Here is a 288,358-nt window from a genome sequence, read left to right as displayed (position 1 = left end):
TATGAAGCATTCCCCCACCATCATGAGAATGTCGCTATATAAAAGTACATTGTATATTGCAATATAAAATAATGCCAAGATAATCACTTGTCCTTTTTGCTGAAATCACACAAAGATAATTTATAGCATGTCCAGTACTTCCATAACCAGGAAACGCTTTCACTATAAATGGTTTTCAGAACCAGATTATCCCATCCACATTGGATCAAGTTCAAAATCTTGGTTCTCACAGTCAAATCCTTTCACTGTCTTTCCCCACCATACCTCTGTAACTGCCTTCAACCTTACCAACCTGGCTGCTCCTTTACTTTTGTTTCATGTCCTCCGTCCTATCTGCTGCATCATCAACAGGCAGGCTTTTGGAAATTCTGCTCTCGCTCTCTGGGAATCCATCCTGTTTCTCCCAGTGTCCTGGCCAACAATTCCCCAAATAAAATTTGTCACTCATTTCATGGCCATTTGAGGGATATTGCTGTGCACAAAATTGCCGTGTTCACCCACAAAGTAACCCACCCGCTTTACAGTATATCCTGTGATGCTTTGGGAGGTCCGCTTGATGTGAAAAACCAAACATAAGTATTATTATTATAATTCTAACCTCTCACTCTTGGAATTATGCACTCAGTGAAATAACAACTACTTGCATTTATATTGTGCCCTTCAGGCAGAATAGCATCTTTGAGTGCTGAAATCATATTAATCAATCAATTAAGAATCAACATTCATGCTTTGCAGAAAAAATGCCAGATTCAGGAAAAAAACAGTTTGATTCAGCAGAATCAACAGATTGCTTTGACGGAAGCTGTTTTTCTTTGTGAGTCAGATGAAGGATATTTTAAGGTTGAGAAAAGGTTAAAATAAAATTAAGTCAGGACCCAGCTGCACTAGGCAATGGATGTGAGAGGCAATGGTTTGTTTGTGGTGTGAAATGTGCAGAATTGTCAGAGATGAGGAGTTCCGACATGGCTATATTTGGGAACACAGTTTACTAATTAAGGAACTGAAAAAGAATAACAGTAGAGTTAGGGGAAATGGGTTGTGTGCTCATGGGGTCGATGAGTGTGAAAACCTCTTAAATGATACATGTCTAGTAGTATATTCACTACAGGAGACCAGCTGGAAGAGATGCACGCTGGGGAGCTGGAGGCTGAGACTGATGATAGAGGTGACAAGAACTGGGTTAAAGAAAAGCAAATGAGTAGGGAAGTAACACAGGAAATAACAGTATTACATAGATTTCAGGCAGATTTTAACTCCATCTTTGGGTGTTAGTTTAATTCATGGCTCACTTTAATAATAATAATAATCCTTGCATTTGATATAGTGCCTTATCACATCTTCGAGGTGTCTCAAAGCGCTTTACAGAATATACTGTAAAGTGAATTGACTCTATATTTGTGGGCAAAACTATGGTGCAAACAGCATAAGGCAAATAGAATGATGGGATATATTGTTTAAAGTGCTTTTTGATTCTACCCCTCGTGAAGGACGTAAATGCAAGTTGTTATTGTTGTACATCAGTTGAGTTTAGATCCCCAGAAGCCATACTCAGCTGTATTGTACTTTGGTCAGGCATACCTATAGTACTGCATACTGTAAGGGTCACTGCAATATAAGGGAGCTCAGTCCCTAGAGACAGTGCAGTGGATAGCAACGAGGATGGGATACATGTCAAAACCCATCACTGTGCTTAAATATCCAAACCAGTTCGATGTACGCCACCTATACAATTCAAAATATTTTAAAATAATAATGTCATGTTTATTTTTCTAATCCGAGTGAACCTTTCTTGAATGAAGTGAACCTTTTTAAAATAGAAAAGGAAACAGCAGATATTGAAAATTCACGACAAAAACAGAAGAGTTACAAATTCACAGCAGATCACTCCTGAAGTGAAGGAGAGGCATAGAGGTGTCGGGCATAACCCTTTGGCAGAACTTGTCAGTTAAAAATTCCAATCAAAACTTATACCTCCATGTGTGCACAACATGTAGCTTCGGAAAATGTAGCATGGCTAGAATTAATTGGATTTGCCTATCCGATAATTGGCTTCATTGCAGTTTTCTACCCACTGGCAGGAAAGCTTCACTGCTGTTTTCAAATCTATGCTGAAAAATTAAACTCAACAGCACCCAAACCACACTTCACAAAATCGAGGCCTAAAGTTGCATTTAGACTTAGGTTGCCTTAAAATATAAGGTCGTACAGAATTGTGAGTTCTTAAAACTGCTTGTAAATCTACTTAAATTTGCTTGGAAGCCTGCTCTATTTAACAACCATGGAAAAGAGGCTTCCAATTTAAGACTGAATTCAAGACTTTTCTAGAATTCTGCAAGTCTTGGATTTTAAGAAAAAATATTCTTATGCGCCAAGACTAAGTGAAATTGTGAAATTTGCCAGCTCAGGAAAATGACTGTTTACTAGACTGGCTGATTTTATAAGTTTCCAGCTCTGCACTTTGCTGGACCAACACTATAATGAGGATACACAAGCACCACAAGTATTATTATTATTATCCTTGCATTTGATACAGAGCTTTTCACGTCTTCTAGACATCTCCATGTGTGCACAACATGTAGCTTCGGAAAATGTAGCATGGCTATTATTATCTCAAAGCGCTTCACAGAATATAATGTAAAGTGAAATGTAAAGTATATTTGTGGGTGAAACACGGCAACCAATTGCGCCAATTGTATCCTACAAACAGTCATGGATTGAAAATGACCAATTTGTTATTGCTTTTTTCTTGAGGGATTATTATCATTATTATTAATAATATATTATTAGTGTTAACATTAATATAATATTATTATTAGTAGTAAAAATTCACATTAACAAATAATAATTAATAAAAAATAACAAGTATCTGTATTACAATAATACTTAGGGAGAAATTACACCTATCTCCAGATTTACCCTATTTATGTCACGCTGTCCACTAAGATGCAGTGAGGGTGTATTTTCTCTTCCCCCATCACTGTTGGTGCTATTGTAGAACTAAAGAAATGGATCTCACATTTGTTTTTTTTGGCAGATCAAAAGTTAACCTCATAGTAACGATGACTTTGAAGCTACTCTGCTTCACGTAGCTGCCCACTTTGGCATACCTGAACTTGTAGAACTTTATATCAAGCAGGGAGCAGCTGTGGATGGTCTTAACATTTATTTGGAAACACCTCTTATTACTGTGATATACTGGGCCCTTAATATCAAAGATCAGGTATACAGCATAGACCATCATCTGGTGTGTAGGATACTATTAGACCACAGAGCATGTGTAAATGCTCAGTTCATAAGACTGCGTGGAATAGTGATGACTTGCTGATACAATTGCTGTTGGAAGAAGGTGGTGAGGTTCAACGTATGGATGTTAATGGCTGTGCTTCTCTTCAACACCTTCTGAAAGTTACACCTGTACATCCTGCAGCACAACCAGAGATCTGCTATCAGCTGTTGTTGAACCATAGAGCTGCAAGGATTTTCCCTCCACATTTTTTTAGGCGGCTGGGACCTTGGTTTGAAGTCATCTGAAGGATGCAAACAATGCAAAACACCACTGGAGTGTTAGCTACGACTATAACTGACAGAGCTGATGGCATTGCAATTTCAGTTTTATAAAATCGCAAGCCATGGCTAAACTTGGATACTTTAATTCTAGTTTATAGTTGTTGCTCGCGTCAGAAACGTGGCAGTGTAAATAGCACTTTTGCACCAGGAAATAGCATCTCAAGCGGAAAGCATGACTCCTGCAGGGATCCCTATGTCTTGCAGACCAGCTAATCTGCCAGGCCTTGGCTCTGACCTGTGATGGCTGTGGCGATAAAGGCTTGCAGGTTGATTGGGTTCCCTGTAAGACTCACATTTTAGTCCCAAGGGCTTTCCCATGTTGAGGTCCCAGTCACATTGTAACCTTCCCTGTGACAGCTTTTCAATCCCAATTGAACAAGGCTTTACTTGGGATCATTTATTAAACAGTCAAAATAATGCTTGCATTTGAAATAGCCAATTTTATAGAACCATAGAAATCTACAACACAATTTAGAGTTTGTGCTGCATTTATAGCAGAACTTTTCATGTAGGGAGGACACTTCAAAGCACTTCACAGGATTTTACTGGAAAGCATAGTGACTTGTGTATTTTGTAGACACAGTAGTCAATTTGTAAAAATGGTAGGCAATGACTTTATTTTATGTTCGGTATTTGTATTTTATATTACATAGACAAACTGAACCATGTGTATGATTAACCTAATGATTAGGACATGATTCAATAAAAGTATAAAAGTTCCTAGACCATTAAGTCTTAGATAGTAACATGATGTCAACTTAAGTGTAACTTTTTATTTAGGTTTATACAGAGTTAACTTATTTTACAATTTAAAAGATTGAAATAATTCAGCATTATTCACATAACTTTTAATGGTCTTAGTTTGGCAGAAGAATGTTGAATGAAGTACTACATGATAGCTTTGATGCTGTCATTAAAATTAAACTTAATTTTTTTTTTAAAAGTCTACTTAAAGCAGCAGTAAAGCTCTATCCAAAAATCCATTAACCTTGCTCTTTCTCAAAGTTGTACATCAACCTCTCAATACTTTAAATAACCCTCACATTCGATATAGTGCCTTATCAAATTGTTGAGACGTCTAAAAGGCGCTTCACAGAATATACTGTAAAATGGATCGACAATATGTAATTTGTTGGTGAAACACAGCAGCCATTTACAGACAGAGTGTCCCAACACTCATGGATTGAGTGACCACATTTTTTTTTTCAAGATCATCCCTGGAAAGCAATACGTCAATTGACCAATAACCAGGTAACTTACTGGTAGGTAAACAGAGGCGTGTGGAATAAAGGAACTTGCCTAAAATATCGCCCCTACTGGAATCAAGCCGAGTAGTCTAACCCCGGAGCTACAGGACTCCATGCCTTTAGTCAATACCGCTAATTGTCCTTCTTTCATCCCTCCTCCAAGCTCCCTATTGTCTTTGAGGCGGTCATCCAATGTGAAAAATGTTTTATAAGTGCAAGCTGTTGTCATATGTTAACTTAACTCACTCAGCAAGAAGCAGAAACCCCCACTGGTTCAGTTTGGAGTCCTGTAGCTCAGTGGTTAGAGCACTCGCTTTGCAAGCCAGAGACCCGAGTTCAATTCCAGACAGGGTGAAACCTTGGGCAAGTTTCCTTACTCCACACGCCTAATAATAATCCCTCCAAAAAATCAAAAAAACAATAATAAATTGGTCATTTTCAATCTACGACTGTTTGTGGGACATTGCTGTGCGCAATTGGCTGCCGCGTTCGCCCACAAATATACAGTCAATTCACTTTCCAGTGTGTTCTGTGAAGCGCTATGGGACGTCCTCCCGACGTGAAAAGCGCTATATCAAATGCAAGGATTATTTATAGTAGGATACCACAGTAGATGTGCCAACTGATCGTTAGGAGATTCATTACTCTGAATTTCGACACCAATTTCTATCAAATTTCTATTTCTGCTCATTTTGGGGGATTTTTTTGGGTTGAGCTTGTTATAACTGGAAATAATTGAAAGGATTGTCTTGAAGAATTTACTGAGCCAGGCAGCATGAGGGAACTGAATTGAAATAACCATTAAAATGATAAGGCTCACATTGGCCCTCTGGCTTAATGATCAACTGATGTTACACCAGCTTCCTTATACTTTTAAGTTCACTAACTTTTTCAAAACAATTCTACCAAATATGCATTGACCTCCTAACTAAAGTATTCAACAGAAACAGAAAAAAAACTATTTGAAAGTTAATCATTATTTATTTATAGCTGAGCTGGATCCATTGATCTGTGAAATACATGTTACTGCTCATTCCCCATATAAATCTCTCTTTGAATATATTTTTTTAAAAAATGTATTGTACTTCACCAACCATCTCTTTGATTATGAATTTGATTATGCTAATAACTTATGCTTTGTACAATTGTTACATATTAATGAGCACTTAGCTTGCAAAAATTTACTTTTTCAATAACCAATGAACAATATTTTGATTTTAGATACAGGAGCTATATTTGATTTTGAACACAAGATTTAGAATATGTTATTATTTTTATTGTTAGTTTAACTCTTTGCGAATCATGAGAGTATTTCAGCTACCATGTAGGGTGGGGGAAGGTAAGCGGGGTCTCCTTGGAGCTTGTTGTAACAAGCTGAATTGACTCCACGGTGAATGTCGGAATCGAGCCAGGCCTCAGTGGCGGTCTCTGTAGCTGTACCTGAGCCAGGCCGGTCCATAGTATTCCAAGGGCACTGCTGATAACAGCACAGCCAGCCTGGATCAACGGCAGGACCTGAAAAGGACGACCAGTCACTGGAGAAGGGAGTTTCTCCTGGTGTGATGGCCAACAATGAAATTAGTCACTAACTTCATTGGCTGTTTGTGGGACATTGCTGTGTACAAATTGGCTGCCATGTTGCCTGCAAATACATAATAATTGCACTTCACAGGAAAATTTTGTGAAGCACTGTGAGACATCTCGATGACATGAGGGCTATGTCAAATACAAGAATCATTATTCTTATTGATAATAATCCTGCTAATGTTATAAACAGAGCAATACTATATGTTTCCTCAATTCTAGTTTACAAATCTGAACATTTGAAATTCACATAAAGTTTTGTCTGCCTCATATTGTAACATTCGCAGTATATGCAAACTTTAAAAAGTAAAAATGGCAACAATTATAAATGAGATGATCAGTAACCCACAAAGAAAAAAAGTGGTTTTACTCTTGGCAAAAAAATGAATCTTTAAAGGGAAATATTTCAGTATGTTTAATGCAATACGTTTTTATTCCTGAGCAAAGCTGTTGAAAAAAAACAGTTAAAATGTTAAGCAAACATAAATTACATTTAATAGCAGTGAATTAAAGGATTATACTGGGCATTTTGTCAAGTTTTGGGCACTTTATTATAGAAAGTATATCAAGGCATGGAGAATCACTGTCATAAGATCATAAATGAGAGGTTATGGTGATCTGGAAAAGTTTTTTTGTTGTAACAGAAGAAGAGTGGGAGCAACCTAATAGAGGTTTAAATGGTTTTAATAAGATAAAAAGAGACTGGTGAAATGTATAATGTGCAATCTATAACACTGGTGGAGTTAATCAATCTTTACATTAGATAAAAATATGAGCTGATGATAATTAACACACTGTCTGCTCCTGGGTGTGCTGGAGACAACCCTCCCACATACACATACATAGAAACCAGATGACCAAAACCGCCACAGAGGGTTGTCTTGATTCTGCTTTTCCATTGCCAGACATGTCACTCACAGTCCCAATGAGACCCTTTTTCGTCCCGCCCAAAGACAACAGATAGTTTAGTATAGCATATAAGAAGCATAAGACAAAGGTTAGTGATTAACACAGGTTGGTAAGCAGCGGCATAAGTATTCCGTTAACAGAGACCATGAAGTAAACAGAATATTCTGTGTGAATGTATTATGTGTCCCCCTTATTGCATTTGGAAAGGAGACATATAAAAAATTGTAATGACTTTTTTTTAATGAGTTGTATGATGCATTTTATATATTAAATAAATGTTGTATACAGTAATAATAATAATAATAATCCTTGTATTTGATATAGCGCTTTTCACGTCGGGAGGACGTCCCAAAGCGCTTCACAGAACACACTGTAAAGTGAATTGACTGTATATTTGTGGGCGAACGCGGCAGCCAATTGCGCACAGCAATGTCCCACAAACAGTCGTAGATTGAAAATGACCAATTTATTATTGTTTTTGGTTTTGGAGGGATTATTATGTATGTATGTATGTATGTATGTATGTATGTATGTATGTATGTATGTATGTATGTGTGTGTGTGTGTGTGTGTGTGTGTATGTATGTATGTAAAATTCCCAAAATTCAAAAATCACACTGGATACAAGGTGAAATAGGTGTCAGAGATAGCCAGAGCTGGTTCCGTGTAATCTTCAGCTAAAATAGTACTTTTAAACAATTACATTTAATACCTTAAATTTTAGTTATCAAAAATCATACCTCGTTCAAAAGTGTTCATTTCAATTCAATTTTGAGCCAAAATTAAGAAGGCACAACAGATATAAATATAAAACAATGGTCTGAATCACTACGAACGTTCTGAAATGTGCTCTCTGATACAACTTTTGAGATCTTTAAAATATTGACTGCCTTGAAATACCAGCTTGAAAAAGCGATACAAGTTTGGAAAACGATCTTGAATAACATTTCAGATGTTTTCATTTCTTACTGAAAGCAACCTTGAGCCTTCCCACAATCCGCTGCGGTGGAGCAGCAGTAAGTTGCTGAATTATCTTCCCCTTCATAGAGAATCTGACGTGTGAGAAATAGTTCTTTTTGTAGCTAATAAGACGATAAGTTATGTTAATGTATCTGCATACCTAGCAGTTTGATATGTGTTTTGCACAGTATGCTCATAGTTATGCCAATAATCCTTCCCAGCATTCAGCATTTCTGCACACATATCTCTGTCTTTTAATCCATGCCATTGAGAGATGTACGTGTGGAAATGCTGGTGGTTATTATGGTGTAGCAGGTAGTGCATTTGGTATACTCACAAACAAGCAGAGCATATATACATTCAAATATACAATTTTTCTATATCCCAGCCAGGGAAGGGAATTGAGTACATGACTATTTTGGATTCCTTACAACGTAACATTCCTGGATACATGATAGAAGGTCACCTGAACACAATCTTTCCAGAGAAGAAAAATATGAGAAATTAACTTTAAAAAAAATTTAAAAGAAAGAATTTTTTTTAATCCAACTATTACAATATACAGAAAGTTAATTTGCAAAGAATGAATTTCGTTCAATTTATAGCCAACTTGCATTTGATGTTGATTTTCACATACGTTTTAAAGCCTTACTTTAGATCTGGCACATCACAACACCTCTTTAAAATAACTACAGCTTGCAAGTGATAGTGAAGCTTATGAAATGTACATCTGAAACTAGAGATATCAATATCAGAGGAGTACTGATAGCAACATTTATGATCTGCCAGAGTGATACAGTCTACAGGCTCATTAAAATATACCAAGCTGTGTGTCTTGTTAGGAATGACATAAATCAAAATAGGTCACATTTAGAAGATTTCAGGAGAAATGTTCTCACTCAGAGAATTGTTAGGAAGTGGAATACCCTGCTAAATGAGACCGTAGAGGCAGAGTCCATTGGGGCTTTCAAGAGGGAAATGGACAAGTATATCAAAAATACAGGCTTGACGGGATATGGGGATTAGACAGAGCAATTGAATTGAATGAATACCTTGCTCTGATAGCTAGGACAGACTCAATAGGCCAAATGGCTTCCTCCTGCATTGTACATTTCTATGATTCTATGATTTTTAAACCAATATAAGTGTTATGCGCCTAATGTAGGTCTGGTGATACTTTTTAAAGTACAGTATATTTTTTATGAGTTATGTTTTTTTATGTCAAAAATAAGTTATAAATTTAAATTTATAAATGTAATGAAATTGTAATAACTTGAGAGTAGCCAAGCAGTCATGATGATTGCCTTAATTTTCAAGGAATAAAGAAATGGCAATAAAATCACACAACAAATTATTCCAAAAATTGAGTATCAGCAATATAACAGTAGGGGCAAATTATTGTATGACTAACATATTGGGTCTTCTAAATTGTTAGATGAGGAACATAATGGAAAACACAGCATGTGATTTTCAGCTGAAAGGCTGTTATTGTTTACTGCAAGGTATCATACATTTTAGTCCTAATGAAAAGCTAATGAGAAACTGGAAAATAGTCTAAGGCTTAATTTTATGGTATTGTACAATATACTTTGAAGTTTCATTTGTATTGCGGTATCATTTGCGCTTGTCTTAATTAGCATTGCCGTGTCAGCCTGGACTACATTTGTCGCAAGTCCTTGCTAATTAAGGACCTACTTTTATTCATTTCAAAATATATTGTTTTGCCCACAAAATATACAGTCAATTCACTTTGCTGTATATTCTGTGAAGCACTTTGAGACCGCCCAACAATGTCTTAAGGTACTATATCAAATGCAAGGATTATTATTATCTCACTGCTCCCGAACTCTGAATTTCCCACAGCCATTTCTCCCATTCAGCTGGCTTCTTACCAGACTAAAGCAAATAGGAAACTGGATTTCAAGGACAATTGCAAATGTAGACCTGAACTTAATTGTAACTCCAAATTAGTAGCTTTAAATCAGCAAATAACCTTCTGATCCATGTGGAAACCCATCGCCATGCTTCAGCGTATCCAAACCAAACTGATAGTTCTAAGCATCCTACACATGGAAATTCCAGAGATAGGAGCATTGGCAGTATAAATTTTCTTTTGTTAAATGTGTGTATATCATTATTATAATATTAATAAATGCAACATAGAGTAAAAACAATATTTACTGACAATGTACAGCAGCTAAAATGGCAAAGGCAGAAATAATAAGCCAAACAACATGCTGGGCTGTTTTACCAAATCAGTTGAGTTCCAATCCCCAGAAATCATAAACAAGCTCTAAAATGCTCTGGTCAGATCACCTAGAATACTGCATTCAATTCTGGTTGCTGCAATATAGAAAGGTTATCCAGGCCCTAGAGGCAGTCCAGTTGATAGTCTGACACTTACGGAAATCCATCACAATGCTTAAGAGTATCCAAACCAAACTGAGAGTTCCATGCATCCCACCTACGTATGGAAATCCCAGAGGCATTTATTGGACTGGAATTTGCACTCTCTCCCTGGAAGGATGCATCCTACTTAACTAGGTATTAAGAGTATTAGATGCAGGTTTCAAGAACCGAGGCTTGGGGACCCCAGAGGTTGCGTTAGGGTACTGCTGAAGTCTAACCAGCTACAACTTCAATGCTTTTCATTGAAAGCACTATCTCGCAAACTTTCCCGATGCTTGTCCAGCTAGGACCATCCTTCCATTTGGGATTTGGCCAGATTAATGGGAGCTGAATGGGCAGAGTGGGATGAACCACGCTAGCTCAGCTGTTATTAAGCAGTCATAGATACTACCACAAAGGATTGGCTTGATTCTGACATCTTGTTGCCAAACACGTTACTTTGAAGCCAGTTCAGTTACAGGGAGACCCTGCTTACCTTCCCCCTTCCCCAAGAAGGATAGTCACTAGTTGGTTGTTTGATATCCGATAAATGTGGGTTTGACCCTTTACTCTGGATGGCAGGTACTGGGGATTCCCTTACAAGTGAGTAACACAGCTCAGCATGAAAAGTGTGAGAACACCAAGAATGATCTCTAATTTTAGAGGAATGAGCAACAATTAGACAAGCTAGGGCTCTTCAGTCTTGAAAGAAGGCATCTCAGAGGAGACCTTCTAGAAGTGTATAACATTTTAAATGAAATTGAAAAAGTAAACCCAAAACAAATTTTTAGGATGCAAAGAGACAAGTTGATCTAGGTTTAGAGTTGTAAAGGCAATTTCAGGACAGATACCTGGAAATATTTATTTTCTCAGGCAGTAATTAATGATTGGAACAGGTTACCGGATAGGATGTTTGATGCTGGCCTCATTTAAGAAAAACAGCTTGATACTGCGATGGGGAGATCAATAAGATGATATCAAATGGGTCGAAGGGCCTTCCTCGTCTGAACCGATCTTGTGATCTGAAAGAGAAAGCCACATTAATATTTTAGTTAATGAAGCTAACCCTTCATTAGAATGCAAAGGGTCAAATCAGAAATGTCAAGTCATATATTTTTCTTTCAGATGCTGATTGTAGTTGTGAATTTCTGTTTTTATTTATATTATACAATATTATCCTTTGACTGAAATAGAGAATGCAATTTAATAAACATAAATGTGTTTCAGTATTATTGCTAATTAACTTGAATGAGCACCAGATTCCAGTGGCTGGCAATTAATGGAACAGAGTTTGTTGCTTCTGACATTACAAAGCTCAGGGTAGATACAGCCTGTGAAAAGCAAGTGAAATGGATTCTTGAGGTACAAGAGTGTAGTCCATCACTGATCATTGGGTTCAAGAAACATGTTGCTAAATGTTTGAAACAGTTATTCAATGTTCATAGCTGTTGACCCATTAATAAATGTTTGGGTCAATAATCTATTTCCTCCAATGCAGTTAATGTGGTCTAAAAACAGTGCTGCAGCAGCATTGACTAATCTGAGTGGCTAATAGGAATTCCTGTTGATACGCAGCAGAACTTTACAGTTGACTCATGGAAACCCCGTGATCTGTTTCCATCGCTTGGGAGTTGAGTTCCGACTAGTAGCTGTGATGTACGAGTGGATAGTGGCAGTATTCTCTGACCTGTTAACAATTCTGAGTGGCTATTACTGAATCCCATTGTGATATATTAGATCCTAATATTTCTATATCAGATACAATACAATTTACATTTATAAAGTGCCTTTCACAACTCGGGAAGATGTTTCAAAGTGTGTTGCTTAGCTGGTGCAAAGGGAACCAAAAATGTAGGTAACGAGGGAAATCTTGAGGCAGGCTCTAAAACTGTGAGTAGGGTGTGGTGAGGGGTGGGGGGAAATAAGAGGGAATCTGGGATGGAGTTCCAGGTTAGATTTAGATATACTTTAAAAATCCTTAAATTGTTGCCAACAAACGAACCACCTAATGGTTGGGAACAGACAAACTAGATACTTTTAAATTGTAACTTTAAATTGTCATAATATACAGAATATATCCAGTGTTTTCTGCCCACAATTGTTTTAGAAAAAAATGAAATATAGTTTAGAATTTCTCCATATTACTTAGAAAATATTTAAGCTGTCTTACTGGTATTTTTAATTTAGTTTTAAAATGTCCTTTAAATATTCAGATTGATGTGACTGAAGCAGTGAATTAAATGAATACACTGTAAAATGTAATAATGGTCAAGGGAAGAATATTATATATTTATAGTAGTAAGTTCGGATAAGATGAAAATTGCCTACAATGCTTGTCACCCTGAGATGACCTCATCCTCATATTCATTGAAATGATACAAGAGCATTCAAACCCTAAGGAGCAACATTGTGCTTGTCAGTAAAGCTAGTGACCTCGTTGGATGTAGGAAGCAGTCCATTCAAATCAGTGATTATTAAAAGCTCAATTCAAACTATATAGTAGGTATAATTTTGGTGAATAATAATGATTATATTTGATATATATCCTTTCATCTCAGGAGGACTTTGCTAAGTACTTTGCAGGATTTGCTGTAAAGTATTCTGACTGTATTTTGTGTATCGAGATACCATGTTGCAAAGGCTTGTGACTATCAGCAGATTAGGGCTGCAAATAGGTCAGTTTGATACTAACCAGATATGAAGAATTGTTAAAAAAAATCAAGTTATAAAAGCCGTGTATAACAATTAACAAAAAGGGCAATAAATCAACTAAAGAAGCTTTATCACTTGTAACAACATAGTAGAAAAATAATTGTCCATTTGGTGCCAGTACTCTGAGGAGATGTCATACCAGAGATAGTTCAACAGGAAGAGTAAGCTTGGGTCCCCTATATCCAGGTTCCTAGTCAGACATGTCACCTATTATCAAGGACAGATTGTTTGTCAATCTCAAAATGGTAAACCAGCTAATGACAGATGTCAACCAAAAGGAGTGGGACCTTATTGGAGTTTCACTCTGACCATCATAGCTCACAAAAGGAGGTCCCCGTTACTTAACATTGTGTAGACTCAGAATGAAGGAATATCACTATAAGCACGCATCCTATTCTGTAATCGTAGGAACAGAGGAACAGGTGAAAGCGGTTCAGCCTACCGACTCAGTTCTGCCATTTCATTAAATCTCAGCATTTGTTTTCATCTCATTTCGCTGCAACCTGTGTCCTCTCCTCATCCTCACCCCCATGCTCATTCAGCTCTACTTCATCCCCCAAGGGATTGAATTCAAGATCTTCATCCTAACATTCAGTTTCCTCCACAGCCTCACCACACTGTGCCCACTGCGATCTGGAACCCTGTCAAGCCGTCTGCTCAGTGAACACTGACCTGCTTCATGTCCCCTGTCCATTAAACCATTCTGCATCTGCTCTCTGGAATTCTATCGTAGTCTCACCAACTTGTTCTCTCTCCCTCCACACTTCTAAAATTCACCTTAAGACTAAACAGTAAAATCCTTTTTGTGAGTTTATGAGAAGCTTTTGTCTTCTTGGTTCGGTGATTTTTCAGCTTGCCAGCTATGATGCAGAAAATTGTTGTACTGAGATACCAGAAATAGCTTTATTCGTTTAACTTTGAATCAACATAAATATTGAAAACAAAATTTGCTGTAAAAGTTAAACCATCTACATGTGTTCTTTGATCATTCATTTCTCCCATTCCCTCCAAGTCCTAAAACTACAAAATGTTACATTTTCTGGGGGTGCAAAATGGGATGGATGATGTGATAATCAAACCCTTGATCTAGCCATGGTGCACATCCCAGCTTTTCATTGTTGGTTTAGGGGAATATTGGCTTAACTCAATTATAAAAGGTTGTCTCAGTTTGCAGTCATGTATGGAGAACTCTGCATACAATAGAAATTACAGAGTTATAATTAGAGTTAGAGTTATAGAAGTTTGAGTTAGAGTTACAGTTATAAACTAGAGTTATAGAAATTTACAACACTGAACAAAGCCACTCAGAGCATGCTGGCTCTATATCCAAATTAGTTCCATTTCCTACTCTCTCTTTCTTGAAGAGCTAAGGAGAGTGGTGACCGAACCTATGGTCACGTCCTCCTTTCTCCCTCCCACTCCCTTCTCTCTTGTGTGGAATTGGACCTTATTACCGCGATGTGTGATAAGACATCATCCTTCACGAAGGACACTCTAAAATGTAAGTTGTTGTGCTGGTGAGGAGAGCGCTATGAGAAGTAAATAGTTATCATCACCCTTTCATTTGGTTTGGTGCAGTTATATGTTTAATAGCCTCATATATTTTACAGTAAGATATCTGAGCTCCCGAAAATGATCAGAATGAAGGATGCAGGAAGCACTTGATATTTACCTAGCAAATGTTTCTCTGAACAGCTACTTGGCACTCACTTACTAAGTGGGTAGTTTGTTAAAGTAAATGATATTTATCCCATTAAAGCTTTAATTCAGTGCACTACAGCTAGTCAATTCAAGATGAACTCATTAAACAAAAAGTAGAATTAAACATCATGTCTGTCAGTGGAAAAAGGGTATTAGATTTGTCAGTAGTATTAAGGGTACGATACAAATGAATTTGAATGAGAAGGCAAATTCTTTGAGTATTATTAGAGCTATCTGCTTAGTCATATACTGTACTGAATATTCTCTTTGGGGGAGCGGTAAGTGGGGTCCGCTTGGAACTGAGCTAGCTCCAAAATGACATGCTTGGCAATGGAATCAAATCAATCCTCTGTGGCAATTTCACTAGTCCAATTCCTGAAACAGGCAGGTGCTCAGTACTCTACAGCTGTTCTGATGATAGACAAGCCAGCCTGGGTCATGGGCAGGATCAGTCACTGGGAGCAGGGATTCTTCCCACTCATCTCCTGTTAAGCCTGCAAGCCAAAGCCCTACCAGGTAGGTTGGGCCTAGCTGGGCAAGCAGTACAAAGCTTTCCAAACAGTGGTTTCAATGGCAAGCTATGTGGTTTTAGCTGGTTATACTCCAGCACTAGCACAACACACACTATGGGGTCCCCAAGTCTTGGTTCTTTCCATTCAGTGCTTAATATTGTCTGGAATTAGGTAAGCAGGGTGCATACCTACAGGCAGAGTGAGTACGTTCCATTTGATAAACAAGAAATGTTCATATATGTTCGTAACTTACATATTTGGAATTTGCAAACTGGTCTGGATACTCTTAAGCAAGGTGATAGGTTTCCACATGTGTCAGACACTCTGCTGACCAAAATAATGACTGTTTTTGTACAATACAACAAGGTTTGCATTTATATAACACCTTTCATGTCAGGATGACATCTCAAAGAGCTTGAAACTGTTTGCTGGACACCTGTGCTAGGGATGGGTGCCAAAAGGTGCTGAGGAGGGGACGGAAGGAATGAGTTGGAAGGACTCCAGGATGGAGTTCCAGAAAGCAGGGCAAAATGGCTAAAAGTCCACTCGATGGTAGGGTGGATAGGGTGGGGGACATAAAGCAGAACATTCTTTGCCAAGTAAAGGGAATGAATCAATAGGTTAAGTACAGCTTTGTTTTAGGTCAGATTTCCATACATGTGAAATTTTCAGTAATTTGATTTTGATTCTCTTAAGCATGGTGATGGATTTCTGTCTGGGTCATGCCATGATTATTTCAGTCACATTGTCTGTCTGTGTGATCATTATAATAATAATCATTGCATTTGATACAGTGCCTCATCATGTCGTCAAGAGGTCTTAAAGCATTGTACAGAAGTTGCAGTAAAGTGTAGTGCCTGTACTTATAGGCGGACATAGCAGCCAATTTACACAAAATGTGTATGAGCATTTTTTTATATATCTGGGGGATTGTTGGCCAGGACACTGGCAGAAACTCCCTTCTCTTTTTGAATACTGTCAAGAGATTGTGCTAATGTCCACATGAACAGACTGTTTAATGTCTCATCTGAAGAAGGGCATCTCCAATAATGCAGTACACCTCCAGCTGACAATAACTTGCATTTACATAGTGCCCTTCACGCGAGGTAGCGTCCTGGAGCGCTTCAGGGCACATGAACCCACAAACTTCTACCTGAGAGGCAAGAGTGAACCTTTTTGAGACAAGCTGGCACAGGTCGATTTTAGGAATTTTCCATAAATTTTAAATTTTAAGATAAGATGGTCTGACAGGCTTCGATGAGGTGATGTTCTAGATCTTTGCTATTGATCCCTTTTCTTTTCTAAATTAATTAAACAAAGCAAAGGTGTAAAATCTTTGAATTTAGATATTAAGGGAAGCAAAGCTATACAATAAAATTAGCTCAAAAGCATTTCTTTTGCTATTCTTCTTGCCATGTTTACAGAGTTACTGGTGTTTGGTCTCTTCAGGCTTGTTTTACGCTTAAATCTCAACCAACTTTGTGCACACCTCTCCATTCCCTACTTGAACCCCTCCAGTCTGGTTTGCGCCCTGCCCACAGTACAGAGACAGCACTCGTGAAAGTCAAAAACAATGTTCTTTCCACTTGTGACCATCTCTGCGACACCCCCTGAGGGACTATCTCTTCCTCCTTGTCCTCCTGGTCATCTCTGCCATGTTCAACACAGTCAATCACACCTCTTCTCCATCAACCACTTCAGTGCGATCGCACTCGCTTGGTTCGAGTCCTACCTTACAACCGCCAGCACTACATTTCCGCAAATGTTTTTTCTTCTCACCCCCACCCGGTCATCCTTGGCCCCTTCTCTTCCTCATCTATATGCTCCCGCTCGGTGATGTCATCCACAGACACGGAATTAACCTCCACATGTATGCGGATGATACTCAACTCTACTTCTTCTGCTCCAGCTGCAACCCCCCCAGTCCTCTGATATTCTGTCAACTTGTCTGACAGACTTCAAGGCCTGGATGAGAGCAAACTTCTTGCAGTTAAACGTCAACAAGATGGAAGCCATACTCTATGGCTCCCGTTGAAGTCTTCTGTCCTGAGGTTCAGACCTCCTCAACCTAACCAATCTGTCCTTAAAACTCTGTGAACCCGTGCGCAACTCAGGTGTCAGGTTTGATCCTTCCTCCCCCACATCTGGTCCCTGGCCAGGACCACTTTCCTCCACCTCCACCACATTGCCCGTCTGCGACAATACCTCACTCCACAAGCTGCCGAAATCCTTGCCAACACCTTTGTCACCTCTCGGCTGGACCACTCAAACACTGGTCTCCCCTCCTCCACTATTCACAAAATTCAACTCTTCCAAAACTCCTCTGCCTCTGGCCCCCAGCCACTATCCTCTGAAGCTATAGAACTCCCTCCCTCAATCCCTTCAACTTGCCCCCTATTTCCCCATTTTCAGGTTGCGCCTTAAGATCTTCTCTTTGACCGTGCCTATGGTCACCTTCCTCCTCCACCTGACTTGGCATCGCACCCCGCCATTGTTAAGCGCTCTGGGATGCCCCCTGGCATGGAGGAGACTGTATCAATGTAAGTTGTTGATATTATTAAATTGTTCTTGGAGTCCTTCAGGAATAGGAGAGCAGCTAGCTACTGCAGAATGCTAACCAAGTGGGAAAAAGTATTTGCAAATGGCAATTTTACTGAATTTCAGACTAACATACCAACACGTAAGGCAGAATGACCAAAATTAATATTTCATTTCAAAATAAATAAATTTTTTTCTTTAATACCTATCATTAAATATATCAATAAAATAGCATTGGTAGCATAACCTCAATTTTAAAAATATGAATAATAACAATCTTTGTATTTTCTTTCAGGTCAGAAGGACATCCCAAAGCACTTCAAATGATTTGCTGTGAAATGGAGTGACTGTGTATTCATCGGCGAACAAAGCAGCCCAATTGCATATAGCAATGTCTAGTTTTTCAAAACTAATGTGCAATGCACTGCCATTGCTTCAAGCAATTATTTTGAAAAGTCTAACAAATTATGTAATTATGGAACAGATTCCACAATAGCCAGTGAAGCAAATAGAATCCCCAAACAGCACAATGATTTTTCTGGACAATTGTCTAAAGCAATAAGAGAAAAAAAATTGTAGTGCAAAATTGGTTGCCGTGTTTGCCTGCAAAGTACACAGTCACTACACTTCACTATATAACTTGAGGTATCCACCTTGTTGGATACCCATTAAGACAATAAGGATCAATTGACTGGGACCAATGGAAGGCGATCAGGAGGTAGAAGAACAGGAAGCAGGGAGAACTGAGTAGAGGGTTTTTGGTTGGATTGTTTGATTGGTAACTTGTGAACTGAAATAAGAGTTTTCTACACATCGATTGTTGAGAATGTAACACTCCTAACTTGGAAAGTGCTGTATCAAACGCAAGAATTGTTATTAATATTATTATTGTTACCTGAACACATTATTGACAAATAATTGAAAGTAATACTTTATTAGTTCCAGCAGAAATAAAATGGCAAAATAATCATAACCTTGATGAAGCTGGAAATATAATGCATTTTACTAAGCCTTCTGATCTAAGCTAATTTATTTAAACCAGACGTCATGAGCCTAATTCCTCATATTAGCAAAATCATTACATGCTCCACACTTCCATAGCGATATCTTTGGTATGATTATTGCAATGACATTTTAGTAGGTGATGAATATAGAACATATGGAGCAGTTGTGATTGAATAAAAAAATAAACATGAACAATATAAATTCAGGGACTGTTTCACGGAATTCATTTGAAAGGGTTGCTTGTCTTCATTAATATGGATTTTGAAAAATGAGAAATTTAAAATGCAAAACAAATTATTCAGGGTAGGCTCATTCTTAATTTCCACTTGTACAGTGATATGAAGTCACACAGGGTCAGGTACAATGTTGAAGCATGGTAATGAGCTTATGAGGTTTGACAGTGCAATGAGCAGCAATGAGGGACGATTCAGAGGGAAGGGCCCTCAGGCTGTGAGGACCAAGGCATTCTGACAAATATACTCAAAGCATTGACGCAGCAGCCTGAGAAAATAAAAGGCTGTATATTAGTGTGGTCTGAAAGGGTTTTTTAACCAAACTTCCTCTCTGCCTGTGTGTATTTCCATAATAATTTTCTAATAACTGAACATATTTAACAAATACAGTTATTGTTTGAAATTCTTCACATTCACGCATTTGTTTAATCAAAGAAAAAATAATGGGAAGCACAGTAAAGCTCGCATAAGTTTGATCTATATAAACTGTATAATCGTCTAAGTTGTACATCTGTCCAAGAACTGTTGAATTTCCTATTAAATCCACCTAAATTTATCTGTGCTCATCCTATTAACAATCGCGCAACTCATAACAGCACTACCACCCTTTCTGCTACCGAACTTACAGATCGAGATCAAAACATCGCTTCCTGCGCCTGCCTCAAACTGAACACCACACATTGTCACCCTAATGCTCTCAGTGCGGTGCCTCTCGGGTGCGTCACATCCGAGTGCATGGCAGCCCGTTTCGGGGGCGGGTTGGGGGGCTGAAAGAGGAAGGATCATCACCTGAGCATGTGGAAAGTGAAAGGGACCGTTCACTGCTTGCATGCTTATCGGCTTTGAAGCAACATATATAGTACCACATGTGAGATAATCTCGGGAACCCAAGTCCCGACCCATCATGGGTACTTACTGGATGTAATCCCGCAGTACAGGACAGTGAACAAATATAGAATATATCATGGCATCACGTAATAAGATAGCCCAACTAAACCCAATTAGTAAACAAGGACTTATCAGGAGAAGTATCAGATTCTCCAATTTTACAAGCCAAATCCTGAAATGAAAAAGAAGATGAAAATAAGATTAAATCAAACTCTCGTATTAATCAATTCTTAAAAAGGGTCTGCTAAAATAATTGAAACTCTTTCAACCAAACCGACCTGACTGCTCCCTTTGCTTAATGAACACTGGCCTACTTTGTGTCCTATGTCCTATCTGTCCCACCATCGGCAGGCAGGCTTTCAGATATTCTATCTCACTCACTGAAACTCCATCTCAATGAACATCTAACTCTTTCCTCCATATCTTGGTAAAGATATGTCTCATAATGTACCTCTTTAACTGTGCTTTTGGTCATCTTTCCCCACTCATCCCCACTTAACTGGGCTCCCAGCCCTAGCTCGGGTGCCCAGCTAGCATTGTCAAATACATTGATCATATTATTATTCATCATCCTTAACTCTTCTTTCTTGAAGCTCTACATTATATTTATTAACCAGTTCGAGAAATTCATTATCCTGTACCTGGAAAATTTATAGAAATGCAAGTTACCATGTGACCAGATAAGAACTAGCTTTCCTTCAGAATAACTGTTTACGTGAATTAATTCGAAAACCTGGAACTTATCTGGCAACTTTGGCATACCAGTGAGATAGAATAGTTGGCACTGACCAAATAATGCCATCTGTTCAAATGGAAATGTTCGTCATGGAGACATCTAATTCCTTGTCGATTTCACGGCTGAGAGGAATAGATTTAGAGAAGAGAAACTGAGAAGAAATAGAATGAAGAGAATAGGCAAACAGAAAGGGAAAGTGAGAAATACAGAAAGAAGGTAAAATAATAATAAATAATCCTTGCATTTGATATAACACTTTTCAGGTCTTCTCAATGTCTCAAAGCACTTCACAGAATATAGTGTAAAGTGAATTGACTGAATATTTTTGTGGGCAAAACACGGCAGCCAATTGCGCACAGCAGTGTCCCACAAACAGTCGTGGATTGAGTGACCAAATTATTATTGTTTTTTTCCTTGAGGGATTATAAACAGAGGCGTGTGGAGTAAGGAAATTTGCCCAACGTTTCGCCCTGCTGGGAATCGAACCCAGGTCTCTCGCTTGCGAGGCAAGTGCTCTAACCACTGATCTACAGGACTCGTAATGTGCTACAACATCATTTTTTTTTATTTCCTCTGTTTCAATGAACCAATCATCAAGAAAGGAACTGGATGCGTTTCACCTACAAAATATGCAGTCAATTCATTTTACAGTATACTCTGTGAAGCTCTTTGAGTTGTCTCTAAGATGTGATGAGGTGCTATATCAAATGCAAGGATTATTATTATTATTATTATCATAGATATAACAGAAGATCTAACAGACAGTGAGATGCAAGACCAATGGGTTTTGTTGATGTATTAACATCAGTTAATATTCAAGCTGCTTTCAGGGGGAAAGATATGTAGAAGCAGGTTTGTATAAGAACATGATGAGGGAGAATGGAATTAATCTAGTTTTGTTATTCCTTGTGGGGACAAACAATGTCACGATTAGTGGCCCGAAGAACTAAAAGATTATATTGGATCGGTGAAACAATCTAAGGCAGAGATGGCAAAAGTGGAGAGTGCCTGAGCTGCTTCTGTATCATCCAAGGCATGGAGATCATGATGAAAGTAATGGGGCTTCAATGAATGGTTAGATAAATACTTTGCTGGAAGTAATTGAATCTGAAAATAACAGAGGAACATTTTCAGGTAACAGTGCCATTTAAAGGATGGATGGGCTGCACTTAACCAGTTGGAGAGCTAAGCAGTTGACACAAAATATAAATGTGGTAATTGGAATTCATGTAAGCTGGCAAGCTTTGGAGATGGAGGGTGAATGCTTTAGAAGAAATAAGTTGTGGCCTGTGGTTATTTAGGAGGCAATAGAAGATTTCTGTAATTCAAACTGAAAAGAAAATATATAAAAAGGATCAAATGAGGAAAGCAATGTACTGAGCATAAAGGATTGGCTGGAACACTCCCTCCTTTCAAATGGCCTATTGACTGTCAACAACAACAACATGCATTTATATAGTGCCCCTCACACAGGGTAGCATTCCAGAATGCTTGAAAGTGATGGAGCAAGACTCTGAGTCGAGGGAGAGGGACGTGACCGTAGGCACATTCGAATAGAAAGGTCTTCAGGTGTGACCTGAAGATAGGGAAAGACAGAAGAATACGGGAAGAGTGTACCAGAGTTTAGGGGCGTAGTGGCTGAAAGCATGGCCACCAATGGTGGGTTGGAGAGCATGAGGGACAGCCAGAAGGCTGGAGCCAGTCGAGCGAAGGCAATGGATTGTGGGTTGGAGGGTAAGCAGGTCAGAGAGGTAGGGAGGTGCCAGGGCATGAAGGGATTTGAAGACGAATGTGAGCATCTTGAAATCGATCCTTTCAGCGATAGAGAGCCAGTGGAGCCTGGCTAGAACCGGTGTGATGAACTTGTCATTACCAAGGCTCAGACATGAAAGTTTCGACTTGGGTGGGCTAGTGTAGTGCCACAAGCAAACATGGAACCGTAATTCAAGCGGAGGGGGTTGGAGACGTATGCCAATGGGGAGAAAAATAATTGGACGAATACAATGTTTTAAAAAATTGCAATGAAGCAAAGAATAATTACAAAATAATAATTCACAACTGCTATTAACCTCCAGCAGGATAGACACAGAACTAAACTGTTTCAGGCAAGTAGGGATGAATCTACAAAATTGTAATGGGTCAATTATCATTTCCCAAATCCCTTCTTCACTATATGCCTTCTCACCCTGCCTTTAAAACTCTATTTGAATGTGGCTTTGTTCAGTATCCTTTTTGCATGAACCTTTGGTTAACATTTGTGTGTCAGCCTGGCTCTCTCACCTCTAAGTCAGAAGATTGTGGGTTCAAGCTTCACATCAGAATTTGAACTCATATAGTCTAAATTGACACTTCAGTACAGTACTAGATGTATGCTGCAATGTTGGTTGAGACGTTAACCGCCCTCTGCCTGATCAAGTGGGTGTCAAAGATCCCATGGCATTATTTAAAAAGGGATTATTCAAGGGAGCTTTTTTCAGTGTCCTGGCCCCAAATCCCCCAAATACAATTGGTCATTCACTCCATTCCTATTTGCAGGAAAATGCTGTGTGAAAATTAGCTGCCACATTCAACAACAACAACAAAATTTGTATAGCGCCTTTCAGGTCGGGAGGACGTCCCAAGGCACTGGACAGTCAATGTTTCAGACCCGAGCTTTCAACCCACAAAACACACAATTGTTCCAAAAATGGAGAGAGAGCTGGGAACACTCAGCAGGTCAGGCAGCATCTATGGAGAAAGGAAAGTGAGTCAACGTTTCGGGTCCACGACCCTTCGTCAGAACGCAGACCCGAAACGCTGACTCACATTCCTTTCTCCATAGATGCTGCCTGACCTGCTGAGTTTTCCCAGCTCTCTCTGTTTTTGTTTCAGATTCCAGCACCTGCAGCATTTTGTGTTTTGTACACAATTGCTCCACTTTATAGTAGATCCTGTGAAGCACTTTGGGATGACCTGCTGACAGTAAAGGAGCTATACCAAATACAAGGATTATTATCATTATTATCCTCAACGCCCTCCATTCTTTCCACCCTGCTTAGTGATGGATTTACACCATCTTTGGTAAATCTCTTTGTGACATTATTCTGAAGTGAAAGGTGCTACAGAAGTGCATGGCAAATTTCCATGGCAAATTGTTCTGAGGAGGATCAAGAAAGATGAATATAAAATAAACGTCACAGAGGAAATAAGTGATTTCTCAACACAACATGTGGCCAACTTTTATAGTCGGTCAACAAAATAAATTACCCTAATGCTACAAATCCAAAAATATTCAATAAAAAACAATGAAAACACACTAGAGATTGAACATGAACTGACCTAAACTTATGCAAATGTGGTGGTGGGGGGGCTTCTTGATGTCCCTGAGGGCCACTTCCAACCTGCAGGCCACAGGTTGGCCACCACTAATTTAAATTATGGACTCAGAGCACATGCTTTATTACATTTATTGCTATCACATCTAATCAGTAACAAGCTGAACTGGCCGTTTCCTTCCTTTTTACTAATTTAGGAACATAAAAACAGGAATAGGCCATTCGTCCAATTAAACCTGTCTTTCTATTAAATCTATGGCAAGCAATTCCATTTTTGTACTTTTCTCCATATCCTTTAACATCTTTACTTTACAAAGTACCTATCTGTGACTGTACAGAGCACTTAAATAGACTGAATCTATGAATTGCTGAAACTTTCACATTCTCACAAACCTTTGTGTAAAGTCATGATTTTAACTCTGGTTTCTAATTTGTAGTTGTGTTGAGAGTACTGCTAAACACTAATGAAAGTCTGCTGGTGCTATCTCCCAACATTGCATCCACATTACAGATAGCCACATTGTCACTAAAATTAGCTATTGCAGGAATATTCTTTGCTCATGAAATTACATTGCAGCAGCGCTGAATGAAACAAGCATCTGGATGTTGCTGCAGCAGCCAGTGCCCCATTTACTACACGATTAAAGTCTGACACTTTGTTTTCTACCATAATTATACTGGTTAAATTTAGAAAATTGCTGTTAACCATTGTTACAGCAGAATTTATAGCAGCTGCCAGTCAACCCGCTAAAAGTGATATTCATGAAAACCCAGTTGGAGAAGCAAGACTACTTAATTCCTGAATGGCAAGTGCTGAATGCCTCAAAACAATAATTCCTCTTGGGGTTCCCATCAGCAAAGCCACTGATCAATTGATTAACGCCTGCACTGTGGATAATATTTACATAATATATACTAATATTTTTCTAGGCAATTCCCAGAAGAGCTTTGATAAAAAGTATAGCAAATAATACTGATCTCCTGGACACCAAATGTATTCATGAGTCTGATTACATTCTGATTCCTGAAATGTGTTGTAATTGTTTTCCTAGAAGTCTATTTTGGTCTGCACACAGCTTTGTTCACACAGCACGATCCTAGGCACTGGATTTATCTGACAAATGCTTTAGAATGAACAAATGACCACAGCATGCAGCCCGCTGTCAGCTCCATTCAGAATTTCATAGTCTATGTACAATTGGGCAAAGACTGAATTATGTTTTACATCATGTTCACATTTCTAAAGCAGTCATTACAACTGGAGTGACTCCTGATTTCTTTCACAACTTAGTATGTTTATGGTACAATTACATTGATTGAGCACAATAGGTTTTGTGCTGAACTTATGCAATTTGATTACGTGCTGGAATTTTAATTATTGGCATCTCTTTTATCTGCAATATCCGGCTGCTGAAGTACATTTTCCAAATCCCAATTGTATTCAATGACCATCCAGTTAATAATTTATCTGAGCATACTGTATAACATTTTATTGTTTACTTTTGGCTGCAGTCTTCTGTTTTTTAACACATGAACCCTTTTCTAATATATAATGACTATGACAGTCTCCTGCATCAATCAGTGAAATTAACCTTGATATAATTGCTTGTCAGTCTTGGGATCTTGTTGCTATCCATCACTGCTATCCCTTCTACACATCCGGCCCTTGACCAGGACCGCCTTCCTCCACATCTGCCACATTGCCCGCCTCCGACCGTACCTTACCGCAAATGCAGGCGAAACCCTTGTGCATGCGTTTGTGGCTTACGGCCACCTCCCCCCTCCCCCTGGCTCGGATAGAGGCTCCGCCACTGTTAAGCACTCTGAGACGTTATCCTGTGTGGAAGTTGCTGTTGTTGCTCACCTCAGCTATAATGGTAACTGCTGAAATCTTTTGGTCCAATCTTGTGCCAAAATCGGGGCTGTTGATGTTCTTACCCCCACGGGTAAGTTGATATTTATCAACTGGTTTGACCACAACTTTAGTCAATTTATGTTTATGTTTCAGTTTATGTGAATTAAGCATGTTCAGTTGGTAGCAATCTCACCTCCGATTCAGAAGGTTGTGCGTTTAAGCCCCACATTGGAGCTCATGTGGTCTTCACTGACATTCCAGTGCAGTGCTGGAGGTGAGCTGGGTTGTCAGACGTGCAGTCCTTCAGATGGGATGTTAAGGTTTACACTTGAGATTCATGATTCCACCTCAACTGTTCAGTGATGTGCATTAATTTGTCACGTGCTGCAGAGCACAAATGCCCATTATGTTTAGAATAGTACTAAGTGAGGTCTCCTTGGAGCTGATCTGACCCCAAGTTGATATACTCGGCAACGGAATGCTGGAATTAAGTCAGTTCTCTGATGTGGTCCGGGTAGTCTGGCTCCTGAGCCAGGCGGTTCCACAATCCTCCAGGGCATCACTGATGACAGCTTGGCACATTGGCAGGACTCACAGGAGGATACTGGAGGCAGTGATTCTTCCCACTCAGTTACTCTTAACAATAGCAAGGCAAAGCTCTAACAGGTAGGATAGTCCTAGCTGGAGAAGCAGAGGGAATCTTGTCAGAAATTGTTTCAATGGCAAGCTATGAGGTTTTAGCTGGTTAAATACCAGCAGTGCTCCAACGCACACTGTGGCGACCCCTAGCCTTGGCTCTTGACAACCTGTAGTATCCTATATCTGTATATAGTACTCTCCGAAACTAGGTAAGGGTTTTAGTTGGTAACATTATGAGGATGTTACTGTATGAAAATCTGCATGTCTGTTAGTCTATGTGATACATGTCAACAACACAAGTCACAATCACAATATATAAATTGGATTGTGGTAGTTAAATATGAAACCAGCAAATGCACGTTGACTCTCAGGTTATTTTAAATACTCTGATGGATTTCCACATGGGTCAGATATCCGGCTGATCAAAATTAGAGAGAAAGAAACAAATCATTTAAACCAGTGTACAAAATGCACTTTTCTGCTCTTGTCATCCCAGTGCTGTTTTATCAGCAGTGGGCGTGCAGCTGCTAATTGCACGAAAATAAAAAAACAACCCCTGCTCTCTTACCAGTGCTTCATTATCCTATTTGCTTCAGCTCGGGTGATTTATTATTCATCAAAGTCTGTTATTAGTGATTGGAGAATATTGTCAATATGTGCACAAAAGTCTTTTAAGATCAAATTACTTGAAATTTTGCAGTAACATTACTGCAGTTATAATAATAAAGCTTACATTTGGTAAAGAGTCTTTCACATTGGAAGATGTCTCAAAGAGTTTCACAAGATATACTGCAAAGTGTAGTGTATATAGCGTAGGTGAATGTGGCAACCAACTTGCATGTAGCAAGGTCCCCCAAACAGCCATGAAGTGAATGACCAATTTTATTTGGGGGATTGTTTGCCAGGATACCAGGAGAAAATATCTTCTTTTCGACTCGTGCCACGGGATCTTTAACATGCACCTGAACAGGCTGATGGGACTTTTGGTTAATTTCAGATCCAGAGTGAGGTCAAATAATAGCTCACAGTGTACGAAATACACTGGGAGGGTGTATTGTAGCCGACCTTTCAGGAACCCTTTGATCTTTTTCTGGTGCTTCACAGAAGGCATTCCGTACATCAGTTGTGGTGTACTGCAGGCTTCTCCATTAGCAACTCTGAAACAATGTTCATTAATTCTGTTGTAAATTCACTGTGCCCATTTTCGACGCCCATTTAAAATAAAAAATTCTAGTCTCAAGACAGTTAGTAAAATGCGATCCACTCCTTTTGAAAAATCAATTGCCAGGGGAATCTGCTGCCTCACTGCTCCAGGTCTGCATGGTCACTTCAGGTAACCATCAAATGGGATCAAGTGCAATGGACAGGTTTTCATGTAGTTGTTCAACAGCAAGTTCTTTGGCAGAAGTACTTTCCCTGTGCGCTATTTTTGGTGTCTACTGCAAGAACACAGTATCTCATCTGCCTTTCTTGACAGAAAGGGAGGGATGAGAAGCCAGGATATTTGGCCAATCTCCATCGGCAGGACTTAATTTTTAGTAGCAAACAAGAGGTTGTTAAGGAAGAGAGTCTCATTACTGTGTTTGGGACATGGCTTCACTGATGAGAGATAATGAGCAGAGCTCTATTGGCTGCTACAACGATTTAGAACATTATTCTTTCATGTCTGGGGCTGGAGTTCAAATGCAGCTCAGACAGCTAGGATAACAGGAGCTGGAATTAAATGAGATTTTGGTGTTCAGCATCTGAATCTGGAGGCCTGACATTTCTCATGGCATTAGCATTAAGGGCATGCTTTTAAAATTGTATTTTTTTTTGAACTTGGGTTTTAATTGAAATTGGTTTAAACTATGGAAAACTGAATGTAATTTTTTCCAAACTTTACAATGTTTATCTTAAAATTTATGACAATTAATTTAAGGATATTTTACGCCAATTATGCAAGGAATTTTGGACCTTTGATGATGCCTCTTTGTATGGTTACGTCAGACATATTACCACTGCCAAACTTGGACGATTGGAAGGCAATCTATCACTAGGCTTCTTTCAGTCCTGCTCTTGTGGTGACTGATAAGATGAATGATGGTTCAATGTGTTATGCAATGAAGAAATGCACTCAAAGGAGATTTTTCAACTATGTGATAAGGTGCTATATCAAATGTAATGAATATTATTGTTTAATACGGATTGCTAAAAATGGCAGAGTGGCTCGCCTCATCTTTATAACGGGATTTCCCATTGTCACACTTGCTGATCAATATAAGTTATAGTCCAATGGCTCAGATGGTACCAGAAATCACAATGTTGAAATCGTTTCTAAAAGATTTTCAAGCCTAGGATTCGTGTAACAGTGTTATTAAATCTCTGCAGACTTGTAGTGTTTTCTTTGCCCACAGGAATTAATGCGAGTAAATTTATGGTATTTTTCAACTTAATCTATTCCTTAAGAAAACATCAATAAACTATGACCTGTATAATGATAATGTTTTATGACAAAGCCAGCTATAAAGTTCAGTCATCACCTTGGATTTCAATTTGGTGTGGCTGCTGTTGTTTGAAACAGGTGCTGCCTTCCCAGGATATGCTGTAATGTGTAGTGATTATGTATTTTGTAGGAAAAAGTAGAAGCCAATTGGCATACAAAAACTCCCACATACCACTAAGAAATTAATGACTAATTTATTTAGAGGACTGTTGTCCAGGACACTAGGAGAAACTCCCTTCTCTTTTCAAATAGTGAAATGGGCCTTAACCCCCGGACAGGAAGGCAGATAGGATATGATCTGAGGAATGGCACCTCCAACAATGCAGTACACCCCAGCACTGCACTGCAGTGTAAGCATAGATTATATGAGTTTAAAATCCTGACATGGAATTTGAATCAACAAACCTTCTGCTTCAGAGGCGAGTGTGCTAGCAATTGAGCAACACAGACTTATACTTACAATACAGTAAACACCTGATAACTTGTCACTCCAAGGGAAAAAGCTCAGTGATGAGCTTTCCAGAGTGGCAAGTCAGGCATTTGTATAATTATATAAATAAATGCAGCAATGATATTAACAGAATGATAACTTAAGTGTTATAAAGTTCAAGGTATCAGGAGTTTCCTGTACCTACACTAGCCTCAAAGAACTATGCATGTTAGATTGCTCCATACAAATCCAAACGGTTCTTGGAGTTCCACAGAATAAAACCCAAAAGCCCTGAGAAACCTGGCTTACAATAACAACACAACTTGCATTCATATAGCACCCCTCGTGCAGGGTAGCGTTTATTGTACTTTAAACCATTATCCGCATTATCTAGAATATTCTCTCGAGTCTGAGCTATTAATGATAAAAGAGGAGCAATGGTGAGCAGAACTAATGAATCAGAATTCAAATAAGTGGAGTCCTGTAGCTCAGTGGTTAGAGCACTCGCTTTGCAAGCGAGAGATCTGAGTTCAATTCCAGGCAGGGCGAAACCTTGGGCAAGTTTCCTTACTCCACACGCCTAATAATAATCCCTCCAAAATCAAAACAATAATAAATTGGTCATTTTCAATCTACGACTGTTTGTGGGACATTGCTGTGCGCAATTGGCTGCCGCGTTCGCCCACAAATATACAGTCAATTCACTTTCCAGTGTGTTCTGTGAAGTGCTTTGGGACGTCCTCCCGACGTGAAAAGCACGATATCAAATGCAAGGATTATTATATTGTCTTGAGGGGAATTAAGTAATCTCTATTGATCTTGGCTCAAGCCCATCTGACGCTGAACTTAATCTTCGCCCACAGCTACTGCTTGCTGATGGAAACAGGAACAGCTAGAAATTGAGAAATTGTAAAATAATGGCATGTACTCAGTCACAGACTTTGAATGACAGATTAGATAGAGGTATTGGGACCTCTATTGAGATTAGATAGAGATATCCCAGGGCCTTCAACATCTTCCCGACGTGAAAAAGTTGTGTATCAAGTACTGCCAGATTGTGAAGTTTGAATTCAAGGGAGAGGTGTGTTACAATGGAGCTCTCCTGACCATTTGATTGACAGATTAGATAAATTCTATGAATGAAATTTGTTGTTTGTTGTATTAAAAGGGTCATTTTTTAATTTTTACGTTATTGTCCTCACCAAGTTGAGTGATGCTACTCAACTTGGTGCCATCTTTTTATTGTGTTACTCTGTGCATCCACTGTAGCAAAGGCTACAAACAAATGGTGAGCCTGACAGACAAGGACTGGAACTTTTAGTGCTGTGGACCCGCCTGGAATGAAATTGGACTGCCATGATTGCCATAGTGGGTCGATTCACTTGCAAACATTAGCAACTTAAAACTAGCTCAGCCCAAGGAATGGTAGCACGGTATGTTGTCTTTTCACCTCCGAAGCCTGTTTTTGAAATGTCTTTCTCTTTATAATAATATTACAAATATTATAATAAAAATAATAATTGCCCGCCTCCATCTGTACCTCACAACCGACGCAGCTGAAACCCTCGTCCACACCTTCGTCACTTCCCGACTGGACTGTTCCAATACCCTCCTCGCTGGTCTCCCCAACTCCATCACACACGAAATCCAATTAATTCAAAACTCCGCTGCCTGGCTACTCACTCATATGAAACTAAAGACCAACCTAAAAACCTTCTTTTTTGATCGTGCTTATGGTCACCTCCCCCTCCCTTTCCCCTTGGCTTGTTGTGAGACTCTGCCACTCTGAAGCGCTCTGGGACGCTACTCGTGTGTGAAAGGTGCAAGTTGCTGTTGTAATAATAACAATAATACAGTACTTATGCTTGATGTAGCATCTAGAATGTTCAAACAGCTCAAACCACTTCACAGGTAATTGCTTTCATGTGTAGTGGCTGTATTTTTAACATTCACTAGAAGAACACGCAGATGAGATTTGGTTTAACATCTCAACCAAAAGGTAAATATTCTTGTAATGCAGTACACTACTCTAATACTGCATTACTGTCATCTTAAATTGAGCACAAGTCTGACATCAGAAATGTTTTGGCTTCATTTATTAGAATAGGAAAGGTGAGACTGCTAACAGTGGTACTTTTAATAAGCTTATTGAGCAATTAAATAGATTCTTCTTTATAAATCAAATAAACCTTTACAGAGAGGCTTGTAATGTGCAGAAAGGGTATTGAACGGCTGAAAGCTTTGCCTCATTAGGGGGTAAGGTAAATGGTCTTGCTCAGCATCAGTTCCATCCACTCTGCTGTTTCCTGGGCTCTGACTTCAGCACACCCCAATGCGCATAAACAATCAGCAGAATTGGCTGTGCACCCTGAGAACTCAGTATGATATCCATATTACTGAGATTCATTATGTGATGCGAAGGGCGACTAATCTGCAAGAATAATAACACTAGACGCCAATTACGGATGCGAACCATCTGGCCTATCAATACCACTTGCTGCATTTCGGACCTGTACAATACATTAGAGCCCCTGGTTTAGTTGTGTCGACAGAATTACTGCAGTCAAATGCTTGGCTGGTTGAACAGAAGTGTGATTCATCAACCTTTCACTACGTAATGTGTTATAATTAAGGAGGAGTGATTGCTGTGTAGAACAGAAAGTGCAAAATAAATGTCATTGTAAAAAAAGATGTTAACATGGATCAAACAGTTCTTAGCTAATGTGTTAACATAGGATCATGTACAAAACAATGGGAACAAAAAAAGATGGTTCATCCAGTTTCTATTGACAAAGCTCTAAGGATAGCTATTATACTTTATAGCTATTATTTCATTGTACGGCTACTTACGGTTTCTTTGTTACTGGTCTTATAGACCCTAAATTCATATCTTACCATCACATGTTCTTATGCAGCACATCTTGAAAGAGCTCCTACGCCCAAGCTTAAAGTAATAAAGAGGTTGACACGCATTGTTCATATAACCACAGCTAATTGTTCGATTGAATGGAATGATTGTATCACTTCCACTCACTCAAACAGACTTTTGGTTGATACAGCGAAGCAAAGAATGGGATGCCTCAGTATAGCAAGTTACAGCAATCAAAGCTTGCCACAGCCCAACATGGTCAAAGTTTAGCACAGCAAAGCATAAAGCAAAGAATAGTACTCTACAATAGTGCACAGTACAGGGCAACATTATACATCACAGCACAGTATGACATGGTATATTTCAACAGAGCTAAACAGCAGAATAATTGCTTTCCTCTTAACATCTACTGAAATTAATAAGGTCATCGTAATGTCATGTAAAAGTAATATGTGAATGAAGTTTTTTATCAAAATATTATAATAACTGTCATGTAATGTGTATTTATGCTGAAAAGATTAACAAAGGAACCAGTGGGAGTGATGACAAGTACTGATTATTCACAAGATCTAATGAACACAGTACAACTGATTGGGTTTCTTTGAATATAAACTTGAGCTAGGTTCAGTCATACGTACACTTGATCAGAATTACAAGGCTCCCAGTAAACAAGGCTCCATGCTTTACCTTTGGTGTTTGTGAGATTTCTCATCATTGAGTAGCTGTGCTCTTTGCTCAGAGTTCCACTGAACTCCATGGGTCTTGCATTGAATTGTTAACAAGACATTTTATCAGAATCTGCCAAACATGTTGGAATGAAATTGGCGAGCAGCCTTATTACATTATTATTATGTTAACCTACAAATACATAGCCACTACACTTACAATAAATCCTGTGAGGCATTCTGACGATATAATAAGGCATTATAACAAATGCAAAGATTATTAATATTATTGTGCATCTTTCGTTCTGCTCCTTCAACCAGATGTTGTGAAGAAAATCTACATATACTAGGCTGATATTTTTGCATACCCTTCCCATCCCCCGGCAGCACATTTTTACTTATCCTGCATTTTGGATGTTATATGAAATAAGCGGAAAATGATTGAACATGTAAGGGTCGAAAATGTAATATTTCTTAATGGAATTTCCTGATGAAGAATTTTTTTTGCCATTGTAGGCTCAATCCGGCAACCAGAATTGTGTCATTTAGCACCACGGGAACTTTGCTCCGCTGCGATTTCTGTCTGGAGAAGAGCTCCCACTGATCTGCAGGATATCTAAAGGATTCTTTATTGAGGAAAAACATTAAGAAATATTGCATGTTAGACAACAAAATGTTTTTATTGCTGTTGCAAAGGAGTGAGCACAGACAGTACACATGCTTCAAAAGGGACAATAATAGCTGAACAATGAACTCCAATTCTACTCATCTTGAATTGAAGAGCCTCAAATATTTTGTTTGATTTCCAATCTACAACGCTCTCCATTTTCCTGTCTTACGGAAACCATTTAGAGGCAAAGTGCAGACATTGCTGGCTAAGTAATAGATTGCTAAAAGCTACTTAGAATGCTGCTTTGAGAAGAAGATTCACAACTTTTAACAAAAATGCAGCATTTATATAAATTACCTAATACATAAAACAGTATTAGGCATATTGGCCTAAGTGTCCTTCAGTCCCATTATGTGGAGTCCTGTAGCTCAGTGGTTAGAGCACTCGCTTTGCAAGTAAGAGACCTGAGTTCAATTCCAGACAGGGTGAAATCTTGGGCAAGTTTCCTTACTCCACACGCCTAATAATAATCCCTCCAAAAAAACAAAACAATAATAATAATTTGGTCATTTTCAATCAATGACTGTTTGTGGGACATTGCTGTACGCAATTGGCTGCCGCGTTCGCCCACAAATATACAGTCAATTCACTTTACAGTATATTCTGTGAAGCGCTTTGGGATGTCTAGAAGACATGAAAAGTGCTATATCAAATGCAAGGATTATTATTATTATCTTTTGCAGTCTAAGAGAGACCTCACCAAGCTCTTCGCTCACCTCTTTCAAGCCACAACAAGGTAGTCAGCTTCTCTGCCTCCACAGCAGTTGCTCCCAATTCATGCAACCTGCATTCACGTCTTGTCTTCAGTATCTATTGGAGATGAAAAGATGAAATTCACAAATCAGAATGTGCTTATTGTGAATTTTGGTTTGCTGCATTCTTACTTTCAGACCACTTCTTAGTGGAATCCTTCACACTACAAATACAGGAGAGTGAACAGTGGAACAGTGCTCTTTCTCCAAATTTGTTCAGCAAATTTGTTGGAGAATCCTGCAATTTCAGTCATTAAATGAAAGTCACAATTAGCACAGCAACAGCCTGTTTGCAAATACCACGTTTTCGACCCCATTATCTAACCTCCACCATGTAAGTCATTTGGTTCATACTGATAATTGTTACCTACTGACCAGCCCAACTAATCATTATTCACCAGCTGCTCTGGGCTCGATTCCAAAATAAATCGGAAATATTTTCCATCATAAATACACTTCCCCAACTGCAACAATGACTTGGGCTTTGACCTTCTGAAAATAACCCTTTACTTGGATCCTCATGTATAAACTTCCCTCTCATAGTTTTGTGCTTAAACCTTGGAAAATTAAAAAGAACAATGCATCAAATGAAAATATCTCAGCATTTCTGTAGCATGTTTCATATTTGTTTAAGTAATAAACCATGCCTACATAACCTGGAAATGTGTTGCAGTGACTTTATTAATGACCAGTTTCTGTTCCATTTTTTGCACAATAAGTACAGTCCAGCCCCACTATAACAAGGTGTTCGAGTCCTTAAAATGACAGAATGTTAAAACCAGGGCATATTATAGTGTGGTGATTCACGCTCACTTTTGGAGGATGCTGAAGTCTTTGCTGACATGACCAAGCTATGCATTACCTGCATGACTTGTGCCTCGAGCCAAACAGTCAGTAGTGACTCCTCCTTGCAAATATTTGTAGGATCAGTATTCTTTCCACCGTGTTACGGTGTTGTATCCAAACCTCAATATAATAATCCATACATTTGATATAGATCCTTACCACATCATCGAGACATCTCAAAATACTTCAGATGCTTAGCTGTGTACCTTAATGATGAATATAACAGCAAACTTGCACACAGCAATGTCCTGTAAACAGACATGAAATGAGTGACGAATTATATTTGAGAGATTTAGTTTGGAATTTTTTTTGGAGTCAGCTGTGTGTCTGACACATTCGGAAATACACCACCAGGCTTAAGAGTATCCAAGCCAAGCTGAGATTTCCATGCATCCCACCTACACATGGAAATTCCAGAGATAGATTGTTGGAATGGAATGTGCACTCTCTCTCCCTGGAGGGACACATCCTGCTTACCTCAATTCCGGAAAGTATTAGGCGCAGGTTGGCAAGAAGCCAACGCTTGGGGACCCCAGAGTGTATGTTGGGGTACTGCTGGATTCTAATCAGCTAAATCTGCATAGCTTGCCAGTACACTGACTGCAGTATAAACTGGTGTAGAACACTGTGATCTGAAAATAAATTATGCTGGACCTGACAGGGTGGAATCTGGAATAGAGGTTTAACCCAAGAAAACCTAAGTTAAAACATTATCTCTTGGACGATCATATATTACTGATTATACTGATGATAGTGACAATTTCCACATAACATTTCTCAATTTTTACTCAGTTATTAGAGATTGCATGACCATCTCTTTAATAGCCTATAAATCCAACACTCAATGTCATTTTTTTTTAAGTCACAAGATTGGTTCAAATGAAAGAAGCTCTTCATTCCATCTGAACTCACCCTTTGAAAATACCAACCCCACTGACTTCTCATCACAACATTAAGCTGTGTTTTTTTTAAAAAATAAATCCAGTGTCCTGGCTTCAATCACTCTTCCTGGCAACCTGTTCCAGTCGTCAATGACTCTCTGGGTAAAGAAAAACTTCCTAGTGTCTTTCCTGAAATTGCCCTAGTGCAACTCTAAACCTGTGTCATCTTCTTCTACTGTTTGTTGCATCCTAAAGTATTGTTCTGGGTTTACTTTTCAATCCTATTTAAAATGTTATAAAGCCCTCTGAGAAATCTTTCAAGACTGAAGAACCCTAAGTCGAACTTTCCTCAGCCACCTGGCCAATCCAATTAGTAGCAACAACTACAACAACTTGCATCTATATAGTGGCCTGCACGCCGGGTGGCCTCTCAGAGCGCTTAACAATGGCAGAGCCAGAGGGAGCGGGAAGTGACTGCCAGCGCAGTCAAAGAGGAAGGTCTTCAGGCGGGACTTGAAGATGGGGATAGAGGGGATGAGACAAAGGGGTTTAGGAAGGGAATTCCCAAGTTTCGGGGCACAGTGGCTGAAGGCACAGCTGCCGACAATGGTGGAGCAGAGGACTTGGGGAACACGGAGGAGGCTGGACCCAGCAGAGGTAGCAGGTACTGCTGTTGGGAGAGAGGAGGTTAGAGAGATAATGGAGTGCCAAGGAATGGAGGGATTTAAACACTAGCAATTAATCATAGGCCAAGTGTTGGGGATTAAAATATCTGCTGACCAGTTGAAACTGGGTGCTTTTGTTTGAGTCCCATATAAAGGAGACTTGCAAGGGCCTTACTTGAGCAGAGAGCCCAGCAGCATGAGGAGGGAACTGAGTGAGGATTATGTTAAGGAATTTAATGAGAGTGGGAATTTGGTGCAGAAGGGGAAAGAGGTGCATAATTATAAAATATATAAGTTATATTAAAATAATATAAAACTCTGGCTGCTTGAGCTTGAGCTCAGAGTTTCTGAGCTTGGGGAGAGGCTCCATAGCATATGGAAGGCTGAAGAGTTCATGAATTGAATGTTTCAGACGGTGGTCACCCCACAGCCACAGAGGGAAAGTGAGTGGGTGACAGTAGGAAGAGGGGATGGGCAGTTCTGAAATTCACTGGCAAACAGGTTCTCTGTACTGAATACTGGTCAGGGTGATGACACCTTGGGGGAGGGGAGTCAAAAGCAAGTGGATGCACAGTGGTACACAGGGAAGAGTGTCAATGCAATTGTCATAGGGGACACAATAGTGAAAGAAGTAGGCAGGTGTTTCTCTAACTCTCACATGGTCTCCGTTATTGCCACTACATCATAATCCCATGTGGCAACTTGAGCCTGCAGCTCACCAATCTTATTTGGTGCCAGGGTCGAAGACATCTCAGGAACGGGTGCAAAATGTTCTACAGGGGGAAGGGGAACATCCAGAAGTCCATGTTGGGATCCATGATGTAGGGAAAAAAAGGGTTGAGGTATCAGGGAGAGTATCAGAAGCTAGGGAAAAAGCTAAAGAGTAGGAACTCAAAGGTGGATTACTCCCAGTGCCTAATTCAAGTGAGTATCTAAACAGCAGGATCAAACACATGAATGCATGGCTGGAAAAATGGTGCAGAAAGGAGGGCTTCAGATTCCTGGACCATTGGGACCATTTCTGGGGCAGGTGGGACCTTACGTGGTGGATGGGTTATACCTAACAGGGCTGGGACCACTGTCCTTGCAGGGAGGTTAACTAGTGCTGTGGGGAAGGATTTAAACTAATTTTGAGGGGGGACGTAGCATTAGAGAGGAGAAACAAGTTACACAGAGGACTGCGAGAGATGAATAGCAATGTAATAAGGAGTAATCCAGAAAAAGGAGGGATTAGACGGAGAAGAAATGCAGAAAAGACTAAGTCAATCTTGGAGTTCATGTGGGTAAATGCACTGAGTGTGACAAATAAGATTGGTGAACGGCAGGCTCAAATTGCCACATGGGATTATGATGTAGTGGCAATAACGGAGACCTGGCTCAAACAAGGGCAGGAATGGCATTGAATATTCCTGGCTACAATGTATTCAGGAGGGAGAGGGAAGGAAAGAAAGGAGGGGGATGGCAATATTGATTAAAGACACGGTTACGGCCCTGAAAAGCGATGATGTGCTAGAGGGTACAAAAACACAATCTATTTGGTTAGAGTTAAGGAGCAGAAAAGGAGCTGTTACTCTGTTAGGTTTACACTATAGATTACCAAATAGTGCGAAGGAGATAGATGAGCAAATCTACAAGTAGATTTCAGAAAGATGCAAAACCAATAGAGTAGTTATAAAGGGGGACTTCAATTATCCTAACATAGACTGACAAAATAACAGTGTAAAGGGCAAGGAGGGGGAAGGATTCCTGAAATGTGTGCAGGATAACTTTCTGGATCGGTACATTTCCAGCTCAATGAAGAAGGAAGCAGTGCTGACTCTAGTTATGGGGAATGAAGTGGAGCAGGTTTCAGTAGGAGAGCATCTGGACAACAGTGACCACAACATCATTAGGTTTAGAGTACTTATGGAAAGGGACAAGGAACAATCAAAGGTGAAGATACTCAAATGGAAGAGGGCTAATTTCAGTGAGTTAAAAAGGGACCTAACCAAGGTGGATTGGAAAGAAAGATTGGCAGGTAAAACAGCTTGGGTATAGGGAGGACAATTTCCAAGTTTGCAGATGATGCTAAGCTAGGAAAAGTGGCAAACAGTGAGGAGGAGACTGCAAGAGGACATAGACAGACTGGTAAAATGGGCAGACATGTGGCAGATGAAGTTTAATGTGGAGAAATACAGTGATGCATTTTGGGAGGAAGAATGAGGAGAGGCAATATAAGCTGATGGTACAATCTTATAGGGGTGAAGGAACAGAGAGACCTGAGGGTTCATATAAGTAAATCTTTGAGGTGGCAGGACAGGTAGATAAAGCTGTTAAAAAAGCATACGGGATACTAGGCTTTATAAATAGGGGCGTAGAAGACAAAAGTCAGGTAGTTATGATGAACCTTTATAAAACACTGGTTAGGCCTCAGCTCGAGTACTGTGTTCAGTATTGGGCGCCACACTTTCGGAAGGATGTCAAGGCATTGGACAGGGTGCAAAGGAGATTTACCAGGATGGTACCAGGAATGAGGGACTTCAGTTATGAGGAGAGGCGAGAGAAGCCAGGATTATTCTCCTTCGAGCAGAGAAGTTTAAGAGGAGACTTAATAGAAGTTTTCAAAATTATGAGGGGATTCGATAGGGTGAACAAGCAGAAACTATTTCCACTGGCAGTTGGGTGGGTAACCTGAGGACACCGATTTAAAATAGTTGTTAAAAGAAACGGATGGGAGGTGAGGAGAAATATTTTCATACAGTGAGTTGTTCAGATCTGGAATGCATTGTTAATTTGGAAAAAGTTATGGCTCATCCAAAAGTTGACGTCATTCAAATACAGTGAAAATAGGAAAGGGTAGATCTACTGAGGTTAACTAGGAAGTCCAGACAGTGGAAAAGGATGTAGTTATCATCAAGCGGCAAAGAGATTAAGGAGGTCGACGAGCACAGGGAGCTCTGGTCACAGCCAGAGGGATTCACGGACAATCAAGAGCATGACATTTTCTTTCCCCAAAAATGTGATGTTGCTGCTGTCTAAACAGAGGAAAAAGTTATGGCTTAGATGCAAATAGAGGGGGCGTGACATATGGTTGCCCTGTTTTAGACAAAGTTGATATAGTTAGCACGATTGGGTGAATAACAAGGATGTCAAAAACTGAAGTGCAAATGAACCAGACACAGAACAGAAAGCATTTAATTACCATGAATGCCATAAATCAAGAAATATTCAATAAGGAAGAAGTTGAAAACAGACTAACAATCAAACATGGATTTACCTAGACTCGTGCTAATGTTTTGGGGACCGCTTCTTGACTTTCCACAAGCAGCAATTGGGGGCCATGGGTTGGCCATTACTGCTTTAGCCCGACAGAAATATCTCCAGTTCATTATAAAGATGTTGATGGTTTTCCATATCCAAAGATGGCCATTCATACATGAACACCTGGGTGTGTGAATTTGTTTATAGTGTAGAAGTTGCTGCCCACACAGCAATGCCACTCTTAGGTAGCAAGAAGTGTAAACTGGTGTCAAGGAATGCCCCGAGAAAATCAGATCACTTGTTAACTGCACTGGTGTGTTATCTTGTGTTATCTGTATCAACGTTAACTAATTTCACTAGGAGTCTGCACCATCTATACACTTTGGGAAAACAATTTTCTCTTCTGATCACTAATCATGCAAGAATTATATAAATGTTCTAATTTTGTCCCCTATTCTCAAATTCACTCATTTCCCACTCTTTAATAATAATAATTCTTGCATTTGATATAGCGCTTTTCACATCTTCTAGACGTCCCAAAGCGCTTCACAGAATATACTGTAAAGTAAATTGACTGTATATTTGTGGGTGAATGCGGCAGCCAATTGCGCACAGCAATGTCCCACAAACAGTCGGCTGGCTTAAAAGACTTAGTGTTCCTTTTAAGATGTGTAAGATCTTTCACAAGATAGAGAAAGTAACCTGGAACAATAAATTTTAATATATCACAGGAAGTATGGCAAGTACTCATAGCTGTGAACAGCAATTTTAGGAGAGACACTAGGGAGCATTTCTTTACACAGAAGATAATCAAGAACTAGGCTCATTTAAAAACAGTGTAATTCCCTAATGGGAAAACAGCAGGATTAGTATTATGGAAGGATGAAATCAAAGGAGCCAAGGGATCTTCTTCATCCAATCTCTCTACAATATATTAAAAATATATTATAAATATATATAAAATATTAGGGAGTCAGTGGACAGTGGAGACTGAAGCAGAAAGTGTTGATTCTTTCAAGAACAAATTTGATAGATTTGTGTTAGGAAATAATATCTTGGGATACCATATATAATTTGGGATATGACATATCAAGTGACTGCCAGGGTGGGGGAAGGCAAACTGGATGGACATGGTCTTCTTTCGCCTAGTAATTTCTTATGTTCTTTCTCCCCTCCTCAACTATCCTTTTTTTCCTTTTCTACCCCAGATCTGCGCCAAGACCCACAGATCACGGAGGCCAACAATAACTCCAAAATCCTATTCTCCACCGCCCACCACCTCCTCTGTGTGCCCCTTCAAGCACCCTCCATAATCACATTTAACACCAAGTGCGAAGAGATCATGGACTTCCTTATATCTAAAATTGACAAGATCCATCTGGTAGCTTCATCCCTTTGTCCCGTGTCACCTACCACCACTCCCATTCTGTCTCCCTCACCCACCTCACCCTCAGCTCCTACCACGGCCCCCATCCTACATTCATTTGCCCTTATCTCTCCTTCCTCCCTCTCATCCACCATCACAATAATAAAACCCATAACCTGCTGCCTAGACCCCCTCCCCACCCAACTGCTGATCATTCAGCTCCCCCTCCTCTGCCCACTGCCGGCAGACAGTATTAACCAGCCTCTCTCCTCAGGATCAGTCCCACTTGCCTTCAAAACCGCAGTCATTAAACCCCTCCTTAAAAAACCTACCCTCGATCCCCTCTAACTTCGGCCACTACTGCCCTATGTCAAACCTGCCCTTCCTTGCCAAAGCTCTGGAACGCATTGTTGCTGACCAACTTCGGGCACACCTCTCCTTCCATACACTACTCGAACCCCTCCAGTCCAGGATCCGCCCCACCCACAGTACAGAGACAGTGCTTGTGAAGGTCATAAACGATATCCTCTCTATCTGTGACCAGGGCTCCCTCTGCCTCCTGGTCCTCCTGGACCTCTCTGCTGAAATCGACACAGTCGATCACGCCATCCTCTTCCACCCCATGTTCTCCATCATCCAGCTTAGTGGGGCCACACTCACTTGGTTCGAGTCCTACAATACAAACCACCAGCACTACATTTCTGCAAATGTTTTTTCTTTGCGTTTCCACCCGGTCACCTGCAGGGTACCCCAAGGATCCATCTTTGGCCACCTTCTCTTCCTCATCTATATGCTTCCTCTCAATGATGTCATCCACAGATACAGGGTTAACTTCCACATATATGCGGATGATACTCAACTCTACTTTTCTACCTCCAGCTGAGACCCCCAGTCCCGCGATGTTCTGTCAGCTTGTCTTTTGGACATCAAGCGTTGGAATGAGTGCAAATTTCCTGCAGTTAAACATCAACAAGATGGAAGCCATACTCTTTGGCTCCTGCCGATGTCTTCTGTCCCACAGTTCCAACCTCCTCAACCTAACTGACCTGTCTTAAAATTCTCTGAACCCGTGCGCAACTCAGGCATCGGGTTCGATCCCCAGTTATCCTTCATCCCTCACATTTGGCCCCTGACCAGCATCGCTTTCTTCCACCTCCACCACATTGCTGTCTCTGACGATACCTCACCCCAAAAGCTGCTGAAACCCTTGTCCATGCCTTTGTCACCTCTCGACTGGACTGTAACGCCCTCCTCATCGGTCTCCCCTCATCCACTATTCACAAAATCCAGCTCATTCAAAACTCCGCTGCCCACATTCTCACCTGCACCAAACGTTGTACCCCGATTACTCCAGTCCTTGCCAAACTCCACTGGCTCCCTGTCACAGAGCAGATTGACTTCAAGATCCTCACTCTAGTGTTTAAATCCCTTTATTCCTTGGCAGCCCCCTATCTCTCTAACCTCCTCTTTCCCCACAGCAGTACCCGCTGCCTCCTCTCTACTGGGTCTGGCCTCTTCCGCATGCCCTGAATCCTCCGCTGCACCATTGGCGGCCATGCCTTCAGCCATTACTATGCCCCGAAACTTTGGAACTCCCTCAACTCCTTCACCTCACCCTTTCCTTCCCTATCTTCAGGTTGCACCTGAAGACCTTCTTTTTCGATTGTGCCTACCTTCCTCCTCTCCCTAGCTCCACCATTGTTAAGCGCTCTGAGACGCCGCCTGGCATGGAGGGCGGTATATAAGTATAAGTGGTTGTTGTTGTCGACTCGCTTTGCCTTCCCACACCTCCACAACATCACCCGGCTGCGCCACTGTCTCACACCGCAGCCACCGAAACCCTCATACACACTTTCATTACATCCAGGCTCAACTATGCAAACTCATTACTTGTCGTCCTCCCCAACTCCTCCCTCCACAGGCTGCAGATCATCCAGAACTCTGCAGCCCATGTCCTCTCCCCCACTAGGCTCCGTGACCCTATCACCCGCATCCTCGCCCGATTCCACTGACTTTCCATCACACAGAGGATACAGTTCAAGATCCTGGTCCTCACCTTCAAAGCCCTCCATGGTCTTTCTCCCCCTACCTCTGCAACCTCCGAACACCCTACCATCCTGCTCGCTCCCTCCGCTCAGCGGGCTCCGGCCTGCTTCACATCCCCCGCCTCGCTCGCCCCACTATTGGTGGGCGGGCCTTCTGCCACTCTGCCCCTACCCTCTGAAACACCATCCCGCAGTCTCTCCGCCTTGCCCCCTCCCTCACCACCTTCAAGACCCATCTCAAGACCCTCCTCTTCGACCTTGCTTTTGATTTCCCTGCTTCCCCACCTGCCCTCCACCCTCCCCGATCCTGACCCCCAGCTCAGGCCCGACACATTGACTATCCAGCACCTTGGGACATCCCTCCTGATGTGAAAGGTGCTTTACAAATGTAATTTGTTGTTGTGTTTGTTGTTGTTATGCTTTGCCTTTCTATTGCCTGCTTATTCCTTCCACAACTCATTTCAGTTAAACTTTTTTTGGCAGCCAAGAGTAATTTGATAATGAGTAACCAAGAAAACTGTGAGTCATCCCTTTTCCTTCATTGAGTTTGCTGCTGATGAACAAATAAGCAAAATATCCAATGCATTTGGTGTATGCTAGAACCTCCAATACAACAACTTGCATTTATTTGTATTGCATTTACTTCAATAGAAAGTGATAAGAGGGAAATAGACACGAGCACAAGGAGCCTAATAGAAACACAAGGACACTAAAATATTTTCAGACTTAATGACAATTTCCACATTACTTAACAATTATTTAATCTTAAAGATTAACATTATTTGACTGTAAAGGTTAGAATAGACATTATTTGACAGAATCACTGGTCATTTATCTCAAACCACAAAAGACAATAATAATAATAATCCTTGTATTTGTCCTACCAATATCTACCAAAAAGAGTGATTGGTCTCTGAATACTCCTTTTTTTACAATTATAATCAATTTTTTGAAAGGGTTTTCTTAAAATTCACAGTATATTGTGTGAAACACTTTGAGACATCTCAACTATGTGACAAGGCACTATATCAAATGCCTTCTTACTAAAATTATATTATTAAAATGTGTAAATTGAACACTGATTAATTTTAGAAATATGATTTATTGGGAATGAAACATTTCTGTTCTTTTATAAATACATTTAAAAATAAATTACACACTGATTTATTTTACACAGATAGCTTGTGAATTAAACACATTTATTTTTGTACTTGAAATTATTTAAGAATGAACTAAACACTGAGTGTGCATTATTTTCTTGTAAATTGAACACATTTATTTTTATAAGTGGAGTTATTTAAAAATGAATTAAACACCAATTTATTTTTCCATCTATTTTAAATTGTAATGTAATTTGGAAATATGAAAGAAAAAAATGTCTTAGTTTATTTTCACTTGGCTTGTCATATAATACCCCTTCACCTTCTACTAAATAATTTTATGTCACTCACTATTCAGACTTGGATAATAATCATGACTGTTTGGATGAGGCCAAATGACAACCCATTGAACTTTCCATGAGCCAGTGTCTTTCAGCAGGATGGGAGAAATTGAAGGGCGAATAAAAGGAAAATTGTATCTAAATGGTTTTGTGCATGTTGGATAATTTCTGATTAACTTCATAGAATTATTTGACAAAATCACTGACGTAATAGAGGAAGATCAAGGAATATTATTCATATGGAAATTCAGAAGGCATTTGTTAAGCTCCTAAAATTAAGATTATAATAATAATCCTTACATTTGATATCGCTCCTTTCATTTCAAGAAATCCTGGCATACTGACCTGTCAAACTGATATACATACCAGTCGCTGAGCACGCTGAAGGCGGATTTGTCTTCAAAAGGTGGCCCTAGTTGGAGAAGCCATGGGAAAGCTTACCAGACAGTGCTTTCATAAGAACAAAAAGACACAAGAATTTGCTAGGTGAAAGAAGACCAAAGTCCATCTTGTTTGCCTTCCACCTTCCTGGCAGTCGCTTGTCATGTCACGTTCCAGCTATATACTGTATCCTGAGATATTATTTTCTAGCAGAAATCTATCTAATTTGTTCTTGAAACAAACAACATTTTACACTTCCACCAACTCCCTAGGGAGCGTGTTCCATAAGTTTACTACTCTCTCATTGAAGTACTGATTCCGCAGTGTTGTTCTGAATTTAACCCCCCTTCCATCTCAGGCCGTGTCCTCTGGCTCTACTGTTCAGTACAAATTAAAATAGCTTATCATGATCTAGATTATCTATTCCCTTCAGAATCTTAAAGACCGCAATGATATAGTCCCTCAACCTTCGCTTCTCCAGCGTGAACATGCCCAGTTTATCTAATCGTTCATTTCAATGGCATGCTGTGCAGTTTTAGCTGGTTAAACTTCAGCATTACCCCAAACACACACTGTGGCATCCCCGAGCCTTGGTTCTTGCCAAATACTCTCTGGAATTTAGTAAGGAGGATGCATCCCTCCAGGGAGAGAGTACGCATTTCATTCCAATAAATATCTTTGGAATTTTCAAGTATAGTTACATGTATAGAATCTCAATCTGGTTTGGGTATTTTTAAGCATGGCAATAGGTTTGAGCATGTGTCAGACACCCAGCTGACCAAAATTAAATGGCGCCTGTCTTTGATAATATTAAAACAATGAGCTTTGTTGTGCATAGTAAAGGAAATTATAGTGTTGTGTTAACTAAAATACTCTGATAGGGTAATGTCATACTAAGCAGCTCTTCAGCAATATATTTTTGCACAAACGTCATCTACAGTTGATGAAGAATCACAAATGCTGCCAAGGTCCTTAGTGCATATCAGCAACAATATTATTTGCAATGCATTAGTAGAGCAGATTTTTTTGTTCATGCACGCTTTCTCAGAAAGTGCCACAATGACTACATGAGCACATTCAATAAGCACCGGAAAAACGGCAATGACAAATAATGCATCTTTGATTCCCGGGTGCTGTAGGGATATCATGAAGGAAACATCTGATCTCTTCCTGATGAAAGTGCTTGTAATTTGATAAGTATTTTTAGATATGAACATAAGGGGAGTCAGAATTAAAAAAGGGCATTAAGCATATTGAATAAAATGCAGGAGAATTTATATTTACATAGTGCCTTGTGCATTAGGAGGATGTGCACTCAAGCTGTGGGGAGGAGGAAGCTAAGTAGGATGGATTTATAATTTTAGAACATTAATTCTCCCATCATAGCATTCTTCAGGCGTGACATTAAACTGAGGTCCCACCTCCTGTTCAGATGAATAGTAAAGATGCCTCTACACTAATTTAAAAGTGAATGCAGTTTCTCCTAGTGTCCTTGCCAACAATCTTCCTGTTAAAATCATTACTCTATGGCTGTAGGTGGAACATTGTTGTGTGCAAATTGGCAGCTATGTTGCCTAAAAAAGTACACTCACTACACATTACAAAAAACATTGTGAAGCGCTTTAAGACATTTTCAACATTATGTGTCTTATATTAAAGATTATTTAATTTAATGGAAAGATTACTGTTATGATTATTATTAACCAAGTAACCTTTAAATAATCCCCTAAAATCATAAAAAGTAAAGAATGACATAAGAAAAGTCTGGGATATTGATGCCAATGCAACGTTAATTAGAAGAAACTGGCTTAATGGGCCACAACTCTTTTTCTCATTTCATTCTTTCTTATGCACTGAGAAACACTTTTTTGTCAGAGAGCAATTTTTCCTATATTGAAGAAATGGAGTGGAATAATAGACTTCTGATGTAATCAAAAACTTGCAACACAAAATGGCACTGCAAACAAAAACGTCCTTGCATTTATTTTTCAAGCCTCCACAAACATCAGATGTAGAGATCTTACTTCAAAATTTGAAGATCAACTGAAATCTCTCCTTCAATTTACTCTCACAACTGAAAAGGGTGTTGGATTACGTAGGTCGACAATTCAATAGTAAAAGGAGTTTAAATGACAAATGATCTGAATGTCACAAAGACTACTACGAAAGTGCATTTGGAGCCGATGTATTGCAAACTGACAGAAATGCTTCAGATTTGTCTTCATTTTGTTTCTCAGTAACATTTGAAAATTGTTTTAAAATGGAAAGAATATAGGACGCATTTTGTGCCGTTTCATAATTGATTTGATATATCGCATTGAATCTGTTACGAAAGGTCAAATTTTGCATCCCCTTAGATTTCACTTTAAAAATGGTTTAATGAGGTTGGATATCATTGTTTCTTACAAATCTGTGAGTTAGTCATGTGTGAGTTACTCAAGCACAGGTTTGATTGCTGCAGAAATAGCCCAAGAGCAGCTATCATTGCTAAAGTCATTTTAGATACAGTAATTATGCAGTTATTCTCTTTATGAACTGCAGGAAACCAACTTCCATATTAAGAATGAACTGTAGAGTTTTCCACAGTTCTGCTCAATCTTAAATTTTAAGGCAATAAGGGTCTTAAAGGTAAAAGTTAGTGAAATTTCAGGCCTAAATTTAGCTTTGATTGGTGAATGACATTCACCTGCTTTGAATTGTCAAGCAGAGAAATTGTGTCTTGGACTTCATTGAGAGTATAGTAGCAGGGAGGAAGGTGAAAGATCTTTAAGCATAAGTCACTGTCTAACCTGCTCCCAACATAAGCACAGACGGTGAACTAGTAAGAAGATGTTAAAACAACTATTTTGAACACAAATTGAAGGAAAGTGTACCCTAATGTTTTCTGTTAGTTGCCCTTTTTGAAAAAATCTCAGCTAGATCACAACATCAATACGCATAATTAGAAATGTAAAATCCACACTGGCACACCCAACAGTAGCAGCTGCTGTTTTAAAGCTCTTGTTGCCTTGGTGATGAAGCTTCTCTGGCATCTCCTGGGCTGCAGGTTTTGTGTGTGCAGTGACTGGTGTTGGGATTGCCCACAATCAAAGCATATATGCCAACCAAACGTTGAATTACATGTTGATCGTGCTCCTTTTGTATAGAGTATGCATCTCCTAAGAGTGGGCTCGAACTAGATTAACTGGGTCACTTTGGTGACTCAAAACCATTGCAGTGAACAGATTTTGGTTCCCTTAGCATTATTGCCTTCACACTTCCCTACCTCACTCTCTCCAGTCACTCTCCTGTCCAATCCGCTCAGCAAATCTAATTCAGCTGAACACTCCTTGCCTCTTGTGTCTCACCAACAGTGGCTAAGCAATCAGCAACCGTGCCCTCAGCCACTGTGCCCTCAACCTCTGCAGCTCCTTTCCTCAACTGCTCCATCTCACCTCCATCTGTCCTCAAAAGCTGCCCTGCCTCCTGGACCATGCTTACAGTCACCTTCTTCCTCCCCCACTCCGCACCTATCCTGCTTGATGACCACACCACCTCTATAAAGAGGTTTGAGATGCTATTCTACATGGTGTGTCAATTGCAGATTGTTGTCGTGTGACTATGTGAACAAGTCTCAGGGTATAATTGCTTGTTAACTGAATTGTATAATTGGTGTGATCCCTTTCAAACGTTTCAATTTTATTTGAGGTGAACCATTGAGCACTCAATTTTCCAGTTCTCTATTATTTATTGGAATAAATCTAGACATAAACGGCCATGGGTTCACAATTGTCCATATTACCTCATTTATTTATACATATTAATGTACCAGTTTGTATCTCATTTTATTGTTGCACCTGTTTGTACCTCACTATATTAATATACCTGTTTGTATATCACAATATCGATGGACCTGTTTATATACCATTATTTACTTCTGTCTCACGATATTAATGTACCTGTTTGTATCTCACTACATTAATGTACCGGAACCTTGGCATCTTGTTTGACCTTCAACTGTTCTTTCTGCCCCACACCCACTCTGCCTTTCCCCACCTCCACAACATCGCCCGGCTCCGCCACTATCTCATACTACAGGCTGCCGAGACCCTCATATACACATTCATAACATCCAGGCTTGACCATGCAAACTCCCTGCTTGTTGGCCTCCCCAACTCCTCCCTCCACTGGCTTCCCATCACAAGGAGGATACAGTTCAAGATCCTGGTCCTCACCTTCAAAGCCATGGCCTTGTTCCCACTGCCTCTGTGACCTCCTAACCTCCTACCAACCAGCCCGCTCCCTCTACTCAGCAGGTTCCTGCCTGCTTCACATCCCCCACCTTGCCCGCCCGAATATTGGCGGGTGAGCCTTTAGTCAGTTTGCCCCCACCCTCTGAAACTCCATCCCGCAGTCCCTCTGCCTCAAACCCTCCCTTGCCTCCTTCAAGAATTGTCTCAAGATGTGGAGTCCTGTAGCTCAGTGGTTAGAGCACTCACTTTGCAAGCGAGACATCTGGGTTCAATTCCAGGCAGAGCGAAACCTTGGACAAGTTTCCTTACTCCACACACCTAATAATAATCCCTCCAAAACAAAAAACAATAATAAATTGGTCATTTTCAATCCATGACTGTTTGTGGGACACTGCTGCGCGCAATTGGCTGCCGCGTTCGCCCACAAATATACAGTCAATTCACTTTACAGTATATTCTGTGAAGCGCTTTGGGACGTCTAGAAGACGTGAAAAGTGCTATATCAAATGCAAGGATTATTATTAAGGATTATTATTATAAGATCGTCCTCTTTGACTGTGCCTTTGATCACCCTCCTTCCCCCTCCTGCCTCCACCCTCCCTGATCCCGACCCTCAGATTGAGTCCGAAACATTGATTGTCCAGAGCCTGGGATATCCTCCTGATGTGAAAGGTGCGATACAAATGTAATTTTGTTGTTATTGTTGTACCTGCTTGTATATCGCTATCTTATTCTACCTATATAATTGCTTGTTAAATTAAAAGGAAAATCTATATGAATGACAAGAACAACAATTTATATTTAGTGTCATGCAATTCAGGAGGATGTCTGAAAGCTGATAGATTTTAAGGCTGATTTTGAAGGCAAGGAGGAAGGGGGCAAGTTGGAGGAACTCCAGAATGGAGTTCTAGAGACTTAAGACAGGGTGACTTGAGGCTCCCCTCCCCCTCCCAAAAGAACTTAATTACATAGAATTCCCATCGACTTACAGGAACATTAGTCGAAAGGTGAATAAATAATTGAGAATGCTAAATTTAGGTAAAAAATAGAAAATATTTTTATTTGGGTGGACATATTTAAATCTTGCCTGCAATTTTGCGCAATGGAATGTATACTTTGTGCAAAGTCTGTTCTTTCAGAATTTCAAAATGTGCATTGCTGTGACCAGCGTGGCTTGAATAATACAGGCTTAAAATCCCATAATCATCACTAATAGCAATGTGCCTTAGTTAATACAGTAGGGAAATTTAGCAACACTCAAACATTCAATTTCAGCAGAAGGCTGAACAGTATTAGTGGCTTCCAAACCTATAGCGTTTCCAACATGCCTAGCAGAACTCAACGGCATCATGGATACCGATGTTGGTCATTCATGCATACTTCTTTAGTGTTATTGTGCACACATGATATATGACTTAACTGTTGTTGGACCCTTTTTCACCAGTTTCCAAGGAAACAGCTCTCTGACCTGCTTCCTCCCCCATCCACTACCTGTCGAATCCACTCGACTGGCTTCAGCCTCCTGCATGACCCTCACACCCTCAGTTACTAGGCCCCGAAACTCTGGAACAATTCTTTTATCCCACCATCTTGCCCCATCTTCTGGTCGCGCCTGAAGACCTTCCTCTTCGACTGTGCCTACGGTCACCTCCTTCTTCCTCCAGCTCAGCATTGTGCTCTGCCATTCGGAGATGCTACCCTGTAAGTTATTGAAATATGAGCAATTTGTTCTCGATGTAATCATGCATTTTACCCACAAGCACTTTCTTCCCCTTGTTCTATTTCATGACTTTACCAATTACGACACATATTTATTTTCTAGTTTTTTTGTGTTTCGGTCCATTGTTGAGGCCCTGAGAATGAGTTAATTGTGTGGCTGGATTGGCAAAGGCATTTTGCTGAAGAAAGATTGTTCTTAGGTGTGTACAGCATTACCCTTGAGAAACAATAAAATACTGTGCATTGAAGAATATCTAAAGATAGCATTTTTTATCTGAGTTCTAAGCACATCAACTGTTCAACAGAAGCCAAAACATTCAGAATAAACATGCTCTTTACTTTGATATTTTTCTTACTGAAAAATCATAAAGCGATAGCATTCTCCCACTCCAGTCATGACAAAGGAATCGCACAGTACTGAGCTGACGGACGGCACAAGAGTACTGTTCACATCTGAAAAGGCAAGCTTCCGCTTTGCCCATTGGGATTACAGTGTTATTTTCCAAATGCTAGCCATCAAAACTCTTTTATATCCACAGCTGCATATGGAAGCATTGACTCATCTAAAAAATGTATATTATTCCAAGATTAGTAACAGTATAACTTTAATTTTGAAATAATTAACAAGAACATTCAGTAGTAATAATGATTTTTAGGGCACGTCAGCTTCATGTGCTAATTCAAAGATGTTAATGCCATGATTATAATTCAGGGTAGAATGCATGCTTGTCAGTGCAGTATTACCAAAAGCCTGCACATTTATCATCACTGAGTACTAACAAAGCTAATAATCATTAGTTAAGACCTTTAATATGATTACAAAAGCATACATCTGTTTAACCTCTGTAACAGCAGAAAAACCTGCATATGCTATGTATATTAATGTGATTAACACTGCCGAAGCAGATAAATGCAAGTTAGGCTTATAGTCAATAAGAATAAGAGGCATACATACTCCATGGAAGGAATAAGGGGGAAGGTGGAAGAAATCTAGGAGTATCAGTTGACTCATTGCTCACTGTGTTAACAACATGTGAGGCAGCAATAGACATGGCAAAAAGTTATGAAGGTTGCTATATAAATAATAATAATCTTTACATTTGATATTTTGCCTTATCAAGTCTTCCAGACGTCTCAAAGCGCTTCACAGAATATACTGTAAAGTGAGACTGTGTATTTTGTGGGCAAAACACAGCACCCAATTGTGCACAGCACAAATTGTCCCACAGTGTCCCTCTTTATTTACTCTTACTATTAATCTTTAAAACATTTTCTTTTTTTGAAGGGATTATTACCGCTGGAAAAGTGATCCGCCAATAACCTAACAATCAGATACCTACTTACTGCTGGGTAACAGAGGGGTGTGGAGGAAGAAAACTTGCCTAAGGTTTTTGCCCTACCTGGGAATCAAACCCGGGTCCTCTCGCTTGCTAGGCGAGTGCACAAAACATTATACTACAGGACTCCACGATAAATGCACATTGCTCATGTTGTTGCAATTTCCCAGCACTGACACTCTCACCATAACAAGCACAGATAAAAAAGAATAAGATCAGAGGATCAGAAAAGGAAACAATGGATCGGGATAATTCTCCTCAATTTATCAGAATGTTTGACCCATAAATTCAGACTAATTCAACAATCTCATATTATTTTATTCAGTCTATTTTTCTACAATATTTGCATTACAAAATGAAATATTCTGCTATGAAAATAATCTGAGACAACTTTATTTTTAACAAACTGAAACAATTATTTAGTCACAATATTATGCTAAATAGAATGAAAAATAAATTCACAGGAAACTGCTGTAATCAACTTTCTGTAACTGCTGTAATCAACTCGTCAAGTAATAGAGATGGTGGAAAATGGGGTGTGTGTTGTTGAGTGGTGTTTACTGGAGCAAAGAGATCTCCACTTATTACAAGGAAAAGGACATTATCCATTGATAACAGTATAAGTCAAATGAGAGAAGTTCAGGAAATATGTATTCCAGAGAGAGGAAACATGAATGATCTCAAAGGAAATAGCCACATGAAGGTGAGCTTATAAATGCTAAATCTAAACTACCTGTGCCTATACCTTGGTTCACTTTAGATAATTTTGATATTTTCAGCAAGACCTTTTTTATTTTTTATTTGCACACAATGATTTGTTATTGGAGCAATCATATTAAAATGATGGATAAAGAATATCAATAAATAGAGTCACTTTTACCTGTACTTTTAGGCTGCAGTTCTGCCCAAAACCTTGATTTTTAAAAAATGCGTCAACGAGACGGCTGATGAATTTAGGAAAATAAAATGTGATTTATTGGAAGTTAGCATAAAGATGTGATTGGAACAAATATTTAATAACAATAATCATTGCATGTGGTATAGCACCTTTCATGTTGGAAGGACGTTCCGAAGCGCTTCACAGGATTTACTGTAAAATGTAGTGACTGTGCATTTTGTGGTCCAACACGGCAACCAATTTGCGCACGGCAATGGCCCGCAAACAGCCATAAAGTGAATGACGATTTTTATCGAAAACTACCCAGTGAAAACTAGGCAGCTGGTTGAAAGGTGCAACAAAGCTAAAAACAGGTTGTATAGAAATAACTGAAGAGAAATTCCACCTGAATCTAAAAATATTCTATTCATGTAGCATTTTAAGGAATCTAGAATTTGGCAAATTCTTTAAGTTAAATTAACCTTTTTTTTAGCAGTGTAACTGTAAATTCTTATAAAAATTGAGAAAACTGATTTCAAAGTTCATACTGAATTCACCAATTTGCCAAATTCTAGAGTAAATCTAGACCCAGGTGAAATTTCTGAAATTATATGTACATAAAATTATCTGTACTTAACAATGTTTTGTATCTAAAAGAATTACTCCCACAATCCTTAACCTGTCATATCATTCTGTTTGACGGTGCATTCTATATTAATGCAAATTTCTGTCAGTATTGTTGTTGTTGAACTGGTGCATTGTCAAAGTCAGTTTTAATTTTAAAGCTAGATCTTTTTTAAGATAAGCTTCTAAACGAGTTTTCCACAATCCTTTGCGATCTTAAATTTTACATCAAAATAGTCATACATGCTAAGATTCGCTGAATTTCAGGCCTCAGGTGCTGTTATCTTCTATCATTTTCATATGTAGATCAAATCCTTCAATTCCTGAATCAACCTATATGTAGAATTGCATTCATTCAGGAATCTCATCTCATACCAAGGAATTACAGAAATTAGATTAAACAATGTTTTTCATCTGCATGTAGAATGTTTTAGATGGAATTTGCAGAGGCTGAGCAATGGGATAGTGAAGGCCTGTTTGTTTTTTATGTGCTGGATGTGTGGCACAGCCATTTTCCGTCAACAGTGTATTCTACTCAATACAGTATTCATCAAGTGGCTAGTAGCTAACACAATCAGGAGATGAAAGGACAGTGCCACAAAAGCAGAAACCTTAGGCAGCTCAACAAGTCACTTAGCCATAGCAAGCATACAATAATGATTAGACAAGTTAGTGCTCTCTCAAGCTTAAGAAGAGACATCTCAGAAAGGACTTTATAGTACAATAAAGTTGTGTAAAATTCTGAATAGGTTTGAGAAAGTAAACCCTAAACAATACTTTCAGATATGCCAGGGCATCAAAACAAGAATTCACCGGGAACACTCAGCAGGTCAGGTAGCATCTATGGAGAGAGGAAACCAGACCAGACATTACTTTGTCCAGATGATAATTAATGACTAGAAAAGGTTATCAGGAAGATTGTTTGAGGCCAGAATTCCGGCTCATTTAAGAAACAATTTTGGCATAGAAGCTGAGAACAATGGTGAGGGGAAACATGACCAAAAGCACAATCAAAGAGGTATGTTTTGAGTTGTGCCTTGAACAAGGGGAGGCAGTGACTGCAGGAAGATATTCAAAAGAAAATCTAGATCTTGATGGAGTGTTTGTGTTACTATCTATTGTAGTGATACAAGAGAAAACAGACCCCGAAGGATGTGTTACAACCCATCAATTCATCCACCTAATTCTCCTTTAAGCAGTTTATGGACTCTGCTTCAATATCAGTTTGTTGTTGATGTTATATCCAGAACACTCATACCCACCACCCTCTATATAAATCATAGATGTACCATAAAAATGTGACTATCTTAATCAATGACAATACTCACTGTATACAACGTTACACAGAATATATCTGGGTTATTTTCTCATCACTCTAAAGTCTTTTGAAGTCGGGTTGGGCTGCCCAAACTTTGGTGATCATGATACATTATTCCAGTACTGATACCTTTTGAACAACATGTACAATCTTCAATAGGATCAGGCTTGATGCAGATAGTTCTATCAATGTTTATAAACTGAACCTTTGAAAGACATCAAGAAGAGTTTTGGATGGCATTTTAATCTTGCCCCAATCTATAATGCTGCTTGTGTGACAGCTGGATACAGGTATTGACAACATTCCCCCTTGATTCAGGTTATGATCAATTCAATGCCTCCTTGTGGGAAGCCTTCAAAGTAATCATTCATGGTGCAATGATTGGATCTGTGTCTGCAAAAAAAAGGAAAGGAATAAACAATTAAATGTGTTACTTGCTGAGGTGATAGATGAAGAACAGTCCATAAAGGGCTGTCTCTGAAACCACACTAATAGATTTACAAACAGTTTAACTCCTTGTTGACCAACTGGGTAAATGTCATAGAATTATCTTAGAAACGAAGTAATTTGTCATGTGCTAGTGCCTGCTACCCCACAGGAGCCCTATGCCGAACCACGATGATGCCATTTCCCTATATCCATGATTCACACACAAGCTTCCAATATCATGAAATGTCAAGTCATTCTCCATAAATTAGTTTGCCCTGGAGTCTGTAACTACCGCCCAATTATTTTTTAACTTCTTATCATTAAAGGGTTTTTGTGGAACATTGATGCACACAAAAATTGGCTGCTGCATTCACCCACAAAATACACAGTCACTATACTTTATAGTATATTCTGGTGAAACAACCTCCTGATGTGAAAGATGGTATATCAAATACAAGGATTATTATTATAAATACATCTACCTGGAGAATTCCGTAGCATAGTTTATTCCGTGACACTGGTTCAACTACCTTAAACACTCAGATGTCCCTTACATATAAGGTACTAAACTATCCTCCCATCTTTCCCAAATAATAATAATATTTACATTTAATATAGCGCCTTATCAAGTCTCAAAGCACTTAACAGGATATACTGTAAAGTGTAGTGACTGTGTATTTTGTGGGCAAAACGCAGCAGGCAATTGCGCATAATATCCTGAAGTTATATTCACTTCCATTTATTTTACTTCAAGCCATGTCTGTGATTGGCATCATCGTCTATACTTCTCTCATTTTATTTGAAAATGTTTATGGCATTTATATATGTACATCTAATTTTAATCTTTGCCCCAGAACCTCATTGTCTTTCTCTATTATAAATCAATTTGGCATTTTACTGAATTTATTTGAAAGTGAATTATTATGTATTAGTTGCTTGCCCTTTTTATAGCAGCTGCGTGATTTAGGTGATTGGGCGGCATAGTGGATTAACACACAGACTAATCTTTTGTTTACCCTCACTCTTTGTGTTGTAAGGGTGAAATAAGTGTAGTAGGATTTTCAAGGCATTGTACATGCACTCCCACCATAAAACACATTAGCATATATTGATAGTCTCAGTTGGTGTTGGAACCAGAACATTTCACATTGATGCAGTCTACACTTGGTTAATTTTTCAGGTAACCTTATTTTAACCTTTATAGAAGAAGTGAAATATGCTATTACAAATTAAAAACTAGCTTTTATTCCAGACAATTGTATTGCCTGGGATGTATGGAGTCATTGAAAGGATTAAATTTATAAATTGTCTCCAGCATTCACCTCAAATACACAGTCACTGCACGTTACAGTTAATCATGTGCAGCACTTTAAGTCATTTCAACAACATGATTAAGTGCTATATCAAATGCAAGGATTATTATTATATGTGGAAAGTCTCAGGTGAGTTTGTATACTTTAAACTATAGTGATGGGTTTCTGCATCTGTCAGACACCTGGCTGACAAAATAAATCAATTTTCCACTCTATGTTTCCAGACTAATTAATCTAATGAGAACTAAGCTATTATTTTAACTTGAATTTAATGTTATTTTAATGTAATTTTAAGCTTAATGTTATTAGACACTCTGAGACACTACCCAGTGTAAAGAGCAGCATATAAATACAAGTTGTTGTTGTAATTTCAGTCATCTGTGAGGCACATTGAATGCTGTGATTCACACACAATGATAAAACAATTAAATAATCTATCCTTATTCTGTACAAATTATATATCCAGCAGTTTAGATCTTCCCTTATCTTGCATTTAGGGCACTAAATTATGAATAATTATCTCAGTAATAAAATGTTTCTTCAAGCTTATTACCTGTGTGGAAATATTGCTTATTTTGTCTTTATATGAAAAAAATTGATCTTTTACCCTGTTGATTTTCTTTAGTTCTACATTTTATGTCATACAAACACTTGGATGACTAATGTACAAGTTTTATCAAGAAAATAATTTGCTACACAGATTTTTCTGTGATTTATAAATTAGCTAACTTAGCATTTCTGGTGTTGTTTTTTTTTGCTTATCTCTCCCCTGCTTTCCTCACTTACACTGACTCATGTTTGGGCACTGTTGAATGCACAAATAACCTCCTTTTGTGCAATTTCTAAAATTCTGGGGTATATTTTGCTGCATTTTAAAAATGTTTCTAAATCGAGAAATGCTGGTGGGAAATTTTGTGTTCCGAACATCTGAGGCCTGAATTTTCCCATTGTCTTAGCCTTAAGACTATTTTCTTGAAGTGTATTGTTTTACTTGTGTCTGGAATGGAATGCCTTGGAGGGACACACCCTGCTCACCAAATTACAGGGAGCTCCGAGGGTATGTTAGAGTACTCTTGGAGTACCAGCATCTTAAAATGTTAAACTTTACATCTTAAAACTTAACATGGTGCAAACATTTGGAAGATTCTTTAATGTACAATATTAAACAAAATTACATTTATAAAGCGCCTTTCACGTTGGGAGGAGATCCCAAGGTGCTGAACAGTCAAGGATTAGGACCCAGTAGTTGGGGGCGGGGGGCGGGAGTGGTTGAGCTCAGGGAAGGTGAGGGCAGGTCTTAATGAGGTCTTAATTTGGATACCTGTCTTCCACAATTCTTTATAAAAGAATGGTCTCAAGGCTTAAAACACAAGCAGTTTTAGGTGACTGGATGCCAGCCTACCTCTGCATTAATGGGGGAGGGGAGATCAAGAGCACTGTGTTTTAATGTTTCATACAAGTTAGAGAAATCACTCCTAATTTTGAATTATCGTGAACTGTGTGAAGCACTTTGAGATGTCCTCTTGACATGAAAGACACTATATAAATGTATATTGTTGCTTTGGGATGGCCTCCTGGTGTGAAAGGCACTATACTAAATGAAAGAATCATGATTATTATTATTTTTGTATTATTAATAGTTTCCAATATCAGGTCTCGTATGTAGTATTTATTAAGGAAGCTTATTAGAATTTACATCAAGTCCAGAAGTAGAAGGCACTGGAGCGGAGGTCCCCACAGAAGTTACTGAAAGAAGTTTTCAATTAAGCAATTCAGCTTTTATTTTGTTCAAGAAACATTGCAAATTAGAACCCAATGGTTAGATGATAGGAAAGATATAGGGGTAAATTTATAATGTTCCTCAACCCAATATGTTAATTAACATGAGGGAAAAAATGGTGTTTGGATCCAGTGCTCATTGGGTTAACCTAAAGTGATTTTCCTTTGATTTCATTTGTCAGGCTAGCTGAAAGTTTAATAAGACACCAGTAAAGCTTGAACTGCACAAAGTTACCCCATACAATAGAAATTTGTTGATAATAATCATGAGTACAAGTCACTCTGCTGCAAGAACCCACAAGGTCACAAAAGCAGCCATATCCTATCATTAAAACACTCTTCAGATCAAATATTTAACTTCTGATCACCAAAGTCTTCCAGAAAGCAGTTGCCAGTTGCACATTGAGCATAGTATAAAGTTACCTATTGTGCACCATAAATTGAAAGGAAATAAGTCAGAGAATGTTTTCCTCCCAGGACTGGATTCCACCATTTTGATGCAAATAAAACATATTTTGAAATATATGTAGATATATGAACCCAGATATTGCTTAAATAATTAGCAATTGTATTATATAATAATAATAATCCATGCATTTGGTATAGAGACAAGGGTCAGTCTAAAGAAAAATGCACATGTTCAGCTAAAAGCACACACAGAAACCCACTACCTAAATCTAAGTTAATTTTCAAATCAGAAAATGCCACCTCCCATATAATGTTAAACAGGCTAATAAAGCTGATTTGGCATTCACTAAAGTAAACCAATGGTACTATTATAATAATAATCTTTGTATTTAATTTAACTACTTTCACATCACAAGAGCACCTTATGGCGCTCCACAGGATATATTAAAAAAGTACAGTGACTAAGTATTTTGTGGGTGGATGCAGCAGCCAGTTAGTACACAGACAGACATGAAGTAAATGACCAATTTCATCTGAAGGACGCCACCTTCGACAATGCAGAGCATCCCAGCGAAAACAACAACTTGCATTTGTATAGTGCCCTTCATGCAGGGTAGTGTCTCGGAGCGCTTACCAGTGGTGTAGCCTGATCCCAAGTCAAGGCATTAGGGGGAAATGATCACAGGCATGGTTGAAGAAGAAAGTCTTAAGACGTTATCTGAAAATGGAGTAGGGAATAAGCAGGTTGAAGAAGTAGGAAGGTGTCAGGGTGTGAAGAGATTTGTAGACAAGGCAGTGAAGCCTGGCGAGGACTAGTGTGATGGGGGTACGGAGTTTAGGGCCGGTGAGTACATGGGCGGAGGAGTTTTGGAGCAGTTGGATTGTTCCAATGTAGCACTGCACATTGTCCCATTGTGGGGGTTGAACCCACAAGCTTCAGACTCAGCGGCGAGCTGCTACCATTGAGCCAGACTGACACATTACATATAGCCATGTACATTGATTCAATACTGATTCCATCTCCTGGGTGGCTTTGGGAGCAGCACTCCAAATTGAATCTCTGTCAGTTAATCCACGAGTGTATTACATTTTTAATCAATTTGATATGAAAACTGCAACAAATCATTGCAAAATGTTCAGTAAGATGGAGGTACAAAGCACAGCTCTTGATTGCACAATAACTGTGTTATCTGAATGGATCTAACTGGATGATGTTTAAATTATGATGTGAGTGTTTAACCACGGCACCACCAAACTCCATTTGGGGCTGAAGCAGAAATAGAAATATCAAATGAATAAGACTTGAAAAAAATGTAATTGAAAAAAAATGTTGCAGAGATTAGAACGTAATAGAATCTGGAGGCTCTGAGTTTCTGACTGACATAGCTTGCCTGTACAATCAATATTGAAGAGCTTCACCAGTCATGTAATCTCTAATCAGAATATCTTTTGTTTAGAAATATTAGATCACAAGAGACTTTCACATGAAGAAGGTCCTTTGGATTACAACTGTTTCTCAAATGAGTCCAGTGTCACGGCCACACCCACCCTTCCTGCTAATGCATTCCTTATCAAGAAATACTTCCTGTTTCTTGTCCTCTCCTTGTCCTTCACAGCCCTCAATGTGTACCCTCTTGCTCTACTGGTTGGAATTACTGAAAATATTATTGTAGGGTTGGTTCCAATGTTCTGAATTATGTCATACTTTTCAAGGCTTTGAGTTTTGTAAAGAAGGGGAGCAGAATCACATATAAATATCAAAACTGCAATTATTGATGTTCAAAAGTTGTACTTTATGCAAATATCCACATATTTAGGCTTGCAGAAAATACATGTCTACATATATTTTTTAATTTAAATAATGCAATACTGTAGTCACAAGAATATTTTTTCTCAATACAGCTTGCTTCTTTCATTTAATGATAGAAAACCTTTTGACAGCTACTGTATCCTCATGTTTATTTTGCTCTGTCTCTGTTGTGCTTCTGCTGATAACTGAATGAACATTATTAAAATCTGCACTTTGCTGTTCAAGCTATTTCAGTCAAAGTGAAAATTATTCTATATGCAGAGCAGGACAGTCATTATCATTATTAACATCACTTTCCCAAATGAAATCCTGTCACATTTTATAAAAGTAATTACATATTTTCTCAGACTAATCAAAGTCAAGCAACATTATTTACTATTTCTGAATATTAATACATTTTTCTTCCTTGGCTAAATTTGTTTTTTGTAACATGCAATGATATTTTGCCTTAAAATAACATTGATATTGTTTATTCTGATAATGTAAGAATTGCAAAATCTTTGCTGCCCAATCAAGAATTTTTAACATTCAGTATCAGCACGAACAATTCACAAGGTAAATATAGCATGCCAGATAAAGCTTGTTCTATGCTAGTCCAACAATACTAGTTAACACCGCACTCTGGGAAATACCCACTCCAACTGAACTATTGTGACATTTCCATTTCCCACACCAGCCATCTTTATAGCTTTTAAAGAATATTCTAATTTAGTGCAATTAGTGCTAAATTAGGGACATTTTTCTGCTATATACGAATGCCCACTGGAACCTGAATCTGAACTGCCCAAACTCATTTTACTTAGGACTCTGACAACCATTTACAATGCAATTTGCTTCCAATAGCATTTTCTGAATTTGAAACAAAACTACGGAAATGAAAGGAAAGCATTCTGTACCAACTTTGCCTCCCCTCCACCCCAGCAATTAATTTCTAAAACTCTTCCACTCTGGAAGAACAATAATAAGTTTTAGAATTTGATCTGCTGAGAATTATAACATTGTTTAAAATTCACTTAATTTAATATCAAATGAATCCCCTCTCCACCCACACAACAACAACTTGGATTTATATAATGCGCTTCATGCCAGGTGCCGTCTCAGATTGCTTAATAGTGGCAAACCTGAGCCAGGGAGCGAGGGGTAGAAACCGTAGGCACAGTTGAAGAGGAAGGTCTTCAGGAGCAATCTGAAGACAAGCCGTGGGTGGGGGGGGCAAGGTGGAGAGATTGAAGCAAGAGTTCCATTGCTTCAGGGCGGGGTGGCTGAAGGCATTGCCATCGATGGTGGAACAGAGGGAATGAGAGACATACAGGAGGCTGGAGCCAGCTGAACAAATGGGGTGGGTAGAGGAGTGGGGTGTAAGCAGATTGGAGAGGAAGGGAGATGCCACAAAATGAAATGATTTGTATACCAGTGTGAGAATCTTGAAAACAATCCATTTCTGCAATTGGGAGCTAGTGGAGCCTGGCAAGGGCTGGGATGATGGATGTGCAGAGTTTGGTGAGGAGTTTTTGAATTAATTAGATTTTATGAATTCACTGGATGGTCCTGATGCCAGCTCATTATGTACAGGTAGCGTATTCAAGATGTAGCTGCATTCTTGTTTCAGCAGGTTTTCATCTCCTAGCTATGGGCCTTCATTACAATCAATGAACTGAAATCTCATTTCTACTGCATACTTTGAACAAAAGGATTGTACTAACATGGAACCAAGAATTATCAAAGTTCTGGCTTTTACAAAATTTCAAGATGTTGGTCTTAGTAAAATAGTGTGAGGATGCATAAAATGTTATTTTAATTGTTGTTCAATGGTTGAGAATATTGCTAAGTGTGGAGAAGCAAGATTCATTATAAAATCACAGTTCCATTATGGTTAGACATAAAATTGATTGTCTCGATTTTCTAAGTTTGGTATTATAGCAGTTACCTGGTATTTATCACGCAGTGAGATGGAGAATGGAGGGAATTACAGAATGGAGGGAATGTTCCCAGGTTTCTACACCCTCTACTGGCTAGATACTGAAGGCCCAAAATTCTACATATGGCCCCCTTCATCTGAATAACTCAGTTGGTGAGAGAGTAAGGATGCTACAATAAGGTTCAACAGCTTTGCCAATGGGAAAAAAGTCAGCCAATATTTATGCTCCTGATTTCTTTCTAGAGATCCCCTATGACAAAAATAAAAACCGAAAACAGTGAGCAATAACTGCAGGTAAACCAGAATCGGAGGCTTGAAATTCCACTTGTTCTTGGCCTGTAAGGCCATTTTGTCTAACAGGTCAAACAAAACTGGAAAAAAAATTAAATGATTCTTAATTTGGAATTTTTTTTAAGAACTGCAGGAAACTTGCTTACAAATTAAGACAGAATTGAAGAATTTCCAGCAATTCTAAGTACAATTTTAGTTCTGATGGGTTATAGGAGAGGACAAGGAGTCGCATGAATGTTCATTTATCCTTTTGCTCAGTAAAGTGGTTTCAGAATCTATATAAAGGATACTTACCATTAAATATATTAGTCTTGGCATTGGTTAGGCATTACAATTGTGTTATCACATTGTGTCTATTTGCAGGCAAACACAGATGCAATTGTGCACACAGCAATGTAGCACAAACTGCCATGACATGAATATTCCAATTTTATCTTGGGGATTTGTTCTTTTTTCAAAAACGTACCATGGGATCTTTAACATCCACCTGAACAGGCAGACAAGTCCTTAATTTAACAATTCATCTGAAGAACGGCACCTCCGACAATGCAGTGCTCCCTCAGCACTGCAATGGAGGGTAAACCTGGACTTCAAGCTCAATGTCCTAGGTGGTGTTTGAACCCACTACCTTCTGACTCAGAGGCAACAATGCAATGCTACCAATGAACTGATTGCAATCACCTAAATTGCATAATTTGAAGCAAATTAAATGGTAGAGCTGGGCCTTTGACCTCAGAGAAAGGAGATCCAACTCAATTAGGATGACAATGTAAGACATCATGAGACAATTGAGTAGGAAATGGAATTGGCTGTAGACCATTAAAGCAAAGAAATTGACACAATTATTTCAGCACTGTGGAAATGAATAAGAATTAACAGAGAATTGTAATTATTCTGAATTGAAGTGCTAGTAGATCGGGCAGATTTCAAGATGTGAACTTAAGTAGCTCTGGTAAGAGATAAAGAAAGAGGCCATAACGTATTTACTATTTAGCAGTGAATCTTAGATGGTAGGAAATTTGAATGTTAGGGAGCAGTTGCCTATTATTCATGAAAATTTAGATAGATTCAATATTCTTGCACAGGCTAAAGGGAAGGAGATTAACATTAATGTGCTGAATATCAAGGGAGGTGAATTTAAGATAAGGCAGAAGCAATAACAATAAATTGAGAAATTATAGTGCAGAGGAAGCATAAAGGAAAAATGGAATCTCTATAACAATATACTGAAAACAGCAGTGTTATTAGAACATATATAAAGAAGTTGACATTCAATATCAAACCGAGACCTAACTATTTAAAGAGAGTAACTTTTTTAAAAAAAATTGGTTCAAACTAACTTTAAAATAATAAAAAGAAGAAACTTAAACAATATGCTAAAATAAAGTTAACTTCAACATCTCCCTCCCCATCAGGAATGTACTTGTTTTTCTTATTTTGTTTTTATTATTAATTTTTCATGTTCATTCCAAGTTCCAAATGTTACATCCTACACACATTCCATCTCCCTGCATCATCACTGTGTTGAACATCAAAACCAACAATAACGCCTCCTATTCTAACTCATTCTTTCCCACTACTTTGTGATTTATCCCTGCATCCTTATTCTTTTCAACCTCTGCACCATGACCTGTTCTGTCTTCCCCTACCTCCGCAATGTCACCCGGCTCCAAATGAATCACACTGCAGGCCACCGAAACCCTGATATATGCTTTCATTACATCAAGACTCGACTATGCAAACTCATTGCTTGTCGGCCTCCCCAACTCCTACCTCCATTCAAAACTCTGCAGCCTGTGTCCTCTCCCGCACTAGGCTCCACGACCCTATTACCCCCATCCTTCCCAACTCCACTGGCTTCCCATCACACAGAGGATACAGTTCGAGATCCTGGTCCTCACCTTCAAAGCCCTCCACGGTCTTGATATCCCCTACCTCTGCGACCTCCTAACCCCCTAACATCCTGCTTGCTCCCTTTGCTCAACGGGCTTTGGCTTGCTTCACATCCCTGCCTCGCTCGCCCCCTCCTTGCCACCTTCAAGATCCATCTCAAGACCCTCCTCTTCAACTGTGCTTTTGATATCCTTGCTTCCCCCCTGCCCTCCACCCTCCCCGAACCCGACCCCCAGCTCAGGTCCGTAACTCTGTCTGTCCAGCGCCTTGGGACGTCCTACCGACATGAAAAGTGCTATATGAATGTAATTTTGCTGTTGTTGTTGTTAAGGTTGATAGGGTGGGGAGGGACTGTGGAGGGAATTAAATGCCAGAACAAAGTCCACTGGAGGAATGTGGAGCCAGTGGAGTATGAAGTCCTTTCAGATGTTACAGCGATGTTAAAAGGCACTACAGCATATGAAATGCATGAGCTTACTTATTATTATAGTATTATTAATAATATTTTTATAAATGCTCATCCTACTTAGATATCATGAAGTATTTTGAGATGTTCTCCTATGTGAAAGGTGCTAAATAGTTGCAAAATGTTGTTGCTGTCATATCAAGTTTTAAAATCTCAAAGATGGAATCCCAAATTTTACAGCCAGAAGTACTCAATCAAGGTGAACAACAGAGCTGCGAATCGCAGCATGTTGTGATTCTGTTTATTAGCACCATATTAAGGAAGCCTGGCACAGATTCAACACTGGTTAAATTAAGAATTCTTCCTGGCATAATAATCCTAATAATCCTTACATTTGATATAGCAGCTTTCATGTTGGGAGGAAGTCCCTAGGTGCTTCACAAGATTTACTGTACTGTACATATAGTTACTGTGTGCTCAGTGGGTCAACCGACAGCTAATTTACACACAGCTATGTCCACAAATAACCAAAAAGTGAATGAATAATTTTATCTAGGGCCATATTCAGCAGATGAATCTTAATTCTGATACCCAGGAAATATAGGAGTAAAATTTGCAGGGGTTTATTAACCCACTTCCTGTGTTAATTAAAACACGGAATGAGTTAAGAAAGAACTGTACATTTCATCCCATTTTCTTTAGTTGACATTGCTATTCTCCATATAAGTATTTTTGTGCACAGATGCAAATCATGTTGAAATTAAGGCAAAAATCTTTGTTTTGCTTTGGGTTTCTGATCCTCAAGGAATTGCTTTGAGACTGCTAAAAGACAATTGTGACCTTTAGCAATCTCTTTTAGATAAGGGTGACTTTTATTAAGCTTGGCTAGGCTGGATTCAAAGGTAGTCCTCCCTGAATAAGAAACACTTTGTTCTTCCAGGGGAACCCATTAACAGAAGTATAATACAGGAATAACTAAAAGTTTCAAAACAATAGAAAAATTATAATGATAAAGCACAATGATTTGGTTTGAATCAATGCCCTTAATATATGATCTTGGGAGCAGATGATCATCAAAAAGACTTTGGAGACAATATAACAGAGACAATCTGACAGGGAAATTTATAATATCTTAATTGTTCATTAAATCCTTACTTCTGAAAATTAATAAGAAACATGTGCTGCATGGTATATTATTCATAGAATTCACAATTCATACAATTTCATTTCTATGCAAGCAAGTGGTGCCACTAATCTGATTACAAGCATTGCTTGAATTATAGAACCGTACATAGAATGTTTTAGCACAGAAAGTCCATTCGGCTCATTCTGCCTTCATCTCTCTGGGCCCGAAATGCTGCCATAAACTTTGTGCTGTTAATGATGGAATTTGCAGAGTAAAAAAGTATTCAGTCTTAATGTCCGAGCAAAATTCTGTCAGCCTTTTTATTTCTGGTGTAAAGAAATCAATGTTAACAAAATAAAACCTTAACTGGTCTTATAAACGTGTGGAGTTCAAACCACTGTTAGTTTATTTTGTAATTTCTATTGCTTTAGGCTTCTTTAAGACCAGTGCTCAATTATAGGTTGTTACACATTAATCTAAACATGCTACATTCTACTAGATAAGTGACCATTGTGACAGACTGGATAGCAGGTAAATTAGGATATATGTCCTTTTAAGTGAAACTTTATTTTCAGACGTTGCAGACTTCAGCCATTATCTGTCTCTAACCAAAGGTACTTCTGGTTGCAGTGAGGTGTAGCTCATTATCTGATCTTCCTCTGCTGTTGCCATTGAGAGACCGTCTTTCCCCACTCATTGACTTGACAATCCATTATGGAGTCCTGTAGCTCAGTGGTTAGAGCACTCGCTTTGCAAGTGAGAGACCTGAGTTCAATTCCAGGCAGAGGGCGAAACCTTGGGCAAGTTTCCTTACTCCACACACCTAATAATAATCCCTCCAAAAAACAAAAAACAATAATAAATGGGTCATTTTCAATCTATGACTGTTTGTGGGACATTGCTGTGCGCAATTGGCTGCCGCGTTCGCTCACAAATATACAATCAATTCACTTTACAGTGTGTTCTGTGAAGCGCTTTGGGACGTCCTCCAGACGTGAAAGGCACTATATCAAATGCAAGAATTATTATTAATATTATTATTATTACTGCACATGAAGGAGTTGCAACAATTATCGGTCCATTCCCCCATTGATAAAAGTTTTTCTCTCAAAACATTCAAATTCACAGCATACACAAGTTACCGGTTTACATATGCTTCACATAGGATCACATTCTCTGCCCCCCAACCCACACACATTGTAGGGTGAGGGTCGGGGTGGGGGGAGGGGGGGAGGTGTAGGCAGAGGATGTGATCACACTTCAATCTTTGTACTACACTTAAACCCTGGCTGGCCAGACTAATAGGACAGGGGAGGGGAGTGAAGAGCTCCAATCTGCCCAGCTGAATCCCACGGATAAGCTATTTTCTGCTCGTAGGATTCAAACAATCTGAGTCAAAGTCAATATACCTGGCCACAGTGAAGGAGGTGGGCTGCTAGGCGGGTGGACTGGTGGGAGTCTGCCTGAGTGCAGGCCTGCGGAAATTGTTTAATTTTGGGGTTTGGGTTCTGGTCTGGCTAAGTTGGAATTTCCGGAGTCTGATAGCCCGGGATTTACTGTACTTCCATTCTGAAGAATTGCTGTACTGAGAAAACATCATCTGCTATTCTGTTACAACACATAACATCTCTTCAGAATGCCTGAACATCAAACCTCACAAATCATAGTCTTATGACCTTCCTGCCACAATCACTAGGTAAGTTGTTTCTCATCAACATGTAGTGAATTTCCTTCATGAGGTGTGGTCACTTAGCTGCTAACAGGTATATACTGATTCTAGTCATCGACCCATATGCTCAACCTGTTGAACTACACTGAATGTACGCAGCACTGGATGGATGAAGCACATGAGGAATCTGCCGGTATCTATTTCCCTCAGAAAAACCACTTCACCTTTGCTGAACTAAAATCTCCCAGCTTGTCTGCCAGACATCTGATGTTTGGAACTGTTTCCTTTCTCCCAACTATACCAGCGACATCTCCTCGTGCTCAAAACAATGACACTTGCAGAGGGACAACAAGCAACTTCACCAGCCAGCATGGAGAAAGCCATGTCGTATATCACTGTAAGAACTGATCTCCACCTTTTTAAATGCAAGCTACAACTTGAAGCTAGCCAAGAATATAAACTGGCTGAACTTGCCCATTTGCTCATGGCTTCTTTGTCTCTTTGATTTGAATTATAACAGGCTTCACAGTTCAATGATTTAAAAAATATTTGGACATTGTTTTATGTCTCTGATGGAAAGATTGAGTGTCTAATAGATTGGCCTCATTGTTCATGAAGAGAAATAAACGTCATCTTTGAAGAACTGGTGCAGATTACACGTACATTACAGTGTGACCCTGATGGTGATATGATGTTTGTTGTAAGGCTGGCATTATTTCCATTTTGTAAAACCTTGTGAGCATTTTGGGGGGTCAGTTTATATGTCTGTGTGCTTCTGTAACCTCTATACACTAGGCTACCCTTTACTACTGATGTATGCATGTGGGATACAATCATAGTGATGGCATTATTTACTCCTTACTTTTAAATAACCTTTGATGTGCTATTATTTTTACGATATATCTAATAAAGTGAAAACGATTTTGATATGTACCATATATGTGTGAAAGCAAGTTCTTCATATTTATTAATACTGTACATTTATTTATGTATTTTCATGAATACCAGTTGCCAAATCATTTGTCCAATATGTACTATGACTCTATGAAGTGTGCGCAAATTTTTGAATCTGTTTTGTACTGTTCAGGCTGCTGTGTGGGACATTGTCAAGACTGGTATGTTCTAACAATTTAATACACAGAGAGAAGGACACATAGACAGTGAGCACATCTAATGAAGGAAACAGAGCATTGCCCATAATCAAATAATTTGCTATTTACTAGTCAAGGTGAATGACTGGACTCCAGCTTTGGGATCTTGTCTGCTTTGGCTGCTTTGCTTTCCATTTTCTGGGAGGTGTTAGGCAAGATGTACACCTCTCCCAGAATATTTAAGCACTACTGAACTGACACAAACCGTAAACTGACACAAAATCTTTCAATATTCAGTTCTGGAGTTTGAGGCCCTAGAAGAGTTATTCTCCACTTGTTGGTCAATGTATTTTTGTCATAAAGTGCTTCTTAATCTCTTATTAATACACATTTTCTTACTTGATAAACCCACCCACACAAAAAGGCAATATGTTTATCAAAGAGGTCAGGTTACCTGACTGGTATTTTATTGAAAAGGAACTTATTCACATGTTTGAATTATTTTAAGTCTTAACCATAACTGGAAATGTTCTCTGTTTTATTTCTTCCATTTATGCTTAAGATTGCTGCAGTATTGACTGCAAAATGTTAAATCCTGCACAAACATTGTTTGAAGGAAGATGAATGTGAGATTATAATGGATTTATGACAGGAAACCCGCTTTTATTTTATATCATGGCAAATTGCTAATTGGAGGCAAATGATAACATCCAGAGCCTGTATAAACATATCATGATTGTGAAAAATTAGTGCAGGACAAAAGTTTTCTGATTTCGAAAGCTGTATCATGTGCTGTGAATTGCACTTGGACATGTGGGGCACAAAATTCCTCATGTTGTTCGGCTTAATAACCATACTTTTATACATATATAGTTCCCTTCACATTGGGAGGCTGTCTCAAAGCGCTTCACTTGGGGGGGGGGGGGTTTACAAAACTTTTGAATCCTGGTCTTCTGCCACAAGACCACCATAATGTTATTTATTCTGTTCCAAATATTATGAGTTTAATGTCAGCAGTTTAAAGAATTTGGCCCTTTTAACGTGGCTCCAGTTTGCTGATTCATTGACACATGTTGCTATTATATTCTAGCAGAAATAGAAAATAATATCTTGTGATACAGTATATAGTTTAGGACACAACACATCAAGCTACTGTCAGGACGGTGGAAGGCGAACTAGGTGGACCTTGGTCTTCCTTTGCTGAGCAAATTCTTATGTTCTTATACCAATGAGGCAAACAGGAATTGATTGATAGGTAATAATTTAATTCATAATATTTGGAACAGAATAAATAACATCATGGTGGTCTTGTAGCAGGAGACCAGGATTTAAAAGTTTTTTCTCTTTGGAGAAGGAATCAGAGATGCAAGATACATTACAGAAGACTGCAGACAGAGACAGAAACATGGATTATAAATAGTGATGAGGAGGATGGAGAATGTAAATTCATCACCATAGCACCATTATAAAACAACTGGAGAATGAAACACACTTCTACCAAAGTTCAGTGCATTTATTGGTAAGGAGAGAATAACTCTGTAGATCTTGACTTGATGAAGATATTTTAACCTGATGCAGTGAATTCTAATTCAGTTGAAAACTTTGCTAATGAAATGAACAGATTCTTGACTAAAACGTTTATGACTTTGATTTTAGTGTGAGGATGTGATGATCTGTGGGAATTTAGTGATGATTCGATAATTCAATTGATTAGATTCTCCTCATTTCTGTTTTCTTCTGTTATAATCAGCTCAAAGGGCAAATGCCAAGTTGTCTAGTTTTACATCAAACTCCTTCCTACAACCACAAAATGTCTTGCTACTAATAACTATATAAACAATACTTTGTATTGGTGTACACATAAATAACTTTCACACAGATTTTGTGAGTTATAAACCTAAGGTTTCAACTGATGCAAGTGAGATTTTGCCAGCTGTCTGTCATAAAATATAAAGGTAGGTTTACACTCAAGGAATCAATACATTGATTTAACAGTAATCATGACCATGTGGGAAGCATGACAAAAAGGCAGGAGGGAAACATCCTTTTATGATTTTCACCCTCACTTAAAAATGGAAAAAGCAGCTAGGGTTCATTATTCCTATCCAGAGAATAGCTTCTCAACATAGAAATCTGTACAGACTGCTATGGGACCTGAAATGTTTCACATTCTTAAACAAAAGACCATCAGTGGTTTAAAGATGTGTTATTAGATGTCCTTATAGACATTGAGTCATGGTTGTGATGCCACTAAATAGCTAATGCTCACTCACCGTGAGAAGTCACACCTGAAGATAGCTTCTTGGGCAAGGAACAAAAAAAGCCCAGTGCCTGTGAAAGCATACCCCAGTAAAAGGGAAATAACTGAATCACACACCTTTTTGAGAGGAAGGGAGAAAAAATAGTTGAGAAAAAAGTAACTCATAGTGTAAAGTACCTTGGAGTCATTTTGACATTAAATGTAATTCACCAGTTAACATCTCCCTACCTGACAAGTTTGATTTCAAGAACAACTACCTTGTTCAGATGAAGAAAATTACAGGGCATTCTGGTTTGCTGACCAATTCAGTGATTTCCATCAGAATCCAGATAGGTTTCAGAAAACATAAAATAATAATAATAATAATCCTTGCATTTGATATAGCGCTTTTCACATCTTCTAGACGTCCCAAAGCGCTTCACAGAATATACTGTAAAGTGAATTGACTGTATATTTGTGGGCGAACGCCTATTGCACAACAGGATACTTAGTAATATTAATATTATTAATATTATTTGTGATTAACTTATTATTCCCAAGTATCTATCTTTTGCCAATAGTATATTTTATTTTAAGTGCTCTGAGATGCTACCCTGATGAAGAACACTATAACAAGTTGTTGTTATATTTTCAGATGATGCAAATTTTTCAAACCATTCAATACCACTAGTTGTTACAACTGTTCTTTTCCCCAGAGTACAACCACAACAAACTACATTTGTATAGCACCTTTCATGTCAGGAGGACATCCAGGTACTGGACAGACAGGGATCTGCACCCGAACTGATGGTTAGGATCATGAGGATTGGAGGGTGGGTAGGCTAGGAGGGTGGAGGGTGACCGAAGGCACAGGCGAAGAGGAGGTTCTTGAGATGGGTCATGAAGGAGGCAAGAGTGGGGGCGAGGCGGAGGGACTGTGGGATGGAGTTCCAGAGGGACAGGTAGAAGCTGAAGTAACGTTCCTATTGAAATCTCTTTTTCCTGTTAAATCTTGTGACAGGTATTCATGTTTGACCACAGACGTGAGCTGCACGAATGCATGGCTTGTGTCATTCTAATGGCTTCCACCCTCTAACCCATATTCCTTTCTTGTAGGTGATGGGAACCTGGGAGTGAAGAGAAGAGGTTGATATCTGTTCAAAAAGTTGATCTTCTTCAAATTTAATATCGACAGAACAGACATTCCTCGGAAGAATCTTTGAAAGAATAGTCTGTTTTTCCAAAATATTTTTGACAGCCATGAAATTAAAGCATTGTGTTATTGTGGTATGTTATTTCTATAATAATATGTGTGGGCTATAATGTAAAAGATGCTAAGTTGTTTGAGCCAAATAGGGTATAGGTCACTGAAGAAACATTCTTGTTGAATGCTATTTCTTTCAGATGGCACTTATGACAAAAATATTCATGATCAGGTTTTGACTCAGGGGTCAGTTGCAGTGCTGAGCATATAATACAAATACAAATGTCAGTATTGCACAAGAGTGATATCTTCAAGAAAAATACTTGGTGAATTGTTCTTGTTAATCTGGTGAAGAAGAATAGAGCATGATGAAAGACTAAATTAAAGATTTTCCAATACATGGCTGAATTGTGAACAGACATCACAGATTTATAGAAACAAGTTGCTCATGAATACAGAAATTGACAAGAATTTTTGAGAAAATAACAAAATGTTTGGTAAAGAGCATCTAATGGATATTGTACCTTCCCCCTCCCCCTGACTTGGCATCAGGTTCCATCATTGTTAAGCGCTCTGGGACACCGCCCGCGTGGAGGGGGCTATATAAATGCAAGTTGTTATTGTTGTACTTGTGAATTTTCAGAGGATGTTTGATAAGATGTCACTTAAGAGGCTTGTTGCAAAATTGTGGGTGTTAGGGATAATATTGCAGCGTTGGTATGGTAGGAAAGAGAGTTAGTTGTAGGAGAAAAAGCAGAGAGTAATAGTATTCAGGTGTTTTTGGATTAGCCCAATGTAATCAGTTATGTAACAAAGCAGTCCATACAAAGCAACAACAACAACAATAACAACAAGATTGCATTTATAGACCGCCTTTCACGTCGGGAGGACGTCCCAAGGCGCTGGACAGTTGGTTCGGGACCCGAGCGGGGGGGGCAGCCACTGTTATTTTCCACATATGTAAATAATCTGGACTTTGGTGTAAAAGACATGGTATCTCCACCCTCAACTCCAGGACCACTGCTGTCCTACCATCCTGCTCGCTCCCTCCGCTCAGCGGGCTCCGGCCTGCTTCACATCCCCCGCCTCGCTCGCCCCACTATTGGCGGGCGGGCCTTCTGCCACTCTGCACCCACCCTCTGGAACTCCATCCCGCAGCCCCTCCACCTCGCCCCATCCCTTGCCACTTTCAAGACGCATCTCAAGACCCTCCCTTTCGACCGTGCTTTCGATCTCCCTGCTTCCCCCCATGCACTCCATCCTCCTCCTCCCCGACACCCAGCTCGGGTCCATACCTCTGTCTGTCCAGTGCCTTGGGACGTACTCCTGATGTGAAAGGTGCTTTACAAATGCAATTGTGTTGTTGTTGTTGTCAGACAGTCCTGGATGAGAGCTAACTTTCTACAGCTGATCGCTACCAAGACTGAGGCCCTCCTGTCAGCGCCTCTTCACCTCAGGCAATGACGGCATCACCATCCAAGGATACACACACAACCTCACTGAGCCAGTCCGGAACCTTGGCATCTTGTTTGACCCTCAACTGTCCTTTCTACCCCACATCCATGACCCGCTCTGCCTTCCCCACCTCCGCAACATTGCCCGGCCTTGCCACTATCTCACACCGAAGGCCGCTGAGACCCTCATGCACGCATTCATAACATCCAGGCCCAACTAAGCAAGCTCCCTGCTTGTCGGCCTCCCCAACTCCTTCCTCCATAGGTTGCAGATGATCTAGAACTCTGCAGCCCATGTCCTCTCCCACACCAGGCTCCGCGATCCTATCACCCCCATCCTCACCTGACTCAACTGGCTTCCCATCACACAGAGGACACAGTTCAAGATACTGGTCCTCGCTTTCAAAGCCCTCCATAGCCTTGCTCCCCCCTAACTCAGCAACCTCCTAACCCCCTACCATCCTGTTCGCTCCCTCCGTTCAGCGGGCTCCAGCCTATTTCATGTCTCCCGCTTCGACCTCCCCCCCACCATTGCTGAGAGGGCCTTTAGCCACTCTATCCCCACCTTCTGTGACTCCATCCTGCAGTTCCTCTGCCTCGTACCCTCCCTTGCCTCCTTTAAGACCCATCTCAAAACTCTCCTCTTTTATCCATGCCTTCGATCACCCTCCTTCCTGCCCTGCCCTCCACCCTCCCTGTTCCTGACCCCCACTTGGATCCGAAAAACTGATTGTCCAGCGCCTTAGGACATCCTCCTGACGTGAAAGGCACTATACAAATATAATCTTGTTGTTGTTGTATCTAAATTTGGTGATAGTACTATATTAGGGATATAGTAAACTGTGAGGAACAAGTTTGAAGATTGCAAGATGTCACAAATAGCAGAGTAAGTAGATAAGTGGAATTCAATAAAGAGAAAGGGAATTTCCATGTATATGTGGGATGCATGGAATCCTCAGTTTGGTTTCAGTACTCTGAAGCATGGCGATGGGTTTCCGCATGTATCAGATGGCCGGCTGACCAAAAAAAGTAATTTTCAATACGTTCAACAAGGACTTTATGTAATTAATTGCTTTTGATCAGAAACACAATATAGTCTCAATCTATATGTATCCAATGGGGTCAGACACCCATCTGAATACTCCAATTTTGGTTACTCTTCATCTGAGTCAAGCATCAGGATTAGATCTCAGTCCAATGGTACAGTAACAACTTACATTTATATAGCATCCTTCTTGTAGGATAACATCTCGGAGCTGTCAACCAAAATGGTACTAGCAGAATTTTCCACTAACTACTGAAAGCCACTTGTAGTGAATTCCATTGCCAACTACCTCTTTTTCGCCCCGAATGCCACAGTAAAGTGATAAAATGATACTTTGAATGCAATTTACCACATTAGGGTAAATTCCTTAAGTATTGAATAGGAATTATCCATTATACATATGACAAAGGGTTCTCCCTCCCCATCCCCAACATCATTCCCAATCTGTGAAGTGGGTTTCTGCACTTGACTTGGAAATTAACAACAACAACTTGCATTTATATAGCGCCTTCCACGCCGGGTGGCGTCCCAGAGCGCTTAAAGATTAAGGAAATTAAGGATTTTGACAATTCAATGCCACCATTGAGAAATTCATTGTACTGCACAACTCATGGACCTTGGCACAGAGAACAGTTTGTAATCTGCCTCTGACATTTCTGAGCAATTCACAACCAATATTTTGGAATTACCAAATTTAAATTAAACCCCAGTATGTCCTGGTTTCGTAAATGTTGGTAAAGTTTCCTTTTTTTCAAATGAAGACAGTTCATCCTTTAAATATTATACAGTATCATACAGAAGACTTTGTATACCTGTTGTAGCTTAGCGCAATGACAGTTTGAGTTGTACACATTAAGCTGTTAAGCATTTAAGTAGACAAGACAGATATGCAGTAAGACAGATATAGTATACTGCATTATTTTTTCCGCCTGCGTGCAATTATATCTGGACTCAATTACCTGACAATCTGCGAGTACTGCCCAATAGATTATATATTAAGGAAGAGATGTTAACATTTTGCAAAGATGCCCTGCTATCATTGAGGAAAGCTATCAGTAGAGTGAACAAAACATGTGTTTGGACACCAGGTGCTAATGATGCTTACCCAACAATCTCAGTTCTCTCCATTTGATCGACAAACGTTATTCACATGAAAGGATTTGCCTGTCAATTCCAGATTAGGTTTTGGATGCAAGAAGATTAGGAACAACATCCAGATTTATGCAATGATGCTCTCTAGTTTTACACTCGCATTTCCGTTTGCCCCCACACGTGTCTACATTAGCTTGTCCTGCAGAGAAACAGAATACTTTCCAGCACAGACTAAAATACTCTTTGTTTTTTTTCTTAATCGGATCAATTCATGAGCCATACCACTTGATGCAAGTAGATAAATCGAGGTGTACCACATGGGCAACTGTGTAATCAGGCTTTGAGCTGGGACACTTACTGTATTGATTAATAATTGTGTCATTCAATGTTGTAACCATGTGCTCACTTGCCTTTATACATTTCGATCTATTTCCTAAAATAAAAATCTTCTGAATTTTGACTGAGATGGAAAATTAGATTGCATGTCAGCACCAAGTGTATTTTTGCCTACAAACTAGTCCGACTGTAAAATAGCATTAAAGAAGGGGGATTGGGGTAAATGAACTGCCCACAGATGATGTTCCCCAATGTGTGTGTGTGTGTGTGTGGGGGGGGGGGGGGGGGAGGTGTTGTGATCTCAAATCTGGTGGAAAAGCTCAGCAAAACACTTGAAACGTTTATAGAAGAAAAGAATCTGAATGGAAACAGGGACAGGGAGCTTTGCTGACTGGCTGGTGGCAGTCAGAGCAACAGTCTTGAGAACATAGCTCCATCCTGCGGTTTCATGTCTAAGGAGAGAATTCAACACTGTCACATCCACTGAGATGACCCTATTAATACCCAACACCTGCGACTGAACCTGTCCCATCCGCACAGTTAATATTTGTCTCGTTCGAAAAAAAAATAAAGCACATTCATACAACAGAGTGATGAGGGATGTGCTGAAATATAACACGAGATGAATTGAAAGGCTTCTCGTGTTCATTCTCTCTCTCTGTCTCTTCTTTTTCCTCTCGTTCTTTCTTTCTTTCTTTTTTCTTTCTTTCTCTCTCTCTCTCTCTCTCTGTGTTTCTCTGTGTTTCTCACTAAAACTCGCTCCGGTTCTGTTAGGATCTGGAACTGGGACTTGTTATGGTCCGCCAGGAAGTAAGTAACCTTTCACTTCTGTTGGCTGAGAGTTCCTGACATCCTCGTCGTTTAAAAAGTGCTGAACATCTGAGGCAAAATCCTGACTGTTTGTGCACAGAGATGGGGTGGGACAGCGAGCGGCGCAGGGCTCATGGATGGGTCCCACTGCTGTGAATTTCCCACTGTGTTTATCTGTTGCACATTAAGGCGGAGAGGGAGGGAGTGAGAGGGAGGGAGGGAGGGAGAGAGGGAGTGAGAAAGAGGGAGGGAGTGAGTGAGTGAGTGAGTGGGAGGGAGGGAGGGAGGGAGAGAGAGAGAGAGAGAGAGGGAGTGAGTGAGTGAGTGAGTGAGTGAGTGAGGGGGGAGGGAGAGAGAGGAGGAGGGAGGGAGGGAGGGAGAGGGAGGGAGGGAGGGAGGGAGAGTGAGTGAGTGAGTGAGTGAGTGAGAGGGAGGGAGAGAGAGAGAGAGGGGGATGGAGGGAAGGAGGGAGAAGGAGAGTGAGTGAAGGAGAGAGTGAGAGGGAGGGAGGCTGTGTGACTCCTGGGGGAGTATCCTGGTACCGTCTTGGGAGCTGTTGGATACAAGACGTGAGTGGTATCCTCGGGGCAGTGCGCAGGCGGCGGCGTTCATCGGTCCCCACAGCACAGCACAGCACAGACAGACAGACAGACAGACAGGGCTGTGGGTGAGGATGGGATCAGCCGCGGCTCTGAGCTCTCCCGGTGTCTGAGTCTGTGACTGTGTGTGTGTGTGTGTGTGTGAGGCAGGAACCACAGGCGACCAGTCTCCAGCCCCCGGTGGGGCATTTGTTTTTTTTTTGGGTGGGGGGTGGGAGAGGGAGGGAGGGAGGGAGGGAGGAGGGTAAAAAAAAATCTACCATCTGATCTCAAGCTCGTCAACTTTGTTCTGCTGTGAGTGAGTGAGAGTGAGTGAGTGTGAGTGAGTGAGTGAGTGAGTGCGTGTCCTGGTGCTGCGGTTCTCCCCCCCTCTCAATGAGAGCCCTGCGGTACGAGCAGCAGTCCGGCCGCCGCGCTCCCCCCACCCCTCCCCTCCCCTCCCCTCCCCTCACCGGCCGTCAGCTCCCGGCGCGGCTCCTGCGCACCTCTCCCCCCCCCCTCCTCCCTCCACCTCCTCCTCTCTCCCTCTCTCTCCCCCTCTCCTCTCTCTCTCTCTCCGTTATGAGGAGCGCCGGAGCCGCAGTCGGGACCACTCGCTGAAGGGTCGCGCGCGGCAGTGAATGGCAGTGACATGGAGGAGGCGCCGTTCCACAAAGTCAGGACCAGGAGGAAGCGCTGCCCCTGCGCCCCCGGGTCGCCGCTGGACGCCGTCGACTGCGAGGACGAGTTCGACTGCAAGGAGCTGGAGTCCCTGTTCCAGACTTACAACCTGAAGCTGGAGCAGACCGCCACCCTGAAAGCCCTGGCCGTGCTCATCGTCATGACCGCCACCCTGGCCGTGGTGGAGCTGATGGCCGGTCCCAGGCTGACCATCTCCAAGGGGTCCCACCCGGTGCACTGCATCATCTTCGTCTCGCTCTTCATCGTGACCAACGTCAAGTACCTGCAGGTCACGCAGCTGCAGCAGATCGTCAAGCTCACTCTGCTCTTCGCCTTCACTTTTTCTTTCCTCTGCTGCCCCTTCTCGCTCGGAGCCCACGGCTTGGAGCCGTCCAGCTCCCCGGAGCGCGGCATGTGGCAGCTCATGCTGGTGACTTTCGTGGCCTATTCCCTCCTGCCCGTGCGGACCTTGCTGGCCGTGGTCTTCGGGCTGATGGTGGCTGTTTCTCACCTCATCGTGACCGCCACCTCGGTGACGTCCGAGAGGCAACGCTTCTGGCGCACTGTAAGTCCAGCTCCATCCACACACACATATACACAGACATATACACACAGACAGACACACACATATACACACACAGACACACACAGACACATATACACACACACAGACACACACATATACACACACACAGACACACACATACACATATACACACACAGACACACACACACACACACATATACACACACACACACACACATATACACACACACACACATATACACACACACACACACACACATAGACACACACATACACACACACACATATACACACATATATACACACACACAGACAGACACATATACACACACACAGACACACACATATACACACACACACAGACACACACATATACACACACACACAGATACACATATACACACACACACACACACACATATACACACACACATATACACACACACACATATACACACACACAGACACATACACGCACACACACACCTGTCTCGTTGCTCCTCCACAATTATGATGGCCCCAATATATCTTCCAAACACTTCCCCCCTCCAAAAAAAACACTTACTTTTTTTAAAAATCAATGCCATAACTTTTTTTTAAAAGGGGGTGTTCCAGACCTTTTTCGTTGTTGGGTTTGATTTCTTCATTAAAACAGAGGCAGAGAGGATTTGCCTTTCTTTGCCTTTGCCTTTTCTTTTTTATCCCCCTCCCCCCCCCCCCCCCAAAAAAAAAGAAGCTTAAAAACTTCACCCATGTTTAAAGGGCTGAAGTTCTGAGTTGGACGATCCCCAGAGGGACCCGCCTGCAGCAACTTGGCTCTGAACACCTGGTCAAAGCCAGCAGTTTGGTTCCATGGTGAGTTAGGGGATAAATATCTCATCAAACACACACACACACACACACACACACACCAAATATCTCCCTTGAATCTTCTTTTAATATTGGTTTGATTTGCAATCACAACATGGAATCCATTGGGATGGTGAGGTGCAGATCACATCTCTGCAGTGAACCCCACTTTCCATGTAAATTCAGGAGCAAATCAAAGGGATACTTTTCGACTGCAAATGCCTTTGTGAAGGATTCACCTCTTATTTCTCTCCCTGTCTGGAGAGTGATTATAATAATAATAATAATAATAATCCTTGCATTTGATATAGCGCTTTTCACGTCTTCTAGACGTCTCAAAGCGCTTCACAGAATATGCTGTAAAGTGAATTGATTGTATATTTGTGGGCGAACGCGGCAGCCAATTGCGCACAGCAATGTCCCACAAACAGTCATGGATTGAAAATGACCAATTTATTATTATTTTGGTTTTGGAGGGATTATTATTAGGTGTGTGGAGTAAGGAAACTTGCCCAAGGTTTCGCCCTCTGCCTGGAATTGAACTCAGGTCTCTCGCTTGCAAAGCGAGTGCTCTAACCACTGAGCTACAGGACTCCACTAATGATAGAGGAGCACCGGCTCCATTAATCGCTTTATCCCCAACATTGCTGCTGGTGCTCCACACACACCGTGTTAATGGTCAGTTTAACACCTATTGAACAATAATAATTTGGTCACTTCAATCCACCACTGTTTGTGGGACATTGCAGTGCGCAATTGGCTGCCGCGTTTCGCCCACAAATATACGGTCACTTCACTTTACGGTATATTCTGTGAAGCGCTTTGAGACGTCGAGAAGACATGAAAAGCGCTGTATCAAATGCAATGATTATTACTATTATCGTGACTCAAAAGCTCATGAAACCATCACATTAAAATGAAAGACACACATGGTCTTGTTTTTATGAATGAATGGGATTTTTGTACGGATCGGGAGGAGAAACACGGCTGTCACTTCCCAAATGTCGAAAGAATATATCATTAACTTTCTGCTAAACCTCAACCCAAACCCCTAAGTACCAGAGGTAACTGATTTTGCTGACCATAATAATACTTTGCAGTTAATTTGCGTCTCTACGTGATTCAAATCTTTATCAACTTTTGCTTTTTTTTAAAAAAAAATGCCAACCCATGTAATCGATGTTGACTGACAATTCAAAATTGGTTACTTGAAGCTTTTTTGAGCACTGATATCAGGACCAGGACTGGCATCGAGGGACGATTTCTCGAAACACTTGCTGGCTTGAAGCACTGGCCACATGGGGGGCAAGTGGGCAATCGAGGAAAGTTTGCAGCCAAAGCCCCATCACAGCACTGAGTAACCCGAGCCATGGAGAGGACTCAGGGAGTGAGGCGAGTGGGAAGCCTCGGACAGGCACAGAATCCACCGACAACCAGTGCATTGAGGTTTAATGATCCTGAGCAATAACAACACGAGTTGTCGTGTGTGTGTATATATATATATATATATATACACACACACAGCGCTTTCCACATGGGGAGGACGTCTCGGAGCGCTTCAAACACTGGCAGTCAGAGCTTGGGGAAGGGAGAGGGTGAATGTGGTCGAAATAACAGGCTCAGTTAATGCAAGATGGTGCTTCGTGTACTCATGTACACGCCATCGTCACTCGTGTGTATATGTGATTGCAGATCTCATAAATCGAGCTGTTTCTCTCTCTCTGTGTGTGTGTGTGTGTGTGTGTCTCTGGTAAGAGCAATGATCGTTGTTGTGTTTCTCTGCAGCTTGTGGCCAACGCTGTTCTGTTTGCCAGTGTGAACGTGTCCGGGGTGTTTGTGAGGATACTGACTGAGAGGGCACAGAGGAAAGCCTTTCTCCAAGCCAGGAACTACATCGAGGAGCGACTCCGCTTAGAAGATGAGAACGAGAAACAGGTAAAGTGGGTTCGATCTGAAACACAGAGGTGGAGCATTGAGAGAGAGAGAGAGAGAGAGAGAGAGTGAGAGAGAGAGAGAAAGAGAGAGAAACCTCATCCTTAAAAGGAAAGAACCGAAGAAAAACATGCAATAGTGAAGTGTGAAAAGGGGAATGAAAATGCAAGATTAAAGAATTGTTTTTTGTGTAAAAAAAAGGTCTATTCCTACAAGGACGTTAAACAAATTTAACCCAAAACATTTTTAAAAAATATGGAAAGTGCAACGTGAAACTTGAGCCCTACTGCATTTAATTACTGAACAGGCAAAATATAATAACGCAGGAAAAATAACAAGTCTCGATCCCGGTTTTAAACTATAGAAGTTGGGCAGATTGAAGCTTGGCAGATGCTGAATGCCTTTTTTTGTCGCTTGCAATTAGATCCCCTTTTATCCCATGAAATCCTAACTCACAACAACCTAACCAAGTCCCCAGCTGTGACCTTCTACAAACACTCGCATTGATACACAATACTCATATCTCCCGAAGCGTTTTCTTTTGTTGGCGAATCGATAGGTTTACGCAGTATTTATAGAATCCAAAAGGGTCTCTAACCTGTGCCATATAATGGGAGAACATCACAAAACAGCTGGAAGGATGTTTGAAGAAATGTTGATTTTCTGTTGACTTGTGATTCATAAAACGCCTTTTATATATTTATAGTCTTCAAAAAGAGAACTATTGGAGAAAGACTATAGTGTCCCTTAACCTATTTGTTTTGATAATTTGCAAAAAGATGGGTTAAGGGACACATTTCATGCCATATAATACAGTACTGATGTAACCCCTTTGTTGGTTTGGTGAAGGACAAATTCACTTGAAAAATGCAGGCAAATCATTATCAAATTAGTCATTCACTATTCAATTGTGGGTTGAAGGCCAACATCAGGACTTTGAACTCACACAGCTTCAGCTGACAGTCCAATGGAGTGCTGGGTGCAATGCTTTGTTAGAGATGCTGTACTTGGGAAACATCTAACTGAGGTCCTGCCTCCTGTTTGGGAGAGCATTAACATCCCATATCACTATTTGAAAAGTGAAGAGAGTTTCTCCCGGTGTCCTGAACAGTAATGCCCCAGGAAGAAAATGGTTATTCATTTGATGGCTGTTTGTAACACATTGGTTTCCGCATTCACCTAAAAAATACACTAATCACTTGACAGTAAAAATCCTGAGAGGTGCTTTGAGACTTCCACCCAATGTGAAAAATTCTATATCAAGGATTATTACTGTGAATGATAAGTTTGCTTTGATAGACAGAATAAAGTAAATGACTGATTACAGGTAAAGAATTTTGCACGGGAAACTGTCCTGCACATTACAAAAGACAAGAAGGGATGGCATTCCCACTGAATTCAAGAACAACCCTATATATATCTTGTTCTCCATAAATGTAAATTCCATTGTGGAGTCTTGTAACTCAGTGGTTAGAGCACTTGCCTCACAAGCGAAAGACCTGGGTCCGATTCCCAGCAGGGCGAAATGCTGGGCAAGTTTCCTTACTCCACACGCCTCTGTTTACCTTGCAGTAAGTAGGAACCTGGTTATCAGTCGATTGGCAGATCGCTTTTCTGCGGGGTAATAATTTCTTCTAAAAAACCCCAATAAATTGGTCACTCAATCCACAACTGTTTGTGGGACACTGCTGTGCGCAATTGGCTGCCACGTTTCGCTCACAATACAGTCAATTTACTTTACGGTATAAAGTGAAGTGCTTTGAGATGTCTTGAAGACATGATGAGGTGCTATATGAAATGCAAGAATTATTATTATTGTTATAACAATAACAAATTGGATTTATATAGAGCTTTCACGTCGAGAGGACGTCCCAATGCACTGGACAATGAGGATTTTGAACCTGAGCTGTGGTTTGGGATCAGAGAGGGGTTGAGAGCAAAGGAGGTGGAGGAGGGAAGATGACTGAAGGCATGGTTGAAATGGAAGGTCTTAAGATGGACCTTGAATGAGGCAAGGGAGGGGCTCTGGGATGGAGTGCCAGAGGGTGGGGGTGGAAAGGCTGAATACCTGACCGCCGAGAGTGGAGTGGGAAAGGTGGGGGATGTGTAGCAGCCCAGTGTCTTAATGTACTCAGTGGTCCATTCAGATATCTCTTGAGCACAATATTCACCTGGGACTGAACATACTCAGTGATAAGTTATAATATAAATTTACATTCATATAATGCCTTTCACATTGGGAGGATGTCCCAAGATGCTTGGTCATTATGGCACGGCACCCGAGTTGGGGGTGGGAGCCAAGTCGGGGAGGGGGGACATTTGACTGAATCCATGGTTAAAGAGGAAGGTCTTAAGGTAGAATAAAAAAAAATGCTCTCTAATAATAGTTTCTTAATCAGATACTTTTGGATCTGACTACCGGAAGTTGCAGTTGAAGCAAAAAAAACAACGTATTTAGGAGAAAACTTGATGATAATCTGAGGGAGAAGGGAATGGAGAGGTATGGGAGAGAGGATGAGGAGAATGGAGGCTTGTGTGGAGTATAAACAACAGCACGGGCTAGTTGGGCAAAAATGTCTGTTTCCGTGCTGCAACTTTCTATGTATTTATAATAATAATAATAGTCCTTGCAGTTGATATAGCACCTCATCGTGTTGTTGAGACATTTCAAAGTGCTTCACAAAATATACTATAAAGTGAATTGCTTGTTTTTAGCTATGCAATTAACATATTTAATAGATCTCCAAGGAAACCATACCATGATTTTAAACTAAAAATATTTCAAAATGTTCAGAAAATATCATTATGGATAAAATATTTGATTAATTTAAATTGTTTTCCTTTCTAACCCTAATTGAACATTTACCATTGAAGAGAATACTGGAAAGATGCTCATTGTGGTAGTTTCTCTCTGGGGCTGCGCATAATAATAATAATCCTTGCATTATATGTAGCACTTCTAGTATCAAAACGTTTCACAATGCTTGCCATGTAATTGCTATGAAGTGTAGTGACTGTCTTATTTGCAGGCAAACACAGCTTTCAATTTGCACATTGCAAGGTCCTAAAAACAGCCCTGAAGTGATTGCTGAATTTTAACTGAATGATTGTTGGTCAGGATACTGGGAATCTTGAGATATTTAACATCCACCTGAACAGGCAGATGGGACCTCACAGCAACATATAGTGTAAACTTAAACTTATTTATCCAGATACTGTCAGTTACACCTTTCCTGACGTTGATTGGTGCAGCCACCAATTTGTACAGTGTCTGGAGTGTAGTAATGTGAGCTGGCAGCCCAGAGCACACAACCAGCTCTGCATTGATTTCCATCTGTGTCCAATGGAAGTGAAGCAGAGCACTATACATTCACACCTAAGGGCATGATAAAGGCTTCACTACACAGTGGCAAATACCGGTTATGCTTTATCATTATTAAAGAATCAATCGGCTGAAATTTTATATGTTTTTAGGCTTGAAAAGAATATTGTCCTAAAATTTAAGATGGTGTTTTGAAAACAGTCTTGAATTCAGCCTTCATTTTGAAGCTAACTTCACAGCAGTACTGAGAAAGAACTGTGGAAAATCAACTTTGAAATTAAGACTGCATTTAAGATTACTTGGATGTAATGGTAATGTCAGATAGCAAGAGCCCTATGGGCCATATTTGCTCAGGATTTACAACCTCACTTTATCTGTATAATTGCAAACTGATCAGAAGCAGGATTTTAATGCCTAGTTTATCCTGCCCAGAGTGATTGGCAGGAAGAGCAGCATATAATTTGTGTTTGGGCATATGATTTTTAAAATTTCAACATCATAAGGTGGGCATTAAACAGTTAAGAATAATAGGCGATTGATTCAAAACTTAGATAACTGCTCCAATTCAGTGTGTAACTGTACATTGAATGAGTTCAGTGGTCTATAGCAGAGCCATTCCTTGGGGCTTGCTATGTAGGTTAATACATCCACTTTCAACAAGAGCTTGTAAGACAGGCTTTACAGAAGAGTCCTTTTCCGGAGGTTAATGCTGGCTTGATACTGCCTGGGGCAAAGCTGCTTTGCTCCCAGCAGTACAGCTACATTGAGCAGGAAGGCTAATTTATACTTCCAGCTCTACACAGTGTATTTGCTTCGATTCAGGACCAAACTTGATCTTGGCATTCTGTGCAAGTGTAGCTTAATGCATTGTGGAGAACACATGCCAAAGGTGGATGTTTCCTTTTATAATAATAGTAAGCCTTGCATTTGATTTAGCACTTTGTCATTTTGAAAGGTCTCAAATTGTTTCAAAAAGAGTTTCTTTAAAATGCATTGACTATGTATTTGTAGGTGAACGCAGCAGACAATTTGCACACAGCCACATTCCATAAACATCCTTTAAGTGAATCTTTTTTTTCCCTGTGGGATTGTTGGCCATGGTATCTGGCAAATCTTCTCGTTTAAAATAATGCAGTGAGATTTTTAAAGCCGACTTGAACAGACAGATGGGACCTTGGTTTTACACACCATCTGAAGCACCTCAGACAATTCAGCTCTTCCCTCTGGACCTCAGTATTTGGAAAAGTGATGCAGCCATTAAGGTTTTGACAGATCTACCACATTTTTTATGCCAATCATAAGCCAAACGAATTTCTGACAATATAGTAATAATAATCATAATCCTTGCATTTGATATAGCGCCTTAATTCTGTTTACCTAGCAGTAAGTAGGAACCCGGTTGTTAGTTGATTGGCAGATCGCTTTTCCGGGGATACTATATCTGGTAGTCCATAATAATCCCTTAAAAAAAAGGTAATAATTTGGCCACTCAATCCATGACTGTTTGTGGGACACTGCTGGGTGCAATTGGCTGCCGAGTTTCACCCACAAAATGTAGTCAATTCACTTTACAGTATAATCTGTGAAGTGCATTGAGACGTTTCGAAGACGTGATAAGGCGTTATATCAAATGCAAGGAGTATTATTATTAAAAATAAAGGTTCAGTTCTAGGGTAGAACAAGCACTGTATTTATAGACCCTTTAATCTTGGCAAATTTACTGAACTTTTGACCATAGATAAACATTTTGCATTTTCAAATGGCTATATAGAGTAACACATTCAGATTACCATATTTTTGCATTTGATTTGTGTTTCAGTGCATTCGCTAAACACTGTAAACCACTCTGACATTTCACTTCTCTATTGTCATCTGAGCCTGGTTCAGTTGGTAGCACTCTCACCTCCGAGAGTGTGGGTTGTAAATCATCTTAGATGACTCTCCAGTGTAATGCTTGGTGGGGGCTGTGGGGATGCTGCTACGTTGGCCTGACCTTTGGATGAGATATTAATGGCTGTTGCATTTGCCTACAAATTACAGTTACTACACTTATAGCGTTCAGTTTACAGTATACTCTGTGAAGCGCGTTAATAATTATAATAATAATAATAATAATCCTTGCATTTGATATAGCGCTTTTCACGTCTTCTTTTGTGGGCGAACGAGGCAGCCAATTGTGCACAGCAATGTCCCACAAACAGTCATGGATTGAAAATGACCAATTTATTATTGGTTTTGTTTTTGGAGGGATTATTATTAGGTGTGTGGAGTAAGGAAACTTGCCCAAGGTTTTGCCCTGCCTAGAATTGAACTAAGGTCTCTCACTTGCAAAGCGAGTGCTCTAACCACTGAGCTTTGAAATGTCTCGAAGACATAATAAGGAGCTATATCAAATGCAAGGATTATTATTAATTCCTGTGAAGCACTTTGAAACATCTCAACAGCACGATAAGGCGCTACATCAGATGGAAGGACTTTTATATTAGTATACCTCTGAGGTATGCTTAGATTATCTCATAAATTAATAATGGTGTGAGCACAGAACATATTGATTTCAAAGATGTTGTTGTATACTGGAAATGTAGCCATTTGTCGTTGCAGAATAAATTTATTTGTGAGCTTAGTGTGTTTATGTGCAAAATCTTTGTTAAAACTATTGGATCAATTCACCTTGTAATGATTTATCCCAAAAGCCCCATAAAATACCTGTAAACAATACATTTCATTTCCAAATTTCATAATAGTTTCCTTCAGGAAGAAATCTATATTCTTCTTACGCTGACTTACCTTGCAACATACACAACGTCCTGTCATTGTGCAGTAAGGCAGTGCTTTGAAGAGTTGCAGCAGTAGAGATCACATTCATTTTCCATAGATCACATAGGAACAGGAATAGGCCATTCAGCCTGTTGAGCTTGTTCTGCCATTTTATTAGATCATGACAGATCTTTTAATCCTATTTCCTTGCCTTTTCTTCATATTCCTTAATACCCGTACATCCCAAGTATAAATATCTACCTAATTCAATTTTAAACATCTCACGGAATTCTGCATCTGGGTGGGCTAGAGTTGTGGATAAATATAAATAAGTTAAGTAACTATAGTCATTTCTCGAATCTTGCACAAAGGAGTGTAAGTCACTTTGAACTGATCGCATCTCAGAAGCATTTTTACATTTCTCCGGATTTGTGATTTTCTGCAGGAAAGACTTCTAATGAGCCTGCTTCCCAGAAATGTAGCAATGGAAATGAAGGAAGATTTCCTGAAACCTCCGGAAAGGATATTTCACAAAATATACATCCAAAGACACGACAATGTCAGGTAGCACAATGTGCCTTTTTCACCGAGATCTTGAACGTGTATTATTCTCTGTGTAAATCTAGGTTTTGCATGTGGTTAATCACCTGAGGAATCCTGAACTGAAAGTCCATAGCATCTTGTAATATACATGTTTTAAGTATTTGTCACTTAATGGAGAACTGACTGCCAGAAACTATCAGTTTATGTAGCTCTCACAGACACAATGGCCTGAATGGTCGTCTGTGCCATGAATTCATGTGGTTCTATGGTTAAGCTGTTGTTAATGCAGGAAAAAAACATCAACACACTAAAGAGGAAACTTGATGCATCCATGAAAGGGAAGGGAATACAGGGATACAGGAATACAGGTGAGACTCATGTGGAATATAAACACCAGATGGACTAGTTGGGCCAAATGGCTATTTCAGTATTGTACATTCTGTGTCATTCTATGGAGAGTACATTATCACAACAAGACATCCCAGTTAATCTCTCTTCCCTTTCCTACCTTGGTTTTGCATAAATTTTCATAGATTGTGCAGCATAGAAACAAACAAGTGGAGTCCTGTAGCTCAGTGGTTAGAGCACTCGCCTTGCAAGCGAGAGACCTGAGTTCAATTCCAGGCAGAGCGAAACCTTGGGCAAGTTTCCTTACTCCACACGCCTAATAATAATTCCTCCAAAACAAAACAATAATAAATTGGTCATTTTCAATCCCCGACTGTTTGTGGGACATTGCTGTGCGCAATTGGCTGCCGCGTTCGCCCACAAATATACAGTCAATTCACTTTACAGTCTATTCTGTGAAGCGCTTTGGGACGTCCTCCCGACGTCAAAAGCGCTATATCAAATGCAAGGATTATTATTATTATTATTATTATTAAGCCATGCATCCCAACTGGTTCATGCCAGTGGTTATATTTTACTTTGAGTCTCCACCCACTCCCTATTTTCCCCCATAGTCTTCTATTCCCCTCTCCCTCATGTGAAGGTCCAACTTCCTCTTGAATGCAGTTATTCCATGGGCTTCAACCACTGCTTCAGACAGTGAGTTCCACATTCTCAGCACGCTCTGCGTGAAAAAATCTTACTAAATTCTCTTTTAGATCCCCTAGTCGGTATCTTATACTTGCTAAAATGTGTTTGCCAAAAGGGTGGTGTTGCAGCTATTAAGACGGTTGGCTGCACTTTTATATCCTGCTGCCACACAGATCCTAGCATTTTCGTGCTATTTGTGAAAAGCAACTAAACTCAGCTTTTAAAGGTAACCCCACAAGGTTAATAAAATAAATCAAAATGAAACATCGAAGGATAGTTGACAATTCATCAAAATTATTAAGAGAAGCCACAGTCTTTACTTTTAAAGGGACCTTGCGGCGATATAACGAGTGATATAGAACAGAATGCTATTGCTGAACTACCCTGTTGATAGATATGGCACTTTGCATTGCATTGCAGTGGAAACCCAAAAATACTTTTTTAAAAGCCAGACAGAATTGGCAAAGCACCATGCTACCATTTGTTGCCATTAGTGCTTCTGTTGATTGACTTACTCAGTTAATTTGCAAGACAATTTATTAGATGAAAATGGGCCTGTAAATGAAGAATAAGAATCAGTGCAGTTACTTTGACAACATTAAGTGCTTATTGTTTTATTTCAGCAATTAGAACGATAACAGCTGGTGCATTTAGTTCAGATACAAGTAGCTATAATGGAGAGAGTTCAATGAGGAGCACTAGGAACTTCTGTTTAAAGTATTTCAAATATTAATGTTCTAAATTTAAGTAGCTCTAATAACTTCATAACTTAATAGAAGAGTTGTTTACAGGATAATGAATTCTTGATCTGTCTGTGAGGCAAACATAGTTTATTACATTAATAATCTTTGCCTTTGATGTCTTACCTTTCACGTAGGGAGGATGTCTTGTTTTTGGTAAGGCGGGTGTCTGACACATTCCGAAACCCATTACCTTAAGAGTACCCAAACCAAACTTTTGGAAAAGATAAATTGTGGGATTGGAATGTGCACTCTCTCCCTGGAGGGACACATCCTGTTTACCTAATTCCAGAAAGTATTAGGCACCGGTTGGCAAGAGCCAAGGCTTGGAGACCCCAGAGTGTGTGTTGGGGTACTGCTGGAGTCTGACCAGCTAAAACCACATAGCTTGCTATTGATAGCACTGTGTGGCAAGAGCAGAACCTTACATAGATCAGATCTATGTTAACCATGGAATGAGTGTACATACACATCCTTGCACAATAATGTACTGTTAATTTTGCCAATGGAGCCTGAAATACCTGACTCCTGTAATTGGAAATATATCAAGTTGATACACCGGAATGTAATCTGGAGAATCGTTCCTGAGAGTCAGCTTGATATCCTTCCAGACACCGGCAGTATCCTATTTATAATAGTCACTACTGAAGTCATTTCCTGCACATTGTGCGCATGCATGCTGTGTACAGGAAGTGTCACTGACACCATTTCCTGCACATGATCAACATCTATGTGCTGCACACGGGTACTATGTGCAAGGAATATGCTAGCGGCAACCTGACGATCTGGAAGTCAGCCATATGCTTTAGTGCTTTAGTTATTGAACCTGTCATGTTATGATGAGGTTCCCCTGTAGCAAGCAATGGTATTTCAGTGTATCCCTTTAACTGGTGGAGTTTCAAAGAACTGTCTTATGTTTCTGGGGACTGAAATAAGTCATGGACTCTCAAGGTCATTTCATATAAATGTAATGTAAAATAAAGCAATTCAAGCGATTATTGTAATTGTATTCAAATCGTATATTATGGTATCTCAGAATGACTTGTGCAACCTTTCATGTAAAAGTTCAGATACCTGCTGTGTGAATAGACTCAATCAAAATCGTGATATTTTGTATGAAGTTTGTATGAAGTAATTAAAATAAGTAATTTAAATAATTTTAAAGCATTTTAAAAATCTTTGAAATTGTAATAGACAAGGGTCTGAACATTCCAGGGATTAGAATAAGCTTCATTGTCAAATTCAAAATAACTTTCACATTCATTTCAGTAGATTTTTTTAAAAAAAAATTGCGGTTAAAAATATAAATACTGAATGTAGTTGGATATTTATCAATCGTTATGAATTATTTATTTGTCAGTCAATTTTGTTTAAAGTTCTAGCCAACAATTCCCCAAATAAAATTATTCATTCACTTCATATTTTTGGGTCATTGCTGTGCCCCCCCCAAAAAACAGTTACTTTACAGTAAATCCTGTGAAGCACTTTGGACATCCTGCCGACAAGATTGATGCTATACCAATCATATAATTACATTATATTATTATATGATAAAAAATGCTTCTGAAATATACAAATTGTTGTAACCTTTTTTAACCCAATCAACAATCATGTTCAGCACTTCGTACTATTGTAACATAGACCAGTCGTGTGTGAAAACGTGCCCTAGTTTAAAAATGTGCTTAACACAGAATTTTGTTATGCAAAGTTAGAAGGTACAATATTTCTATATGACACAAGTCATTTCTGTCAAACAAGGCTACTGATTATCTATAATAGAAAGCTTATAAAGAAACCAAGATTTGGACCGCTGAAAGATATTCTGAATTAAATTCACAGTGGCTGATTCAGAAGTTAGAATAATGAAAGTTACTTTGCTGTGAATTCAAAATAGTTCTCATAGTTAAGGAACAAATGATCAAGAGTAAAAAAAAGGTTAATATTCTTGGAAGTCTTTTCTATCATAATAGTATAACAACAGTGCTCCAGGAGTATTTACTCTTAAGTTATTTTAATATCACAAACAATAAAATGTAAAGTTTCAGTTTGGATTTCTTTATAATGGGGATTTTTAAAATAAATATACTGTTGAAATCCTGTTGAGCTATGGGAATTCCACTCTGAAAGTAGAGGTTATATGTCCCTCCTTTCAACATAGACTGAAATTATATGTTCCACTAAAATTCAGATTAAACACGTTATTAAATTTAGCAGTTCTCAAGACGTGGTTAGTTTAGGTTTAGCAGATTTTGTGCAACAGAGGAAATGTTGGTCACCTTTACTTTAACATATATGAGACTTTAAAAATATTGTATAACTGTAACTGACTATTTACATATTGAAAGCATTTTTAATAAATAAATCTTAAGCAAAACAAATGGGGAAGATTTCCGTTGCTAATTATCTCTGCTAATGTGTTCTTGCGGATGTCTGGAAGCTCCCATCACAGTGTGAATGTTGTGTGAGTCAGTTGGGAGAGTGCCAGGCGAAATGGAGGGCACAGTGCACCATTCTTTCACAGATTTGCCCAGATGTGCAAGCAATGTGGGTGTGCTTCTACAGCACATTAAAGACCCTCCTCACGGTGTTATACAACAGATCCCGCTGCTAATGCCCTTGTTAATACAGCTGTTAAATCAGATTACTTTTGAAGTCAATTCCAATTAAACAAACGGAAGCAACTGTGACTTCATTTTCACATCAGCTGAATTAATGAATTATTGTAATTGGATCGAGTACTATTATTAAAACACGCTATCTGCTTTAAGTTGGTGTATAACCAGAGTTGATTAATTCTGTTCTCTTTGGGACAGCGCTATATTAAATAAACATTTGCAACTAAAATAATATGCAATGAGTTTAATGTAAAGTTTTGTAATGTTTCCAAATACTCAATTAAAATGATTATTATAGCTTCATTCACTCCCCATATTTGCAATTAAAAATCCAAGTTTCCTGTTCTAAAACTCCCAAGGTAGCTAAGCCTGAGTACTCAAACATTTTGAAATCCTTTTGTGTATATTATGGTCACATTTCACGAAGCCTTTTTGTGGAATGCAATTTAAAACCATTCTAAGTCATAAGCAGGTAATAAATATGTTTGAGATATGCCATTAATGAGCTCACTTTAAAATATTGGAACTCATTTACTTTGGAGAAGATATTCATTCTACTCTGGGAAATAAATATTTCTCTTGCTGGTCTCAATTTCTAGGTTCTAATGGTCTCTATTATTTGGCACTAGCTCATGCATTTATCATTGGAACAAACTGGCATTTTAAGAGGGAGGTCGACCTAACACTTAAACTAAGGCTCAAGTGACAATATTATGAAAATAGTGAGAAAATGTGAATCTCCTACCAAATTAAAATAGCCTTGATGAAAGTGTTTCATAAATGTGCCTTAAGGCAAATTAATCTGTTTATTTACACATTTACTGTAAAGTCCAATTTTGTCAAACAGTACAGCTTTAATACTAGTTAATTAGTGATTTTGCTTACATATGCTATAATGTCACTTGATTCTTTCTTCAATAGCATTTAAAAAATACTGGGTTCTGAGTGGTTTAATACTCCTCACATTTGGATGCTATTCAACTGAGCACTGGGGAGTGAGCCCAGTTCCAACACCCTTCGTGTTTATACTGGAGCATTACTAATCAAGCTGCTACTGAAACCATTTCCTCCCATTTATATTGAATGTTTAGCTGCCAAGAGTGAAGGACAAATGCAGCTTAATGAGTGTGCATGTACTCAAGGGGTGGTGTGTCTATTCAGAATGTGAAGGGAAACTCTCAGTGTCCTTGCCAACAATCCTCCAGATAAATTGGTCATTCATTTTATGGCTATTTGTGGGATATTGATAAGCACAAAGTGGCAGCTCTATTTTCCTACAAATACACATTTAGCAACAATTCCCTATGATGCAATTTGAGGAGTTTTTACATTAAAGACATTATAACAAATTCAAGAATTATTATTATAGGTGGTGAATATTGTCAATTAAGTGAAATTCAGTGTTAAAACAGTATAATTGTGGTTTGAAGATACAGCCATGAATATAGAATCACAATTGCAGAATTCCTTTCTTTATAGAACTAGTGAGGCATGATAGTTGCCATGGATCCTTTCCAGTGTCATTTACAAGAATGCAAAATGGTCACTCTGGGTTTATTCACTGGATATATGTGGCTCTAACTTATATTTGGTTAGTCTAGTATCTCCTGACGAAGATCGGAAAATGATTACAACAACAACTTGCATTTATATAGCATCCTTCACCCGGGGTAGCATCCCGGAGTACTTGACAGTGGTGGAGTCTGACGCCGAGCCAAGGGGAGAGGGAGGGGGGAGGTAACCGTAAGCACAATCAAAAAGGAAGGTCTTTAGGAGGGATTTGAAGGTGGGGAGGGAGGGGACAAGGCGGAGGGATTGAGGGAGAGAGTTCCAGAATTTCAGGGCATGCTGGCTGAAGGCACGGCCATTGATGGTGGGGCAGAAGGGATGAAGGGCTAACAGGAGGCTGGAGCTAGCTGAGCAGAGGCAGTGGCAGGTGGAGTGGGGGGGGTAAGCAGATCGGATAGGTAGGGAGTTACAACGGCATGAAGGGATTTGAAAACGAGTGAGAGTGTCTTGAAATTGATCCATTCAATAATTGGGAGCCCGTGGAGCCTGGCAAGGACTGGTGTGATGGGAGTACAGAAGTTTGTGAGGATGGAGAGAGAGGACGTCATTTGTTACTTTGATGAGCGCTGTCTCTGTGCTGTGGGCAGTGTGAATACCGGACTGGAGGGGAGTGGAGGGGGAGGTGTGAGTGAATTTGATTAGCAATGATGCATTCCAAAACTTTGCCCACGATGGGCAGGTTTGAGATGGGTCTGAAGTTTGTGAGTTTGGAGGGAATCGAGGGTAACTTTTTAAGGAGAGGAGTGATAACAGCGGTTTGGAGGGGGAGTGGGACAGAGCCTGTGGAGAGGAACTGGTTGATTGTGTCAGTCAGCAGTGGGCAGTGGAGGGGGAGTTGAGTGACCAGAAGCTGGGTGGGGAGGGGGGGGTTGATGCAACAGGTGGTGGGCTTCATCTGGGGGATGGTGAGGGAAAGGGAGGAGGAAGAGATGTGGGCAAAGGAGTGTAGGGTGGGGGCTGTGGTAGGAGCCGTGGTAGGAGGAGAGGATCATACTATTATTCAGAAGTATGGGCCTTATTTCAAAACATATTTTAACACAGTTTCTCAAATAAGGGATGGAATGCATTTTTGGAGTATCACAATTTTGATCCCTTATGTTTCAAATAGTCATGTTGCTTGGTAGAATCTTTACTATTTCGCTTGCAATTATTCGGAGACCCGAATACAATAACACTGTGCTGACATTTGGTTCCTTTTCTTTCCCCAGCATTCTGTTTGCAGATATAGTTGGCTTCACAAGCTTGGCATCCCAGTGCACCGCACAGGAACTGGTCAAACTATTAAATGAGCTTTTTGGCAAGTTTGATGAGCTAGCTACGGTAAGTGGACCTTTTTTAAGCAGCATTCTCATTAATGTTCCTTTTGTACTTATTTAGCTTTCACTCGTTTTGATTTATCCGTGATTACTGATAAGATTAGAACACTGGCCAGTTGGGTTCCCTGCCGCTTGCAATTCTATGTAATTTTGAGTGTTTATCTGCTTGGATTAATTTTGTAAAATGATATTGAAGCCTATGAGACCATCTCCTGAATATAGAAAAAGACCAACAAGTAATGACCATCAGAGGAATGCTCACCACAGTATGTTATTGACTTAAACATGAACTGGCAATATGAGACTTGTAGTGAAACAAGTCTTACAAAGAACATTAAATTCTTTGTTAAATTCTTTATGATTCTAAATATAGAATTAATACTCCACGTGAGCTCACAACTCGCCTATTGCTTCTCCTTAAAGCCATTCCTCTTAAACTCTCTTTCAGATTTGCTGGTGACTATCTTTTATGATATATTTGCTGTACATTTACAACTTGAATAGAATTATGGAATTGTAGAAGCCCATTATATTTTTGTTATCCCACTGTTCTTGTTGATCATACCAATCAGATACAAAAAAAAATTACCGCCCTTTTTGAAAGGCAAATTTTTTGAAATTTGTTGCCAGCAAAAGAAAATTATAATATTTTTCAGTAAAAATGGTCAAATTCCTCAGGCATAAAACATAATTCATTATTATCTTATCGTACTTCAATCCATATTTAACTTTTTCAATTCCTACAAATATCTTCCTTTTATTGGGAACCAAAATATGGCGATTTCAAATGTTAATCTTTGAATAAAGAATCTGGAAGCACTTTGCACTGACTTGTGAGAACTCTTTCCAATGTGAACTACTTTTGAAGTGGAGTTCCTGTGAGTTGGAGTGAATTTCCTGATGTACTAAGAGTCTACACATAGATTTTGTAATTCAGGAGTTCTGTTTGAAATTGTTGCCTTTTAGATTGTTCTTTTTAAGGCATAAAAAGGACCCTCCTTAGGCTTTACCCTCAGATAAAGGACTCACACCTCCAGGTTTTTTGGAATGTACTTTTTAGATGTTATCCTTCATTCTGGGAGATATCAGCTCTTCCAATCCTTTGCACCAGTTTGCCAATCTCCTGCAGTGAGATAGTGTGGCTCCTGATGCATCTCCCTCTCCCAGCGCAGCTCAGATCAATAATTGAGCTGAGTGGGGAATTAAAGCTGTGTTCTTCCTCAGGATACCACAAATTCATGCTGCAATGTGCACTGCAATATATTTTACTGTAATATTCTGGAAAGTATTGGACACCCATAACAATAATAATAATGCAGAAGAGGTTGTTTTCAAGTCAGTTTGAAATATTAGGATTTGAAGAGAACTAGAGTGGCAGCTAGAGTAGATACCCTGAAAAGTTACAAGTCCTCATGGGCTCTGAGTGACTACACCAGATAGGATGATATTGGACACTTCAGAAGCACTTCTCTTATTCAATCAAGGTCGCTCTTTGTTATATAGCAACACTGTTGGGTTCACGTGAGTTACTTGATTTTGTAATAGATTCAATTGGATTTAAAATTCCTCAAATATTCAACAGTCGGATTATCTTGATTATGTTACCATTTATAGCCCAGTTCAGTTCAGAATTCCGAATCTTGATTTTTTTTTCAATTACAAAACTACAATGTTTCATTATTAAGCTGAAATGCAAAGTAATCTTGAAATTTATATTTACTTGTAGAATTGTTGTTTCAGTTTTATTTTATGCTTTTATAGCTAGTTCTAGCACAGAAACTAATCAGTATCCTCTGGAAAATTGTGCCTAAATTCTTTGTAATTATGGCATGAAATACAATTCAATGTAAATAATAATCCCAAGTGAGTCATTTCAAGAGATCATAATATGTCTAGAATTATAGAAGCAAAGCTCAAGATTTGAATATTTGCTAAGCTTGAATGTTATATGAACCTTCTTATCTCGAGAGTTAATTATTTTGATTTGTATATGGTTACTATTTTGCCTTTTTGCCCTTGTCCAGAAAATGGACTAAGCTGACAAGTTGCAAATTTGAGCCTGAACATGAGGGGGAGGGGAGTGGGGATGGGGATGGGAAGTGGGGGTGGATCTGTGTTAATGCTCCTGACCTAGGAATTAGAATTCATTAGAATACATTAGAATATAGAGCACAGAAACAGGCCATTCGGCCCAACTGGTCTATGCTGGTGTTTATGCTTCACATGAGCCTCCTCTTGCCCTTCCTCAAGCCTTCAAGCATAACCTTCTATTCCTTTCTCCCTCATGTAACTATTTAATATTCCCTTAAACTGGAAGTATAACATTTCATATGGCAAGAGTATTAAACCTCCCTGGATCCATCTCTACTCCCAAATTACCGCCCCATCTCCAACCTCCCTTTCCTCTTCAAGGTCCTTCCTCTCCCACCACTCCCTTCACGAACTCCTCCAATCGGGTTTCCGTTCCGCCCACGGCACAGAAACCGCCCTGATCAAAGTAACAAATGACATTTTGTCCATCTGTGACCAGGGTTCCCTCTGCCTCCTCATCCTCCTTGAACTCTCTGCTGCCTTCGACACCATTGACCACTCAATCCTCATCCACTGCCTCTCCTCTCACCTCAACCTTCATGGCTCTATCCTTGACTGGTTCAGATTGTATCTCTCACACCGCCTCCACTTCATCCACACAAACAGTTTCTCCTCTCCCGCATTATCTCGTGCGGCATTCCTCAGGGATCTGTCCTTGGTCGCCTCCTCTTCAATATCTATATGCTGCCTCTTGGTGGTCAACTTCCACATGAATGTGGATGACATGCAACTTTACCTCTCTGCCTCCACCCTTGACTCCAGGACCACTGCTGTCCTGACTGAATGTCTGTCAGAAATCAAGTCTTGGATGAGAGCTAACTTTCTTCAGTTGAACGGCAACAAGACCGAGGCTCTCCTGATTGGCTCCCATCAGTGCCTCCATATCTCAGGAGCTGACAGCATTACCATCCATGGTTGCACACTTCACCATACTAAGCCAGTTCAGAACCTTGGCATCTTGTTTGACCCTCAACTATCCTTTCTATCCCACGTCCATGCCATGACCGCTATGCCATCCCCCATCTCCGTAACATCACCCAGCTCCACCATTGTTTCCCAACACAGGCTGCCGGAACCCTCATATGTGCGTTCATAACATCCAGGCTTGATTATGCAAACTCCTTGCTTGTCGGCCTCCCCAACTCCGCCCTCCATAGGCTGCAGATCATCCAGAACTCTGTAGTCTGTGTCCTCTCCCGCACCGGACTCTGTGATCCTATCACCCCCATCCTCGCCCAACTCCACTGGCTTCCCATCACACAGAGGATATAGTTCAAGATCCTGGTCCTCACCTTCAAAGCCCTCCATTGTCTTGCTCCCCCTACCTCTGTGATCTCCTAACCCCCTACCTTGCTGCTTCACATCCCCCGCCTCACCCGCCCCACCATCGGCGGGCGAGCCTTCTGCCACTTGGCCCCCATCTTCTGAAATTCCATCCTACAGTCCCTCCACCTCACCCCCTCCCTTGCCTCCTTCAAGCCCCATCTCAAGACCCTCCTCTTCAACTGTGCTTTCAATCACCCTGCTTCCCCCCTGCTCTCCACTCTCCCCAATCCTGACCTGCAGCTCGGGTCCGAAACTCTGACTGTCCAGCGCCTTGGGACGTCCTCCTGACACGAAAGATGCCTTAGAGAAAGTTTAAGGGAATTTGTTTATTCTCAGATCTCTCCTCGTTAGCGTATTTGATTAATCACTGAATATGGGATCAGATAGTTCAAATGCCAATGGGTTCATCCATCTCTTCAACCATTTAGCCTCTTTCAAAGTCATTAAATGAATTCAGCAATTGTAGGTGTTCCCTATATAATGCTAGTGGGTTCAATTGGCTTGAATTAAAGAAGAGCTGTTAATGATGGCCTATGTTGTTCATCAATGAAACTTAGGAAGCATAAATGGCTTTAACCCTGTGATTTAAAATTATACACTGGCCAAATGTTATAAAAAGTATCCATGCTGGAAACTGTAGTTATCACTATTTTATCAACAGAACACTGAGACTGCATTAGTGCCTGAAGTTCAGCAAAACTATCTATATTATTAATGAAATTTATAAAGAGGGGAATGGTCACTCAGGTATTTGACACACTTGGAAACCCATCACCATACTTAAGAGTATCCAAACCGATTAAGAGTTTTATATATGCAGGCCACTTACAAATGGAAATTTCTCTGTGTCTGGAATGGAATGCACACTCTCTCTATCGGAGGACCATACCCTACTTCCCAAATTCCATGGGGTATTAAGCGCAGATTGGTTAAAGCCAAAGCTTGGGGTTCCCATAGTGTACACTGGTTTACTGTTGGAATTCGTCTTGCAAAAACCGCATAGGCTTCCATTGAGAGCACTTTCTGCTCTCCTGTCCAGTTCGAACCACTCTACCCGTTAGGGCTTTGACTTGCAGGGTTAACAGCTGAAGGGGAAGAATCCCTCTCAGTGACTGATCTGCCCTTCCAAGTCACACCCATGATCCAGACTCTCTGCTCTACAATCAGTGCTCCACTAGAGCACTGTGGAGTCATTTAGCTGAACAACTGGATTACTGGGACTACTACGGAGGGTTGATTCAACTTCAACATTTCATTGTGAAGAACACCATCTTGGAGCCCGCTCAGCTCCAAGGACACCCTGGTTATCTCACCACCTGCACCTTCCTCCACCTACCCCCCCCCCACCCACCCTCCCAAAGAAAAGGAAGATGTGCTTGTTTTCCTGTAAATGTGCATTCTTATTATTGCAGTGTTTGTGCAATCTGTAATTGTGGCGTTTACAGGCAATTGGTTGTATCTTCATTGAAGTGAATTCCAGGCAGGGCGAAACCTTGGGCAAGTTTCCTTACTCCACACGCCTGATCCCTCCACATCCCTCCAAAACAAAACAATAATAAAAAATTGGTCATTTTCAATCCACAACTGTTTATGGGACACCGCAGTGTGCAATTGGCTGCCACGTTTCGCCCACAAATGTACGGTCAATTCACTTTACAGTCTATTCTGCGAAGCGCTTGGAGATGTCGAGAAGATGTGAAAAGTGCTATATCAATTGCAAGGATTATTATTATAAGTCTCAATAATGTGTTGCCTCAGACATGTAGCACTTCCAGTTTAGTTGGCAAGTTTTACAGTAAATTTTTGTTCGGAACTTTTTTATACCAATATTCACTTTTTGTATTGTTTGTATATTAAGCATAGGACAATACACTTGAATAATAACAATCCTTTCATTTGGTATAATGCCTTTCAAGTCAGGAGGAAGTACCAAAGAGCCTCACAGGATTTACTGTGAAGTAGAGTGACTGTGTATTTTGGACAAATGCAGAAGGCAATTTGCCCACAGCAATGTTCCCCATTAGCCATGAAATGAATGCCATGGGATATTTATTGTCCACTTAAATGGGCAGATGGGACCTCAGTTTAATGTCTCATCTGAAGGACAACACCTCCAACAATAAGTAATTGATGTGCATCAGCAGAATCCTCAGATTGAAGATCAGCCTTCAATTCATTTATCAGTGGGATCCTGTTTTGATTATTGGGTTTCATGACAAAAAGGTGAATCCGTGAACAACTGTATTTAGGACAAATCACTATTTGTCATGTCAGAAATGTCTTGGGGGTGTTAGTAGGCACTTTGTAGATTTCCCACAACCTTGTGCATTTCCCAGTAATGCTGGGAGCACTCTGGGATGCTTCCCTGCACTATATAAATCCAAGTTGTTGTTTTGTAAGTGCTTAACTCTGCATTTGAAACACTGCTTAAAAGGGACAGAGTTCCCCAATAGCATTTGATGGTTGAATAGCCTTTTGAAATTAACTAAGCAAAAAGAAACCAACTCAAATTGATATCCTTCCAATTGACAAGCTGTGTTCCGCAATCTGGAAATCCCAGATATGTGGTCATTTTCTGGGTGCAACTATTAAAAAGGGATGTTGAGGTTGAGGAGGATGGCTGATTTCAGCTCGCTCATAGACAATTCATTGTGTGAATTTATTATCACTCATTTTTAACATGTATTAATTAGCATTGTAGCTGTGAATGAACACATCACACATTGTAGTTTTCATCATATTTATTTTATTCTAAAGAATTCTAAAGATCCCATGGCAGTATTCAAAAATAGAAGGGAGTTTCTTCCGGTGACCTGGGCAACAAACCCCCAGATAAATTGATCATTTACTTCATGGCTGTTTGTGGGATATTGATACAATTGGTGTGTACAATTCGGCTGCCAGAATTGCCTGCAAATACATAGGTCGCTGCATTTCACAGTAAAATCATGTGATGTGCTTTGAAACATCTGGATGACGTGATGAAAGGATTATATTTATAAAGTGGTCTAAAAAAATACTTAATGGATTTGATGAAAAACACATTGGCGGTAATTCATCTCACTTTAGTCAATCAGTTAAATTTTGTTCAATGTAACCAATTAGAGAGATATTCATTGATGGAAGTGAGCAGCTGAATTGGTTGCATGAAAATAATTTCTCTGCCATGGGCTAATTTCTTGGTGAATGAGCTAAATTGACATTAACTAACCACACACACACACACACAATAAGCCAGTAATGATATGTGCTACTGATCTGTCCAAGGATTTATGGAAGAGCTTAAATTATGGGCTGACTGAGGGCAACAGAGGTCTCTAATAGCATGACACAGTTCGTTAATAGCTTTACAATGTGAGGGCAAACATATTAATGGTTTGATATATTTTAGGCTTGAAATGACATATAGTAATAATCCCATCAATCGTAGATGAGCTTCCTCGCATAAATGGGTGAATGCTTTATTTTTTAACATTGCATAGAAGTTTGGAATTCTAACTTTTTATAACATACCCTTTTGAGGAATCTTAATTTTAAGGAACAGAAAGGAATCAGGCAAGGGTTGTGGATGTATGAGAAAATGGGAAAAATAACGTGTTGTGAAGTAAAAGAAAAGAGGAGCTTGAAGATTAAGGGGAACTTAATCTTTTCTAAAGTGAAAGATGCTATTTAAATGTATTTTGTGTTGTTAAATTTATAGTTGTCAGTGCAGATCATTGAAAGCTGAGAGTTTGTACTTGCATCTATGGTGATGCAGCGGTATATTTTCTCAAACTAAGGGTAAAGGCAAGAATACTAGTCAAGAAAGAATGAGTTAACCACATTTAGCACTGGGGCAATTGATATTTTTTAATTCATGTCAAACAAGCTATAGAAGATTGAGCGAGACAAAACACTGGCTGACGCACTTTTGTGTTTCTGGGATGTGAAATGAGAAAAACTAGTGGGTGTTGCTATTTTGTCTCGCCAGAAATGTAGGTGATGTCCAAGATCAACATTCAGATCACCAGTGAGGTTGAAAACAAATAGGAGAGAAGATGAGATAAATGAAGAAGTGTTAGTTAGGTAATGTCATGTTTGGGGTTTAAAGCTTGTAAAAGAGGAAGGTAAAGAGGTCCTTAGATTTAAAGTGCTAGGCAAAAATAACCTAGAGGCAGTTCTCATCTCCTGTTCAGTGTCTTGAGACTTCCTTTTGAAATTGATTGTATGTTGACATTGGATGAGGATCAAATCAAGTGTACAATCACAGGACAGAAGTGTGACTTGTGATGTGTTAGTTAACATAGAGACAGAAAATGTGGTCAAAACATTTTCCTAAAATGTGTCCTTAATCTTAGGTTTGGGATCCAACAGCCCCTCCTCCTTCCCCACTCCCGACTTTGGGAAAATGATGTTGCCCACAGACTTTCTAATGCATTCTTAACCTCATTGTGGACTTCACCTCATCCACTCTTTTCTACGATGGAGAAAATATTATGTAGGTGTAAGTACTGTAAAGATAGTTAAGTAAAAGCTTCAGAATATTTACCTATCCCTCATCTCCAGTATACAATCTGAGCCATCTCTCCTCAGAAAAATTCCCCTCTCTCTTCCACTGTCCCCAGAAGCACAGATTTCATTATGGTCTGCAGAGTTTTGTATTCACCCAATCTGCACCTAACTATCCATCCCCATTCCTCAAGCATCAATTTAGCAAGTTCTTTGTCAAAGAAGTTAATCAACACAGCATTAATTGCTTTTGTTAAGAGTCTATTCTGGAGATCCACTCTTCTTTGGGGAAAATATCTTCTAATCTTTAATCCTGTTTGAGGATTTTAGTTGTGAATCTATGCCCTCTAATCCTGCTTTAAGTCAAATAGCGAGGTGACATCTATATTATCCATATCTCAACACTTAAAGACCTGGATCATATCACCCTTATCGTTTTCTTTTAAAGAGAATAATTCAGCTCTTTTATATGCAGCACTATATTCAAGGGACTAATTTTATTAGTAACAGTTTTTTGATATTTATTAAACTCTCTACAGGGAGATGGGATAGAATGAATCATCTTCCAGTAATTTTGAAATCTTACCAGTGCTGAGGCTCTAGTAAATGTGAGCAACAACAGTAACAGCATTTAATCTTCTTTAAGTCTGAGTCACCACATTGAACTTGCAAATAGGTTGGATGTGATGAGCTAGTGCACAACTTTCTTTCAGTATCTTTCTATTCTATCTCTTAACATTTCTGTAAGAAGCTGGATATAAATCTTGCTTGTGAACTAATAGGAAAAAGGAATAATAGGAAAATTTGCTACCATTAGATTTTTTTGAGCAATGCAAGACTTGAATAGAATACCCAAATGTACTTTGCTTGATAGTATGCAATAATATTAGTGGATTCTAAATTATTAGGAAAGTTACCAGTAAAATCTGTGGGCAAAGTTTTTTGTTAAACAGTTTAGTCTATGAGATGATTGGATACATAGAAGCTTGAAGGATATGAGAATGAGCATCTTGCTCTGAGGGTTGGTGCAGACTCGCTGGACTGAATGGCCTCCATCTGTGCCATGCATTTCTATGATTGTATATTTGCTTCTAGAGATATTTTGTGAAGGAGTCCTAATCTGAATAATTCTATCGTAATTATTTGTTTCAACTGAGGTACGGGGAGACGGAACTGACATTGTATGGGAAGATGGAGCAAAGATAAACTCATAGTGTGACCTACCTGCGGTGTTTTGTGGCATGCAAATATTTTTAATATTCTGCACAGGCATGGTCTGTATACAATTATATTGCATTCAATAACAACAACTTACATTTATATTCACACAGAATAGATTTTCAGAGCAATGCACAATGTCAGGGTTGGACGTCGATCAAGGGAGAAGAGGGAGGGGAAGATGATGCAATTGAGGAGATAGGTTGGATGGATTGAGGCAGGGATTTCCAGATTAGTTTGTAGTGACTGAAGGCATGGCCACTGATGATGGCCCATAGGAGACTGGGATGCTCAGTAGGCTGTGTTCTCTCAAATACTACTAGGAACCCTGATGTACCACTTACAATATGGTGCGGCCAATCTTATAAATTCTTTGTATCACTAGGAGCGGTCATTTCAAGCTAATATTATCAAAGATGCTGATATGGCTAGCTGCAGGTCCCTAATCCTAGCAATAGACTTAATTCAAGAATCTTAACCCGTGAACGGAACAAAAGCAGATTGTAAATAGACATATAAATAGATTAGCCTGAGCCATCTACACTGATTAAACCAGCTTGGAACGGCGATGTTTTGTACCACGTCATAGATTTTGATGATTTTTGTTTGCTGGATTGGTGTTCATTCAAAACAATCTGAAATCTGAAATATATAATAATACTTGTATTTTATATAGTGCCTTATCACGTCTTCGAGACTTCTCAAAGTGCTTCACAGAATATACTATCAAGTGAATTGATTGTATATTTTGTGGGCAAAACTCGTCAGCCAATTGCGCACAGCAGTGTTCCACAAGCAGTTGAGTGACCAAATTATTATTGTTAGTTTTTTTTAAGGGATTATTATCCCAGGAAAAGCGATCTGCCAATTGATTAACAACTGGGTTCCCACTTACTGCTAGGTAAACAGAGGCCTTCTAAGGCTGCAATGTTTAACAAATTTAATAAGCAGAACCCCAGCAAGTGATTACCTTGTTGTTCTGTACCAATTTACTGAAATTGAGAAAATATAAATAATTGCATTCTTAGCATAACTACTTATTTGGTAACGCTGCTCAGGCTGGCACTACCCAGAAATACCATCGTTTTGTAAAGTTCGACAGGGCAGGACATCAGTTGTCAGTGAGTTAGTACATAGGATCCCTCGCACAGACTGCTGCCACATTGCTGCCACATATCTCTTAGAACCACCCCACCCCCCACCACCCCAAAAAAAAGTGTTTGGAACAAAATTTGTTGTGTTTATTAATAAGGAATCCTGTCAGAATTCCCTTTGATCAAGCATGGGAAGCTTGTTCCAGAAATAGAGCTCCCCTTGACTGTGATTAGACCTCACTGAATTGCAACAGCATTAATCCCCCGAAGGGTGATTTACATTGAGCTACATAAAATGATAGGGCACAGAAACAGATCATTAGCCCACTACTCTGTGCTGGTATTTTTTCATCACACTTTATTTGCTTCTCCCTCATTTTTGCATCAGTTTTCTCTCAAATACATTAATGCATTTTGCTTCAACCACAGCTTTCAGCAGTGATTTCCACAATTTTTAAAACCCTCTGTGATGATGATCCTTCTAAATTCCCTATTAGATCTACCAGCTATTTTAGATTTATGCTTATTTTATATATATGCTCGACAGAGTGTTTCTCTAATGCTACAATAGCTCTCCTGTAATGTGGTGACCAGAGCTATACACAGTCCTATGTCCATTTCAGAAACTATTGGCAAGAAATTAGATCTAGATTTACTCTACATCCGTAGCATCTCAGAGTTTGCAGAATTTGGCAAATTGTTGAATTCAGTCTCAGTTGAAGGAATCATTAAAATATTTATCTTCATATTTTCCAAGAGTAGATTCATTGATTCTGTAACTTTATGAATGATTCAAACAGAGGATTGTAGTAGTGTAAGAACTGCAAAGTGGGATTGCTCAGCCACTTGTAGTTTGACTTCAAAAGACCAGCCCATGAGCTCAGCACAGATCAATAGAACTGATTTCACAACAAATGAACTATTCTCTAAATAAAAATGTGGGTTTTGTGATTTTTTTTTGGTCAACCAGTTGTTTGACACCTATGACAACCCATCACCATACTTAAAATATGCAAACCAGACTGATAATTCCACATGTGTATGTCAATTCCACATGTGTGTGAAAATTTCCCTGAGTCTGAAATGCGTACTCTTTCCCTGGAGGGACGATCCCTGCTTACCTAATTCTGCTCTAGGTGCAGATTGGCAAGAACTGAGGTTTGTGGACCCACACTGTTGGGTAAGATGGATTTTAACCAAGCTAAAACTACATAGGTTGATAAATTTCTTTGATTATTATTAGTGCATAGAAATTGACAGCACTCAAACAGGCCATTTGGCCCACCTAACTTCTTTAATAAGGTATTCCTGTTAAACTTGAGAACTTTGTTCTAGAAGTATACCACATTGCAAAGGAATCCTTCAGGTGGAATGGCATATTCCCAATTGCTGGAAGAATTTGCATGTCTTGGAAGAAATACCCCAAATGGTCTGTTTTCTGTCCAGAAAAGAATTAGACATCAGGAAAGTTTCAGTCATGCCAATGATGGTTTATCTCCTTTCATTAATGGATTCTAGTGTTCTTACCCTCATGTTTAAATGTTTATATCCATAACATGATTATTGCTTGAAATATATAACAATGACTAACGTGTTTATTTTTTCCCCTGTGGCAGGAGAACCACTGCAGAAGGATTAAAATCCTTGGGGATTGCTATTATTGCGTATCAGGTCTCACTCAACCGAAAACGGACCACGCTCACTGCTGTGTTGAAATGGGATTAGATATGATTGACACAATCACGTAAGTAATTCAGCTTAAAAGGAGAATATTGTCTCACACCAGTTTTAATCATAATTTTGGAAGGTAGGAAGACAATTACAAGAGTTCAAACCCATAACTGCTTATTAAGGTTATTTGCTGTTCCCACAGGATGACAGCTGCTTTGGCAAATATGAATTAATAGCAACAATAGCCTGTACAAGTAACACAATTAGAGCTCTTCCAGTCCTCTTTCAGAACTGTAATGAGAGCATAGCGTGTTTGCACTAAACCTGCAGTTTCTTTTCTTGTGAAAATCACATTTGACTTACTGTCAAACCAGCAGCCAATTAGTGTTAACACCCAATTTTGGAATCTGATGCTAATTAATGATCACACTCAAAATTAAGTTTGTTTTTTCTGAGACTTTATGAATTAGTATTTTCAGCAGCAATGGTCCTACTTTGGCAATCTCAAAGTGAGCCCATAACCATAATAAGGTCTGAATGTGACGATGCATTTTATAATGGATAATCCTACTTTGAGTGCTGTCTGTTAACTACAGGCAGGCCCTGACCTTAATTTACCCATTTTGGAAACTGTCCAAGAAGAGATCTGTTAGTTGTGTATTTACCTTGTGGGATGAATGCATCCTTGCCAGCTTTGAAGCTTTGAAGCTTCTACATTAGAAATAATTCTAAACCAGGACTAAAGGAATGGAAATGTTATAAAGAAGGTGTAACCTTCTTATGGTAGAAAACCCTTTCAATATCAGGTTTAAGGATGATGTTTTGAGCAAATAAGTAGAGGATTGATTGGTCTGAGCGATAGTTGTTGTATGATAATTATCATAATATGTTTATGTACAGGTGTGAGCAGAAGCTCAGAAGCAGTAATGAATGGCAATTGCATTCCTTGCATTTCCAGTTGTAACAGGATCCTCTTGTTTGTCGTTTGTTATTTAGAAACTCTGTTTGGCTTAGTGAGGGTATGTATGATGTATGTCTTATGTCTGACCTAACAGTCGTGACAACGTATAGCTCACGAGTACCTGATTAGCTTCAACCAGAGTAAACTTGGAACTTTAGGCTAACCAGCATGTTAAGGTAAAGGGAACCTCTTTCAAGATTGAAAGTGCTGTGAATTGCAGCAAGGTAGATGTGAATATTGAAACTTCTGCCCTTGATTTCCAGATTATAATGCCTTGTGCTATATAACAAAAGGGAGGTTGTAAGCCCTCTTCACTCTCTGATTTGGTATTATTCTTGATACATATGTATTTTGAAAAACTGACTGTTGTTTATGTACAAGGATTGTAAATTTAATTTATTTTTGCAGATGTGGCGATCGAGCCAACCTGCTGGTACTGTAGTTTCTGCCTAACTCCAACTTTCCAGGTATCTAGGAATCACTCTTTCCTCATGGAGTAAGGGAGCATTCATGAAGTACACTCTGGGGAGGGGAGGAGGTATGCGGGGTTGCTTTGGAGCTGAATTTCTATGTACAACAAGTGATGTCGGCTCGGACCTGATGATCCAGAAGGTGGCCATTATAAGGTGCTTAGTTTTAGAGTGAGGTCTAGAGTTTATGGGTCTAGAGTCCAATCAATGTGTTATAACAGGTCACCCTGTATTATTATTGACTCCAGTTGAAAGGAAAAAACAGTGAGGAATTTATAAAATGTAAATTGAGATGATCAGAAAAGTTGTAATAATTTCAAATGGAATTTGTTGATATTGACTATGAGTCCCAAACGTCGACCCACTGCAGTTGCTCGAAGAGCATCACAGTGACCGTGGAAGCACGGCAATCTAATCCAGGACACTTGGCACTGGGGTTCCTACTGGGTTGTTATTTCTTCTCTTTTGTTTGGTCAGGCAGGTGTCTGACACACACGAAACCTAACACCAAGATAAGAGTTCCCAGTTCTCCTTGGCTCCTCTAATCTCTTTTTTAACCTCTTTCTGAACTGACTTGTATTCAGCCCAATGGTCACTCTTTGTTTCTCCCCCAAAACTTTATAAATCTTCCTTTTCGTCTGTATCTCACTTTATATTTTCTCGATTGGCCCCTTCTATTGGAGCATGTACTTTTCCACCATGTTTATCTAAACTCGGAGAATTTAGGTGCAGGTTGGCAAGAGCCAAGGCTTGACTCAAATGTTCGTTGCTGGAGTTTAACCAGCTAAAACTGCACAGCTTTCCATTGTGAACAGTATCTATCTTCCTACTATTTGTTCAGCTGGAAAAACATCTTACCCATTCGAGTTTTGATTTGAAGGATAAACATTGGCTAAGAGGGAAGAATTCCTGCCCCCTACAACAATGGTCGGTCTGTCACCAGCATAATCTTTAAATATTAGTTATCAGTCAGATCCTTTAGGTAGGATTCAATCTATATATTAGTGAATCTCATTAGAAATCACTGCAAATAAGATCCTAATCATATGTCTTTTTCAAGCAATCTCAGAATTTATAGATGAAGAATCATTTACTGACAGAGAGCAACTAAAATAGGGAGGAACTATTCAAATGATCAAAAATGAAGTGTGCTGCTTAATATCTGCTATGTCATCTCTGTATTATTCTGGTTGCTGTGTCCAAATAAGTGTGAATTTCAGGAGGCCATACAATGTTAGATTTGTGGTTTCAGATATCTTTGATAGTTGAACATTTTGCTCGCAAGTACAAACATCTGCTGTCAGAACATAAACTGAGAACTGCAGCAACATAATTAATTTGAATCTGTCAGACGGTGTCTTGTTTAAATGGATTATGTCTAGCCTAGTTTTGCATTTTAACAATTGAAAGTTGCTTTCATCAACGAGTACTTTCTATTTCTACATCTCATTACTTTATTTTCCCTGTTTCCCGGGTTGTTGTAGTGCAGTGAGTTTTATTGAAATGGGCAGGTTTTTGGCGTGTTTCTCACTTCTAGTTAAAATTATATTGTTGTTGCTCTGTTCTGTATAGGATTTGCCTAAAAGTTAACAGTGCCCAAAGTCACCAGACATTAATATAACAATGGCTTGCATTTATGCAGCACCTACACTTAATAATAAATGTCTCAAGGTGCTTTACAAAATGTAATTGATTGGAATTGAAAGTGAATGTCATTTGGCAAACATTAAAAGTTTGCAATAGTCAATGTCCAAATCACCAATGGTCACTATGGAAATACATCATGCATTATAAGGGCTCTTGTGAAAAAGTAATAATCTTTGAAAATGAGAGGTAGGAATAGAGAGCATTTGTTGATGAAAGCAACTTTCAATTGTTAAAATGCATAACTAGGTAAGACATAATTTATTGAAAATTCTGTTTTGAAAATTGCTTGTTTTGTAGCATTCAAGTGAATGTACTGCATCCAGGCTGCTATCAGTTTCATGGCAGCACATTTAATACAGGACGTCAGAACAGTGTAAATTCTTGGTATTGCATACTCAGAAAACTCAGTAAAATCAAAATGGTGGAAGGAAAATGCAAGAACACTGCTATTCGTATATTTTAAACAAAACACTGCAATTTTGAAAGCATGTTTTCAAACACTGTACAAAGATTATACTTCACAAGATCACACATGAGATTCAGATGAAGAAGGCCCTTCAATTCAATTGAACTCATCTTTCCAGAATACCCACCCTGCTATTCTCATCCTTGGCTCAACCTGTTCCAGTCATGAATTACCCTCTGGGTAAATTAAGTGGAGCGCCATAGAGCAGTGGTTATTACGTTTCCCTCACAAGCGAAAGGACCCGGTTTGATTCCCGGGTGGTGTGAAATCTTTGGCACGTTTTCTTACTCCACACACCTCTGTTTACCTAGCAGTAAGTAGGAACCTGGTTGTTAGTCGATTGGTGGATCGCTTTCTATGGGTAATAATTCCCCCCAACATGCAAAAGGTGGTCATTCTATTCACGACTGTTTATGGGGACATTGCTGTCTGTAATTGACTGCCGCGAAAGTTTCACCCATTAAATATACAGTTAATTCACTTTACATTATAGTCTATGAAGCGCTTTCAGGTGTCTCAATGACGTGATTAAGCACTGTATCAAATGCAAGGATTATTATTATTAATACTTAGTATTAATACTTAATTATTATTAATACAAATAGTGACTGGATGTAGATACTGGTCACCCTGACCTGTAGGAGCTACACTTTGATATCAAATATTTCTAGCATATCTGAATGGAGTTTGCACAGATAATAATAATTATTTAAAAATGCTCAAATGACATCAAACACGAGAAACAGTAGACCACATATTGTCATCATGCACAATCACTGAACAATTTGTAAATAAATTTGATATATATATAAAGACTAACTGGTATGAACATCAACAACCAAAAATAACAGTATAATGATAGATCTGCATTCAATTTGTAGATTGATATATTTCCAAAAAATACTCATAAGTACACCAATAGTAATCTGTAACAAACCAGATATCATCATAAACAACGACAACAAACAAAAAATTGCATTTATATAGACCTTTCACAGCGGGAGGACATCCCAACAACTAGATTGTATGTAGTATTATTGCTGTAATAATCCCTCCAAGTGATTACAATGTAAGAAATAAGGAAATAGAAAAGATCAGGAAATATATGATCTACAAATTGAATGCAGATGTATGGCAGTATAAAACAAGCATAAATACAAATCAATGGTGTAACTGGGACTCTTAATACGACTATTCAGAAAGGCAAAATAACCGGTGAACAAAATATCAACCTCCATAATGAGAATATCGATAGACGAACACGGAACCTTGACCATCCGTGGTCTGTAGCTCAGTGGTTAGAGCACTCGCTTTGCAAGCGAGAGACCTGAGTTCAATTCCAGGCAGAGGGCGAAACCTTGGGCAAGTTTCCTTACTCCACACACCTAATAATAATCCCTCCAAAACCAAAAACAATAATAAATTGGTCATTTTCAATCTACGACTGTTTGTGGGACATTGCTGTGCGCAATTGACTGCCGCGTTCGCCCACAAATATACAGTCAATTCACTTTACAGTGTGTTCTGTGAAGCGCTTTGGGACGTCCTCCCGACGTAAAAAGTGCTATATCAAATGCAAGGATTATTATTATTATTATACTCAACATGATATAAACGCTGATGTCCCATGCATTTATATACCAAGAAAAGAAGGAGGAAGAGCCCTGATTGAAATTGAAGCAACTTATCAATCAGCAATTGTAGGTTTAGGGGATTATCAGAACAAATCTCAATGATAGTATTAAAATGATAGAAAAAGTTGAAAAGCAGAAAAATACATCTTCCAGCATTAAAGTAGCAATCCAGATCAAACAAGAATATAACATCCATCAAAAAGAAATAGAAAGTATCTCATATGAACCAACAAAAATGACACTTGGAATGAAAATTGCCCTTAAAAAGAAAATGATATCTTGTGGAAAAAATGAATGGGAGAAGAAAATCATACATGGTCAATTTCCAAAAGAAATGAAAGAACAAAGCCTAGATATTGTGATAGTTCTCACCGCTCGATGTAAGTGCAAATTTTATTAACGCTTTCGTACTAAGTGGTCTCTACTTCTCTTCTAACCCTGCCGGTGTGAGTTCCTATTTCAAAGGTGATTCAACCAAGTCAGAGTCACACACAGGTATTCCCAGTTAACCCCAATGCCCGGTAATTGGAATGTCTAATTGGAGTCTGCTCGCACTAGTAGATCTCCCATATTGACAACTACCCTCCAAAGTGCTTACTCCTTTTCTTGTCTAGAATACGACAGAGAATTGAGGATACATTCGGTAGAAACAACAGCTCTTTATTAAAACATAGCAACCCTAGGCTACCTTACATAACACAACATAAGGAGCACAACAATGGAAGATATACAACATTGGGAGCAAGCAATTTCTGCAACAGAACCCATTTAAAGGGCCAGGCTTCCCCATCCCCCTTAAATAATATATATTTATATTTACATATTATTTACACATTACAAACGACTGCAAGAATAGGGTAACCATGACAACATGAACCAAAGCTACAGTTACTAATGGGGATCTGAAAGCCGAAACAGAAACTCTCATAATATCAGCACATATCTGTCATATCTACCTGTTATTATGAAAATAAGATCTTAAAGAGAAATAGTGATCCAAAATGATCCACAATCGGAGTAGCTGATTCAACATAAAAATGTAGCTAAAAATATTCACTGAACAATTTGTAAACATTTTGATATTGATGTAAAGACCATGAATATCAACCAGCAAATGTAACATCGAAAAATAGCATCATAATAAACTGGGACTCACAAGTTCATATAAATTGAACAGTAATCTGTAACAAACCAGATATTATCGTAAGCAACCAAATCAACTGTACATGAGGTATTATTGATGTGGCTATCCCAAGTGATTATAATGTAAGGAATAAGGAACTCAAGAAAATCAGGAAATAAATTGATCTACAAATTGAGTCTGGCTGTATGTGGCAGTATAAAACAAACATTATTCTTATAATCATTGGTGCAACTGAGATTGTTGATAAGACTATTCAGAAATAGCTTGACAAAATAACTAGTGACAAAATATCAACCTCCTGCAAAGATAACTGTTTTAGGATATTCGAACATACAACAACAAAATTACATTTTTAGAGCGCCTTTCATATTGGGAAGATCTCCCAAGGCGCTGTGCATACTAAGAATACGTAAGAAAAGTAACATCCATTTATATGTAATGTGGCAGTGTTGCTGGTCTGGCTGACCCATCACTGAAAGCCGCTTAGAAACTACCTCTACAGAGTGATTTAAACTGTAACAGAAACAACAACAAAATTACATTTGTATAGTGCCTTTCACGTCAGGAGGACATCCCAAGGCACTGGACAATCAGTGTTTCGGACCCGAGCTGGGGGGCGGGATCAGGGAGGGTGGAGGGCGGGGGGGGGGAAAGGATGGTGACCGAAAGTACACTCGAAGAGAAGAATCTTGAGATGGGTCTTGAAGGAGGCAAGGGAGGGGGCGAGGCAGAGGGACTGCGGGATGGAGTTCCAGAAGGTGGGGGCAGAGTAGCAGAAGGCCTGTCCGGCAATTATGTAATAAGATGTTAATAATAATAATGGTCTTTACATTTGATACAACCTGATAACCAAAACAGAAATAAAGGAATATGAGTGAGGACTTCATCTGATAGCCAAAGGAACATGCTGCTCATAGTTGTAGGAACTGTGCTCCGAAAGTAGATCACATCAGAGGGAATTCGCATAAGTTGGCATGAAGAACTTTCACTATCAACTTAATGAAAGAATACTAATTGTCATTGCCATGTTTTAGCCTCCATTGTCGTCATGCTTGCAATTAGGATTCCTGAACTACAAGATTGCAATTTTTAAAAAATAAACAGAATGCTTTTGCTCATGACACACTATGATGATTATAATCTTTAATTTAAATCAGATTTGATGAAAAAGTTTTAAAAGTAGCCTTTGCAGGCAAACATAAAGGATGGTAATTCTCAGAAATGTTAGGTTACCTGCATTCCAGGCAGTACAGCTGCAACAGTCATTCATCTACTGCACAATACAGTGGTTAGAGAAATACTCCATTTTCACTAATACTGCACTGTTGAAAACAAACTGCTTTCCTCTCCCTCTACCAGAAGATTCATAAAAAGTCAATGTGTTTTGTCAACCATGCTCGTTCAATAGGAGTGGAAAGTGCACAAGCCATACGCTGAGTAACGGATGATTCACAGTTGTACTTTTTCAGCCTATTTCAAGGTTATATAGTTACCTCTTGTTCATTTCAGTAGCAATACCTTCCGTATTGCAGTTTAGAACTCTTTGTGCAGTTGTGAACCACAGAGTATGGAATTTGTAAAATGATTGTGATGGACTGAATAGCTCACACCATCTCAGGTGAGTGAGCTGTGAAGGTCTTCCCACTCATGATTACAACAAATTCCATGCTTGGTGGCTGACATCCTGTTTGTAATGCAAATGTGCTTTAAAATATAATAATGAAAGAAAATGGTTTGATATATTAATATTTATTTCCATATCAGGTACTGCATTTTTACCTCCAGTGTCTGTTTGTGAAACTGTTTCATTATTCTTTCATCTCTCCAGAGAATTTATTCACTGTCTTGAAAATTCATTTGGTTAAAACAAAAGTTAAAAAAACTACTACTGTCAGAATGACACAGGTGGTAACATTGTCACGTCTCTGAAGCTTGTGGATTTAAACTCTTTGTCATGACGCTTAAGATCACAGACTAGGCTGAGTGCAGTGTTGACAAGTGCTATCACCAAAGAGACACAAAACACGGATGTCTCCCCTGCTAGATATATCTGGACTGAGACTATATTGGATGTCTGATGCAGAGGGATATGTTCAACACATATGTTGAACATATTGAAAAAATATTTATACTAAAATTAGTTAAAAGGATCTATCAAATATTTTTTAAACGGTTCTTATCGCAACACGGGTCAATTACATATCGTACCCCCTCCACAGCCCATCATTTGGTTAGCCTGGTTAGTTCACATTTTAACTCAAAAGCAGAAAAACAAACTGAAGGATTTATGTCTTAAATAGTACTTGTTGGTCAGGAAAAGTTGTTGCTCAGGCAAAGTCAGTAGTTAACCAGTATAGAGTTCCTTACTACTGGTATAATGGAATTACATAATAATGTACATCTTTTTAGTTTTGTTTCCAGATGGTTCAAGTGCAACATTAAATTTAAAACGTATTTCTTTGTCATAATTCTCAAGGCAATGATCCTGGCACTTTAATAAAACCATTTAGTTTGGATGAAAGTATTTTATTGCTTTTGCGGAGTGTCAGATGATACTACACGCTGGCTAATGGTGCAGACAGTGATTACAGTCAATGCAAAATAGATGGATTAACCATTTCATAATTGTGGAGAAAATGGGTAAACATATCATGCAAAATTAATATTTTGACTGCAAATTTAAATCCTCATTAGCTAGAAAATCATTATATAAAGGTTCTCTCTGTTTTTATTATTGATTAGGAGAATGTTTTGAAAAGTAGGTAGGGCCCCTGAGGTAAACTTAAAGGGGCTGCTTATCCAGTTTGTAAAATCCTTGGAGTCCCCAAGCCTTGGCTCTTGACAACCTGTGCCTAATAGTCCCGAGAACTGATAAGCGTGGTGTTCCTTCCATTCCAGGCACAGAAATGTCCATGAATAGGTGGCATACATGGAATTCTCAATGGTGATGCTTGGTGATGGATTCCTGCATGTGTCAGACATGTGGCTGACACCAACCCCCCCCCAAAAAAATTCTAAAATCCTGAAGAAGTAAATAACTGGTGGGCATGATTTCAAGCAAAATAAGATGTCCTCCGTACATGAAAAGCACTATATCAGTATACATTTCCCCCCCTAACACAATACAGACAATCCACTTGTGAAGGACTTTCAGAAGTCTCAAAGACGTGAAACTATATCAAATGCCAAGATTATTTATTGTTATTATTATTTATTATTATTAAATTGCATTAGAAATTAATGGAACCTAAACTTAATTTAAAGGATAATTCCTCGCAGTTGCATGAGGGAGAAAGAATAGAAGGTTATGCTGATAGGCTTAGTAGAGGACGGGCAGGAGGAGACTCATGTTGAGCATAAATGCCGGCATAGACCAGTTGGGCCGAATGGCCTGTTTCTGTACTGTATATTCTAGGTAATTCTATGTAGTTAGTAAGCAATGCACTACAGTACAATCTAGGATGATCAATATGGACTTGGCTGAAGCATTCAAAAAATAAATTTGACAAATTTGTAATTTCACAGTGGCTAGAGGGATATAGGCTTGGTCAGGTCAGATGGGAGGTGAAAGCAATCTGTCCATGTTCTCTATGTGGCTGAACATAACACGGTGAGTGCAATGAAATATATTACCTTATTCATTTCATCTGTGCAATTTAAACTGTGGCACAGATTTGCGTGCAAACCAAAGACTTAATGAAATCTGAGCTGGACAAGCAGTAATACGCTTGCCAGTCAGTGTTCGCAATAGCAAGCTGTGCGATTTTAACTGATTAAATTCCAGCCATATATAGTGCACACTCCGGGATCCCCGGACTGTGTCTAATATTCTCCAGGATTAGGTGAAGAGGGTTCATCCCTCTGGGGAGAGCATTCAAACTCCAAGGACAAATGGAAATTCCATACATATGTAGAACTTTGTCTGGTTTCATACTCTTAATGGGAGATGAGTTTCTGCATGTGTCAGACACTCAGCTGATCAAACAAAATAGTATTTCTCTCTTACAGATGTATCAGTAACTAACCTATTTCATTAAAAAAGGTCAGGTAGAGATCTTGGCTGCACATGAGAGAATTTAAATAATGAGTTCTAAATCGTAGCTTGCATCAAGTCTTATGTTTTCTCTGATAATAGTGTGTTTTTATCATGCATTCAATAACAATGGACAATGCCCTTTAATCATTGAAAGAAACTCTGAACTGAGAAACGTCTTCATTTGGCGGTTTGACAAATGTGAATGGACAAACCTTCCTTGTCAAATTCTTGAATTTAACATATTCTGGAGTTCAGTGAGCTCGATATGTCTTTTTAAACCAGACTTAGACATGGTTTAAAAACAGCCCTTTATTAAGTGTGTCAGTAAATTATTCCTCATTTTTAGAAAGTTGTGGATATCATTACCACTATTGAGGATGGATCACCCATTCCAAACATTGTATCCAAATCCCCCCAATCCTCACCAGGTTCTATCGTCTCCTTGTCTTCAAAAGGAACAAGGTTCTCGGTCTAACCTACAATATCCTTCACACCCTGGCACCTCCCTATCCCTCTGATCTACTCATATCACACTTCATTCAGAGGACAAAGGCTTGCTGCATGTCCCTCAACCACTCTGTACTCCATTGATGCCCAAGTCTTGAGACACTAAGCCCCTAACTTCTGGAACTCCCTACCTGAATTCCTTCTGTTGCTCCCTCTTTTTCTATCTATAAAACCCTCCGTAAGACTTATTCTCTTCGATCGCACCTGTGGTCATCATCTTCCTCTCCTTTGCGTCCAGCCCCCACTATTGTGCAGTGCAGTGCTCAGTTGCTATCTATGGATTGTATAATGGCCCTGCTGCCGCTATCTACTTCTGTGGTTCTGTGGATTGGTGCAACCAAACGATCCATACACCTGAAGAAAATGCTTGTTATACATCCCTTCCATCTTCCCAACACAATCTTTCACTTATAATGTGTGAAAACGGAATAATGTAGACCAGGGTGGTCCAATTTTTTGGCTGCCACAGGCCGCATTCCTTATTTGCGAAATGCCCGCGGGCCACATCTGGCTCATGACCATTTCCAACATTCCAACCCGCTCCCTCTCTCCCTGCCTGGTGAATGTCCTCCCAGGGCAGTGGCAGCAGCTGGCGTTTGGGAAGACACAGCTCACAGAGCCTTTGCTGCAGTCTTGTCAGGAAGGCAAGCATGTCACTTACCAACCGTGTCTTTAACAACCAACCGCTGGCTCCTGCCACTGCAGATAATGACCTGCACTTGGTAGAGAGGGGGGTGGAGAGAGAGAGTGGGAGAGAGGGAGGGAGAGAGAGTGGGGGAGAGGGGGAGAGATAGCGGGGAGAGAGTTGGGGGCGTAAAAGAGATGGGGGAGAGAGGGGGAGAGAGAGGGGTGAAAGAGTGGGGGAAGGGGAGGAGAGAGGGGGAGGAGGGGTGAGAGAGAGGAGGGAGAGAGAGTGGGAAGAGAGGTGGGTGGGGCGCGGGTGGGGAGTTTGCTGGCCTGGCCACCTGAGCAGGCAAGCAAATTGGACCTCGGTCAAACTTTTCAGGAGGACACACTTCCTCAACTATGCATTAAACGTTGTTGTGTGAGCTGGAATGAGAAGATGGGGAGTTTGTGAGTGTTGATCAAAGGTTTGGTCAAATAGGTTAGTTTGAAGAGGATGCTGAAGACAGGGGGAAGATGTAAAACAGAGATTTTGAGAGAAAATTCCAGAGAGCGAGGAATAGTATCTAACGGCAGGAGAAGAAGTATGAAATGAGTAGTGGCCCACAATCCGAAGAATGAAGAATATGGGCTAGAAAGTAGGGCAGGAGAAGATTGGAGAGTTGGATAANTTTTTTTTATCAGCTAGCTACCTGATAAACGTGGAAACCTATCACTATGCTTAAGAGTATCCAAACTAGAGTTCTACGCATGCATACCATCTACATATGCAAATCCCTGTTTATGGAATGGAACACATTCTCTCTCCAGAGGGATGCATACTGCTTACTTAATTCTGGAGAGTATCAGGTGCAGGTTGGAAAAGCCAAAGCTTGGACATTCCCAAGTATGTGTTGGGGCTTTGTTGGGTCAAAATCTTGAAATGATTTAACAACAATCTACGGTCAATTCACTTTACAGTCTATTCTGTGAAGGGCTTTGAGACGTCAAGAAGACGTGAAAAGCGCTATATCAAATGCAAGGATTATTATTATTAACAACACCTTGCATTTATATAGCACCCTTTACACGGGGTAGTGTAAAGATCTAGGAGCGCTTAGATCTAAAGATTTAAAGATCAAGACTCTAATATAAAAAGCAGAATTGACAAGCTCAATGGGAACAACACTTGCCTCTGGAAAAGGGATCCTAAAGAAGGGAGCATAAAGATAGAAATTACACCTGGGCCTAGATTGACTCTACTGATGTAACATTTCAAAGGGTCCAGACTCTGGCAAATTCTTCAATGTTGTCTTAATATGGAAGCTGCTTTAAGTTTCTTTTAAGAATTATAGAAATCCAACTTCAAAGTTAAGACTGAATTCAACAATTTACAAAATTCTGATTGCTCTGAAATACTAAGTCAACAGAGTAAATCTAGACCTAGGTGGAATTTCTTCGGGAAAAAGCAAGATCAAAAACATTTCTTCACAGAAAGATATGAAAATATAGAATGTATTACCCCAGAAAGTGCAAAATAATTGGGACAGACAATTAAGGTGTTAAGGGATATTGAGAAAACATTGAGACAAAACCTATAAATATTAAAACTTTGAGCCCTTAATGTTTGGCCATTGATTTTGCCTAAATTTTAATTTTCTGTGAAGCCACCTCTATTAGATAAGAATTAATACACTAACTTTGATGATATTGAAGTGATTTCTTGCTAGCATTTTAAACTGGACCTGTTTTCTATTGTCTTCACTTCATGAATAGCAATACTCTCAACTAAGTACATCACTGGACTGCAGGTCATATGTGGACAGATACACACCTATTTTAATTCCTATAGATATTATAGATTCCTTCAGGCTTGTGGTTTTAATAAGATTGTTCTTTAATCCAAAATTACCTTGAAATTAAGGATTGGTTAAACAGATGGAAGTGGTCTTTTCTAGACCTATACATTCCTGTGTTCCTACCTTTGCACACCTATCTCCCACCTTGGGCAATATAGACTTGTTAAGTCCAAATACATAGGAGTCCTGCGGAAGAGGGTGAATCAGTACAATCTGTGGACATTCTAGCAGCTCCTTGCTCCTCCTCCTTCAGATCCAGGGATCACACGCTTATGCAGTCTATTGGTCCTAAGCAGAGTCCTCAGATGTGTCGATCCTCTTCATCTTCCTCCAATTGTCTGATGAATCAATGGTAAGTCGTTTTCTGTTCTCCCATTCCACCAGTTAGCAACGTTGATCCCATTCCCAGTCAACCTTTTTGTTCAAGTCCAACTCCCAATACTATTGACATGTCTAAGGAGAGAACCCTGGGAAAGAAATTCCCACTGTGTTTGCCAATTCAGACCACAAACAATATGATTAATTCATAGGTGACATTTCACATCCTTTATTATCTGTGCTGGGATAGTTATCTACCTACATATTTGAAAGTATTTAGGGATGAATTTCCAGTTGGCGATATGCATAATGCCTTCAACAATGTTGGCTGCTGAAGGGATTTCCTCATTATAATCATTCATCTGCAAAGACACTACACGTAACACTGACTGGAAGTTTAGTCCACTTGCTGCTCAATCTTATGCCGCAGATTGCATTAAAATACCATAAATAAAAATGTTCTTGAAAACTCTTAGGAGTGGCACCTATGCCATATGTCTGTTGCAGTGAGTTGTTCAGCATTTAACATTGACCAGATCCCACACAGGCTCCATTATGTGGCCAACACTGAAGGAATTACAGGTAGTGGCTCCTTCTTAGATAGAGTTAAGAGGAATGTTATATTCATAAATAAATCTCCTTTTGCCCTTCTATACCTCTCTTCCATATACAAGCACTCAGTGCTACATTTGTAGGAGCCCCTTTCAGGCTCCTGCCAGTTTTGGACAATTTTAGTATACTACAACAGACCTATGAGGTTATACCTGGTATCTGAATCGAGCATTTTGCAGATTTGGCTGAATAGTATAGAGTTTACATTTTGGGAGAGTTCAAAGCTTCACCTTCTCTTCAGATTTTAGGTGGTCATTGCCTTACTTGGGGGTCGAAAGTTGCTGTATTCCCTTTGGCATCCAATATCCCAATGTGCGCAGGCTTATACAACACTGATCTGGGAGTCTTCTCTATCAACACATAGTGCAAGGATAAATAGATTTGCTCAAAAGCCTTGTGATGCCTTCACAATGACTTAAGCCAAATGGATATCTATTCTCCTTTGTCGTTTAATTCATACAATAAGTCAAATTTCAAAATACCTTTCCCTCAAAGCAATCTTCCTATGTGACTCTTCTGTTCCTAGTTGCAGTTTCTCCTATCCCTGCTCTTGAATGTTTTGTGGTAGCTGAGTGTATTGAAGGATATGTCCTTACTTCTAGACTAGACTGTTGTCCTCAGTAGTTAGTTCAGTTCTAAATCACATGATTTTTTTCTAGAGACAATCTCACCAAGAGCATTCTTTTTAAAGTAGTCACAAAGAATTATGTCAAGCTCTTTTTCTAGATCTTTATTGATATTTTGCACAATTTTTTTTATTAATGAGACCAAATAGTGCAAAGAGAACTAATGTAACAGGACTGAAATGAAATAATCGCTGGAAAGAAACAACACGAATAAAATTACATTTGTATAACTTCTTTCACGTCAGGAGGACGTCCCAAGGCGCTGGACAGACAGAGTTACAGACCCAAGTTGGGTGTTGGGGTGAGGGAGGGTGGGGGAAACAGGGAGATCAAAAGCACAGTCAAAGAGGAGGTTCTTGACATGGGTCTTGAAGGTGGCAAGAGAGGCAAAGACGGACGGATTTTGGGATGGAGTTCCAGAGGGTGGGGGCAGAGTGGCGGAAAGCCCGCCAGCCAATAGTCGGGCGAGCAAGGCAGGGGATGTGAGTAGCTGGATTAAATGTAGTGACAATCTCTTTTGACCATAATTCTTCCTCCTCATACAACACTCTATATCTCAGTATATTTGTCATTTCCACATTACTCACTATTATTTAGAAAAAGGCAACAAATGTACACGAAACATGCAAAAGGTTTTTCAAGCTATTTGCCTATAAGCAATATTTCTTTTTCTGACTGTCCCCCCTAAAAAAAACAGTCTCTTCTCCTCAGCAGAAGGACTCTTGACCTTCACTTAATACTGGATTCATTTGAGCGTTACCTTGTTTGTCATAATTGGATACTTTACTTTAAACATAAGCATGCTTGACTGATCATTCAATCCTGGGAATCTAAACAGAGCATTTTAGACTTTCACCTTGGAACATAGAAATGTAGAGGACTGGAAAAGAGCATTGAGATTTATCAGTCTCAAAATAAGCAAATTTTAAAAAAAATAACAAAATATTACTGTATTGTGCTATGTCTTAAATCCTTCTACTGATTTTGTTTGTCAAAAGCTGTCTAATCCTCTTAGATTTGCCGACACAATCTGTCCACCTTCTCGCTGGGTAATCCAGAAACTCAGCATTCAAGTTCACCTCTGTGCTAAGTAATTAAATAATAGTAATAATCCTTGCATTTGACATAAGCCTTATCATGTCTTCTAGACATCTCAAAGCACTTCACAGAATAACTGCAAAGTGAATTGACTGTATATTTTGTGGGTGAAACGAATTATGCACAGCAGAGTCCCACAAACAGTTGTGAATTGAGTGACCAAACTTTTTTAAGGAATTATTAAAAGCAATCCGCCAATCGACTAACAACCAGATTCCTACTTACTGCAAGGTAAGCAGAGGCATGTGGAGTAAGGAAACTTGGCCAACATTTTCTCCTGCCCAGGAATCAAATCCAGATCCTCTCGCTTATAATAATAATAATAATAATAATCCTTGCATTTGATATAGCGCTTTTCACGTCGGGAGGACGTCCCAAAGCGCTTCACAGAACACACTGTAAAGTGAATTGACTGTATATTTGTGGGCGAACGCGGCAGCCAATTGCGCACAGCAATGTCCCACAAACAGTCGTAGATTGAAAATGACCAATTTAATTATTGTTTTTGGTTTTTGGAGGGATTATTATTAGGTGTGTGGAGTAAGGAAACTTGCCCAAGGTTTCGCCCTCTGCCTGGAATTGAACTCAGGTCTCTCACTTGCAAAGCGAGTGCTCTAACCACTGAGCTACAGGACTCCAATAATCTATTACTATTTATTTAGGTTTCAGTAACTGATATTTAAAATAAGTATTATCTTATTGACAGTTCCCAAACATCAATAGGGTTCTGTTTATCTCTACCCTTCAGATCTTAAATCTCCAGCGCCTTGGGACGTCCTCCCGACGTGAAAGGCACTCTATAAATGGAATCTTGTTGTTGTTAAATACTTGAAGATGATCTTGCCTGGATATTCTCTTCTTTAGTGGCAGTCTCTTTTTTTGATTGTAAGAATAGGAAAAAGGAAAAACATTTAAATTGGTAAATGTTTAAATAGAGTACAGTAACAGTGGGACTTTGGAATGCAGAAGGAAATTTCATTAAATGTGACTATATAGCTAACTAAAATCATAAAATAGGAAAAATTGAATCCTTAGTTTTTGTTTCTAGAGGCATAGAATAAAAAGCAAGGAAGTAATTGTGACCATGTGCAAGACCTTGTTTAGGCCACAGTTGGAATTTTATGTGCAGTTTTGCGAACCCCATTACAGGAAAGGTATAAAAGCAATAGAAAAGGTGCAGCAGAGATGTATAATCATAATAATAATAATCCTTGCATTTGATATTGCGTCCTATCACATTTTTGAAATGTCTCAAAGCACTTCACAGAATATACTGTAAATTTAATTGACTGTATATTTTTGGGGTGAAATGTGACAGCCAATTACACACAGACATGTTCCAAAAACAGCCATGGATTGAGTAATCAAATTATTATTGTTTTATTTACTATGATGTTCAGCGACTTGGGATGTCCTCCTGACGTGAAAGGCACTATACAAATGTAATTTTGCTGTTGTTGTTGTTACCAGGTTCAGTTATGAATAGAGACTTGAGAAGGTAGGAACCCTATTCACTGAACCTGAGCAGGTTATAGAGTGACCTAATAGCATTCTTTAAGTTTGCGAAGGGTTATGATAAGATAAATAGTAATAGATTATTTCTACTGGTTGATGAGTCAGTAACCAGAAGTACAACATTTTAGATAATCACAAGAATAAAATGGTAGTCAGTAAAAAAAATATTTAAACGGAAGACACTTCCAAAAGTGACACTTAGACACTTAAGTTAGGCACTTAATATGGAATATTCTGCCACAAACCGGTTCAAGCAGAATCTATAAATTACTTTAAAAAGGAATTAGACAGATGTTTGAAAACAAGGAGCATTAAAGGGTATGGAGAACAAGCAGGAAAATGTGGAGATTAGGCGATTCATGTGGAATAGCAAATAAAGTTTACCACTGCAGACTTCAATGGTCAATTGGCCAGTTTTAGTGTGGCATCATTCTATGATTCTCATCTCATTTGATATTCACTCAAAGATCCATTTCACATTGGGACACCTCAGTTATTTCTAAAACCTGTTAAGGTAAAGCTTTTGGATTAAATTATATTTGCAAAGGAGTTTGTTTGTCGCATAGACAGAGGTACTTCAGTAATAGAAACATCTGAAGGGACCATTCTCGGCATAGCTGATAAGATATGTGATACTTGGACACAAACTAAGAAAAGAAAATGTTCAGAAATGATGGAGTGAAACCTGTGAGATTTGACGTGTTCATTGTCAGTGTCGATAATTATCACATCATTGATAAATGTTGGTTGGCAGGCTACTCGGGTAATTCAACAATAATTAAATTATTTTGCCTCCCAAAAACATAGTCAATCCACGTTACAGTATATTCTGTGAAGTGCTTTGAGACGTCTCAATGTCATGATAACTCGCTAAATCAAATGCAAGGATTAATATTAGTATTATTATGCATAAGATTTAAGGCATTTGCTGGGACTCAGCTCTCCATTCCTTGAACCAGCAAGTGCATGGGCCATCATGGGCCAACTTTGGGATCAACCGATGTGACAGAAGAGGGGAGGACAGATTCAGAGCCTGTTTTCTATTGACTGGCCTTGTGAACTGTATTTATCAACAAAGTGACAATTAGCACCAATGATAAATAATATATCATATGTCATAGAATTCACCCTGATGTTTTGGTCATAAAGTGTTCCTCTAGTTTAAACATTGAAATAAGAAATTAAGCAGAGAATAAAGAGCAAAGGATAATGTAAAGTAGGAGAAAATTGTGGAAAGAAGGCATAACTTCATACATGCCTTCATTACATCCAGGCTTGACTGTGCCAATTCTCTGTTTGTCGGCCTTCCCAACTCTTCGTTCCCCAAGCTACAGATCATCCAGACCTCTGTAGCTTGTGTCCTCTCCTGCACTAGGCTCCATGACCCCATCATCCCCACCCTCGCCCAGCTCCACTGGCTCCTCATCTCTCAGAGGATCGAGTTCAAAATTCTCGTCCTCACCTTCAGGATCCTCCATGGCCTTGTCCTCTCCTACCTCTCTGACCCGCTAACCCCTTATCAACCTGTCCGCTCCCTCCTCTCAGCAGGCTCCGGCCTGCTCCATGTTCCCCGCATGGCATGCCCCACCATCGGCGGGCGGACCTTCAGCCTCTCTGCCCCCACCCTCTGGAACTCCATCCCACATTCTGTTCACCTCACTCCCTCCCTTGCCTCCTTTAAGGCACACCTTAAGACCCTCCTCTTTGACCGTGCCTTTGACCACCCTCCTACCCTCTCTGCCCTCCCTGATCCCAACCCCAGCCCCCTGCTTGGGTCCTAATCCCTGAATGTTCAGCTCCTTGGGATGTCCTCCCGACGTGAAAGACGCTATACAAATGTAATTTTGCTATACTGTTCTATAACTTACAAGATTTCTTAATGTGATTATGTAACAGGTTTGATGGGCTGAATGACTTCCTCTTTTCCTATATTAATATGATTGCTTACTGAGAAATTTGAGTTGCACAAATAAGGAGCTCCTGGTAACCAGGCGAATGTCACACTGACTTTTGGTATTTCTGCTCTAACCTAATAATAATCCTCACATTTTGTAAAGAGTCTTATCACATCATTCAGAAGTCTCAAAGTGCTTCACAGGATATATTGCAAAGAAGTGTGACTGGATGTATTTTTGTAGGCGAACACAGCACACGTAACTTGATTTACTTCTGGAACACAATTCAATGAGAACACTAATAAGATTAATTATTAAGAAATGGAACAAATTATACATCACTAAAAGCTAGGAAATAGGATTGATAAAGTAGGATTGAGCATTTAGCATGATACGAAAACTTATCAGCTGGTTATTGAAATAGCTATTCTAAGGCAATGGATGTGGGAGGGCGGATAGTATTCCTTCAGTGTTATTTATACATTTTATATTTTCTGATATAAGTTTAACTTGTCAGTAAATATTTTCAATTAGTATTTGAGAAAAAAAAGTTAGAGGATGGAGTGAAAATATATAAAGTTTTACAACAGATTTTGAGATAATTATCGCTTGGAACACCCCTCTGCCTTTGGCCAAAGATGGGTTGAAGAATTATGTGCATCTGATCACAGAAAATGGCAAACAAAAATGGGATACAGGTATGACAAATGGTATGTGAAGCAGCATTCTGGGGTTGATAGAAAATATTTTTGCCTGCTATCTCTAAACAGCACATCAAATTGTGAACAGATTAATTGACAAAACGAGACTTTGGACCAATCCATTGTGTTGAAGTCAGGGGATGTTCAGACTGGAAATTAGCCAATAATTATGAACTGAAATTTCATCATTTTGTAACCCATTTAATGTGATAATAAACTGTTAAAGGTGTTATAAAATATTGCATTTTGCACTTTACTGAGTGAATCCAATTAACTTTGATCACCCTGCACTTCGTACCGAGTTATATGGTGTCAGACTCGAGAGTTAAGCCAGCTTTTGAGCATAGGTCACATTTAGATGAGGTGTATCTTTACTCTGGTTTTAGAAAGTCACTGTGATTAAAATCAGTTCATATCAGTATTAGGAATGTGGCATTGAAAACCAATGACTCTGCATGTGGGGACAGTATAGTTGAGTAGTGAACACACTGCAGTGCTGTGCTGCACATGCAGTGATTACTGTGAGTATCACATTAGATTGGTGCAATATTTCAAAAGCACATCTTTGAAATGGATAACCATGAAAGATTTACACGTGGGAAAAAATTACAGGTACTGTTGCAAGGCAGGGGGCTTCCAGGTGAATATATTAAATGTCATCAGAACTCCCTGGAGAAAAAAGAGTCAAGTTGGGCTCTACATTTCAGAAACAGTTACCATTCCCACCAGGCGGAGGAGCAGCCTACATACTGAATGGTTAACTGTCTGCATGAACTGATTTTGAAATACTCATTGCCAGGAGGGAAAGAATATGCTGGAGTCAAAAGTGAGAGGAATGAACATCTTTTACTTCAAAATCAGGTAAATAAAATAGTTTTGTTAAGTGGAAAGCCACAATGGGCTTGATAGTAACTACTACCAACTACAATATTAGAATTGATGTAATTCTTTATGTATAAAACAACTAAATATATTTTAGTGAAATATCTGCCTAACTTTATAATTTTGTGCAAACTTTAAACAGTGCTTTCAAACCATAAGATCACATATCACTGACTGGAAAACTTTTATGTGAAGAAAAATCAAAAATAATGATTTTTATTTCTATTTCTTTACTTTTCTGCATTTGGAGGGCCCATCTCTGAAAGGACGTTCGGATGAGTCATTTCGGCAACAGATGAAGAAGGTGCACCTCTCCCTTGCAAAGGCTTTCAGATGTTTTTAAAGAACGCTGATTTGTTAGATCCCAGAACAATGTGAAGAAAGGTTCCTTTATACATATAAATATATACATCAGTTGGGTCAGCAGATTCACAAGGTCATGAAAAATGTGAATGAAGAAGACCTTTAGCCTATTCATTCTTCCAGAACCCCACCATCAACAACAACAACAACAAAATTATATTTTTAAAGCCCTTTCATGTCGGGAGGACATCCCAAGGCAATTCCAACATTCCAATGGATTACCAGGTGTGGTGTCTGTAGCAATATGTAGCATGTGTCTTAAATGAGTCCAGTGTCCTGGCCTCAACCACCACTCCTGATAATCCATTGGAATGTTGGAATCGAGTCAAATCTCTGTGGTGGTCTCAGTCGTCCGGTTGCTGAGCCCGTCAGATTCACAGTACTCCAGGGCACTGCTGCTCAAAGGGCATCCAGTCTGGCTCATTGATGAAGTAGACTAGGGGCAGGGATTCTTTCCACTCATCTCCCATTAAACCCAAAAGCTCAAACCCTAATGGGTTGGGTGGTCTTAGCTGGAATGCTAGTGGGAAAGCTTGACAGATAGAGCTGTCAATGGCAAGCTATGCAGTTTTAACTGGTTAAACTCCAGCAGTAAACTCAACTCATTAAGGGTCACCAAGCCTTACCTCTTGCCAACATATGCCTACTACACTCTGGAATTAGGTAAAACAGGATGCATCCCTCCAGGGAGAGAGTGCAATTTAATTCCAAACACAGGTAATAGGTAATAAATGGTTGGCTTCTGCCGCATGTGACTACCATTTCCCTCCCAAATTTAAACCCTGTGGAAAATCTGATGATAGGTCTTCCTGTTGCACAGCAATAGACTGTGTTTAGAATGTTCAGATCATTCCTAATACCTTATTGCTGCTCACAGAATTGGCCTCTACAATGGATCAAGTGCTGCTGATGAAAGGCCTCATGACTGACTTGGAGACAAAAAGGAGTTGTGTATTACTTATGAAGACACTTTCTACTAAAATATGGATGAGTTTTCTATATTCCGGTGCAGTGCAAATGCAGATTTTAGTAGAGCAGAGCTTCTGCAGATAAATTTGAGTTTTATTTGTATGCGGTATACATTGTGTTCTATCTTTACTCTAATGGGAGATTACATTAAAAATCATAATATATTTTTAAAGTCTGAGATTTTGTGAGACATTTGAGGTTTCAATCTCAGGTATTATATGATGAATTTTGAAGTTTTATTCTCTTGCCCAGTTGGAGGGAATTTATTTTGGTGAACATGCTTTGATGTGCACCTGGAAATAATCATTCGATTCACTCTTTCAGCTCAGTAGGCATTTTTCAATTTTGCCTGTGGCACTTTACGAAGTTTGTTGACTTTATATATGCTTTCTTGTTGCTAACATTGTAACGTTTGTTCTTTTTAGCTTTGGCAGACTTTTGGCCTTCCAAAAGATATATTTGAAGTGACAACTGTATTTTTCAAGCGGGGCAGCTCGAGGGGCTGAATGGCCTACTCCTGCTCCTATTTCTTATATAAACAAGATTAGCTTGAAGATATATATAGCTGTCTTTGTCTCTTTTTAAACTTTATTTTCCCCATTTACCACTAGTACATACAATATCATACCACTATCTCAGGGACTGATTTGTAATGTATTGTTTAATACAATGTCCTAATAAGGAATCCCATTAGAACTCTGTCACCCTTTGCAAGTGCACTCCACAAGTAGCTTGTATTAGAGAGCAATTCCCATGGGTTGATAAGATAACTTTCGGAAGGAGTTGTATTTGTGTGACACAGATCGTTTATTAAGGAATCCCATTAACAGTAAGAGAAATTGAATAATAATAATAATCCTTGCATTTGGTATAGAGACTTTCATGTCAGAAGGACCGTCTCAAAGTACTTCACAGGATTGACTGTGAAGTGGGGTGACTGTGTATTTGTGGCCGAATACAGCAACCAATTTTGTTCACAGCAATGTTCTACAAACAGCCACGCAGTGAATGACAGATTTTTATTTAGGTGATTGTTGACTAGGACAGTGGAAGAGAGAAACTCCCTTCTCTTTTTGAACAAATTTTTTTTTTGAATTTGATCCTATATTAGCATACATACCATAATGGGAGTGGGGGGGAATAAACATAAGATAGCCAGTATCAGATCTAAAAGGGAGTTTAAGAGCATGGACATTGCTGCCGCAAGCTGGGCTTAAAGCAGAAGGCATCAATGTTTTTGTGAGAGAAAAACAACTTGATGCAACCATGAGGAAAAAAGAGTACAGAGAATATAGGGGAGTGGTTTAGGAGGAGAGAAGGTTTAAACACTGGCATGGACTGTTGAGCCAAATGGTTTGATTCTATCTGTAACACGTTATATAATGAAATACCTTTGTGGATTTGAATAATTATTAATTTTAAATTGTCTGTCTTAATATATTACATGAAGTAAGGAAAGTCTGAAAAACTTTTTTATATCCGGCTTCTGCTTATACTATATGTCTGGATCGGACAAATATTTCTGTTGTAAATTTATCACCTTAAACAGATTTTTTTTCTCAGCAATACACTTTTTAGTTTCTTTGCTTGTATTAATATGCTCATGTTGATGATTATGTACAGCAAATTCATTCAGATATTTACTTGATAATGTCACATAAACATGTGTGACACAAAATGTACATATAAAGTGGGGGTGGCTTCGTTTGATAAGGGAAAGAGAATGGACTGACATGAAATAAATAAAAATGCGTGGGTAAAATGTGTAGGACAGTCACAAATATAAAATAAATTGACATGCTTGTGTATTATTTTATTGTTTATCTTTTAGTTATATTATAGAGTAAAAAGGCTGATCAAAATTGCAACAAAATTGTAATCTATGTAATAAATAGACATTATTAACATCACTTTACTGTTAGCATAATAATCTGTCTGGTTATATACAGTAATTTGTTAGATGTTTAAATACCTGTAATCCTGTAGTTTAGTGGTTAGAGTACTCCCTCACAAGTGAGAGGATCTGGATTCGATTCTAAGTAAGGGCAAAATGTTGGGCAAGTTTCCTCACTCCCCACACCTCTGTTTACCTAGCAATAAATAGCAACCTGGTTGTTAGTCGATTGGTGGATCGTTTTTCCGGGGGTAATAATCCCTTCAAAAAATAATAATAATTTGGTCACTTCATCCATGACTGTTTGTGGGACACTGCTGTGTGCAATTGGCTGCCACATTTTGCCCACAAAATATACATTCAATTAGTTTACAGTATATTCTGTGAAGTCCTTTGAGACATCTAGAAGACGTAATAAGACGCTATATCAAATGCAAGGATTATTATTATAAACATTAAATCCAACTTTGCAGAAGAAAGCAGAAAATATGCTTGTATTATTTTCTATATTTGTGCAAATGAAGACAATTTCATGAACCATCTATGTTAAGTTGGTCTGTCAATTGGGTGTATTAAGTCAGAATTGGTATTTGAAATTCTCTGAATGAGATTTACTGTTAAGAATCATTGTTGAAAGTAAATAAAATAGCAACATGAATATAACTATAGTTCTGACATGCTGTTGGGCAGGAATTTTCATTGCAGTCCTTGTAGTAGAAAGAAATTGTGTTTTGGCTGTTTTAGCATTCATAAGCTTTTCCCTTCCTACCTTCACTACACTGACATAACACCTTTGAAAACAGTGCAGTAGAGAATGACACTCAACTGTTTAATGAAATCAGATTATTTCTTATAATTGCAAGAGGGAACCATTAGAGCCTTATTAATTTCCATCTGTTCTTTGGCAGAAATCTGTATTATAACCTAGTTTTGCTTGAACCCTCTGCTGCTCTGGTTAGAGATCTGCATTTTATTTCAGTTTTGACTATTCATTATGAAAGATTGATAGTGTTACTGAAGAGGTAAATACTTGCTGCATGCTATTTGCACAAATTAAAGTTGTAAATTAATTAAAGGATTTCTACTCTAGGTTTAATCTCCAGAACAATGCCAAGTTCAGTGGGCTCACTTGTATGCAATTTGCACTTTGTCTGTCAATGTTTTCCCATCCAGAATAAAATGTGAAGATGCCTCCACCAAATGATAACTAATCGTAGAATTATAGAATCATAGAATTATGCAGCGCATAAGGAGGCCATTTGGCCCATCGTGTCTGTGCTGGGTCTTTGAAAAGAGCTATCCAAATCAATCCCATTCCCCCACTCTCTCCCTATAGCCCTGCAAATTTGACCTACCCAAATAATTATCTGCTTCTCTCTTAAAAGTTGTTGTCAAATCGGCTTCCACCACCCTTTCAGGCAATGCATTCCAGATCCGAACAACTCGCTGTGTAAAAAAATGTCTCCTCACCTCTCCTCTGTTTCTTTCAACAACTATTTTAAATCGGTGTCCTCAGGTTACCGACCCACCCGCCAGTGGAAGTAGTTTCTCCTTGTTCATCCTATTGAATCCCCTCATAATTTTGAAAACTTCTATTAAGTCTCCTCTTAACCTTCTCTGCTTGAAGGAGAATAATCCTGGCTTCTCTAGCCTCTCCTCATAACTGAAGTCACTCATTCCTGGTACCATCCTAGGAAATCACCTTTGCACCCTCTCCAGTGCCTTAACATCCATCCTAAAGTGTGGCGCCCAGAACTGAACACAGTACTCTAGCTGAGGCCTAATCAGTGTTTTATAAAAGTTCATTATAACTTGCTGACTTTTGTATTCCATGCCCCTATTTATGAAGCCTAGTATCCCATATGCTTTTTTTTTTAACAGTTTTATCTACCTGTTGTGCCACCTTCAAAGATTTACTTATATGAACCCCCAGGTCTCTGTGTTCCTTCACCCCTTTTAAAACTATCCCATCTAGCTTATATTGCCACCATCTTGCTTATATTGATCTTTTCTATGATCTTCACTGTTTGTAGGTCTGTAGCTGAAGCGACGGAGGTTGATTTGAACATGCGTGTGGGTCTCCATACAGGGAGGGTGCTCTGTGGGGTGCTTGGTCTTCGCAAGTGGCAGTATGACGTTTGGTCCAATGATGTGACCCTGGCAAATGTAATGGAAGCTGGTGGACTGCCTGGGTAAGTGAACCTTTCATTCAAACATATACACACACTACAAATAGCTTTTAAGATTTGATAACAATTGTAGCACTACTCTTAACAGAATGGCTATGTTTCAATGTTACCTTTTCATGTTTTGTTTTGTTTGATGAATAAAACCTGTGAATTCTTCTGTGGAGTGTAGTCTTAAGAGTTTATGAAGTCACTCAAGTATTAGCTTCATTAGTGCAGAAATAAATCCAATTCACTGAAATGAATATAAAAATCAACACAGTAGAAAACAATTTAAAGACAGTACCTGTGCCTCACTTCCTGACCAACAATTCTCAGATGAATTGATCATTCGCTTGACGGCTATTTGTAGGACAATGTTGCATGCAAATTAGCTTGGCACATTTACCTTCAAAATGCATACTCACTGCAATATACAGTAAATCTTGTTAAGTGCTTTAAGACATCCTCCTGATACAAAAGGCACTATATCAAATGCAAGGATTATAATAATATAATAATAATAATCCTTGCATTTGATATCGCGCTCTTCACATCTTCTAAATGTCCTAAAGCGCTTCACAGAATATACTGTAAAGTGAATTGACTGTATATTTTGTGGGAGAAACATGGCTGCCAATTACTCACAACAGTTTCCCACAAACAGTCATGCATTGAATGACCAAGTTATTATTGTTTTTTCTTTCTTGAAGGATTATTATCAGGCATGTGGAGTTAGGAAACTTGCCCATGGTTTCGCCCTGCCGGGAATCAAAACCAGGTCTCTCGCTTGAGAGGCAAGTGCTCTAACCACTGAGCTACAGTACTCCACATATGTTTAATAGAGGCTGGTTTTAATTTGCATATTAATTACATTATGGCTGGTGATAATTATTGCTACAATTTACAATAATGGCAAAATTCATGTTATTCCCAGGCCAGAAATGACTTCTGATGCTCTCCCATAACATTATCCGAGCCAGGAAAGCACAAATCTCACCACTTTCTAAAGATCCAACTAAGTAAATTCAGAACAAACCTTTTAAAGCCCAAAACAAATAAACATTCTCTGAGGCCCAAAAAAGGAAAATCCAACATGGCAACAGATCAAATTTAAGAACTGGATCAATTGGTGGTGGGGAGGGATAGAGTAATTGAGGAGAGAAGCCACATTGTGTGCAGTCAGTGTGCTACTGGAGATTCAGTGTGAGGTTGAGATTGTTAGCTAATAAAATCCTTGCATTTGATAAAGTGCCTTATCACCTCGTTGAAAGAACGTCTCAATGCATTACACAAGATTTGCTGTAAAGTGTAGTGACTATATATTTTGTATGCAAAAGTGACAGCCAATTTGCATACAGCAGTATCCCACTAACAGCCATGAAGCAAATGACTAACTTCATTTAGAGGATTGTTGGCCAGGACACTGGGCGAAACTCCAAAAGTTTACACTAAACATCGCTAATTGCAGTGATAATCAACTTGCATATTATTTTCACTCGTGTTAATTTGAAGAATATGTAAAGAATACTGCATACATTACACTAACTTGGTCACATTATAGATTTGACCAGATCAATGTTTGATGTGAAAATAGTGTCAAAATAGGAAGTGAGTGCTGTATGATCACAATATAAATTTACATCTATATAGTGCCATTCATGTCATCCCAAATACTGGCTTGGCACCCTGAGGGTGGGAGCTGAGGAGGGGTGGGGAGCAAACATGGAACTGAATGTGTGGTCAAAGAGGTGGGTCTTTAACAGGCCTTTGAACAAATTGAAAGAGGGAGTAATCTTTTAGACAGCTATCACACACACACGCACACTCATAGACATACAGATTATGACTGGCTAACAAAACTCTGAGGGTCAATTCCTTTCATTGTTTTGAAGGGGGGAAATATTTCTGTCCCTAATAGACAGCACAAATATAATTGAGTTTTGTGTTGGACAAAAAATAAAATAAACAAGGTCTTTGTTCGACAGACAATAGTCAACAAACTATTGACAATTCACAGGAGAGGTTCAGATAAAGAATGTCATTCTTTGATCGCATACATCCAAAATACTCATTTTACCATCTTTTCATAACAGCATTAAGTTTTTTTCCAAAATTAATCCATGTCTTGTCCCTCAGCACCATTCCTGGTAACCTATCCACTTTGTGAAGATCTGCTGACGTGCCATCAAGTTCTAGCTGGATTACTGTGCTTTGAGTTTATCTTCTCATTGCAAAAGAATGACATTTAATTTCCTCGTGGTCTCTTCAAGTGAGACAACCAATTTTGTACCAGTTACTACAGATTTAAATGTTTTATTTTACATCATTAGGAACTGGGTTGACTCTACCAAATCATTTGATATAAAACCCTTGTAGTCAGCAGAAAGAGACTTTAATTCCATCTGCCTGGCTGGATTCGAATCTCAGTCACAAAGATTAAGGGTTAGTGTATTAACCCTACAGTGTTTTGCCCAATCCCTAGGACTTTCGTTTCTTTGTTAGCCACCGCCTTGTGTATTGGACTTTTTTTCCTGCCTAAAAATATAACTTGAACTGCTGCTGGTGGAAACTAATCCCCAAAAAGGATTTAGTGTGGAAAAATTGAGAGATTAAAAATGGAAATGATGATAGATTGGATCAATCAAGAGTCATGCACTAGTCTTATTTACGAATTAGTTCCTTTGTTTTGTTTTCCACTCACCAGGCCTGGAGAGCAGCTGTTTTATATAACTGGACTTCTCAGTCTCATAAGAAATACAGAATTTATTTTAGGACTGCTTTCACTGGAATTAAGAAAGTTAGAATGCCATACAATTTACATTTATATGCTGTGCCACGTTTTACATTGAAAGGATGATTCAAAGTGCTTGGCTGTGTTGGATAACCACACATCTGGGTCATGGTGGGTTGGGAGCCGAGGGGTTAGGGAGGGGAAAGATGACTGAAAGCGCAGTTAACCAGGATGTCGTAACGTGGGTCTCGAATGAGGGGAAGGAGCGAGCGAATCAGAAGGATTCTGTGATAGAATTCCAGAGAGTGGGGCAGAATGTCTGAAAGTCTGGCTGCCAATGATGGGACAAATGGAACGGGGGACATGCAGCAGAGTAATGTTTGCTGAGTGAAGGGAGTTTCTGGGTTGGCAGTGTTGAAAGAGGTCACAGAGGTAGTGTGGGACAAGACCATTATGGGATTTCAAGGTGAGAATGAGGATCTTGAATTTGATCTGCTGGGTGACAGGGAAACAATGTTGACGAGCAAGGATGGTGTGAGCGGCTCATGGAGCTGGGTACAGGAGAGAACCTGGGCTGCAGAGTTTTGGATAGTTTGGAGCCCATGTAGAGAAGTGCTGTGCAGTCCAGTGTGAAGGACAATAGTGTCGTCAAGCCTGGAAATAATGAAAGTGACCTGGGGAGAGAGGTAGAGTGGGAGGTGGGCAATGTTACAGTTAAGAAACAATCTATCAGAGCTCTTCAAAGTTTTGAAAGGTAATAGGATAGAGAGTTAAAGATTATTCCTGCTGACTGGTGATTTGTTAATGAGGAAGCATAAACCCAGTCAAAGTTAGGGGGAGGTTAGCTAGACTGTTTTCACGTGGAAAGCTGATACAATATATAGAAGGAATTAGTTAAAGAGGAGGAAAATATAAAAGGATGGAGGAAACAAGAAAGAATTGGATTAGAACCCTTAGCTCCATGGAGGGCATTGGCAATAACATAGGATCGATGGGCTGAATGTTCTCCTTCAGTGGTACTGAGGTAAAGTTCTTAGTCATCTGCAAATTACGATAACATATGTTCTCCCTAGCAAGTGGTGGCATTTCCCTCCAGGCAAAAGGATGGATACTTCCTTTTAAGGTCTCAGTGCTCGCCATTTTTTAAAATCTGTGGCAGGCAATTTTTCTTTTGTAAATTTTGTAAATCCTAAATTGGACTTAGNTTTTTTTTTGCTGAATGCCCATGTTTTGGTGTTGATCTGCCAAAGAGGGGTGGACGTCGTGCTCTCTATGGTCAAATATGAACATTTCATAGTTGGCCAGGCTAGCCCTGGGGTCTCCAGGCTGTGAACAAGCCCACTTACTGTTTGCATTTAAATATAATGTTAAGTAACCAGTCACAAGTTGCAATTGTTACTCCAGCTTTCTTCAGGATTTTTAAAATATATTTTGATGATTCAAGGGAAATAATAATAGAATTCCAGTATTTCTTAATGCCTTTACTGCTATTGTTGAGTAGTTGGGAAAGGCTGGGAGCAGGGAATCTTCCCACTCAGCTCCTGTTAACTATGCAAGCCATAGGGTGGCTTAGGTTTGTCCTAGCTGGACAAACACCAAAAGCTTGCCAGATAGTGCTCTCAATGGAAAGCTATGTGATTTGAGTTGGTTAAACTCCAGCAATCCACTCTGGGGACCTTGGCTCTTGCCAACCAGTGTCCAATACTCTCCTGAAATAGGTAAACTGCAAAATCCATTCCAGACACAAGGTTAATGATTGCTCTGGGACACTATCCTGCATGTGGGGTGCTATATAAATACAAGCTGTTGTTGTTGATGTTTCTTTGTGTAGGTGGGCATGTATTTGTTGAATTTTCAGTTTGGCTTGGGTACTCTTATCATGGGTTTCCACATGTGTCAGACACCTGGTTGACCCCCAAAAAAGGGAAAAACTTAAGATCTGTACTGATGATAGATTCTATATTTCTAATTACCTGAGATTAATCATTAAAGTAATTCACATTCCTTGGCAGAGATACAGCACTTGTTCAGGTTCACAATTATTTCAGCAATTGCCTGCAGTATTATTTTTCTTTGATGTCTTTACTTTCATTGCTTTCAGGAAGGTTCATATAACAAAGACCACGTTGGAGTGCCTGAATGGGGATTATGAAGTTGAGCCAGGGCTCGGACATGAGAGAAACAGTTTCTTAAAAAAGCACAGCATTGAAACCTTTTTCATTGTGCCGTCTCATCGAAGGAAGGTAAGCATTGGTTAATCTTCACAAAATATAATGTAACACTGAGATCTTGTAGTTTTAGTGAAGTTAGGCAAAAAAGTAATTAGCACACAATATTTTTGTTTTCATCTGACGTAAATTTAAATAATGTCCTCTTGACTTGCTAAATTTGCAGTATAGACATGTGAAGCAAATCTGCTTAAAGTAGCTGGCTGTTTGAAAGTGTTACTGTCAAAGGTTATGAGGAAAGAGCAGAGCAATGGGATTAGAGCAAATAGATCCAGAGGGAATGCTATCACCACAGATATGATGGACGAAATACCTCCTTTTATCAAAGAAACATTTATAGGCTTGAAATTCTATCTAGTTTCAATCCCCCAAACCATTGTATCCTAAAATATATGACGGGGCAGAATTGTGAAATATTCTTAAATTCAGTCATAGTTTGAAAGTGTTTTTGCCATCTTAAAAGCAGCTGCTTCAAAATTAAGATTGAATTTAAGAACTGCCGACATTTCTGTAATATCTTCAATGTTTAAACAAACGGTATTACAGGCCTTATACTAGGTCGAATTTTGAGCCAACTAAGCAATCAAAGTGTAGTATTCCTAAATGATTTCTGTTCCTTACTTATCACTACAACAGTTAAGGTGTAGATAGAAATTATGATTACATGGAGTTATATTGAGTGCTATGGTATACAAACAAGTAATTCAGCACAATTAGTCCATGTCAGTGGTTTTTCCTCCACATGATCCCCCACTCCTCCGATTCCCTTCACCTTTCCCCCATTATTCCCTATTCTATTGAACACATCCCTTCCTCAGCCTGACTTTAATGACAGCTGTGGGACTGAACACTCCTGACTCAGTCTGGTACAATTATGAATTTCATGATCTTTGCCAGGTACTTGTCTTAAAAATTCTTGTGTCCAGGATTCAAAATCCAGTCCCTCACTTAAAAATCAAAACAAAGATCACAGCTGTCTCCATTCAGAGAAGCCTGAGGGAAATTGGTATGTAGGTTGGTAGGGGGTGTTGGTTAATCCTAACCCATTTATTAAAGACAGGTTCCAATTGAAAAAGTGCTTCTTAGTGATCCTGTTGATAATTAAGGAACAAAACATGCTTAAGAATGCCATAATTTTTACCTCTTTGATTTTATGTTAATTTTACAGCACGCTTTTGTATTAAAATCTGCACGAAATCTCATTACTTTAACTTTCTGTAATAACATTACGCCTATTTCTTTGAAAAGTATTATAATAAGGAGCTCTTGAGCGTCCTTGGGTTAGAGAGATTATAATACTGTTTTCCTCAAATGCAGCCCTCAAAGAAGTGTTTTAAGTGATCTGAATTTTTGTTCTGATTTCCACATGTGAAGAAACATTACTAATTTGCAATGTTTTCATGAGGTGTTTCATCCTGTAATTGTGAGAAGATTGAACATCTTATTGAACTTGCAATTAAACTTGTTAATTGGGCACCCAGTTGACGCCAAAGTGTGCCATTGATCACTGAGAAGAATGTATTGATATTGAGGTCTGATTTCAAATACTGTATTTGTAAAACAAACTCAAATGGACAAATTGTGGCATCAGGTTTGAAATATTAAACAGCTGTGAATCCCAAAAGTCGACTAAGTGGGGGAAAAATTAAGAGAAGACAATTTTAACTAAAAAAGCAACAATATCCTGACATATTTCAAGGACCACATATATATTTAATTTTAGATCAAAGTAAGCTACATTGGCAACTTTATATTTCCCTGAAAGAGACTCTATTCCAATTTCCTAATTCAGAAATCTTGTTAAGAAATACCATAACATTGATCCTCACTGTGTGAAATTCCAAGCACTTGCTTTCAAAAGGTCATTGCTTCATTTGAATGGGCTCAGAGAATAACAACAACAATGATTCCATGACTTCAGCTTCTAAGGTTGAAGGGCTTCCTTTTATCATTACAGTGTCCTTTTTATTCTTTGCAAATAGACTTCAAAAATTGTATAACGGTCAGTAGAATTTACTGGTTAATCTGCATTGGGGTGAGAGAGAGAGGTACGTTTAAATGATTATTATTGGAAACCTATGCTGATTATAAGAGTGGGAAATTGAATACTTTTCCACTTCTAACACTTGGTGTCAGAAATAGAAATTTCCAGGACAAGTATAATCTGCACTTTCACTTCAACATTAGAGTTCCAGTGAGTGTTGACCTTTCTCCTATGGATTTGTGCCTACAGGGAAGTGGTTTGAGATTGCTCAAACTCTTCATTTATAGATCCTTTCGACTCATCAAATAAGTCTGAGGTCGGAAAAAGTCAGGTCCCAGAGGCAAAAAGGTTATATTCTATCCCCCTTCACTGCACAGTCCTTGTAGAATGTTACTTGAACAATGTAGTACTATATGTATCTGTTACAAAAATATCTGAGCTGTAAGTGTGATTGATTTTTCATTCTCCCTCCCTCTCTTTCTTGTATTGACAGATATTTCCCGGGTTGATTCTCTCAGACATAAAACCTGCAAAAAGAATGAAATTCAAAACCGTGTGTTACTTGCTTGTTCAACTCATGCACTGTCGCAAGATGTTCAAAGCCGAGATCCCGTTTTCCAATGTCATGACATGCGAAGATGATGACAAGGTAAGCCACACATCTAGGCAATTTATTGGCCACTCTGTCTGTCATGCCCCTGGTGGGCTTTTATGTCAAATGATTGTCAACTGTCAAAAAATATTTAGTGTGGCAGACAAGTGCTATTTTCTTCTACTTGTGCTTATTATAGGTGTCAGCCTGGCTCAGTTAGTAGCACTCTCACTTCTGAGTCAGAGGTTGTGGGTTCAAGACTAGAGTTGTGACTATGAACTCATATAGTCTAGGCTGAAAATACAATACAGCGCTGGGGGTATGCTGCATTGTTAGAACTATCATCCTTCAGATGAGACGTTAAGCTGGTACCATCTGCCTGTTCAGGTGAACATATTTTCCATGGCATTACTTGGAACGAGAAGGGCGTTAGGTCATTTACTTCATGGCTGTCTGTGGGTAATTGCTATACGTAGATTGTCTGCAGTGTTTGCCTATAGAATACATAGTGACTACACTTTACCTATACAAAATATACAGTCATTATACTTTTTCAATATATCCTGTGAAGCTCCCTACGTGGTAGGTATTATTATTATTATTTATTTAAAAGGCATTGCATACTTGTGATCCAGAACTTCTGAGCAGGTGCAGTACTGCTTGAAGGTCTGTTACTGCTGCTCTTCCCACTCAGTCCAGCTGCCATGAAGTGGGTGCAGCTTTGCCTTTTGTCCTTTGGCTGCCCACATGTGGATATTTATTAACTATACTCAAAGAAAGTTTATTCTGGAACATTCAGTTTGTTTTACTGTGTTAAAATATATGTGTTTTTGAGGACAGTAAATTGAGTGAATAGGTTAACAATTCAATGAGTGACTAAAATGTATTTATTGAATAAATTATACCAATGTTGGAATTTGTTAAGTGTATATTTTTGGGTGATGTTTTCAACAATCATTTGGTGTCACTTCCTACATGTGGCACAAGCACGTCATGCGCAAGCAATGCTGCCTGATGATCAGGAACACAAGCCGTCTCTTCCTCCCCTCTTTCAAGGTGCACATCAAAACATACCCCTTTGACCGTATCTTCCCCTCCTCACTCCCGTCAGCTCCAACTCATAGCTCCAGTGCCTAGACAGAATTGTCAGGCACTCTGGGTTGTCCTCCCAATGTAAAAGGTACTATGTTCCTTAATGAAGTAAATACTTCTACCACCAATGTTTTCATTACCCCCATTTCTGCTAACATTGTAACACTCCCTAACAGTTTACATTCATAACGTGGGTTTATGTTGGAGGCCATCTCAAAGGACATCACACTGTTGACTCGGAGGCTGAGCTAGTACCATCAGTCCTGTAGCTCAGTGGTGAGAGCATTCGCTTTGCAAGCGAGAGACCTGAGTTCAATTCCTGGCAGGCTGAAATCTTGGGCAAGTTTCTTTATTCCACACGCCTGATAATAATCCCTCAAAAAAAACAATAATAAATTGGTCACTTCAATCCACGACTGTTTGTGGGACACTGCTCTGCGCAATTGGCTGCCGCATTTCGCCCACAAATATACAGTCAATTCACTTTACATTCTATTCTGTGAAGCGGTTTGAGACATCTAGAAGACGTGAAAAGCACTATATCAAATGCAAGGATTATTATTACTATATGAGTGTAAATTATATTATATAGTGGGAAAAATCATTAAAATCGATCAAAAAGTATTTCCCACAGATTACAGAACATTGCAAATTGACAAATAGCATTGTTTATCGATATTTATTGATTTCCACCAACCCCAGTTAAAATGCAATGAAACGAACGCACAATTTTGTTTTTCAGAGAACAACGGGGAATATTTTTCTGCTTGTAAACATGTTTGCAAGTGTTTAGCACTAACTGTCAGATTGCTGTTTTTGAATTGAAACTATTTTTTGTTGTTATCACGACTATGTTGCATTTTGTGCTGTGAACAGACGTTAAGCCTTACCACCCAAGTAGTAAATTGCTTATTAAAGCAATGATTAAGGGGGTGGTATTGACTAAAATAAGCCTCATAATGATTTTACACTTTTTAATGTTAAACATGAGTACAATTAAGGCACAAATCAAGTTTTCTCAGTAAGAGAAAAGCTGTTTCAAATCTATCAGATACATTATGTTACATTCCACTGCTGAAATGAAGAAAAATCCCCGAGACATAGATGTTATCATTGTCACTTGACCTGTTGCTGTAGTAAATCTGTGCCTCTGGACAGACCATAGCATTAATCCTGCATTTATAGTACTCTGCCTAACCTAATGCAGTAAAGCAGTGAGCCACATATAAAACTGTTGTGATCAATAGAATGATTGTAAATTATCGTCAAACACTATGATACAACCATAAGGCTTGTATAGTTCATAAGCCATATACAATCTTTACAAGGTTGTTGCAAGGAGTACATCACGTAGCATTCTAAAAGGATCATGAAAGCATTGGATGAATGATCACTAGACTTTGTGTAGTATAAGGCAAGTTGTCTTAAAGAGCATCTGGAGGAAGAAGGTACACAGACAATTTGAACACTGCAGAGACTGAGAATGCAGACATCACAGGGTTCCTTGCATGATGTATGGTTTTGAACTTGTAACTAGTTTCTGCCACCAGCCTAGAAAAAGAACCTGAATGCAGAGTGATGATTTTATAATAATAATAATCCTTGCATTTGATATAGCGCTTTTCACGACTTCTAGATATCTCACAGAATAGACCGTAAAGTGAAATGACTGTATATTTGTTGGCGAAACGCGGCAGCCAATTGCGCACAGCAGTGTCCCACAAACAGTCGTGGATTAAAAATGACCAATTTATTATTGTTTTGTTTTGGAGGGATTATTATTAGGTGTGTGGAGTAAGGAAACTTGCCCAAGGTTTCGCCCTGTCTGCAATTGTACCCAGGTGTTTCGCTTGTAAACAGACCTAATGCTGTGACTAAACATGGAAATGCACTCTAATGTACCTCTACACAGACAATTAGGTTTATTATTTGACAAATCAATAATAAGGGTAAGTACAAGTAATTCTATCCAGTAAATATTCTTCTTCTTGTTGTATTCTACAGAGTAAAAAGAAAAATACTCCATTATCTTCACCACTATCTTTCTGTACAAACTTTTAATACTACTTAAAGTAAAACATTGGAGCTTTCAATATACAGATCCTCTGTAGGATCCAACTGGAATGGTACAAGGTATCAGTCACCCTGAGGCTGCGTAAACAGTCTCTAGGGACTGCTTGCCTGATGATTTAAATGAGGTCTGACTGGTATATCACTTATCTTGAGGTGGAAGAATAGTGTAGTCAACCAATTGACAAGAAAGTTAAATGCATTGCTTACTGGGTCCAATTGCCTTAAATACAGTGATATAAATATTCGTTGATTTGTAATTTAACATAGACATAAAACATAATTTTGGATTTGTGCTCAAGCAGCACACTGTGTTTTAGGGTACTGTTGTTGAGAGAAGGGAAATTAATGGGAAACACCTTACCTCTGTGTTTGATGTGTCACTCCATATTTCACACGTGCATCAAAGGCTCATGACAACTATTATTGAGATGACCCAGTGGAGGATCTTTCAAACACTTTCTGAATTTTCTCCTCCCAGCCATGATCTGTTCCTTGGATATTGGATGAGGGATTCTACAATGATTCTTCCTCTGATCCTTCACTTCTTTTCTTTCCAAAAGGGATGATTGTGTTTTCTTCCAAAGAATCCAAACTAACTGGGGAAGCAAATAATCCCTCTGTGTAGATGTGAAAATATCACTTTGAACCAGGAAGCACCTGAAGAATTGTTTTTAAAAAAACAACTTCACATGAACTTGAATGCTATTTGCTTACAAAACATGTTAGAATGCGGATAAATGTAAATGACGATTCTCTCATTATATAATATAATATTGTTGATTGTGTTTTTTGCAAATATATTTATACTGCATAAATGTAATTTTTAAACAATGAATTAATAGAAAAAAAGAAAGTAAATCATTTTCATCTTGCTTTATAAATTGAAATATGTTTTACTATAATTATTATCAAATATATTTTTTATGTAGGCAAAAATAATATAATGTACAACATGAAAGAAAAAACTTACTTTAATAGTAGGTGGATTTGGTAGATGGGTTGTTATTATTCATTAGACGGAAATACTTCAACACACAATATGATGTCTCCAAACTTGGCTTTTGCAATTTTGTACCTAATACCTTCCAGTATTAGATAAGCAGAATGAGTGCTTCCAAGGAGGTAGTATCCATTCCATTCAAACCAGAGAAATGGGAATATGGCCATTCTACTTTTTGATCATGGGAATACATTTTCAATTCAGTATAATCATGTGCCCTTGACATTCTTATGAAATCAGTTGCTTGTGGGACATTGTTTTGCACAAATTGGATGCTGTGTTTGCCCATAAATACACAGTCATTAGTGTTAAGTGTGTTAACTGTGTATTTATAGCCAAAACTCTAAAGTACTCTGAGAAGCCTTGATGGCGTAATAAGGTTCTATTTCAAATGTGAACATTATTACCAGTATTAAACCATTTTCCGTAGTCATCGGCAGCCCTTTTGGTTTTCCAGTAGTTATTTTTGAAGATATGTTTAGTCAAAGCATTCTGCTGAAGTCAACATATTCTAAACAACTGGAATTTTGATTTGCCTCTTTCCTTTCACAAGATCATTAGGATATTATTCCCTGACCATGCCGTGTGCTGACATGAGAAATTCTTTGATATTTCATTTCAGAATATAACTCATTAAAAATGGTTAAGTACTTCATATTTACTTGTTGATCCATTTAATTCGAAAATTATTTCTAATAGTTATGTCTAATACTCTTTTGGACAGCTTACCTTATATAATGACAGTGTTAAATAATGTTAAAAACCATGTCATAATGTGCGTCAGCTTGGCTCAGTTGGTAGCACTCTCACCTCTTGAGTCAGAAGGATGTAGATTCAAACATTGGGACCTGTCACCATACAATCTATGTTGACACTCCAATGCAATGCTGTGAGTGTGCTGCATTGTCTGAGATGTCCGTCCTTCGGATGAAATATTAAACCGTTTGCTTTTTGAGATGAACAGGATCCCATGATACTGTTTGAAAAGAAAAAGGGAATTTATCCTGTTGTTCTGGCCAACAATCCCACATACTCCATGTCTGTTTGTGAAACATTGCTGGGTGCAAATTGGCAGCCAAATTCACCCACAAATAATAATAATCATAATAATAATAATCCTTGCATTTGATATAGCGCTTTTCACGTCAGGAGGACGTCCCAAAGCGTTTCACAGAACACACTGTAAAGTGAATTGACTGTATATTTGTGGGCGAACGTGGCAGCCAATTGCGCACAGCAATGTCCCACAAACAGTCGTAGATTGAAAATGACCAATTTATTATTGCTTTTGGTTTTGAAGGGATTATTATTAGGCGTGTGGAGTAAGGAAACTTGCCCAAGGTTTCGCCCTCTGTCTGGAATTGAACCCAGGTCTCTTGCTTGCAAAGCGAGTGCTCTAACCACTGAGCTACAGGACTGACCTGACTGAGCTGACCTCAAAGTCTCTGATCACCTCTGATGTCATTGCCTGTGTGCTGCACATATTCAGTAGATATTGCCCATTTTATTGTGTGAGTTGGCTGGTATGTGGGAAGTGAGAGGGCCCGATGTGCTCATGCCCAGTGAATGGGATTAACACCTCAACTGCGTTATAACCATATCAATGCTACAATGGGTTTTCACGCAAATTAAAAAATTGACTATATTAGAATGCAGTGATATAGTGGTATAGCACCCTGTCACTAATTTAAAATCATTTTCCCTTTTTATTACAAAGAGAAGAGCACTGAGGACAGCATCTGAGAAGCTCAGGAACCGAACATCCTTTCCAACAAATGTCATTCACAGCACTGCAGGAACTCGGGTAAACCGATACATCAGTCGATTGATTGAAGCTCGACAAACCGAGTCTGAAATGGCAGATTTACATTTTGTTACCTTAACGTACAAACAGAGTGAAAGAGAGCAGAAAGTAAGTTACTGAACACATAATTAAAATGTGCTTTTCAAATATAAAGTAAGGTGGTGTGCATCAAGCCTAAATTGACATTAAGTCAAAAGTCTGAATTTTTTCACTTCAATTCCATTTGAAATGCATGTGTTTTTATTCTAAATTTGTCTTATTTTCAATACAAATTACCATAGGAATAGATGAAATCATAGCCAATACTCTTTGTTTCAACTCTGGAACTGAGGTTTAAGTCTGGTTGTGTCAGCCTGGCTCAGTTGGTAGCAATCATGCCTTTGAGTCTTAAGGTTGTAGGTTCAAGTCCCAGGTTGGGATTTTGAACTTGTCTAGTCCAGCAGTGCAGTGCTGGATGTGTGCTTTGTTGTTGTGAAGTGATTGAGATGTGAAAGATACTATTTAAAATTAAGGATTTTCTTATTATTAAAAATTGAAGGTCTAATGAATTTGGATTGCCTGGCCTTTGTGGTAAACTTATATTGCTATATAAAACATTCATGTGTAGTTCTAAAGGCTTCAGAAAGACATATTGTGAGTGTAAGAAAGCTGTTTATAATTCACCACTGATTTCTCAGTCTTTATCTGAGTGGTCACAAGGATAGCCATTGTAAGAAAGAAAATTGTAGAACAAATAGAATAAAGATGTTCTGAGTCTGAAATATGCTGGCAGGAGGAAAGCAAGGAGAGCTTTAATAATAATAATAATAATATTCCTTGCATTTGATATAGCTCCTTATCATGTCTTTTAGACATCTCAAAGCACTTCACAGAATATGTTTTGTGGGCGAAAAGCGATAGCCAATTGCGCACAGCAGTGTCGCACAAACAGTTGTGGATTAAACTTTTTTTTGATAATAACAACAACTTGCAGTTATTCTGCATGGCGGGTTTGAATCCTGAAAAGGGGAGAAGGGGGAGGGGAAGGTGACCATAGGCGCAGGCAAAGAGGTAGGCCTAATGGTGGGATTTAAAGGAAGTTAAAGAGGAATTGCGGCAGGGAGATCCAGAGGTAAAGGGTGTAGTAGCTGAAGGCACCACCACTAATGGTGACATTCAAAGGTCGGAGACACACACCAGGCCTATGCTGACATAGGTACTCCACAAGCTTGATATTATTTCACTGGCCCCAGTATTCATAATTTTTATATAATTGTTGGTTGTTTTGTTGACAAATAAAATTGACATGTGGCATTTGATAGGCTAACCCATTTTCACATAGTTATTGTTTTATGTATTACTTGATCTTGTGAAAAGATTTGTGAACAGATCTTGCCAAATCTTGATATGAAATGTCGTGGCATGAAACCAGAACCTTAAGGTGTGATTTCTGGTATCCGCTATGGTACTGAAAAGATTATTTGCTGTTTCTGTTTGTGAATAATGAAAGCTGTCTAATTTGTGATGTTCACAAAACAGTTATATGTGGTTTCAGAAAGGTCCTAAAATTCCTTGCATTAAATTCCTACCATGGTCTTGCCCCATCCTAGCTCTGCAACATCCTACAACCTTACCAACTTGGTCCCTAACCTTTGTGGAGTAAATACTGGCCTGCTTCATGTCATCCACCCCACCATCAGTAGATAAGCTTTCAGTCATTCTGTGCCTGTTTTTTGTAGCTCCATCCCACAGTCTCTGTGACTTGTCCCTCCCCAATCTCAAAGTTGTTCCCAACTATGAAGCTGTAAGACATCGTGCTGATGTGAAAGACATTGCATAAATGTAACTTGATTACAAAATCAAGTAAATTGAAAGATGTTGTTGGTCTATTTTGCTCTCTAGTCTCTACTTTTTGCTGGCTTTCAGAAATTGCATTTAACCCTTTTGCATTATGATAAATAGATGAATATTTCAATACTCACCAAGGAGGTCTAGAGTTGCATTTCTTATCGTATGGAGAATATAGCAAAGTGGATCTCATTAAGCCTATCACATAAACAAACATGTCAGTCACTTGGGTGGTCATTTTTCTTTCCAAGATTTATTGCCACAGTTTAGGGTTTCTCACAAATTGTCAACTTGTTTCCAGTTTGGACAGTGGGATAGCGATCAAGCCAAACCACATCATTCGGTAAAGTAGTCATTAACCGAATGAAATTAGTTGACAAGCTAGTGTACAGCAAATTTGTTGGTGCTGAAGGATTTGAATTAAGCTAGTTTATTATATTGATTCTGGATTTGAAGAAGCTGCTTTTAACTGCTGCTGAAATAAAGACCAAAACAAATTAATTAATGTGTTTGCTTTCAAGTGGATAGTAATTAAAGGGGAAGTAGTGGAAACTCAACATGGCCAGGATAGCTCCCTGATTTAAAAATATGAGAGAATACATTTTTTCCCAATCGGATTAACAGAATTCAAACACATATTAGACTGTATGTGAAACTATTAACCCCATATGATCTTGGACAGTGAAATCTGCAAAAGGAATGGTTGCAATCACAGCAGCAAGGGAACTATCCTTCTTGGGAGGGGGGAGGGGGAGGTAAGCAGGGTCTCCTTGGTGGCCTAAGGTGATATGCTTGGCAATGGAAAGTCAGAATTGAATGAATGTCAATAGTCCGAGGAAGACTTGGAGGGGCAGATTGGCCATTGGGAGCATGGATTCTATCCATTCATCTCCCTTTAATCCTGCAAGTCAGTGCCTTACTTGCCCTAAACAAGCAGTGGGAAGCTCGCCAGACAGTGTTCTCAACGGTAACTATGCAGGTATAACCAATTAAAATTGAGCAATACCCCACCATATACTCTGAGATCCCCAGGCCTTTTCCAAACCTGTATCTAACACTTTCCAGAATTGGATAAGCAGGATGCATTCCTCTAAGAAGAGAGGGCACAATTCATTTTAGGCACAGGCTAATATCCATGTGTAGGTGGCACAAATGTGAAACTCTTAGTCGTTAGATATTCTAAAGCATTGTGATATGTTTCTGCATGTGATAGACACCCAGCTGATCAAAACAAAAACTGCACTGACTCCAGTTGGAGCAGAAAATTCCCATCAAAATAACACTACCACATTAAGAGTTACTGCTCTAAAATGTAAAATTAAAAAAAACTCTCTGTAATTTATACACTTATCTATTGTTCACCTCTAACTGGAATGCTCCTATCTAATCTGTAGCAATGCAATATCACTGAAATATAATCTTCTTTTGCTGCGATTCCACGTCTCAGGACAGGAATTGACAATGTTTGATCAAAGACCAAAAGTCCCTTTATGTCATTTGCCACATTTGCCCACAAAATACACAGTCAAACTACTTTACAGTATATCCTGTGAAGCGCTTTGAGATGTCTCAATGACTTTATAAGGCACTATAGCAAATGCAAGGATTGTTATTATTATTATTTGAGGTGACTGTGAGATTTTGTGTCTTCCATTATGCTACAATTTGTTTTCAAATTGCTGCCTTGTTCTTTACACCAATACAGTACAATTTATGTAGTCCCTTTCACATTAGATGTCTGAAAGCACTTATCACTTGACAGAAAGGAATGTTTCCAAACAATTATAATCTGGATAAGGATGGCTTTCACTAGAAAGTAATTTTTTTTCCCTGCCACTTTTCTCCACTTTGCTTTCCCCATCTAAAGATGTTAAACTCACGTTCCCTCCACTGCATATAGTTGAATGAGCACCATGCACCTGTGTGTACTTATCATCTGACAATGAGTCTGTTATCACTGAGGGCAATACAACTGACCCTAAACTTATCCTCTTTCAACATCCAAGCAGCCCAACCTCTGTTACCCTGGCTGAATCAGCCCACTTAGCACAGACCAAGATTTTAACCTGCAATCTCCTAGTTTTATATCCCAAAGATACATCGTGGAGTCCTGTAGCTCAATGGTCAGAGCACTCGCTTTGCAAGCAAGAGACCTGAGTTCAATTCCAGGCAGGGCGAAACCTTGGGCAAGTTTCCTTACTCCACACACCTAATAATAATCCCTCCAAAACCAAAAACAATAATAAATTAGTCATTTTCAATCTACGACTGTTTGTGGGACATTACTGTGCGCAATTGGCTGCCGCGTTCGCCCACAAATATACAGTCAATTCTCTTTACAGTGTGTTCTGTGAAGCGCTTTGGGACGTGAAAAGCGCTGTATCAAATGCAAGGATTAATTAATTAAAAAAATTAGTACCTTTCTTCACTAAGCTGGGTGCGGCTATGAAAAAGAGAACTTTACTGAAAATCACTCTTTTTGTATATTACCAGTCCCTTCGCTCAGCAAACTCTGGCCTGCTTCATGTCCCTCACCCTATCTGCCCACCATCAGCTGGCAGGGTTTAGCCGTTCTACACCCGTTACCTGGAATTCCACCTTGGAGTGCCTCTGACTCATTCCCTCCCTACCCTTCAAGGCACATCTCAAAACGTACCTTTTTAACTTACAGCACTTAGTCATCTTTCCCCTCCCCACCCCCTTTTCTCCCACTCCCAATGTGTGTGTTTGCCCAGCTTTGTCAAGTGCTTCGAGACATTTTCCTGATGTGAAAGGCGCAAAGAAGATATATAAATTGTTCCGTATCAGGAGGCATAACACAGTGAATCCAGAGACAAGAACAAGGGCAGCTGCATGTCATCTTCTGAATCTGTTATATAACTAGATTGGCATCAGTGCATCATAGGCAGTAATCTAATCGAGGGATTCAGATGATGTCCTAGATGAACAGAAGCTGCCTGTTTGTTAGTCCATTTGCGAAAATGGATTATCAACAACTATCATATTAATTACATTGTGCGGGAATTAGTCAACTCTTGTTTTAAAACTGATCCACTGTTCTCAATGTCAATAGCTTTAATGTTGACAGTTCATTCTACTTAATGAGGCTGATGTTGGAGCCGACCTGAAGTCCATGTTATATTTGATAGTGAGTCATATAAAACACAATATTTTTGCTGCATATAATGGAAGAACATATACATATATATTTGTTACTATGCACCCTGCATTATAAAATTATGCACAAATTCTAATTGTGGATCGATCCTTTAGTGAAGTTAAATCTTGCACTCTCTGAATACCACACAGCAAACAACAGTGTTATGATTCTACTTCACATTAAACGTTACTTTCTCTCCTCTATCCACAGTACCATCAGCTTCACGATGAATATTTCACCAGTTCAGTCATTCTTTCACTTATACTCGCTGCCTTATTTGGCCTTGTGTACCTTCTCATAATACAACAGTAAGTGGCTTATATACTCTAATTAGAACTGTTTGCAGCCTATTCTTTATTCTGATCCCTTTTTATTTATAAACCAATGTATCTCATTCTGTTTCTCTTTACTAGGAGTACAGTAGTTCTTGTCCTCCTGGTATTCTGCATTTGTTTCCTGGTTTCTTGTATAATGTATCTACACGTTACTCGAGTACAGGTAAAGCATCTTTTTAATATATTTTTTGTCCATATTGTTGATTTCACTGGATAACAAAACCAATTGTTTGGTATGTTTGGTATGAATTGCAGAATAAAATACAATTGTACTTTGTCCACCTTGAAAGAGTTTAAAGGATTTAAAATGAGCTCATAGAGTTCTTCTGAATCTTACCTGGAAAAACAAGACAGTTGATACCTTTAAAAATATAATATTTGTACACTGGATTTATTGTGTTGTTGTGACCTTTGGTTGGTGAAATTTGGATTTGCATATTTATGAATTGGGATTGACAATTGGCAAAATCTGATAGAAGACCAGCGAGCAGAAGGGCAGTCTGTTTCCCATTTGGGATTTGAGAATCTTCCCGCAGATTTTCCAATCCAATATTTGCTAACCTGGAAGCCATAATCAATTCAATAAGTCTGGGAGACAAATACCACAATCTAGGTCCTCAGTAAAAAAGGTTGTGTGTTGTTGGATTTAAATATAGCTTTCAAATGTTTAATTAGTTTGCTTGAGACATGTCAAAGACCTGATAAGGTCCTCTATCAAATACAAGGATTATTATTATTAATGTTGGAAATGGAACACTTCTTTTATGTCACGCAATATCTACGCCAAGCATTCATGGTCAGGTATACCACGAGTAAAGCTTGTACTATTCTGCCCAGTAGTATACCCAAACACTGGCCTCCAAATAGAATCCCCCACTACAGCTGTGGGAGATCAGCCATCTCTATGGTCTCCTTTCCATAAGTGCCAATTAATACTGAATTATGGACTATTTTGTGCTGTTTATCCATACTCACTAGGAGCTGGATTGAGACCACCAATCTCATTTCATGCAGGTTCCTTACAGAGAAGACAGCAGATATTTTCATTCCTTCAGTCTGGACTGGATTCAAACCCAAGTCTCAGAGATGAAAGGACAGCATTGCTCATGCACTGCATCACCCAGTCCTTGGCTCCACCATGATTTTAGACTTAACCTATGAGGTTTTGAAATCTCAAAGATCATTTCTTTGACCAATGAAGGGAAACATCTGAAGTTGGAGAATCTCACAACACTGGAAAAGATTAGAAATATAAAGGTAATACAATTTTTATCATAAAAAGGCCCCCTTCATGGTTCAGTTGTAAAGTACCACTCACTAGTATAAAAACTGAGCCCTTTAGACCAGGAAGGTCCCAGGTTAGAGCCTTAGTTTGTGCTAAGTTTTCTGGGCAGCAAGGATGCTACAGTTGGCCTCAGTGCTTCTTGGGATTTCTGGAAAGTGACCAGTGCCGTGTAGGACTCAACCTAACATGAATCATTGTTTGGGGGGAAAATATGGCATGAAAACCGTGATAATCTGAAACACACTCAAATCCTCAATTATCCATTGTGCTAGTTGTGATTAAAACATGTCTTTACAATTTATCCTAAATGACGGGTTTGGGACTGAACAATGCCCCTCATCCCTGATTTCTGAGAAATGGTTCCAACTTCCAAACAATTTCCATTGGTTCATGTAACAAAAGGCCCAAGGAATGCATTCTGCCAACTGGAGGAGATCTAACTTTTCATTTTTTTAAACTCTGTATCTGGTGAAGAGATGTGAAATTGCTGCTCCCATTTGGTAGGATAAAAAAAAAGTGAAGACTTTTTATCCTGCCCCTGAGAATGGCGATTTTGGTCTTATTGGTTAGAAAGCAGCTTAAAAGATATTTTTTTGTAAAGGTTAAAACTAAAATTCAAACCATCTCAAATGGAAGAAGTTGACTGAAATAACCAATACATTCTATTTCAAATTAAAAATTCTCAAGGTATGTTGTAGTCTGTTCCAGGCGCAAGGAGTGACTTTCAGACACCTTCGCTATATATAGGATTCCACTGTTGGAAAAAGCAGAGGAAGAAACCATTGTTCAGAAGCTTGGGGCAAGAGGTTGTTCAGTCCCAAGTACATCATCAAGCATAGATTTTAATGACACATTTTGATTTCATTTTCTATTCATGCAGTGAAGTGTTCCGTAATTATCCCCGACTTTAATCAAGGAAAGGAACGTGCTTTGGAATACTGCAATTCTCTCCTTTATTTCTAAAGAAAATATTAAGGAAATCTAAAAAATCTTTTTTGTAGTTGTCAAAAGAGATTCTTCAAAACACAAAGGCAATTGAGTGTTGGTTATAGGAATTTGTTTGTTTCATTTTCATAATATTTTCATACAGCCTGAAATGTTATCCACAGTGACTTGCTTTACAATCAAATTATTAAGTGTTCATAAGGCAATCATGAAATTGCGTAGACAGACATCTTTGACAGTCCAATATGAATATTTATAAAAATGTCACAATGTATAAAAATGCTCCATTAATCATATAATTGTGGGGACAGCAAAATCGCCCAAAATAGAGTTGAGCAAGAGGGAAGGATAAAGACAAGAGCAACCCGTTTCATTTGTTGGGTTTGACAATGAACAATTACTACATTTAGATGAGAAAGAAGGAGACACCACAATAATGACTAAAATTTAAAAAAGAAAATTGACAACACAATGGCTGTCTGATTTGATACCACTCTCACCTCTGTAGCAGAAGATTGTTAGTTGGGGCTTTGAACTCACATATTCCTGTCACTCCAATGCATTTCTTTGGGTGTACTGCATTGTCGGAGACGTCGTCACAAGATCATAAGATTAGTCTGGATGAAGAAGGCTCTTCGGCTCATTCAATCTCATCCCTCCAGAACAACCACATGAGCTGGCAGTGCCTTCAACATTACTTCCCGTGAATGCACAGGACATGATGTTAGCGGTGCTGCAATCACAATGCACACAAAGTGACATTGATGGTCGCCTTATGACCTGTAATTCAAAACCATAATCTTTTACAATGGAAATGAATTGTTCTCAATTTAATGAAAACCTGACCAATACTGATTTTTCCTGATTAAAAGTGGCAAGCCTTGTCATGAGTGAGGTAGTGTTGTATTGAAGGGCATTATAATGAGGTTCTTTTGTACTTCTTTGGGATTATTCAGATGATTAGAATATGGGAGGAAAGGTACGTGCTGAAAATGAGAAACTGTTAAACATGACTTCATTATTTCTATTATTTTCATTTCAGTTAAATTTTACAAACATATATTTAACATTGAGATACAATTTACAAGATTTGGAAAAGGATTTGAAAGTCGTGAAGCCTGCGGCCTTGCATTTCTATGTCATCCCACTCATGGTTAGGAGTGAGCGGTGAACCGCAGTGAGTTAAACCTGTATCAATTTAGATGTTTTTGATGTCGAACTCCAACTGGCATAGATTTGAGTTCTGACTCCTATTAAGCCATTAAGCCAAAGAGAGAAATAGTTTGGATCTTAGCAGGAGCATGGCGTCAGTCGGCATCCAAACAGAGCTCTGGAGGCTCAGGCTTATCCAGCAACCTGCAGGATTCATTACTTACAAATCCTTTTATAAATTTCGCAAATTAGGCCGTAAAATATTTATTTGGTTTGAGCCTACCTTCCTGCATGGCCTCAACTAAATGAGTAGTGATCTTCCATAGCAGAAAAATGTAACCTGCAGCCTTGCATTTTGGTGGTACTCCTCTTATGGATAGGAGAAAAAGGCAAGCAGCAATGAGCTAATAAACTGGTATCAATTTGACAAATGACAGCCATTGTGTTGTTTTGTGTTATAAATTACCATGCGAATTAAGAAAAGCTATAAATCATTCAAAATATCAAACTGAGCATATATTGATACAACATATTTTGTAGTAGTTAATACTTGAAGGAATAGGATAAAATACATTTTAATCTTAATTTTAACCATTTTGGATTATTATCCTTATTCTCAGTTTTTCTTTTCTTCAGCGGTTTCTAAAAATAGTGCCTATCACCTTGACTAAAATAAATCATTTCTCGAAAGAACCGATGGTATGTAATTGGATTAAGTGTGCCATAGGTCCCATAAAGTATCATTATGTTTTTTCAGGCAACTTCACTAAACCTTGCATGAAGTACTTATTTTCTTTATTATTCTCTGCATACTTGAATTCTTCCCTCTCTTTTTAAAACCTGTTTTAATCCTCGGAAAATAAAATACTGAAGCTCTTCAAATCTAATCTCTAATACTGTAAAATCTCATCCATTTTTACATCATTGTGTTTAAGAGGCCCATCAATACATTATTATTTATAATGCAAATGGATTCCTGAGAATTACGTTCGCATTTCTGTGAAATGTGTTACTGATTAACTGGTAAATTGAGTATAATCTTGTTTGAGTTTCATTTCTACAGCTAATAGACAGCAGTTATTTTACAAATCCCTCTTAACATCAATTTTCATTTACAAAGGATGTACAACATAGAAATGGGCCACTTGACCCAACCAGTCCATGCTGGTATTTATACTCTACATGAGTATCCATCCATTCCTCACTCCCTCCATACGCTTCTATTCCCTTCTCTATCATGTGAAAGCCTATCTCCCTCTTAAATGGATCTACACTACCTGATTGAATCACCGTTCCACAATGTCACTACCCTCTGCATGAAGCAGTTTGCCTTAATTCTCTTTTAGATCATCTAGTCGCTATCTATACTTGTGCCCTCTGGTTACAGATTACCCAGCCAGTGGAAGCAGCCTAATTATGCCTACCTTATCGACCCCTTTTATAATTTTAAACACCTCTACTAAGTTTCCCTTAAATTTTTAATCTTTAGTGAAAAAAGACCTAACCAATGAGGTGTATCCTGATAGTAGTAACCTGCCAGCTCTGATATCATCTTAGAAAATGTACACTGTATTCTTATATATCTATATCCTTCTTATAGTATGGTAACCAGAATGAGACACAGTATTCCAAATGTGATCTAACCAGTAATATAATTGTTAATGTTGCAGTATTAACTAAGGTAGCGCAACAAAAAAAATGATTGAGACTGAATTTTCTGCATGGATATTCCATGTTTCACTCGGACTCGCCAGGCTTCGACTCCGAGAAAATCTTGAGTTGGAGCCAAAGTCTTGCAGGGCAGCATGACATACAGACAATTTCCTGGAGACAGTGCAGCTCATCACACAAGCCTTTGTTTTAAACTCTTACACTGTTAAGCACCAAAAATAGTTTGAACCACACTTATTTTCTTCCAATAGGTAAGGCAAGTGCAATCATAAGCAATGTACAACAGTGAAATAATATTGCTTGTTAGTAGATTCATGGTTTCATCATCAAATCCTTAGTTATTTGTTTCTGGTACACTACAATAAAACACAAAACCACTCAAGGATTCAACATTTTTCATTATCTGAGCTGTAAGACCATTGTCCTAAAATTTAGATGATGCAGAATTTTCTTCAAATCAATTTCAACTTAGAAGCTAGATTTTCCATAGTTCTTGAAAGGAATTTGAAGGCAATGGTTGAGACTATTTCAGTTGTCTGGTCCCTTTATAATCTTAAACCTTTAACTCACAGTCATCGTTTAGTCCCATCATTTCAATTAAGGATAAGAAGACCTCATTTTAGTTCTACATCATAACGCCTTAGGCTAAGGACTGTCTTGTAGCCCTTAGTTGTACCTTTCTACCATTATACTTTTGGACATATGGATGCAAAAACTGAGCACATTCCTCCAAGAGTAACATTTTATTTGAGGTTTTTTTTAATCCATTGACATGATTCTTTAAGTAAACTCCAGTTGTCAGTGTTATGATTCGAAAACTCATTTTGACTCGGTGGTGTGAAGCAGCACTTAAAATGTATTTTTGGAATATCAGAATTAAAACCAAGGAGGCAGAGATAGCTTTCATTGCTAGTTTGGAGAGAAAAGTTACCCCCACCCTGCAGTCCTTCACTTGACTATATCATGCCTGTCATATGATCTATTGAATAGGACATTTTTCCATGAAGCATTTCATATGAAATAACAAAAGGAAATAATATTAACTCTATAATAATTCTATATACTTTTTTTAAAAGGAGTTACCTACAGGGGTATGGGGAATGGGCAGGTAAATGGGACAGAAAGGATATCTCTGAAAAGAACCGGCACAGACATGATGGGGACTAAGTGGCCTTCTTCTGTGTCGTAAATTTCTATGGTTCTAAATTTCTCAGAGTCTAAAGACCTTTTCAGCTTAAAGTGTAAATTTAGTATTTTAAACTTTTTGAGACTGTGATTTAATACAGAATCCATTCTGTGTTGAAATTTGAAAAATACTTATTCTGGGATTTCCTTTAACTCCTGTTGATATTGTCAAAGTTGATGCTGTGAGCTCTATTTGCATTGGGATTTCATGCTAGTAATCATTACATGCAGGGTTGCAGAATTGCCTGAGAAACATATTAAACTTTGGGTAATAGCATATGTGTTTAGAACAGGTTGTGCTTGTGGCTAATTCGAAATATGTATTTAAAACAATTTACAGTTACGAATCCTCTTCATGTTGCCAGTTTAAAAATGATAGCAGTTTTACAAACAGTAGTGCTTTGTATTATAACCATTTCTGTACCTATAATTCTTAGAAAATATGTCCTGTTATTTTTTTAAAAAAGCTACTGAAACAAATCTCATATAATACACTTTTAAATGTATTTGCTGTTTGCTTAGAGTTTTTAGTGTAACCTGAGCTAATCAAACTGGAGCCATGGAGTCAATCATCTTTGACATTTTCAGATGCTTGCAGGATCACCAAAACTGCCTGAGGCTTCAAGTCACTAAAGTATAGTCTTAGATGTAAAGATGCTCTTTGGACCTGAAGTCAAGAACAAACTAAAATTCTTGAAATGAACAGGTCTGTCAGCACCTGAAAATGAAAGTTAAGGTGATGATTTAGATATACCCCTTAACCAGCATTGAACTACTGTCTTCTGCTTTCTCTTGATCTTAACATTTGGGAACTGACATCATGAAATGAGTACCTAAATTTCTCCATCCCTCTCGTCCACTGTAATATTTATCCCTCTGAGCACCTAGTCCCCACTCTGCTAATTTCATTTCTAACAACGACATCAAATGTTTTGACAATTATGTTTTCATTATGGGCACAACAACAACAGCAAAATTACATTTGGAAAAGTGCTTTCACGTCAGGAGGACATCCCAAAGCGCTGAACAGTCGAGGATCAGGATCTGAGCTTGGGGTGGGGAGCAGGGTTGGGGTGAGGGAAGGACAGAGAGGTAGGACGGCGGCTGAAGGGATGGTTGAAAAGGAGGGTCTTGAGTGGTGCGTTGAAGGAGGCAACAGAGAGAGCAAGGTGAAGGGATTGTGGGATGGAGTTCCAAAGGGTGGGGGCAGAGAGGCTGAAAGCCTGGCTGCTGATGGTAAGGCGGGTTGGGCGGGAGACATTCAGCAGGCTGGAGCCTGATGAACAGAGGGAGCGAAAAAGGTTGATAGGGAGTCAGCAGGTCAGAGATGTAGGAGTGGGCAAGGCTTTGGGTGGCCTTGAAAGTAAGGACGAGGATTTTGAACTCAATCCTCTGAGGGATGGAGAGTCAGTGGAGCCGGGCGAGAGTGGGGACGATAGGGTCACGGAGCCTGGTGCGAGAGAGGACACGAGCTGCAGAGTTCTGGATGATCTGCAGGTTGTGGAGGGAAGAGTTGGGGAGGCCGATAAGGAGGGAGTTTCTGTCGTCGAACTTTGAGGTGACGAATGCGTGTATGAGGGTTTTGGTGGCCTGAGGAGTGAGGCAGTGGCAGAGTCGGGCATTGTTGAGGAGGTGGGGGAAGGCAGAGTGGGTCATGGCATGATATGGGGAGAAAGACAGTTGAGGATCGAACAAAGATTTGAATGTGGCTGGATGAGCAATAATATGATTTCTATTTCCTATCTCTCTAAACAACATGACTACAGCATCGAGCGCAAACCATCACCAAAGTTAATAGCTGCTGGAACTCTTTCCTCTCATTGCTTCCAATCTGATTGTTTCTGTATCAAACACTTTTCACCTCTATCATCTCTAAACGATGCACTGATAGTTCTATCATGGCAGACCCATTGGCTTCCTTGTACCTGCCTATCAAACCCATTTCTAATTCAATCACTCACCCCTTGGCATATTTTGCTCACCTAAATCAGTGACTCTTTTCATGGTTCTCACCAGTTTGACAATTTCAGATTTCTTGCTACAAAAAATATTCTATTGTATGAAGATTTCAGAAGTTGGTTAATGTATACTCCTCCTCACCATGGATATCCTGTCTCTCTCCACTCCCACCCCTCAGCAGAGTGGTTTCCATGCCTTTGAATTCTTTGAACTAGCATTCTGAATCCAGTGTTTCTCTTTTTTGCTCGGCTGAACTTTATCATCACTATAAATAAACTTTAACTTCAAGTGATTCCTCCAGATTGAAGGTTTTGTCATATCTAGGGATTCCGACTTTGCAAATTTCAATTTTACACAGGCTTGGATGCTTATCTCCCTACACCCCACTCCCCACAATTCAGAGGAAAATATTCTGTATTATAACAATAAATATGCTTATGTTTTCCCATGTGACTGCATAGTTAATGTTCAAGCCAAAGTTGACATCTGCTTGGCTCCAGATATAGTTGTATTTGCCCATAACAAATCTCATGAATATGTAGCAAATATTGCAGACACTTAAGTAGGAACTGTACCAGTGTATACAAAACATACATTCTTTCTGGAAAATAAGTTGCTTCTGTCCTTACTTTTATAAAGTATCATTTGAACATAACATTCAACATTCTCAACATGTACAAAAATATCTAAATAATTACAGTTGTGAAGGGCAATGAACTAATGTTTCAGGCAATATTTTATCATGCTCCAAAAAATATTTCTTTCAAATAGTACCATGGGATCTTTAATGTCCACCTGAACAGGCAGACGGAGTGTAACATCTCATCTGAAGACGATACCTCCAACAATGGAGTACACCTCCAGCAATGCATTGGAGTCTCGGCTTAAACTATATTGAACAGGCTGTCTGCAATTAATATGCACCTGACATTTTGCACATTTGAAAACTTCCCTCTAACTCAAAATATGTTTTGGAGGTTTTATTTCTTCTTTGGTTTAAATTTGCAAATTGCATCCTTAGGTTCAGTGAGAATATAATATGTGACTGAAAGGAATTTGTCCACATGTGCTTCTTCAATGCATCTCTGTTACACTCGACCACAGGAAAACTAATCCCATTGAATAGACATTAGAAGAAATATTTTAACAGCTTTTACATTCCCTGTGCATATATATATTAAATTGAATGTAAGCCATTCAACTGGATAAGCACAAAACCATTTGAACATCTAGGTTGTCAGCATGGATAGGCTACAGATATTATCCTGACTAAAAAAAAGTATAATAACGTGAACTTTTGAATTTTAGGTAATTGGTAAAATATTGCCTGATGTGGGATTTAGCTACTAAATTGTTTACTAGCTTTTCTACACTGTTATTGTAATGAGCAATAAATATATATTACAGCACTAAGCAAATCAAGCTAGGAATTATCAAGATCGTTATTGAAATGTCACACAGGTTTGTTCAGTAAAATAAGAACCTGTTATCTCTTTAGTGTTTTCCAGGGTGCCTGACGATACAAATTCGAACAATTATCTGTGTCTTCATAGTGGTCTTAACTTACTCTGTGGCCCAGGGATGTGTGGTAAGCAAGTGCCATGATATACAATACAGTTTACATTTATATAACACCTTCCATATCTGGAGGATCTTCAATGAGGGGAGGGAAGGAACAAGTTGGATCACTCTGGGATGCAGGTCTAGAGAACAAGACCAGAATCTCTGAATGCTCACCTGTGATTTTTTTTTGGTTTTTGTCAGTTGGGTGCCGGACACATACGGAAACCCATCACCAGGCTTAAGAATATCCAAACCAAACTGAGAATTCAATGCATCTCACCTACACATGAAAATCCCAGAGATAGATTGTTGGAAAGGAATGTGCATTCTCTCTCCCTGGAGGGACATATCCTGCTTACCCAATTCCGGAAAGTATAAGGCGCAGGTTGGCAAGACCCAAGGTTTGGGGACCCCAGAGTGTGTGTTGGATTACTGCTGGACTCTAACCAGCTAAAACCACATAGCTTGCTATTGATAGCACTCTTTGGCAAGCTTTCCTGCTGCTTGTCTAGCTAGGATCACTCAGTGACTGGTTTGCCACTCCAAGTCTTGCCGACGAGCCAGGCTTGTACTGTCATTATCAGTGACCTGGAGGAGAACTCACTTACCTTCCCCCACTCCCCGAAAGAGGATAGTCACAAGTTCATTATTTGACATCCGACAAGCGCAGGTTTGAACCTTCACTAGATGGTAGGTATCAGGAACTCCCTGTGAGCTTCCCAGTGGGCCACACTGCTCAGCATGAAATGTGTGAGAGCATTACCACCATCTTCCTGTCTGGAGCTCAGGCACACGTCCCTTCCCCTTGAGCGACGGTCCAACCAATTGAAAGTGTGCAGTTTAAGCAGCAGCTACTTGCCTCTCTGCAAACCAATCAAGGTGGATTCCAGGAACTGTGTATACAAATGTATTTCCACAAACTGGGACTCTAGGTAATGCCTTGCAGCAGCTATTGCCCCAAGCCTCAGAGATTCCTCATCAGCTATCTGGCAGACATCTGCCTTCATCCTGATGGGCGAACCTTTACAGGACAGCTTGTGACATGCTAGTAACTTTGATGTTCTCGAGATACAATCCAGTTCCGCGTACCAGGCTTACTCAGCACTAGCTGCTTAATCCAAGTCCTCATGCGAGGGGCTTTGGCAAATAGGTATGGTTGCTGTGAAGCAAACTAGCCTGTGAATGGTAAGGAGGATAGGACAGGGGATATAAGCAGGCCAATGTTCATTGAGTGAAGGGAACAATTGGGTTGATAGGGTTATAGAAGGTCACAGAAATAGGTTATACTAAATATATTGCAGAAAGGAATGCTAATGCTTATTATTGTGTCTTGTACAGGTCGGCTGTATGCCTTGGATATGGACTAACAACTCCAGCAGTTCTATTGTTATCATTGACCCGGATGGCGTAAATAAAACAATGCCTGAAAAGCCCTGTGAAACTGCCCATTACTCTTTTCTCGCTTGTGTTGTTGGAACACTAAGTCTCGCAATATTCTTGCGCATATCTTCATTGCCAAAAATGATTCTGCTCCTCCTTGTCACAATATTATACATAACTGTTCTTGAGATTAGCGGATACAGAAGAGCAGTGGGGTAAGTGTCACCATATTCTGGTGTCAAAGCTCAACATGCAAATAATAGTTTGCTTGGGTGAAGTTCCAGAATCATAGAAATATAGAAACATACAATGCACTTTGGCACATTTTTTTTATTGGTATTTGGTCTTCCATCCATCATAATCCCAAGCCAATTGGTGTCTATGAAACTATACTGAAGAAGAATGAGATATAAATCAAAATCTCTTCTCTTCACTCTCGTGTATTCTCAAACTTCAGATAAAAGTGGAACTTGTCTTCTGTCTAATTAATATGGTTTTATATAATGGGCAGTTACATTAATTAAACTGTAAGAGAAACAAAAGCACAATTCACGATAGCACTCTGTAGTTTAAACAGTTGCTCATAATAGTGGAGTCCCATAGCTCAGTGGTTAGAGCACTCGCCTCGCAAGTGAGAGACTTGGGTTTGATTCCCAGCAGGGTGAAACTTTGGGCAAGTTTCCTTACTCCACACGCCTGATAATAATCCTTCAAGAAAAAAAACAATAATAAATTGGTCACTTCAATCCACGACTGTTTGTGGGACACTGCTGTGCGCAATTGGCTGCCGCGTTTCGCCTACAAGTATACACTCAATTCACTTTACAGTATATTCTGTGAAGCGCTTTGGATGTCTAGAAGATGTGAAAAACGCTATATCAAATGCAAGGATTATTATTTTAATGTCAATTTATAGTGTTTAAATAAGGTATAATCTGTAAAACTAATACGATTTTGCTTTCTCTAATGCAAAACAAAATACATTTCTAGATATAAGTATACTCGACATATTAGCTCATTATTTTAAGTATAATGTGCTAAACTTTCACCGTATCTTATCCTGTAAGAATATTTTGTGATAAAATCTACGATTGCACAGAATTGTAAAAATTCTTAAATTCATTCTTAATTTGGAAGCCATTTTTTCACAGTTATTAAAAAGAACTGGCTTTTAACTGTGTAATCTTACAAGATTATGTACTTGTTTGGGCTTATTGATTGCATGTTGATTTTTTGAACATACTGAAATACATTAATCATTTGTACACAAGTTTGGTTAACAGTAAAAAACTAAATGATGTTCTTTCTGTGCTCTTCTCTGAAGGGGTGGCTCATTTTACATACGAGGATACGAACCGATTTTGGCAATCTTACTCTTCACTTGTGCACTGGCCCTTCATTCCAGACAGCTGGACCTGAAGTTACGATTAGACTACCTCTGGGCTGCGCAGGTAGGCTGTAAACATTTGCACATGTTTTAATTTGACAGAATAAGATTAACAAAGACAAAGATGAACAATAATTTTTGAGCTGCTGAAGTGTAGATTTCAAAGTTGGCAATGTGGGAATGGGTGAATGTTATACTGGATGTTTGTACTGGATTGATTTTAAGGAGCTTCTCAGCCTCCACCGACACAGTGCGGACATGGCGCTGGACGGTCAGGGATTTTGACCCGAGAAGGTTTGGGATTGGGGAGGATAGGAGGGCAGGGCGCGTAGGACTAGGATAGTGCCCGAAGGTGAGGTCGAAGAGAAGGGTCTTGAGACCTGCCTTGAAGGAGGCAAGGAAGGGATTGAGGCAAAGGGACTGTGGGATGGAGTTCCAAAGGGTGGCAGTAGAGAGGCTGAAACATTGCAATTGTTTGAATTGTTGTTACTGTTATTACCCTTGTAAACAGCAGAACCAGCAAAAAAAATCTCTATAATGGTTTAATGGAATTACAGTTACTAATTAAGAATTTTTATTCCTGTACTGACTGTTTGTGCTAAGTGACTTTATACAGGATGCAGTGATGATGATCCGTATTATTGCCCACATTACCAGATGCTGTGAATTTAGACTACTTCCTCAACTATCGGCATTTATTAACTATTGCAAGTCCTTTGCAAAGTGACGCCAATGCACAACACATGAGTTAGTGGTGACCCGATGACACAGAAATTGTCTATTTCTTTAGCACGGGAAGCCAGCTAGTCAGAATCAGAAGCAGGCTGGTTTGTACGGGTTCAGATTAAACCCACACTCGAAGCAAAGCAGCATTATACTATAACAGGTTGTTCCAGTAATTCATAAAATATTTTATTTTTGTATCTGTAAATTATTTTGGAACTTTGAGCTCACAGTCTAGAATGACACTCCATTGCAGTGCCCTGGGCAAAATCACCCAGTTAAAATAAATTACTTATTTCATGGCTCTTTATGGAACATTGTTGTGTGCAAAATGTTGCTACATATCACAGTAAAATGTTGTGAAGCGCTTTGAGATGTCCAAATGACACAATAAGGTGTTGTATCAAATGCAAGGATTATTATTAATATTTCTAGTTTAACACAAATTTCAATTAAATTTGAGGTACTTCTTAACAGATTTCTTCATCTGAATTAATTCAGAAGGCATCTGGTGAAGTAGCATTCAGCTGCTGCTTCAAGACTTAAAATCATACTTTTGATTGACTCCCAAAATAAAGCTGAGGTTGTCATTCTTCTTAATAGACACGAAGAGGACGTGGGAATGTGGAAGTGGGGGTTAATGAATTGTGATAGTTCAGGATAGAGTGTAAATGTGTAGCATTTCATAATGCTTTCAGTAAAATAATTATTACATTGAACGTATTATGAAACACACAGTTTCACCCTAAGTCTCAGAAATTTAATATTTTTGATAGAGGCCGCACTCCCGGATTTCAGATTTCTTCCTCTATCCTCGGCGAAAGCAACAACAACAACCAGATTACATTTGTATAGCGCATTTCACGTCGGGAGGACGTCCCAAGGCGTTCATAATATATCAATTGCATGACCGTAGCCTATTTTGTAAGGACGTAGACTCATTAGATAAAGACAGAATGAGAGGCACATAGAGAATAAACCACAGAATGTCATGATAAGGATGAAGAAGGGCACATAAATGGGAAATGATGGATAAAAAGTCCCGCAGCTTAGTGGTTAGAGCACTTGCCTCTCTAACGAGAGGATTTGGGTTTGATTCCCAGGCAGGACAAAATGCCAGGTTTCCTTACTCCACACAACTTTGTTTACCGAGCAGTAAGTAGGTACCTGGTTGTTAGTCGATTGGCACATCACTTTTCCAGGGGTAATAATTCCTTCGAAAAAAATAATAATAATTTGGTCTCTCAGTCCATCACTGTTTATAGGACACAGCTATGAGAATTGACTGCCCTGTTTCGGCCACAAAATGTACAATCAATATACTTTAAAGTGTATTCTGTGAAGAGTTTTGAGATGTGTTGAAGACGTGATAAGGCGCTATATCAAATGCAAGGATTATTATTTATTATTATAAAAAGGTTCAAAGAGACATAGAGATGAACAGGAGACAGACTCATTTGCAAAAATGAATTATATTGATACTTCCTGCCAAGCATTCACTGCTACACACATTTGTTCCTATATAAAACTTCTTTCTGCTTGATGGACTACTTCACAAGTATACGATTTACGAGTGGTGTACACAAGACTGGGTATGAATTTGATTATAATATATAGGTATAGCTTTTGTGTAGTTTCATAAAGTTGAAAATAAAACTGTAGAGGCAATGAGTTGTGCAGTGGTATCATTTGTTCATCTAATTTGGTACTTCCAGCTCAGGATCGGAGATACAAATATCCAGCCCGGACTGAAGGGATAAAAGTCTCCATTCTTATACTGTGTGAAATATGTTGAAAGCAATCACCACAGTGGAGAAGTGGAAATACAATACAATTTATACTTAAATACTGCCCCTCAAGTGGGAAGGACGTCCCAAACTGTTTGACAATTCTAGCTGGGCACTGGAACTGAGGGTAAAATGATGCATGTATGCCACAAGTGAGAGACTCAATAGGGTGTACCCATGCAACCATCAGGAGTATTTATCATCAGGGATGGATTAAGAGGGTTTTGCAGTTCATCATCTACCAAATTATTATGCTTGCACAAAAATGCACAAAAAATCAAATAATACATTTCTTAATTAAATTATTCCATCCAAAGCAATTGTTCAAGATAGAATGTGTTTGACTATTTCCTGAGATGCCTTGATTCAGTTTTGCCAACACCACAACTTTCGCAGTGGTTCCAGGTAGCGTGCGATTGCCATGAAGACTGTGAATGATACCATTTGGGGAGGGGAGTTATTTATATTAAAAAAATTAAGAATAAAAGCACAGGATCTACTGTTCGATTGTATTTTATATAAAGATGATGATGTGCTCCCTGTGGCTTGAATGAAATTGGTTTCTAATTTGACAGGGAACTAAAGTGCGACGATTTGAATTGGAACATCAGTGGACGGATAAGCACATCTTAAATTGGAATTGAGCTACTTGATGGAATATAAAAGACTCGTGTTTGCTTTCATTTTAATGAAATGTTATTCAGAACACTAAGTGGCTGCCTACTATTTTTTACCAAGTGGTTTGTTTTCTATTTGTGTCTTGTTTCACCGGGTGCTAAATGGGAGTTCAGAGAACACTGCAGTACTGGGCCAAAGCTGTGGGAGTTGAAGCACTCTAATTTTTGGTGGTACAAATATAGTAAAACAAAACTGGTGATTTCTTTGCAAATAATGGAGACCTTTAAATATCGGTGGACATTTGAGAGGAAAATTAGGATTATTTATTTAAAAGTACATTTTAGTCAATAATTACTTCAATTATACTCCAGTGTGTGCTATATATTCTTATGCCATTTGTGTGTTTTTTATCAATAAAAAGTCTTAGGAGAAGATACATGGTGTATAATGTATAGTTTTGTATTGCGATGCAATACAAATCAAATAGATTTACAGATTCTATTGCTGTGCTATATAATGTTATTACCCTCAGCTACAAATCCCTCTCATGAGCGTCCTTTACCATTCCTGCCTGTTTCTTTTGTTTTTTTTCACAATAAATAACTGAACCTGGCAACAATGATTTATGTTAGGTGGTGTAATATTGAGCTGAAGCAAGGTTTAAAACAAATTGCTTATAAAAGCACAGTCACTGCACTTCACAGTAAAATCCTGTGAAGCATTTTGAGACGTCTCAATTACATGATAAGGCACTGTATTAAGTGAAAGGATTATTATTATCTCTCTATGCCCTTACTGCTCACCAAGTCTGTGTTCTTCTCCACCCTCTGAAAATCCCTCCCTCCACCCCTGTAGCTTGCCTCCTCTCTATTTGTCTTTTATAGCCACTTAGAAATGTACATTTTCATCTATGCTTATTGGACAGTTTGCCGATGGGGTTGGCGATGGGGGGTGGGGGGCAGGGGAGGCACAGAGTTCATTGAATTAGAGATTAAATGGTGCACTCTGTGGCACGTCCTTTCCCATATATGAAGCGGGTGGGGACAAAGCGCTGCAATTGAGCCACTTTGGCTTGGTGAGGAAAGTTCAAGCAACAATTTAGTTCAAAGTTAGTTTATTAGTGTTACTGGAGCTTTCCTCTCACTCTCCATGTTCTCAGCAAGCCAAAGTTCTTCAGTGTAAATCAACATTCAGCTGGTTGTTTGCAGTAAATCAATAAATTGTGTAATTTCTTACACTGGCAGTGTCTGTGATTGAAACTCTTGTATGTGATAAAAGGTTCTGATTCTCCATAAATTTTCCCATCATGTCAAAACAGAAGCAACAATAATAAGGCAAAAGGGATCCAGGGGCTATATTGCCAAATTGGTGGCATTCAGATCTCCAGATGTCCATACTCAATCTGTACAGTGCTCTGGTTAGGCTGTTCGACCCTGAGCTGTTCTTTCTCCCTCATATCCGCGCCACAACTGGCACTGCCTTCCATCACCTCCGGAATATCGCCAGACTACGGCACTACCTCACCGCTCACGCTGCTGAAACTCTGGTCCACGCTTTTATCACCTCAAGGCTGGACTATGGGAACTCTCTCCTCGCCGGCCTTCCCGGCACCTCCCTCCACAAGCTGCAGGTCATTCGGAACTCTGCAACTCGTGTACTGTCCCGCACCAGGCTTCGCAACCACATCACTCCCATCCTCGCTCGCCTCCACTGGCTCCCCATCCCCCAGAGGATCGAATTCAAGATCCTCATCCTCACCTACAAGGCCATTCATGGCCTTGCCCCCTCCTACCACTCCGACCTACTATTCCCCTACCTACCTGCCCGTACCCTCCGTTCCTCTGGCTCCGGTCTGCTCCACATCCCCCGCCCCAACCGCCCTACCATCGGTGGTCGGGCCTTCAGCCTCTCAGCCCCGAGGCTCTGGAACTCTATCCCCCAGTGCCTTCGCCGCCTCCTCCCTTTCCTCCTTCAAGGCCGGTCTCAAGACCTTTCTCTTTGACTGTGCCTTCAGCTCCCCTCTTGACTCTTTACCCCCTCCTCACTCCCTCCCTTCCCTCCCCTCACCCTGACCATTTCCCCCCTGCTTGGGTCCTGACCCAACTGTACAGCGCCTTGGGACGTCCTCCCGACGTGAAAGGCGCTCAATAAATGGAATCTTGTTGTTGTTGTTGTACTTAGAAGATTGTGTAGATTCTGGTCACTGCACTGTAAAAGTAAGGGGGTTGCTCAGGTCTCAGAGGCAGTGCAGGGGGGAATAACAAATAATAATAATATTAATAATTCTTGCTTTTTATATAGAGCCTTATCACGACTTTGAGATATTTCAAAGAGTTTCACAGTATATACTGTAAAGTGAATTAACTGTATATATTTGTGGGTGAAATGAGGATGGTCCCGAGTGTTAGAAAATTCAGTCTTGAAAAGAGATGTCTCAGAGGAAACTTTATAGAGGTATATATGATTTTAAATGGGATTGAGAAAGTAAACTGGGAACAATACTTCTGAATGCATCAAGGCAGCAGAACAAGTGGGTATTGGTTTAGAATTGCAAAGAGCAATTTCAGAACAGACACTGGAAGTTTTTCTTTACATAGGGATAACTAATGACTGAAACAAATTGCCAGGAAGGGTAGTTGAGACCTGTAGCTGTAATGCATCAGCATTGTGCGATTGCCCTGCCATTGCTATTGTACAAGCGTATTAAATCTTAATGTTTTTTTTGCTGTACACTTAAGTCCTTTTTTCATCCTAGAACTTTTCCCATTTTCATTCAACTTCTATTTCCAACCCCTATTTTTATGGTCAATGTGTTTTAGCATCAGTTTGGGCTTCATTGAATTATACTTACTATATTCTGCCCATTCATCTATTTATAAATATCTGCTTGGAAACGTTTGCACTGTTCGCCATCATTCACACCTCCATGTTTTGAATTGATTGAAAATATGGATATCTTCTTTTCGGTATACAGCACCAGTTATTGGGGGAGCCTGAGAACACCCCTTTCACATTGACTCCCTGACATGTACCCTCCAGCCAATTCCCTATCTTGTTTGAAAACGAGTGAGAGGATCTTGAAATCGATCCGTTCGGTGATTGGGAGCCAGTGGAGCCTGGCAAGGACTGGTGTGATGGGGTATGGAGTTTTTTATGGGTTTCAACAGCTCCCCACCCCCTCTCCATTTACCACCTTCAGATTAAATCAAATAACTCAATTAGTTTAGCATAAAGTTAAGAAGGGGCCAACAAAGAATTTATATATTTTTCTCTATTTCACAAAAAAGAATGTCACATCTCACTCCAACTGCGTTCCCATTATGACCTGAACTGTTAAGTACCCCAGTGAACATGTCACCTGGATTCCTTCTCCAGTGTTGCCAACGTTATGACTATATTAGGTTGAAAAAGCTGTTTTAATTTGAGAATGGAACATTTTAATGATGCAAATGGACCATGATGCAAATTAGACCATCTGTGCCTCCGGAACGATCGCTGAAAATTATTTTGTTTTGACTAGGAGAGTGGGAATTTCAGCTCTCCTATGTAGATAAACATTAAAAAAGTAAAATTAAACAAACCAAAATAGCCCAGAGCCTAATATAGGGCAAAATATTTACAAAAAAATTGCTTGCTTCAGGGTGACAAACAACAACAACTTGGATTTATATAGTGCCCTTCACGCCAGACGGCGTCTCAGAGCACTTCACAGTAACGGATCCTGGGACCGAGCCAGGGGGAGGGGGAGAAAGGTGACTAAAGGCGCGGTCGAAGAGAAAGGTCTTCAGCAGAGAACTGAAAATAGGAAGAGAGGGAGCGAGGCGAAGGGAGTGAGGAAGGGAATTCCAGAGCCTCGGGGCATAGTGGCTGAAGGCACGGCCGCCGAGGGTGGAGCGGAGGACTCGGGGATGAGGAGGACGCCAGACCTGGAGGAACAAAGGCAATGGGTACTGTTTTGAGGAGAGAGGAGGTCAGAGAGGTAGGGGGGTGCAGAGGAGTGGAGGTATTTGAATACAAGGGTGAGGATCTTCAAGTTGATCCTCTCTGGGATAAGGAGCCAGTGCTGTCTGGCAAGCAGTGGGGTAATCGGGGAGCGGAGTTTGGTGCGGGTGAGAATGTGAGCGGCAGAGTTTTGAATGATCTGGATTTTATGGGTGGTAGTGGATGGGAGACCGGTGAGGAGGGCGTTAGAGTAGTCCAGCCGAGAGGTGACAAAGGCATGGACCAGCGTTTAAGCGGCTTTCGGAGAGAGGTATTGGCGGAGGCGGGCGATGCGTCGGAGGTGGAAGAAGGCGGTGAGGGACTGAATATGGGGGAGGAAGGATAATTGGGGGTCAAACCCGACGCCTAGGTTGCGTACGGGTTCGGAGAGTTTTAGGGGGAGGTCGGGTAGGTGGAGGAGGTGAGAGCCATGAGATTTTAGACATTGACGAGAGCCAAAGAGTATGGCTTCCATCTTGTCAACATTCAGCTGAAGGAAGTTTGCACTCATCGAGCCCCTGAGATCTGACAGGTAGGCTGATAGAACATCAGGGGACTGGGGGTCGCAAAGAGAGGTGGAAAAATAGAGTTGGATGTCGTCCGCATACATGTGGAAATGTACCCCATGTCTGTGGATGACATCTCCAAGAGGGAGCATGTAGATCAGAAAGAGGAGGGGGCCAAGGATGTATCCCTGGGGTACTCCGCAGGTGACCGGGTGAGAGCGGGAGGAGGAGCCGTTTGTGTAGATGTACTGCTGGCGGTTTGTGAGGTAGGATTCGAACCAGGCGAGTGCAGTCCACTGAGGTGGATGACGGAGGAAAGGTGGTGGAGGAGGATGGAGTGATCGACCATGTCGAACGCCGTGGAGAGGTCCAGGAGGACAAGGAAGCAGAGGGAGCCCTGGTAATAGATAGAGAGGATGTCGTTTGTGACTTTCACAAGCACAGTCTCTGTACTGTGGGCAGGGCGGAAACCGGACTGGAGGGGTTCGAAGAGGGAGTGGGAGGAGAGGTGTGCGCGAAGTTGATTGGTAACAACGCGTTCTAGGACTTTTGCGAGGAAGGGCAGGTTAGAAATAGGGCGATAGTGACTGGGGTTTGAGGGATCTAAGGAAGGTTTCTTGAGGGGGTGATGACAGCAGTTTTGAGGGGGGCAGGGACTGATCCGGAGGAGAGGGACTGGTTGATGACGTCAACCAGTAGTGGGCAGAGGAGGGGGAGCTGGGTGACCAGCAAGTTGGTGGGGAGGGGTTCGACGCAGCAGATGGTGGGTTTCATGGAGGTCATGGTGGGTGAGAGGGAGGAGGGAGAGATGGGGAGGAAGGAATGTAGGATGGGGGTGGTGATAGGAGCAGATGATGGTGAGGATGAGGGGGACAGAGAGGGGACGGTGGTGGGTGACAAGAGGCAGGTGGATGAGGCTGCCTGGCGGATGTTGTGAATTTTAGATGAAAAGAAGTCCATGACCTCCTCGCACTTGGCATTTGATATGAAGACTGAGGAGACCTGAGGGGGGTGCGGAGGAGGTAATGGGTGGTGACAAAAAGGATTTTAGGGTTGTGTTTAGCCTCCAACACGATGTTGTAGAAGTAGTTTTTGTGCGTGTCAAAGAACGGCGGTAGCTGTGGAGATACTCCAGCCACAGTTGGCGGTGGACTGTCAGGCCAGTTTTCTGCCATCTGCGCTTGAGCAGACGGGTTTGGGTGTTTTGGCAGCGGAGATGGTTGTTGTACCAGAGGGATCGGGTGGGTTTGGAGATGGTCCTGGATTTCAGGGGGACGAGGGAGTTGAAGGTGGAGGAGAGGCGATCATGGAGCAGCTGGACAGCTGCTTCAGGATTTCTGCAGGTGGAAGGCCAGAGAGATAGGATGTTTGATGATGCGAGGGTCTTTGTGAGGGTCTCAGGGGATAGCCTTTTCCAAGGGCGGTAGAGGATGGTTGAGGGCTTGGTGGAGGAGAGAGGGATGTGGGAGGAGAAGGAGATCAGGAAGTGGTCCGAGATGGCCTTGTCCACTATGCTGAGGTCGGAAATGTCAAGGCCATGGGTGATAACGAGGTCAAGGCCATGACCACGTTATGGGTGTGTGAATTTATAAGAAAGGTTTAGGGAGGAGAGGAGGGCAGTGAAATTGGCAGAAGTAGTGCAAGGGGAGTTTAGGTGGAGGTTGAAATCATCCATTGTGAGCAGGCGCTCGGAGCAGAGGGACAGGGAAGAGAGGAGAGTAGAGATGTCTGTGTGGAAGGAGCTGGGGGGCTTAGGGGGATGGTAGACAAGGAGGATATTCAATGGGAGGGAGGGGTGGAAGAGAGTGAGGTGCTCGAAGGAGGGGAAGCAGCCAGAGGAGTAGGGGTTAAGATCAAAGGAGGCTTCGGAAATGAAGGCCACACCGCCACCGTGTGGGTTTGGACGGAGGGTGTGGTGGAAGGTGTAGCCTGGAGGAGAGGCTTCCACTAGGGGGACGGGGTCATTGGGGGAGAGCCAGGTTTCGGTGAGCCCAAGAATGTCAAGGTGTTTATCCAGGATGAGGTCATGGATGGTGAGGGCTTTGTTTGAGAAGGAACAGACGTTTTGGAGGAAAATGCGGGTGGGTTTGCAGGAGGGAGGGGAGGGAGGAGAGAGAGGAGAGTTTGATATGGAGAGGATTTTTGGGTGTACAGGAGAGATGGTTGTGGAGAGTAATGTGAGTGGAGAGCTGGGGAGGGTATGTATGAGGGAGGGGGCAGTTTTGTTTGCCTTAAGGAGGCAGTTTGAGCGGAGGGAGTGAATGATTGGACATGTGGGGTTGCTGCTGTGGGACAGCCAGTGCCGGGAGCCATGATGGACCTAGTGGAGGATGCCCAGGCTGGAGCAGAGGGAAGTGGTGATGGGGTCGAGGAGAGAGGGAAGGTGGGGAGGGGGATGGGAGAGAAGAACAGAGGGGGAATAGCGAACAGAGAGGGATAGGACGAGAGACATAGAGGGTGGTGGGAGGAGAGTCATTTAGAGTGATGGTGATTTAGAAACCTGAACTGGGTGGTGTAGGTCAACCCCTTCTGGTGTTCCTTAGATAAGAAATGGATCACGTTTAAGAATTCCACATTTACCCCATTGTTTTCTTGGCAGCCGACTTCAGACAAAAGTTTTTATTGCAATTCAAATAAATTCAGCAGAGTATCAGAAAGGGTGGAATGACTACTGGTTATGTGTTTGCTTCAATCATGAGCAAAACTGGGTCTTTCAACCTGCACATTTGTAATAAATAAAATCTCAGCGTGGCTGGCATCCCATTAACTGGCAGCAGAAGGCCACAATCGCAATCGGGAAATCCAACATCAAGGTCCAGCTTCATTCACTTCACCCTTGAAAATGGTGTTGGGGGGTTGACCTCAAGCCCATTAAAGTGCAGCACTCTAAGACACTGCACCGCGTGAAGGGTGCTTTATAAATGCAAGTTGTTTTTGTTGTAACTGTGATAAATATTAATAATAATAATCCTTGCATTTGATATAGCGCTTTCCACGTCGGGAGGACGTCCCAAAGCGCTTCACAGAACACACTGTAAAATGAGTTGACTGTATGTTTGTGGGCGAACGTGGCAGCCAATTGCGCACAGCAATGTCCCACAAACCGTCGGTAGATTGAAAATGACCAATTTGTTATTGTTTTGGTTTTGGAGGGATTATTGCATTTACTACAAATTCTGCCCACATCTCTTGCTCCCTTTCCTTCAACCCTACATCATTGTTAAAACTTTCAGCAATTCATGGCCTATTCTGCTGTATAGGCCATGTAGTATTCGAAATTTCACCTACTTTCAGCCTGTAAAAATATTGTGTTTTACTTGAGGGAAACCCGCAGGCAGTTGGTCGTGCCTACTATCCACCTAGTGAGGGCTCAAACCCGCACTTGTCAGATGTCAAACGACCAACTAGTGACTGTGCTCCTGGGCGGCGGGGGGCTGATGACGATGGAAGTAGGGTCTCCTTGGAGCTGACCTGCCTCCAAGGTGACATGTTTGGCAAGAAACTGTCAGAATTGATCCAGTCCTCTATGGTGGTCTCAGTAGTCCAATCCCTGAGCCAACTGGGTCCTCAGTATTCTAGGGCACAGGTAATGAAAGCACAGCCAGTCTGGCTCATCGACAGGACTTGGAAGGGCAGACCAGTCACTGGGGGCAAGAACTTTTCCCACTTAGATCCCATTAACCCTACAAGGTACAATTCTAACAGATATAGTGGTCCTAGCTGGACAAGGAGCAGGAAAGCTTGCCAGGCAGTGCCCTCAATGGCAAGCTATGCGATTTTAGCTGGTTAAACTCCAGCAGTACCCTAATGCACACTCTGGGGTTCCCAAGCCTTGGCTCTTGCCAACCTTCGTCTGATACTTTGGGGAATTTGTTTAGCATAATACAACCTTCCAGGGAAACAGTGCGTATTCCATTCCAATTAAATCATCTCTGGAGAGTCCTTGTATAAGTGAGAAGCATGTAACTCTGTTTGGTTTGTATACTCTTAAGCATGGTGATTGATTTCGGCATGTGACAAGACACCCGGCTGCCCGAAAATAGAAAAATTAAGGTTGTGCAACATTGCGGAAAATTCTTCCACTCCGTCTTAATTTGGAAGCCAGTTCTTTTTAAGAACTATGAAAAGCTGGTGTATAAATTAAGACTAACACAGAGGATTGTTGAGATGTGGGATACCCTGCAAGTAAGGTGGGAGAGGCAGAGTCCATTGTGCATAGTAGACTTGAAGGGGGATAAGACAGGACAGTGAAATTGAAAGTACAGCTTACTCTGAGAGCTGCTAAAGACTCGATGACCTTTTTGTGTGCTGTAAATCTGTATGATTCTATCACTGAATTTAAGAATTTTCCATAATTCTATGTGATCATTAAATTTTAAGGCAAATATTCTTACAGCATAAGTCTAGGTGGAATTTGGGACTTGTTATTCCAGGTAGGATGTTTATATAATTTAGATGCTAAGTAAAATTCAAATAGCACATCTTCATAGGAAAAACATCTGTCCACTGAGGCCCTCAAGAACTGTTCTTATTTGCTGGATAGTTACTTTGTGCAAAAAGGTCTTGGCAGACGAAAGGCTTGAATCCAATTTTTTAAATTGATCACTGTTTTACATTTCTGTGTTTTTGTTGATTTCCTGTTTGAACTTGAATGAACTTATACAGCTCGTTGTGAGACTACTGTAATTCCTCTTAACAGGTATGCAGAACTTTAAACTTCGGAATTGTGTTGGTTCAATGTGAAATTGTATTGAATGCACATAAACTGTGCAGTGTAGCCCCACATAATGCTGAGGATAACCTGCGTTGTTGGAGGTGCTTTACTGTGGATGAGATGTTCAACCAAGATTCCATCTGTCTCTTTGGATTGACTTTAAAGATCCCAAGTTTTTTTTTAATTTTGTTAGTTTTTTCCCTCACCCTAATGTATCCCAACAATTCTCCAGATAATATTGGTCATTCACTTTATGGCTGTTTGTGGGATATTACTGTGCACAAATTGGCTGCAGCGTTTTGCATATAAATATACAGTCACATCACTTTACAGTAAATCCTGTAAAGCACTTTGAGATGTCCTCCTTGATGCGAAAGACATTCTATCAAATGGAAGGATTATCTTTTATTTCTGTTCCTGATTGTGTAGAGCTGTGTTTTTGAGACACTAAATAGAATAGCAGTCTAACTCGAATTCAGTTAGGCAAACTTGAAGTATATATATATATGCACATATAGCATATGCATTTTCTTTTTTACTAAAATAGGAAATTTGGGACAGATGAATCAAACTTTTGTTCAACTTTTTCATCAAACAGAACAGTTTGGAAAATCTTTGAGTAGTCTAAATTCCTACAACATTCACTGCTGCATTCTCAGCTGACTGTTTTATGAACCTTTGTGAGCTAGATTGTATTTCACTTTTTTGATACATTTCAATTTTTAGAGGTAATTATCAGTGTACTTTTTAAATACCTTACACCAAACTAGTTACCTTTAGAGAAGCCTTTTGAGAGGTAGGATTGCACAATAAAATTGTCATACTGAACTGAGAGGGGGATAATTTTTCTGTGACTGAAATTTTAGCTTGGGGCTTTATGCAAGTGAAGTTCTTTACTTTACATACTGTTCCTTACCTGAGAGTATACTTGATAAAGTCACTTAATACAATGGGGAGGAGGGGGGGAGGGGGGAACAGTTTCCAGCACATTTATTCTTTACCTTAATAACTATACTCATTAATATTATAATTAATTATAAGTATAATTGTTATTAATATTATAATGTTAATTATAATATTATAATTTATTTATATTATAATTAACATTATAATATTAATGACTATACTCATTAATATTATAATGACAATCCCCAGCTCAGGTCCGTAACTGTCTGTCCAGTGCCTTGGGACATCCTCCTGACGTGAAAGGCGTTTTAGAAATATCATTTTGTTGTTGTTGTATACTCTCTCTCTCTCTCTCTCTCTTACACACACACACACACACACACACACAAACAAACACACACAATAGAGTATTAAATTGTGAGTTACAAGCTTTGGCTGCCCGAAAACTAGTTTGAAGAGCTAAAATACATTTAGTCAGCAATACACTTCTTTACCTAATTCATAGTGGTTTGCCAGATGAACCGCACATTTGGGAAAAATACAGGCAGATGTTGATAATCTTAAACGCTGAATGTGTCTGAAGGGCTCATCTGGAGGAAAAGGTGGCTATTTTTCTAAGAATGGAAAGAGGGCCCTTAGAGAGAGCACTTCAGAGTAGAAAACAAATACAACAGCTAAGCACATCTTCCAAGAGACTTAAAATAGACATTTCTTATATATGGTGCCAGTAGGTAAGACAGAAAGCTGAAGAACCTGTGAACCAGATTGTCTGGTTTCTCTCAGCACTCTGAGTACTGCCTACTCCCTCAAAGCCATAGCAATGAGAAAAAACATTCCTCCATAATACTTCATGACTGTGAGTTTACATTGAGATATTGTATATCACTAAGTGTTCAGGGAACATTTACAATGGCTGGCAACGTTGCAGCTATGTGTGAGTTGATATATTTCATACAGTTCTTTCAGTAAATTCACAGCCTAGCATATTTTGCTTGCAGATTCATTTATAACTAAAACACTGACACCACAAAGGGTCATGGCTACATTAGAGAGGTTCAGAGAAGAATGACCAAGATCCTCCTGGTATTCAAAGTACTAAATTATAAGGATAGGTAGATCTGACTATCAATTGGAGAGAAGAAAATGGAGAAGTGATTGGATACAGGACTTTGAAATGTTGAAAGGCCTGGATGGTGCAGGTTAAATTTGGGTCATTTAAATTAACCATTACACAACCGGCAGGTGTATGAGACTCCTGTCATTGTGACTAAACTGTTCCTCACATTTCTAGCTCTCACATTGATACTGACATTGAAAATAAAAATAAAGCTGCTCTTTTGGAGAGCTGAAGTATTAATCTTACTTTAATAAATTATCATTGTAAAATATTTGAAAATTTCAGCTGCATCTATTTTGCTACTTTTTGTGTGTTCTTTAATAATAATAATCCTTGCATTAGTATAGGGTCTTATCACATTAGTAAAATGTCTCAAAACACTTCACAGTATTTTGCTGTAAGGTTTAATGATTCTATTTATAGGCAAATATGACAATCAGTTTCAATTGCTGTGCACTACGTGTGGGTGCTTTGTGCAAGAAATACCATCGACATCACTTCCTTTGTGAAATGAAGTCAGTAGGTGTTCCTGTGTATAGTGAGTATTCATGGTGTACAAGAAATGACATGAGCAGTGTCCAGATGACCCCGATGTCAACCATTTGTTCACTATAGCAGGATTTGGATGGCACGATGTTGATTTTCAGGTAACAACAACAACAAAATTACATTTGTAAAGCGCCTTTCACGTCGGGAGGACGTCCCAAGACGCTTGACAGACAGAGTTACAGATCCAAGCTGGTGGTCGGGGTGGGGGAAGGTGGAAGGTAGGGAGGGAAGCAGGGAGATCGAAAGCACGGTCGAAGAGGAGGGTCTTGAGACAGGTCTTAAGATGGCAAAGGAGGGGTTGAGACGGAGGGACTGCGGGATCGAGTTCTAGAGAGTGGGGGCAGTGTGGTGGCAGGCCCACCCACCAATGGTGGGGTGAGTGAGGCGGGGGACATGAAGCAGGACATGAAGCCCCCCGGAGCCTGAGTTCCAGAGTGAGTGGACAGGATGATAGGGGGTTAGGAGGTCGCAGAGGTAGGGGGGAGCAAGGTCATGGAGGGCTTTCAAGGTGAGGATCAGGATCTTGAACTGTGTCCTCTGTGTGATGGGAAGCCAGTGGAGTCGGGCAAGGATAGGGGTGATAGGGTTGTGGAGCCAGGTGTGGGAGAGGACATTGGCTGCAGAGTTCTGGATGATCTGCAGTCTATGGAGGGAGGAGACCTGCGGTGTGAGACAGTGGTGGAGTCGGGCGATGAAACCTGAAACCTACCACCTGCTCCCTTGACCCCATCCCCACTCCACTCCTTATCTCTCAGCTCCACCTCTTTGCCCCACATATCACAGACATCGTCAACCTGTCCCTCTCCTCTGGCTCTATTCCCATTCCCTTAAAAACTGCCATCATCACTCCCACCTTAAAAAAACCCTCCCTTGATGCGTCGCAGCTATCAAGCTACCGGCCCATCTCCAACCTCCCCTTCCTATCCAAGGTCCTGGAACGAGTTGTCGCCTCCCAGCTGCGCTCTTTCCTCTCCAACCATTCACTATTCGAACCCCTTCAATCGGGTTTCCGTGCTGCCCATAGCACAGAAACTGCCCGGGTCAAGGTCACCAATGACATCCTGACCATCTCAGGGCTCCCTCTGCCTCCTCGTCCTCCTCGACCTATCGGCAGCATTCGATACGGTCGACCACGCTATCCTCCTCCACCGCTTGTCCTCCCACCTAAACCTTCAAGGCCCTGTCCTTGAGTGGTTTAGGTCATACCTCTCTCACCGTCTTCACTTTGTCTCCACAAATGGTTTTTCCTCCACCCCCCGTACTGTCTCATGCGGTGTCCCTCAAGGCTCTGTCCTCGGTCCCCTCCTCTTCACCCTCTATATGCTCGCCCTGTGGTGACATCATCCGCAGACATGGGGTTAACTTCCACATGTATGCGGATGACACCCAACTCTACCTTTCCTCCTCTACTCTCAACTCCACGACCACCGATGTCCTGACAGCTGCCTGTCCGACATCGAGTCCTGAACGAGAGATAACTTTCTCCAGCTCAACGTGCGAAAAACTGAGGCCCTCCTGATTGGCTCACGTCAGCGCCTCCGCACCTCAGGCGCCGACACCATCAGCGTCCAAGGCTGCACTCTCCACCTCTCAAAGCCAGTCAGGAACCTCGGCGTTCTGTTCGACCCTGAGCTGTCCTTTCTCCCTCATATCCGCACCACAACTGGCACCGCCTTCCATCACCTCCGGAACATCGCCAGACTACGGCACTACCTCACCCCTCACGCTGCTGAAACTCTGGTCCACGCCTTTATCACCTCAAGGCTGGACTATGGGAACTCTCTCCTCGCCGGCCTTCCCGGCACCTCCCTCCACAAGCTGCAGGTCATTCAGAACTCTGCAGCTCGTGTACTGTCCCGCACCAGACTTCGGGACCACATCACTCCCACCCTCGCTCGCCTCCACTGGCTCCCCATCCCCCAGAGGATCGAATTCAAGATCCTCATCCTCACCTACAAGGCCATTCATGGCCTCGCTCCCTCCTACCTCTCCGACCTACTATCCCCCTACCTACCTGCCCGTACCCTCCGTTCCTCTGGCTCCGGTCTGCTCCACATCCCCCGCCCCAACCGCCCTACCATCGGTGGTCGGGCCTTCAGCCTCTCAGCCCCGAGGCTCTAGAACTCTATCCCCAGTGCCTTCACCGCCTCCTCCCTTTCCTCCTTCAAGGTCGGTCTCAAGACCTTTCTCTTTGACCGTGCCTTCAGCTCCCCTCTCGACTCTCTTCCCCCTCCTCGCTCCCTCCCTTCCCTCCCCTCACCCTGACCATTTCCCCCCTGCTCGGGTCCTGACCCAACTGTACAGCGCCTTGGGACGTCCTCCCGACGTGAAAGGCGCTCAATAAATGGAATCTTGTTGTTGTTGTTGTTGTTGTTGTGGAGGGGGGAAGGCAGACTGGGTCATGGCATGAATGTGGCATAGAAAGGATAGTTGAGGGTCAAACAAGATGCTAAGGTTCCGGACTGGCTTAGTGAGGTGGAGTGTGCAGCCATGGATGGTGATACTGTCAGTGCCTGAGGTGAGGAGGCACTGACGGGAGCCAATCAGGAGAGCCTCGGTCTTGTTGACGTTCAACTGAAGAAAGTTCGCTCTCATCCAGGACTTGATGTCTGACAGACATTCTGTCAGGACAGCAGTGGTCCTGGAGTCAAGAGTGGAAACAGAGAGATATAGTTGGATCTCATCTGCATACATGTGGAAGTTGACCCCATGTCTGTGGATGATGTCACCAAGGGGGAGCGTATAGATATTGAAGAGGAGGGGACCAAAGACAGAGCCCTGAGGAATGCCGCACGAGAGAGTCCGGGGGGTAGAGGAGAAGCCGTTTGTGGAGATGAAGTGCAGGCGGTGTGAGAGCTACGATCTGAAGGAGGCAGAGGGAGCCCTGGTCGCAAATGGACAGAATGTAATTTGTCAGGAAGGAATGTAAAGCCAGGAAAACTGAAAAACATTTATATTATTATTCATCAGCTAACTTCCTTGGAATAAAATTTCAGTAGCCATCAAGTTCCACTTAACTCTGTCTGCACTTTAATCTTTTGTCAAGGACACTTGCCTGAAGCTTGCTGTTCCTTGAAAATGATCAGATACTTGTACCATAGAGCCTGGTAGAGCAGTCCTTACCTTACAATTTATCCCTGCTGTCAATCATAAGTTCTAACCCAGAGGAACAAATGGAGGGATTTCAAAGGTCAGCATTCTAAGATCAGACTGAGCGTTTGAAAGAGAATTACACCTGGGATCTGGGAAATGTAATTCCTGGAGGCACAGGAGTTATGCATCAGAGGTTCTGTGGGGAACAGAAAGTTAAGAACGAGGGAAAGAGAGTGTCCCTGGAGACTAGAAAGGAAGAGCTGAAAGAGGCTATTCTGAGCACTAATATTGGGCAGAAGGAGACGATGGAAAAGAAGCTCATGAGTGCCTTCCCATCACAGGATCAAGCTGTTTCTATATGAGTCCAGCACCTTAGTCTCAATCATATTCCCCGGTAATCTGTTCTATCGTTAATCTGGATAAGGATATACTTCCTGATGTCTGCCCTGAATTAGCCCCTTGCGATCCTAAATCTGTGTCCTTTTGTTCTGCTGCCTCGGCAAAGTATTATTATTTCTCAATCCCATTTAAAACCTTATGTACCTCTCTGAGATGTCTCTATTAAGATCGCAGAGCCCTAGTTTGTCTAATTGTTGATTATATCACTGGGGATCATCCTTATCGCTCTTCTCTGCACTGTCTCTGAGGTCTGGGAGCCCCCTTACTCACTGCAGAAGACTTGATCGAAGCTTGTTAATTTTACTTTACACTTAACTTCAAAAACAGTATTGAGGAACTCGTTGCAAAAAATAAACATTGCATTTCGAAAGGGTGATGTGTGTTTGTGTTTTGTTTGTCAGGATTGAAATGTGTGGGTCTGAGAATCTGGCGCCACCATGTGGTTTTATTCAATAATTCATCTGTTGGTTTTGCAAACACATTTTAAATTAGCTTTAAAGTTTTTATCAGTAATCCCTGTTGCACTCAGAAATTGAGTAACTTGACTGAAGGCAATAGTGTAGGGAATGTTGGTAAGGTTATCAACCTTGGTCACATGTATTTATGATGTGATTTCACTCTCCGGCCTATTTTTGACTTATTTTTAGCTTGGCATCGACAAATGGGCCAAATAAAACATTTACTCTTAGCCTGTAAGAACATTTTGTGTAAACATTTTAGATTGCAAAGAATTTTTCAGACTTAATCTGGAAGTCGTTTTTTCCATTGTTTGTAAAAAGAACAGCCTTCCAAATTAAGATTAAACTGAAGAATTTTCCACAATTCTGCATGATCTTAAACTATGGTCAAAATAAAGACAAAATGGTTGTATAGGTCAAGTTTAGATGGAATTTCAAGCCTAAACTCATTATGGATTTGTCTGTTATTTGTACTAAATTAGTAAGATTCTATCAAATCGCTAATCTTCTCATATTTCTTCTATTTCTTGAGGAAGATATGCTTCATTGTGATCTAGAACGTGATATTTGTAACGAGAGTATTTGAGTTAGAGTTTCGCTCACAAAATACACAGCAATCTACTTTACAGTATATCTTGTGACGTGCTTGTGACTCCTAAACACCATAGGTGAAGAGTCACTATATCAAAATGCAAAGATTATTATTATTATCTTTCAGGTCATTGGTTTGCATCAGAGCAGTGTTCCCATTGGTTGGTGTGAAGCATTTCCAGATACTGAAAGGGATCTTGTGTTTCTCACTTCGTCTATAAATGAATTATTGTTGTTGTTGTTGTGACACTTAAAAGAGAAATTTAATTTGTTTAAAAACATTTTTTAGTTTTTTTAAAAAGATAATTCCGCTCTTCTCCTGAAGGTGGCGACTCCTACTAGTCCCCAGGTACTAACAGTCCTGCAGAATGCTGCCTTTGACCGTTCTTCATGAGCTTGGACAGATAGTGTTAGCAACCATCATAATAATAATAATAATAATAATAATAATAATAATAATAATAATAATAATAATAATAATCCTTGCATTTGTTATAGCGCTTTTCACGTCGGGAAGACGTCCCAAAGCGCTTCACAAAACACACTGTAAAGTGAATTGACTGTATATTTGTGGGCGAACGCGGCAGCCAATTGCGCACAGCAATGTCCCACAAACAGTCGTAGATTGAAAATGACCAATTTATTATTGTTTTTTGTTTTGGAGGGATTATTATTAGGTGTGTGGAGTAAGGAAACTTGCCCAAGGTTTCGCCCTCTGCCTGGAATTGAACTCAGGTCTCTCGCTTGCAAAGCGAGTGCTCTAACCACTGAGCTACAGGACTCCAATGATACACATTACAGCTGAACTGAATCTTTCTCTGTCCACTGTCTGAACACATACAGGTTTTACTGGATAAACATCAGTAAGAGGCATCTTGACTGAATCATTCCTTTCTTGCCTGAGAACATCTCTTGAGAGCAGCACCTTACATAACAACAGCAATTTGCATTTATATAGCACTCTCCACTCCAGGTGGCGTCTCAGAGCACTTAACAATGGCGGAGCCCAAAGCCGAGCCAAGGGTAGGGGGAAGGTGACTGTGGGCGCAGTCGAAGAGGAAGGTCTTCAGGTGCGACCTGAAGATGGGGAAGGAGGGGGCGAGGCGAAGGGGTTGAAGAAGGGAGTTCCAAATTTTCGGGGCCGTAATGGCTGAAGGCATGGCCACTGATGGTAGAGCGGAGGATTCAGGGGACACGGAGGAGGCTGGACCCAGTAGAGCGGAGGCATCGGGTACTGCTGTGGGGAGAGAAGAGGTTAGAGAGATAGGGGCTGCCAAGGAATGGAGGGATTTAAACACTAGAGTGAGGATCTTGAAGTCGATCTGCTCTATGACAGGGAGCCAGTGGAGTTTGGCAAGGACTATATAACTAGCACAACATCCTCCTGATATATAAAATGCAAGGATGACTCGTGTTATTTTGTAGTTTGGGGCTGAATCTTATTAATTTCACATAGAACCCTCACATTAACCGTCATCCCAGTGGCTGAGCTAGATTTGACTCAGTTCCCAGAGGTTAAGTAGCACTTCTCCCTTAGATTTTTCTCAAAGAGCTCAGTTCTTTATATACAAAAAGACTAGCTTTATTAACACTCAAGCATTTCATTCACTCTACTACTAAACTTCAGGGTACTAATTTTAAACAAGACAAGCAATTTGTAGGTGCTTTGTGAACAATTATTTGATTTTTCCTTTTGCAGCCTCTATCAGTGTTTTGCTATTTTTCCTAATTCAGTCCTGAAAACTTCACCTTTGTAGAATTTTAAGTCCTTCTTACACTTATTTCTGTTCTAGTCAAGCAAAAACTGTCAGCCTGTCTTAGTTGGTAGCAGTCCTACTGCTGAATCAGAAGGATTTAAGCCCTATGTTGGGACTTCGAGGCTGACACCCTGTTCAACTGAACATTAAAGATTGTGTAGCACTATTTGAAAACAGATTTGACCTGGCCAACAATTTCCCCCATTTAAAATTAATAATTCATTTAATCGCTGTTATCGGACACTGGTGTGTGAAAATTGGCTGCCGCATTCACCGACAAGTACGATCATTACACACTTCACATAAATTTGAAGATATTATAGGTGCTACACCGTGGAGTCCTGTAACTTATTGGTTAGAGCATTTGTCTCACAAACGAGAGGACCTGGATTCGATTACTAGCAGGGCGAAAAATTGAGCATGTTTCCTTACTCCACATACCTCTGTTCACCTAGCAGTAAGTAGGAACCCAGTTGTTAGTCGATTGGTGGATCATTTTTCCGGGAGTAATAATCCCTTAAACAAAAAAATGTGGTCACTCAATCCACAACTGTTTGTGGGACGCTGCTGTGCCCAATTGGATGCCACATTTCGCCCACAAAATATATACAGACAATTCTGTTAAGCGCTTTGAGATGTCTCAAAGACGTGATAAGGCACGATATCAAATGCAAGGATTATTATCATGCAGGCATTTAAAAATATTTCAAAAAAGAATGCATACAACAACAACTTACATTTATACAAAGCCCCACACGCAGGGTACCGTCCTAGAGCACTAGACAGTGGCAGAGCACATCGCCAAGCCGGGGGTAGGTGACCGTAAGCACAGTAGAAGAAAAAGGTCTTCAGGTGCAACCTGAAGATGGTGAAGGAGAGGATAAGGAGGAGGGATTAAGGGAGAGAGTTCCAGAATTTTGGGTAGTAATGGCAGAAAGTGCAGCCACTGATGGTGGAATGGAGGGCATGAGGGACAAACAGGAGGCCGGAGCCAGTCGAGTGGAGACAGCGGGTAGTGGATTGGGGAGTAAGCAGGTCAGAGGGGTAGGGGGGTTATCAAGGTATGAAGGGATTTGAAGATGTGTGTGAGGATCTTGAAATCAATCCATTTGATGATAGAGAGTCAGTAGAATTGGTGTGATGGGGCAATGGAGTTTAGTGCAGGTCCTTGCATTTGATATGCCAACTTGCCACCTCATTGAGATGTCTCGAAGTGTTTCACAGGATATACTGTAAAGTGGATTTACTGTGTATTTTATGGGTGAAATGTGGCAGCCAATTGCACACAGCAATTCCCACAAACAGCCATGGAGTGAGTGAACAATTTTTATTTTTGAATAAATAGGTTATAAGGTGAGAGTGGTGTTAGGCCCTACTAGAATGGAAAGTTTCAAGTCATCAACCTTCTCACTTTCTTTCTTTCTTTCTTTGATTCCGATGAGTCTTTTTAAAATACAAGTTTACTTTGAAGTAGGTACTCTTTAAGACAACCCAAACAAATATGTCATTTATGAAAATTATTTCTACTTTAAAGCTTTTTTTACCAAATAAATAAATGCAATATATCAAATTTCAAGGATTTTTTTTCACTACATTGCACCATTTCTATTCTAACCATAGAACATCAAAAAGCCAATCTCTTTTTTACAGATTATAAAACTAACTATAACCTGGAATTCCATTAATACCTGCAAACTAATGGCATTTGCTTGCAATTTATTCGAATATTAGGTCACCTCTGTGAAACTTAAACAATGGAAGTTGTTTTTACTCCCGACACTGCGCCTTTCTCCTGTTATAAAGAGTGTTTATACGTTCCTCTGTCTTAAAAGTAATGTTCCTCTTAAAAGTACAGGCTTCGCGACCACATCACTCCAACCCTCGCTCGCCTCCACTGGCTCCCCATCCCCCAGAGGATCGATTTCAAGATCCTCATCCTCACCTACAAGGCCATTCACGGCCTCGCTCCCTCCTACCTCTCCAACCTACTATCCCCCTACCTACCTGCCCGTACCCTCCGTTCCTCTGGCTCCGGTCTGCTCCACATCCCCTGCCCCAACCGCCCTACCATCGGTGGCCGGGCCTTCAACCTCTCAGCCCCGAGGCTCTGGAACTCTATCCCCCAGTGCCTTCGCCGCCTCCTCCCTTTCCTTCTTCAAGGCCGGTCTCAAGACCTTTCTCTTTGACCGTGCCTTCAGCTCCCCTCTCGACTCTCTACCCCCTCCTCGCTCCCTCCCTCCCTTCCCTCCCCTCACCCTGACCATTTCCCCCTGCTCGGGTCCTGACCCAACTGGGACGTCCTCCCGATGTGAAAGGCGCTCTATAAATGGAATCTTGTTGTTGTTGTTGTTTTAGTCATGCAACAGTTTTCCACAGCTAGTTAAAAATATGAGAAGGTGGTAGTGAAACACTGTTCTTTGTGTTTAGAAAGGACAATAACAGTGCCAAAATCTTTGAGTCGAGCTGTTCTGTCAAGGTCGGATGTGGGAGTCACGGGGAATGAGGTTCTTAGCCAAAACCAATCCATAACTGTTGCCTGAAGTTCCAATGTTTCTGATCAGATTCAATATGCCAATTCTGTGATGAAACATCACATTTTTCACCCCTATATTCTTTAGTCCCGTACAACAAATACTCTGCAAATAGAACTTGATTTAGTTTTTTTTGGGGGGGAGCTTTGATTTATGTCGTTTTTACAGAACATTACTTGAAAGAGTGAAATAAAAAAAAGTGAGTAAACTGTAAAAAAAAGGTTTTGTTGAGTGATTAATGATTTTCTGTGGTGTGGAGCAAATTTGTCCAATTACGGAGACATTGCAGGGAATGTTCTTCTGCACAGAATGTTCTTTTACAGCACGTTTCACAGGCAGACCACTAAAGATACATGCAGCTGCTTCCAGGTTTGCTCCAAATTTATCTTGGAGAGAGTGGTGTTCAACCTGAGTTCTTTTGTTAATTTTGTTAATTCGATATGTTCTTGAAGCCCTCGATTAATTTGATGTATTTCCTCCTCTTTCAGGCAGAAGAAGAGAGAGACGACATGGAACGGGTCAAGCTTGACAACAAACGCATCCTCTTTAATTTACTTCCAGCTCACGTTGCACAACATTTTTTGTTGTCCAATCCAAGAAATATGGTAACAATATATTGCATTCATTAATCTTGATGGTGTGTGTTTCCATTAAGGGAATTGCATTATTGGGTTAATTCTTCAGTTGAATGTGTTTTCTGTTACATTTTGCATAAATTATTCTTCGAAATATGATGCGATGTTGATAGAAAGGAGATCTTTTTCCTGTCTTTTATTTACTTACGTCAAGTTATACAGGATTCCCACAATGACTTTATTTTGGAGTAATATGAGATGAATGATACAAATTAAATTTGCAAGGTACTCACAGATATGGACAATGAGTATATCACATACTTTGCTACTTTGCTCTGGTGTTATTTACTGGCATGGCTGGGATCTTCTATGGCAGAGAGATATTGGATTCCAGGGTGAATGGCTTTGAGTGTTGGGTGCCTTCTGGAACTTTTCAGGTAGATAATGAGGAAGTTGGACCTTTCTTTAGTGGTTGATTTCAGAGATTTGAATGAATATAACCTAGTTTTAATCGAATGTCCATTTAGTCTTCATGTGTAAGACCATTTTGTTTTTTGTCATTTTGTAGGATCATACAAAATTGTATAGAACTCTCAAATTTAGTCGTCATTTGGAAGCTTGTCTGCATTTATAAGAATTGTGGAGAATTGGCTTCCAAATTAAGCCTGAAGAATTTTATTCAATGCTTAGATGTGGCGATTGTTGTGCTCAACCAAGGCTGGAGATTCACTTTCTCACAGCTATTGGTGAGAATCAGCACCTTGGGGTGTCCTCCCGAGTTGAAAAGCACTATATAAATGCAATTTGTTGTTGTTGAATTGGACTCTGCTGATGGAGAGAGTACTTTGTCTTTCTTGCATATATCATTGTTGGGCGGAATTTGTGGGAGTTGTGGGGATGAGGTGCTCTCATTGCTTAATTTTGACCTGGCCCTCCCTCATTCTAGACATCCTTGAGGATTGCCTTCCAGGCTTTTTTCCCCAGTGTTTGTTTATTGTCAATAGCCAAGGTCTGGCTCTGAAGGGCTGTGCAGGGTCTCTGTGGAACCACACTTTCCTACTTCTAATCCTCCTTGCCCCATTGCCTCCATTTTACGTTTCCTCCAGTGCTTTCTCCTCTAACCCTCACACTGTCATCTATGGTGTACCTCAGGGCTGCATCTTTGATCACTTTCTTTTCCTCATCTGCATATTTCCCCTCAGATACATCATCTGCAAACATGGGGTTAGTTTACATAAGTACACTGCTGACACCCAAATCTACTTCTCTACTTTTACTTCTTTCAGATCCATTGATATTCTGACTGCCTGACTGTCAGACATCTTTAGTGGTTGATATCAGAGATTTGAATGAATATAACCTAGTTTTAATCCGAGGTCAATTTAGTCTTCATGCGTAAAACCATTTTGTCTTTTGTCATTTTGTAGGATCATACAAAATTGTACAGAATTCTTAAATTTAGTCTTCATTTGGAAGCTTGTCTGCATTTATAAGAATTGTGGAAAACTGGTTTCCAAGTTAAGCATGAAGAGTTTTACTCAATGCTTAGATGTGGCAATTGTTGTGCTCAACCAAGGCATCAAGTCCTGTATGAGCTTTCACTTCCTTAATCTTAATGTAGACAAAGCTTAGCTCACGCCAACATCTCCTTGCTTCTGGCTCCAAATCCGTCAACCTTCCTGGTCTCTGTCTCTCCAACTCCCTAAATTATTGTGCAACTTAGTATTTGATTTTGATCCTCAGGTCTCTTTCCTCCCTTATACAGTCCCATTACATACTTCAATCCCCGTCCCAGCCCTAATGCTGCTGAAACCCTCATTGTTACCTTTACCGCCACCAGATTTGACTTTTCAAAATACCATCTTCACTGGCCTCCTTGGCTCAACCATCCAACTCCTCAAAAACGTTGTTGTATTCATTCTTACCCACACAGATCTTCACATGACTTTCACCTCCATCCTTGTCAGGCTCCATTTCCTATCTCCTAGTGGATCTAGTTTAAGATTCCCATCCTCATCTACCAATCCTTTCATACCCTACCTCTATGATCTTCTTTTGCTTCACTATTACACTCTCCTTGTCGGCTCGGCAAATTTGGGCCTGTGTTCCCTGCCCCATCATTGGTCATCAAACCATCAACCATGATAATCCCTCCCTCTGGAATTCTCTCCCTTAACCCACCATTTTACTCTCTCTCTTTAATTTTTCAAAAATGTACCAAAACACTTACCTCTTCAACCACACACACTGCCACCTCCCTCTTCCCCCTTCCCCTCTCCAGCTTGGTGTCTGGCACTATCTCTGAAGCAATCCAAGAAGGGCTTTATATAAATTCAAGTTGTTTTCTGTTGTTACTGGGGACATGAATGAGTTAAAACGTTGAAATTAGCCAGCAGGTTTGTTCTATGTTAGTTCTAATGCAACGTTTTAAATGTAATTTGGGGGAATATCCCACTCCATCTCTGTAAATTGCTTTGGGACATTTAACTGTAAATGAAAATTGATGTTGTTGAGTATTTCACAGGCTTAGAGGGTGTACTACATTCACAGGTAGTGGGAGAAGTCTTATATCACAAAGTACTATTTTATAGCGAGCTGCTCAAAGGGCATGATCTGGTCCAAGAGAATCATCTTTTGAAAGTAGTACTACCCTTTCCATGTCATGTTCTACTCAAAGCCAAATCTTTTGGGAGATTGCAGCTGTCTCACGTGGGAGAGAGGAACGAAAGAACAAAAGTCTCTCCCTTTAGTCCCAGCCAATGACTTGTACCATATCTCTGCTGCACACATCAACTGTATTGTCAATTATGATATTTTCTACCCCTCTTGAATCCGACCCCCAGCTCTAGTGCAAATCCTCAACAGGCCAGCGCCTTGTGCTGTCCTCCCGACATGAAAGGACCAATATAAATACAATTTGTTGTTGTTGTACAAAGCAGTGGTCAGCTTCCTATCGCTAGTCACTACCTGTTGGAGTATGGCCTTCCTCAGTTATCAGGAGTCAAGTGAAAGAATCACAGCCAATAGTATATTGCTCCCTCCTCATGTTAGATAAGCTGCTAAAGCAGCACAAATTCCTCAGAGTACTGGCCCAGGTTTGCATTCTAAGAGCTTTCAATACCAAACCATTTGATAGGAGATTCAGTTGCAGAGACCCAGCAGCTTTAATCTTTACTCTAGTATTTGCAAAGTTCTTAGAAACATTTTAGGTGGGCTCTAGCAGATTTCAATTAACTCTGTGGCATGGTGTCTTAATAAGGAAGCATTGATCAACGAATGTTAGTGTCAGCTGCTTCTCAGCAAGAGAGGGACTAGATAGATCTATTTTTTACACATTTGATCTTCCAAAGTGAAGGGAAATCAATACGATTTTTTTCAAAAGATGTTAAACAGATGATTCTTGAACAAATTACTTTGTTTGGTCTCAGTTTGCTTCCTAAAACATTAAAGAAGTGATCCCAAGCAGGTCTGTGCTCCTGACAGTAATTGGCAGTTCAATTCATAAGGCTATATATTCCCTTAAGAGTCTTATAATATATCTATGGCCCATCTGTGTTGCTATGGAATTTCTTTGTGTTTAGAGTTTGCATTGACTGCTGGGTGAATTATCTCATTGTGTCATAAGTGCCCTGATCCATAGCATTAGTTGCATGTTTAAACTAGGGCTTTACTCTAAAACAAGGCTTGAAATTCCTAATACCTGTTATGAACAGGCTTGTGCTACCATGGTAACCGTCATAATATTACATGTTCTAACGTTCTCTACTCTGGTTGAAAGAATGTTTAAATATTTAATATTTATTGGCTATATGAAGGGTTTTCACTGCACAAAAACATATTTCCAGAGGGTTAGGGTAATAACTACTCCTAGTGCTCCTAGTTCTGAGGTGAGGGAGAAAATATGGAAGAAAATATGGGAGAAAAAATATAACCTTGCAAAGTGGTGAAGTATTTGTTTCTCCAAAATAAATAACCTGAAGATTTTGTGAAAAGCTTAGGAAAATAAGAAAAGGAGTGGGCCATTTGACCTGTCAAACTTGTTCTACCATTTTAAAACCCGTAATACATTTGAGTCCAAGAATCCATCAATCTCTTATTTAAACATCCCAGTGAATTGCTTATCTCAAGTCAGCTCTACATTTTAGTTTTCTTTGTAGATACAAATGATTTTGGCCAAACAGAAATAAATTCTATAGGAATAATGGGCTCTTGGTCCAGTAAACTGGACATTCATTCTAACAGTGACTGTATATATCCCTTGTTTTATTGTTGACAGGACCTGTACTACCAGTCCTATTCACAAGTGGGTGTGATGTTTGCCTCAATTCCCAATTTCAATGATTTTTACATTGAACTGGATGGGAATAACATGGGGGTGGAGTGTTTGCGGCTCTTAAATGAAATTATTGCTGACTTTGATGAGGTAAGTTTTATTTGTGCAAAGTGAACAAGTCTTGTTTCATAAAACTTTTTGCAAAATACTTTTAATAATTTTGTATTGCTTAGAAATATATTATGAATCTTTCTTTTGGTACAAAAGCTAATGGACAAGGAGTGCTATAAGGATATAGAGAAGATAAAGACAATCGGCAGCACTTATATGTCAGCAGTTGGACTTGTACCTACAACGGGAACCAAGGTAAGGGATCGGCTGTGAAATCTCTGAGTTAACGGGGAGCCATCATTCCAAACGTACACCTAAAGCAGATTGAAAATTTGTGTCTTCTGTTCCAAGTATCCATAAGCATCCCCAAAATATTGTGGGGGTTTGGAAAAAAGTAAACTATGAACTGATAGTTCCTAAACCTAATCTATTTTCTTATGCCCCATTTATCATGCACTTTTAGCAACAATTCAACACTAATAAATTGAGGGTAAATGAAGTTTAAGGGCTTTGATTCAACTCCAAGTGCTGTCTCTTTAAGAATGGATTCAATGGCATTAACTACAAAATACATCCAATTGTCACTGCAGCTCATTACAATAATTTTTAAACAATTTAAAAAGAAAACAGTTCTTGTACAGAAAGTCCACTGGACTGTCATAAGCTTTTTAATTTTATTTTGCTGGTTATATTCCCTGATGTTTAATGACATTAAAATAGTAACTAGCTTTCATTGCCAGTGAGCAGAGCTGTTCAGATTTGCTTTGTTGCACACGGGGAGAGAGATAAAATATAGTATCTCTCTACTGCAAATATACAAGGGAATAGTATGCTTTTGCACAACATGTGCACTGGTGACCTTGATAATCTATCTATTTCTTATTCTGAACTAACTAAATGCAGGAATTGCATTGAAACTGAGTGCTGCTGTTTAAAATTCACAAGCAGAATCATTCAATAGCTGCAGACGATTATAAGGTACTGTACACACATGCAATGACTGAACTGATATCAATGAGTTCCAGGTTTTTAGGAACCAGGTGGTACACATGAGATTGCCCTTCAAGCATTATTATTGCTGTGTGTAGCATTTCCTACTTAGGACTTTGTTGTACTGTTTTGTAATTAAAATGTTGGCATACCATTGCAGTTACATATACCTTATTCAAAATGTATAAATGTCCTATTCATGAATAGACAGCCTATTGACAATTTGACACATAGCACACATTTCCCACAAAATTGGTCACCTATTCTGACATTACAAAAGGAGTTTTTTTCTGCCAAAGTAACATTTTTTTTCTTTATATTCTACTGAGACCTCAATCAAAATTGTTAATGAATAGTGATGTGAAAAGTAAATGCAGAAAGTTCAAAACAATATATACAATTGTCCTCTTTGGCTACTTCAAGACAGGTTATTATTGTGAAGGTTACTTTAAAACAAAGCTTGTATAGGGTTAATATTATAGTAACAAAGTTGCCCTGATTTAATAACTTTGTTATTGTAATAATATCATTCTTTTCAGCTTTGGTCAGCCCACGAGGACTAGGTCTCTGCACTCTTTGTTAAATCTGTTCTCAGAGTTTCACAGGTGGAAATTTCATTATTGCAAAGACTGTTAGTCCATTTGTTTACAAAGGAAGTGAACTGAGACCTTTAGATGTTTTCACTACATTGGAATTTTTATTGCATTTGAACTCACTGTCCAGAGGATATACAATGGCTAAAATAAATACAAAAAACTAGTAAAATGATATTGTTTAAAAGGAGCATACATTTTATCTATTTTTCCCCTTTTAGGTCCTCTTTTCCCTTTCTCTTCTCCGTTCTTGATTTTATTTTAGTGTTATTTTTGCAATATTCTACTTATTCCGCCTCTTCTATTCATTGAAACCTTTTTTTTTAACTGCCTATAAACTTTGTTTTCTGACTTTTTTCTGCTTGTTTTGGAAGAGCAACTTGCTTCAAAATTGTGTTTATGGGCTCAGACTAAATGTGCAGCCATTGAGAAACTAATAAGCCTGAAGTTTAATAGCTGATATTTCACCAGGGAAGAAGAAACCACAATATAAAAACATGTTGGTGACAGTCAGGTTAACTTTACAATATTTGCAAATAGGGTGGAAGTCATTAATTTGAGCCTCCTTGTTCAGCTTGGGAGGTCAAATTGAAGGTTTCCAAAAACCATAAAAATGAGTAAAAGGGCCAGAGAACGAAATTACATCTCACCATGGATTTCATTCTCTGGGATTTTTAACCACTTTCATTCCTTTCAAAGTTATCGAATCCAGTCAAGCCTCGCAGGCTCTCACGTTTGTAAAAAACTCGCACACTTTTTTAGCCAATATCACAAATTAGACCAGACGCCTGTGAAGATTACACGCTCATCTTCAATAAATGCCAGCGACATCCTAGGGAAGATCACACACCAATATTTAATGCATTGTGGAAGCAGTGTCTCAGCCTGGCTCAGTTGGTAGGACTGTTGCCTCTTAAGTCAGAAGGTTGTAAGTCCAAATCTCACATTGGGTCTTAGAATCCACAAAGTCTTGGCTGATACTGTAATGCAGTGCTGGAGGTGTGCCACATTGTTGGAAGTGCTGTCTTTCAGACGAGACATTAAACATAGGTCCTGTTCAGTGGGTGTTAAAGATCCCATAGCACTACACGAAAAGAGAAGGGAATTTTCTCCCAGTGTCTTGGCCAACAATCCCCCAGATAAAACTAATCATTCACTTTGTGACTGTTAGTGCCATTCACCCACAAAATACCCACAGTAAATTCTGTAAAGCACTTTGAGACATCTTCCTAACTTGAAAGGTGCTATATCAAATGTAAATATTATTATTATTATTTTGATGATGATGTAGAAAAAGATTGTTTTACTTGCCAGTGTCACTCAAAGGGTTAATAGCCTGTACAGGGCTGCAAAAATAGTGTATGTCACATGAGAACCTTCCACTAATTCTGGTGATCAAACTGAGCATTTGGAGACATTTCCTTTTATATGTAAGACACAATGTAAGTGAAAGTTATTATAATTGTGGAACATTCTTAAATTCAGTTCAAATTAAATTCGATCACACAGTTTATAATATAAAAAGCTTCTAAATTGAATTTGAATCCAAGAATGTTCTACAATTCTGTGTGATCTTACATTTTCAGATAAAATATAGTCTTACTGGCTAAAATTAGATGGAATTTCAGATCTCTGACTAAAAGTTTTACTGATGCAGTCTGAAATATGATATGATTTATGTGTAACTTTAATGTTAATAGTAGCGTAATGGCCACTTTAAATCTGTTTTTGATTTTTTTTCAAACTTTAGGCAAAACGGTCAATTTATTCCCACCTCAGTACTCTGGCGGATTTTGCTATGGAAATGTTTGACGTTCTTGATGAAATTAACTATCAGTCATACAATGACTTTGTCCTGAGAGTTGGTAAGTTATTGGTTCTTAAGTATGAATGGTAATTCCTTCATTAATGCAGAAAAATCAATCAAAGTAAATACTTAATGCTAAAACAGATCAAAGAATGTATTCACGTGTTTCTGTTTGTATATTAAGACGGCTCAATGGATTTAATATGAGTTGCACTTAATCTAAGGAGTTTATTCAATAAGGGTTTGAAAAGGAACTATAGGGTCGCGTTTGGAATATTGTGAATTGGCATGGGCACTTTACCTTCAAAAGGACATTGAAGCATTTGCAAAGATTAAATTATGTTTATTGAAAGATTGAGAGGTACATGATAAGTCGATCATAACTAGTGCTCAGCATAGTCTTGATCATCTGTTTTGATGTGTGTAAGGCTCTGGGAAACTTGATTAATAAGGGCCACCTTCCTTACAAGATGAAGAAGACCTTTTCTATTTTCTAGGTGATAAACTAAGTAACTGTGAACTTCTGAGCAATTTACTGTGATCCAATGTAGATAGTTTCTTGATAACATCTGATATGAAACATAACAATCTGCTCTTGCAAATCACATTTTCCTTGAACCCTGGATGTTGAAATACAATGGTCGTATGAAAACTTATGGACAGAAGCCAAAGACTGATTCTTTAAATTTGAACACCTGATGTTAATATTTTCTTAAGAGAATGATTCAAGTCATGAAATCTCAACCTACTTGGACTCCAACCAACAATACTTCAGTGTCTCAGCGGTACATGATATGCCAAGATTATTGTGCGACCTCAGATTGCCCTGGAGGCGAAGTTTTGCACGTCGACATGACGTACATGGGGATTCCATTCTGGAGTCGCGGTTTACACCGCAGTATGCTTTTTCTGGCAGCAAGGTGCCAGTAACTACTATTTTCCTGAGAGAATTTTTTCAAGCTCAATATATGGTATCTGGGTTTTATGGACGGAAGATCTGCTCAAATTGCTCAAACTAGCACAAAATATATATCATTGACGATATTTTATAACTTGAACACACGTTCAAGACTTGGTATCTACCTTGATGTGTATGCAGAGAGGTAAGCAGATACTACTCAAGCTCCGCATCTCCAGCTGGTAGAACCATTACTCAGTGGTTGGAGATTTGTATCTGGGCTGTGGGTAGGATGATGGTGGCACAGCTGGTTAACCCTGCAAGCCAAAGCCTTAATAGATAGGGTGGTCCGAGCTGGACAAGCAACAGGAAGCATGGTAGACAATGGCAAGCTATGTGGATAAAGTCCAACAGCAACCCAACACACAATCTAAGATGTCTGATTGATGTCCCAGAGAAGTTATTGGATTTAATGAGTACACATATTGCTTCTAACACTAATTATAATAATAATCCTTGCATTTGATATAGCGCTTTTCATGTCTTCTAGACATCTCAAAGTGCTTCACAGAATATACTGTGAAGTGAATTGACTGTATATTTGTGGGCGAATCGCAGCAGCCAATTGCGCACAGCAGTGTCCCACAAACAGTTGTGGATTGAAGTCACCAATTTTTTTTTCATGAGGGATTATTATCTGTGCAGTAAGGAAACTTGCCCAAGGTTTTGCCTTGCCTGGAATCGAAGCCAGGTCTCTTGCTTGCGAGGCGAGTGCTCTAACCACTGAGCTACAGGACTCCATTACCATCTAATGCTCTCAAAGACTGGAACAAATTTGTTTTGAAAAGAATGTTGTACCAAGAGTTGAGGCTCGATGACTGCCATATATTTGGTGTAATTACTGGTTACCTCAAATCTAACTAATTCAAAGCTAAAATATAGGATTAAATTTAATCTGAGGATTAAATGTCACCAGGGTAACGTTTCATCCTATTGTTGCTATCATGTTCCCACAAACAAACATAATGTTAAACTTGTTACATTATAAATCTCAAAGCATTCATGCCTTAATGACAAGATCCTCCATTTGGCAATGTTGTAGTTGGCTAGACGCGGCTGCTGCACAATGATTAAGCACTTTTACTCGCAGGCTCAAAATATGATCAGTACTCGTTGCCTTTTAAATACCCGACAAATAAAAATAATTGCTCCATTGCATTAAGAATCTAAATTGTGTGTAATGTATTTCAACAGAGTATAGGATTCAGTTACTGTTATGTGGGAAGAAAGGTGGACAAAACTCAGCTAATAAGAAAGCAGATACTCCTGTAGATAATGCTCCTTTAATTAAAGTACACAAAGCAGGATGAATAAATAATGATAATATAATCCTTGCATTTGATATAGTGTTTTTCACATCTTCTAGACATCTCAACGTGAATTGACTGTATGCTCGTGGGCGAAATGTGGCACCCAATTGCGCACGGCAGTGTCCCACAAACAGTCGTGGATTGAAGTGATCAATTTTATTTTATTTTTTTCTTGAGGGATTTCATTAAATAAATGAATGGTTTCATTACACATAGCTTGTAAAATCTAATAACTCTGTAGAAGTTTAGATTTAGAGGAATCTATATCTACAGTTGAGTTAATCTTGTTTGAGGATTGTAATTGTTATCAAATGACATTACATTGCTCTTTTCAAAGAGCCGGCACAAACTCGATGGGGCGAATGGCCTCTTTTTGTGCTGTATGATTCTATGATTCTGTGATTCAAATATTATCTGAGATTGTTCTTAGGCTTGACCATTGTCCTCAAATTTAAGATTAGTAAAGGATTTGGAAAGCAATCTCTAATTGGATGCCAAGTTTCCACAGTTCTCTTCGAGTATTGTGAAAAATAAGGATCCCAAATTGAGGCTAAATTTAACTGTAGTCTTAATTTTAGTTTCCCCAAATTGCATATGTTTGTAAATTTTAAAGCAGTAGTCTTAAATCTTGACAGGCATGATTGCATGCTCCAGAAGTCCTGTCAATTTTATTAGTTTGGTTTAGTTAACATAAAAATAAGTCAACCAATTCCAATTGAAAGGGTGTAAAAAAATATTTTACTTTTAAATAGAGGATGGAAATCTGGCAGCAACTTCCATGTCTGTTTTTGTGAACAATTTGGGATTAGGATTTCTTCACTTTTCAAATGTTTCAAAAAGGAGATGGAAAAGCCTAATTCATCGTTTTGGAGTGACTGCTATTAATGGCATTCCATGTTCAAAAATCAATTGCTACAACTAATAGTCATCACAGAAAAAGATAACTAATTTAGACATGGCCAGATTAAGGAAACAAATGAATAAAACAGAGTTTTAGCAATGGATGCAGTAGGAAGATTCCTTTCTAAAAGCAAACATTTAGAGTTCCTCAGACCTTCCTCATCTACATACAGTCACTACAATTTACAGTATATCATGTGAAGAGCTTTGATATGTCCTCTCGAATTGAAAGGCATCACATCAGATACAAGGCTTGTTCTTGTTGTTAATCAAATTGAGCTATATGAAATCAAACTGCAGTGCAACCCAGCACTGAACAAATGATTGGAGATTGTCAAGATGATCTTTGATCAATGCGAGAGGCGAAGATATATAAGTGACGATCTACCTGGAAAGCTAGCCTCATTAAAAAACCCTGTCGCAGAACTGGGTTTGATGGGCCTTCTTTAATAATGCAAGGAGGGGAAATGTCTTGCATGACCATTCATTGTAATTGACTGCTTTAATTTTTGTGGCCTTTTTTGCTAACATTATTGCTAACATTTCTTTTTTTAGTGCAGCATTTTTTGCTGATATCACTTACAATGTCTTCAATGTTCATCCCATGGTCTAAATGTGCACTGATATTAACAATTTACCTTTGCAACGTATTTCAAGTTCTGCCCTTTATTTCAGACCTTCTGGCTGATGTTCCTAATCACAGAGCCAGACTTGATGCGGTCTATAACATATTGCCATACTTCCTGACTTACTTTCATGCTGGGAGGGCTGCCCTACCCTCTAAAAATGTGCTTGCATTGCTCCATAATGGTGTTCACTAGCAGGGCGTTGTCCATAAATCACCCTTTCCATTGCTGTTGTTGAGATATTTTTGGCAGAAGTTCCAACCTCCACAGCTGTACAGATGTTTTGAATTTTGCAGGGGCCAAGTGACCTGTGAGCTGCTTCAGAAGCATGAATGCTCTCTTGCAGATTGTAATATTTTGATCAACACTAACAGAATCATGCTTCACACAGTCGACAGCTGGAATGCAGACGCTCATTGCACTTTTGTTAGCATTTCAGTAAAACTTTCCAAAAAAAGTGTTCTATCCCATTATTTAACAAAAGGAGGAATGTTGGCCCCAGATTATATGGATTGAGAGTCCATTTGAAAGGTCTATTTTTACTGTTTATTATTGCTTCTTATTAGGTTTGTTTTGACTAGCATCCTGGCAGCCTCCACCCTGTCCAGAACTAGACTTTGCACTTAGGCTAGTTAGACTGCAGTTGTTAATGAATTATGAACTGGTAAATTGAACCATCCAGCAACTGAGAATGGGCAAATTATCATTTACAGAGGTGAGTTAGTCCCGGTAACTTGGTCATTCAAGGCTGCATTGTACCGATGAAATGTAGATTCATACACATTAACAGAACAGGCTATAGAGGAAAATTATACCCTTTAAATCCTTTCATCTTGTTGAAAGTGGTATATATTCAGCAAGTTTATACAAAAATAGAGTCAACTTGTCACAGTGAGTTTAAAGAAAGGCAACAAGATTTATTCTGAAACTCAAACTGCAAAATTAAAATAGGATTAAGGATTCAGATCCAACATTGCAAGAAAGAAAAGAATCTGAAGGGATAAGGTGCAGGTTTTCGAAAGTGCTGAACTTCATTAATAATTTGTTGTAACCAGGTTCGCAAAGTGTGATTAAAGGCTTAGATGAGAAGTAATATTATATTAACTTATTTTAAATAAAGCTAGATGCACATATGTTTACTGAAGGGAATGAAGGTAAAAGGAATAATTATAGACACAGATACTCTCCAGGAGGGAATAGCTTTGGTGCTGGTGGGACAATAATAATATCATCTGTGGAATGCTGACTGGTGATCAGGGTTGAATAATACTAAATTAATGTTCTCACGGTTTTGCTTGGTTGCATTTGGAAGCAAAGGAAACATATTTGGCATTTTCTTGGAATAGCTACCTGCAGACATTTGCTTCTCTCAAAGGATTCATTGAACTTAGGAGAGTCCATGGTTTTGCAGTTCATCAGAAGTAGTGGGTTTGATGACCCAAATGGCCTTTTCCTGTCCCATGCTTTCCTAAGCTTTCCTATCACTCTCTTATTATCACTGCTATGGTGTGGCTGAGAATCCCCATATCTTGTGAATATCAAAACGCTCAAAGTTTTTTGCATTGAGTTCATTGTGCATTAGTTGCTGGCTTCTTTTGGCAGTACTGAATATATTGTCTGTAATTTCCTACAGCTATAGAGCTAATGTCAAGGCAATATATTCAAACCTTCAAGCAAACTGATCTTTTTTCTACCCAGGCATAAATGTTGGACCGGTAGTGGCCGGTGTGATTGGAGCAAGAAGACCACAGTATGACATCTGGGGTAACACTGTGAATGTTGCCAGCAGAATGGATAGTACTGGGGTTCAAGGCAAAATACAAGTAAGTAAATGAATTGCTTTTTAAGCATAGATTTTCTATTGTAAATGTTTTCAGTGGGCAATTGACAATTAATTACAGTATATGGGTGTCAGTGTACAATTTTACTTTTAATATGAAACTTATTTTAATTCATTACAGTTTGATAATGTTACATACAGTCCAACAACTACTGTAGGTAGAACATCAATTCACAGTATGAAGGGCTGTTATTGTTTTAAATAAATTATGATGCGATGAAAAGGCTGTGTTTTATATGGTGATAAATATTATATTGTGGGGCGGTCCACTTCTGGAGATGTCCTAGTCAATAACAAACCAAGGGTAAACCTTTACCCCTAGCTTCATTCAAATGCAAATCCAAAGCTGTTTGCACCAACCAATTAGCTTGCCAACAGTGCCTTTGAACCTGCTGTTGTATGAAATCCTGTATTTCTCATTATAAGAAGGAAAGAACTTGCATTTCTGTAGCACTTTATCACATTGAAACAGCTCCAAGTGCTCCACAGGTAATTACAGTCAGAAGTGACACTTTTGTAGACAAACACAGCAGATAATTTCCACCAGCAAGGTCCCACAAACAGCCATGAGATGAATGACTAATTTATTTGGAGGACTGTTGCCAAGTCTTTTCAGGTATTGTCATGGGATCTTTAATATCTGTCTGAGCAGACAGATGGGACAATGGTTTAACATTTCATTTGAACGACAGCATCTCTGATAATACAGCTCTTGCCCAGTTCTGCCTGGAGTGTTGATCTAAACTGATGCTCAAATACAAATGTAGGCCTTGAACTACTGGCTTGTAGTGCAGGTATTACTAACTGAGCCAGGCTCTTATAATATGAGATGAATTGTATCAAGAATATATTTTCTAATTTGATGAGACACTGACCCAGCATTTTAACATGCAAAATAACCAGCTTTATTCTTTCTGAATTCCATTCCCAACCACAATCAAGGAACATGAATAGAGCAAGATGATAATAATAATCCTTACATTTGACGTAGAGCCTTTCTTGTCAAGGGATATCTCAAAACACTTAAGAGAATAGACTGCAAAGTGTGGACTTAAAGAACAGTCCCTCCAACATTGCAGTACATCCCCAGCACTGTATTGGAGTGTCAGTTTGAGACTTTGAGTTTACATAGTCTGACATGGGGCTTTTACCCACAAACTTCTGACTCAGAGGTGGAAATGCTACCAACTGAGCCTGGCTGATATTAAATCTATATATCTCAAAAGAATGCATGCAAACATGGCATTCCTTTCCTCTTCACTGTAAGTGTTTCAGTCTGATTGTCAGATCTACCTCCTATCTGCTCTTGCTTTGAATCAATCCCACAGTAGTTCACCAATACTGAAAAAATTCAAGAAAATTTTTCCTCATCATTTCAATTGCATTCACCATCAGTAACTCATTCTGGCCTATAGACTTCAGTACCCATCATCACAGGTCAGGCTTTTAGCCTGTCTGCCCTCACTCTCTGAAACTCTGTCCACAAGTTTTCTCTCACCTCTTTCAAGGTCTGTCTCAAGACCTTCCTCTTTGACTGCACCTTCGGTCATTTTTCCCCACCCCATCCCCCTCAGCTCTCACCCTCAACTCGGATCCCAGGCATGGACTGCCAAACGCAGACATCCTCCCAATGTGAAAGGTGCTATATAAATGTAAATTTATGTTTCTACTGTAGTATCAAACCTGGGGATTAAAAACATTAGATGCATAGTAGTTCAGTTTCGAAGAACAATAGGCCAAAATTTCAGCTAATGTTGCAAAAATGTCATGAACTGCTTGTACTGCTAAGTGTCAGCTTGACTCAATTGATAGCAGTCTCACCTCTGAGCTAGAATATTGGTGGTTCAAGTCCCATGTTGGAACTTTAATCTTATAGTCGAGTCTTGTGTTGGGGAGGTGCATTGTTGGAAGTGCAATCTTATGATCAGATGTTAAACTGAGGTCTAGTCTCCCTTTTGAGATGGATGTGAAAGATTCCTTGACACTATTCAGCAAGCGAAAGGAGTTCTTTCTGGTGAACTAACCAAGCATCTTCAGATAAGATAGCTCATTCACTCATGGTTGTTTGCAGGAAATTACTGTCCACAAAGTGTCCTAACACATTTAATCACAAATACCAAACACCCTCATTTGTCAGATTTAATTGGACTTCCAGTAATTTGCGTGTTTACTGATTCTTAAGATAGATTTTTTTGAATTTTATTACTAATGTTCTTATTATTTTATCCATCACTTATTATGTTCCTTTAGCTATGTTTTCATTGTTTGTGCTCGTGACCCAAAATTCCAAACAAAACAAATACAGTTGTATTCTGGCTTTTGTTGCAAGTTGTAGTAACTCCCAAAGTAATGCAGAAATAAAACATTCTTGAAGCTGAATTCCAGATGATTAGGAGTGAGTAATAATACGATAGCTTAAGTTCAGATGTCACAAGTTACCAGAATTAAGACAAAGTGTTCTGCGAATCCTAAACGAAAAGAGCAAAGGGTGGAGACTCTAAAGCTATAATTTATTTAGGAAGATTTGCCATAGTTTGAATAAAATAAATGCTAATCCTCCCAAAAACGTGGTCCTAAAATGATGTTGAACATTTTTGATGCTAAGACTAGTACTAAACTGCCGAGAGGGTATTGTTTATGTGGAATAAAAGAAAGCTGGGAAAGATAACAAAGAGGTGATATCTTACAGAGCGTTATCATGATATAAATTTTGAGAGCGAACTTTGAGTCCTTCATAACCAATATATGCATATCCATGTATATGTGGAACTCTCACTCTAATTTGAAAACTTTTAAGCATGGTGATGTGTGTGGGGGACACCCAGCTGACCAAACAAAATGTGAGCACAAGGATCACATTACAGTGTTTCTAACAATACAGCCCACTTATTTTTATACGTGTAAAAACATATCATTTATAATGATGCTTTTTTTTTACATTTGGATTGTATTTTGGCTGTTAGTGGCTGTCCCAAGGGATGCTGGTAGCTGGCACACTGTAAAACAGATATCTAATGATTTCATATTGAAGGAATAGTAGTTGGGACCCAGGAAATGGAAGATTATAGAATGCGTATCAATTTTAGGATTTAACATGGATTAATGTTATGTATGTTGCAATATTAAATGAAATTTATAAGATCACACAAGATCACAAGAGGTTCAGATGAAGTAGGCACTTAAGTCTTCAGAATGCCTAACTTACCATTCATCTATTACAGCACCAAACTGTTCCTTAAATGAATCCAACATCCTGACCTCAATAACTCTTTGTGGATAATTTGTTGCTGTTATGAAGTAGCCTTTTGCAAACCTGAAATTGTGTTGTCTTGTTCTGCGGCCTTGGTGTATTTGAAATTATCTCAAATCAAAGAAACTCCACATCTGGATTCATTTGGTAAAGCATTTGGTGTTTTGAATTTTTAAAGACTGTGTAATACATAATAATAATAAACTAATTGTCCATCTTCACATCTTCAGGTAACAGAAGATGTCCATCGAATACTCAAGAAATGTAATTATGACTTTCTGTGTAGGGGCAAAGTGAGTGTGAAAGGAAAAGGAGAAATGTTAACATATTTCCTTGAAGGAAAAGTGAACAGCAATCCACAAGTACACTCAGCAAGTTCAGAGAGGAAAATGTATTCATTTGGAAGAGCAAATATTCAGGCAAAGCTAGGAACAAGCTGTCCATCGGTATCATCGGTAGCCAGCTTTACAGTAAAGGCTGGACTTGGAGCACTTCAGGCCTCTACAAATCATGCAAATCAAACTGTGAACTACCTTTCACCTGTACCAGTTGTCAAACAAGCATGATAACATTTGGTGTAAGTAAATCTGTATTTGGAATTGATGAGAAAGGAGAAAAACAGCAGACTCTTCTTTAATGCAGTTGTGGTTATCTTTGGAGAAGGCTTTGACTTTGGAAGTCAGGCACCAGGGAAAGCCACATCTTCCTGAATAATCAGCAGGAGGATGTGAGTCACGTGAAAGCCAAGAATCACTGCATTCCGGCCAAAGAGCAAAACTTTGGGTGTCACAATATAATATTCTTGGAACGGCAAACAAAAGGGCTAACTATCTGTTGGAAGAAGTAAAGAACCATATTTCTGGCAAAGACGGATATCTTTCTATGTAAAATGAAAATAATTTTAGAAGTCTTAATGAACTATAACTAGAATTTGTGCATTTTAAATTTCTGCATGTTTTCTAGATGTATTCAGCCACTGCATTTATCACATGACTGCTTTTATTATGAGAATTCGTACTCATATTTATATCGTTGGCCATTCCTTGGTTTCACAAATTGTCAAAATTGTGTACTATTGCCTTATTTAATTTATTTTTTAAACGCATAGCATTTTCAAAGTCTGCCTTTTTCATATAATTCTCTGCAAGAATTTATTGTATGTAATTCCTGTAAATACCATTATTAATTATGCAGTATGAAATGCGTATGGTATATAAAAAGCACATGTCAGATGACGTAGTTAATTTTTATAATGACGTTTTCTTGGTATAAGCATGACCATCGACATTGCTTTATAAATTGCAGTATTCTTTTTGCTGACCTTAATTCAAACCCATCATATATCAAAACTACAGAACTCCCATTCATTATAGCTAATCTTTGCCAGAGAGATATAGGCAGATTACAGTGACAAAGCACTTCCTGGAATGGTGAAAACCTTTCGCTGCCATTTATTTTCCTAGGGGCCATAACTAATACTCAGTAGCAATAAATGTCAATTGTAAGAATAGGTGTAGAACATTTTGCAAAGATTCAAAGGATGGTTAATGGGCTTGTTCTGCAGCATTCATTTGCTGATAGTTTCAATATATGGTCTACATTGATGAATACCGCAGCTCAAAAGGTGGGAAAAGCAGGCTGGGGGCTGTTAGGTTTTTTAATCATTGTGGCCTCATGGTTATATCAAATGTTTTGCAAAAATATTCCTTTTAAGTATTTTTGTTCACATACAAACACAAACTGCTAAGTGTTTCTATTTTTTTTTAAAAGTAACCAGTTAGCCAAGTTTTCCATATTAAATACGGGTCTATTTTTATGTACATATTGAATATTGTAGAATATCTTTCAGTCTCTTTTGAAACTGTAAGAATGACCTAAAGAATCAAATATTTGTCCTACCTTTTATGTTAAAAGTGGATAATATGATGGAAATGTTTAATGTGAATGTAAATTTCTAATTACAACTTTTATACTGAGTGTTTGCACTATTATAATTTCTTCTCGGTCTTATGAAAAATTAAACAAAAACAGTTTGGACACAATTTTTCTTGTATCTGCATATGTAGAAATATTTTTAAGATATCCTGTAAAATTACAGTCATAAATGTTCATTTAAAATATTTCAGGAGATATTTGGAGTAATTGATTTATTGCTCTCATTAAATGCTGGCATTCCTATTGCCCTCCTTGAACCCTTTACAACATACAAATGTAAGCTGTATTCAACCTTTTACTGTTTACAAGAAGCATTGGAAAAGTACATAAATCTGAGGCTATTGAAGCACATCTCAATGAGTGTGCAGTGCATGAAAGGGATTGGGGCCTGAATCTGCCTATTCAAATACGCCTGAATCACAAGATGATAAGATCGGCTGGATAAAGAAGTCACTTTGAGCCATTTGATCTCTCCCTTCTAGAATACCCATCTTCCTATCAGCCCATCACAGCATCAAATCATTTTAACAAAAAACAAATTGAGCAACCTGGCCTCAACCATACTTACTGGTAACTTGTTCCAATTGTTAATTATATTCTGAATGAAGAAATATGTCCTGGCACCTGTCCTGAAATTGGCCCATTCAGCTCTAAACCCATGTCCCCATTTTCTCAAATCATTTTGTTTCTCAGTTGGGTAGTGTAATGTCAAATTATTTGATATGTGAATTTTTTGATGATCCCTAGTAATCTCACGTTTTGCATCTAAGCAAACGAGTAGATCATCCGTTAAGTAAGAGTTTGAGTTTCAATTAAGTTTGGACTCAAGTGAACGAAACAGACTGAAAGGATCTGTACACCCATTCCTTGGCTGCCTAAATGTAGAAGTCTGCAGCTCAAATAAACAATTCCTTTTCATTCTTTGTTGTGTTGTATAAAACACATAACATAATATGAAAATGAAAACAATGAGGAAGCCCCTACCAGATAGAGCTATAACTTAGAGATCAGGAGTTTGCTGGTTGAAGTCTATTGTTTGTGGGTGATAGCTAGGACCATGAGCTATGGGCTGGACCTTCCCAGTATTGTAAACCATAGAAATACTGGGGTTTGCAAGACTGGGCTGTAATTGAGATTGATCCTCTGTAACTTTGGTCAGAAACCTGTCTTGATTTCATCTTTCATGAAGCAGAAGAACACTTGGTGATTGGAAGGAGATCAACATCAATTGATATCTGAGTGGAGTTTAGCAAACACCTTCACATGTCTGCAGCAACTGAGAACTGGGCAGACCTTTGTTACCATTCTCAGCTTTTTCGCTGGATGATTTGTCTTCTTCGCAAAAACATAAGAGATTTTAGTGGTTACAAATGCGGCAATGTAAGAATTGACATTATACCTAAGAGGTAAGAGAATTTCCACAACTTCAGTCTCAATTCCTTTGATTACTCCCAATCAAGGCTATGTGGGAGATTTGGGAGTAGAGACTATGGGCATGTTTGCACTATTTTAATGATTTTTTTTATTCCTGGGTAACTGAATTTCTTGCCAGTGTTTTCAGTGCAAAGGTTTCCCGTCTGTTGACAATAAATTGAAGCTCTCCCAGCTATGCTCTGTGGCAGTAAGTAAAGCAAACCAGATAGTAGGATGCATTAAAAGATCAATAGCAAGCCATCTGATTTGTTTTACTCATCGCCACAGAGTATAGTTGGGAGAGCTTCAGTTTATTGTCAATTAGGACCCCCAGGTCCTATTCATTTTCCATACATATTATTTCCTTCCATTCAAATAATAGTGCCCCCCCCCCCCCCGTTCGCTCTTAGACTCAGTGTGTGCATTTTGGCTGCCGCAACTGACCTGAGCTGCTTTCCCAAAATGCTCCCACCCCTGTCCTCTACCCTCCACTACTCCCGCTCGGTCCTCTTTTCCCACTGCCCTCCCCGACTCCTATTCCTGCTCGACTGTCCCACTGCCTCCCTGTGTTCCAGCCTGCAAATCCTCCATTGGGCCCACCATGGCAGACCCCACTATGACTGCTGTATCCCCCATTCTCGCCACAAGGTCCATCGGTCCCTGACCACGGGGGCCAACCTTTCCTCCCTCATCCACATTCCCACCCTCCCTGTCAGTCCGCTCCCTCCCCCCACTCGCACCACCCACATTCCGTCACCTACTGTCCCCTCCACATCGGCCTACAAATGTCCGCTCCCTTTCCAACAAAACACTTACCATTCAAGACCTCATCAAAGATGAAAACATCAACTGTCTCGCCCTCACTGAAACTTGGGTCATTCCAGGTGACACCTTTCCCCTGATAGAGGCCACACCACCCGGCTACACCTTCCATCATACCCCACGACATAACCGCCATGGTGGCGGTATGGCTCTCATCTCCCGGTCCTCGCTCGGCCTATCCCTTTACTCCTCTGGAATCTTCCCCTCCTTTGAGCACCTTATCCTTTATCACCCCTCCAACCTTTCGCTCAAAATTCTCCTTATCCCCCCCGGCCCTCCCCCACCTTCATCCCCGCCATCTCCAACCTCTGATCTTCCCTCTCCATCTGCTCCGAACGCTTCCTCATCCTAGGAGACTTCAACCTTCACTTCATCCCCTCCTGCTTTACCTCTGCTGACTTCTCATCATCTAAGACCTCACTATCATCGACAAAGCAATCTCGGACCAACACTTCATCTCCCTTAACTCCTCAATCCCTCTCCCCACTGCCACCCACCCCACCTCCATCTCCTACCGTTACTGGAAAAAATCTCCCCCACCCCACCACTCGACTGCCTTGGAGTCACCTGGCCTCCTTCCCCTCTGGGCTTCCTCCCGCAATGACTTATCCTCCCTGGTCACTCTTCTCCACAGCTCCCTTTCCTCCACTCTCAATTCCCTTGCTCCCCACTCTTCCCAAACCATCTCCTATTCACATAAGTCCTTTAAAGCACAGGTGCGTGCTGCTGAGCGCACCTGACTTAAATCAAACTTAACTGTCCATCAGCAGATCTGGCTGGACTTTATCAAATTTTACCACTCTGCCCTCGCCTCCATAAATCGTTGTTCTACTCCAAGACAACCTCGGCGTTTTGTTCGACCCTGAGCTGTCCTTTCTCCCTCGCATCCGCACCACAACTGGCACCGCCTTCCATCACCTCCGGAACATCGCCAGACTACGGCACTACCTCACCGCTCACGCTGCTGAAACTCTGGTCCACGCTTTTATCACCTCAAGGCTGGACTATGGGAACTCTCTCCTCACCGGCCTTCCCGCCACCTCCCTCCACAAGCTGCAGGTCATTCAGAACTCTGCAGCTCGTGTACTGTCCCGCACCAGGCTTCGGGACCACATCACACCCACCCTCGCTCGCCTCCACTGGCTCCCCATCCCCCAGAGGATTGATTTCAAGATCCTCATCCTCACCTACAAGGCCATTCACGGCCTTGCTCCCTCCTGCCTCTCCAACCTACTATCACCCTACCTACCTGCCCGTACCCTCCGTTCCTCCGGCTCCGGTCTGCTCCACGTCCCCCGCCCCAACCGCCCTACCATCGGTGGTCGGGCCTTCAGCCTCTCAGCCCCGAGGCTCTGGAACTCTATCCCCCAGTGCCTTCGCCGCCTCCTCCCTTTCCTCCTTCAAGGCCGGTCTCAAAACCTTTCTCTTTGACCGAGCCTTCAGCTCCCCTCTCGACTCTCTTCCCCCTCCTCGCTCCCTCCCTTCCCTCCCCTCACCCTGACCATTTCCCCCCTCCTCGCTCCCTCCCTTCCCTCCCCTCACCCTGACCATTTCCCCCCTGCTCAGGTCATGACCCAACTGTGCAGCGCCTTGGGACGTCCTCCTGACGTGAAAGGCGCTTTATAAATGGAATCTTGTTGTTGTTGGAGGCCAAGGACAGTCCTAGGCTCCTCTACTCCATCACGAACCGGCTCCTCTACCTACCCTCTCATGCCTCGCCCATCCTCATCTCAAATGCCAAATGCGAGTGATGCTGGACTTCCTCGAATCCAAAATTGATGGGATCAGCTCAGCGGCCTCTGCCACTGCATCTGCTGCACCCTCCCAATCTCCTCCTCCCACACCAGCCCCTACCCATCCACCCTCCACACCTTCGAACCTGTGTCCCACTCCTCTCTCATCACCATCATAATCCGCATGAAACCGACCACCTGCTCCCTTGACCCCATACGTACCCCTTTCCTTATCTCCCAGCTCCACCTTCTTGCCCCTCTATTCACAGACATCACAAACATCTCACTGTCCACTGGTACTGTTCCCACCCAATTAAAAACCGCCATCATCACTCCTGTCCTGAAAAAACCTCCCTGGATCCATCTCTACTCCCAAATTACCATCCCACCCCCAACCTCCCTTTCCTCTCCAAGGTCCTGGAACGAGTTTTTGCTTCCCAGCTTTGCTTCTTCCTCTCCTGCTATTCCCTTCACGAACCCCTCTAATTGGGTTTCCATGCCACCCAAAGCACAGAAACAGCCCCGGTCAAAGTGACAAATGACATTTTGTCCATCTGCGACCAGGGTTCCCTCTGCCTCCTCCTCCTTATTTGGACAGGTCTTGAAGGAGGCAAGGAAGGTAGCGAGGCGGAGAGACTGTGGGATGGATTGCCAAGAGAAAGTTATTTCAAACTGTTTGTCTAAGAACAGTTTGAAGTAACTTTGTACTGAATAAAGAATTACTGTAGAAGCTACATTATTACTTAACTCAAGGTGTCAGCCTGGCTCAGCTTGTAACACTCCTTCCTCTGAATCAGAAGATAGTAACTTCAATAATAACAACAATAATTGCATTTTTATGGTGCCTTTCTCGTCCGGAGGATGTCCCAAGGTGTTGGGCAATCTGAACCCAATCAGGAGGTGTGGAGAGCGGAGAGGATAGGGATAGAAGGGTGACCGAAGGCACAGTTGAAGAGGAGGGACTTGAGATGGGCATTGAAGTAGGCAAGTGAGGGAGCCAGGTGAAGGGACTGTGGGATGGACTTTCAAAGGATGGGAACAGAGAGGCTGAAGCCCCGATCACCGATGGTGGGGTGGGCTGGTCAGGGGAAGTGGAGGACGTCGGAGCCTGCTAAGCAGAGGGAGTGGACAGATCAATATGGAGTTAGCATGTCACAGAGGTACGAAGGTGCAATGCCATGGAGGGCTTTGAAGACGAGGATGAGGATTTTGAACTCTATCCTCTGGGGGATGGGAAGCCAGTGGAGCCGGCGAGGATTGGGGTGATTGGATCACAGAGCCTGGTGCGGGAAAGGACACAAGCTGCAGAGATCTGAATGATCTGCAGTTTGTGGAGGGAAGACTTGGGAAGGCTGACAAGCAAAGAGTTAACATAGTTGAGCCTAGATGTGATGAATGTGTGGTTGAGGGTGTTAACAGCCTGAGGGGTGAGGCATTGGCGAAGCCAGGCTATGTTGCAGAGGTGGGAGAAGGCAGAATGGGTCATGGCAATGATGTAGGGTAGAAAGGACACTTGAGGGTCAAACAAGATGCGAAGGTTCTGGACTAACTTAATGAGGTGGAGTGTGAATCCTTGGATGGTGATCCTGCCTGAGTTGTGGAGGCATTCACGGGAGCCAATCGGGAGGGCTTCAGTCATGTTGATATTCAACGGGAGAAAATTAGCTCTCATCCAGGATTTGATGACAGGCAGGAGAGCAGTGTTCTTGAGGGTGGAGGCAGAGAGATGGAATTGGGTGTCACCTGCATACATGTGGAAGTTGACCCCATGGCCCCGTGTTCAAGGCCCATGGCGGGACGTTTTGTTATAATCTAATTAGACACTCTAGTGTCAGTGGAAAGCATTGTATTGTTGGGGGTCCCATCTTTCCAATGAGACATTAAACTGAGGTCAGGTATCACTAAAGATCTATGGACCTATTCAAAAAGGGAACTTCCCCTAGTATCTTAGGAAACATTCCACCAAATAGAATTGGTCATTCACTTCATGGCTGTTTGTGAGATGTTGGTATATAGCAAAATTGACCATTGTATTTGCTGACAGATAAGCATGCCTTCTACTCTACAGCAAATCCAAACTTTGAGACATTTCTAAGACATGATAAGACACTATATCAAACACAAGGTATATATTATTAGTTCAGAGTACTGATTAGTCAGCTTTTGAAAATAAATCTACAGATGAATATCGCCCTATGAGGACCTCACATTCACCCATTCGATCTCTTGGAGAAAGTTTCTGAGATACTTCCTGACCCTTAAACCATTCAAGAAAAATCCCATAGTATTCATTAATCCCAACATCTCCAGTATTCAGAGCTAGTCTCCCTCCCTCCATCGACAAGATTTATGATTACTTGTTCTAGCAGCACCGAATCTATGGAGTATCCCATAGAATTTGTTTAATTTCAGTCTATATTCTCTAATTGTCCCAATATTCTCCAATACTCCAACCAGATACTAACATTGATCAATAAAATGCTCGACAAACTAACTTCATTTAATGACTTGTATCCAAATCCATGCAATTAGCAAATTGGTATTTGATTAACTTTGATAACATCAGCGTTATGTTGACTGGAAATATTCAGTGAAAGATCAGTAATCACACCAAAAGCCTTTCCTTTGCTTGGAGTAGATCTGTGCTAATCCGGTCCAAACGAATTAGATCCCAATTGGTATTGGCAGTGTCTACACATTCCATCCTGCAGCTGCCTTTTAAGCTCAATATTTTATCTGCAGTCTAATATTTTGTTTCAAAAGATGGTAGAAAATTAAACCTATTCAGTGCCCATTTGGAGATATTTAAATTAATAATAGTTATGAAATCCATTCTAATTTTTTGCAATAATTGGGTGGACTATTTGGAAAATCTTATTTTGATTGCATCTTTGAAATTTTTCCAACATACTGTTCGTTATGAAGGAAATATGGATAATTCCATGCTTCTGAAATGTCCTTATATTTCTTTTATAGTTTCAATTGTCAAATATTTTTTACAGAATGTGATTTAATGATTTCTAGCAATCCCTTGCAAAGTAATACAAGTTAACCATGCCTTCCTCTTCGGGGGGTCATATCTTCAGCTAATTACTCAGCAAGGAATCTATGAATATGCTTGTTGAGATTCCACAGCTGCTGGGATAGGGAAGGGCAACAATGAAAGAGATAGACTAGATGATGAGATGCTCTCAATGCTCTTATAATGTGCTCAATCTACCAATTTGCTAGTTTTTCCACCTGACTGGGGCTCTTTTTAAGATAAAACAACCATTTTTGTTTTTTAACACTTAAAATCTATCAAAGCAGCTTACCAGCAGGAAGTTTTGCGGCTGGAGTCCTGTAGTTCTGTTGAGAGGATTGGTTTTGAATACAAACATTGACTGGGCTTTGGGACTCATCTATTCACAGCGTGTGTGTTTTAGTGTCTATTGGGAATAATTAATTATAATTATTAATAATAATAATAATCCTTGCACTTGGTAAAGCACTGTTCATGTTGGGAAGACGTCCCAAAGCACTTCATAGGTTTACTGTGAAGTGGAGTGACTTATGGAGAACATGGCAACTAATTTTCATGCAGCAATGTCCCACAAACAGCCATAAAGTAAACTTTTGGGGTGAAGGTTACTTATCATATAGACTGTTCTCTCTAGGTATCCTTTAAGACCAACTGGGCAACCTGTCCTGTTTCCACAAAGAAGCACTGCATGTTAAATGATGTGGAATAGCAATGGAAATGGGTATGGAATACCCAGCAGCCTAGACTTCCTTGGCATCCGAGTTGTGAAGACATAAAGTTGCAGATATGTATAGGTGTAAGGTGGAGGCTATAAATAAGAAGAAAATAACAGGCACATGCTAATTAAAAATGAAAAGGTAGATTGACAATAATTGATAAGAATTTATGATTAAGCTGTCATCTTAAACATAATAAATAACTATGGTATTAAAACAAATAATAATCCTTGTATTTGATAAACAATACAAAATTAGAATTGTAGAGCGCCTTTCACATTGGGAGGACATCCCAAGGCGCTGGACGGTCAGAGATTTGCACCTGAGCAGGGGTGAGTGGGGGTTTGGAATCAGATGGGGTTAAGGGTAGGGAGGGTAGGAGGATAGCCATAGGCACAGTCAAAGTGGAGGGTCTTGAGACGCACCTTGAAGGAGGCAAGGGAGGGAACGAGGTGAAAGGAATGTGGGATGGAGTTCCAAATGGTGGGGACAGAAAGACTGAAGGCCCAACCATTGATGGTGGGACGGGCTGGGCTGGGTACGTGGAGCAGGCCGGAGCCTGCTGACAGGAGGGGGCGGACAGGTTGATAAGGGGTTTGCAGGTTGCAGAGGTAGGAAAGGGAAGGCCATGGAGGGTGTTGAAAGTGAAGACGAGGATTTTGAACTCGATCCTCTGAGGGATGGGGAGCCAGTGGATTCCTTCACAAGGGTGGGGGAGAGAGTGAGGATGATGTAGTCACAGAGAACAGTGCGGGAGAGGACATGAACTGCAGAGTTCTGGATGATCTGCAGCTTGTGGAGGGAAGAGTTGGGAAGACCAATGAGCAGGGAGTTTGTGTAGTTTGAGCCTAGATGTGATGAATGAATGAATGAATGAATGAGAATGTGGTGGAGCTGGCGATTTTGCGGAGGTAGAGGAAGGCAGAGTGGGTAATGGCATGGATGTGGGGTAGAAAAGATAGTTGAGGGTCCAACAAGATGCCAAGGTTCCAGACTGGCTCACTGAGATAGAGTGTCCATCCATGGATGGTGATGCTGTCAGTGCCTGAGGTATGGAAGCACTGACTGGAGCTAATCAGGAGAGCTTGGGTCTTGTTGACATTCAACTGTAGAAAGTTCGCTCTCATCCAGGACTTGATGTGTGACAGATATTCTGTCAGGACAGCAGTGGTCCTGGAGTCGAGGGTGGAGGCAGAGAGGTACAGTTGGGTGTCATCCGCATACATGTGAAAGTTGACCCCATGTCTGCGGATGATGTCACCAAGAGGGAGCATGTACATGTTGAAGAGGAGGGGACCAAGTACAGAGCCCTGAGGAATGCCACATAAGACTGTGCAGGGGCTGGAGGAGAAGCCGTTTGTGGAGACAAAATAGCACCTAAACTTCAGAGTTTTTGGTAAAGTGTACTGACTGTGTATGTTTAGACAAACAAACATTTGCACAAGACGATATCCCACAAACAATCAGGAAGTGAATGATCAACTTTACCTGGGTCATTGTTGGACAGGACATTGGGAGAAACTCTTTTTTCTTTTCAAATAGTTTCATGAGCTCTTTAATGTCAATGGCTAGATGGGACCTTGGTTAATGCCTTATCCAAAGGATGGATTATCTGACAATTCACCAATACCTCCTGCACTACACTGGAATGTTGGTCTAGACTATGAGCTCAAAGGCCTGGAGTGGGGCTTGAACCCATAAGCTTCTAACTACAGGTGAAAGTTCTACCAAAGGAGCAAGGCTGAGACACATTCTGTGGTATGCTTGAATTTTCTTAAACCCTAATGTATTTTTGGGCAACTGGGGTAGTGGAGTTACACCCTGTGACATTAAATGAAAGAATGTTAATCTGTGCCCACACAATATTGATCCCACCATCTTGGCTTACAGCATGAGGTACTGAAGGTAGATGGGTGCATTCATCCCCATCAGATGCGAATGGCATTGTAGTGTGCTGGGAATTGGACCAGTTGAATCACATTGATTGACAACTAAACTACTTGTATACCAAATTACTGTAGGTGAATATGGCAGCTAATTTGTGCTCAGCAATGTCCCACAAATAGCCTTGAAACGAATGACCAATTTTATCTGGGGAAATGTTGGCCAAGATACCGGGAGAAACTCCTCTTTTTGAATATTGTCAAAGTCCACCTGAACAGGCAGATTGGACTTTGGTTTTACATCTCCCTGAAGGACGGCGCCTCCAACAGTACAGTACTCCCCCAACACTGCACTAGAGTGTCAGCCTAGATTGTAAATTCAAAGCCTACAACCTTTTGACTCAGAACCGTGAGTGCTATTGAAGCAGGCTGAGCACCAGAGATACCACTTATCCATATCTAACCCATGGTGTTGATGCAAAGACTGTCCACATTGAAGCAGATGCTAATCTAAAGAGGATTAATAGTAAGCAAAATGCAATGTTTCTTAACACATACAACCACATCAAATCTTCACCCTAGAGTCAGTATGTAAAATAATCAGTGAATCAGATCTCCTTTCACCATTTTAGAAAACAAAGTTATAGTTTCTGTTGGCCTGGTCACTTCTTAAAATCATGTGAAGGGAAGAATTGAAGGAAATAAACTGTGTGTAGCTGGCTCTGCTGATATGAGTAGTGATCCAAAACAATTTTCATAAGGTAACTTTATGTTGAGCTGAAGCCCATGGACTTTCAGAATCAGCTACTCCAGTCTGTATCAGTCCAAAAAAAATTTGGCCATAAAGACTGACAGTCCAAATCTACTTTATGTTTTATTTAATAATTTATTAGTGCTAACCAGGTCAAAGTGACCAAACAGCACTAAGAAGCCTGGCTCTACCTGTATAAAATTCAAGTGGATCTTTCGGCACACTCTGAAGGGAACATATTGTAGCCTCTATTTTAATCTATTGATTTCAAAAGAGATTTTCAGGATTCTATCCTGTGCCTTTTTATGTATCTTTTGCGCTCCAATTCTGTTACAAAAAACACCTTTGGCAATGCACGATTGTTATGGGGAAATTCCCATTCTGGCCAGCTTCACCTAATAATAATAATAATAATCCTTTCAGTTGATACACCACATTACATTGCTGAAAGGGCTCAAAGTGTTTCATGGGATTTGTTGTAAAATGCAATGACTAAACTTGTAGGCGAACACGACAACCAATTTGCACGCAGCAATGTCGTACAGCCAACCATAAAATGAATGAATCATTGGTCAAGACACCAGAAAAAATGACCTTGATGTTTCCATATGACATAAACTACACAAGGGTAAGGAGTTTTACATAAAGTAGTTTTTACATATATATCTACAATACACAATAAGTCATTAATGAGTGCAAAACAAATGGTAGATTCAGAGATTGAGATCCAGAAGAAGAAATGTAACAAAAAGAGAACTTCTATATTTCCACTATAGAGAAAGAGGAAGTTTGGAAAGACTAATGAAAGCAAAGTTCTATTATATAAAAGAATACTGCAGTATTTGTGATCAAATTTAAGCTGCTTGTAAACTTCTAAAATAGGGTGACGGCACAGGAAGCCTCAATCAGAAGATGCAAAGAGACGACTCCAAGGAATCCGGAGGATGGGTGAAATACTATTCACTTGAACACAGTCAACAGATGAACACAGAAATACCATGTTGTGTTATTCTTGCCCTATAGGTTTAATGTACAAATCCATCAAGATGAATCAGATGATATCAGGTCTGTCTCAGTTGGCAGCAATCTAGCCTCTCATTCAAAATGTTGGAATTTTGAGCCCTACATCAGGATTTTGAGCTAATATTAGGCTGATACTACAGTGCAGTGGTGGGGGAGTGCTACATTGTTGGAGGAGGCATCCTTCATATGAGAAAAAGCAAGGTCCCATATACCTGTTCAGGTGGATGTTAAAGATCTCTTTGCATGACTTGAAAAGAAACAGGAGTTTCTCCTGGTGTCCTAGCCATTAAAACCTGAATAAAATTGGTCATTCATTTCATTGCAGTTTGTGGGACATTGTAGCTGCCTATAAATATGATGTCACAACACTCTATGGTAAATCTTGTAAAGCAATTTAAGACGGTTAGACAAGGATAATTAAAGAGTTATTATTAAATTGACAGGGCTTAGTACAAAACTTGTATTTCTTTATCAGGCCTATGTCACTACATTTCTTAACTAAACTAAGTTTCTTAACAACTAAAATTCCTTGACTCACTTAATTTACATTGGAACTAGTTTCATGTCCTGAGCAGCTCTTTAGCTCTATAATGTTCGCCTCTGTTTCTCTCCTCTGGATTACGTCTGGGGCCTGTGCAGCCCTTTTATATGGTAGCAACAAGAACTGTATGCAGTATTCTCAGTGCAGCCTTATCAAAGCGTTACAGTATATAGCTTGTGTATGACATCTAGGTATCTGAACTCAACTGATTTGAGAAAAGAAAAATATGTCAAATTAATTACAAGACACCTGTAACAATCAATTGGGAGCATTTAAAAGGAAATAGATCAGCACAGAAGGTGGGAGGAAAAAGCATGGAATTAGGATTAAGATAGACGATTTTGTTGGCAAAGCAAATATCGACACAAATACAACATAAAGAGTTGAGTGACCTCTGACTCTATCATAAAGTCTTATGGTTCTATGGTTCACAAATCTGAGTGTGTTGATAACAGCAAGCTTGTAGCTTGTCAAAATCGCTATCAGCTAAACTGAGCTCTTTTAAAATGAAGTATCTTATGCAGCTATCTATTCAAAACCGATGATTTGCTGACCAAAGGAAATATTTCCAATTATTTCTCTCTGTAGAGTTAGCACATTCTTTAGCCATGAAGGGCAATCAGCTTCACTACTGTTGAAGCTGAAAAATAAACACCGAAACATTATATGACATTTATGTTTTGGCGTGTAATGTAAAATCAAAAGGAAATTTATAATATTATAATAATGCCATAGGTTTCACAACAAATTGGATTTTATTTTGTAGGCTCTTTCTGAATAGCTTGTGACATGACCTTTTACAATGGCCAAAGTGTGCATTGCAAAATAAGCATGTTTTGTTTGGAAATGAATGAAAATGTTATAGATTTTTTGGATAATCTGGCATTTAGTTTTGTGACAAAGTACACTGTTTTACATCTGGCTGTGTGTGTCTGTCTCTCTTAGCCCCTTAGAATTTCTCTTTGTGTTAAATTACATTCCAACTCTATGTCTGAGCCACATGTCTCCTCCCAAGTCCAATGTAATTGACCCTATCATCACATATTTTATGTGAAACTCACTTTAGAAATACTACGAAATAAAGAGTTTGACCTTTCTTATTATAAAACATTTAAACGTCTGTTGACATAATATTTCAACTTTAACAGTTTGAACATTTTTCTTTTCTCACATCACGCCAGTAATAAAGAAATTCCTGCCTAAAATTCAGCTTTTGGACCCTGCCTTGGCCAGACAACAACTGTTCCAAAGTTGCTCAGAGTTCACTAAAATGGGAGGTTGTATGAGACACAGGAATTCAGGTTAAAAATAAACTTATTTGAACTTTAGAAAAGTTTAAGAAAAGTTGGGGTGTTTATCTGTGTTAGGAACATAGGATGAAGAGTATCAAGATATTTTATTACTAATGGCAACTATTATTTTTCTGATCCCATTTCCCTATTTTTTCTATATTTCCATGAATACTTCAACTTCTCAACTTCATCTCACCTACTTCATCAAGTAGGTACAGCCTTCTTCAGTTGGCAGCACTCTTACTTAGGAAGGTTGGGGGTTCAAACCCTGTGTTGGGGATTTTGAACTCACAGTCTAGGCTGACACGATGAGATGCTGGGGGGATTGCTGCATTGTTGGAAGTACTGTAATTCAGGTGAGACATTAAACCAAGGTTGCCTTTACAGATGGATTTTAAAGAGCCTGTGCCACTATACCAAAAGAGAGGTGAGTTTCTCCAGGCCAACAATCCCTCAAATAAAATTATTCACTTTGTGGCTGATTGTGTGCAAATTGGCTGCTGTGTATGCACACTTTGAGATGCCTTGACAATGTTTGTCCGAATGCTCTCACACTTCCATTCTGTTAGAACCTCACTAGTGGTAATTAACCCCCTCGTAATGTTTGTCAGTTCTGCACAAATCTCCTGCCTGTCTCTCTAAGTACTTCGGAATAAAGTTAATCCGCCCCAGGGGATTTGTTGTTTATCAGCATTTTCATCCTTTCTAGAATCTCAGACTTGCTAATGTCAAAGCACTGGAGCTCAAACAATGTCTGTTGGGCAGCATGTTTTAAGTGTCCTTCTGGGGAAAAAAAAACCTTGAGCAAGTAGTCATTAAGTATGTTTACAATCTCTTGTTCATCTTTGTTTTCCGAGCTTCTTATCGGAAGAATTATTTTGCACCATATTATGCATTTAGTACTACATCCTTTTTTCGTTCTCTCTAGGCTCGCCTCATCTCTTTGTTTGTATCTCTATCTGTATAGTTTGTGTTCAGCCCAATGGTAGTCTTCCCCTTCTCCCTAAAAGTTTCATAATGCTTCCCTGTTTGGCCTTTTTGGCCTAAAGCTGGCCAAAATAACACCATTGTTGTTGTTGCCTACAGAGTGCACATATTGTTTCAGTGCTGTTGTGCAAAGCATTGATGGGATATGCTAAGCAAATTGTACAAACTTCCAATATGTAAGGTAAATATAAATTTCTATTGCATTGAAAGAAGCTTTTATAATAATAATCCTTGCATTTGCTATAGAGCTGTATCACATCTTTGCAATGTTTCAAAGCATTTCCTGATATTTTACTGTAAATTTTAGTGACTGTACATTTGTAGGTGAATGTGGCAGCCAATTTGCACACAGCAGTATCCCACAAACAGCCATAAAATGAATGACCATTTTTTATCTAGGGATTACTAGTCTGGACATTAGGAGCAATGCCAATCTCTTTTTGAATAGTGATGTGGGATATTTAATTCCCACCTGAACAGGCAGATGTGATTTTAGTTTAATGTTTCATCCAAAGGATGAGATATCCATTATTTCATTATTCTAGAGTAAAAATAGAAAAGTATTCTTGATCTGTGTGCAAAGGAAGAGTTTTTTGTTGCTTATTTTGGTCAGCTGGGTGTCTGACACATGTGGAAACCAATCACCATGCTTAAGAGTATCAAAAACAAACTGAGTTTGTTTAAGATCTCCAAACCAACCATGCATCCCACCTACATATGGAAATTCCAGAGACAGATTGTTGGAATAGAATAGAATCCCTGCAGGAACACTTCTTGCTTACCTAATTCCGGAATGTATTAGGCACAGGTTGGCAAAAGCCACGGGGAGTACAGCTGGAGTCCAACCAGCTAAATCCGCATAGCTTGCCATTGATGTCACAGTCTGGCAAGCTTTCTCGCTACTTGTCCAGCTAGGATCATCCTACCAGTGAGTGGCTTACAAGGTTAACAGGAGCTGAGTAGGATGACTCCCAGACCAAGGTATCCTAATATAGACAATGTAAAGCGCAAGGAAGGGGAAGGAATATGTGCAAGATAGCTTTCTGTATCAATATGTTTCCAGCCCAATGAGGAAGGATGCAGTGCTGGATGATTTTGGAGAATGAAGTGGGGCAAGTGGAGCAGGTTTCAGCAGGAGAGCATCTGGACAACAGTGATCACAATATCATTAGGTTTAGAGTACTTATGGAAAGGGACAAGGAATAATCAAAGGTGAAGATATTCAACTGGAAAAGGGCTAATTTCAATTAGCTAAAAAGGGACCTAGCTAAGGTGGACTGGAAAGAAAGATTGAAACAAAAACAGAAATGACTGGGAACACTCAGCAGGTCAGGCAGCATCTATGGAGAAAGGAAAGTAAGTCAATGTTTCAGGTCAACGACCCTTCCTCAGAACCCTTGCATTCTGATGAAGGTTCGTGGACCCAGAAACATTGACTCACTTTCCTTCCTCCATAGATGCTATTCTGCCCTGCTGAGTGTTCCCAGCGACTTCTGGTTTTGTTTCAGATTTGTAGCTTCTACAGTATTTTGCGTTTTGTGGAAAGAAAGATTGGCAGATAAAACAGCTAATGAACAATGGGAAGCCTTCAAGGAGGAGATAGTTCAGGGACACAACAAATATATTCCCACAAAGGGGAAATGTAGGTCATCCAAACTTTCCTAGCTGAATAAAGAAATTGGGATTAAAATAAAACAGTAAAAGGAAGCTTATGATAAATGTTACGTCCAAAATACAGAAGATAATCAAATAGAATATAGAAAGTACAGAGGAGAACTGAAAAAGGAAATAAGAGGGGCAAAAAGATTGTATGAGAAAAGATTAGCAGTAACATAAAAGGGAACCCTAAGATATTTTATAAGCATATAAAGAATAAAAGTTAGTCAAAGGTAGTGTGGGCCCAATTAGAGACCAAAGAGGAAATCTTTTTGTGGCGGCAGAGGGCATGGTTGACGTACTGAATGAGTACTTTGTATCTGTCTTCACAAAAGAAGAGGATGCAGTCAATGCCATAGTATTGGAGGAGAGAGTACAGAAACTGAGAGGAAGTACTAAAAAGTTTGACAGTGACCTAAGGTAGATAAGTCATCTGACCAGACGGGATGCATTCTAGATTACTGAGGGAAGGAAGGGTGGAAATAATAGAGGCTCTGGCCACAATCTTTCATTCCTCCAAGGACACTGGCGTGGTGCCAGAGGACTGGAGGATTGCAAATGTTAACCCCTGAACAAAAAGGGGCAGAAGGATAAACCTGAAACTACAGGCCTAACTAACGTCAGTAGTGGGAAACTTCTAGAGACGATAATCCGGGACAAAATACATTTTCAATTAGAAAAATATGGGTTAACAAAGGACAGCCAAAATTGATTTGTTAAAGGCAAATTGTCTCTAACAAACCTGATAGAGTTTTTTTTAATGAAGTAATAGAAAGAGTGCATGAAGGTAGTGCAGTTGATGTATTTCATATGGATTTTCAAAAGGCATTTGATAAATTGCCACATAAGAGACTTGTAAGCACAATAGAAGCCCACGGTATTAAACAGTGGCAGCGGATACAGAACTGGATGGGAGACAGAAAGCAGAGAGTCGTAGTGAACAGTTGTTTTTCTGAGTGGAGGGAAGTGTGCAGTGGTGTCCCCCAGGGGTCAGTATTGGGACCACTGCTGTTTTTGATCTATTTTGATGACCTGAACTTGAGTATAGGGAGTACAATTTCCAAGTTTGCAGATGATACTAAGCTAGGATATGTAGTAAACAGTGAGGAGGAGACTGCAAGAGGACATAGACAGACTGGTAAAATGGGCAGACATGTGGCAGATGAAGTTTAATGTGGAGAAATGCGAATTGATTCATTTTGGGAGGAAGAGTGAAGAGAGACAATACAAGTTAAATGGTAGAATCTTAAAGGTGAAGGAACCGAGAGACCTTTGGGTTCATATAAATTAATCTTTGAAGGTGGCAGGACAGGTAGATAAAGCTGTTTAAAAAAAATACCGGATACTAGGCGTTATAAATAGAATACAAAAGTCAGGAAGTTATGATGAACCTTTATAAAGCAAGGGTTAGGCCTCAGCTCGAGTACTGTGTACAGTTCTGGGCACCAAACTTTAGGAAGGATGTCAAGGCATTGAAGAGGGTGCAAAGGAGATTTACCAGGATGGTACCAGGAATGAGGGACTTCAGTTATCAGGAGAGATTAGAGAATCTATGATTATTCTCCTTGGAGTGGAGAAATTTAAGAGGAGGCTTAATAGAAGTTTTCAAAATTATGAGTGGATTTGATAGGGTGAAAAAGAAGAAACTATTTTCACTGGTGGGCGGGTCAATAAACCGCATACACCAATTTAAAATAGTTGTTAAAAGAAACAGAGGGGAGGTGAGGAGAATTTTTTCCCACAGTGAGTTTTTGGATCTGGAATGCATTGCCTGAAATGGTGGTGGAAGCCAATTTGATAATAACTTTTAAGAGAGAAGTAGATAATTATTTGGGGAGGACAAGTTTGTAGGGCCCCCACTCCAAACAAATGAATTTGCCTGCAACTACTAAACAACAAAGCTTGTAAAGTAAAATGTTTCCTATGATAAATTCAGATTGCCAAGGTTGGTAAATGTAATCATCCAGCTGAGAATAACACGGAACTGCTCGCTAAGGTCAATAAATTTACCAACCATCAGATAATTACTCATAATGTTCATTTTCAAAGGAAGTTAGGCTGAAGCAAGGATCTTAACATAAATTTATGATTCAAACTACAGACTTTCTCCTATTTTACTGAATTAAGGTTTACTGTGATGATTGCTTCTGAGAATAATTGGTTTAGATGTCAAAAATAAATGATCTGTAAACATCTAAACTGATACAGACTAAGGAATTAATTTCCCCACATTCATTTATCACCAGACTTCCATCAGATCCTTATGTTATACATGTTTATGCCAGAACTTGCCTTTATGCTGTACAGTATTTTTCTTGTGTGAAGTTGTAAAGTGCATGTGCAAATTATTTGGCTAATATTTAAGGTACGTGGCTCCAAGTAAGCCTTTGTATTTGGCCTCCATGACAGACAGACATTTATGCAGTTAAGTAATTGGGGCAGCTCCCAGAACACTTTTGTACAATGTTGTTTTGGCTGCACCTTGTCTCTGGTATTTCATTGCGGTTACATTCACAGGCTACGTTGTTTTTACTTTGAAGCTGGGATATCTTTATTGAACTGTAAAAACAAGTTGCAAGACTGATAATTCAGTTAGACATGTATAGCTTCCAATTTCTGAAATGTGCAGACATTCATATGGCAGGTATAGATGGGGGGGAATCACATGATTTGTTTGTTCCAAGAACCTGGAACAAGTTGACCCCATTGATCCCTGGCAGTATAGTTAAAAGTACACTACACCAGTTAAATCCAGTGGAAATGTATACAGAAAAAATTTCAGTCTGTAGTTAGTAAAAATGAATTCAAACACTGATGACAGATAAAATATCCCTGAAGTGGGACTGTCTGGGAACCAGATTAAGTAACACAGTTCCAAAAAGAAGGATTACCAACACAGCATATTCCAATATACAAACTGGGAGGGACACCAATGTGTATTAAAATGCTCAATAAAGTGACGTTGGACTATGTAATCAGAGATGAAATAAAGACTATTGAAAGAGGAGGATCAATAATGGGCAATTATGAACCTGAAACTTCTACTAAAAGTGTGGAAATCAGAAAAAACAGTGAGGAGAGAACTGCTGAAGTGAACAGAAAACACAATGAAAGGTTTGCCAGAAGGGCTTGAAAGCTCAACTATTATTTCTTTCTTACAGCAATTTTTACTCTTCTAAAACTCTCTGCTAAATACCTACAATTGAAACAGGGTACTGCGTTAATGGGTGTCTCAAGGGATTCTTGGAGGTCCATTATTTTCCACCTGCTTCATTTTTGAAATGAGAAGTGATTGAAATACTGATTAAAGAAAAGGGAAATAGGCAGAACTCACATTTGAAAATAATCATTAGGGGGAATGACCATCGCAATGTTTCTTCACCTCTGGGACCTCGGTATGAATCCCCTGATGGGATGATAATTTCCTCTGTGGCCTGCAAGGAAATGAGTTTGAATGAAGTCAATTCAATTCCCAGCTAGCCTCAAATCATAGCACAAAACTGTCCCAAACTGACCCAGATAAAATTGGTCTGTCATTTTTCATGGCTATTTGGGGGAACAATACTGTGTCCAAAGTGACTGCCTGGTTCGCGTGCAAAATATATAGGTGAAAATGTTAGAATTGAGTCAACTCTCTGGGGATAGTCTTGGTGGTCTGTTTCCTGAGACAGGCAAGCCTTCAGTCTTCCAGGGCACTGCTGATGACACATTATCAAAATACAATGATAATTTGGTTACTCAATCCACTACTGTTTGAGGGACACTGCTGTGAGCAATTGGCTGCTGCGTTTCGCCCACAAAATATACAGTCAATTCACTTTACAGTATATTCTGTGAAGCGCTTCGAGACGTCTCGAAGGCGTGAAAAGCGCTATATCAAATGCAAGGAATATTATTATTTACCCAGCCTGGCTCATCGGCAGGAATTGGAGGAGCAGACTCTGAAAGCAGGCATTCTTCCCACTCTCGCACCTTATCACATCATTGAGACACTTGAAAGCACTTTAAAGGATGTACTATAAAGTAAATTGACTGTATTATGTGGGAGAAACAAAAAATAGGTGCACCATCCCTCGAGAAAATCCACACTCCATTCTAATCACAGGGAAATATCCATCGGTTTGGTTTGTGTCTCCTTAAGCATGGTGATGGATTGGGCTTTCACGTGTTTCAGACACCCGGCTGACCTAAAAAATCTTTTCATCAATTAACTGTGAAGCACTTTGAGATGTTTTGATGCTCGGTGCTAGGTGCAAGTATTGTTATATATAAATATGGCACTAAAGACAAATTCACGAAAAGAAGCAACAGGATGACTGGTGTGGAATTTGGAAAAAAAATCATACTGGTCTGGAAAGGGAGGGTACTCTTTTAAAGTATTTAAATTGAGACAGAGACAGTAGGTTTGAAAAAGTGCTTGAAATGTATAACTGCTGGAAACAAAAACACTTGTGGTATAAAATGTGTTTTCTGTAGGAAACCATTTATGCATGACACCAAATCAAAGGCTTCAAGACTCCTTGGGCCAAAGTCAGTAACAACAAGATATAGCAGAGTGATATACCTTTCCTGGAAATTCTTGATGCTGACACTAAGAGGGGCTGTGATTCTCTGTAAAACAGTAAATTTACTGAACTCGGCAGCGAGCGTGTATTCTTCTTCTCTTATAGCCTAATTTACAGCTTTTGGTGGATTGCATTTGTATTGGGAATAATGCAAATATGTTCCACTTTTCAACATTGACATCGCTCATCTTGAAAAGCAAAAATAGACCTGATATTATTCATGGTTTTAGATTTATATAAGATAAACAGGCTTCTAAATTATGGCTGAGCCTGAGATTTTTCCAAAATTCTGCATAATCTTTTTTTTAAGACAATGGTCTTAATGCTAAGATCATAATTAATTTTGAACTCTGATTCGATTTTACAAAAGACAAAAAAAATTCCAGACATATTGGCTGTTATTTGGAGGAGAACAGAAATAGGTGCCCTAAAGCACCAGCTTTGCAAGAAATAAACCCACGCACAGCTTTGTTTTACAGCCCACCTTTGAACTGAGTTTTAGTGAAAGGCTATTATACACCCTGCAGGAGGCTCTGAAACGACTTTGAAGAGAAGAGCCAGGAAGCCTGTAAGCAATAAGTTTGAGGTTCAGTCTTCAAATACAGCTTACAACCAACATATTTCATCGGACTATCTACGAGTTGTCACACTGCATTTTGATCCATGCAGTTTGGATTATTGATGTTTTCTCAGCTGTTTAGAGTCTATTGAGTACAATGTAAGGCCTGTGGATTGCAGTTGGGTTAACAATTTACAGCATTGATAAACTTTTAATAAACCCTTTGACTTTCAGTGCCATTTAATTCCATTTCTATTAAAAGCCTCTAGAGATGGTAAAACCTAAGCCCTGAAATTTCCCCAAGTCTTAGCCTGTAAGACCATTTATGGGTTCAAAATTACAAAAACAACATCAGTGTAAATGAAGATTTCTGCTGTAATCTGGAGAGTTAAGTAAAAACAATACGTTAATTGTAAATACTAATGTCTTATGCTGTTCGGACCCCGACATCTGACTGTTCAGCGCTTTGGGACGTTCTCCCGATGTGAAAGGCGCTCCATAAATGTCATTTTGTTGTTGTTGTTGAATGTGGTACTTGTATCCAGCTGATTGGAGAGATCCTGACATATCTATGTCTTTTGGATGTTCTTTTAAGTCAGAAATTGCTTAGAAATGTTTTGATGATGTGATAAGATGCTACATGAAATGCAGGAATTATTATTATTCTATATACTGTATGGCTCTTCACCCCAAGGAGGATAGTCACCCTGCATTGAGGAAATCCCTCCAGTTAAAACTTCTTGCAGTTCTCAGTCTACAATAGGAAGCTAACAACAACACCGACAAAATTACACTTATAGAGCGCTTTTCACATCGGGAGGACGTCCCAAAGCATGGGAGGAGGGATGGCAGAGAGGTGGGAGGGCAACTGAAGGCACAGTCGAAGAGAAGGGTCTTGAGACCGGCTTTGAAGGAAGCAAGGGAGAAAGCGAGGCGACGGGACCGTGGGATGGAGTTCCAGAGTGTGGGGACAGAGAGGCTGAAAGCCTGGCCACCGATGGTAGGGCGGGTCGGGCGGGAGACATGGAGCAGACCGAAGCCCGCTAAACGAAGGGAGGGAACAATACAACGTTGTTTAAAATTGTATAGCCATACAAAGTTACACTTGGAGACATGGAGCAGCACAGTGAATAAAGATATGTTCTATATTTGTAAGGTTTCAACAGCTCAGTGGCTAACCCATGCTTGAGATTCTCCAAAACAAATGACTTCCATCTGGGTCAGTCAGTTTCCATTCAATTCATATGGAGTATGTACTCTCTCATTGGAAAGATATGCTTGGAGATACTTAAACCTGGAGAGTTGAGTCACAGGTTGGCAAGAGACAAAGTTTATGAATCCTGGGCTGGAAGGCTGCAGCTTTGTCAAATTTCAATTGAAGGAAATTAAGGATCAGCCAGGGTTTCATGTCAGATAGCAGTTGATCCAGGGAGTCAAGGATGGAAGCAGTAGAGGCTCCTTAGACTATAATGATATATAATATATAATAATAATAATCCCTCCAAAAAAAAAAAAACAATAATTAAATTGGTCATTTTCAATCTATGACTGTTTGTGGGACATTGCTGTGCGCAATTGGCTGCCGCGTTCGCCCACAAAATATACAGTCAACTCACTTTACAGTATATTCTGTGAAGCGCTTTGGGACGTCCTCCCGACGTGAAAAGCGCTATATCAAATGCAAGGATTATTATTATTATTATAATGGGGAGGTAAAATGAGGCCGCTGTATAATAATAATAATCTTTCCATTTGATATAGCATCCGATCATGTCTTCAAGATGTATCAAAGCGCTTCACAGAATATACTGTAAAGTAAATTGACTGTATATTTTGTGGGCGAACAGATAATAATTTGATCACTCAATCCACAAACAGTTGTGGATTGAGTGATCAAATTATTATTACTTTTTTTGAAGGGATTATTACCCCTGGAAAAGCGATCCACCAATTGATTAAAAAACTGGTTCCTACTTACTGCTAGGTAAACAGAGGATCTTATCTAAGGTTTTGTCCTGTCTGGAATCAAACCTAGGTCTTCTCGCTTGTGAGGCGAGTGCTCTAACCATTACATTACAGGACACCACTGTATGTCACAGATCAGTATATTGGCTCTGTTTGTGTAAACAGTACTATTTACACTGGTGTCCTTTAGCTCAGTGGTTAAAGCACTCGCCTCACAAGCGAGAGACCTGGGTTCAGTTCCCGGGCAGGGCGAAATGTTGGGCAAGTTTCCTTACTCCGCACGCCTCCGTTTACCTAGCAGTAAGTAGGAATCTGGTTGTTAGTCGATTGGCGGATCACTTCTCTAGGGTTAATAATCTCTCTCAAAAAAATTCTAAAACGAAAAAATTTGGTCACTCAATCCACAATTATTTGTGGGGCTCTACTGGATGCAATTGGCTGCCACGTTTCACCTAAAAATATACAGTCAATTCATTTGACAGTATATTCTATGAAGCGTTTTGAGACATCTAGAAGATGTGAAAGTGCTATATCAAATGTAAGGATTATTATTATTATGGTAATCTATTTTTATCACCCACAAAACATACAGTCAAAATCAGTTTACAGTATATCCTGTGAAATGCTTTGAGACGTCTCAACGACGTGATAAGGTGCTATATTAAATGTAAGGATTGTTATTACTGGTAGTGGTCCATAGTAGTGTATTAATTAATGCACACAGACAAAATGACGCTTCTCACAAAAGATAAAACATTGTTATGATTGATTTAATTCATATAATTTGCCTCTTGCAGGTTTGCAATTGCAGAGTGACATTATGCATGTTGTACTTGTTTCAGTCCTAGAACTGTGTCCATGAATGACTCTGTGAGCCAGCAGCTATGGTAACACAACACTTTGAAATCCGGGGCCAGAAATTTGGTGGCTTTACTTGAATATCCTCAAGTGATACCTATGCAAACAATGTGAAATATTATAGGCAACTGTGATGGATTAACTGATTTCCACAACATGAGTGTCAGCATCTGGATGACCTGGATTTGTGGGCAGTTCACGTAGTCAATGGTATTCAAGTAATAATTGGCATTTCAACAACAACTTGCATTTATATAGTGTCCTTCACACACGATGTCTCGAGCGCTTAAATACACTTTCAATGAGTACATCAAGGTGGTTAATAGTTATAATAAAAATAACTTGCATTTAAATAGCACCTGTTAAATAAATATAAGCACCTTTAAGAACTTTACAAAATATAATCGATCAAAAACGTAGAATAATAATTGTATTGTTATTCCACCTAATCACTTTGTTGAAACTTTTCAAAGCACTTCACAAGATTTCACTGTGAAGTACGGTGATTGTCTATTTATAGGCAAACATGACAACCAATTTATGCACAGCAATGTCCTACAAACTATCTAGCTGTGAATCATCAATTTTACCTCTGGATTGTTGTCCAGGAAACCTAGAGAAATTCCTTTCTATTTTTGAATAGTGCCAAGGGATCTTTATGCCCACCTGGTCAAGAAGATGGAACATCATCTAAGAATGGTAACTTCCACAAAGTAGCACTCTCCCAGCATTGCATTGAAGTGTTCTGATGTGGGATTTGAATCCGCAACCTTCTCCTGTCTCCCTGACCCTCTGCACTGGTTGACCTTACCCTCTCCATCAACTTACCAAACAATTGCTATGACAGCCACCTCCTCTCCCTAAAGTCGAAGGACTGTGTTAGTGAAGGTATGTAGCTCATATCTGGCCTCTCAGTCCATTACTAGAAATTACTGGACCACGCAAAGTCTTTCATTGCACCCTTGCCTCAGCTAAATCAACCTTCTGTTCCAGGATTATCCTCAACAACCCCAGGCCTCTCTTCTCCAACACTAACCACTTCTACTGCCAAACCTTCCTTGTTTCCTCCATTTTCAACTCCAACTCCAAATGTGAAGATATGATAGACTTTCTCTGGTCTAAAATCAAACAGATTCACTCAGCTGTCTCTGTCTCCAACATCACTGAGGGGAAAAATTAATCTCTTTCTAAAACAATAAATTTGGAGCAGAAAAAATTGTCTAATCCACAATATAAACAGAAGCCAGAAGTCAAATGTTTTTCTGACTTTACAATACGCTGCACTTTAACTTCTTTCATATGACACATTGAGACAAATAATCAGAAGTTTGTTCTGCCCTATTCACTTCAAATTCCACAACTGTTTAGCCTGGAGCTTCCATTTACACACATATATATATATATATATATATTGTGGGTGGTCGGAAGCTCGTTTCTGAGTAAGAAAATTGTGGGTTTAAGCCCCATGTTGGGATTTTGAACTCACAGTCTAAATTGACACTCTAATGTATTGTTGGGGCAATGCTGCATTGTCAGAGGTGCAGTCTTTGGGATGAGATGTTAAACTGAGCTCCCGTCTATGTGTTCAGGTGAACATTAAAGATCCCATGACCTGGCCAAGAAGCACAGATAAATTGGGTAGAAGGACTGGTGGATAAGACAGTAGATGAGCAGTGGGAAACTTTCAAAGGCAAGATAAACAGGGTACCAAAGAGACATATGCCTTCATCTATTAAAGGGAGTGTTGCTAAAACTAGGGTTCCTTGGAATTAATAGAGAAATGAAAATTAAAAGCTAAATTAAAATTAAATATAATTTAAAAGAGACATTCAATAAATGTAATGATAATATCAGACAGCAATTGTAGAAAGAAGGAGAAAAAGAGATTTGACTGGCCAAGAAAGGAAATGAGGTGAGACTGACAGGGTATATAAAGAAAAATACTAAAGTATTTTCTAAACATATAAAAAAGCAAAACAATAGTTAAATAAATAATTGGAAATAAAAGGGAAATATAGACATAAGAAATGAAGCAAAAGCATTTTTAATGATAGTTAATGAGTATTTGACCTCAGTTTTTTTCAGAAGAGAGTTGTCTTGAGATGTTGAATGTACAAGGGGAGGATGCACAGCAGTTAGAATGGATAGCTTTAGAAAAGGAAATGATGCTGAAGAAACTGATGGATTCAAGAAAGGGAAAGCATCCAGAAATGTTGAGGAGGAAATAGTAGGTGCTCTGACCACAATTTTTCAGACACCCTTGGATTTGAAAGTTGTGCCAGGACACTGGAGGATAGATAATATAACACCTCTATTTAATAAGGGAGAATGTAACCTACAGATTGATTAAAAAATAGTCAGTCTAACGTCCATTGTGGGCAAACTTCTAGAAGCTATAATACAGGATAATATTGATAACCATTTGGAAAGCGATAGGTTTAATTAAAGACAGTCAGCATAGGTTTGTTAAAGGCAGGTCTCGCCTGACAAATCTAATAGAGTTTTTGATAAAATAATTGAGACACTAGATGAGGTAATGCTGTTGTTGTGGTATATATGGATTTTCAGAAAGCTTTTGATAAAGAGGCTTGTTAAAAAAAAGGGCACAAAGTATTAATTGGAAAGGTAGCAACATAGAGAAAAAGTTGGTTAAAGGATACAAAATTGAGAGATGTATATAGGGTGTCCCACAGGGGTCAGTGTTAGGATACTGCTTTTCATAGAATTATAGAATCATAGAATTATACAGCATAGAAGGAGGCCATTTGACCCGCTGTGTCCGTGTTGGAGATAAATGTTTTCTCCATTTATATAAATGATCTGGGTTCTGTTATAAGAGGCACAATTTCTAAGTTTGCAAATGACATGAAAATAGTGAGCAGAGAAATTGCAAATGAAATTTAATGCAGAGAAATGTGAGGTTTTACATTTTGGGAAGAAAATAAGGAGAACAAGTGCATGCTTGGTGGTAAAGTATTAAAAGGAGTGGAAAAGCAAAAGGACTTTGGGATTAATGTACATAAATCCGTAAAGGTGGGAGAGCAGGTGGTCAAAGTTGTTAGAAAAGATAATAGATTAACTCTTAGGATTTATAAATAGGAGCATAGAATATAAAAGCAAAATAACTGTAAAGTTAGATAAATCGTTAGATTGCCAATTCTCCTCCTTTTCGCTGTACCCCTTAATAACTCTACTACACAAAAATCTATTTGTATTCCATTGATTCCATCTCTACAGCTTGCTGGGCAGAGCATCTCATGCTTGTGTAAAAAAAACATTGCTGCAGTTATCCAAATTAAAGACATGTTGCTAAATACCCAAAGCATGCAGGTTAGTTAGTAAGTGGCTCAATCTGCCATATCTTCACAACCATGAGCTGAGAAACAGGCATTCACACTAATGAACAGTTTACAGAATGAAAACTACATAATGTCTGCATAACGTAAGTCGAGCCAGCCCCAATCCCTGTGGCACCACTGTAAATATTTTACTCTATGTTGACTGGATTCAGTAAAATAGCACTGCAAAATGTATGACAAGTGGACTGACATTTGTTTAAATTCGGTTAAAATATTAGACATGGAAAATAGAGTAACTTATAACATGAACGTAAACATGTTCTCTTCACTAAGGCAGAAACATTTTGTCTGGCTCTGTTCAATATCAACAAGGAAATAATAAACGAGGAGGCCACCTAACAGCAGACCTGCAGATTCCAAAAGATCTGAATCCTGTAGCAACTAAATGCAAAAATAGCTACTATGTTTCAAATGAGTGTCGGCCTGGCTCATCTGGTAGCACGCTCACCTCTGAGTCTGGAGGTTGTGGGTTCAAGCCCCAATCGTGATTTTGAACTCATGTTGGACTAGGTTGGCAGTCCAATTCAGTGCTGGTGGAGTGCTGCAATGTTAGAGGTTCTGTCCTTTGGATGAGATGTTATATCAAGGTCTCGTCTGCCTGTTCATGTGGACATTGAAGATCTCATGACACCGTTCGAAAAGAAAAGGAAGTTTCTCCTGGTGTCCTTCCAGATGCAATTGGGCATTCCCTTCATGGATGTTTGCAGGACATTGCTATGCGCAAATGAGCTGCTGCGTTCTCCTATGAAAATACAGACACTACACTTTATAGGAAATCCTGTGAAACACTTTAGGTCATCTCGATGACTTGATAAGTTGCTTTATCAAATGCAAGGATTATCATTAAGCCCCCATGGAGCTTTAATCCAGCTGATTTGTCAGAGGTGCCATCTTTTAGATCAGTTGTTATGCCGAAGTCCTGCTTTTTAAAGTGCACATCAACAATCTATTCATACACTCGTCATAAAGAGAAGGGAGTTTCCCCCCTGTAACCTTTGGGCAACAATCTTCCAGATAAATTGGTCACTCACCCCATGGCTATCTGGGATCTCGCCAGCACAAATGTCTGCCACCTTTGCCTACAAACACAGAATTTACTGCTCTTGACTGTAATTATCTCCGAGGCCCTTTAAAATTATTTCTATTGTCTTTAACTTGAAAAATAAAACAATATCAGCTTAGTTTTTCTGCTCCATTTTCTTCACTCCTTTCCTGAAGTCCCTATTCTCTCTCTCTCTCTCCCTGAGAAATAGTTTAATGGGCAGCAGTGCCTTCCGTTACTTCACTCAAGCGGCCATTCATTATGTGTGAGCTCAGATGAGGCATGCAGTCTGGCTTGACAAATGTGGGGACATCACAACCGAACCAAACTGATCTGCACCTGATGTCTCTGCACAAGTTCTTTGCAGCTGTAATCACTGGATAGTGATGAGGTTCGGAAACTCTAGCTGTTTTTTTTTCTCTTTCCTGACCCAGTGCACTGAAGCCAATTGTAGCATTAGTCAAGATCAACTAACAAGACAAGCTGAGAGTTGAACTGGGGACTCTTCCTGTCTGTTTTTACTTTTCTTTCAGCTGCTGAATATATGGTTGCCAAACCTAGATATCTTATTTAAGTTACAACGATTACATCTGCCTTGATACTTTCACTTGCATCTACCTCAGTGTTTTGAAGAAATGACAGAGATCAAAGATGCGTTTGTATTTTCCATCAATAACACACTGTGACAGCTAGGGAGCACAGATTTATTGGTGGAAAAGCTATCACCATATAGCCATCTGCTTTTTTGAATAAATAGAATGTCAAGCCATGACTATGTTGTTTTGGCTTTAACCCAGTTCTTCAAGTCCCTACTGGTACAACTATGTGTTTAAGACCCAGCAAAAGTATTTTTCCACTTCATGTTGTACGATTATACCCACCCACATGTTGGGAATAGCTAATCACAGTCCTGACTGAAATTTATCACTAACTAGTCTAATCGTTGTATAAATAATCCTGATTGCCCTCAGAGAGGCTAGGTTCTTTGAGTACGCACCGGTTCTCTGTGTGGTTTACCTTTCTGTGTTTCAATGCATCTTTTAAAGCACTGGAGTGTTCAGTTTGTGCTGATTTCACTGCTAATACGGGTCTCACTAGAGGTGCCTAAGCCCATCCGTTGCTTGCCTTGCACCAACGAAAGGCTGGGTCATTGCCCACCCATGGAGAATTCTTGTGGAGGGGAGCTGGTGAGGGAACCCGGTTGCGGATGCTGTCAGACGTGTGCACTGGCTTCAGGTCAGCCATGTGGGGTATACAGTGCACGCTGCTCTGCGGGGCTCCTCTGTTATCCGCAGATAGAGGAAGGCAAACCCCTGCAGGCACTCACCCAGGGACGGGCCATATGCATGGAGCAGGCTGAGGTGGAAAGGATCCAAGCACTTCAAACAGAACAAGCAGGTAACAAGTACATTTGTTATGCAGCGAAGGACAAATCAACATCGTAGACTGAAATTAATTCTGTATTATTAGCATAATATTTACAAATCCACAAACATCACTGCATGTTAATAAATATAATAAATAAATATTCAATTGTGTGCAGATGACAGTTTAATGTGAATTTGATATCCTTTAAAGAAGCTCTTTGTTATTTTAGTCAGAAATTCCTGAATACAAAGGAATCAGTACTACAAAAAAAACAATAGTGTAAGCTTTACACAAAATCTTTCCCAGAGGATCAACAGTTTGGAAATGGTCTCATATGGTGAAATCTGAAAGGGACGCTACGTGTCTTTTGTTGTCTTTGAAGCCCTGAACTGGCTACCATTTGTGTATACAGATCATATACAGCACTTCTGGTGACAATGTGCCTTTTAATACCTGTTTTATGGCCTGTGTTTCACAATTACCCACATGTCTTTAAGTTCTAAGAAAGTTGTAACTCCCTTGCTATTGACAATGCTCAATAGTCCATTGAAGAATTAAATCACAACAAGCATTGGAAGTTTCTTTTTAATTTTAGAATATTTATGTTTAAAAAGAATGAGGACATTAGCTATATGAGCTTCTGCTTCACTGCTCAGTAAGTCCTAAATACTCTGAACCCTGAACTAATAATTTGTTTAACCCTCAGGTAACAAAATCAGTATATTTGCTGTCATTTATATATTGTAAAGTTCCATTTGTTTGGCATGTAACAAAAGGAATGCTCAGCGCAAAAGGACCATGAAAACACAGGCTGCTGGAAAAAAAGTGAAAGGATGGAGAGAGTGTCATACATTAGAACTTCAGTTCCCTCGTGCTTTCCCAATTATGCATTTCTAATGATGTGTTTGGGACAGTGCGGGTGTGATAGTTGAAATTCTGGTCATAATCTCTGCAGAATCATAGCTACAGACTTACGGGCGCTGGTTGGTAACATGATAATGGCAAAGAATTTGGAAAAACATGAACATAAGACTTTAAGGAAGCATGGAAGAAAAAAGGGCAATGGCCCATCAAGCCTGCTCCATTGACATGCCATTGCCAAATTTACTCTTCCACAGATGCGTATCTTTAGCAGAATGCAGTCTGTGTTCGTGGGTTGAGACTTGGAACTGTCCTGAGTCAGTGAATATTGCAAGAAGCTGGCTGTGGATGGGAGGCAGAATTAAATTCACCATTTCACCAAGTCTTCTTTTATTCTTTTCTCTAAAGTGTTGGCCAACATTGCCAGCATGTCTTAGACACAGGACATAAATTTTACTTCAGAAATATTAGCTCTAACATTTCTGAATGAAAAGTAATTAAAACTATTTGCTACAACAACAGCAACTTATTTATTGCCCTTCACACAGAAGTGTCTCAGAGCACTTAAACACTGTTTAAAAGCAACAGGTAAATAGATGGTATATGTCAGGCATTATTGGTGGGTTGGTGGGGGGCGGGGTTATGTTTATCCCATGGTTAAACATCAGAGTATAGCCTAACCATTTACTCAGCTGCTTGTTGATTTGCTTAGTTGACTGACCATTTGAATAACTGCAGGATACAGAGGTTCTCAGCATACAGCTAGTTTGTACCACAATAATAAAAGTAATTGACCAAAATAATAAAAGAATATTTAAAAATAATATTGAATTGAAATTCTTCTGTAAGCCTCAGCCATAGATCTGTTTGTGTTCATATTCAAAAGTGATCCACTTCCTTTTATTCATGTTGAATCTTGTTATGGTGTTATCCATTCTTCAGTGCCATCGCAAACATACTGCTAAAACAAGACTTTGCAGTCATTGAGGTTTGATAGAATTTCAGAGGTCATGTTTGAAGGTGTATCTAAAGTTTCTGCTTACACATTCAAATAATAGTTTCTTTGTGTTGGATTCTTGCATTCCTATGACAAGCCATAATTCACTGATATGCCCAGTAATTTATAGGGAAAATATATGAAATGACTGGCAATTAGAGATAGGATTTAGAATTTTAAACTGATGAGGAGAAATAGAGTGAACGTTTGTGAATTGTGGGACTCAAAACAATGCATTCAAAATTAAGCGAGAGTTTAAAATGTCTCAACAATGATTCGTAAATGTGAATGAATAGCATTGGACTCCTATGAGTATCAAGAATAACATTAATTGTTATTAATAATTAATTAATTAAAAACAATGATAAATTGGTCATTTCAATCCACGACTGTTTGTGGGACACTGCTGTGCGCAATTGGCTGCTGCATTTCGCCCATAAATATACAGTCAATTCACTTTACAATCTATTTTATGAAGTGCTTTGAGACGTTTAGAAGACATGAAAAGTGCTATATCAAATGCAAGGATTATTATTATTAATTATTATTTTTTAATAATCCTTACATTTTACATAGAGCCTTTCATGTTGGAAGGATTTGTCAAAGCAATTAATGGGATTTTACTGTAAAGTGACTGCTTACTTCATAGATGAATGCAACAACAACAATAAAGTTACATTTGTATAGTGCCTTTAACGTCAGGAGGACGTCCCAAGGCGCTGGACAGTCAGTGTTTTGGACCCGAGCTGAGAGTCAGAATCAGGGAAAGTGGAGGGCAGGGGCGGGAAGGAGGGTGATCGAAGGCACGGTCGAAGAGGAGGGTCTTGATATGGGTCTTGAAGGAGGCAAGGAAGGGGGTGAGGCAGAGGGACTGCGGAATGGAGTTCCAGAGGGTGGGGGCAGAGTGGCTAAAGGCCCGCCCACCAATGGTGGGGCAGGCGAAGCGGAGAACGTGAAGCAGGCTGAAGCCCGCTGAGCGGGGGAGTGGGCTGGTTGGTCGGGGGTTAGGAGGTTGCAGATGAGCAAGGGAGCAAGGCCATGGATGGCTTTGAAGGTGAGAACAAATGCAGAAGCCAATTTGCACAGGGCATTGTCCTACAAAGAGCCATGAAGTAAATGATCAATTTTATCTGGGGGATTGCTGGGCAGGATATTGGGTGAAGCTCGCTTCTCTTTTTGAATAGTGACTGATATAGATAACATATTGCAGAGATAGAGTTATAATCGGAGGATGTGTTCTTTTACAAAAAGGATACACAGATTACCTTTGAAAGAGGGTGTTGAAGTGAAAATATTTCAATCAAAGGAGAACAGAAGTTAGCTGAGAGACAAGTAATCGTAGAACAAGACTCACTTGAGCAACAACTCAACTAAATGAGATGAAACTGATGAGCTGAACACTTTAATCTCATTCCAAGTATATATACATTTCCAAAAGAAAGTTTATATAGGTACTTACCATTTAATTGAGCTGTTTCCCTTTAACCACTGTAACAAGCTTGGCTCACTCACGTGTCCTGGGTATAGCGCAATGTTGAATTAGAGTTTGACTTGTATTTTGACGGTTCTGTGGCTCGCTGTGGTGTACAATCATGTCCAGTTTTGTCAATTCCTATTAAGTGAATAATTTGGTTTTACCATATGTGAGTCATGCATTATGAGCATTCATTTAGCAGGAGTTCACAGTGAAATCTTAGTATGGATTTGTCTTCCAGAACGTCTTGCATATGTTTTTAATCATAATAGAAAATAGTACAAACTACTCACTACAGCATTTAGGTTAAAGCAGGTAATTTAGTGGATTGCTATGATTCTTTTAATCTACTAAACGAAGGAGACTACGTAAACTCAGCTGTAAACATAACAAATTGCGATACATGTGAAGAAAGTATTCCCTGAATAGGAGATAGTGATTAAAGACAATTCATGTGGCATGAGTTAAGACATTGAGTTTTGGCAGAAAGCAATATCTTATCACAAAATTATTTCTTTACCTAACATACAATCATTGTACTTATAGAATAGGTTCTACAAATAGAAAACATCTATTTGGATCACAATGCCACCCATAAATCATCTGAGAAAAGACTTCAATATGCATGAATTTGTCTTATTTGAGGTATTTTATGAAGCAGCTTTGTCAACAACAACAAAATTACATTTATATAGTGCCCTTCACGTCGGGAGGATGTCCCAAGGCGCTGGACTGACAGAGTTTCGGACCTGAGCTGAGGGTCGAGGTGGGGGAGGGGGTAGGGCAGGGGGGGAAGCAGGGAGAGTGAAAGTATGGTCGAAGAGGAGGGTCTTGAGTTGGGTCTTGAAGGTGGGAGGGAGGGGGCAAGATGGAGGGACTGAGGGATGGAGTTCCAGAGAGTGGGCGCAGAGTGGTGGAAGGCCCGCCCGCTGATAGTGGGGTGAGCAAGATGGGGGACGTGAAGCAGGCCGGAGCCCGCTGAGCGGTGGGAGCGAACAGGTTGGTAGGGGGTTAGGAGGTCAGAGAGGTAGGGGGGAACAAGACCATGTTTTTTTGCTTTGAAGGTGAGGACCAGAATCTTGAACTGTATCCTCTGTGTGATGGGAAGCCAGTGGAGTTGGGCAACGATGGGGATGATAGGGTCACGGAGCCTAGTGCGGGAAAGGACACGGGCTGCAGATTTCTGTATGATCTGCAGCCTGTGGAGGGAGGAGTTGGGAGGTTGACAAGAAGTGAGTTTGTGTAGTCGGGCCTCGAAGTAATGAAGGCGTGTATGAGGGTTTTGGGCGGCCTGTGGTGTGTGACAGAGTTGGAGCCGGGAGATGCTGTCAATGCTTTTCATGCGCTTTTTTATTGTTAGCAATTTTCAGCCTTTAGTAGCATCACTTCTGGTTGGTAGTGGAGAACATACTATTGATTTTTATGCTGTGAATTCAACTGAATTTACATAGAAAAGGTAAATATTCAAAGCATGCATTAATGTTGTCTTCATAGTAGACAACATTAACGTACACCAACAATAAACTGCCTTTCTCTCATAATGGCCTATTATTTCACCGTATCTTTGTATTGTAAAAAAAATGAACTTGATAGCGCGAAATGTCTTTCTCTTTCCCCCCTTCCAATGTTTTAAGCTCTGGAGGGCAAATACCAATCAAAGTTCATGCTCCTGATTAGCTTCTAGAGATCCCTGCGGGGAGATACACGGGTTAGGACAGGATTAAGCTTGGCATTTAAATTTCTCACTGTTCAATAACTAGGTGTCACATTAGGTTGATTAATTTAGTATGGATGAAGCACTGAAGGGTATCCTTTTAGAAATTCAAGAGAAAATTGTGGGTGAGAAGAAATACATTGATCCAATTGAAGTAATTTAAAAAAAATAAGGAATCACAATGATAACTAACATGCAATGTTGTCACTATTATAAAAATCACAATTGAGAGCATTTTTATTCAGAATTTCTCTTAAGTTTTAAATTTTGCACATGTGGGTATAGACTCATGACTAATTATTTTTATGGCAAATGATCAAAGTAATCTCAGATGTCTTGCCAGCTTTTGTTGCATGTGTACAGACCTCTTCATAGTGCAGTGCGAGAATGTCAGTTACAGTTCTCTTTCATTCTTGGCCATAGGTATTAGCCTTTGCCCTGGTTGCTGATGGGTCACACATAGCTCTGTTTAAACATAGAATTGCCTTTGTAAGAGGTCATATGTATCAAAAATGTTTGCTGTGCTGATGTGTGTATGTTTGTATGGGAGGGGAGGGAGGGCGTTCCTAGTGAAATACAGCAGGTATGCCAGCCAAAGTCAGTTGTTCCACACAAGTGTTTTTGTGACTAATGAGACCTTTCTTTTGGTTAGTAATAGATTCCTGTAAAAGTCACATCAGACCACACTTGCCTGTTTTTGATAAAGATATAAACTACTGATCGTTTAAGATACCTTTTGCTTTGGCTGATGTGGCTGAACAAATTTTATGAACATGGTAAACATTCTCCTGTACGGGGATAGGGTGACCAGTGGGAACTGCTCCAGCTTTGCAAATTGCATTGAAGTATGAGTGTCTTACAATAATAATACTTGCATTTGATATAGCAATTTTCACATTACCAAAATGACTCAAAGTACTTCATATGATTTACTGCAAAGGGTAGTGACAACATGTTTGAAGAGAAATGCAGCAGCCAATTTGCACACAGTTATGTCCCACAACAGCTATTAAGTGATTGATCAATTTTACCTGGGGAATTATTGTGCAGGGTACTGGGAGAAAACCCTTTCTCTTTTGAATAGTGCTAAGGAATCTTTAACATCCACTTGAATAGGCAGATCTCAGTTTAATTGCTTAACATTGACAATGCAGCACTCACCAGCATTGCACCGGAATATGAGCTCAAAATCCTGATATTGGGCTTGACCCCACAACCCTCTGACAAGGTGAAAGTGTTACCAGCTGAACAGGTTAATTGGAGCCTTACAGCAGGTTGTTGAGAGCTAAGGAAAAGCTGTCATAATACAGTTTCCGGTCAGTAGAGGCTTAAGAAAGGGTTAATTGCTGGTTATTTTGTGTTCAAAACCAGGTAACCAGTAATCAGCATAGTTCTGAGTTAATAATCACCTGATCCTGTCTACCTTAGTTAGCCATTTAACTGAACCTATTCCATTGTAAAATGTAGTTCTCTATTTTCCCCCAATGCTCCCTCTTCCTATTTGCCCATTCTCCAAATTACAATCTTTGCATTTGACCTGTGGCCAATATGCTGCTCAGATGACGTCTTCAGTGAATACCTCTCCACTGTTGTCTTTCAATAGATAAAACTATCTTTCAATCATTTGTACTTTTTATAATTAATTATATTTATTATTTCTAACAAATAATGATTCTATCCTTGCCCAACTGGGTATTTGTGTGTGTAATTTATGAGTGTGTGCACTTGTGTAAGTATTGTATGTATGCAGATACGTATGTGACTATATATGATATGAAAGGTTCAGGATGTTATTTTCAATAACATACAGCAATGCCAAAGTGCCATCTGAACCTCTTGTGACAGTAATTTCTTTCTGATCAGGTGCATAACAAGAGAGGTGCCAAGCAATGTATCTCCCAATGGGAAGAATGAAGGGAAAATCAGAAGGAGAGTCAAGCCTGGGCATTTCCATTTGGTTCAAAACTTTATATAATTTATATATAGGCAAATATAAATTATCTTCTCCCATAACATAACACTGGGTGGGAAAGAGGGCTATTACAGTAGAATACACAATATCAAATGTAAGAAGTATTATAATAACAATAATTCTTACATTTGATATAATGTATTTCACATTTGGAGGGTATACTGGAAAGGACAGTGATTGCATTTTGTAGGCAAATATAACAGTTCATTTGTCCACAGCAATGTCCCACAAAAAGCCATGAAGTAAATTATCATTTTTACTGGAAAATTTGGCAAAGATATTGATTGAGGAATAAGCAATACTGTTTACAGATTTTATTATTTTTACTTTGCGACCTGCCAAGTATATTACAATGTTCTTCTCCAGGCCTCTACATTCCTATGTTCCAAATATATATTCTTTGTGGAGTCCTGTAGCCTAGTGGTTAGAGCACTTGCCTCACAAGCGAGAGGACCTGGGTTCAATTCCCAGCAGGACGAAACATTGGGCAAGTTTCCTTACTCCACACCGTCTCTGTTTACCTAGCAATAAGTAGGAACCCACTGTTAGTCGATTGATGGATTACTTTTCCGAGAGTAATAATCCCTTCAAATTAAAAAAATAATAATAATGATTTGGTCACTTAATGGACGACTGTTTGTGGGACACTACTGTGCACAATTGGCTGCTGTGTTTCGCCTACTAAACATAGTCAATTCACTTTACAGTATAATCTATGAAGCACTTTGAGATATCTGGATGACATGATAAAGCGCTAGTCAAAAGCAAGGATTATTATTACTATTAATCCACAGATAAGAGAAAGAGGTCTACAGCATATAAGTATATATATCTTCACTGAAAAGTGTAGTGACTGCATATTTTGTAGGCAAACGATGCAGCCAATTTGTATACAACAATATCCCACAACCAGCTATAAAGTGAATAACCAATTTTATCTGGCAAATTATTGAACAAAATACTGGAAGAAACTCCCTCCTCTTTTTGAATAGTGCCATGGGATCTTTAATATCTGCCTGATCAGAAAGACAGATCCTTGGCTCATCATCTTGTTCAAAGGACAGCACCTCCGACTGCGAGAACAAAGTCCCGACATAGGGTTGGATCCCGCCGCCTTCTGATTCAGATTCTAAATGCTACCAATTGGGTCAGGCTGGCAGCTAATGTTGATATGATATAATTCCTCATGAGCTCCTTGATTTTCTCACGATTCAATCTGACCTAGAATTGTTGATAGTGGCGTTGATAACTACCGCAAGAATTATAATAATAAACCTACAGCATAGTCATGTCTCAAAGCACCTCACAGGGAATAACTATCAAGCACAGTGCTGTGTATTTTTAAGCAAATGAAATAACTTATACATTTTGGTGATTCTCTATGTCTTGTTTGGAAAATAAAACAAATAATAATAATAATAATCCTTGCATTTGATATAGCGCTTTTCACGTCGGGAGGACGTCCTAAAGTGCTTCACAGAACACACTGTAAAGTGAATTGATTGTACATTCATGGGCGAACGCGGCAGCCAATTGGGCACAGCAATGTCCCACAAACAGTCGTAGATTGAAAATGACCAATTTATCATTGTTTTTGGTTTTGGAGGGATTATTATTGATGACAAAGCCAATGAACATTGTATTTACTCAATTCTAAGTTGCTGATTTTTTAATTAAAAAGTACCTTGGAAATCAGGTATCTTAGAATTAATGGTGCCTTAGGATTGCAATAAAGTTCCTCTTTTTCTCCCAAGCTTTAAAATCTGACCGTACCACAGATTCAGAGTGCCCTAAATTTAAGTAAATCTGGTATTCTTATACAATTTCCTGTAGTTGTAACAAATTGTTTCATAGAATGCTTCATAAGATTCTGCACGATATAAATCAAAGACTACATAAACTTCTACCCGGAATTCATTCATGACTGTCACTTAAATCTTTTCATAGGTAAATTACCCAAAGCATCTGCCTTTTAAAAAGAATGTACAGCACAACTCAACCAGTCTGTGCCAGTGTTTATACTCCACATGAGTCTACACCCACTGCTCCCTCCCTCCCACACCCTTCTATTCACCTTCATGTGAATGTCTAGCTTTCTCTTGAATGCATCCATGAGGTATTATCTGATTCAATCACCGTTCAGCAAGTGAGTTCCACAGTTTCACTACCTTCTGTGTGAAGCTACTAAATTCCCTTTTAGTTCCCCAAATTGCTATCTTATATTGTGTCCTGTATGTGTTCTATAGGCAACAGGCCAACATATCCTCACCCACATAACATTCCATCTTTGCATTATTCTATTCCTCACCAGCCTCCACTGTTTTCCTGTCTCCCAGCAGATCAAGTTCAAGGTCCTCACTGTCCCCAATAAATCCTTTCATGCCCTTGTATCTCCCTTGAGATTTATGTACTTCTACTGCTATCAGAAGCAATAACGATGTCAATGAAGGACTGGGTTGGGAAGGGATGTGTGTCTGAGCTGTGGGCAGGAAGATGGTAGCAATGCTTTCATGCATTCATACGCATTGAGCTGTGTTGCCCACCAAGAAGTTCACAGGGACTTCATAATACCTGCCATCCACCCAGTGAGGGCTCAAACCTGCACTTGTCAGATATCAACAATAACAACTTGCCTTTAAATAGCACCCTTCATGCGGGGCAGTGTCTCAGAATGCTTAAGTGTAGAATAACTACATAGTGACTATCCTTCTTGGGGGAGGAGGTAAGTGGGGTTTCCTTGGAGCTGAACTGGATCCAAGGTGACATGTTTGGCAACAGAATGTCAGTAAATTCTATTCCTGAGTCAGACAGGTCCATAGTATTCCAGAGCACTGGTGATGACAGCACAGGCAGTTTGGTCAATCGGCAGCACTTAGAAGGGCAAACCAGTCACTGCGGGCAGGGAGTCATCCCACTCAGCTCCTGTTAAACCTGCAAGCCAAAGCCCTAACAGGTAGGGTGGTCCTAGCTGGATAAGCTTTGGGAAAGCTTATCTGACAATGCTGTCAATGGCAATTTATGTGGTTTAGACTCCAGCAGTAGCCTAGTGTGCCAAACTGGGCGTAAACTCCCCAGAATTAGGTAAGCAGGATGCCTCCCTCCAAGGAAAGAGTGCATATTCCATTCCAACTAATATTGTGAATTTCCATGTATGGGTGGAATGCATGGCATTCTCAGTTTGGTTTGGATACTTGTTAAGCATGGTGATGAGTTTCTGCATGTGTCAGACAACCACCTGACCACCAAAAAATAGAACTGCGTAAAAGAGACCATTGAACTTGACAGTAAGAGAGAGCTATATTAACACAAGGGATCAAACCTGAAGCAGCCTGAATTAATGATTACATCTCTGCTGATATTAACTGAGATGCTTCACGGTCAGCTTTGGTAGTTCATCCAAGTTAATTCCATCAAAATTATCAAAAAGGAAAGTGGGAAATACAAAAAGATGTTAAAGTTTATCATAGTTCTTAAAACTTTATACAGAGTATATATTTTTTTAAAAATTGACAGCCTGACTGAGAGTCCGTCCTGTTATAATGGTAAAACAGAATGTTGTATGGTGTCACTGGATGCAGTCAGAACTTGAGTTAAAGCATGATTGACAAAATTGCTGTTTACTGAAGGTGGAGTAGTAACTTTGCTGGAGTTCAAATCTTGGTTGAAACAGATTTTATTTCAATAGCATGTTTGAGAGTGAGATGGAATCAGAACTTTCTTAAATGGTTTGCTTTTTTTCTAAATGGCAATGTTTATACTGTACATTAATGTTTTTCTAAGAAGCAGAAGCAAAACAATTAACTTATTTCAATTCCTTTTACAGTATTTCCACACGTATATAAATTTGTACATTTATATGGATATTACTAGCATGACAACATTGTAAGTGGAAGATAAGCAGCAGATAGAGGTAGCAGGATACAGAATGATTTGCAAAGATTGACTTGTTTAAGTGAGGAATGAGATCACTCTAAGGGAAACAGCTATCCAAAAGAGTCCCTACAATTTAAGGTAAGATGGCAGAATCAATGAAGGAGGAATAATAATCAGGCAAACCAGCAAACAAACAGCTAAAACATATTATATACTGCAGCTCACGGTGATGGGTAGATAGCGAGGACTGTTACAGTTAAAAAGGCGAGCTGTAGTGAAGCCAAAGTGGCAATCATGTACGATTCAATATCCCAGAGGTAAAGTGGATGGACCAGGGTCAACGGGAAGGCAGGCTGAATGCACAAGCAATTTTTACAACCGGAATTGATGAATTCATTCATTTAAAATTACACGTTAAATAGAATGGTGAGGCAGATGCTATGTTAGATCCAGGTTAAACAGTCTGCCAGAATGCATAAGTAACTCATGATTGGCTGACAATTTGAGCACTGGTGATTGTTGTAGTCAATTTGATGTTGAGGGTGATTTAACTTGAGCTGTAACTGCATAACTGCATGGCATGTGTGTAAATTAGTGTCCTCAACAACAACAACTTGGATTTATGTAGCACCCTCCATGCTAGACGGTGTCTCAGAGTGCTTCACAATAACGGATGCCGAGCCAGGGGGAGGGGGAGGAAGGTGACCAAAGGCACGATCGAAAAGAAAGATCTTTAGCCGAGACCTGAAAATAGGAAGAGAGTGGGCTAGGCGAAGGGAGTGAGGAAGGGAATTCCAGAGCCTTGGGGTGTAGGGGCTGAAGGCACAGCCAAGAATGGTGGTGCGGAGGATTCTGGGGACAAGGAGGAGGCCAGACTCGGTGGAGAGAAGGCAACAGGCACTGCTGTGAGGAGAGAGGAGGTCAGTGAGGTCGGGGGGTGCAGAGGAGTGGAGGGATTTGAAGACAAGAGCGAGGACCTTGAAGTCAATCCTCTCTGGGACAGGCAGCCAGTGCAGTCTGGCAAGGACTGGGGTAATCGGGGAGCGGAGTTTGGTATGGGTAAGAATACGGGCGGCAGAGTTCTGGATGACCTGAATCATATGAATTATTACTACTTACCTGATTATTACTCGTCTTGTATTGTTTCACAAGCAAAATGAGGAAGCACACAATTGCAGTAGTGCCATCAAAACCTAAATTAATCTTGTTACTAGTTTCTATCCCAGTGCTCCTAGACATAAGTGATAAGTGTACTTTTATGGCTGTTTAATATAATGCAGTACAATACAATTTATATAGCACGTTATAGGTTGTGAGAATATCTCAAAACATTTTAGCTGAAGAGAATGGGAAAGGGGGGGAAGATGACCGAATGTGCAGTTAAAGAGGTAAGTTTTGAGATGGGGATGTGGGGAAGAAGGGAGAGACGGAGGACTCCAGGTTAGAGTTCCAGAGAGCAGGGGCAGAATTTTCGCCCACAAATATAATCAATTCACTTTACAATATACTCTGTGAAGTGCTTTGAAACGTCTAGAAGACGTGAAAGGTACTATATCAAATGCAAGGATTATTATTATAGAATGTCTGAAAGCTAGACTGCCAATAATGGGGTGGCTAGGGCTGGTGACATGAAGCAGGCTGGGATTCACTGAGTGGGGTTGCAGGAGATTACAGAAATAGGATGGGGTGAGGTCATGGAGGGGTCTGAATGTGAAGACGAGAGTCTTGAATTTGATCGACTGGTTATGGGGAGTCAATGGAGCCAATATTATGGTAATATTATGGAAGATCTTCTTAAATGGACTAAATATATTGGTTTAGAAATAATTTACATTGGTGAGAATAGTTATTTAAAGGTAGTATATTTTTTCTACATACCTGTAAATTTATGTTTCTTTGAAGCTAAAACCTGCAGGTGCTCAATCCAGTACAATTTTATCTATTCTGGCTTCAATTCTTAGTAGACTTGTTTCGATGCTCTTGTGTATCAGCCTGGTTCAGTAGTAGTAATCTCGTCTCTGAGTCAGGAGGTTGTGGGTTCAAGCCCTATGTTGGGACTTAGAACCACATGGTCTAAACTGACACTCCAATGCAATGCTGAGGGTGTGTTACATGGTCGGAGGTGCCTTCCTTCGCATGAGCTGTTAAACCTAGGTCCCATCTGCCGATTCAGGTGGACATAGCACCATTCAAAAACAGAAAGGAATTTCTCTCTCCTGGTGTCCTGGACAAATCCCCAAATAAAATTGATGACTTACTCCCGTGGCTGTTTGTGGGACATTGCTGTGCGCATACGGTTACTGCATTCGCCCACAAAATACACAGTCAATCCACTTTACAGTATATCCTGTGAAGCACTTTGAGGGTCTCAACAACATGTTAGGCGCTGTGTCAAATGCAAGGATCATTATTATTATTCCACAAGCAGTTTATGTAATAATAATCCTTGCATTTGGTATCATGTCAGAAGGATGTCTCAAAGCACTTCAATTAGGAGTGGTCCTCGATGCCTTAACCCCAAGTGGTGAGACCTGAAAAGCAACCTCCTTACTAAATTTTCTTTTGTGTGTAGGGTAAGACACTGTCACACTACACTACATAACGACTTTGTTGATGGAAAAATCAAATACCCTCCATCTCAGCAGTTATGCCTTGCCCAGTTTTCTAGACTTTTAAACCATGGGTGAAGGCTCTTCTCCTGCTGTTCACCGCCGCCTGCCACTTGCTGTGAAGGCTGCGCATGATGACTGTTGAGTGTTCATTTAGATGCTGAAGATCCCATCCCATGAAAAGAGAATCAATTTTCTCCTTCTATGCTGGCCAACAATCTCCTAGATAACAGAAGTCACTGGGAACACTCAGAATCTATGGAGAAAGGAAAGTGAGTCATCGTCTTGGGTCCACGACCCTTCATCAAAACTGGGGCATGTTGAGAGGGAGAGGCTTTTAAGGAGTAATAGAGAAGGGGGGATAGAGAAGCAATGGAGAAAATGGGGTAGAGAACAGGGGATAATGGATTAAAGAGGTGTTAATGATGCAAACAGTCCCAGTTCTGACGAAGGGTCGTGGACCTGAAACGTTGACTCACTTTCCTTTCTCCATAGATGCTGCCTGACCTGCTGAGTGTTCCCAGCAACTACTGTTTTTGTTTCAGATTTCCAGCATCTGCAGTATTTTGCATTTTGTTTATAATCTCCTAGATAAATTGGGCAGGCGGGACCTCAGTTTAAAGTCTCAACCAAAAGACGTCACCTCTCACAATGCAGCACTGCATTGGAGTGCCAGCCTATGCTATGTCAGTTCAAAGTCCTTATGTAGGGCTTGAATCCATAACCTTCTGATGTTACCAGACAAACCAGGCTGAACCAGCTGACCTGACATTGTCACAATGCCTTTACGTATTGAATGAGCCATGATTTTTCTTGACAAAGAAATGTGAGCAAGGCTTTTCCATTGTTGCCAATCTCTGTCTCATTGGCTTTTATTGTTTATTCCTATGTGTCATATGTTGTGAACTAACATTTAACTTGCTTTATGACTAAGCAATCAGATCTTAAAATATAGTTTACCTGTTGTTTCTTAAAATAGTAAATTCTCTGTGAAGTTTGGAAGATTGGTTCCACGTTAATGTAATAAAGCCTGTAATTACCACATCTGTCTCTAAAGTTTTTTTAAACTCTCCTTGGGCAGTGACTGTCATGGCTGCGAGAAGTTTAATAATGCAGGACATAGTCTAAGAGACACAGCTGGGGAATGTGAGAGGTACAGGGAACCCTGTATATACATTAACTAATAAAAGCCATATTCTTGAGATTCATCAATAAATCTGTGTTCCAGACTAGCAAAACCCTTCCCCTGTGTGGTTGCTATGTCTAGCTTTCTTGTTCCACTCCCTAAGTACATTATTAAAGGGCTTGATTGGTACTTAGCACTGCCATGGAATTTTTGTAAACTACTGAACCAGCACTAAAATAAGCCAAACAAATCATTTTACCTTTTAACTATTTGGCTACTGAAATTCCTCCCTCATTGGCTATAATAATATCAACAAATAGAGATAGGAGGGTCAAATATAAAGATTAAATTTAAAAAGTCAGAATGTGTTTAATCTGAGGAGAATGTGTTCTCCGAGGGGAAGAGAAAGAGTGCACATTCTATTCCAGGCAAGCAGAAATTTCTATATGGAACTCTCAGTCTGGTTTGGATACTTTAAAATATGGTGAAGGGTTTCTGCATGTATCCAACACTGACCAATGTCAATGTCTGTGAAGCCAAGCCGTGCATCCAAATACCAATTAGTGAGATAGCAATTTTTTACTGAATAAAAACATTATAATAAAGCCATTATGCTGCTAATCAGCAATCAAATGCAGTGATCCATGAGTCTTCAGAGATGGCAGTCATTGAAAAGAAGGAATCCAGTTCTGCCAAATTTGAGTACATGCCCAATTGATACAATGCAAATTTTTAAATTTAGATTTGATGAGCAACCCAGAAACAGAGTGAAAGAATAGAAGACAGAGGCTTGGAAGGGATAATCTATAAAACAATAAACGTTTCCATGAATGTTGTCCAAGAGCACAAGGGAGGTGTTAGAGGATCTTCCACAGGACATTGAAGCAGTTTTCACATCTCTGAAGAATTTAGGGTTTATGAAGAGCTAAATGATTGAAATACAGCTCCTCTAAGCCTGTGAAACTATTTACTCTTAATATTCAAGATTTCACAGAATTGTGGAATGATCTTTCTTTTTAGGAGCTGTGAAATAAATGGCTCAAAAATAAGATTGAAATGAGAAATGTTATATTCCGGTTTGGTACCCACCTTGATTTAGTAAGTTCATTGTCCTTAAATTCAAATCTCACCATGGTCTCACCCCATCCTAGCTCTGTGACCTCCTGCTAGCCTACTAACCCAGCCATTCCCTCCAACTGGCAAACACTGGTGTGATTCGTGACCCCCACCCAAACTCCACCACCCCCACTTTCCACCATCGGTTCCATCAGTGGGTGAGTTTTCAGCCATTTTACCCCTACTCTCTGGAATTCCATCCCAGTCTGCCTCTGTCTCACCCCTCTCTCCCCAGTTTTAAAGCCCACCTTAAGACCTATGTCTCCAACTGAGCTTTCAGTCATCTTCCGCATCACACAACAACAACAACAATATAGCGCCCTCCACGTCGGACAGCGTCTCAGAGCGCTTTACGGTAATGGATCCTGGGACCGAGCCAGGGGGAGGAAAGTGACCAAAGGCACGGTCGAAAAGAAAGGTCTTCAGCAGAGACCTGAAAATGGAAAGGGAGGGAGCGAGATGAAGGGAGTGGAGAAGGGAGTTCCAGAGCCTCAGGGTTAGTGGCTGAAGGCACGGCCACCGAGGGTGGAGTAGAGGACTCGGGGGATGAGGAGTAGGCCAGACCCGGAGGAACAAAGGCAATGGGTACTGTTTTGAGGAGAGAGGAGGTCAGGCCACCATCTTTAGCTGTGTAAAAGACTTTGAGACATCTCTTGATGGAAAGGTGTTGTATAAATGTAAATTGTACTGTAATTGTATGGATTGGTACGTTGCTATTGTTCTAACTCCATATTTCCAACTATTGGAACCAATGGGTAAGGATGTGTGTCTGAGCTGTAGGCAGGAGGGTAGTAGCAATTGAAATAAACACAAATGAAGAGGGGACCTTTGGATAATATGGTGGGAAAGGACTTGGATATAGCTATAAGCAATCCACTTAAATCAAAGTAAAGCTATGATCAACAGAACAAATCAAGCGTAGTGTAACTCATGATTATATTAATTATAACCAAAAGAAGTTAGCCTCTCCTGTGACACAGCAGAGCTACAAATTGACAAAGATGTGCCAGAAATTATTTTAGATTCAGACAGAATATGCTTCAAAATCTACTCTTTCAGTTACATTTACCATTGATTTAATTTAGCTTGGCATTCCTTACATTCCAGAACAATGCAGAATAAATCTTTGGAAAATGAATACTCACAAGTCCCATCCTTTCAACATTAAAAAAGCATATCTCAGAAAATAAATGTTTTGTAAATTATCCTACCTGGAGTGCACATAGATATTACCTCATGATAACTGTCTTTTGTGATCAGATATAAAATATATCTTAAAATATTATCTTAAAATAACCTCACATTGATTTGAATTTGCTGCACAAAAAATTAAGCAAATATTAATTATGACATTTTCAACCTTTTCAAGCAAAATTTTCAAGCAAAATAAACCATAGGAAAATATACAATACACTAATGCTTGAATGAAGATAAAATAAAGTTTTCAAGAAACAAAGCATTATCAACCTTGTTTCTTCATCTGGCTAGAAGATGAGGACACTTATATTTGATGGTTTAGCTTCCACTATCAACAATATTGCCAGGATTCCTGCTGTATATAAAATTACATGGGACATCTGAGTCTAGCTTTATTAGAAGTAATAAATGCTGTCTATACAGGCCCTGCTTTTGCCAGAGGCTCAATGAGGTGTTCGGAGACATTATGGAGAGATCGGTCTCAGAAGATACACTATTAGAGAATAAATCATTTTATCTCTTATATACCTCTTATGGCCTCTGTGGAAAAGTTACATGCAGAATGTGGATGGATGAAAGTATTCCTGGTGATTTATATATCAATCGTGGTGTCATGTAGATTGTTGTCTTTTGCTATAAACCCCTTATTTTGAGTCAGTTTTTAAAATTATTTTAATATTTTGAATTATATATTTTTCCTTAACCGAGTTTTATTGCTCAGTATCCTCAGTTTCAAAGATTAGTTAGAAAGTAAATAGTCACACAATGTTTACATACCATAGATTCCACTTAGGATACTTATTCATAGGAACACTGGAATGCACAAAAACAGAAAAGCTATTGCAGTTCCATCCAGCTAATAATTATTTTTGTTTTTGCATATTTATTATTAGTTACATTTAACATTTCCTGCATTTCTGTTTTTAGAGAAAATAGCTATAATAGATACACATGTTTTCTTAGTTTACACAGCATTAGAGATTACATGATACAAATCAAATTATATGACACTTACAGAGGCAAGAACATTGGACTAATTTAAAAAAAAGCTTGATTGGTATTCTTGAAGGATGAGATCAAATGGACCAAAGGGCCTTCATCATCCAAATCTCTCATAATTTTGTATGATCTTTTTGAAAAGGGGTAAAATATCGATCTCAACATCTCCACTGTAACAACAGTCTTACTGTTTATAAGATATGTGTTTGGGGAACCCAGGCACCTAGATAAAAGTTGTATCATCACACCAATACCTCTCAGACTCCTTGCCTCACCAACTTTCTGATTTGGAGATTGGTTTTTGAAATGTGTGAAGAAAACTTCTGTCTGGAGAAGAATAAGCTATGAAACGCTACCCTGTTTGAAGGATGCTATATAAATGAAACAAATCCATTCACTCTCTGGCACCTCTCCGACCTCCTCACTCCCTAATCCACCAGCGTGCATCTCCGCTCGACTGGCACCGGCCTCCTGCTTGTCCCTCGCACTCTCCACCCTACCACTGGAGGTTGCGCTTTCAGCCACTATACCCCAAAACTCTGGAATACCCTTCCTGAATCTCTCCACCTTGCCCCCTCTCTCCCCTTTTTTAAGTCCCGCCTGAAAACCTTCCTCTTCGACCGTGCTTACGGGCACCTCCTCCCTAGGTCGGAGTTAGGCTCCGCCACTGTCAAGCACTTTGAAACTCTACCCTGGTCGAGGGCACTATATAAGTGCAAGTTGTTGTTGGTGTTGTATAATTGTTTACATGGTCAAGCCTATCTGGACTCGCACATAAATAACTTTGACTTCTGACCAATCAAAATATGACAAAAGGGTCAAAGGGCAAAATTGACAGTCATCATGGAGTTGTATGTGTTCAGAAAAACTTTGGCTGCAGAAGTATTTGTCTCTGAAATGTCAGATATAATTCTTGACATTTGGCTAAATAGAACCATAGAAATTTACTGCACAGAAGGACATTCAGCCCTCCATGTCTTTTCTCCATGTCTTTGAAAGAGCAATTCATTCAGTCCCATTTACCTGCTTTTTCCCCATATCCCTGAAAATTATTCCTTTTAAGATATGTATCGAGGTCCTTTTTGAAGGCTAATATGGATCATGTTTAAATCACTGGTCCCAGCGGGGCAATCCATATTCCAACAACCAAAACAATGCTGCTAATTTTTCCCTTTGCCACTTTGAAATTATCTTAAATATCTTAAATTGATAAACTGGACAAAATATGCTAACCACATCAAATCACATGCTAACCAAAAGTTAGTACAAATTAGGCATAAACTGTTTGATTTTATATTCTATTCCCCTATTAATAAAACCTAAGATCCCATTAGCTTTCTTCACAGCTTTGTCCACCCACCTTCCCACTTTTTAAAAAAAATATGTTTTTTAACCCCTTGGTTTCCATGCTCTCTACTCCTTTTAAGATTTTACCATTTAGTATGTACTTCCTCTCCTTATTCTCCCTCCCAAATTATATGACCTCATATTTTTGAGTATTACATTTCATCTGCCATCTCTCTGCCCCTGTCTCATATAGCTAACTAGTTGAAACAACATTGGAAGCTTACAGTGCCAAATTTAATTGGATTTTGTTCTCTTGCTTTTTTTTAATGTACTCTGGTGGCTTTCAGAAATTGCATAAGTATTTTGTGAATATCCTAAACTAGACAGGAAAATGGAAGTCATAATTAATGCTTCCCACCATTTTGGGGAATTATTTTTTCATTTGATAATCTTTGCATTTGATGCATCATTTTTCATGTTCATCTCAAAGCCCATCACACAACCTTGCTGTAAAGTATAATGATTATGCATTTGTAGGACAGTATGTGCACAGCAATGTCCCATAAACGCCTATGAATAATAATAGTAATAATCCTTGCATTTGATATAGCACTTTTCACGTACTTCTAGACGTCTCAAAGCGCTTCACAGAATATGTTGTAAAGTGAATTGACTGTATATTTGTGGGCAAAACACGGCAGCCAATTGCGCACAGCAGTGTCCCACAAACAGTCGCGGATTGAAAATGACCAATTTATTATTGTGTTTTGTTTTGGAGGGATTATTATTATTATTAGGCGTGTGGAGTAAGGAAACTTGCCCAAGGTTTCGCCCTGCCTGGAATTGAACCCAGGTGTCTCGCTTGCAAGGCGAGTGGTCTAACCACTGAGCTTCAGGATTCCACAAAGTGAATGAAGTGAATGATTAATTTTGTCTGAAGCATTCTTGGCCAGGACACTGGGAGAAATTCTCTTCTATTTTCAAATCATTCCATGAGATCCTGAATATGCACCTAAACAGACAGATAGAACCTTGGTTTAACTGAAGAAGGGCATGACCAAAATTTAGAGTGCCACCTTGGACTGTACGTTCAGAGCCCAATGTGGGGGTGGATTCTGACTTAAATCAAGAGTGCTACCAACTGAGCCAGGCTGACATCTATAGTTAATTAGACCTCAGTATGTACATTTATAAAAGTGCTGACAACTAGCAAACAAAATTGAAGCATTTTCCTACAGGAGGGAATGAAATGCCAAAAGGCAGGTCCATGTGAATCACGGAGGCTACAGAATAACTTCGAAAGAAGCCCGGGAGTGTTTTACCCAAATGATTTGTTGATTAGGAATTAGTGTGCAGCACTGAGCGAATTGAAAGTGAAAAGTGAAAAGAAGGTGAAATTAAAAGTGAGGATGATTAAATGATGTGTATTTTAATACTGGAATTGATGAATGCCATGTCTAATTATAATAGATTCAGCATTTTATAGCAAAGTGCACTTTGAATCAAACCAAAGTACAGACTAAACAAATAGTACACGTTACAATGGAAGTCCTGTTCTTTCCAGGTATAGCCTCACTCTGAATCCTTTGATAATTTTGTTGCAGTGGGCAAAATCCCAAATGACATAGAACAAAATTGAACACAAGCGTCATTGAGATTCATCTTTGACCAACCGCTAATGATAGTGATATTATGCTGAGTCCACATCCCATCACAAAGACATAGTGGAAACATTCCTTCTTTTGGTGATTAGAGATTATGTCCTATGATCAATGAAAAAATAAGATGTTGATTCAGTCATAAATAGTTTACCAATAAAACAAGACCTCAAGTTTTCCTAGATTTTGATGCATTTGGTACTGGAGTAATTTATTTTATATATCTTTGGGATTTTACAAATTTCTTCACTGGTCTCCTGACAGCACAAAGCCCAGCTAACATGAACACTGTTAGGCCTCTGATATCTCAACTAAGTGGCCTTTCTCCCAGTGTGAAATAGAATGATGAGTGTGGACAGGTTATTCACCCATTACAGTATCTCAGCTAAATCCAATCCTAGTTTTACCTGACATCCACATCCACTTTTTAGTGGACGTCACTGAATAGTCATCAGGGATGGAATCTTTAGCTGAGGCCCAAAATTTCTTACGATTCTAGCCTTCAGATCATTGTCATAATACTCAAAATTGTGCAGGATTTTGGAAAATTCTTAAAATCAATCTTAATTTTGATGCCAGTTTTCTGCAGTTCTTTTTAAGAACTGAGAGAAGACAGTTCCCAAATTAAGACTTTTCCAAAAAATTCACACCATGTTATATTTTAAGACAGTGATTTTCAGCCTAAACTAAACCATGAGAAATATCTAGTTGTAAATGGCCCAAAGGAACTTCTCCATACATAATTTTCCTGTGATCTTGAGTTGCCTTACCCTAGGCTGGATCTCAGTGTGCACAACATGCATTTGGGGTTTTTAACTTTGTATGTCTTCAATCAATAGAATAGGATTAAGGTCTTTGCCTTTAATAATTATTTATTATTTTGCACAATCAATAGAGGGAGGTTCAGGAGCGGCTGGAAAAGTTATAGTAATAATAATAATCCTTGCATTTGACATTGTGCCTTATCACATCATCAACATGTCTTAAAGCACTTCACAGGATTTTTATTGTAATGTGCAGTGAATGTGTACTCATAGACAATTGTTGCAGCCAATTTGCACACAGCAATATCCCACCAACAACCATGAAGTGAATGAACAATTTTATTTGGGGGATTGTTGACTAGAACACTGGGAAAAACTTCCTCCCTTCTCATTTCAAATAGCACCATGGTATCTTTAAATATCCACCTGAATAGGCATCTAATCCAATGGAAGGGATCTCTAGCAATGCAGCACTCCCTAGCACTGTATTCACATATCAGGCTAGACTGTAAGTTGAAAGTCCCGATGTGGAGCTTGAATATACAACCTTTTGACTCAGAGGCGAGAATGCTGCTGACTGAGCCAGGCTGACACCTAAAGTAAGCAAAACAGAGGCAGTACAGATAGACTACTGTACTGTATGTGAAGAAAAAAATCAATTGTCAGACAGCATAATTAGAATGCAAAACTGTCATTTTTTTCTATGTTGTGTGCTACTGGTAACTTTCAAGTCATCAGTCTTTTTTTGGTGTCCGACATAGTGTAAACCGACCACTGAGCATGGTTTACAGGAATGTCCTGTATAGGTGGGATACATGGAATTTTCAGTTTGGTCTGAATATTGTTAGGCATGGTTGTAAGTTTCCTTATGTGCCGTTGTTGTCGTCCACCCAACACCCCACCCCTCCCCTCCCACCCAAAAGAAAAACTGCTAAGGATTCCACTAAGGCAGTGGTGGCCAACTTTTTTGGTCAACCAACAAAAACGATTTTCGTGATTAAACATTTCTTAATTTATGGCTGCCCCATAGGCATCGCCACTCGGTAATTACTGAAAATAAGGCATTTATTTGGAACAAACCCGTGGGCTATGGTTTGGCAACCACTGCACCAAAGAGCAGAGATTTCCATTTGTCTGGAACAGTATGAATTCTCTCTGCCTGGTATGACTGCAAGTAACAGTTTACCTAATTCTGTTGAGTCATCAACACCACAAAAGCTTCCTGAAATGCCAGCATGTATTTATAGATTAAATGAAAATTAGCTTTCATGTTGATCCAATTGCAGTGTTTTCTCTTTTGTAAAATGGGGCTGGGTGGCTGATGAAGTACAAGTGGAGCTACTGCTGGAATAATTAGATTTTTTAGTAATACAGTGAATTGCAGTGGTAGGTGTGAAGGCATTTCTGGTGGTGACTAAGTGAAACCCATCACCCACGGTGAGCACTCAGCCAAAATCATATTTTATAGTCTTCAAAAATAATTTGCTATATGAATCCATCCAGTCAAAGCACATTTTGAGGAATTTGTTTAGAATAATAGTTGTACCTATAATTATCATGTGCAGTGATTATTTTTTGAAGAATTAACCAGTGGAAGTAGATGGACATGTTACAGTGCAGCTTTTTGCTGTGGAAGCAGCATCTTTATCAACAACAGCTACAACAAATTGTATGTATATAGTGCCTTTCATGTCAGGAGGATGTCTCAAGGTAATATACAAGATGTTAAAATTCTCTAAACAGGAGGTAATTGTTATAAAGGAAAAGATGCTGTAAAAAGCAAGCTATATTTTTGAGACCACTATTAATCCCAGCGCTCAATCAAGCAGATTCATCTGTCAATTTAAGAACCTGGCAGGATGTCGCTTGCTTAACCAATAATGTTAAGAAGATTGTCAAGCAGACAATGCTGTTCAACCAGCACCAAAGAACTTTCGGAAGTATACGAAGACAGATAGCTGCCATACGGAGAAGGTCAGAACAATAAGAATCCTTGGAGGAAGTTGGTGACATTAATGCGACTTCTATTGAATCTAGTTTTTAAAAAAAGTCTTTAAAAAAAGACAGAGAGAGAGACAGAGCATGAGAGAGAGAGAGAAATAGAGAGGGGGACAGAAAGAGAAAGAGAGAAAGAGAGAGAGAGGGACAGAGAGACAGAAAGGGAGAGGAGGACAGAGAGAGAAAGAGAGGGGAGGACACAGAGAAGAAGGAATTCGGAGAGGAGAGCGATAACAGCACAGGGAGGAGCTCAGCGGAGCTGCAGGAAAACAGTAAGTGACATGACCATGAGGTCAGTGTGAGTGGCAGAATGGCAGGGCAGGTGTTGTGCGGCAACTGCAGCATGTGGGAGTTCGTGAAGAGCAGCCTGAGCCCAGGCAGCTACATCTGCAGCAAGTGTCTGCAACTAAGGAAACTTCAGCTCAGAGTTGCTGAGCTGGAATCTGAGGTGCAGACATTGCGCAGCATTAGGGAAGTGGGAGAGCTACCTGGATACTTTGATCCAGGAAGCAGTCAATTCCCTGATGCTCAGTAGATGTACAGATCTTGTCAGTGATCAGGGATAGGATGGCATGACTGACAGTCAGACAGGTAAGGGGACTCCAGAGGGAGTGGTGGAGGAACCTCGGGCTTTAACCTTGTCCAACACGTATGAGGTACTTGCAACCTATGTGGGTAAGGAAGCCTGTAGGAAGGATGGGCAAACTGACCACAGGACCTCTGTACAGGAGGCAACACAAGTGGGGGGAGCAAAAAGGAATGTGGTTGTGATAGAGGACGATACAGTCAGGAGGACAGATACTCTTCTCTGCAGCCACAACCAGGAGTCACGAAGGCTGGGGTGCCTTCCTGTTGCCAAGGTTAAGGACGTCACTTAGAGAAGAACTTGGAACAGGAGTAAGAGGATCCAATTGTTGTGATCCACGAAGGAACCAACTTACTGTTGTACATAGTGCAGTGTAAAACCCTCAAGATAGTTGACTTGTTAAGTGTTGCCTTTTCCATGCCAGAATCCCCATCTCTCAACATTGGAAAGAGGTTGTGACTGCAGTAGCACCACAAGGCTTGGCGCCACCTAAAGCAGACATCCATGTTTATGCCAGGACACAATAGGTCGTGCAGCTGCACCTTGTAATGTTTTAGTGACTTTAAACATTGCAGAACTTACTAAAATTGACAGTTTTACTACAGTCATTGACCAATGTCTGTCTCTTATAGAGCAACTCAGACTGTCTTACCAGGAACCAGTTTGTGTGCAATTATAATTTGGTTGCCTTTGAAAACTACACTATTAATCAGAGATTTGGTAGTTTACCTTAACACTGTTGCTGAAAATAGTAATCTTTAGAATGGTACTTCATACTTCTACTTGTTATTTAATGTTCTACCTCTGCAGTTAAGTCCGACTTAGCCCAGCCCATAGCCAGCTCCGTCCCACTCCTGAGAGTCTCCTATTATTGCTATCACTTCCACTCACACTGTCCCTTCCAACTAACCATTGATCAGTGTTCTAACAATGGAATCATTTAGGCAGAAACTATAAATTGAACTTACCAAAAATCTATTGGTGAATGGACAGAAACAGGCTAATATGCAAAGTACCTTTTTACTGAACAAAAGTCTCAGAGCAGCTGGTATTCCAATAACCATCAACTGAAATCCATGTTCTATGAGATTAAGTACAACGTTATAGAAAGGCCTGGTATCATGGACATTGCCATTGAAAATGCCTGGGAGGAGAAAGGAAAGAGTGGCTCTGAAACATCTGGGTACATTCAGTGATAATTCAGTCTTCAAGACACGATCCTACGTTGAAGGGCAGTATATAAATGCAAGTTATTAATTATTGGCCCCATTGTGAATTTAAAACTAACATTATCAGTGATGTATTCTGTTTTTTTATCTGTCCCTCATCAGTCTATGCATCTGAAAGTAATTCTTTTCTTTTTTCTTTCTATTGGGATCCAGAATTTGGACTCTGATATCTCACCCAAGGAATCATTATTCATATGTGACCTTCGACAGTAAGTGTCAACAGGCAATTTGACAGGAGTGGGGAACAAATTGATGCAAAGGCTGATCCTATTTATCACCCAGAATCCACATACATTCAACCCCAGCCAGTCTGACTGGAATGTGATCAGGACTCTGGCTGATATTTTTTTCCCCAAAACTGGAAGTTGAAGCAACTGTAACACTCATAGAGATGCTCCAGCTGAGACTTCTGTCAAACTGGAAAACAACCTGATCTGTAGGGTCAGCTGTTTCTTAAATAAACGTGAGGGGATAGAGGGATCTAGTTGAGAGCAAAGGAGGGGTAGAGCAATTGAGCGGAATATGTACAGATGAGTTGATGAGTTGGGCTGAATGACCTGTTTCCATGCTGTACCACTCTTTGTAACATACTGAACTAATAGGGAGAGTTCATATAATTTCTTGTTTCTTAATCTGCAGAGTATTGGCCCCTTACTTTGAATGACAAATGATAATGTACATTGACACTACTTTTAGCCTAATTGATGCTGTGAACATTTGTAACTCAACAACAACAACCAATATCATTATATACCTCTCTATACTTTATCAAAAAGTCTGCATGGAATACCCTTGGTGAATCTTCACACAGTGCTTTTTCTGTCTGCACTTTCTCTTTCCTGGAGCACTGCCAGTGTTCCTTGAATGCATAAACCCCCAGGAAGAATTAATCAACATTGAGCCATGATGTGAAAGCAATGATAATGCTATGAGAAATGTGTGACATATTCTTTTGTTACCAAATACAACTTTCTCAGCGTCTCTGATCTCCCATCAATCCCCAGGCTCAAGCTTGGGGCCCTGACCCCTTTTATCCCTCAGTACCACTGCACGCTGCTTTTGTATTTTGGCACTAATGTAATAATAATCCATGCATTTGATATAATGTCTTTTCACATTGTCAAGACATCGCACAGCATTTCATAGAATTGTACTGTGAAGTGTACCCAGTTTGTATTTGTAGGCAAACGTGGCAGTCAATTTGATATGGAACACAATACAACAAACAGCCCCCCTTCTCATTAAACAAAGTCTAATCTATCAAGTTCTGCAAACTCTTCATTACTTTGGAGAGCTCTGAAACCATAGAGTTCTGTAGGTCAATGGTTAGAGCATTCGCCTCGCATGTGGGAGACCTGGATTTGATTCCTGGCAGGGTGAAACGTTGGGCAAGTTTCCTTACTCCATGCACCCCTGTTTACCTAGCAGTAAGTATAACTCAGTTGTTAGTTGATTGGCTGATTGCTTTTCTGGGAATAATTCCTCCCAAACATAATAATAATAGAAATAAATGTGGTCACTCAATCCACGACTGTTTATGGGACACTGCTGTGCGCAATCGGCTGCTGCCCACAAAATATACAGTCAATTCACTTTACAGTATATTCTGTAAAGTGCTTTGAGACATCTAGAAGAATGATAAGGCACTATATCAAATGCAAGGATTATTAATATTATCCTTAGTCCTTACATATAAATCCAAATATTGGAGTCAATTATGCAGTATTTCTTAATTGACCCTAAAAATCTGTGATGATGATGGATTGAAAGGATTTATTTTATGTTGTAATTTTCTACAGTTCTATGGTTCTACATATGTGATGTAGTTCCAATAACTGGAAGGAGCCATTATGCAGACTTCTTGAGATATTGTGACTTTGGTTCACAAATAATGATTCCAAATGATAACCAGGAAGGTATTACTTAACTGGACTTTTCTCTTTAGTTATCGTGTGTATATTTTTTTTGTTTCTTAATGACCCATACTCTACTGGCCTTCAAGGCCCTCAACGACCTTGCTCCCTCCTATTTCTATGACCTGCTAGCCCCACATCAACCTGTCCGTTTCCTCCACTCAGCAGGCTGCAATTGTAACTGTGTATGTGTAAGTAACTGCAGAGGACCAATTTGCATGCAACAACGTCCCACAAGCAGTCATTAAGCGAATTATCAATGATACCTGGAGGTTTGTTGGATAGGACTTTCTTCTTTTCAAATAGTGTCATTTAAACCATCTGGTTTAAGTTTTCATCTGAAGGACAATACCTTAGCATACATTGGAGTGTCAGCCTAGACAAGGCACAGCCAACCTGTGTCCCGCTGGGGTCCATGCGGCCATCAAGAAGATACCCATACCTGCGCCCCCTCCACCCCCGAACATGTGTTGAACATTCATTCGAGCCTAGGTAAGTCTGTGTTCAATCGATAGTGTGTTTTCTTGGCATAAATCTAGAAATATTCAATCAAGAACATTTATTTTGTTGGCCGACAATAAAGGTTGGCTATGAGCTCAATTCCTGATGTGGGAATTGACCCCACAACTTACTGGCTCCGAGGTGAAACTGCCACTAGCAAAGTATATTCTGGTTTAACACATTAAAATTTCTTCAGGAATTTATTTTGGGTTAGTTTCTCATTCTGGTGTTCTTTTTCATATCAAGTATCTGTGAGAATCACATCATTGTTGAACCCATTGGGTTTATCAGATCCTCTTGCTGGTTCTCAGCCAGCCCTGGTCATGCTCTGAGATTCCCCTGGCCTGAAACAAAACAATTCACCAGGCAAACACTGTTCCAATAAGAAGTTGTGAGGGCAATATATGAAAGCTTGCTCTTCTCCATTCTTGTGACAGCCGTCTGCAAAATCTGCCCTGGATAACTGCTTTAATGGAGAATTCAATATGAACGATTTAATTAGGTTCTTGAGATCAGTATCATATCCTCTTTTCTAATTGACTTCCATTGCCTGTATTGCAATACAGTAATCTCATCAAGTTGCTCTGCGCTTTTCCATGCAAGACACATGCCACTAATCATTTGTTAATTATTCTCTATTTCATGCATATCTCACATACGGAAAACCAGAGCACACTAAATCTCCTTATAAATAAGTTGGCTTCACAGAGTTACAGCATGTACCTGTATTTGAGAACAAAACCGGTCAAGGTTAACCTGGGCTTTTATTCAACTGATTTTATGCAATGTAGACTTTTGTGTTTCCCAGTAATTTTACGTACTTAGATTCATACATTTTATACCTACCCTCCTAAACACAGTCCCTGAACCATGCCATGAACTCAAACTGAATTTGAAAAGGGTGCAGAGTAAACAGCAGTGAGGTCAACTGCAACATACCAGGTTCTCAAACAGCGTCTTCCAAATTCATTAATTGCTTTAATTTTGGACTGTATTTCTCCTTATCTTTTGTTTGAAATAATGACAATTGAACGACTTGGTTTGAAATGCTAAAAAAGTCAAAAGCTCTTTAACTCACTTTACTGCTATGTTTGCATTTCCCTTTTAAACAAATAATCCTTATCTGTTGCGGGTAAACTAAACTTGCACATAAAGCAAGCAGCTTTCGATTTTATGATAGAGACGATGATTAACAAAAGAGGTTCTTCTCAGGAAATGAGGTTGTTTCACAGGATCTGTAAAAACAGTGATCAACCTATCTGCTTAGGGAGATGGAGTTAGAAGCACAAAACCTTTTTATAATCTTATCTGACTGCCTTGAATGGGTAAGCAGTAATATCATACCCAAATCAAATTGCCCTTTCTGATTAGTTCCATTAACTGTTGAGGTCTTTAGTTGATAAGTTTTGCATTCTTCCTTCAGATTAAGTACAGTTCATTTCCTAAATATCAAACTATAATAATAATATAAGCCTTGCATTTGATAAAGCGCCTTATAATAATAATTATAATAATAATATCATCATTGAGACACCACTAGTGCTTCCCAGAATATACTGTAAAGTGAAGTGACTCTATATTTTGTAGATGAAACACGGCAGCCAATTGGGCACAGCAGTGTCCCACAAACGATCATGGATTGAGTGACCAAATTATTCATTTTTTTTAATGGATTATTACCCGCGGAAAGTGATCCCCCAACCGACTAACAACCAGGTTTCTACTTACTGCTAGGTAAACAGTGGCATATGGTGTAAGGAAACTTGCCTAAGGTTTCACCCCGCCCGGGAATTGAACCCGGATCCTCTCACTTGTGTAGGTGAGTGCTCTAACCATTAGGATACAGGACTTCATAGAACATGGGGAGTTCCTCTGTATAGGTAAAATCAGAGGGAAAATCATTTTGGGCAGTTTTGTAGGCACTACCTCAAAAGTAAAATTGGCAGAGATCTGGGGGTGAGATTTTGTATTTTCGGCCAAGAAACACTAAAAGCAATGAAATTTAAGGAGAGAATGGAAAGATTAAAATAACAGCAAAATATGGTTAAAATACATACATTTATTTTAGAACAATCTTAAAATGACCCTTTTAGCAATCTAACAAAATACAATATTAAGGGATAGATTTTCCAAGATATCTTAATCATCTTAATATGCATTTAGCGACTCATAAGAACATCACTCCAACTCTATCTATTTTCAGAGCTTCCCTCAAATCTGTGACATACTTACAGTATGTTTTATTTCAAGACTATTTCATGGGAAGTTAAAAATCATATATTTCTCTGAGNAAAAAAGATAACTAACGAGAATAAGATCAAAGTGGTTTAATAGGTTCAAACTAGCCTAGCGGGAAACAGAAATATTATAAAACTTGCAACATAAAAACTAGTGAGGACTGAAAGTTTATGAAACACATTCAGGTTCACAAAAATGAACTTTGCATGTAAAAAGGAGGAAAAGGAAAAGCAAATTGCAGACAGCAATAATTGGAGTCCAAATGGCTTGTTTAGATTATCAAGGGGTGGTACATTAAAGACCAGATAAAGGAGAAATTAGGAAGAAATATAGATTAGAAGATCGCTTGTTTTTTCACATCAGTTTTCATACATTAACACTGTGGTCAAATTTCAAATCCAATGAAATTCACTGGGGAATCTTTAACACAAGCAGATACAAGAAGAATATCTATTTCGAAGAATCATCAGGAATGAATAAATGTCTTCATGGCAATCAGGCCACTCAGGGTATAATGTGATATCCCTACAGAAAGAGATAAAAAATGAAAAAGGATTTGGATGTGATTATTGACCATTCACTGTACTCTTCTATTCAAATGAAACTGCTGTCAACAAAGCAAATCAAATACTAGGTTGTAGCTGAAGGGATTTTGCCTATACATTCATCGAATTTATTCTAAGCTTGTGTAGAGTACTGGAGATGCCATAATTGGAATACTGTGCACAGTTTATAGCAACCTGTCTTCAAAAGATATTAAAGGATTTAAGAGGGTTCAGAGATGAGCAACTAAAATGATTCCTGGACTTGGATCTCTAAGTCATGAAGAATGAACCTAAATATAATTATAAATTTGGATTCATGACCCATGCCTTTAAAATAATGAGATTAATTTATGGCATACATATCAGTAGATTATTTGATGTAGGTCATGAGAATAATTAGAATTTTCAAGTTGGCCTGGAGATAAACAATATCTGTACAATATAATTTACATTTATATGGGGCTTTTCAAGTCGTGAAGATGTCTCATAGCATTTTATACAATTGTTGGGAGACCCAAGATGGGGAAGGTGAAGAGCTGAAGAGAGTGGAGGGGAAAGATGACAAAGTCATGGTCAAAGAACTAAGTCTGAAATCAGCCTTTAAAAGTAGGGAGAGAAGGGATGAGTCAAAGAGCCTCTGGGATGGAATTCCAGAGTCTGAGGATGATTAGCTGAAAGCACATTCAACAATTGTGGGGCGGATCAGGACGGTCATGTAAAGCGGGCCGTTTTTGTTGAGTGAAAAGAATGGCTAGGTCAGTAGGATTGCAAGACTTCACAGCGATAGTTGAGGGAGCAAGGTGAAGGGATTGTGGGATGGAGCTCCAAAGAGTGTGGTCAGTGGGGCTGAAAGCCTGGCCGCCGATGGTAGGGCAGGTCGGGCAGGAGACATGGAGCAGGCCGGACCCTACTGAGCGGAGGGAGCAGACAAGTTTATAGGGGGTCAGCAGGTCAGAGATGTAGGAGAGGGCAAGGCCATGGAGGGCCTTGAAAGTGAGGATGAGGATTTTGAATTCTACCCTCTGAGGGATGGGGAGCCAGTGGAGCCGGGCGAGGGAGGCGCTGATGGGGTCACGGAACATTGTGTGGGAGTGGACACGAGCTGCAGAGTTCTGGATAATCTGCAGCTTGTGGAGGGAAGAGTTGGGGAAGTTGATAAGGAGGGAGTTTCCGTAGTCAAGTCTTGAGGTGACGAACATGAAACCTAGACTTGGTGAAGGGATGACTGAGGGTTTAGGCTGACCAGGGAGAGTTGTAGTGACAGAGCTGGGCAATGTTGTAGAGGTGAGAGGAAAACTGGGCAAGTGAAAGCCTGAATAAAGAGCTTGAAAGACAGTTGGGGGTCAAACAAGACAAAGAGATTTCGCACTTGCTCTGTTAGATTGCGTGAGCAGGTTGATATGGTCAGCACCTGAGCTAAGAAAGCACTACTGTGGAATCAGTAGAAAAATATCAGTAGAAAAATATCAGTAGAAAAATAATTATGTTTTCCTTACATGGTTATTTTTAGACTTAGACATATCCAAATGTTCCCCAGAAGATGGGGTGAGTAGGTGATCTCTGTAGAGAGTAGGCTTGATGGGCCTAAAGTTCTTTTCTTGTTCTGTGCTGTTACTGGCAGCACTTTGGGACGTCCTCCCGACGTGAAAGGTGCTCTATAAATGTAATTTTGTTGTTGTTGTTGTGTGTATCAGGATAATGGCAAAATTTGTATGGAGATTCTCTGATGGCTTTCGGCTGATCTTAGCATTATCATAGCAAAGGCTTTAAGAACATGCGACCCAAGCCGGCAGTATAAACTTCCTTCTGTGCGAGTTCAAACAAGTGCAACAATTACACGTGTTATCTCATGAGTACTTGCAATAGGGGTATCCATGGTGTATACCATTAGATATGATTCCATAAAACATTAATGGAATGTTTTTGCAATGGCTTGGCATGAGTACCCTCACTATTGAAATTATTCAATTTGAGGTTTAAAAGAGGTATTTGTGGGTTTAAGATGGTATTTAATTCAGTAGGCTTTTTAGAAAGGTTGTTATTAGGCATTCTATCAGAACTACAATTTGAGTTGCAGGTTCTCAGCCCTCCACTCATGAAGGCATTCAATCTGGTACCAGTGATTTTGAAAGTCTTTGCCAGATACCATCTTAAAAATTATCTTCAAGTTAAAATTCTAAGTTAAGAAGCTATTTCAGTTGCAGAGTATTAAACCCTCACAAATTAAAATCAAACTTGGCTGATGTTTGGAATGTGAATAGCCTGCAGGAGAAATCATTCTCTAGAAGTTGGGGGGACTGGGTGCTCAGTCCCAAACCTGTCATTAAGGACCATTTTTATCCAGTCCATAAAGCATTCCTTAATTAAGCAACATTATATGGTCAGGAATACTACAATCCTTCACAAATAAACTACAGTTTCAACTTCGGGATCTCAGCCCTTCACTCATGAATATCTATAATCTGGCACCACCGATTTCACAAGTTTTATCAAGATAGCAAACGTTTTGAGATGTCCTCCTGACATGAAACATTTTATATCAATGTAAATTGTATTGTGTTGTATAAGGTTGCAGCATGCTATTTTTAGGAGGAAGATTTTCCATGAAAAGTCTATTGGAATTTTTGAAGAAATTTCACAACTAGTGGAAGATATCAGTTGACTTTATTTAAGAATTACACTTTGCTAAACAATTGTCTATATGCCAGACAAGAGAATGACATGATCTGTGGGTGACGAAGCTCTTGAGGTGAGCTGAATATTAACTAGAAGATTTTTTTGGGTCAATTGGGTGTTCAACATATGTGAAAACCTATCACCTTCCTTAAGAATATCAAAACCAGAGTGTGTTGCAGTATTGCTGAAGTTTAACCAGTTGTAGTGCATGGCTTGTTATGAAGCAAGGTTTTTTTTAAAAAAACCCAGCAACAACAACAACAACAATGTCCTGGTCCCTGGCACTGCCATCCTGGCCATAACCTGGAAGGCTAAGCCTGAGGGCTGATGCCGTCCCGCTGATCGCTCGCTCCCGGTCTCTGCGTGCGCGTTTTGGCCTTCGCCCCGACCCGAGCCTTCCACTCCCCCTCCATTCTAAATGTCTCTCCTGCTGCACCCCTCTATCCGCTACTCCCCCTCTGTCCTTCTCTCCCACCGCCCTCCCCGCCTTCTCTCTTTCCTCGACCCCATCATCACTTCCCTCTGCTCCAGCCTGGGCATCCTCCGCCGGGCCCATCGTGGCTCCCGGCACTGGCAGTCCCAGAGTAGCAACCCCACATGTCCAATCATTCACTCCCTCCTCTCAAACCGCCTTCTTAAGGCAAAAACAACTCCCCCCTCCCTCATATGTACCCTCCCGAACTCTCCACTCACATCACTCTCCACAACCATCTCTCCTATACAACTCAAAATCCTCTCTGCACCACTCTCTCCTCTCTCCATCCCCTCCAGCAAACCCACCCACATTTCCCTCCAAAAGGTTCATTCCCTCTCAAATAAGGCCCTCACCATCCACAACCTCATCCTGGATGAGCAACTTGACATTCTTGGGCTCACCAAAGCCTGGCTCTCCCCCAATGACCCTGTACCTCTAGTGGAAGCCTCCCCTCCAAGCTACACTTCCCACCACACCCCCCGTCCAAACCAACGTGGCAGCAGGGTGGCCTTCATTTCCAAAGCCTCCCTTGGTCTCACCCCCTACACCTCTGGCTGCTTCCCCTCCTTCGAGCACCTCACCCTCTTCCATCCCTCTCTCCATTTGAAAATCCTCCTTGTCGACTGGCCTCCTAAGCCCCCCGGCTCCTTCCACACAGACATCTCTACTCTCCTCTCTTCCCTGTCCCTCTGCTCTGAGTACCTACTCATAATGGGCGATTTCAACCTCCACCTAAACACCTTGCACCACTTCGGCCGATTTCACTGCCCTCCTCTCCTCCCTAAACCTTAGCCTCCATATAAATTCACCCACCCACAACCGTGGTCATACACTTGACCTCGTCATCACCCATGGCCTTGACATTTCCAACCTCAGCATAGTGGACAAGGCCATCTCGGACCACTTTTTAATCTCCTTCTCCTCTCACATCCCTCTCTCCTCCACCAAGCCCTCAACCTTCTTCTATCGCCCTTGGAAAAGGATACCCACTGAGACCCTCACAAAGGCCCTCTCATCATCAAACATCCTTTCCCTCTGGCCTTCCACCCGTGGAGATCCTGAAGCAGCTGTCCAGCTGCTCCATGATCGCCTCTCCTACACCTTCAACTCCCTCGTCCCCCTAAAATCCAGAACCATCTCCAAACCCACCCGATCCCCCTGGTACAACAACCATCACTGCCACCAAAAAACCCAAACCCGTCTGCTCGAGCTCAGATGGCGGATAACCGGCCTGACAATTCACCGCCAACAGTGGGTCATCTCCACAGCTACCACCATTCTTTGATACATGCAAAAATGGCCTTCTACTCCAACATCATCTTGGAGGCTGAACACAACCCTAAAACCCTTTTCTCCACCACCCACTACCTCCTCCGTGCCCCCCCTCAGGCCTCCTCAATCTTCGTATCAAATGCCAAGTGCGAGGAGGTCATGGACTTCTTTTCATCTAAAATACTTAACATCCGCCAGGCAGCCTCATCCACCTGCCCCTTGTCACCCAACACCACACCCTCTCTGTCCCCCTCAACTTCCTCATCATCTGCTTCTACCACCACCCGACTCTACATTCCTTCCTCCCCATCTCTCCCTCCTCCCTCTCACCCACCATCACCTCCATGAAACCCACCACCTGCTGCCTCGACCCCCTCTCACCAACTTACTGGTCACCCAGCTCCCCCTCCTCTGCCCACTACTAGCTGACATCATCAGCCAGTTCCTCTCCTCCGGATCAGTCCCTGCCTCCCTCAAAACTGTTGTCATCACCCCCCTCGTGAAAACCCCCCCTCTGGATCCCTCAAACCCCAGCCACTACCACCCTATTTCTAACCTGCCCTTCCTCTCAAAAGTTCTATAACGTGTTGTTGCCAATCAACTCCGCGCACACCTCTCCTCCCACTACCTCTTCGAACCCCTCCAGTCCGGTTTCCGCCCTCCCCACAGTACAGAGACTGTGCTTGTGAAAGTCACAAACGACATCCTCTCTATCTGTGACCAGGGCTCCCTCTGCCTCCTTGTTCTCCTGGATCTCACCGCCACGTTCGACACAGTCGATCACGCCATCCTCCTCCACCGCCTATCTTCCGTCGTCTACCTCAGTGGGACCGCACTCGCCTGGTTCGAGTCCTATCTCACAAACCGCCAGCAGTACATCTGCACAAATGGCTTCTCCTCCTCACCCGGTCACCTGCGGGGTACCCCAAGGATCCATCCTTGGCCCCCTCCTCTTTCTGATCTACATGCTCCCTCTTGGGGATGTCATCCACAGACATGGGGTACATTTCCACATGTAGGCAGATGACACCCAACACTATTTTTCCACCTCTCTTTGTGACCCCCAGTCCCCTGATGTTCTGTCAGTCTGCCTGTCAGATCTCAGAGGCTGGATGAGCGCAAACTTCCTTCAGCTGAACGCTGACAAGATGGAAGCCATACTCTTTGGCTTTCATCAATGTCTAAAATCTCATGGCTCTCACCTCCTCCACCTACCCGACCTCCCCCTAAAACTCTCCGAACCCGTACGCAACCTAGGCATCAGGTTCGACCCCCAATTATCCTTTCTCCCCCACATCCGGTCCCTCACCAGCACCGCTTTTTTCCACCTCTGACGCATCGCCCGTCTCCGCCAATACCTCACTCCAAAAGCCACTGAAACTAGTCCATGCCTTTGTCACTTCTCGGCTGGACTACTCTAACGCCCTCCTCGCCGGTCTCCCATCCACTACCATCCATAAAATCCATATCATTCAAAACTCTGCAGCCCGCATTCTCACCCGCACGAAACTCCGCTCCCCGATCACCCCAGTCCTTGCCAGACTGCACTGGCTGCCTATCCCAGAGAGGATCGATTTCAAGATCCTCACCCATGTATTCAAGTCCCTGCACTACTCTGCAGCCCCCTACCTCTCTGACCTCCTCTCTCCTCAAAACAGTACCAATTGCCTTTGTTCCTCTGGCCTCCTCCTCGTCCCCCAATCCACCACTCCACCCTCGGCAGCCGTGCCTTCAGCTACTATGCCCCGAGACTCTGGAACTGCCTTCCTCACTCCCTTCGTCTCGTTCCCTCCCTTCCCATTTTCAGCTCTCTGCTGAAGATCTTTCTTTTCTATCGCGCCTTTGGTCACCTTCCTCCCCCTCCCCCTGGCTCAGTCCCTGGATCCGTTACTATAAAGCACTCTGATACGCCATGCGGCGTGGAGAGCACTATATAAATCTAAGTTGTTGTTGTTGAAGAGTACTGTCTGGCAAGCTATCTTACGCTTATCTAGCTCGGTCCACTCTACCCATTGAGGGCTTTGGCTTACATAGTTAGCAGAAGCTGATTGGGAAGATTGCCTGTTCCCAGTCCACTCTCTAAGTATTGCCAATGAGCCAGGTTGGCTGATCTGTCATCATCAGTTCCCTGGAGTTCTGGGAACCCACCTGACTCGGGAACCAAACTACCACTCGATTTGAAAATTCCATTGTGAAAGCGTGCCACTTTCAGCTCAACACCCCCACAAGGAGGATAGTCCCAGTTGGTTATCTATTTGATATCTGACAAGTGTAGGTTTGAGCCCTCTCTCAGTTGATAGAAAGACCTGGCAACTTCTTGTGTGCTTCTAGGTGACTAGCACAGCTCAACATGAAATGAATGAGAGCACTGCCACCATCCTCCTGCCCACGGCTGGGACGTATATTCATACCCACTGAGCAATGGTTACACCAGATAGAAGAGTGGAGCTTGAGCACCAGCTGTTTTCTTCTCTGCATACCAATCAGGGTGAATCCCAAGCTCCGGATATAGATAAATAGGACCCTAAGAACACATTTGATGTGGTGAAAAAATGTACAACAAACGGACATTAACTCAATCTCAGAAGAGGAAAAGTGAAGAAATAGTTCAGATTTAATGACACACTACACAGAAGGAGTGGTGGACATCACTGCATACCAAAACTCTACTCCACATGAATGGCACTATATAAATGCAAGCTGATTGCAGTATTTAAGGTTCTGAAGGAAATTGATAATGTAATCCATGATAGGCTGTTTAGAACCAAAGGACATTGCCTGCGATTGAAGCGGGGTAAATTCAGAACAAATTTGTAGAAACACTACTTCAGTGAGCGAGTAGTAAACTTATAGAACAGGCTCTCTAGGGAGACAGTGGAAGCAGAAAATGTTGCTTGTTTCAAGAACAAATTAGATAGATTTCTGCTAGAAAATAATATTTCGGGATACAGTATATAGTTTAGGACACAACATGTCAAGCGACTGCCAGGATAGTGGAAGGCGAACTAGATGGACCTTGATCTTCTTTCACCTAGCAATTCTTATGTTCTTGTATTCATATGTTCTCATCTTCCCTCTAAGTTCAAAAAGTTCAAAAGGGAATTAAAGAACTATTTAGTGAAGAATTCTCTTGAAGGATATGAGAGATAGCGCAGTATAGGATTATTTATTCTTCTTAAAATTTTCTTTATTTTTTAAAATACGTTGCCTACCAGATAGATGTAACACTCTTTTGGGGATCTGTACATTCCTATGTTCCTTTGTAAGATGAGCTGCTAAATATTAAGAAAGCCAGAGGGACTGGTGAAACCTCTTAAAGCGGATGATTAGTGTCAGGGCAAGAATTTATGTGCAAAAGTCCTCAGATTGGCAGGATTTAAGTCTTGCTTTGCCGAAGGCCTCCAATTAGGCTCAAAGGGTTTGTGAATTATAGCTCTTCACTTTTGATGTGGAGGTGCTGCAGTGACTTAAACTGAGTGATCCCCAGGGACTATCTTTCAGTGGGCAGAGTAAAAGTTCATGGAGCATTGGTTTATTTAACAAACTTGTGAGGTTTTTTTTATATCCCTCCCTGCTGTGTTTCGCCATCCACTTCAGGACACAACATGACCTCCTCTGTGTAAATAAACCCAAATTCTACAGAAACTCAGAGCTGCCAAATAGTCACAATTCATGCGAATCCTGTCAAACTATTTTCATTGCAGCATATGCACTTTAAATATAATGTGCATCAGCCTGGCTCAATGGTAGCACTCTCGCCACTGAGTCAGAGGGTCATGGTTTCAAGTCCCATGTCGGCACTTGGGACCACATAGTCTAAACTGATGCTCCAATGCAATGCTGGGGGGGGTATTGCATTGTTGCAGGTGCCACCCTTTAAACCAAGGTCCCATCTCCCTGCCTGTTCAAGTGGACAGGCAGATGGGACCTGGAGTGAAAGATCCCATACTCTATTTAAAAAGAGAAGGATGTTCTCCTGGTGTCCTGACAAGTAAATTGGTTATTCACTCCACGGTTGTTTCAGGGACATTGCTGTGCGCAGCTGACTGATGCATTTCACTTCCAAATACACAGTCAATTGACTTTACAAAATATTCTGTGAAGTGCTTTAAAACTCCTCAACAACTCGATAAGCTTCTATATCAAATGCAAGTATTATTATTATTTATTAAGCATTGCAGTTGAAGAATCAATGTAAAAATTACAAATATATTTGCCCCTAATTTATAATGATTACACAAGTAAGTAAGGGTAAGTAATGATATAATAATCTTTGCATTTGTTATAGTGTCTTTCATATCTGGAGGATATCTGCAACATTTTTACAGGATCGACTACAGAGTGTAGATACTGTATATTTGTAGGCAAACACTGCAGCCAATTTGTGCACAGCAATATTCCGCAAACAGCCATGAAGTGAATTACCAACTTCATCTGGGCGATTGTTGGCCAGGATATCGATTGTTAGCTTCCACCTGAACAGACAGATGGAAGCTCAGTTTAATTTCTTGTATAAAGGGTGGCACCTCCAACCTCCAAAACTGTCATGCTTCCCCAGCATAGTCTATGAGCTCAAAGTTCCAATGTATGGTTTGAACCCAGAAACTTCTGATTCAGAGGCTAGAGTGCTACCAGTAGTGAATACTGAATGCATCATGCTTGTCCCTCTGAAACTGCTGGAAATCAATATCACATTCAAGGGAGAAATTCTAAATTAGGATCTAGATTTGTTCATTTCTTTAGGATTTCAGTCTGTGGAATTCGGAAAATTGTACCGTCAGATTTCTGTAGTTCATGAAAGAAGGTAGAGAAAACTAGGTTCAAAATGAAACCTTTATTTCTGAATTTGCTAAATACTGGATGTTCTGAATTTCTACTTTAATGGAGTAAATCTAGATTCAGGTGGAATTTCTACCCCTTCTAGTTACAAAATCATTTGTGGATATTAAAATCTAATTCCCAGTATTTGACCAATACTTTAGTACGTATGAACCAAAGATATATGGTACTGTTGGAGTGTCTGTACAGTATGCATTGTTTTTCTTACACTGAATAAGATAAAGTTGAACATAATTTGTGGCAAAACATGCTTATTCATAATTGAGTGCACAGTACTTTTCAAGTGTTCTGTAAATAGGGAGTTGTGACAGGTCTGCATTAAGGAGTTTAAGCCTACAGTCACCTCCCCCTTCGCCCTCCCTTGGCATCCAACCCCACCACTGTACAGCGCTCCGAGATGCTATGCTGCATGAAGGCGTTAAATAAATGCAAGTTGTTGTATTCATTGTATTCATTGTGCACATTCAATCACCAGCTCCACTGATATTTAATATATTTTCCATATTACTGTGAAAATTGTTATTTTCAGAAGCACAAGAGTCTAATCTGGAAACCGAGACTCCCACTCCAGCAGGCACAGATCACGCCCCAGATCGACCAGCAGGAACTAACCTCAGGCCTATACCAGCTCCTGACAAATCTTATGACATTCAAAATTCACCTGATACAGAGTTCGAAAGAAGATCCAAACGAATAAATCAGAAACCAAGAGAGCCTCAGGTAGGAGTCAGTTATCACAATTCCTGGAATCATTCACAGCAAAGAACTTAATTTCTACGCTCGCGAACTTTATTATTAATAAGAATTTGGTATAGCACTTTTAAACATTGTTATTGAGACATCTCAAAGTACTTCACAGGATATTCTGTAATGTGGAGCTATTGTGTGGGGAAAATGCAACTTATTTGGCTTTAATGGAAACTTTGCTTAAATACTGGAGTCCAATCAGGCCCCAAATTCTGATCTTGGGAAGTGGTCTGTCCAGGTCTTTTCATGGGATTCAGCCCTAACTCGGATTGATTTAAACTAATGATTCCTGAATAAGCTCTAAAAAGCCATTTTCAGCATTTATATACGATCCTTGCCAAGCAGAAAGTAAAATAACAACCAGGGCTTTTCAGCTGAGTTTGGACATTACCATTAAATAGAAGTTTGGGGAATTTGAAAACACTTTCAATGCCATTTCGTAATGCTTTGAAAAACTCTGCAATTTTGACCTGATTTTTTCAAAGTGTTGGTAGTTAGACCATCATTACATGACATGTTTAGGATTTATTACTTTATTGTGACAATTGTGTATTATAACAGGTCGTGTCACTTATTGCGAAGTGACTGCTGTCACAATATTTCCACTTTTGCGGTTCCAAATGGAGTCGTATTTGTTCAGTCAATTGACCAACACTAATAGTAGGTATGTCATCTCAATTGATTTTGCATCAATTGAGCCCCCAGCTTGGAGTGTTTTGCACTTCAGGTTGAGTTCATGGTACTAACGCCGATGCTATTTATTCCCCTCCTTTTACTATAACGGAACTTGAGCAGACTTTATAGAAGTTCAGAAGTAATTTTTATTAATGCATTTGTCCTGACAACTCAATCACGATAATAAACTGTTGCAACTTTCAACAGCAAAATTTCTATCTGAGAACTAATAAGCGAGGAAAGAAAGGAGAACAAAATTGGAGAGAAAATGAGTGAAGGGAAAGAAACAATAGAAACACAAATAGAAAGGAGCAAACAAAAAATCCAAGAAGAAATTCAGAATTTAGCTTCACCTCTCCTTTTTGGTTGAATTATTTTATTCTTTGCTGGATCTTCTTCACGCACTTTCTCTGTCAGGTAGGATGGGCTATAGCCAAGCACTCTACTTCTCTGTAGCCAGATATTAAGAGACTTTAGTCAGTAGTTAGATGAGTTCTCATTGGAATAATAACAAAATAATAATCCTTGCATTTGGCATGGTGCCTTATCATGTTATCGAGATGTCTCCAAAGGGTTTCACAGAATGTGGTGTAACTGTATATTTTGTGGAAGAATGTGGATGCCAATCTGCACACAGCAATATCCCACACACATCCGTGAAGTGAATAACCAAGTTTATTTTGGGGAATGTTGGCTTGGACACTGGGAGAAACTCTCTTCTCTTTATGAATAGTGCCATGGGTTCGTTAACACTCACGTGAACAGGCAGATGGGAAATAATTTAACACCTCATTCAATTAGTATTTTTTTATGATCGATTATATTTTCTCATAACAGATATACTTTTACAAAAAGAATTTCAGTACGTTTACCAATTGTGTATTCATCATGCAGTCCTCACAAATTGCCAGAAGGAGGCATGATTGCCTTCTGGATCAAGTGGTTTGGTACAGTTTCTGGCAAGCGGCTCACGGTTCAATACATCCAAATACATCTGTTTCTAGTAGATTAAATTGACTTTGCAACTGCTTAGTTACTTTTAAATGTATATATATATATTATTAAATATGGTACTAATGCTGATACTATATATATATATATATATTAGTGTTCAGAAATCAATGATTTCAAAGTGGGATTCCTAAATTATAGAATCTGAGCGGGGAAATTTTCAGTAACCAGAATTCTGAATGTCACATCATTACGACTGCTGAAAGCTTCACTCTGGCACTAGTTTGTGTCAGAGGTAGTTCCCACAAGTAAGCATGGCATACTGACAGAATCCTGATTGTGTTTTATACCCCAGTTCACAGCCCATCCTCTTCGCTCAGTAGACAGAGGCCTACCCTGATCCTTCTACACTATACTCAATGACTGTGCCTTCAGTCACTATGTCACTGTCTTCAATCGCTATGCACCTAACCTCAAAACTCCCTGCCTCTATCTCTCCACCTCTCTCCCTCTTTATTTATCTTTAAATTCTTCCTTAAAACCTACCTCTTCCACTGAGCTTATGGTCACCACCCCTCCCCTATCCTCCTTGCTCAGTATCCAACCCCACGACTGTGGAGCGCTCCAAGACTCTATCCTTCAGGAAGGGCATTATATAAATGCAAGTAGTTGTTCTGGTTGTAAAACCTGCACTTAAAATCAGCTTTGGTTTGAATAAACTACAGAACTTAAACTCATCTTTATCCAATGGAATGTAAGGACAAGAGGTAATGAATTATAACTGGGGAGTTCAGAAGAACTTCTTCCCCCAGAGGGTTGTCAGGCTATGGATGATTTTCCAGGACTGGCTGTTACAGCAAAGTCGCTTGGAACATTTAAAAAGGAATTGGTTAAGCACCTGCGGGTATTAATGGGTTTTAGATGGTATTGGGTAAGAGTAGGAAATTGGGATTAGGATTGATGGCTTCAAGGAGAAGCAAATACCAACATAAAATGATAGGCCACAGTTCCTTCTGCTGTGCTATACATTTTTGAAAGTTCTATGAAAAGGAAAAAGTTGGATGGTTATTATCTTGTTATCTTGCTGGTAGTTACATATTGGTCTCTTCTCTTTGGAACTCCATCTCAGAGTCCCTATGACTTACTTCCCCCTCTCCATTTTTAAAGCCAAATTAAGACCTATCTCTTTTACCACACTTTCAGTTTGCACTCCCTCACCCCCCCCAACCCTGCCAGCTATGTAAAGCAATTTGAGGGATGCTGCTGACACAAAAGACGCTATAGAAATGTAAATTGTATTGTAAAATTGAATTATACATTTCAATTCACGCCATGCTGGAAATCTTGTGAAACCAGTATGAAATAATAATTAATCCTTGAATTTAATAAAACACCAAAACAAGTAACTGCTTTAATGACAATGTTGTGTTTATTAGGTCCAGGGTGCATGCCAGGCCGAAATGCAGCGAGCTATTGCAAGGATTACTTTGGTTCAACAGCGTGGTAATGAAGAACTTTACAGGTTTCACATCCCTAACTGTGACAAAAGAGGACTCTACAACCTAAAACAGGTAGATGAATTTTGTTTTTACAGTGGCATGGATGATAAGGGATACTTAGGAATAAGGAATGTGAATTTCCATCGGCAATAGATTTCCATCACCCCATCCTGATGCCTCTATTTTCTTTACCTGCATTTCCTGCATAGAAATCACACATACTGAAAGATCACTGAAATCTTGAGTCTGGTGAAAAGAAACTCTTACCCAGAAGTTCCAGTACTGCTCCTTATCCTTTTATTGCCCAGCTTTTCATTGTACAAGTGGGTACAACGTAAAATGTAGTGAAGTGGTTTTATATCATTTAGTTCCAGTGCCGTGAGTTTGATAGTTAAACACTACAGTGTCTAAAATAGGAGAGGGGAATTTGTACATATTTCATTTTTTAAAAATTGAATGAAACTAGATTTTCTAAATTAAAAGATTTTCTAAACAGAAGAGTATTGGTTTCACCCAAACCGCCAAGGGACATGGGTTCAAGGAAAGATCTTTATCGTCAAGTTGACAAATGTAACTATTGTCAGGTTCACTATCTATTTTTGTAGGCAACACATCAGCCATTTGCACCTCTCAAACAGCCATGAGGTGAATAATCAATTCATTTGGAGGATTGTTGGCCAGAAGAAACTCCCTTCTCTTTCGACGAGTGCCATGGGTTCCTATTGTCCATATAAATGGAAAAATGGGACCTTGGTTCACTCCCTCATTTGAAAGATGGTAAATCCAACAATGCAGCAATCCCAGTATTGCCCTGGAGTATTATCTTAGACAATGAGCTCTATTCCAACATAGAGGCTTAGGACTACAAATATCTGATCTAGAAGGGAGGGTACTACCATTTGAAGAAACCTGTACCTCAGTTATTTGACATTTCAATACACCTGTTGTGCTTGTGATGATGATAATGTGTGTATGTGTGCGTGAAAATTTTGGTGTGTGTATGTGTGTGTTTGTGCATACTTGTTGCTCCTGTTTAACCCAGCAAGCCAAAGCCCTAATAGGTAGTCCTAGCTGGACAAGCAGGGGGAAGCTTGTCAGGCTGTACAGTTTTAGCTGGTCAAACTCCAATGCACACTCTAAGGTGTCCAATTTGCATTTAATCTAAATACAATTTATTGCTGTTGTAATACCCTCCAATTAGGTAAACAGGGCGCCTCCAGGGAGTGAGTGCTTACTAGATTCCAAACACACAGAAATCTCCATATGTAGGTGTTATATATATATATATTATATATATGTGAAACTCTCAGTCTGGTTTAGATACTCTTAAGCAAGGAGATGGGCGTGTGTCAGACACTTAGCTGACAATTTTTTTTACCTGGGGTAAGGAAAGGATTCAATTTACAGTAGAAAAATGTGGGGTTAATTCAACCCTATAATTTAGCATTAGGCAAATAAACTAACGCTACTTTGCAGAGTTTGTAAACAAAAAGCATCAATCCTACCCAAAGAGGGATAGATTTTACAGTTCCAAAAATGCTACTTTCTCTTTAAATGTGTAGTAAGACTAAATACTGTACAATATCACAATAAGGATTTTGTATTCCGAAAGATGGCACGCATAATTGGCCATGAGTCGCTATGAATAGACAGTATTCTGTTACAGTATACAGCATCAGCTTTTTCTACTACCAGACAGACAGGGAGTAATCACTGGTTTATATTATCACACATGTGTTATTCATTATTTCATAGTTAACTACATGGGGAATAGCTTTGCAGAGCTGGTGAAAATATAATAAATATAGATGTTTAAAATTGTATTTTGTATTCCGGTTTACAGCATAGTTTAGTAAACTACATTTCATTAAATATGTGGAGGAGATACTATGGATTGCACATGACAGCCTGAGGGGTTTCATATAATGAACTGACAATGATGTGCAACCCTTTACTTACCTTGTCAGTGAATTTTGCCCATGGGGTGAACACCCAATTTTATAGCTATTTGCTGCAGACGTTTAGAATTTTACAACCCAGTGGAAGATCCAGGATTTGATTTGAAATGTGACTCAGGAAAAGCCAACCATTTATATCCTCCTTTGTTCTGAAGACCAGCTGTGACAAAATTGAAATGTCCTGTGACCCTGTGACTGTTAATATATCAGTGGTCTGGAATCCCCAGCATCAAACATTTTGCTTTGGAGCGAAATCCACTGACTAATATAATGGAGAGAATGAGCGTGCCATCTGGTGGACCAGGAGGGCATTCCATTCAGTGTTTTGTCTTGTTTTGTGGCAATTACAAGACCAATAATGAGGTTCGATAATGAAGACCTTTTGGCTCATTTGATCTCATTCTTTCACAGTATTCACCCTCTTGTATTCTAGCAATCTCTGGGACACCCAAGCATTGGCTCTTGCCAACCTGCACCTAATATTTTCAGGAATTAGGTAAGCAGGATGCATCACTCCAGGGAGAGAGTGTGTATGCCATTCCAACAATCTATCAATTTCCATGTGTAGGTGGGATGCATGGAGTTCACAGCTTGCTTTGGATACTCCCATAACCTCTGGTGATGGGTTTCTGCTTATGTCAAACACCTGACTCACCAAAAAAAAATCTATAACGACTCCTCTCAGATGTCTTCTTTAAAAACTGAAGAGCTTGTCTAATCGTTGCTCCTGGGATTATGTTCTATAAATCCTGAGATTTTGGGAGCACCATTAGTATATGGGATTCCAGGAAGTGGGATTGGGATTCAAGTTATTGCAACCCCTAGCTGTGAGCAAAAATGGACATTCTTCATGTGTGACCATAATTTGTGAATACAGGTGGGTTACTTGACTGTAGAAGGAGGGCATCACACAAGCCTGGACCCATCCTTAGCTGACATTCACGTTTTATACTTTCCAGCAAAGGTCCACGGATATATATAATATAAGATATGGCCATTTAAGAGTGAATTCAGGAAGCATTTTTTCACTCAAAGAGTAGAAATCTGGAATTCTTTGCCCCAAAAGGCTGTGGATGGTGGATCCATCCACACCTTCAACGGTGAGATTGATGGATTTTTGGTAAGTCAGGGTATTAAGTGATATGGGGAGAAAGCGGGAAATTTGAATTGACAGGATTAGTTGAGGTACAGTTCAGCCGTGATCTAACTGAATGGCGGAACAGATTTGAAGGGCTGAATGGCCTACACCTGTTCCTACGTTCCTAACCTTGCATGATTTGGGGCCTTCTAGCACACGGCACTGATTCCTGACTATATTGTTCCTGAAATTAACTCAGTACAGACTGTAATCAAACCTGGGACCTTCCAGATGTGCAGAGCAGTGCTTTTGCAAACCTTGTGTTTGGTAGAGCTAATATAGCCCCTTTAAAAGGAAGAACAGATGTCAACTGTATACTTCCTGTGTACAATAAAAAAAGTAGTCCCTGGAAACACTCAGCAGGTCAGTCAGCATCTATGGAGAGAGGAAAGTGAATTAACATTTCAGGTTGACAACAAAAGGTCATCGACTTGAAACATTAATTCACTTTCCTCTTGCCATAGATCCTGCCTGACCTGCTGAGTGTTCCCAATTACTTCTGTTTTTATTTCAGATCTGCAGTATTTGGCTTTTACTTTCTGTGTATAGTTTGTTTGTCCACAAAAAACAGTCATATCACTTTGCAATATATCCTGTGAAGCACTTTGAGATGCCTTGATGATGTGATGAAGCACAACATCAAATGCAAGAATTATTTAATTTATTATTATTACAATTCCCCAACTCTTCTGCTACCCCCTACACACACACACACACAAAATCAGCAAAGCACTTTGAGACTTCCTCCCAATGCAAAAGGCATTATATAAGTATAAATTGCATTATATTATTATAATGGAAGCTCAATTTATTTTTGGGACTTGGTCTTTGTAAAATAACCAAATTATTGTTCTTGATTATTAGAAATAATAAATATTGTGTGCTTGCATTTTCTAGTGTGAATCTTCGCTGGATGGTCAGCGTGGAATATGTTGGTGTGTTTTTCACTGGAATGGGAAGAGAATTCCCAATTCTCCAGAAGTTAGAGGTGATCCCCAGTGCCATCGGTACGTGCCTTCAGGACAACAAAAGTAAAGTAACTAAAGTGTCTTAAGAAACTGGTAGCGCCTAGAATCTTTGATTTTCTTCCACACACCAGAGCACGGCATTTGAAGATGATATCTGTAAGGTTGCAGTTATCTTTGATGTTATGTGAGCTATTTATTTCCTACTCTGTTTTTTAAAGATTTCATTTTCAAAATAATGCAAACTATTACTTTTAGTATGGGTGTGTATGTCAACAGTATATGTTCAGTCCACTGAAACAAATCTACTATTGCCAGGTACACTTTCAATGCACTACTGGGTAAATACTGGGTAAATCATGGGTATGAAAATACAGCTATTGCAAATAATGCATCATGATGAAAGCAGAGTAACTGGGTCCACTGTAAACCTAACAGTGCAGATTGGTCAAGGTGATTGGTTACAAGTCTGACAAAAGATAACTGTTTCCAGGGTATCAAAATAGTCCAATAAAATGTAATTGTTGAGTTTGGAAATCTATCCTATACACACAATTTGCTTTTGTCAATGTGAATTCACCATTACATCCATTGCATCCAAACTTCTTCCTCAATATATGACTATCCAGCAAGTTTATTCAAATGCCTATGTCATAAAACATGTAGAAGGGTGTTTCAAAGGTTAGGTTGTTACATGTTGGGGTTCAGATTAGCTTTATAAACTTTACTCTTTTAGTTTATGACATTGTCTGTACTGGAAATGCTCTGGCCTTCATCATAATCCGTAGACATCTATTATCCTCTGTATAACATCTTGCATATCCAACATAGTTTCAGTAAATCAACTGTATTTGTTTAATAAAAAGTGTTTTGATGTTGAACAGAAATGTTTTTAATTATGGAATGAAATGCAAAGATAGTTGTTCTCTACTATAAATCATACTTTCAGGTTATTGAGAATATTTTTTTAAAAGTGCAAAATTCCACCCTCATTCTTAGAGATTTCTTATATTATTTTCGAACTTTAGTAATACTGAAATAGCTAAACTATTCAATGCCAATCCTTTGTACTCCCAACAATCCTCAGTCACTGCTAAATGCTATGTGCGCAATACCTTTGAGCATTTTTGTATTATTATTGCTATATTAGTAAGAGTCAAATGAACTTTTGAAATGGATTTTCTGATTTATTCTTATCCCCTGAAAAATCAATATTAACTTAAACAAAACCTGCCTGTGCAAAAGAAGATGTTAGTCTGAAATTACATGATACTGTATTTCAACAGTGCTCATCGTATTAAAGCAGGGCTTGCACTGCAAGTCTCCCAGTGGAGAATAATAGAAACATTTTAATGCTAATTATTCTTTGGAGGCTTAAAAAAAAACTTTAAATTCATCTGGGTTATCTGAAATAATCAACCTGTCGCTACATAGTAAGTTGTCACAAGATGCAACAAATTTCACATCCTTGTTATTCAGATAATATTCATCATCAGCCTCAAGCATAGTTTCAGCCAATCAACGTTTGTATTTGTGTAATAAAAATATTCTGAATATCATCAAGACCCAATGGTCCAAATGGCCTTCTTCTGTGCTCTAAATTTCTAACTTCTCATAATCTTTGCATTTGAAATAGTGCTTTATCATATCTCAAAGCACTTCAGTTTTTTAAGTAAAGTGATTATATATTTGTCATGAACACAACAGCCAATTTGTACAGAACAATGGATGCTGGATAATTGAATTATGGCAGCATGGAATTTCAGCGGTGTTGCAATCATTATGTTCTGTGTACTTTCTTTCTTGCAAATAGTAAAACACAATTTTGTGAAGTTCAATATTAATGAATGCAAGTTACTGCATGTAAGAAGTAAGAATAGTAATAATAATAGTCCTTACATTTGATATAGCTCTTTGCATAATAATAATAATAATAATCCTTGCATTTGGTGTAGTGCCTTATCACGTCTTTGAGACGTCTCAAGCGCTTCACAGAATATACTGTAAAGTGAAC

The 288,358-nt window shown here is 39.8% G+C and overlaps 2 protein-coding genes across 2 annotated transcripts; both read left to right on the top strand.

The window, feature by feature from the left end:
* The first annotated feature begins 79,164 nt into the window (after window positions 1-79,164).
* Window positions 79,165-208,719, top strand: LOC103187011 (adenylate cyclase type 1). The gene is made up of 20 exons (XM_042332456.1): window positions 79,165-79,767; window positions 82,384-82,533; window positions 89,055-89,173; window positions 96,323-96,434; window positions 108,264-108,391; window positions 134,552-134,710; window positions 139,519-139,660; window positions 142,123-142,278; window positions 148,104-148,298; window positions 153,388-153,485; window positions 153,591-153,675; window positions 163,208-163,297; window positions 164,611-164,867; window positions 165,977-166,103; window positions 190,258-190,374; window positions 194,621-194,767; window positions 194,885-194,983; window positions 198,062-198,176; window positions 203,611-203,735; window positions 207,233-208,719. Exons 1-20 carry the CDS (start codon window positions 79,174-79,176, stop codon window positions 207,566-207,568), a joined length of 3,351 nt encoding a protein of 1,116 aa, XP_042188390.1. The 5' UTR covers window positions 79,165-79,173; the 3' UTR covers window positions 207,569-208,719.
* A 29,354-nt stretch (window positions 208,720-238,073) lies between these two features.
* LOC103190035 (insulin-like growth factor-binding protein 1) lies at window positions 238,074-287,909 on the top strand. The gene is made up of 4 exons (XM_007910641.1): window positions 238,074-238,522; window positions 278,941-279,131; window positions 282,221-282,355; window positions 286,277-287,909. Exons 1-4 carry the CDS (start codon window positions 238,156-238,158, stop codon window positions 286,412-286,414), a joined length of 831 nt encoding a protein of 276 aa, XP_007908832.1. The 5' UTR covers window positions 238,074-238,155; the 3' UTR covers window positions 286,415-287,909.
* The last annotated feature ends 449 nt before the right edge of the window (window positions 287,910-288,358 follow it).

This window comes from Callorhinchus milii, unplaced genomic scaffold (genome assembly GCF_018977255.1).
Source record: "Callorhinchus milii isolate IMCB2004 unplaced genomic scaffold, IMCB_Cmil_1.0 Scaffold2, whole genome shotgun sequence".
In the NCBI taxonomy this organism is placed as follows: Eukaryota; Metazoa; Chordata; class Chondrichthyes; order Chimaeriformes; family Callorhinchidae; genus Callorhinchus; species Callorhinchus milii.
Note: the sequence above shows the minus strand (reverse complement) of the source record. Positions and strands in the feature narration are given on the sequence as shown.

Bases quoted from the DNA above. Each gene is read 5' to 3' on its own strand.
- LOC103187011 (XM_042332456.1), top strand. From the start codon at position 79,174: ATGGAGGAGGCGCCGTTCCACAAAGTCAGGACCAGGAGGAAGCGCTGC. The intron at 139,661-142,122 runs GTAAGCATTGGT...TTGTATTGACAG, and splicing joins TGCCGTCTCATCGAAGGAAG to ATATTTCCCGGGTTGATTCT. The intron at 194,984-198,061 runs GTAAGGGATCGG...TTCAAACTTTAG, and splicing joins TACCTACAACGGGAACCAAG to GCAAAACGGTCAATTTATTC.
- LOC103190035 (XM_007910641.1), top strand. From the start codon at position 238,156: ATGCATCTTTTAAAGCACTGGAGTGTTCAGTTTGTGCTGATTTCACTG. The intron at 279,132-282,220 runs GTAGGAGTCAGT...TGTGTTTATTAG, and splicing joins AGAAACCAAGAGAGCCTCAG to GTCCAGGGTGCATGCCAGGC. The intron at 282,356-286,276 runs GTAGATGAATTT...TGCATTTTCTAG, and splicing joins GACTCTACAACCTAAAACAG to TGTGAATCTTCGCTGGATGG.